Genomic DNA, 281,720 nt, shown 5'->3' on the forward strand with positions numbered 1-281,720 from the left:
TCTTACAATAGAGCGGCGTGGAAAAAAGCGGGCAAAAAATAGAGTGCTAGTGAGACCGACTGAAGGCAGATTTAGTTACATAGTGTGGTGCACAACCGGAGGCTGAATGTCAGCGTTGGGGTACAAACAGAGAAACTAAAAGGAAAAACCAACGGGCGGAAAGTGAAAATTGAGGATAATTTCTTTGCATTACGGTTGGTAGTGGATGCTGAAAAGAAATTTCCCAGCGTGGTACGATTTGTGTGGAGCAGCAGGTCGAATCGTGAATAGCGGAAGAAAGAGTTGTTTGTGAAGAATTCTCCAGGTCCAGTCCAGGTCCAGGTTACGGCGAGTGGCTGAGTGATACTTGGAGAAAACATATTGAGTTTGGAATTTGTTATAAGTGACACGTGCGGCGCGTAGCAGCCAACGAGTGGATGGAACAAGGGCGCGTGTTGGCGAAAAATAATCAAATTAGCTAAGCGAGCTAGCACCACGCTTGACCAAGTTTTGCCCGTTTTATGGTGGTTCGGATTCTTCATTAAAGCGCGGGCGAGCAGAACGTTAATACGGAATAGGTAAATAGTTTTATTTTATTGGTTTTTGGGGGGCGAGTAATTGGATATGGAGGAGAAAAAGTGGGTCTCGTGGCGCAGGGGTAGCGGCTTCGGCTGCCGATCCCGATGATGCTATGAGACGCGGGTTCGATTCCCGCCTTATCCACTGAGCTTCTATCGGATGGTGAAGTAAAACGTCGGTCCCGGTTTCTCCTGTCTCGTCAGAGGCGCTGGAGCAGAAATCCCACGTTAGAGGAAGGCCATGCCCCGGGGGGGCGTAGTGCCAATAGTTTCGTTTTTTTTTTTAGTTTCGGAGAAAAAGTGGCATTGGTTTTAGAAGCATTACACAGTGAAAACCATCATGGTAATGTTCAATATGGGGAAAAAATGTTAAATTTTACCTCAGATAATGTGTAATATTCCCTCTTTTTCAATCTAATTTGACACATTTACAATATATTTCAAAGTATGTATTAATAGCGGTTAATGAAAATTTCGCGGATTTTTTTTTGTATTAAGGGTTAAATTAAGATTACATAAACTGAAGGTAAAATATCTTAACCCTTCAGGAAATCTAGTCGGGTAAATTTTTTCGTGTTTTTTCGCATGATAATCATTTTGTTTATTTAGTTTAGTTTTGGATAAAAGTTACAATTTAACAAAAAAAAAAGATGTTTTCTCCATTTCCTAAGGGGAACACCTTTGATTATTATCGAGTTTGAGATACATTGAGAATATTTTACTTGACTTTCCATAGGTCGTCTCCTCAAAGGAGTTCTCATAAGAAGATTTGTGTTGGTGGACCTCCTTCTCTTATTATGTGAATTTAAATCAAACGAGAATCAATCACCTACATGGTTAAGATATTTAAATTCTTAATTTTTTTTTCATATTATGATTAATCTGGTTTTAGTTATGCAATTTGACTTAACATGATTATTCTTCATTTAAATTATTAATAATTTGAAAGTGTTGGTTCGAAGAAATAAAGATTTTTGTCAATTCATACAAAACTCCCTTTTACACAAAATTTCTATGAAATTACCATTTTACACAAAATTTCTATGAAATTACCATTTTGAATTTCTTGCCTTGTCTTTTTTCGAATGTTGATTAAGTTGAAAAAAAGTTGAAGACGAGTTGATGCAACTGTCGTGTGAGTTGGCGAAGAACGACTCTTACGGTTTTTACCATCATGCTTCTAATCAACAAATCACAAAAAAGTAAATAAGATTTTACGTCGACCAAGGACCTAACACAAATATTTTCACAAAATTTTTGTTGAACAATTGTCTGTTTGAAAAAATAATCATGCACTCTAACTCTTGCCGTAATAGAGTATGCATTCAGCAAAATAAAAGTTCGATTTAATTTATAAAAAAGTCCAAAGTTATTTTTTACAATAATTGGCCCGTTGCTATCTTTTTTAGTTTAAGTAATTCTCTCTTTTTTAATTTGTTCGGTGTGCAAAAATAGTAAAAAAATATAGGGGAGTTTGTTTTTTTGTCATAGTCTTATACGTCCTTAACATTACATTCTATCGTGCCTCTAATGTTGGTATATCAGCACTTTGACTTTCAATTACAGCTCATAAAAAGCGGTTTAATTTGAAATCAAGTTATAAATAACTCAATCGGAAATTAGCATGCTAGTTTCTATCAAAAGTTTTACAAATTGGAGTTAGGAGCGAGTACTTAACCTGCCAAACATATGAGAATTTCCCCTATTTATAATTCCCAAAAAATATATTCATTTATTTTAATTTGCATTCTTGTTGTAGTTCAATGCCTCCACAAACATTTTAATTTGTAATACAAAATGTTCTTGGAAATGCGTTTTCAATCTTACAGAATTTGTGGAATTAATTTGAATAACTTTAGTTTTTTTTATTTTTAGAAAAAAAAAACTTTTTTGTTTAATTTGTAATATGTATTAGACTAAGGCTACCAACTGTACGGATTTTTCCTTACCATACGGATTTTCGAACCTCTTCAGGGATTTTTAACAGGCCGGAATTTTTGTAGGGAATTTTACGCATAATACGGATTTGTACGGAATTTTAACAACTTTTTAATCATTGAATTGCTTTTTTGATTTGGTCGAAGCTTTTGTTAACTAGATTTTTTTATTTTTCTGTGAGTTTGATTTAAAAAGGGAGAGTTTTCCGGGGTTTCCTCAATTCAAACTTGATTATCAATAATTCTAGAGTTTTTGAACTATTGTCTTTCATATGTTGATAGGACCTTTAAAAAAAACTCTACAATTGTTCTTTTAGAAATTCTTTACTAAATATATTTATCCCTTTCCAAAGGCTTTCTAAAACTTGTGAAAACATTTGAACATTTGAATTAACAAATCTAGAGCGGTAATTCTCTACCAACTCACACGAAATCGGAAAAAGTTGCCCCGACCCCTCTTCGATTTGCGTGAAACTTTGTCCTAAGGGGTAACTTTTGTCCCTGATCACGAATCCGAGGTCTGTTTTTTGATATCTCGTGACGGAGGGGCGGTACGACCCCTTCCATTTTTGAACATGCGAAAAAAGAGGTGTTTTTCAATAATTTGCAGCCTGAAACGGTGATGAGATAGAAATTTGGTGTCAAAGGGACTTTTATGTAAAATTAGACGCCCGATTTGATGGCGTACTCAGAATTCCGACAAAACGTATTTTTCATCGAAAAAAACACTAAAAAAGTTTTAAAAATTCTCCCATTTTCCGTAACTTGACTGTAAAAAATTTTGGAACATGTCATTTTATGGGAAATTTAATGTACTTTTCGAATCTACATTGACCAGAAGGATCATTTTTCATTTAGAACAAAAATTTTCATTTTAAAATTTCGTGTTTTTTCTAACTATGCAGGGTTATTTTTTAGAGTGTAATAATGTTGTACAAAGTTGTAGAGCAGACAATTACAAAAATTTTGATGTATAGACATAAGGGGTTTGCTTATAAACATCACGAGTTATCGCGATTTTACGAAAAAAAGTTTTGAAAAAGTTACTTTGACACCAAATTTCTATCTCATCACCGTTTCAGGCTGCAAGTTATTGAAAAACACCTCTTTTTTCGCATGTTCAAAAATGGAAGGGGTCGTACCGCCCCTCCGTCACGAGATATCAAAAAACGGACCTCGGATTCGTGATCAGGGACAAAAGTTACCCCTTAGGACAAAGTTTCACGCAAATCGAAGAGGGGTCGGGGCAACTTTTCCCGATTTCGTGTGAGTTGGTAGAGAATTACCCATTTTCAATCTTACAGAATTTGTGGAATTAATTTGAATAACTTCAGGTTTTTTTTTGAAAAAAAAAAACTCTTTTGTTCAATTTGTTCAATTTTATTTCAATGTAGGTATTAGACTCTGACGAACAAATAAACAAACTCGCACTTTTTGTGTTCGACAGTTTGCCAAACTCGCAAACTTGTTTGCGGCAAAATCGCAAACAAAGCCAAATGTATGCAGGCTGACGTTTCTGCAAACGAACGCAGGTAAACATACAAAGCAGGCAAACTGTCAAAAAGTTGGTTTGTTTGCGAGTTTGTTTGTTTATTTGTTTTATTTGGAATGTGGACATTGAAAAGGCAAACAGCCAGAATTTTTTTTTTAATATTATCACATAAAATGCGTAAATTTACATTGTGTAATTTTTGAATTGAGGTTAAATTTAAATTGAATATGATTTCCTTTCATAATTTTTTTCAACTTCCCAATTTTTACTGTGTTTATTTATTTGGTTTTTACTAATGATAGTTTTAAACCACATGGAAAAAGTCAATTCTCGAAATGGTGAATAGTGTTCATGAATCATCACGAAGTTTATCCTTTGTGGAAGCTAAAAACTTTTCAGCAAAAAATCCTAAAAATATGGTGTCTTCGGGAAAGTTGTACGAAATTCATTTAAGGTTCTACATCTGAGAATTGATAAAGATTGGACGACTCTTGCGCCCTCTACAGGTAAAAAACTGAAACAGTTGCTTTTCTCCATACATTTTGACGATTTTTCCCATACAATCTTCAAGCGATTGGAGGGAGGGGTTCCCGGTCAATCTATGATTCCTGGGGGTACTCCCAAAAAAGCCCGGATTCGGGCCACCCTAATACTCATGAACAAATTCCTTCGTGGTTCTTAAGTGCGAGTTTTTCACCAATGTGTAACAGGTCGTATCGAGGTGCTCCGATTTGGATGAAACTTTCAGGGTTTGTTTGTCTATACATGAGATGAACTCATGCCAAATATGAGCCCTCTACGACAAAGAGAAGTGGGGTAAAACGGGCTTTGAAGTTTGAGGTCGAAAAAACATAAAAAAAATCTTTAAATTGCTCGCATTTCCGTAAAACTTGATCAATTCCATCTCTCTTATTTGCATTCGAAAGGTCTTTTGAAGCACTTCAAAATGTGCCATGGACATTCAGGATTGGTTTGATTTTTTTCTCAAAGCTTTTGCAAATTACTGTTAAAAAATGATTTTTTATCTTTTTGCAACAGCCTTCAACACCCATACTCCCATAGGTCAAAAGATAGGTGATTTCATGGACTATAAGCCTACGGTATTAACTTTTTGGCCAATCGCAGTTTTTCTCATAGTTTTTCGATTTTTCTATAACAAACATTTTACAACGTTAGTTTTTGTCCTGTAGGCCGCCATAGCGGCACTTTTTGGTCTCAATTTTTTTTCGGAATCCTCGGACAATTTCACGTAAGTTAGAAGTATTGGAGTTGTAAACAAACCGAGCAATATTTACAAAAACTGGCTCTTAAATTCATGAACACAATTCACGATTTAGGGAATTGTGTTTTTTCTGTGCATATCTACATTCTTATTTTTTTGTCTTATTATTGATGAAAACTTAAATATTAGCTAATGTTTTGTAGAACATTCCAGTCATCAGGGGTGACGGGTTGAGATTGGGTCATACAAAAATGTTAAAATTTGTATGCCCAAAACTCACCCTCCTGGCTCAATGTTACCCCTGATGACGGTACTGGAATGTTCTACAAAACATTAGCTAATATTTAAGTTTTCATCAATAATGGGACAAAAAAAAAGAATGTAGATATGCACAGAAAAAAAAAATAATTTCAATATGTTGGGGGTGCAAAATTTAAACAACTTTAGACTAAAAAAAAGTGTGATCCAAAGCATGATGGCAAAAAGCTGATAACCCTACACCGTAACGAGCAAATAAAGATGTATATTTCTGGTTTACGGTTTCATTTCTCTCGGTTGGTTTTCCTTTGAGAGTGATATTGGCAAGCAATTCGATTCGTAAACAATCATGCAGCCGCACCACAGCCAGGTCGGCAATGTTTAAATAATTATACAAAATGTATCTCTCTCTCAAATGTTTGCTTATTTTCCTTCACTGGGGCTGGGCCTCGACAGAATTGTGCTATACTCTTGCTTGGATGGGGGAAAATACTACGTGTTTACTCAGCGATTGGTGTCTCAACTCAACATTGCGTCGTCGTTCAAGTGGATTGTTTGTTTGGATATTGTTAAACACGAAATTACGGGTAATGACATTGACATAAAGTCTCTGAAATGTATACGATTTATTTTGAAATGAATTTTAGAAATTTCAATTAGATTTTTTTTAAAAATAAATACAGATATCATCAAATCTAATGTTTTCGCAGACTTTTAGGATTTCACGATGAAAATTCTTGCGGATCACCAACACATTTTCCTCAATTTCACTACGAGAAAGTTTCCCTCGATTGTCGTCATCTGTATGCAAAGTGCGGGCTGCTGTTCCGGGTTTCCACACCAGCAAAACAAATTTCTAATTGCTGTTTATTTTGCCTCTCCAAATACGAGCTGTGCTGCTGTTTCCCGGCTAACAAATGTTCGATGTGAAAATCTGTTCGTTCGATTTTATTTGTCCTCATTCACCACCAACATGCAGATCCACACACACCTACCTACAGAATCCTGGTACTTTTCATCATCGTTAAGCGAATGGCACCTCCCTGAAAATCCCACGAAAACCACCGACCGACTTTTCCAGTACATCTCATCGCCATTCCTAACCGCCTCAGGGATTATCGGAACGGATTTCAGGTCGGGGTTCATTCATAAGAAGTGAAATTTGATGTTTTTTAAAAAATAGAGAAATCAACATAGTTTTTGCCAAAGTCACTAATTCATCTGTCAAATTAACTACTTATTTCTCTCTAAAAAAGAATGTATCAGGATAGGTTGTTATTATCTCACGATTACTGAATTTTGTTTGCCTAATCACTCTGTATAAACATTCTTCATTTTATTTTGATTACTTTTTATGTTACGTCATTTGTGTATGCTCCCTTTCGGGTGCTCTTGCTTGTATCCACAACTTTGGATTTCCATACTGAACATGTTTGCTTGGTCACTTTGCGGCTAACGCTTTCCTCTCCAGTCGTGTTTCAGCTTTTCTTGTTTATCCGGATGAATGAAGGTTCTGTTTTTCGCATTGAATTCTGAAATAACATTGATTTCAGGTTGTTTCGATTTGTTTTGATCGAATAGAACCGTTTGGTAGAATGAATCTGTTGCATAACATCTCTTTGGAGAAAAAGGCTTGATTAATTTTCGATTCATTGCTGTTGAATGTTTACTCCAATTTCGTGTAAGGTTCTTTCCACAAATGGCGTTACTTTTTATTTTAAAATCGATTTTATGACTTTGTATGATATTATAAGTATTGTTGAACACGACAGAATAAAAATGAGAAACGACGATTCTGTATGCAAAAAACACTACGTCATTCAAGGACGGCTTCTTCAACATGTACATATCTAGTATCGATTATTTCCCACTTATCTATTACTCTAAGTAATCATTTTCCTTCCTCTTCACCCCACCTACCCCCCACCCCCTCTCACTCATCGCGATTGATGCGTGACGAGAGGACGGAACGATATGGTGTGTGCCTCGGCGAGTCTCAAGTGGCATCAACCCAATTCCCAAATTGCCCGGAGATATTCTTCCACGCCATCGCGCCCGCTCATTCCAAGCTTTCAATTATTGTCGCCATCCCGTGGTTAGCGCTGGTGATGGCACACTTTCTGTAGGATAGGTGGGGCTGAGGAATGATAAAATGATTATCTTTAAATTGATTTAATTGATAAGACGATTGGGCAGCTCAGTGGGATGGATGATAGGGCTTGAATTGAGGAGTGTAGTAACTTGGAAAGGTTAAAGTTGTAAGTTTCAATAAATTATTAGCTTACTTCACATTACTTACTACATTGGTGTGATTCGTTTTGCAATAAGTTTAACGCATCTTTCTGAACATTTGGTGGTCGATTCAACATCCAAAAAAAGGCCTATGGTTGAAATTGGAGCACAATCCAAACAGAAGAATCCATCAACCAAGAGACTTTAAGTTTTTAACCTTGTTTTTATGAAAATCGATAATTTTTACGGTTATTCAAATTTCAATCAAATTAGGCGTCTTTTGGGGTAAAAACATAGCCCTGTTGATAATTTCAGCAAATACGATGCAGTTTAGCGATTTTGTAGAACAAAATGGCACTTTTTTAATTCAAATTGTAATTTTATGCCGAAAACCATGAAAAATCGTCGTTGTGTTCTACGTAGTCTAAGCAGTCTGATTATAAAGCATGTAAAACTTCCTAAAACAAATAAAAGGTCCAAATCATTACTTTTCCAAGTGACGAATGACCACTCTAGGTTGTTTGTTTTATTAACGTGACTTTGTTTATAAAATAAACAACAACATTACTTTAACAAAAAACTTTTTCGTAAAATTCTGATATCTCGTATAAAATACGAAAAAAAACACTAAAAAAGTTTTTAAAACTTTGCCATTTTCCGTTACTTAACTGTAAATTTTTTTGAAACATGTAATTTTATGGGAAATTTAATGTACTTTTCGAATCTACCCAGAAGGGTCATTTTTTCATTTAGAACAAAAAAATTCATTTTAAAATTTCGTGTTTTTTCTCACTTTGCAGGGTTATTTTTTAGAGTGTAACAATGTTCTACAAAGTTGTAGACAATTACAAAAAAATGATATATAAACATAAGGGGTTTGCTTATAAACATCACGAGTTTTCGCGATTTTACGAAAAAAAAGTTTTGAAAAAGTTACTTTTTGCGTTTTTCTTTGTTTTGTCGTCCGTGTCTGTCGCGGGTGACGATGAACGGTCATGATAAACGACGACTAACACTTAAAATACTCTTTTTCGTAAATTCGCGATAACTCGTGATGTTTATAAGCAAACCCCTTTTGTTTATATATATATTTTTTTGTAATTGTCTGTTCTACTACTTTGTAGAACATTGCTACACTCTAAAAAATAACCCTGCAAAGTTAGAAAAAACACGAAATTTGAAAATGACATTTTTTGTCCTAAATGTAAAAATGACCCTTCTGGGTCAATGTATATTCGAAAAGTACATTAAGTTTCCCATAAAATGACATGTTCCAAATTTTATTACAGTTGAGTAACTGAAAATGGCAGAGTTTTTAAAACTTTTTTAGTGTTTTTTTTGATGAAAAATACGTTTTTTCGGAATTCTGAGTACGCCATTAAATCGGGCGTCTAATTTTACATAAAAGTTAATTTGACACCAAATTTCTATCTCATCACCGTTTCAGGCTGCAAATTATTGAAAAACACCTCTTTTTTCGCATGTTCAAAAATGAAAGGGGTCGTACCGCCCCTCCGTCACGAGATATCAAAAAACGGACCTCGGATTCAAACAAAGTTTCACGCAAATCAAAGAGGGGTCGGGGCAACTTTTCCCGATTTCGTGTGAGTTGGTAAAGAATTTCCCAATAACAATAATTTTCAATTAATTCAAAATTAAAAAAAAATGTGTTGCTGCCACAAACCAACACAATACATATTAGAAAAAAGCGAAGTTCAGTACAATCAAAAGTTTCTTTTTTTCTTAATTTTTTTAAACTTTGAAAACAAAAGGCCACAACGAATACAGGGCAATTTCTTCGTTCAGACAAAAAAACTTTATCATTAAAAAACTCCCAGCCACACAAAGTCGAACGGAAAGTTGAAATCCGGTATCCCCACGAGGGAACAGAGCGACCGTGCGAGTCTGTGTGGATCGGAGTGAATGTTTTCCCATTCTTGGAAAAACAATCCTGCGGCGAGGGGGTGAGGGGTCGACAGCATCCCTGTGGTGACAGAACGGCGCGTCAAAGTTTAACCACAATCATACATTTACTTTCCCCGAACTCAAAAGTTGTGTGTGTGTATTTGCATTTCAACAACGTGAACAAACTTTTTCTTTTATTTCTTTTCAAAAGCTCGCTATACTGCCCCTGATCGCATAAATGTCTCATATGCATTTTCATCACTTTTGAGTTATTGATGCAGTTTGGTTCAAAATCGAGTGCTCTTTCAAAGGAGCCTATAACATCCAGTACTTTGTTCTAGAAATCTCGGGGAAATCCAGTTTTTTTTCGTAAATACTATACACGTAGCCTTATGTGTGGAACAAACTTGCCTTGCGTTTTTCTCAGTTTGCTGTTATTGCATTGTCTTCACCTTTTGGCTAACTTTCGGCAAAGCCGTTTGAAACGTGATGTCTTCGATAAATATGTGCTTTTGGAGTGCAACGTGGTGAGAGCTTTTCATCGGAACGCAAACATACTCCAAGTTTGCTGGAAAATAAATCACTCAGCGGATTTCCTTTACGATTTTTCTCCGCCGGGGATAAGACGTTTGGTTCGGTTCATTGTTTTCACCAAGTTCGAAGTTCCGGGAAAGCTACAAAGTGGAGCTTTTCATTGCGCTTACTCGATCGCTTTAGGGGGCTGCTTCCTTACTCTAGCAGAATTTTATGGCTGACTGATAATCTGTTCATCATTGAGATATATTTCTTGAAAAATGTATTTATTCAAAGTTTGATAATTAATAAACATAGGATCAATTTGTTTTCATAATGTATCGTAAATAAATCAAAACCCAAACATAATCCAGTGAAAATAGACAACTTTCCCCTACTACGTACGGTCCGTCATTGAACGTTGAACAAACAAAAAGAACAGTTCTACATTCTCTCCAGCAAACCATGGTGCAAATAGTCATAAAATATGAATCTGCAATGGCGCTTGGTGGAACCAAAAAGAAGAGATTTGCTCACGTTCAAACGGAAATCGCACGGACTCCAACGTTGTTGCCGGAAAGTCTCCTCCCTCGAGAGAGAGCACGTTAGTTAGGGATCATTTGCATGATTTAGTTTTGATAACTTTAAACACAGAGACGCAAAAGTTTTGCGAAAACTATGACCGAATGAAAGGGGGTGTATGTGTATGTGTGTGTATGTGTGTGTGTGTCTGTAGTATATCTGTATGTATGTGTGGTGTGTGTGTGTTTGTCTACTTTAAGCTGACTTTCTGGTGTTTATCTTGAAATTGTGGACATTGAACATGCTTCAGATGCTGAATCTCGAGTTTTATGAGACATTGACCTTCAAATTATGCACTCTCTGAAAAAACTTTCCACATTTTATGAAAAAGTTTGATGAACCTGTTATAATATCACTTGAAATTTATATCACAACAACAAAATTTGTTCATAATTTGAACAATTCCAGATATTTTTTCAAGTGCCCATTATACACATTTTGTTTGTATTTTCTAGAATCCGTTGTAACAAAGTAACAAAGTTACACTATATTTAAAATCAATTTTCTTCAGGATAAGATCAGTAAATGCAACATAAAAAGCACACTGAACATTTGCAGTTCCGATCGGAAAAAGTGCTCCCCTCGTTTTGTGAGTACAAATCAGCTGCGGTGCAGATTTTTTTTTGTGATTGTGAAAAAATGAGTTTTCAGCAGGGCTGTGGAATCGGAGTTGAAACCGGAGCCGGTGGAGTCAGGTATTTTTGGGGACTGGAGTCGGAGTGGTCAAAACTCGTACATGTGGAGTCGGAGTCAACTAAATTTTATGAGCTGGAGTCGATGCGAAAAGTGTTTTCAAATTGATTTCAGCTGATTGTATTTAAATTTCGATTGAAACTTTGAAGTTTATTGAACAAATATTTTTTTTGCCCCCTGATTTTTCGGGCCAACTTTGAAGGGGGGGGGGGGGACAAAACCTTTAAAAAAAATTGGTACCAGCCTAACTCATAAATAATCAAAAAAAATGGTTGTGTAGTCAAAATGTTAGTTAATTGATTCTTGACAGCTTAATTTTGCTTTTTTTTATGTACCCTTTGATTTCTAATTAAAACAAATTTAATCAAAGACATTCATCTTCTAATTTGAAATCTCAAGATAATAAAAAATACTATAAACCGGCTGACATTGATACGATTTCAATTTATTTTTGAAATATTATTTAACCAGAAAGAATTAGAGCGTCCAATTTCCCGTTCAGGGAAAAAAGTCCCGGGATTTCACGAATAAAAAAATAATTCCTTAGATTGTTGCGGAAGTATTCATTTTCTTGAAATTTTTAAACATTTTTTTAAATTCTTAAAAAAAAAATGGATGAAATCAATTTTATTTTATTCAATTCAATTTAGTGTTCTTATTGAACTTTTCAGTTCGTCTCAAAATGTGAAAAAAAAAACGAAACTATTGGCACTACGCCCCCCGGGGCATGGCCTTCCTCTAACGTGGGATTTCTGCTCCAGCGCCTCTGACGAGACAGGAGAAACCGGGACCGACGTTTTACTTCACCATCCGATAGAAGCTCAGTGGATAAGGCGGGAATCGAACCCGCGTCTCATAGCATCATCGGGATCGGCAGCCGAAGCCGCTACCCCTGCGCCACGAGACCCAAAATGTGATGTCAAGGCTTATTTCGCTATGCGGGAATGTCCCGGGGTCAAAATCCAACGACCTCTTGCTTGTTACGGCGGTAGACTCGTAGATCTTAACACCAGGGAGTCCTCGGATGACCATGGACATCCCAACACATTCATATAGTAGTCTACCATATGCACTGATGCTATACGCACATGATCCGGGGTCAAAATCCGACGACCTCTTGCTTGTTACGGCGGTAGACTCGTAGATCTTAACTCCAGGCAGTCCTTGGATGACCATGGACATCCCGAAGTACCCATAGACCTTTGAGATACATAAAATTTTAGTAAACAAATAAATCAAAAAATATGTTTTTTAAATAAATTAATTTTAAACTTTTAATATTTTTTTTTATAATCGTACAAAAATGCTAGCTGTGGACCCCCCGAGAACTTGACAACTTTTTTATGCATTTGTATTGGTTGTTTCCGTTGTGCTAAAAGGAAATGGCTATGCACCAGGCGCTTCCATATTCTTGTAGATGGCTCATATAATTGGGAGGAGACGCATGGTTTTTTTTTTTAAATTGTTCGATTTTTTATGTTAAAAAATGTACCAACTTCTCGTCAGTCCGCGTGGACATAAAATCAAATTCTGTCGATTGCATCGGATTCGGGTATGCCTTTTCTCTCAGGATCGGATGAGATATCGTGAATCCCTTGACACAAGTTTTGTTTTGTCGAGTAGTGTAATATTAATTTCACAACTGGGAATAGATAGATAGAATGAAATGAAATGAATCTTTCGAAGGGATCCTGGAGAAAGCCTTAGGTTAGATGAAATATTAGATAAAAAGTTTCAATGATTCCAAAAAAACATATCAGAATTTACTTGCAAAATTGTTCTACTGATAGTGCATTAAAACGAAGAAATTTTAGATTTCTGATTAAAAAAAAAAAAATCTAAATTATTCGCTCTACAGCATTGCCTTGGCGTTCTCGATTGCGAGGTTCCTACTCGAAACTTAGTGTCTGAAGGCTTGATTGTTGAGGCAATTGCAACCTCTTTTTACACCTAAGCTTCCATCCACCAGGGGTTTCGAACTGACGACCTTTGGATTGTGAGTCCAACTGCCTACCAGCGACTCCACCGAGACAGGACCCAGGGAGACGACTCCTACACCTGGACTGAGCTAACGACCTAACCTTTTAAGGTTAGTCCGGGGCCAACATTTACTTCCCGTCCGACGGAAGGCGTGATCAGACAAATCTTGTCTCGAAAAATGCCACCAAGACCGTCTGGGATCGAACCCAGGCCGACTGGGTGAGAGGCAATCACGCTTACCCCTACACCACGGTCCCAGCTCTGATTCAATAACGCATAAAACTTGTAATCTAGATCAAGGATGCCAGATACACAGATTTGTCTGTGTTACACAGACATTTGAGCTTGTGCCAGACATTTTTTGAGATGCTCAGACTTTTAAAAAACTTCATTAAATTATTGTTTTGTAAAAATATCAACCGAAACTTATTTCGCTTGTCTTCAAATGCTCAAAAACACAATATCTGATGGATTTCTATGACTGTAATTTGATATATTTGAATTTTAGACAATTACACAGACATACACAGACTTTTTCACAGACATTTTTAGAAAACCATCTGGCATCCCTGAGATTCTATTTTTCCGTGTTGTGAATCGAACTCATTTTCTTTGAGAAAAACTTGACACTTTGAGAGTACATATTTAAATGACCCTATTTTCAAATATGTATTGTCATAATCAAAGATTACTAACTTTTGACTCAAATCCACAGCCCTGGTTTCTAAAGTTTATGAATTCGAGCTTACGTCGTTGCGTTGTAGAGCTCATCAAATTAAACATTTCTGTTCCAAAAGAATAAAAATAGATAAAAAACAAAAGTTATTGCCAAAATACGAAGAAAAAGACTCTATTTTGAAACGATAATTGCATAAAAAAATGATGGAGTTGGTCTTCGCTCTTGAAAGCAACCATTCTAGAAAAGAATTGCTGAAAATATGTTGGTCTTTCTTGTTCAACTCGTTTTATCATTTAATTTTGAAAAGGAGCATTTTTTTTTATTGTTTTTTGGCCATAACTTTTTATAGAATTGACCTAAATTTGATAGAAAATTTAATGTGTCAATTTGGACATTTTGACAAGTCATTTTTGTTACATCCTAATGATTATTTACTATTTACTATTAAGCATAAATGCCTATTTGCATTTTCATCACTGTCGAGTTCTTGGTGCAGTCTAATACTACACAGAAAAAAAAATCATCATGTCAGAAAAAGGTGTAATTTTACCTCTGGAAATGTGTAACTTTACCACTTTTCTGGTGTAATGCGACTTTTTTAGTCTTAATTGAGGTAAAATTACATCATAAAAGAGGTAATATTCAACCTTCCAAAATTACAGCTTCCAAATTCACATTATTTTTTACTGTGTAGAGCATGTGAACTTTAAAAGAAAAACTAATGAAATTCAGGGCATTGAAGCGAAAATTAAAGTGAAAAGACATGCTAACTTTGGATCGAATATTTCGTAGTGAGATTGGTAAGATACCATGCAAAAAAGTTTTGTGTTGCGGATCGAATTTGAACATTAAAGCACATTATTAAATGCGTTCTGTTCATTGTAAAAGTACTCTAGAATTTATAAATCGATTAATGTATTCAAAATACTAAAATTTTATTACATGTCCTTGATTTATGCTATAAAGTTCTTAACACTGGAACGCCCAACACATGTCCAACTTACACGGACGCCCAAGCCTCCCAAAAAAGGTGGAACGGTAACTTCAACTCGCTGGTTCTCGGGCATTACTCAACCAATCGGGACGATTCTTGTTTCCAGTGATTTGTAAGAATGTCTAGATAATCCTAAAATTTTGCAGAACTTGATTTGAACAAATCTGTAATTTCAGCGACCGAAAACAGCGATCCACCTTTTTTAAAAAGACTGCCTCCGCGGAATTTTTGGCGAATTTTTTTTTAAAAGCGAAAAAAAAAGTTGGAATGATGTTTTTGTTCGCAAAAATTACAGATTTGACCAAATTAAGTTCTGCAAAGTTCTATAATCATTTAGACATCCTAACTAATCACTGGAAAGAAGAATCATCTTGATTGGTTGAGTTATGCCCGAGAACCATTGAGTTGAAGTTACCGTTCCAACTTTTTCGGAGCCTTGGGCGTTGGAATGTTAATTGCAGTGTGCTGATACACTTTTGCCTCTGTAATTCAGTTTCTCCCTGCTCTTCAAACTTCCAGCAGAACGATCATTACTACAAGACCATCAATTACGATTCAATTACAGCATGCTCCGTTCGACACAACATTCTCCAATCACCTCCCCCTCTTGAGCGAAAGCATTTTCGATCACCGGAAAGGTTCCCATTATTTCGAAAGTTATAACGAACCGCCCTTCGATGGCTCCCTCCTTCAGAACTTCCTTCTGGAGAGGAAGCCACTACAGCAAAAGAGGAATACTAATTCCATTTCCGTGCTGCCGTGCAACTTACACAGCTGGCGAACTTTGCCCTGGCAAAAAGTCACAAATTTTGGGTGTGCAACTGCCACTGCACACAGCTTTTTTGGGGGAAAGAAGTGCCTGCAGGTTCTTGTAGTATCTTTAGAGTGGCATGACAAGGGGTTTTGACTGTGGGAACATGAGGGCTGATGCAAAACTTACGTTTAAAGAGTACGACACACGGTCGATCATATTTGAAATAGTTTTATGACTCTTCAGATTGCACAGATGAAAACATTTAAAAGCATCAATAATTTTCTTTGGATTACTCAATTTGTTCAAAACTCCATCATGTTGAGATTTCAATTTCAATTATTCATAAAGAGTTCAAGTTTTAGGTCTAATGAGATTGTGATCAAAAATTCAAAATTCAAATAGATTTAAAATATTTAAAAAGGCTTTATTTGTTCAGAGCTGTTTATTGCCATTTGAATTCAATTTAATTTTTGAGACAACAAAGCAGTGTTTGTCACTCCTTCACTAATTTCATCGAGCCTGAATAATAAGTCCGTGAAAATTTGCCCTTTTTCCGGTGGAACTTAAATTGCTTTGATATTCCTTTGACGAGCTCTGAAGATTTCTTCAAGGTCCTTGCTACCAAATACCGGAACTTCATTAGGTGGTCGACAACATCCAATTTTGGAACGGCTGCTGTTGGTGGAAAACTTTTCCCCCCATCACTCTCGCAGAGACTTTTTCCAGACTGAGAAGCTTCGAGGATTGCGCAAAACTTTGGCTGGCAATTTGTCTTGTGATTATTTTAATCATTACTTCAGACTTTTTCGAAATTTCCATACCACTTGCACGCCATTAGGTCGAGAGAGAGACAGAGCTGCCATCATCTTCAGTATAAGCGAACGACCATCTTGGCTGTGTGACCAAAGAGGGTGAGATCGTAAAACTTTGGCTGCTCCACCTGGTGGCCACCCCCGTTGCCACGTGCGGGGCTGGGAGGGAGAAGTATTCCCTTCGGATTTTCACTCACTTTGTTTACCGTAAGGTCCTTTATTTTTTGTTGACTTCAGCGAAATTGAAATTTTGGCACCACTGTTGAAAGATCGTTAATTTTTTTTTGGGAGCTTTCAATGCCTGTCCGTTAGTACAAATTAATTTCATTCTATTTTTAACTTTTAACATGAAAAACCTTTCTATTTGCCTTTGAGCTGGCCATCATAACCGAAGCGTTTTAAAGTAATTACATTAATGTCATTATTTAAAATGTCCACCTCGTCGACAGGCTTGTCACTTTTGCTCTTTTGAACAGTTTTTTTTCCAATACAAACATCGCACCATCGGCAACAGCCGAGGAGAAAATCTCATTTGGGTAATGACGCTAGAAAGCTGCACTTAAAAGCATTAAAAGGTGGCAATATTGAAGCACGTCATTTTATGCTGACGGGTGCGGGAAATTTGCCGAAGCACTTTGATCAGCACAAAATTTTTACCTAGTAAATCTGAGCAGACGACGCTCAAAGAGGTTATATTTTCAAGAGAGGAATATTAAAAAAAAAAACTTAAATTATTCAGTATTTCTTAATCAAGTAATTTGGTTCCAAAAATAAGTTTTCCCCTAATTCACAATGCCTGGCGAAATAAAACCGTTGTTTACAAACGCCACGCATCCCGACTCCGAACAATATAGCTACGTCAACCGTATGGTTTTGACAAGGCCTCGAAACCCCGACCGCAAAACGAGGTCATTATTATAATTTCAGCATGACTTTTCTCTCGCTCGATCTCTGAACGGGGGTCCCGGAAAGCGCAGCAAAAAAACAGCTTTCGCAAGACCCCCCCTTCCCACTTGAGTAGTATAGCGGAACCCCAAAGGTCTTGCGGTGCTTTCACCAGCTCGTCAAGCCTGGCCGCCGAGAGAGTTCTTCATTGTAAGGAAAATTAATTGCTCCAACAGCCCCTTGGTGGGTGATATTTCGCACGGTTCATGACTTTTCCCGCCTCTTCATACCTTCTCTGCCCTGTTGAATAAAAGGCTTCTGGTTTCTTTTTTTTGAGAGGGCGTATATATTTCTGCACGCAAACAAACACTTATACGCAAAACATAAGAAACATAAAACATTGGAGGAAAAATAAATATTAATGACACTTGAACCTTTTCACTCGGCTTAGTTAGTAGCAATCGTCATTGTAGGCAAAAAGTGCCGAGGGTTGCGGAGTTGCGAAATAAAACATGAGTCGACGGTGAAGGATTCGAGGAAATCCGAGACTTCCCCGTAAGTCCAGGGATGTATGGTACCAACACAACTTTGAGTTTTTATGGAATCAGATTTGGACAAGGTCGACAAGCTCGCCAACATTATATTTAATCAGAGGCTCTGCCGTTGAATGTAAGAGAACAATTTTCTTACGTCCCATGTAACCTTGGTCCCACAAAATTTGAGGTCCATCGATTTGAAAAGTATTTCTTATAGCATGAAGAGTATCGGGGCCGCATTTATAAAGCGCATTTTCGAAAAAATAGGTACACGGAAAAAATCAATTTTTTTATCTGACTTTTGAGCATGAGCATGAGCATGAGAGACCACCCATGGTTGTCCTTCTCCGTTGACAATTTTTTTATCTGACTTTTTATCACTAAAAGTTAAATTACCAAACTACGTATTTTGTAATTTTCGAACATTTTTATAAGTTTTAGGAGACTAAAACAGACATCCATAGTGCGTGATGGTGCAAAATCAGGTTTAAGAAATATACATTTTAAAAATATTATGATTGTTTTTAAAAGTTACCAAAACCCTGGACAAAAAAAAACATTATTTTTAAGCAAAATTAAATTTGCAATCCAAAAGTCCTTCGTTTTTCAGTTATAGCTACTTTTGGGTACACTTTTTTGATTTCTTCTCGTGTTTTACATTTAAAAAATATTTCTTGAACGAAAGGCACTCCTGAAAAACTATTTTTGAATAGCTGAGAAATCGGGCAATTAGGGGAAATTCTCGTATGTTTGGCAGGTTAAGCACTCGCTCCTAATTCCGTCCAATTTGCTGGTTTACACTATTTAAACAACTAATTTTGCAAAACTTTTGATAGAAACTTGCTTGCTCACTTCTTATTGAGCTATTTATCACTCGATTTAAGTTTAAAACATTTTTAATTAGCGTTAATTGACTGTCAAAGTTCTGACCTGCCAACATTAGAGGTACGCTGGAATTAGATGCTGTTCCCTTAGTTTCTGAGACTGCAGTCTCACAAAGAATTCGAAGCGATGAAAATGATTTTTTCTAAGAGTCACCTAATTAGCCTGTAATTTTCAAGTGACGATATCTCGGAAACTATTAAATGCTATTAAAACAAAAAGAAATCTAGAATTTATAACGTAAATTAGCTATAACTTGAAAACAATACATTTTATTAAAAAGAAATTACAAGTCCAAGTTATTGATATTTTTCAAAAAACACGAAAGATGTCTTTTTAAGTCCCCTGAAACATATTATAAAAATATATATATATATTTTTTTTGGGAATTTAACTCTTAGTGATAAATAAAATGCTTAAAAAAAATCGGATTTTTCCATGTACCTTTTTTCCAAAAAGTCCTCATCATAACCTTTAAAAGAACTGAGCTAAATTCGATGATATTCAAAAACACTTATGGGACCTAAAAACACAGATCCAGACAAAATCGCTCGAGTGAGTGAGAGAAAAAATTCTACGTCCATCCACACACACAGACATTTGCTCAGAAATTGATTTTGAGTCGATATGAATACGTAATGGTATATCTTGGAGGTTTATTTAAAAACTTCATTTTGAGTGATATAATAGGCTTTCCTCAGTGAGGAAGGAAAAAACATATCATATCATTTAACTACACATATGAGCAATTCTTCCAGGAATTAATATGGACAAAAGTTGAAAATTTGACTTTGATGTACGTTTATAACAAATATTCTGATCTTATCGAAAACTAATATTTTTAGGGGTTTTAATCATGGTCATAACTTCTACAGGTAAAAAAATCATATATTTAACAAAAAAAATGTTTTGCTGGCTATAACATCAATACGGTGCACGATACAAAACATTCATAAAATGAAGTCAAAGCCAAAGAAAAATTGGCAACACTGCATAGCCTAACATTTTTATAGCATTTTTTGGCAATAAAAACATATCCAAAATGATAATTTTGTGCTGTGATAGATGAATGAAAAAATATTTAATGTTTTAAAGATTGTTACTAGTTTTTCTAAGAAGTCCTAAGTCCTAAATTGATCAGAATATCCGTTAAGCTCGCTCTCCCTGCCTTTAGCTGTATTGAGGGGGTATACATGATTTTTTTTGTAAAATTTTAATTTAAAAAAAATCTGTTATATAGACTAGAAGTAAAAAGTAACCACCATGGCCGATCCCGCGGGAGGCTTTCCCAGGCCCAAAGTCAACGCAGTCAGTCACAAAAGTCCAAGAGCAACTTTGTAAGCTTTTATCATTCTCGTTGGGAAGTGAGGGTGCAAAATAAATATGATTCTCGTGCTCACTCGTGCACTGAGCTCGTAATTAAAGGATTCGCGCCTCAAAAGGGATGGTGGTGGTGGTGGTGGTGGAATGTTTACCCAGTGTTTGTACGTATACGAATGTTTGTGTGTGCTCATTTACGGGTGAACCGTAGAACTCCCGGCGGTGGTACAGGGTCGGTAGATGGTGTCAGGATACGTTCTACATGACCCGTTTAGAAGACTTCCGAGCGCGAGTTTGTGTGGCAAGTGGGTGAGTGAATGTTTGTATGTGTGTGTAATTAAAAGCGAAATGAAGGGTGTGTAAATAAAGTTTTACTGTTGGCGCTCTTCGCGGTGGCAGGTTGTGACACATTGTTCGTCCGAAATGAGATCCCACGAGGGGGGACCAACATGTGGGGTTATGGGGTTTTTCACCATTTAGACACCTTCTTAATTACGGGTCAACAAAGAAGTTGATTGCAGTGTTGGAGGATTCATTTGGAAGCCCGGTAACTGGTGGCTAAGGTCCTGTCTGATCAAGTTCAAAATCCAAACCAATAATTGCAAAATTTCAAAAATGCATGTATTTTGCATTGAGCATGAACAATCGTAAACCTATACCACTACCTTTCTATTCTGCAAAGTCACTAATCATTCGGAAAAGAAAGTCCAATTCAGTACCCAAATTGCCTCTCTTTGGCATTGAAACCACAAAACTCAATATACCTCTACACCAAGAGCCCGTATCATTCGATCTGTCACGCATTTCGTTCTGCTAGAAGAGCAGTGTATCCGACTCATTGCGGAGTTCATCCGTTATTCAAGCTGGCATGTTGATCTTCGTTATCCACAGAAAACAGCCGGCAGCCAACAGTGGTACTGATGGTTCTACGAAATCAATTGCGCCACTACCGAAAAGGAATGCTGACAGAAGGTTCTGTCGATGATACACGCTAATTTTTGGTTGAACTTTTCCTGAAAAAAAAATAAGCAATTATTTGAATAATTTATAAATTTTCAATTAAATTTTTGTTTTGCAATCATTTTTTTTATCTCAAAAATATTTTGAGTGTACTTCGATTGAAGGCTCCACAAAATTGTTCCCTTGGGGACTGAATTGAGGCTGTTGAACCAACACGTTGCCACTATTGAAATGAGAGCCGAACTTTGATTGCATTCGTCCTTCTGATGCAGGGCGGCTATCTGTTCTCGCTTGTGGTTAGTTAGGGTTGCCATTTTTCCACATAATAAAATACTACGGATATTCATTGATTTTTACTATATTAATTGTTTCGAATTGTAATGCAAAAAAATTTAGCAAAATTTAACCCACCTTTTCATGTTTTTAATTTAAAAATTTAGATTTTTTATCAACTTTGTGAAAGCCCTTTTATCAACATTTTCGAGAAGTACTGCTGTGAATTTTGGTTTGTGGCAATGCCTGAAATCCAATTTCAGCTCAATGCAGCTGACCACAGCATCCTCTCTTCATTTCGGCCACACTGCAATGTCCCTATTCTTCCTCATCCCGGCAAAGGGTCAGTCCCTCATGCTAATTTTATTGATTGGATCTATTTGTCGGTTAACTGAGCAGTTCTCTACGGAATCGGTCTTTTTTCTTTAATTTTAATTTTTGTATTGACAAAGAACTTAGTCCTAAGGTTTCTATACGGGGTGTCAATCCAAAATTTTCGCGAAGCGAAAACGTTACGTGACGAATTCCCCTCTCGGCAAATTTCCCCTCTTTTTGGTGCACGCTGGTTGGTTAAACAAACGTTTCCCAATCAGTCAATCGAGAGACGTGAGATTGATGTATCTAAAATCACCCCCACTCTACCTCATAATTTTCGGATCGTCGATGGGCAACAAGCGAATAAGGAAGTATAGGAGAATGGGTGCAAAAAGGCGGGGCATACGTCCCCGACCTAAATCAACCACGGATACGTCACGACTGTCATCCACATACAAAGCGAGTGAAGTCAAAATCGAACCAAGTTCGAACCAAGTTTTTGCAGCGAGGTTTTTGAAAATGTTTTATGCACATGAATTGCAAAAATAAAAACTTTTTGTTTTAATCACCAAGTTTTTTTTTCAAGCGATTTACATTTAATTTCAGATTTGAATTTTAATTAATATTCAAATAACTTGTAGCAATTGTAGTTTTTTGAAACGACTTAAATTTAATCTCAGATTTAGAACAGGATGCGATGAATAATCATCGAAATATGTTGATCAAACTCGTGGTTGAATTATGTTTAAATGTTAAATAAACTGAGTATTTTAAAAGTGTAATTGAATTTAAACCAACAGTCAGGAAGAATCTTACCAAGCTAATTTTGTTTCAAGGAAACTGAATATATTTAATTTTTAGTTTAATGTTACGTGTTGTTCTAGTACAACTTTGTTTATCCTTGACCTGGTGCACAGTTTATACTAACAGGCTATCGTAACCAATAAAACAACAAATTACAAATTACAAATTACAAAATTTATCGGTTTTATAAATGATAAATGAGGAAATCTGTACGCAATCCTTGCCATGTACTTACATATATAAGCAAAAGATGATTAAAACTAAAAATTAATTTAGAAAAAGATAAAAATTTATTATTTTGTTTCATACAACCTTTTCAAAAACCCCACGTAAACAACATTGACAGCGCCTTTGGCGGTGACTTCGAAAAAGTGCATGCCTGTCAGATCCCTGAAATCAACAAAACTCGGCTCGGTCGGTCCCGAAAATTCATTCTGTTGCTGGACGTCGACGAGTCAACATCAGGAGCAGATGGCCTGGAGGCCTGGTAGCAGACGGCTTGGAGAACCGGGAGCAGATGGCCTGGAGGCATGGACCAGCTAAGACATGCCAGTCGCGGGAGTCGATCATTGGAACTGGCCAACACCTAGACTGGAGTGGCCGGAGTCCCCGGGGATGTTCCGAAGGGGGGACATTTGCCGGACCGAAAGAGTTAGGGCAATATGGGTATCAAACTTTATGGTTTTTGATACTGGACATGGAATTTGACATTTCGGCAGTAGTGGCCACAATCTGGAGTGGCCGGAGGCCCCGCGGATGTTCCGATGGGGGGACATTTGCCGGACCGTAAGAGTTGGGGCAATATGGGTATCAAACTTTATGGTTTTTGATACTGGACATGGAATTTGACATTTTGGCAGTAGTGGCCACAATCTGGAGTGGCCGGAGGCCCCGCGGATGTTCCGATGGGGGGACATTTGCCGGACCGTAAGAGTTGGGGCAATATGGGTATCAAACTTTATGGTTTTTGATAATGGACATGGAATTTGACATTTTGGCAGTAGTGGCCACAATCTGGAGTGGCCGGAGGCCCCGCGGATGTTCCGATGGGGGGACATTTGCCGGACCGAAAGAGTTAGGGCAATATGGGTATCAAACTTTATGGTTTTTGATACTGGACATGGAATTTGACATTTCGGCAGTAGTGGCCACAATCTGGAGTGGCCGGAGGCCCCGCGGATGTTCCGATGGGGGGACATTTGCCGGACCGTAAGAGTTGGGGCAATATGGGTATCAAACTTTATGGTTTTTGATACTGGACATGGAATTTGACATTTTGGCAGTAGTGGCCACAATCTGGAGTGGCCGGAGGCCCCGCGGATGTTCCGATGGGGGGACATTTGCCGGACCGTAAGAGTTGGGGCAATATGGGTATCAAACTTTATGGTTTTTGATACTGGACATGGAATTTGACATTTCGGCAGTAGTGGCCACAATCTGGAGTGGCCGGAGGCCCCGCGGATGTTCCGATGGGGGGACATTTGCCGGACCGTAAGAGTTGGGGCAATATGGGTATCAAACTTTATGGTTTTTGATACTGGACATGGAATTTGACATTTTGGCAGTAGTGGCCACAATCTGGAGTGGCCGGAGGCCCCGCGGATGTTCCGATGGGGGGACATTTGCCGGACCGTAAGAGTTGGGGCAATATGGGTATCAAACTTTATGGTTTTTGATACTGGACATGGAATTTGACATTTCGGCAGTAGTGGCCACAATCTGGAGTGGCCGGAGGCCCCGCGGATGTTCCGATGGGGGGACATTTGCCGGACCGTAAGAGTTGGGGCAATATGGGTATCAAACTTTATGGTTTTTGATACTGGACATGGAATTTGACATTTCGGCAGTAGTGGCCACAATCTGGAGTGGCCGGAGGCCCCGCGGATGTTCCGATGGGGGGACATTTGCCGGACCGTAAGAGTTGGGGCAATATGGGTATCAAACTTTATGGTTTTTGATACTGGACATGGAATTTGACATTTCGGCAGTAGTGGCCACAATCTGGAGTGGCAGGAGGCCCCGCGGATGTTCCGATGGGGGGACATTTGCCGGACCGTAAGAGTTGGGGCAATATGGGTATCAAACTTTATGGTTTTTGATACTGGACATGGAATTTGACATTTCGGCAGTAGTGGCCACAATCTGGAGTGGCCGGAGGCCCCGCGGATGTTCCGATGGGGGGACATTTGCCGGACCGTAAGAGTTGGGGCAATATGGGTATCAAACTTTATGGTTTTTGATACTGGACATGGAATTTGACATTTTGGCAGTAGTGGCCACAATCTGGAGTGGCCGGAGGCCCCGCGGATGTTCCGATGGGGGGACATTTGCCGGACCGTAAGAGCTGGGGCAATATGGGTATCAAACTTTATGGTTTTTGATACTGGACATGGAATTTGACATTTCGGCAGTAGTGGCCACAATCTGGAGTGGCCGGAGGCCCCGCGGATGTTCCGATGGGGGGACATTTGCCGGACCGTAAGAGTTGGGGCAATATGGGTATCAAACTTTATGGTTTTGATACTGGACATGGAATTTGACATTTTGGCAGTAGTGGCCACAATCTGGAGTGGCCGGAGGCCCCGCGGATGTTCCGATGGGGGGACATTTGCCGGACCGTAAGAGTTGGGGCAATATGGGTATCAAACTTTATGGTTTTTGATACTGGACATGGAATTTGACATTTCGGCAGTAGTGGCCACAATCTGGAGTGGCAGGAGGCCCCGCGGATGTTCCGATGGGGGGACATTTGCCGGACCGTAAGAGTTGGGGCAATATGGGTATCAAACTTTATGGTTTTTGATACTGGACATGGAATTTGACATTTCGGCAGTAGTGGCCACAATCTGGAGTGGCCGGAGGCCCCGCGGATGTTCCGATGGGGGGACATTTGCCGGACCGTAAGAGTTGGGGCTATATGGGTATCAAACTTTATGGTTTTTGATACTGGACATGGAATTTGACATTTCAGCAGTAGTGGCCACAATCTGGAGTGGCCGGAGGCCGCGGATGTTCCGATGGGGGACATTTGCCGGACCGTAAGAGTTGGGGCAATATGGGTATCAAACTTTATGGTTTTTGATACTGGACATGGAATTTGACATTTTGGCAGTAGTGGCCACAATCTGGAGTGGCCGGAGGCCCCGCGGATGTTCCGATGGGGGGACATTTGCCGGACCGTAAGAGTTGGGGCAATATGGGTATCAAACTTTATGGTTTTTGATACTGGACATGGAATTTGACATTTCGGCAGTAGTGGCCACAATCTGGAGTGGCAGGAGGCCCCGCGGATGTTCCGATGGGGGGACATTTGCCGGACCGTAAGAGTTGGGGCAATATGGGTATCAAACTTTATGGTTTTTGATACTGGACATGGAATTTGACATTTCGGCAGTAGTGGCCACAATCTGGAGTGGCCGGAGGCCCCGCGGATGTTCCGATGGGGGGACATTTGCCGGACCGTAAGAGTTGGGGCTATATGGGTATCAAACTTTATGGTTTTTGATACTGGACATGGAATTTGACATTTCAGCAGTAGTGGCCACAATCTGGAGTGGCCGGAGGCCCCGCGGATGTTCCGATGGGGGGACATTTGCCGGACCGTAAGAGTTGGGGCAATATGGGTATCAAACTTTATGGTTTTTGATACTGGACATGGAATTTGACATTTCGGCAGTAGTGGCCACAATCTGGAGTGGCCGGAGGCCCCGCGGATGTTCCGATGGGGGGACATTTGCCGGACCGTAAGAGTTGGGGCAATATGGGTATCAAACTTTATGGTTTTTGATACTGGACATGGAATTTGACATTTCGGCAGTAGTGGCCACAATCTGGAGTGGCCGGAGGCCCCGCGGATGTTCCGATGGGGGGACATTTGCCGGACCGTAAGAGTTGGGGCAATATGTGTATCAAACTTTATGGTTTTTGATACTGGACATGGAATTTGACATTTCGGCAGTAGTGGCCACAATCTGGAGTGGCCGGAGGCCCCGCGGATGTTCCGATGGGGGGACATTTGCCGGACCATAAGAGTTGGGGCAATATGGGTATCAAACTTTATGGTTTTTGATAATGGACATGGAATTTGACATTTTGGCAGAAGTGGCCACAATCTGGAGTGGCCGGAGGCCCCGCGGATGTTCCGATGGGGGGACATTTGCCGGACCGTAAGAGTTGGGGCAATATGGGTATCAAACTTTATGGTTTTTGATACTGGACATGGAATTTTACATTTCGGCAGTGGTGGCCACAATCTGGAGTGGCCGGAGGCCCCGTGGATGTTCCGATGGGGGGACATTTGCCGGACCGTAAGAGTTGGGGCAATTTGGGTATCAAACTATATTGTTTTTGATACTGGACATGGAATTTGACATTTTGGCAGTAGTGGCCACAATCTGGAGTGGCCGGAGGCCCCGCGGATGTTCCGATGGGGGGACATTTGCCGGACCGTAAGAGTTGGGGCAATATGGGTATAAAACTTTATGGTTTTTGATACTGGACATTTAAAGTTGCATTTGGCCACTATCTGAAGTTAAGCAGTTAAAATATATTGCTTATTAGGCAGGAAGTAATAAATAGATTACTGCGATGCAAATTTTATTTGTGCCACTGCGAAAATCTGTTTCTGGAAATTTAGAATAACTATCTCGATCTCGTGACAGTGCGTGGCCGGAAGGTTACGCTGTCCGCTTTGTAAGCGGATGATTCTGGGTTCGATTCCCATCTGCTCCAACCTTCCATCGGATGAGGAAGTAAAATGTCGGTCCAGGCCTGGGTTGTTAGGCCGTTAAGTCATTCCAGGTGTAGGAGTCGTCTCCATGCCATAAGTACAAACAACACACCAAACCAAGCCTACTCCGGTGGAATCGCTGGCGGCGGTTGGACTCGCAATCCAAAGGTCGTCAGTTCAAACACCGGGGTGGAAGGTTCCTTGGAGTAGAAAGAGGTTTGGGTGCTCTCCCCATTCAAGCCTTCGGACTCCTAGGTTCGAGCAGAAACTTGCAATAGAAACCACAAAAGACCCGGGGGTCGTTAATGTGGATGGTTTGATTTTGATCTCGTAATCAATTAGAGCCCTGTAAAGGGCAGATTTAATGTCTGCTGTTCAAATTTCCTTTACTGCCGCAGATTGCTTGCAACAGCCTTGCAAAAACATTCTCGCATCTTAGTAACTTTCGAGTGGTGATGGAAAGTCAATTGATTTCACTTCGATTTCTATTTCAGCAATTTCCGTCCCCTTAGTTCGATAGGACGGTAATTATAAGGGGGGAATTTGGACCGGACATTCTAATCGAAAATTTCAACAATCATCTTGCAAAGTTCTTTGTCATACTGGTCATGTGTAACATAACCACCTGCACCTTTTTTTTTATCCGGCTGAAACTTTTTTGGTGCCTTCGGTATGCCCAAAGAAGCCATTTTGCATCATTAGTTTGTCCATATAATTTTCCAAACAAATTTGGCAGCTGTCCATACAAAAATGATATGTGAAAATTCAAAAATCTATATATTTTGAAGGAATTTTTAGATCGATTTGGTGTCTTCGGCAAAGTTGTAGGTACACTCAGAAAAAAGTACTGTCAAAATCCATAAGAACGTCTTATGACCTTTCGACATCAGGATTTTATTCGGATGTCATAAGATTTTCTTATGGCTGGGAGGGGAAATTTGACAAAGCCGTAAATTAAGATTTCCATTGAGTTATCTTATGACATTCATAGATGGAATTGTGTACAGAATATATGGCAATGCTCATGGAGATCATATTAACATACATTGTTATTTATACCCATTTTTTCTTATTTTTAATTGAATGAAAACAAAAGTTAATTTAATTTTTAAACATGTATATTTTTGAATGATCGTAATATAACCAAAACTTTATTAAATTTTTGCTTCGAGGAGATGTTTTCTCCGTTCTTATTCGTGGTCGCTCCACTGTTCCTCCGCTGCTCATCGTTCCGTTGGTTTCCGCTGCCTCCGGTTTAATCGTCTTTTGCTGGTGAGTCGGCATGTTCTGCCGGATGGCCAACATCTTCGGCATGACCGCGTCAATCAAACTTAAACCCCTTCGACCGCTGCTCGGAACTGTCCTCACCGATGCTATTCTCCGGATCCTTCTGGAGGATGCTGAGAAGGGCCGCCGGCGGAACCAACAGCCATGTTACCTAAAATACCAAAACAAAATATTCAACTTCGAACCAAAACCCACGAAACACCCGTCACAGAACTTACCTGAGTCTTGGAGATCGCGGTAAATAAGAAAATTTATTCGTCCGATCAGAAACTCGTCTGCAGCAGCTTTGTGAAGTAGTTACCGGAACGATTTACGGGGCGATTTGGAGTCGCGAGCGTTCAAAATTGTCTGCTTGATCCTTCCTTTCGCCATCTTGAAATGTCTAAAAATTTCACACTAGCATCTTACACGAAAACCATTGAAAAATTACAGATGAATTCCATAAGAATTTCTTATGAAGTCCATAGTCTATCAACAGTGGACCAAATACATAAGTAAAGTTTAGTTGTAACCATATGAATTTATAGTGACGGTCATAAGATTGTCTATGAAAATCGCGAGAGGCTAGTGGATACTCAAATCAGGCAGCACATAAGATGTAGACTTATGAAAAACTTACATTCTTTTTCCTCAGTGTATGGATATGGACTACACTGAAAAAAAATGATACACGGTAAAATTTTTTTTGGTGATTTTCAATTTCACTTTTTGTCACTAAAACTTGATTTGCAAAAAAACACTATTTTTATTTTTTTCATTTTTTTATATGTTTTAGAGGACATAAAATGCCAACTTTTCAGAAATTTCCAGAATGGGCAAAAAATGTTTGACCGAGTTATGATTTTTTGAATCAATACTGATTTTTTCAAAAAATCGAAATATTGGTCGCAAAATTTTTTCAACTTTATTTTTCGATGTATATTCAAATTTGCAATCAAAAAGTACTATTGTGAAATTTTGATAAAGTGCACCGTTTTCAAGTTATAGCCATTTTTAGGTAACTTTTTTGAAAATAGTCGCAGTTTTTAATTTTTTAAAATTGGTGCCCATGTTTGCCCACCTTTGAAAACGATATTTTTGAAAAGCTGAGAAAATTCTCTATATTTTGCTTTTTCGGACTTTGTTGATACGACCCATAGTTGCTGAGATATTGCCATGCAAAGGTTAAAAAACAGGAAAATTGATGTTTTCTAAGTCTCACCCAAACAACCCACCATTTTCTTATGTCGATATCTCAGCAACTATAGGTCCGATTTACAATGTTAAAAGATGAAACATTCGTAAAATTTTACGATCTTTTCGAAAAAAATTTAAAAATTTAAAATCAAGACTAACATTTCAAACGGGTCAAACATTCAATATTATGCCCATTTGAAAAGTTAGTCTTGATTTTAAAATTTTGAAAGTATTTTTTTCGAAAAGATCGGAAAATTTCACGAATGTTTCATGGATTAACATTGTAAATCGGACCTATAGTTGCTGAGATATCCGCATTAGAAAATGGTGGGTTGTTTGGGTGAGACTTAGAAAACATCAATTTTCCTTTTTTTTTAACCTTTGCATGGCAATATCTCAGCAACTATGGGTCGTATCAACAAAGTCCAAATTAGCAAAATATAGAAAATTTTCTCAGCTTTTCAAAAATATTTTTTTCAAAGGTGGGCAAACATGGGCACCAATTTAAAAAAAATAAAAACTGCGACTATTTTCAAAAAAGTTACCTAAAAATGGCTATAACTTGAAAACGGTGCACTTTATCAAAAAATCATTAGAGTACTTTTTGATTGCCAATTCGATTTTACATCGAAAAATGAAGTTTAAAAATTTTTGCGACCAATATTTCGATTTTTTGAAAGAATCTGTATTGATTCAAAAAATCATAACTCGGTCATAGATTTTTTGCCCATTCTGGAAATTTCTGAAAAGTTGGCATTTTATGTCCTCTAAAACATATAAAAAAATAAAAAAGATAAAAATAGTGTTTTTTTGCAAATCAAGTTTTAGTGACAAAAAGTGAAATTAAAAATCACCAAAAAAAATTTTACCGTGTATCATTTTTTTCAGTGTAGTCCATATCCATACCTACAACTTTGCCGAAGACATCAAATCGATCAGAAAATTCCATCAAAAGATACAGAATTTTGAATTTTCACATATCATTTTTGTATGGACAGCTGCCAAATTTGTATGAAAAATTATATGGACAAACTAATGATGCAAAATGGCTTCTTTGGGCATACCGAAGGCACCAAAAAAGTTTCAACCGGATTAAAAAATGCAAAAAAAAAATGAATGACCGAAATCTCAGAGAATTGCTCAACTGCTAGAGGGTTCGGAGTCGAAGGCAAAAAAAAAAATGGAAATTGGTTGTGGTTGAATGGAGTGCTTGTTGTTTCGATTGAATTGATACATTTTAATAGATTGTGATGGCGAAAAAAAACAACATTTTTTTTTATTGTGAATAGTTTTAAACATAGAAGTAAAGTGTTCGATGTGTTCCATTTCCGCTATGGCAATTGAAAAATTCATGCATGAATACTGTTATTTGTAAATTTCTTCATCACTATTCTTCAGTGATCTGGTAAACAAAATTGCGTTGGTTTAAAACGTTTAGCAATTAAAAACATTGTCTATGGGTAAATTTCCACCAGCTCTCACGAAATCACGAATCCGAGCTCAAATTTTCGGTATCTCGTGCAGAGGGGCGGTACGACCCCTTCAATTTATCAACATTAGTAAATAACGCGTTTTTCAATAATTTGCAGCCTTTAATGGTTATGATTTGGAAATTTGGACCTTTATGTAAAATTGAACGCTCGATTTGACGGCGTACTCAGAATTCAATTACAATTACAAAAATAGTTTCCAAGATTCTGATAGTTTTCGTTACTCAACTGTTACTCATTAACTAGATTTTTGCGACTAAGATTTTTGTTACAGACATTTTAGTATCTTCAAAATTACGGGTACTATCGACATATTTTTTAATTATTCTTTCAAAGTACTTTCCACAGAGAAACTTTCTACAAAGTTTGACTAATTTTACAATCCCGTTGTTGCAGGATTAGGTCCGTAAGCATGCCAATTTTGGAAATTTAATGTACTTTTCGAATCTGCAATAACCCAAAAGGGTATTTTTTTTGTTAAGAACAATATTTTTGATTTTAAAAAGCCGTGCTTTTGGTAACTTTGAAGGGTAAAAACTTTTTTTTAATAAAACACACTGCATTGCCTCAAGCTTTGCCCTAAATCGTCCTGAACCAAAAGCCACTCAATGTCATGGTATTCGCGCACAACCACACCTGGGTCGCTCGTTTTTCAAGCTTTCTAATACCACTTTGCACCAGAAGACGAAAACTTTATCTACAGCTCGCACGGTGTCAGTGCAGCGCAGCAGCAACTTCTTTCATCATATCTTCACACACACCACCACCACCACCGCGGTTACGTGGCTTTCTTTCTCAAAAATTGGAAAACTTTAGCGCGATTGAAGGAAACCAGAGAGCAAATTCCACCCCCCCCCCCCCTCCGCGATGCAACACAGACGCCGTTGGGTGGTGTCCTTAAACTACGTTTGAATTTTAAAATAAATTCGATTTTCAACTTTTGGGTTTCCCGGAAAAAAATTTCACATTCATTAAAATGCCACAATTAGGAAATCCGAAACAAAGTTTGCAAAACTATTTACGAGCAAAATTCTAATTTAAATAAATGAAAGTAATTAATGTTTGTCGTGATGGTTACTCAAAAACTTTTCGATCTCGCGCTTCCAAAGCTCTTCAAATTGGATCCCATTTGGGGGGAATAAATCCACTACCCCACCTCCCCCCAGCCCCCCTGACTGACTGACTAACTCGGGGAAAAGCTTCGAAAGTTTGTCGCCAACTGGGAAACGATTTATAATCATTATGCTGCACACTTTTCCCAGGACCGCACTATTTATGGCGGCACTAACGAGGAATTCTATGGCGGTTGGAAGGAAGGTGTCGGTGTCCACCCACGGGTGGGAAGCCCCTGGATTTGATTATGCGAAAAGTTTTCAACACAGATTAACGCGGGATTACCACCAGTGAGTAATAAGTCCGACCAACATTGAACGGATTGTGATACTGGAGAATTGTACGATTTTTGCTAATGCTTAAATAAGAGTTGAAAAAAGTTACAAATCTGAAACAGTATCCCTTCAACGGAAAGCGCAATCTTTCTCAGTTTAATGTCATTATTGCTCAATTTATGAGCCCATGGTACTAAGGAACAAAAGCAACAAGTCCCAATTTCCCTGCCTTTTTTTGCCACACAGGAAAACCGTCCAATCACCGGTGGAAGTGGCGATCGGGATTTTTTCGCCCCTATTTCATAGAGCTGGTATACAGCTTTTACCTGAATGACCAACCTATCAGAAAAGGAGGGAGAAAAAAAAATGCTCGTGATGGCTGAATTTAGGCACAAAAAACACTCCAACGGAACTGAAGCACTGATTGGATGGAAACTTCAACTTCCTGGACTGAAGTATCGATCGGTGCTTGTTATACAAAATATGAAGGGTTTTTTCACTTTGCAATAATTCTTTTTGAGTAATTTAAAAATCTTTTCGACTACCCGAACAGACGGTAATAACTAAATTCATGCCGTTTCAATAACAAATACTGTTAAAATAACAGAAAGTGTTATGGAATATTATTGCAAAATCAATTTTTGCATAAGAGTTCAATAACAGTTTATGTTATCATAACAAAATTTGTTATCGGTCTGATATTGATTGAAAGCCAGAACAACTTGAGAATAACATATTTTGTTATGGAAGAATACCTCAAACTGTTATTGGGATGATCGGATTAGTTGTTAAAATAACAAAAAATAATAACAAAGATTTGTTCGAAGAATAACTAAAAATGTTATAAGTCTGTTATTACAATAACAATCCAATAACAAAAAAATCATAACGGCGAATAACAAATCTTGTTATAAATAACATGAAATGTTATGGGCCTAGTATTTTCAAATATCAACAAATGTTATTCCCGCGTTATTTCCGTCTGCTCGGGTAATAGCAAAGCAAAGCAATCCACTTTAACGACCCCTGGGTCTTTTGTGGGCTCTGTTGCAAGTTTCTGCTCATTTCTAGGCGTCCGAAGGTTATGTGTGGTGAGTCACCCATAGCCTCTTTTTACGCAAATGGACCGAGGTTTTACTTTCCCATCCGATAGAAGGCGTGGTCAGGCAAATCTCGTCTCGAAAAATGCCACCGGGTCCGTCAGGGATTGAACCCAGGCCATACTGGGATTTGGAGGCTACCACGCTAACCACTAAACCACCGGACCCCCCTTTTCGACTAATCTGGTATCCCAATGTAGATCAGATGTGCATGCTTATTGAAGTCATTTTTGGCTTAGAAACATAAAAATAAGTCCTTCATGAACCAAATCACAGTTATTCAAAAGTTTTTTTTTTCTAATCTTTGAGATTTGTACATGTCAGTGTCTGTGTGTTAGATGTGAACTAAGTAGAATTTAGAATATATATTTTTGTGGCATTTTCTTCTTAAAATCAAATAAACGAAAAATACAAATTATTATTGGTATGTATGATTTGAAGACACAACATCTTAGTTGGAAATCCAACGTAACGTAACGTGACACTATTGAAGGCAGGACAATCACTTCTTTTATATTTCCAATAAATTTTATTTGATGTAGGATGACATTTTCTGATGCATTCTTCTCCTATAAAGAGGAAAATTTTCAAAGTGTAACTGGATTATTTCAGCACAGGCTGACCCTACTTTAGTCAAGCTGAGTCATGATTGAAAAATATTGTGACCTCAGCCAAAATAACAACAAATAGAAGGGTTGCAATGCGAAAAATGTGTGAAGTAGTTTGAAAATATTTAAATTTCTCGTAAAGAAAAAGAAAATCGTATTAAATATTGAAGCTTAAAACATAAATCAATTTCCCTAAAGTCACCTCCATTCAACCATGTTTCGTCCTCACAAGCTATTGAATATCCTCCATATTGCATGTGAACAGTTCTCTCAGATTTCGGTCATTCAATTTTTTTATATTTTTTAATCCGACTGAAACTTTTTTGGTGCCTTCGGTATGCCCACAGAAGCCATTTTGCATCATTTGTTTGTCCATATAATTTTCCATACAAATTTGGCAGCTGTCCATACAAAAATGAAGTATTAAAATTCAAAAATCTGTATCTTTTGAAGGAATTTTTTGATCGATTTGGTGTCTTGGACAAAGTTGTAGGTATGGATACGGACTACACTGGAAAAAATGATATACGGTAAAAAAATTTTTGGTGATTTTTTATTTAAATTTCTGTCACTAAAACTTAATTTGCAAAAAAACATTTTTTTTATTTTTTTTTATTTTTTTTATATGTTTTAGGGCACGGCGTCTTTTTCAGGGGGGTAGTATTTTTTGAGAAATAGCAAGAAAACTGTCATATACATATGAAAGTGTGGAACATCCCCGTTCATTTGCGGGGCGAACGAAAATTTTTGGTCGGGAAAAATCAAAGTTATCCTCATTTGAAGTTTTTGAACTTTTTTCCTATTGGGCGAAATTTCGTCTATTTCAATTTAGTATTGTTATAAGTCTACTTGGGCATGATTTATGGTTCAAATCATATAATTTCTTATGGGAAATGATGCAAGGAACATTTTTCCTAATGCAGGCAACGTGATTGAAAATAAGGGAAAAAAGTTATAAAGGTTTTATTGAAAATTTGGGAGATTTTCTGATAAAATTGCACACCCCTTTCCCAAAAACCGCAATGTTTTTGATATTCAGATCATTATTTCGATGAACGGGGATGTTCCACACTTTCATATGTATATGACAGTTTTCTTGCTATTTCTCAAAAAATACTAACCCCCTGAAAAAGACGTCGTGAGGGGACATCAAAAGCCAACTTTTCAGAAATTTCCAGGTTTTGCAAAAAAACTTTGACCGAGTTATGATTTTTTTTTTAAATACTATTTAAAAAAAAATCGAAATATTGGTCGCAAAATTTGTTCAACTTCATTTTTCGATGTATATTCAAATTTGCAATCAAAAAGTACTTTAGTGAAATTTTTATAAAGTGCACCGTTTTCAAGCTAAAGCCATTTTTAGGTAACTTTTTTGAAAATAGTCGTAGTTTTTCATTTTTTTAAATTAGTGCACATGTTTGCCTCCTTTTGAAAATAATATTTTTGAAAAGCTGCGAAAATTCTCTATATTTTGCTTTTTGAACTTTGTTGATACGACCCTTAGTTGCTGAGATATTGCCATGCAAAGGTTTAAAAACATGAAAATTGATGTTTTCCAAGTCTCACCCTAACAACCCACCATTTTCTAACGTCGATATCTCAGCAACTAATGGTTCGATTTATAATGTGGAAATATGAAACATTCGTGAAATTTTGCGACTAAGGTTCGTATCAACAAAGTTCAAAAAAGCAAAATATAGAGAATTTTCTCAGCTTTTCAAAAATATTTTTTTCAAAAGTGGGCAAACATGTCCACTAATTTAAAAAAAAAAATGAATAACTGCGAATTTGTTCAAAACAGTCACCTAAAAATGGATTTAACTTGAAAACGGTGCACTTTATCAAAATTTTACGAAAGTACTTTTTGATTTGAAATTTGATTTTACATCGAAAAATGAAAAATTGTTGCGACAAACATTTCGATTTTTTGAAAAAATCAGTATTGATTAAAAAATTCATAACTCGGTCAAAGATTTTTTGCACAACTTGGAAATTTCTGAAAAGTTGGCATTTGATGTTCCCTAAAAGATATCAAAAAATAAAAATAAATTAAAAACAGTATTTTTTTTGCAAATCGAGTTTTAGGGACAAAAAGTCAAATAAAAAATCACCAATTTTTTTACCGTGTATCATTTTTTTTCAGTGTTGTCCATACCTACAACTTTGCCGAAGACACCAAATTGATCAAAAAATTCCTTCAAAAGATACAGATTTTTGAATTTTCATGCGTCATTTTTGTATGGACAGCTGCCAAATTTGACCATCCCTCTTTCTTTTGAACTAAAATCCAGATTGAAAGTTTTAAAATTTGGCTCAAAACTTTTCATGGGAATTTCTTGGCCAAAATTATTTGAGCCGTATTTTTTTTGTTCTCGTTTGGGGAGTTCTTATCCGAAATAGAGTGGTAAAAAAAGCGTTTTTTAAACGATTTTCGCAAAATTAGGCTGAGCTTTAGGTTATTCGAGGTTAGTCGCCGACTTACAAGTTTAAAAAAATAACAAAATTTGTGTGTGTGTGTGTGTGTGTGTGTGTGGTCCTATCCAATACCCGCTGGAAAAGTATATGGACAAACTAATGATGTAAAATGGCTACTTTTAGCATACCGAAGGCACCGAAAAAGTTTCAGCCAAATAAAAAAAATACAAAAATTAATAGTGGATTTGTATATACAGCGGAATTAAAAGGAACAACTCGTCTCTTTGTATTCATAACAAAAGTTAAAATTCTAAAAAAAAAACGATTTCGTAGAGAATTGCTCATGTGTTATCTTTAGAACAGAGGCCTCCCACAGCTGGGTGGGTTTGCACCGCAATGAAAGGAATAAATCTCATTCTCCACACAATTTAGACATGTATGGTTTTGTGAAAACATCCTATTCATCCCGGTGAATGGGACGACACACAGCGCGCAGCAGTGTGCGGCGAGCTTTCCCGATGAACGTAAACTTAAATTTTCATTCTGAAAGGCAGCAACACAAACACAAACACAAGAGCAGAGGAGCAGCAGCTTTGAAATCAAATCAGACTTGTTGTGGTTTTGTGGTGTTTCATGTTACCGGGGAATGACATGAGGTTAAAACTTGTGGAGTTATCTCACATAATGTTTGGGGGGTTTGCTGTAATTGACAATTGATTAAATGCCGACAGTTTGAACTGTTGTAAAGCGTCTTAAGATGCAACAAATTTTCAAATTAATTTTGCACCAGACGCTTACCATCAATCTTCGGTTAAGGTTCCCATGTTGTGTGGTTTTCTTTGGGTGGGGTAATCCAGATCCTTATCGATCTACTGCGTTCCCCGGGTATAATTAATTACAAATATTTTCTTGGTCACACCCCGGACTGGAGGGTGGCAAATAATAATAATAAAAAGAGGAAGAAAACCCCACGACGATGGTGTCGGACGTTTATCGCACACCAAGTTGATATCTGGAGCAACATTTGAAAAGGGCGCATAAGCATTTTGACAGCTAGAACTGTTTTGCAAATTCTGTGCCAAAAGGTAACTATTTAACAATACCCGCAGTGTTAACAGGTAGCTGGGAAGGTTAGCTATTGTTTCTCATTTCGAGTTTTGTGAAAAAGTTTCCTGATGGCTCGGAATTTGCAAAATAGTTCCAGCTGTCAAAATGCTTATCCGCCCTTTTCTCGTGTTGCTCCAGATATCGTCATTTTTCCAGACTGAGCTGGTTTAGTGTCGGAAGGGTGGAAGAAAATTATTAATCTTCTTCAATTGTTCATCCATCATGGTAGTAATAGTAACTTGTACTTGTAGAGTGCTTTGTGCAAGGTTGAAAAGAGTGTTATGTCACAGTAGAAGTTGCTATCTTTTAAACCGTCGTTTTTATTCTTTTTTCTAGTGAATCATGTTTATCACAATTTTTTTGGTTTATTTTTTCACTCATCCGATTGAGTAATTTTGAGGTCAGATATACAAATTATAATAAAAAAGGGGTGATTCGATTATCATAAGTGATATTTTAGCGAGGATTTTGGATAATCGAGGACGGACTGTATTATATTTATATTGAAAATAAAATCAAGATAGCAGCTTAGAAAGACCTTCGACATCTGATATTCACGCTTACAAACCAACGCAGAGGATCTTTAAAGCTTGAATGCATGAATAAAAAAAAATACTGAAAAGTTGGCGTTGGCGCTAACGCCGGAACAAACATTTGTTGGTTGCTTTATCCAAGACTTAAAAAAGGACCATTGAAATGTGGCCAAACGCGGAACGGGAAGCCACAAAAAATAACGTCTTTATTGTTTACTTGAACATCGCTCTCGCTTTTCAGCTTTAAGTGAGAAAATTCAGGTGTAAAATCAGCTTACCAACACTGTTCTTGTTATTCTTTATGGTTCATTCCTCGTCAACAAGGTAGACTTTTGAACTCGACCTTCATCGACTTGGACCAAACTTTGATAGAACATTCATCTATCGATAGTTAACCTTCTACAACCCAACCACTCCTCTAGACGGGCTTCGATCTAAAAAATCGCCAAACCCATTTTCAGGGCTGTGGAGTCGGAGTCGGAGTCGGAGCCGGAGTCGGTGGAGTCGGGTCTTTTTAGGGACCTGAAGTCGGAGTCGGAGTCGGAGTCGTCTAAACTCGAATAGCTGGAGTCGGAATCGGAGTCGGAGTCAGCTAAATTTTCTGAGCTGGAGTCGGAGTCGGAGCCGGAGTCGAAAAATTCTGATCAACCCGGAGTCGGAGCCAGAGTCGGAGTTATCTAAAATTTAGCACAGTTTATGATCTTATTTTTGTTCGGTAGTTGTTGCAATGCAGGTTGATTCTCAATACTTTTATATATTTTAAATTTATGTTTTGAATCGCGTGCACTGCGACATTTTTTCAATAATTTACTTTTTGGTTCATGATATTTATCAGATCCCATTATGGTTTTGAAGCATTTTTTTTTGATCGAATAGCTCTAATTGTAATATTTAACTAAGATCACTAAATGATAACCTAGAAATCCTCTCTTACTCATTACTTATAAATAGTAAAAAATAAGTGATTGTTTAGTCAATTTTTTTAACAAATATTCAATAAATTCTTGACTAACGCTTTTTACTTGTATTATTTATGTTCTTTAAAATTTTATCAAACTCTTTCTAAAAAAATGCACTGCAGTCAGCTTTTTGCCCGATGATGTCTTGGAAGTTTTAAATAGTTTTTTTTACAAAGGAAAACAGTTATGAGGTACATCAAAAAGGAATTTCAATAAAAAAAATAATAACGCTGTTGTTTTTAAATCGAAAAAATAAGGTTCACTATCAGTACTTAACAAAAGTGATAACGTTTTTAAAACATTTGTAAAATTGACAGAATAAATCTACCACCAAATTGTCAAATGTTATATCAATCTATTACTTGAACTCAACATGCTAATTTTGTATGTAAGGCCGTTGCAATTACGTTTCCCTTTAAAATCAAAAAAAAAATCGAAATGCAATCCTGCATGCAAAATCTTGCATGTAAAATCATGTTCAGCATGTTTGTGATCGATTAAAATTTTTGATTTTTTTTTTGGTAAAACTTCAATGTACAATACAGCAAAACTTTTTTTTGAAAAAAAAAAATAATTTCCTCAAAACTTAGAAATTTTTAAAACTAATTATTGCAAAACAACTAGGCAGGTGTAAAATGCATTTCATACACTTTTTTTCATTGAAATGTTGAGTGGCCTGTTATTTCAATTTTGAGTTTTTTAATTACCATGAATCGGGGTGACGTTGATAGAATAAAAATAAAAATTAAATATTATTCAACCGGTAAGGATTTTCTCATGATTTATGTGTTTAAAGTGTGTACTGGGCTGGAGCACACAATGTCCGTCCATGTACGTCTTTTTAAATAAATCCAATAGAACTTTAAAAAATAGTTGATAGTTGATAGTTACTGTGTTTCTTTAAAATTTCAGCTTAAAAGATTGAAAATTAAAGTTATATGTCAAATCATTCAGGAAAGCAAGGTTTTTCCAAACATTTTATTTGAAAAAAAAAAAGAATAACATAATATTTGTTTGGCCAGTTTAACTATTAATGCAATGAACATAAGGTTATTTAGAAACAAAATCAAAATTTACTTAGAAAATTGCGATTTGAACTCATAGATTGAGAAAAACATGACACTTTGAAAGTATTTAAATAGTCCTGTTTATCAATGTATTCATGATTCTTGGTAATCAACTTTTGAAACATTTCAAAATTTGTTGAGACCTTCTTCTTGAGAAAGTACAAACACTTCTCTACCAAGCTAATTATGTTTGCATACCATTTTGTTTGTATTTAATTGTCAATATTTTTTTAACTCCCCCTCCCCGAACATTGTTGATAAAAAAAAATAGATATCCATAATACTGAGTAGGTGTTGGAGTCGGAGTCGGAGCCGGAGTCAACAATTTGTTGAAAGCTGGAGTCGGAGTCGGAGTCGGAGTCGGCTAGAATTGGTAGGCTGGAGTCGGAGCCGGAGTCGGAGTCGGTTGAAGCTGAAAGCCGGAGCCGGAGTCGGAGTCGGAGTCGGCTTAACTCAGAAAGCCGGAGTCGGAGTCGGAGTTGGAGTCGTATGAAATATGACCCGACTCCGCAGCCCTGCGCCATTTTTTTCAACCAGCTTTTGATCTTTAAAAAACATTGGAAGAAGAACTCTTAAAATTTAAGAAAATTATAAGGTGACTTTGCCAATGTTTTTAAAAGTCATTTTTCTGGGGCCAACTTTGGCTGTGTTTCTTACTAACATTTCCTCTATATTATGTGAAAATAAGTATTCATTAATTTTTGTAGTGTATCAGACTATGTCTCTAAGCATTTTTTTTGCGATTTAAATGATAATGGTATCGTTTTATTGTATTAAAAGTGAAAAACAAGCAAAAAAATTACAGTGGCTGTAAAAACATGAATTAACTAGATAGGCGAAAGGTGGTGTGGTAGAGTAAGCCGAGTACTATAAAAACATACATAAACTAAACAAGATAAATGCTAATTAAAATACTAAAAAATGAAACAAGGAAAATATAAAACAAGCGATGTTAAGTTTTTCGTAGAACAAAAATTGCTCAAAAAATTTGGTGTCAAAGGGACTTTTATCAAAAATTGTCCAATTTTACATGTTTGCCCGGTTTCATAGTGTACTAAAAATTCAGATAAAACACTGAAAAAGTTTCAAAAACTCTGTAATTTTTCGATACTCAACAATATTTTTTTTTGAGCGTGTCAAATTAAGCGAAATTTTATTTACTTTTCGAATCTACATCAACCCAGAAGGTTCATCTTTTCATTTAGAACAAAATTATTCATTTCACCTTTTCCGACTGCAAATTATCGAAAAAAACTTCTTTTTCACATGTTTAAAAATTGAAGGAGTCGTACCGCCCCTCCGTCACTAGATATCAAAAAACGGATTCGTGATCAGGGACAAAAGTTACCTTTAAGGACAAAGTTTCACGCAAATCGAAGAGCGGTCGGGTTAACTGCGGTGTGAGTTGACGGAGAATGACCCATAATGAAAAAAAAAAAGTTTTTTTTCTTATGTCCTTTACTACGAGGTCTAAGGAGTAAACGTTATGCCAGCTAGTCTGATAGGCAGGATTCAGATCGAAAGTGTCCAAATTTGGCTAAAAATTTACATGGGAATTGCTTGGCCAACATTATTTGACCCGTATTTTTTGTTTCTCGTTTAGGGTGGTCTTATCCGAAATAGGGGTTTTAGAACGAACTGAACTTTAAGTTATTCAAGGTTAGTCGCTGACTTACAAGTTAAAAAAACAAAATTTAACATTTTTAGCGCGCTCAGCAGAGCGCAAGAGAAACTTTGCATTTTGCAAATTAGCCAAGCTACTGATATGTACTGCGCCCTCGTGAAAAAGATATAGCGCCCTCAGGAAGCCCCAAGGCGCCCAACTGTATTTTTTTTTGTGCAAATTAATAAAATAGATTAGGGAGCGGCAAAAACACAGTAAAAAATCATATCTTTGGAAGGGCTGACCCAATTTTTGCTCGCCACATTTCAAAAGAAAGGTGATTAGTTGGGCTTTTAATGAAAAAATACAGTGGGCTCTCTTGTTGTCGATATTTAAGGGACCGTTGAGAGCGGGAGTTATCAAATTATAGAACGAAACATCAAAGCAATCTATTTGAAGGGACTGAAAAATTTATAGACGACTGGAGCAATATTGATATTGAGAAGATCGACAGCCAGAGAGTCCACTGTACTTAGACATGTCGATGATTCTATGCTCTCTTATGATAACTACCTAGATAGGAAAACCAGAAAGCTTAGTACAAGAGAGCACAGAGACATCGAATTGTAAACATAACTGAGGAGTTGAATACACTTGAAGATCAAAGTTGGATTGTTAATTTGATTTGGTTAACCGCGGTGGATTTTCTTGAAATAATTCGAACTGTCAAAAATCCACCAAAGCATCTACCGTTGGATACTTTTCTACCACAGTTTTTTGTGTGATCAATGTGGTAGATGCTTTGGTGGATTTTTGACAGTTCGAATTATTTCAAGAAAATCCACCGCGGTTAACCAAATCAAATTGACAATAGTACTCAAATGAAAACGTGTTTTGCTCTTTTGAAGGTCTCAATTAGTACGCATAATTGCAAATTTACAATTTTATTTATGGACGGGGAATTCACTAATACTCAAATAGCGAGCACAGGGATGCCAGATACACAGATTTGTCTGTGTTTCACAGACTTTTGAGCTTGCGTCAGACCTTTTTTGAGGTACACAGACTTTAAAAAAACTTCAATGAATTAATATTTTATATAAATATCAACCGGAACTTGTTTCGTTAGTCTTCAAATGCTTAAAAACACAATTTCTGATGGATTTCCATGACTGTAAATTGATATATTTTAATTTTAGAAAAATGCACAGACTTTTTTGCCTTTCTTACTAAAGAAAGGTATAGGTTTTACTTTAAGCCAGGACGTCATTTCCATCTTCGTAAATATGTCGATTCAGCATGAGTTTTAATCGGAAAAATCGTCAAAAAATCACACTGCATCGATTTTCGACGCTCTATCGCAGGGGTGCTCAAAGTTTTTGGAGGCCGGGCCAAATTAAAAGCCCGAATGAGCTTGCGGGCCAAATTTACAAAATAGGTTATAAACAAAATTAAATAACGTTTTGATTTAAAAGACTGGAAAATAAATCTATAAGTTGATTTTTTATTTCTGTTATTTTTTAACATTTTCGTTAATTCAAAATAATAGAAAATACAAGCCAGAATTTCATCATTTCATAGAAAAAAAATTAGAATAAGTTTTAAGCACCCGTAAAGTTAAACTGCAATCTTTATTCTCAACAAAAAAGAAAAGATTCGACGAAAAAAAATTAAAAAAAAAAAAACATTTATTATTGCAAAATTCACTAAAATTTCAATTATTTTTAATAAACCCAAACATGCTCAAATAATTCTAAACAAAGAGGAATGCATTTTTAATTGATTTCAGCTGATTGCACTTAAATTTCCATTGATTTTTTTAAAAGTTTTTTGAAAAAATATTTTGCTCCTGGTTTTTTGAGCATTTTTTTTAAATGGAGGGAAAGGGTTAATCGGCAAAAAGCTTTGTAAAATATTTGCAACAGCCTTGATCCTCCGATTTCAACAGATTCGTTATCTAACTGTAATGAGTTCGAATCCAGAAGGAAGGTTCCTAAGTGCAAAGTAAGTTCATGAAAGGGTCATTATTACTTTCAATTTCAAATTATGCAATTATTACATATTTCTACCAAAATCAAATTTGAACGTTTTATAATTACTTTCAAAAATGTTTGATAAAATTTTTGACGGTATTTAATAGTTACTCCCATTGAAACCTTTGAAATTGTTTTAATTTTTAAAATGTTCGAACTAAATATTTGTGTTCTAAAATGGGGATCAAAATATTGATAAGTCATTTTTTATTAACAAAAAAATTAGCATTAAAAGATTAAATTAATGGTAAAAAAGTATAAAATCACTTTACAAGTGGTCTACGGGCCATTTTACATGATCATTCAAAATGGGTCCGCGGGCCACAAAAAATCACCTCGCGGGCCACGTTTGGCCCGCGGGCCATACTTTGGTCACCCCTGCTCTATCGATTCACCTTGACAGAACTCGTCTATCTCCAACCCTCGAATTTTGAGAAAATAAATTCCGTGGAGGTCGAGTGATGTTCGTATGTGGTAAAATTTTGCAAAATTTTGTGTCGCGCCGTTCTCAGCTCCCATATATCCGATTTCGATTCTTCTAAATGCAGATGAAAGCTAGTGTGCTGAACCTGGGCGAGTTGCCGCGCAAATTTCGAAATATCCATCTGTTTTCGGATGCGGCCAGACTTTTCAACAAAATACACAGTTTTCAAATGAAAATATGGTCAAATTTTTTCATTTTCATATCTTTTATTTATCTCAAAAATTGCATTTTTCGAGCCCTACAACCTCCCAAATTTTCATCCAGATTCATAATATGGTTCTGGAGTTAGAGCCGTTTGATTGACCTACCATAAGAAAAAAATCCCTAAAAAAAGGTAAAAGCCCACCTGGTGACCTTCGCCAACATTTTTCATTTCTGATTTTATTCAAAATTTCTTGCTACATTCATAGTACAGACCATGAGTGAGCATCTGAAACAAATTCGACATCGATCGGCAATCCCGATCAATTTTTAGAACGATTTACTTTTTGCCTTTCTTACTAAAGAAAGGTATAGGTTTTACTTTAAGCCAGGACGTCATTTCCATCTTCGTAAATATGTCGATTCAGCATGAGTTTTAATCGGAAAAATCGTCAAAAAATCACTCTGCATCGATGCTTCGTCGCCAAGTCGACAAGTTGTCAAGTTGAGCTTCGAATACTGGCGCGAGAATGCTGGCGCATATATTTGCTGGCTCGACTTATACTCTTTTGTAGTAGCTTGTCTACCGATGTTTCCTTCAAGATGTAAGATATCGTAGCTTTTCGGTTTCTTTTGCCCTGTTTGTTTTTGCATAACTGTCCAATGTTTATGCAAAAACTTTTGTGACATAGGACATTCATCCGGCTACAATCTATTTGTTTCCCGTGTGCTCCGAAAATCGCCTTAAAGTAGACTTAATTTTTTCGTGATTTCGTAAGTTTATTTAACAGGGTTTCCAATAGGAGCTTTCTAAGCTTTTCATCGTTTATATCGTTTTCAAAGTTTTCAATGCTGGCGACGCCAATGGCTTTCTACCTAAGGTACTCGTGATTGAGTGTGTAGTGGCGCGGTTGTAAAAATAGCTATCTCTGACTCTGTCATATTCGTAGAAGCTGAATGGCTATCTTCCATGCACCGTGCGGCACACGCGGTTGACTTATACCTCGGTTTTTCTTTGCGCCTTCCGCGGTGTGCGTTGTCACTGGCGCATGTGAAGCTTGCTATGCTCGCGTTTGTCATAAACGCTTGTTTGATTAAGAATATGTACGATTAAAAATATTCTTTTGGTGAAAATGGCGTTTTTTGTTTCTTTTGGAAATCATAAGACTTTCTTCTTCTTCTAAACAAAGTCAATGTTATGAATTGAAAGAAGTTCTACCATCGTTATATTCTTTAGTAAGAAAGGCTCTATCTCACCCCAGGTGGGATTAAATCGGGTTTTTACAGACATTTCGAAAAATCATATGGCATCCCTGAGCGAGCATGTTCAGGGAGCCCGAATCAGAATATTTCGATTCACCCTGCAAAATGTCAGGAAAGAGCCATTCTGTCATGACCAAATTCTCTAGAATGTCCTTTCGTTATTCCCTTGTTTGATTATCAAAAAATGATTGCTTCATATATGTTTAAGCCAAATTCACGATCCCGCAACAATGTTTGCCGACTGTAACTCATGTGTCATGTTTCCGAGATTAAATCACACTGTGCGAGGCGGGCTTCCGCACTGCTTCCGGTGACACGTACATCGTACATTACGTGCAAATGATGAGTCCTGCGAGATAGGCACTACTTACTCACCCATCACCGGATGCTGTGTATGGTATTTACATTTAAATTAAAATGTAAATGCAGCAAATTATCACCAGCGCCAAAAGCCCCGCGATATTCCATGACGGATGGGCTTTAGGCGGCGGATCCGCGGCAAATGTCACGCCCATCAACACTGATAAACGAAAATGTATGACTGTGTTGTTGGGTTGAACATAATTACCCCACGATTTGCCACGATTCGCCACGACTGGCGCTGATTAATCACTGTAAATGTGTAATGTGGGACAGAGTGGCCCGCTTTTTGGTCCGGGGAAGTTCGTATAATTTCCCCCTCAGGTTTCCACCGTGAACCCTTTTCCCGATCTCCCCTTTGAATGTGACACATGGGAAAACAAACGAAAAAGTGCCAACCCAGTGTCAGTGTCATCAGCTATCAACCATGTGTGTGTGTATTTTTGTGGATTGTGGCGAAAATAACGAATTAATTATTTGGTGGCAAAGCCGAACCTCCAGCTGAAATGGGTTTTTCTGGGGAAGGCTAAAAGTTGGTTAAGTTGGGGGAAATGGTGGGGATGGTTTGCCGCAAGCTGGGAAAAGAGCGAGCTGGGTGCTGACGTCGGTATTATGACGACAGCGAACGATGACAGTGCTAATGTCACAACCGCCGCCAGTCGGTTTGGATTAGGGTAAAGCAATCGGTTAAATAACAACGCTGATGAGCACGGTGGGGTTTAAGCAATAGTCAAGCTTAAAAAAATCATTTATTTTCTATTTAGAAAATGTAAAAAGTTATTGCGTCATTATACTTTGACTTTAACGTTGAATTCCAAATCCAACTTGGACTTGGACTTGGACTTGGACTTCAATTTCGAATAGATACTTTTTTTAAAGCTTCAATATGGGTTCAAGCCTTTAGACGCCTAGTACCGAGTAAAAATCCTTCCATTTGTGCGTCCGGCTCCGACGAGAAGCCCCCAGCAGTGTGAGTTTAGCACGCGAGGGTTTGACAGATCCAAGAGAACCCACTGTTGACGGAAGTCACTCACACCACTGCTAGCCTGATGCGCAACGGCACTCACGACTGACAGTTGGCCGGGTACAGGGATAGCGCAATCTTCTATCCCACATCCCCCTTCTGCTCTTAAAAATAATGCCCACAGTAAATTGATTAAAAACTATTGAAAGCAAAATTTTGCTACACATTTTCCAGTCTGAATATTGTGCAAATGAAATTCCTTAAATAATTCTCTACCTTTAACTCTCTATCCCAAATAACGACATCCTATTCGTCCTTGCACCAATCTAAATCCTAGTTATCAGAATGATTTGTGAAAGTTGGGATCAATCCAACGCCCTCAATTCTGATCACTCTTATATCCAACTCTGTTCCTGATGAGTCTATTCCACTCCGAGAAGAGCCATTAGAATAATAAGTATTTCTAGCCAAGTGATTTCATCTGAAACAAAACGGGAAAACGAACTGTCGCTTCCAAGTTTATTTTTTTTAACCTTCTGTTGATTCAATGTCATGCTCATTTTTAGCAATTGTCCATCTGATAACTTGTGGAAACTACGAGATTTATTTATGGGTAAGAGTGCGAATCATCAACATAGATCGACTCAAACTAACCTCTTACTGGTTTGTCTACTCCAGTCGTTCTCAACCTTTATCGTTCCATTCCCCCCCTTGACTTATTTTCAAGACCTTTATTCCCCCCTTGAATTTTGAAAAAAAAATGAAACATAATCTTGGATTCAATGTTAACGTTATCATTAAAAAGCAAAAAAAAAATATATATATATGTATTTAAAAACATAAATTTTTAGTTTGTGAAAAAAACTGAACAATGAAATGAAATAAACTGTTCCTGTTTGAATTAATGCTCATGGTTTTATTTGAAAATTATATTTTTGTTCATAAATATTCTATGCTAAATTTAACAAAACTGTACTGGAATTAAGCCTTAACACATTAAAAAAAAAATACGTAAAAAATGTTGTATTGTTCAAGTTAAAAAAAATTTGTTAATTCTTTAAAACTAAACAATTGGATTACAACCACTGCTCCTTTAAATAAAAAAAATCTAGAGGTCTAGTGTTTGAATCAATGCAATACAAAAAAGATAAGAAAATATTTGAAAAAAAGTAAGGATAAAAAAAAAATACTTAAAATGCGATATAAATACTACCAGAATTTTTCCCCTAGGGGGGGAATTCCTCACCGATTGAGAAACACTGGTCTACTCCTATCACCTCCTAGTAGTAGTTGATACTAGGCAAAATTATGACTTTAGATGATCACCGAGTAAATGGGTATTTAGTACCACTTAAAGGGCATCATGGGCACACTTCATCTATGAGTCTTAACACATGACGATCCTTTGCTCGCTTTCCTTTTGAATTCTTATAATTTTTATTTCCACCAAAGAAGTTATGATATTCTCTTATTATTATGTGCGCATCACATCTCCCGATATGTCGTTTTGCTTTCCTAGACATTGACTATGTGAGGAAGAATTATGAATGCAGAAATCTTGTCCTTCTTGAACCATTTATACAAGGATCACCAAAAAATCAAATTATTCGTTATCCAGCTTAGGTCTTAACGGTCTGTATTACAAAATCCTTAGTCGGCTCTTGGTGTTCAAAGGCAAACCAAACAAACCTTCCACTTTAACGACCCCCAGGTCTTTTGTGGTCTATTGCAAGTTTCTGCTCGAACCTAGGAGTCCAAAGTCTTGAATGGGGAGGGCACCCAAACCTCTTTCTACTCCAATGAACCTTCCACTCAGGGTTCGAACTGACGACCTTTGGATTGCGAGTGGATTGGATTGGATGGATTGCGCCGCCAGCGATTCCACCGGAGCAGGCTTGGTTTGGTGTGATGTTTGTCTTTATAGCAGGGAGACGACTCCCAAACCTGGAATTACATAACAGCCTAATAAAAACCTAGGACGAGACCGAGGTTTTACTTCCCCATCCGATAGAAGGTTGAGGCAGGTGGGAATCGAACCAATGATCATCCGCCTACAAAGTGGATAGTGTAACCATTCGGCAACATTTGCCAAAAGTGTTCAAAGGCTTAAATGTTGAATCAATCTAAGCCTCTTTTAAACCTTCCACACCAGGACTCGAATCCAACTGCAAACCAGCGACTCTAGCGAAGCAGTCTCGGTCTGGTACCTCTTTGTACCCTTAAGGCTTTGTACCCTTAAGGAGTTCGGAAGCAAAAAAAAGTCAAGCTTTACGAACAGCTGAACAAAGGAGAGGGAGCGATTTCTTGGGGCATCTCTTCACCCTCTCTGGCTTGCTCTCGCCGCCGCTGCTACAGCTATACCAAAAAGACTATTCCCACATGGACTGACCTAAGGATAACCTTAAAAATAGGCTGGGACCGATATGTACTTCTCCTTTTTTACGGAAGATAATACTAGTCAAATCTCGTCTCGAAAATGCCCACCGGGGTCGATTGGGATTGAACCCAGGCAAACTGGAGTAAGAGGCAACCACGCTTGCCCCTACATCAGCGACTTTGGCAAGTGTCCCCTACTAGTAGCAATTTCTTATTCTTTTTGGTTTTCGCCTCGTAGCATCTTGATGATTTTGATGATTTTTATGTTCTTTCTTTCTTGCGAATAAAACAAAATCAGACCATTCCACAAATTACCAGTTTTTACCAGCTTGCACTCTCCTCCTACATGTCAACACATGGTAAATCATCACTATCACACTATCATGGATGCGTACTTCGTAGCATTTCTCATCATTTTTTGTTTTGCCTTCGCTACCAAATAATGCTCTGCTTGCTCACAAATGTCGCAAGCTCAGCACGTCGACGAACAATACCTCATCACTGGCTCATCTGGAGAGACACGCACACGAACTTGCTGTGTACGTACAGTCGGTCGCACGCATACAAATGCATTCATTTTTGCAGGGCTTATAGGCGAGAGTTTATCACGATTGCTCTTTCACATCACCGGTTCAGATCTCTAATCACTCGCCTTTTACATGTTGGCGATCCTACAAGGTACGCCACAAATGCAGGATCTGTCCCAAGCGTCTTACTGGGATTTGGCAAGCCTCTGCTCGCCTTCTACTTGTTGACGTTTCACCATGGAACGCCACACAAGCATGAGCGTCTCACCGGGGTTTGGCAGACCACTTCTCGCCTTCTACTTGTTGACGTTCCACCAAGGAACGCCACACAAGCAGGATCTGCCCCAAGCGTCTCACTGTGGTTTGGCGGACCACTTCTCGCCTTCTACTTGTTGACGTTCCACCAAGGAACGTCACACAAGCAGGATCTGCCCCAAGCGTCTCACTGGGGTTTGGCGGACCACTTCTCGCCTTCTACTTGTTGACGTTCCACCAAGGAACGCCACACAAGCAGGATCTTCCCCAAGCATCTCACTGGCGTTTGGCGGACCACTTCTCGCCTTCTACTTGTTGACGTTCCACCAAGGAACGCCACACAAGCAGGATCTGCCCCAAGCGTCTCACTGGGGTTTGGCGGACCACTTCTCGCCTTCTACTTGTTGACGTTCCACCAAGGAACGCCACACAAGCAGGATCTGCCCCAAGCGTCTCACTGGGGTTTGGCGGACCACTTCTCGCCTTCTACTTGTTGACGTTCCACCAAGGAACGTCACACAAGCAGGATCTGCCCCAAGCGTCTCACTGGGGTTTGGCGGACCACTTCTCGCCTTCTACTTGTTGACGTTCCACCAAGGAACGCCACACAAGCAGGATCTGCCCCAAGCGTCTCACTGGGGTTTGGCGGACCACTTCTCGCCTTCTACTTGTTGACGTTCCACCAAGGAACGCCACACAAGCAGGATCTGCCCCAAGCGTCTCACTGGGGTTTGGCGAACCACTTCTCGCCTTCTACTTGTTGACGTTCCACCAAGGAACGCCACACAAGCAGGATCTGCCCCAAGCGTCTCACTGGGGTTTGGCGGACCACTTCTCGCCTTCTACTTGTTGACGTTCCACCAAGGAACGTCACACAAGCAGGATCTGCCCCAAGCGTCTCACTGGGGTTTGGCGGACCACTTCTCGCCTTCTACTTGTTGCCGTTCCACCAAGGAACGCCACACAAGCAGGATCTGCCCCAAGCGTCTCACTGGGGTTTGGCGGACCACTTCTCGCCTTCTACTTGTTGCCGTTCCACCAAGGAACGCCACACAAGCAGGATCTGCCCCAAGCGTCTCACTGGGGTTTGGCGGACCACTTCTCGCCTTCTACTTGTTGACGTTCCACCAAGGAACGTCACACAAGCAGGATCTGCCCCAAGCGTCTCACTGGGGTTTGGCGGACCACTTCTCGCCTTCTACTTGTTGACGTTCCACCAAGGAACGCCACACAAGCAGGATCTGCTCTAAGCGTCTTCATCTCTAATACCCATTAAATTCTTGCGTTATCTCTTACCACCTCCCGTGAACCAGAAAATCTTGCACCCTGGCATACACTCGATAAATCGGTCTTGCTGAAGGCAATTTGGGTCAAAAGTCGTTAGATCAATCAGCGTTTATACATGGCTTATTTTGCCTGCCATCGAGACTGATAAAAAATGTCAACAAAATGTGTGCCGTATTTTCAGAGGATTCCATAGCTTCCTTCCCAAACTCAAGAAGTGGATCTGTCAATATTCTAATAGCCATCTTCCATCCACCTCAAAACAATACACTGCAGGGAAAATCCTCTGCAAAATGGCCAGGAGTCCAGTTGCTAAGCCACGCTGTTTCACAGCATCAAAATACACAGAAAATTTACTTACCCTTCCTCTAACAGAAAGAGTACCCAGCGCCGTGTACTCTCCGCCACCGTTGCTCAAAACACTTACACTTTTTCAACACTGTTGAGGGCTTCTCGTAGGGCAGAACCGTTTTTCTCCAGAATATTTTTTTTCACTGAAAAAAAGTGAAAAACCTGGCAGGATCGCCAATTGTGCGTCCGGCTCCGACGAGAAGCCCCCAGCAGTGTGAGTTTAGCACGCGAGGGTTTGACAGATCCAAGAGAACCCACTGTTGACGGAAGTCACTCACACCACTGCTAGCCTGATGCGCAACGGCACTCACGACTGACAGTTGGCCGGGTACAGGGTGTAGAGAATACGACCAACAGGAAACTAATAAAAAACAAAAACATTCGTAGCAGAATTGATGTTGATAAGAAAAAGGTTCTTTTGCAGACTTTTTAATTCCTTCAAGTGTATTTGGCATCACTGCTATTGTTTGCGAGAGAAAATGTTGACGTTTAGGAATAGGGAGCTGATGCGTATGCGTCTGACGTGAGAGTGAGAGCGCGTCTCTCGCATGTGTCATTCTGTTGGAATAATTTGGAGAAGACGGACGTGTGATTGTTTTTATTTTGTTTGGAAGAGATAAATAAATTAAATTTTGACGAGGATTTTGATCAATTTCATGGTTTACTACATGGCATAGTCGGTAGGTGAGTATAGTGTGAATAAAGAAAGGAATGAAAATGAGATGATTGTGATAATGTGAAGGGGGTGGTTGGCGAATCTCCCAACCAACTGAAGAGTTCTAATGAAAGTTGGCGAACGCCCCAACAAGCTAAAGAGAGCAAATATGTACAAAAGTTGGCGAATGCCCCAACTAGCTAAAGAGAGCTAAAATAACAAAACAATAGTTGGCGAATGCCCCAACTATTGAAAGAGAACCAAAAAAAATAGTATCTAGCTAAAGAGAGCTAAAACAAAAAAAATAGCTAAAGAGAGCTAAAACAAACAAAAAAAAAATAGCTAAAGAGAGCTTAAGCAATTAAAAACAAATAGAAAGATGGTTATATTTTTACGAATACTGGTTTATGATAAAAAAGGTGATTGAGCGGGCGTTCGTTCCCAATCACAATGATCTCGGCCCTGAAGGAGTAGTAAATACAAATCTATAAAAAAAAGGTCAGGTGGAAGCCACGTATCGAACTGGGTTTAATTTGGGTATTTTTGTTTTCAATCAGGTTTGGAAGTTACAATTTTAAGAAACGGTAGCCTGTAAAACTACACGCCTTTTAATTGAACCAAAGATTGAAACTCAATAGAGGAATGTTTGAAAATTATTTCATTGAAAATGATTTGACGATGATTGGAATCTGGAGTAAATTTTGAAGTTGCAATCGACATGAGGAGAATAAATTGACATAGAGAATTTATTTCGAGGGGCGAAATAAATGAGTATGAATTTTTTTGAAAAAAAAAAGAAGAGATCGGAAGCAGTAGAATGCTCTGTCATGGGCTTAAGTATTCCTGGATTGTATTGAAGTTGCAATTTTAAGAAACGGTAGCCTAAAAACTACACGCCTTTTAATTGAACCAAAGATTGAAACTCAATAGAAGAATGTATGAAAATTATTTCATTGAAAATGATTTGACGATGATTGGACGATGATTGAAATTCGAGACGAGATTTTCCTGATCACGCCTTCTATCGGATGGGGAAGTAAAACGTCGGTCCATTTGCGTAAAAGAGGTTTTGAGTGACTCACCACACATAACCTTCGGACGCCTAGAAATGAGTAGAAACTTGCAACAAAACGACAAAAGACCCGTGGGTCGTTAAAGTGGATTGCTTTGTTTTTTTTTTGAATCTGGAGTAAATTTTGAAGTTGCAATCGACATGAGGAGAATAAATTGACCTAGAGAATTTATTTCGAGGGGCGAAATGAATGAGCATGAATTAAAAAAAAAAAGAAGGAATCGGAAGCAGTAGAATGCTCTGTCATGGGCTTGAGTATTTCTGGATTGTATTGAAGTTGCAATTTTAAAAAACGGTAGCCTAGAAACTACACGCCTTTTTAATTGAACGAAAGATTGAATCTTTAAAAAAAAATATGAAATTTATTTCAATGGAGAAGAATGAAGTGATTTAACTGCAAGGAATTTGGTATTTCCAGTAAGTTTAGAAGTTACAATTGAGATGAGCTAGAGAATTAATTTCAAGCGGTAATTAAATGAGAATGATTTCAAACAAAAGAAATCGGAAGCAGTAGAATGTTCTGAAATGGGATTGAGTATTTCAATTAGTTTTGAAAGCAAAAATTTTGGAAGCGATAGCCTAGAAACTAAAAAAAAGTTTAGTGGAAATGAAAATTGATTCTCAAAAGAGAAATAAATGAGAATTATTTCAATGAAAATGATTTTGATACTTGATTAAACAGCAATGCATTTGAAATTTCCAATAAGTAATTGAGTAATTCAACTAGAGAATGAACTTATAGGTGCGAAATAATAATAATAAAAAAGAACGATAGAATGCAATTTTGCAATGGGTATGAATATTATCAATCGGTTTAGAAGTTACAATTTCAAGAAACTATAGCCTAGAAAACTATACGCCTTTTAATTGAACTCAAGATGGACTCTCAAAGGAAGAATAAATGACATTTATTTCGTTAAAGTAGACTTGAGATAGAGAATTAATTTCAAGGATTAAATAAATGAGAAAGATTTCAAACAGTAGAAATCGGCCACAGTTATATGTTTTGCAATAGGTTTGAGTATTTGAATCTGATTTGAAGCTACGTTTCGAAAATCGGTAGCCTGGAAATCTACACGCCTTTTAATTGAACTGAAAATTGCCTTTAAAAGGAAAAATATAAGAAAATTATTAAAATGCATTTGGCATTTCTAGTAAGTATTGGAGGTACAATTGAGAATAATTGAGCTAGAGAATTATTTTCGATGGGCGAAATAAATGAGAATGACAAAAAAAAATAGAAGAAATCGGAAGCAGTAGAATACTTTGTCTCAGGTGTGAGTGTTTTAATCTGGGTTGGAAGTTACAATTTAAAAAAACGGTAGCCTAGAAAACTACACGCCTTTTTTTAATTGAACGAAAGATTGACTCTCAAAAGACGAATACATGACATTTATTTAAATGAAGTAGAATGGAGTGATTTAACTGCAAAGAATCTTGAATTTCCAGTAAGTTTAGAAGTTACAATTGAGATAAGCTAGAGAATTAATTTCAAGGGGTAAATAATTGAGAATGATTTCAAACAGAAGAAATCGGAAGTAGTAGAATGTTCTGAAATGGGTTTGAGTATTTAAATCAGTTCTGAAAGCACAAATGGGAAACGATAGCCTTAAAATCTACCCAAATTTTAGTTGAACTGAAGATTGATTCTCAAAGTAGAAATAATTGAAAATTATTTAAATGACGATGATTTAATGATACTTGAATAAACTGAAATAAGTTTGAAATTGCCGGTAATTAATTGATTTATTGAACTAGAGAATGATTTTCGAGGGGCAAAATAGGAGCATAGCAGGTCCAAAATAGCAATATACCCTAAATGAGAATGATTTCAAATCAAATTAATCGAAAACAGTAAAATATTCTGCAATGGGTTTGAGTAATTTTGATCGGTTTAGAAGCTACAATGCCTATAATTGGTCGCAGTGGTAATAAGGTTCTAAAAAAAAAGCTAAATTTTCAAAAAAAAACGGTATTCTAGAAAACTACAAGCTTTCTATAAACTAAAGACGGACTCTCAAAAGAGGAATAAATTACAATTTCGTTGAAGTAGATTTGAGGATACTTGGTTTGGAATTTCTAATAGGTTTTGAAGTTGCAATTTAGTTGAACTAGAGAATGAGTTGAGCTCTAGGTCGAGCTAGAGCATAAATTGAGATAGTGAATTAATTTCAGAGATTAAATAAATGAGAAAGTTTTCAAACAGTAGAAATCGGCAACAATTATATGTTTTGCTATAAGTTTGAGTATTTATATCTGGTTTCATTTTCGAGAATCGGTAGCCTAGAAATCTACAAGACTTTTAATTGAACTTAAAATTGCCTTTAAAAGGAGAAATAAATGAAAATAATTTCAACGAAGATTTGGTAGTACCTGATTAAAATACATTTGGCATTTCCAGTAGAATTTGAAGTTACATATGATATGAACTAGAGAATTAATTTCAAAGGGCGATATAAATGAGAATGATATAAAAAAAAAAAGAAGAAATCCAAAGCAGAAGACTGCTCTGCCATGGGTTTGAGTATTTCAATTAGGTTTGGAAGATACAATTTTAAGGAATTGTTGCCTAGAAAACTACACACCTTTTAATTGAACGAAAGATTGACTTTCAACAGAAGAATAAAAAAAAATATTCCAATGAAGTAGATTTGGAGACACTTGATTTAACTGCAAGGAACATAGAATTTTCAGTAGATTTCGAAGTTGCAATGTAGTTGAGCTAGAGCATAAATTGAGTTAGAGATTTAATTTCAAGGGTTAAATAAAAGAGAAAGATTTCAAACAAATGAAATCTAAAACAATTAAATGTATTGCGATGGGTTTGAATATTTAAATCGGGATTGAAGGTACAATTTCAAGAAACGGTTGCCTAGAAATCTACATTCCTTTAAATTGAACTGAAAATTGACCTAAAAAGAGGAATAAATGAAAATTATTTTAATGAAGATTTAGTAGTGCTTGATAAAAATGTATTTGGAATTTCCAGTATGTTTTGAAGTTGCAATTGAGTTGAATAGAGTTGAGCTAGAGACTTAATTTCGAGGGGTGAAATAAATGAGAATGATTTCAAACAGAAGAAATGAAAAGTATTTTTGAAAACATGTGATTTGATTTGGAAACGTAAAAGACATAATCATTTTTTATTATTGAATGTGTGATAAAATTTTCAATATTTTTTTTACTTTTAATATAATATAAATTTTGAGTAATATGTTTTTTTTATACAAATATTCAAAGAACAAAAGAGTAGAGAAGGGGGGTAATGTAGAGAATACGACCAACAGGAAACTAATAAAAAACAAAAACATTCGTAGCAGAATTGATGTTGATAAGAAAAAGGTTCTTTTGCAGACTTTTTAATTCCTTCAAGTGTATTTGGCATCACTGCTATTGTTTGCGAGAGAAAATGTTGACGTTTAGGAATAGGGAGCTGATGCGTATGCGTCTGACGTGAGAGTGAGAGCGCGTCTCTCGCATGTGTCATTCTGTTGGAATAATTTGGAGAAGACGGACGTGTGATTGTTTTTATTTTGTTTGGAAGAGATAAATAAATTAAATTTTGACGAGGATTTTGATCAATTTCATGGTTTACTACACAGGGATAGCGCAATCTTCTATCCCACACCATTTAAATAATATGACTTTTTTAGACTTTTCCTGCAAAATAGCTTCACCGTGTTCTTCCCCCAAAAAAGACAAAAAATTGGATTTCGCTAATGCGATTTGGTTATATTATCTCATCCAAAATATCATCTAATCCAAGATCTAATCCCATGGGATCTCTCCAACAAACCAAAGTTAATGAACGTCGACAAATACACAATACCCAGAAAACAAAAAAAAAAATGAGTTTTTCTCTTCCTGCTCAATTCAAACTGTCACCCAACTGTGTTCATCAATGCCATGGTGTCCCACCGACCGCAACATTGACCATGGATAAAGTGAGATAAATGCCCGGCAATAATCAACGCTAGCAAACTTAGGATCTGGAGAATTATTGTTTGCCTTAATTGGTGTTAATTAAACATCGAGCTCAATAACAGATCTGCCTCCGGAATTGTCCACTTCCTCCGCCGGCTCAACTCCGGCTTTTCGGAGTGGTTTCGAGAGGACTCGGAGTCGGACAAAAGTAATTTAATCGACTGGAAATTTCTCACCACAATGCCACTCACAGAGTCCACAGCAGTGTGGGAGGAGGTCCTTCGTAATGCCAGGAATAGCAATCCCAAGAATCCCACTTTCATTCTTGGCCCTGGCTCTGCTACTGACTGGTGGTGGCTCGCTCTCAACTCAACAATATCCGGCCTGTTTAGTGCGTTGAGTGTATTCATTCAATGAGGATTTCGATGGGAAACTGAGTGGAATGTCGAGGGAGGGAGCTTTGAGGCCTTAAGAAGCCACCATCATCTCCGCCACAAAGGAGCTCTTCTCCGATGGATTAAGTTTATTGTGTGTATCCGTGGAACGTGTCAAGTAACGGAGCGGCTGCTGCCTGCCACCAGAAAGTTCCTAAAATGCTTGTCATAATTTGATTTGGTGTTCTTTACGATACCGGCCGGAGGTGTTGAAAATTTCGAGAAACTATTTTGTTGCAAGGACGGGTTGGAGAGAATGAGACCTGCATCTCAAACGTTGATTAAAACCTCATTCAATCAAGTTTGTTGTAGCACTTCATCAATCACATTTTTATAACGATAAAAACACGCCTTTGACCTTGGGTTTAGGCAGTCCTTGGTAAAGTGTAAATATTAAACCCTTTCCATACACGCAAACGAGAAATCGTTGAGGGAGGCCCTCCCAATTTGATTTGAGTGGAACAGTGCTGAAATCGCGCGGAAAACCCTCCCGATTTGAACGGTCTCGAAAATTCACGCATACCATCACAGAAAAATGTCGAAATGTTTCAAATTCATTGACCAAGAACGTAAACACTCGAAGGGCAGTTGCATCTCACACGTCCGTGCTGTGAACAAGTATGCGTGCTTAATTTGTATCGCCGATCAGCACAAATTCACTTAACAGTGTGGTGCAAGTAAGACTGACATAATCTAATTGTTTAATTAATTAATTGTTTAATTAATTAATTGTTTAATTGTTTAATTGTTAAATTGCTTAAAATTGTTTAATTGTTTAATTGTTTTATTGTTTAATTGTTTAATTGTTTAATTGTTTAATTGTTTAGTTGTTTAATTGTTTAATTGTTTAATTGTTTAATTGTTTAATTGTTTAATTGTTTAATTGTTTAATTGTTTAATTGTTCAATTGTTTTATTGTTTTATTGTTAAATTGTTTAATTGTTTAATTGTTTAATTGTTTAATTGTTTAATTGTTTAATTGTTTAATTGTTTGATTGTTTAATTGTTTAATTGTTTAATTATTTAATTGTTTAATTGTTTAATTGTTTAATTATTTAATTGTTTAATTGTTTAATTGTTTAATTGTTTAATTGTTTAATTGTTTAATTGTTTAATTGTTTAATTGTTTAATTGTTTAATTGTTTAATTGTTTAATTGTTTAATTGTTTAATTGTTTAATTGTTTAATTGTTTAATTGTTTAATTGTTTAATTGTTTAATTGTTTAATTGTTTAATTGTTTAATTGTTTAATTGTTTAATTGTTTAATTGTTTAATTGTTTAATTGTTTAATTGTTTAATTGTTTAATTGTTTAATTGTTTAATTGTTTAATTGTTTAATTGTTTAATTGTTTAATTGTTTAATTGTTTAATTGTTTAATTGTTTAATTGTTTAATTGTTTAATTGTTTAATTGTTTAATTGTTTAATTGTTTAATTGTTTAATTGTTTAATTGTTTAATTGTTTAATTGTTTAATTGTTTAATTGTTTAATTGTTTAATTGTTTAATTGTTTAATTGTTTAATTGTTTAATTGTTTAATTGTTTAATTGTTTAATTGTTTAATTGTTTAATTGTTTAATTGTTTAATTGTTTAATTGTTTAATTGTTTAATTGTTTAATTGTTTAATTGTTTAATTGTTTAATTGTTTAATTGTTTAAATGATTAATTGTTTAATTGTTTAATTGTTTAATTGTTTAATTGTTTAATTGTTTAATTGTTTTATTGTTTTATTGTTTTATTGTTTAATTGTTTAATTGTTAAATTGTTAAATTGTTAAATTGTTAAATTGTTTAATTGTTTAATTGTTTAATTGTTTAATTGTTTAATTGTTTAATTGTTTAATTGTTTAATTGTTTAATTGTTTAATTGTTTAATTGTTTAATTGTTTAATTGTTTAATTGTTTAATTGTTTAATTGTTTAATTGTTCAATTGTTCAATTGTTTAATTGTTTAATTGTTTAATTGTTTAATTGTTTTATTGTTTTATTGTTTAATTGTTTAATTGTTTAATTGTTTAATTGTTTAATTGTTTAATTGTTTAATTGTTTAATTGTTTAATTGTTTAATTGTTTAATTGTTTAATTGTTCAATTGTTTAATTGTTTTATTGTTAAATTGTTTTATTGTTAAATTGTTTAATTGTTTAATTGTTTAATTGTTTAATTGTTTAATTGTTTAATTGTTTAATTGTTTAATTGTTTGATTGTTTAATTGTTTAATTGTTTAATTATTTAATTGTTTAATTGTTTAATTGTTTAATTGTTTAATTGTTTAATTGTTTAATTGTTTAATTGTTTAATTGTTTAATTGTTTAATTGTTTAATTGTTTAATTGTTTAATTGTTTAATTGTTTAATTGTTTAATTGTTTAATTGTTTAATTGTTTAATTGTTTAATTGTTTAATTGTCTAATTGTTTAATTGTTTAATTGTTTAATTGTTTAATTGTTTAATTGTTTAATTGTTTAATTGTTTAATTGTTTAATTGTTTAATTGTTTAATTGTTTAATTGTTTAATTGTTTAATTGTTTAATTGTTTAATTGTTTAATTGTTTAATTGTTTAATTGTTTAATTGTTTAATTGTTTAATTGTTTAATTGTTTAATTGTTTAATTGTTTAATTGTTTAATTGTTTAATTGTTTAATTGTTTAATTGTTTAATTGTTTAATTGTTTAATTGTTTAATTGTTTAATTGTTTAATTGTTTAATTGTTTAATTGTTTAATTGTTTAATTGTTTAATTGTTTAATTGTTCAATTGTTTAATTGTTTTTTTGTTAAATTGTTTAATTCTAGATTAAATTTTCAAAACAACCTATCCCTCATGGGTTTCCTATGCAGATAGGACCTTTTGAAAATTTAATCGAGAATTGTTTAATTGTTTAATTGTTTAATTGTTTAATTGTTTAATTGTTTAATTGTTTAATTGTTAAATTGTTAAATTGTTTAATTGTTTAATTGTTTAATTGTTTAATTGTTTAATTGTTTAATTGTTTAATTGTTTAATTGTTTAATTGTTTAATTGTTTAATTGTTTAATTGTTTAATTGTTTAATTGTTTAATTGTTTAATTGTTTAATTGTTTAATTGTTTAATTGTTTAATTGTTTAATTGTTTAATTGTTTAATTGTTTAATTGTTTAATTGTTTAATTGTTTAATTGTTTAATTGTTTAATTGTTTAATTGTTTAATTGTTTAATTGTTTAATTGTTTAATTGTTTAATGTTTTAATTGTTTAATTGTTTAATTGTTTAATTTTTTAATTGTTTAAAATTTTGACAATTTGACAATTTGACAATTTGACATTTTGACATTTTGACATTTTGACATTTTGACATTTTGACATTTTGACATTTTGACATTTTGACATTTTGACATTTTGACATTTTGACATTTTGACATTTTGACATTTTGACATTTTGACATTTTGACATTTTGACATTTTGACAATTTGACATTTTGACATTTTGACATTTTGACATTTTGACATTTTGACATTTTGACATTTTGACATTTTGACATTTTGACATTTTGAAATTTTGACATTTTGACATTTTGACAGTTTGACATTTTGACATTTTGACATTTTGACATTTTGACATTTTGACATTTTGACATTTTGACATTTTGACATTTTGACTTTTAAACCTTCACACATTCTAACAATTTTTAATTTTTTTCTAAGTGCAATACTTTTCTTATTGCTATATAAGAACGGTAACCGTGCTGCTAAATGCAGTGAAATGCACAAAGTTTCTGAGTTACTAAAGGTATGCGGAACTTTTCATTTTTCCAATTGTCGCAATCGAAATACATTGTTATGTTTTTTTTTCATTCAGGGAAATTTAAACAAAAATCGTAACATTTTACACCAGTTAAGGAAAACTATTTCGCTGCAAGTTTTTGTATAAAAATAATTATTTATTGATCTTATTTTATGTTGAGTCAAAAGAAAACTGTCATACCTTCTATCATCAATTTTCTTGGACGGGCCTTTGCTGTGTGTGTTGTGACAGTTGGCTGAAAGTTGCGGTTTAGTTCGTTTGCAACGGGACATTTTCTGCGTTGTCGGGAACAAATTTCCGGAGAATTCCGTCCGGAATCGATTGAAATTATTGAAATTCCAGATCAACCAATTGGTTACCAGATCTTGCAGCTCGAAAAGGTTAGTTGATATAATAGCAATCATTGATTTGGATGATTAACTTAAGCCTAATTTCATCTCCAATGTTTTCAGCTCGTTGGTTCGTTGGAGGATTTACGGCATATTCAATGCAACTGCAAAGGCGGGCCGCAGGCCGCGGGCTAGTGGAGATCGAGTTCCGGCCGCAACGAAAAGTGCAGAATGACGAGATCGAGCCGGGTGTTCCAAAATGACAAGGCCGGGTGTGCAAAACGACAAGGCCCCCGACGGCACCGTTTGCGAGAGCTGAAAGCTTCCAGAAGTGTTTTTTTTTGTGCCACGTGATAAATAAGTGTGTGATGTTCATGTTTGTGTTGTGAATAAAACAGTTTTTGACCAAATTAAGCATTTTATTTTTCCTTACAAGGAAGCCATTTTTACCGGAATGGAACACACTAATACTATTGCAACTACTGCATATGTCACCAACACACTCAAAGTGGCAAACCAATCCAAAACATTACCAATACATGAGCGCAGTCATGATTGTGTGTGTAAAATTGATTTGTTTTAGCTCGAAATATTTCTTGCGGAAATCCCTCTCAAAAATCGAGAGAGACTTCTCACCTGTCCGCGTCTGGAAGTATTTTTCACTCGGTTCGGGAGGGATTCCGCACGAATTTCCGCCGATCTCGGTTGCGTGTATATTTCAACAGTATGTCATTGTCACTTCCCTTACTTTTTTGTAGGGGAAAAGTCACCTTTTCAGCTAATGTTAGCAATTTTTGTAAATTCATGTCAACATCATTGGCGTATATCTTGTTTAGGTTAATGGCCACAAGTCTTGACTTTGTTTTGGTTTGACTTAATAATTTTAAAATTTTCCTATACTGAGTCAGTCTACTATTAATATTTATGCTTCGTTCGAAAATTTGCAAAATGCCTAAGAATTAAAAAAAACTAACGTAAATTATAATCTTACCCATGATCATACCAGTATTAAAAACAACAAATCAAAAGATAATTTAAGAAAATAGATAGATATTTTTATTTGATGTCTTCAACAAGCTACACGCCCTGGTGGAAGGTGATTATTATTGCAAATCAATGAACCGAAAAAATTTCTTCGTCGAAAGGTCGCTTAAAGGGTCCTTTTCAAATATTCGTGACCAAGAAAATATTTAAAAAAAAAATCTAAAATATTTAAGTTTTTTCATATAGTTTGATGGAGGCGCACGATCATTCACAAAGCTTGGTTTTAGGTAAAGATTCAAGAAGTATCGCGCGACTCCTTAGAAATACATATAGATATAATATTTTCCAGGTCATGAATATTTGAAAAGGTCCTCCTAAGCGTCCATTCCACGAAGAAAATTTGTAGGTACATTGCTTGCAGTAATAATCTCCTTCAGTCATGGCGTGAGCTAGTGAATAAATGGTATCAAATTGAATTTACATTGCATTGCAATCATATTGTTTCAATTTTGCGGCGATTCCATTTGAAAAGAGCATAAACCCTCCCTACACCGAGCTAGGGTGGTCCCAAAAATAATCATTTTCGTATTATTTTTTGCAAAATCCCGATTTTTATCGATTTTAGCTGTCTTAGACGCAAATGGAAGTTGATAAGTTGGCCTTTCAAAGGAAAATAGTTTGCAGACCGAAAAATCCTGCCTAACCTAACACACGACCAACCTAACACGGTTCAGGTCACCCTATTGGCCAAAGAAAAAAAAATAAGTTTTATTATTTTTGCAGATACATTTCGAGCAAGGATGCCAGATGCACAGTTTTGGTTGTGTTTTACAGACATTTGAGTGTCAGATGTCAGACATTTTTTTATTGACTTTTAAAAAACTTCATAAAATTAATATTTTGAGAAAATATCAACCGAAACTCATTTCGTTAGTCTTGAAATGCTAAAAACGCAATTTTTATGGCTGTAAACTGATATAATTGAATTGTAGACAAATGCACAGACATACACAGACATTTTAACATTTTAACCTTCCTACGGTATTGGGGTCCTTTTCGGCCTTTTTGAAAATTAAATTTGCCATAACTTTTGCTATATACATGCTAAAGCTTTGAAATTTTCTGACATTAAATTTATAGTATAAATACACATTTCACAAAACAAACAAACCTTGGACGACCCCTAGGGGAGCGTCCATAAAAAAAGTTACTTTAAAGATATTGGGGTCCTTTTCGACCTAAAACTTAAAAAAACGTCAAAAATTCAGTTTTTGACCGATTCCGGTTTTTTTGGTCACAAATGAACGCTTAGAACGTCCCCTTTCCGAAACCGACCTGGAAAACCGGATTAGGTCACTGTGGCCACCGGGAATCGGCTACAACCGAAAAAGGACCTTTTTGAGACCCCAACTTTGACGACCTGTATCTCCGGGCAATTTCAACCAATCAGGATGCTCCGGGTTGCATTCGACAGGTATTTACCTGTATTTTGACCAAAAATATTAATATCAGGGCCAGGTGACCTACCGGTTCCGGAAATCCGGAACATCCGAAAAGTTCATGTTTTACTGTTTTTCACATATATGTGATATCAATACTCTCATGATAGATGAAATTGATCCATAAAACTTACTAAAAACACAAAACACCATTGCCAGAACCACTCTGGAGTGTCATGCAATTATTCGCTGACCTTTGGTTGACATATCCATGAATTTCATGAAGTTTGATTCGTCGGATAATAGGGTTTCTCTCATATTCCGGGAGTGTCCCCAAGGGGCCACCGGGAACCTGTTCCAGAATTGCCAGAATGCATAAGCGAAGAATGGCATGACCGTAGATTGACACATTTTTCAATTTCATGAAGTTTGATATGGCGGATGATAGAGTTTATCTCATATTCCGAAAGCATCCCTGATTTCGAGCCCTATCACAGGAATGTCACATGTGTTTTTTAAGATGCCTGTAAAAAAGTCTGTGCATGTCTGTCATAGAAATCCATCAGAAATTGCGTGTTTATGCATTTGAAGACTAACGAAATAAGTTTCGGTTGATATTTTTACAAAATATTAATTGTATAAAGTTTTTTTTATAAAATTTCTGACGCAAATGAAATAAAACATAAAATGTCTGTGAAACACAGACATATCACAAATCTGAATTATTTTTTTATTTTTTTGCATATCTAGGAGTGAGAAAGGCATCAACTACGTAGGTGGTTTTAGTATGTTTTTCCATGGTATATTAAACTTTTAAAATTAACCATTTAAAGCATTAAGCTCAAGCTAAGGAAATACTCGTTAAAACCCATTAAACACGTAAAAAATCTGTCGGATTTTGTTATAATCATCTTATCCCAGATCTTGACTAAGACTTTTATAGAACAGGTTTCTATGAAAAAAACCTGTACGTTCTACTCAACTAGTGGGGAAGACGAACAACCCGTTGGGGCAAGAGGAGCAATGCATGAAATAGCATGTTCATTTGCTAACAATTTAACTGTTCTCAATTTGAGACGTCAGATTACGATGTATTTGAGGCGTTGCTTTCATTTTTAGGCGAAATTATAATATTTTACCAATTAAGATCTTTTTTCTAGAAAATATAATAATATCGCTTTATTTTGTATGAACATTTTTTTTATACAATTTATTATTAGGTTTTAAGTACTTTTATGCATTAGTATCCCAATAAAATTTGTTTTTACAACAATTCGTAATTTTTCCAAGAATTTTTCCCATACTTAACCATGTGGTTCACTTGCCCCACTTAAAAAAGGTTTTTAAAAAAGCCTTCAACGAAAACAACGAAATGATAAAACATACTTTATAATAGGTGAAAATTATTGGTACGGACAATACTGATCTAGGAAAAATTTCATTTTGATAAAATGAGGCTTAAAACAAACCCTGAGCCTTATTTTGTACTTTCCAAATATTATAAGAAAACGAAGGTTTTGAAATAAAAATTCATTCGATCTTATGCCCGGGGCGTTTACGCCGTGTTGGCGGTTATGTGGTAGTATAATCAACTAATTGCTTTGCTAGCAACAATTTCTCATGCTGGAAATATCAAAATTGTAAAAAATTACGGCCGTACGAGCGATTGTTCCTCTTGCCCTATATGGTCGTCTTGTCCCACCTTCCCCTACTTAAAAGTTTTCGTTTGATGCGATAGAAAATGGCAACATTGGTCTTTACCAAGAATAAATGGATAACGCTAATCGTCAGTCGATTATTTTAAATTTATTATGTTTATTTTAAATTATTTTTAGTCAACACACATTGAACTGCTAGGTGATTGTTTTTTTGGTACAATTTACAATTTAAATCTGTTTCACAAATTTAAGATAAATGATTAAGTGAAAACTTCTCCACTAACTCTTTACCAAACTTTTTCTCATGTCCTCATGAATATGAATGTGAAAAGATTGAATCTGCCGTGCTGCGACAACAGCACCACGAACACCTTGTTAGGCCTTGCCATGCTTTCCGGAAGTGGGTGGGCGGCCCGCCACCCCCTCATTTGCATGGCACAAATGATCCCACTTTCGTATTCTTCGACAGCAACGCGACAAATTGCGTTTAATGCAATTGTTACACACTCCTGCACTTGCACACACTTTTTCTTTTTCCTCAACTGTTTCATCTTTTTTTTTGCTTTGACCCAATGGTGCTCAATGCCATCACTTTCAGGTACAGTGGGAACTCGGTAATCCGAAAATAGGCTTGCCGCTAGTTGAAAACCTTTGAAGAATCGAATTGAAATGTCAAACATGTGTTTGACCTTTGATTGTTGAAATTCGGATTAACCTCAATTTAGTTTAGTGATGTTCAAATTATCGAATCCACTCTGTAGAAGCATTACGCCCAGTAAAATAAAGCAAAATATCGCTAAAGAACACCTTACTCAACCTGGACTTTCTCCTTTCTTCTTTTCCCCTTTTTAAGGTGCGATGCAATTCCCCTCAGCATGACCATCGTGGGTGAAAAACTTGCAAGAAAGTATTCACAGCCGTCGTAGTCGGGGCGCTGCAGGTGATCGCAGTGGAACAACTGTGAACAGAACGCAATCAGTACCTGGGAGCATTTCTTATCACGAGTCCCATACCACCCACACCTCGGTCTGGAGGGGGAAGCGTACTGAAGGTGTGTAGCAGCATCATGCTGGGCAGCATGGAATCGAAGCACAAAGCCTGTTGAGCTGTGTAAAAGTACAAGGTGTTCTAGGTGAGAAATAAACTATATATTTTATTAATACAATTTTAGGATTTATTTTGGCACAAAAATAGCATTTTTTGCTGGTGAATGTTCAAAAAACTTTTTTTTATCATACATGTTTTCTCAAATATCAAAAAATATCTTTGGTTAAAAGAATTGCTTTTAAATTAATACTTTTAAAACTTATTTCCATTTCCACAGAGAACCCCGCCTGCGTTGCCAAGAAAAGGGGCGAGTGCAAAGTGCAAGAGCGAAAGCCGCAACCGACGTTCCCGAGACATACCAAGCTACCACCCCTGCCTCCTCTCAATGTGGACACCGCCGGCGTAGAACCCAGAACCAGAGCAAGAATAGAGTCGCGCCGCACTTCCGCCATGGCCGCCGCAGTCGAGGAAGCGGTCTTCAACGCGCTCCGGGGCCACCACAACGAGAAGACGAAGCTGCCGACGCCCCGCATTATCAAGATTTATGTTGCAAGTTTGAAGGAAGGTAAGTGATTACTCACACATCGAAACTTGTGGGAAAGCAGGAGGGAGGGGGGACTTGGTGAGTGGGTGTGTACTTCACATGGCTGTTCTGAGCTGTTCTCCAGTAAAAGGTTGCCTTCCGGTGCGGAAATGCGATTTCCATTATGAGTTAGCAGCAGTTGCCGGTATAAATAGTGCGGAAACATGCTGTGACCGAATCGCGTTGGAAATGAATGAAATCTAGTTCTAGAATGTTTGTGAATTTTTGATTTGTTTGCATTTTTTTGCCTTGTGGACAAGAATAAAGATATTGGTAAATATAGTTTAATCCACGTCATATTTAGTTAAATGATTATATAAAATAATGGTCGGGCTCAATAAAAGAAAATTGTATTTAAACACACGTCTGAAGTCGAAATTATTTTGAAATTTAATTGCAATTAAATGACTGATTTAAAATTATGCCAAATCTTCAAAAACTATGCCATTTTTTGACAACATCAAATTTGCATAGTCACCCTATTGCCAAACTAATATAAATACAAGTCTTATTATTCCGGCAAATTATCGCCTGTGTTTCAAAATATTTTTTTTGCGCAATTTTTATTTTTTTCAAAAACATACTTTTTTTTGAATTATAATTTCTTTTAGATTTAAAAAAAATCTTTTTGGAAATAATCTAATGGAAAAATGCAAAATCAACGATTAAATCCAATAAAAACCATTACGATGGGTGGTCGAAAGCTAAATACGTTTCTTATAAAAAAGTCATTTCTCCAATTTAATTTTTTTTTTCGAATATTTTTAAAAAGGCTTAATAAACAAAATTTTAATTTTAAATAACATCCAAAAGCAAAAAAAAAGTTTATTGGACCTTGTAAAAAAACTCCATACTTGTTCCATAATATCAATGTATTCAAACATTTCACTTTTATTTTTGAATACAGATTATTTGACAGTTTCTAGTGATTCTGATATTTAAATACCGTAAACCGGAGTGACATTGATATCAAAACATTTTTAACAAAATTCATACAATGTTTTGGTAAATTTTTTGAAAGTCAGATTTTTGCCTAAAATTCTTCAAACTTAATTCTAAGCATGATTGAAAAGTTTTTTTACACTCTACGTGAAATTTGTTCCACAAAAATGCCAAAAATCTGGAGATTTTTACGAATTGTGTTCCAAAAACACATTAAATTTATCATTTACATGCTAATTTTATCTTTCTCTAGCGCACAATTGTCCAAGGAATCTGAAAATGCATTCCGTTTATCAATTTGAATTCATTTTCATTGAGAAAATCATGACGCTTTGGGAATATTTAAATAATAATATTCATCAACATTTTCTAAATTTAAGTCAACTTACTTTTATTTTTTTTAAACATATTTTTGTACGCGAACGGTTTACATTTAAGAAACAATTCTGTACGTTTTCGCAAAACGATTTCGTATGTTAAAATAAGCAAATTTGCAAAACTAATAATTCAAAATAAAAGAAGGTTGTAAAAAATTCTGGCAACCTTCTTTTATTTACATTTGCATTTCATTCCATTTGTTGGATTGTTTTGGCAAAAACATCAGTGCAGTAATCAACCTAAGCTGAGATATGGGGTACCTATCAACAGCTGACTAATTCAAACGGGGTAAAAGTTTACTTATACATGGGAGAACAAATTAAGCAGGGGAAGGAAACAATTTCAAAAATAATCTTCCCACTTTTTAGATGTGGGATAGTTAGAGGAAAGGAATTTTATTTTAAGTTATCAGTTTTGAAAAATTTTCTTCCTTTTGATTTTATTCATTTTTAGATTTGTATCAGTTCTTATTACCAAAAAAATATGTTGTTAATCAAGTTATGATTTCTGATTCACCCAACATTAGTGCGTCCATCCCGGGAATTCCCGGGACAAAAATCCCGGGATTTTTCCAAAACCGGGAATTCCCGAATCCCGGGATTTTTCATATTTTGTCCCGGGAATTCCGGAAATTGAAAAAATATCAAATTTTAGTCTAGAAATTCAGATTTGGTTGTGGAAATTAGTAATCGATAAGCATTTTAAAGCATTAAAATTTGTATTCGGCATATAACAGCATTAATTTGGCAGGGAAAATTGTTCAAATTTTCGTTTACAGATCCGCGAAATGCTTTGCGCTTTAGATATTTTCTTCTATTTTATTTTATTTATTTAAAAAAGACTTATTATTATATTCACCTATATTTATGACTTTAAACTTGAAAAATGTATAATATTTTAAAAATTATTTAACTTTTCATCATAAACCGGCATCTGGAGCAAATCTGGACAAAAGTAACGAATTAAGACAGCTGTTTAAGCTAATTTGTTTTTTAATAATGTTCTGATTGTTTTGATTGATTTCGATTACAACAGGAACAGATCAAAACATTTAGTACACCGATTTCCAAATTTATTGCTCTAAAATCTCCTGTACCTATTCAGACTGCAGTCCCGATTATCCCCAGTTGGTAGTTGGTTGGCAGTGACTTAAAGATAATTTTTAAAATATGTTTTTAAATATAGAACATAAAATTCTAAACTTATCCAAAGTGTTACATTATCTGGTATAATTTTATTTCTTGTTGTTTTAGACACTTTCAATGAAATTGTATAAGCTTTTGTAGTTATGTTATATAAATAAAAAAAATAAAAGAAATATATTCAAAATTCTGGTTCAATTAAATTCCAAAGCACATCAAAGAAAACATTTTTTTAATGTGTTTAAAACTATCTAAAGACTGCTGTCCTTGTTCAGATTGAAGTGTAGCTTATCACCATTAACAGTTTTGAGCTAATTCTATGATTTAAGCTAGAAAAACGTAACAAATATTGTTTCTCCGGAAACTCGCGGGTTAAATAAAAAAGCGGTGGACTGTATTTCAAACGTGTATATTCTGTTAGATCTCTTTTTCCAACTAACTTTCCTTGCCCTGCTTCGCACTGAACGGAAACCAATCACTTGCAAGAAAATATCAAGCTATCCAGCTGTCATTCTACACAGGGCTGTTTCTCTCCTACACTCTCAAAATGTTATACACTCATACAACCCATTTTTGGGTTAACAAATATAATGAAAACATAGATTTTATGACTGCTGCAAAAATTTCCCGGGATCCCGGGAATTCCCGGGATTCAAAAAATATTTTTCCCGTTTCCCGGGAAATTCAAAACCCGGGAAAATTGGACGCCCTACCCAACATGCTTTGCAACAAAATTTGTTTGGTAAACAATATTTTGCAAATGAAAAGTTATTTTGCACCATTTTGTAAAAACATATAGGACGTAACAAGATAGCACACAAATGGCAAAATAAGAACAAAAATGAAAAATCACCAATACATATTTTGGAATTCTTTTAAATGTTAAAGATAAGACGATAGTAACTTTTGAAGCAAATAAAAAAAAACATTTTGATAGTTTTGGAAAAGGCATGGTCAAAATCGCTCAAAAAGACCACGTTGTTTATGCACGATCCCTTAGCTCAAAAATTGTCGTTTTTGGCCCATATCAACACATAAAAAATATAAAAATATGGTTTTAGTGTTATTTCAGAATGTTTTTTTAATGCTTAGCGAATGTCATAAGATGATTATGGGAGTTTAGGTTATTTAATTGCATTGAGCTAAACAAAAATGTTGGATGAAATATTAGCTTGCCGTGGACTGTAAGACACCTTCAACAGGTCACAGTAGAGAAGCGCCTAAAACTGAATTGAAAGTGAGAACCAGAAAAATAAGTTCAAAGATTCTAAAACCGAAAATTGTATACAAAAATTGCTAACGGAACAATGGATTGATGTCTACATTTGATACTGAAAATTCCTCTTATATAAAACATAATTTACTTTCAAAAGCTTCGCCTGTTGATCCAAATCAATAAAACGTAAATCAAACCAAATTCCCATTCCGAGCTGTACCGGCATCGACCAGCATCACCAGCAATAAATCGTGCAATGTGTTTATCTACGTCTATTTATGTCCAGACGGTCATGTGCAGTCACAACTCATTCCGGTAGAACAACTCACCTGTTGTCCACCACTTGAACCACCTTGTCCGGTCAACCTGGTTTACCCTTTTTTGCAGCTCCCCCCTTTCCCAGATTTCCGATCCAGACCATTAAACAAGAATAAATACGAAGTCGTACGTCGGACTCTCTCTATTGTCGCATGTTGAACACTAAAGTTTTTCCGTTGTTTTTCCCTTTTTTTCTCCCCTTTCTCGACTAACTAAACACACGTGCCGTACACCTGCTGCTGTTCGGATTGGTTTCGCCGGGTAAAGACTTCAAAGAGGAGCGCCGCCAGCTGCTGGAAGTGATTGGACCCGATTTGCAGTCGGTTTACGACGATCGACAAATTGAGGTAATTGAGAGGCAACTCTATGGAAATTTTTGGCACACGATTGGTTTTCAATTTTCCCACTCCTCGTGGAACACTCGAGTCGATTGACCCACTTGATAACGCCCCGGTTCTTCTCTATCGTTTTGTATTGTACTGAACCTTTTGACTGTTTGCAAATGTAGGTGGAGTTTGTGGACATCCACTTTGGCACCGGTAGCAACGAACATGGCCTGGTGGACCTGGATCCGTACGTTCTGGATGATCACCTGCACGAAATTGAGACCTGCCATCGGGTGTCCAAAAGTGTTTTCCTAATCGTAAGTATTGCATCTGTTGAACTTGAGCGGGAACATGATTGTTTTACGAAAGAAAAAAAAAACTTAAAAAGTGTGTATGCCAAATTTTTACCAAAACTTTAGACGCAAGATGATTCAGATTTTCCAGCCTGGAAATTGTCCACTAACTTCTCCAGTACCCTTCAAGGTCCAGCAAAAATAATGACGTAATTATGGGCATAGTAATGATATCTTCATCGCAATTCAACTGCCCCGAGGGGCAAAATCACACTGCTCAAAGCAAACAGTTGGCAGTCCTTTTGTGCCGAAAATAACCCTATTATCCGGTTGATTACGACGTGACCTCATTCCTGCGGAAGGTTATTTTTTCTCCGTCCAGCCTCAGGGACACCGTAATCATCTTCAATCTAATGAAAAGGGGTAGAGTCAGATTCGGTTCCTTTCCCGTTAACCCCTTCTCTAGAACAAGACAGGCCCCAAATTTGCACCAAGTTTAATATTAGACTTTAACCCGAGCATGGGTAAATAACAAGGGAAATGCGTAATAATACCTTTCTCTGGTATCAATACCAAATTTTGGTATTCCTGGACCCTTTAAAATTTGTCTTAAGGATTATGCAAGAGCAAAATGTGCTATCATACCAATTTAAGGTATTGTTTTGATATTGCAAAATTGCAGAATTTGTCAATGGTCGAACACCACATTTTGGTATTCTTTTGGCATTACAGTGGTTTATCAAATTCCTCTGAAACTATGGGAAAATTTTGACCAATTTTGACAAAATAATTAATTTTGCGCTAAAATGATGCCTCAAAACGAATGCTTTCATTGAAAACCAGAAATTTCAAACTTGATTTTAAACATTTTTGATATACCCTCTAGAGAAATTACTTGAAATTGTGGAATATTTTCTAAGTCAGGATGGCACATTTTGGTATTCTTTTGGTATTACAGTATTTTATCAAATTCCTCTGAAACTATGGGAAAATTTTGACCAATTTTGACAAAATAATTAATTTTGCGCTAAAATAATGTCTCAAAGCGAATGCATTCATTGAAAACCGGAAATTTCAAACTTGATTTTAAACATTTTTGATATACCCTCTAGAGAAATGACTTGAAAATGTGGAACATTTTCTAAGTCAGGATGGCACATTTTGGTATTATTTTGGTATTGAAAGATTTCATCAAATTCCTCTGAAACTATGGGCAATTTTTTTATAAATTTTGATGAGATAATTAATTTTGCGCAAAAAGGACGTGAAACCCAAAAATGTTAAAGCTGATTTTATTTTTTTTATATACCCACTAAGATTTTTTTTTTAAACGTTAATTTCAAACCAGTTTCATTTTAAAAACACTTATTTTTCATTCTTGTTATTTTTTAGAATCTTCAAGAACTTCAAGCACAGGCCGTTCATCAACGTTCAACGTTCAACAACAAATCTCGAGTTTTTTTTTGATTAGGTCCTATAAACATATGAAAGGCAATGGTTTATTGGTCCTTTAAAAAAAAAACTCTGGAAATGCATTCGATGTGGTGAAGAATATCACTAAGAACAACATGGAATCATCAGGTGAGTAGATTTGGCTGTTGCATATGGATCATTTCCGTTTTTTTCACTAACTGCAACTGTTGCACTAAAAATGGTATGAAAATACCAAATTTTGGTATTTCTTTTGCAAATACCAGCGACCAAAATGTGCTCTTGGTTGCCCAGTAATAGACGGTAAAATACTATGAAATCATACCAAAATCATGTATGTGGAAGACCACAGGAATACCAAAATCTGATTCTTCAAGGGCGCGGGAATACCTCAAAATTAACCCATGGCAATACCAAGTTTATGTATTCAAGCAATGTTCAAAAATCCAGAAGACCTCAACTTGGTATTGAAATGGTTTTATTTTGAGGTATTATTTTACCCTTGGAATAACATGGTTTGGTATTGTTGTGCCCTTCCACATACAATACTTTGGTATGATTTCATGGTATTTTACCATCTATTACTGGGCAACTAAGGGCACATTTTGGTCTCTGTTATTTGCCCAAGTAATACCAAAATTTGGTATTCCCGTGTTATTTACCCCTGCTCGGGAACACCTAACCTTGCCTCGGCGACCGCCTTTCATCCCTAGGGCAGAGATAAACATGTCCTGGGTGCTGACAGGCAACATAACGAGACCCCCCCCCCCCCCATCCCATCCTCAGTTGTTTACCAGATTTGAATTCCGATTACGACGTGGATTGGCGGTGGCGTAATGTTTGGTTTGGGTATGTCAAAACAATAAACCGAACCGTCCCCGTCGAAATTTGAGTGGCAGAAAGATATGTTTTTTTACTTCTTTTGAGCGATCCCAAAAATGTGGAGACATGAAAAAAAAACTGAACTAGCTTATCACTGCCATAAAGCATAAATCCATATTCATCGTGACAGCAGCATCGGTGTGGAGGTGGAGAGTGCTTCTTTGGCAATCATGACGGGATGAAAATGATGATCTGTTTATTCTGTGCGATTTTCTCGCCCCAAATTTTGAGAGAGGGAGTTAAGCGGTGTACATTTGTGTGTAGTTTTGTGTTCTTCAAACATATTTTAAAATATTTTCAAAAAAAGAAATCGAAAATAAATTGAATTAAAATTAAAATTCAAAGGACTGTTAAAAATATAAATCGTACAATCGTAACATTAATCTAAAATTAAATATTTTTTTTTCTGTTTCTGGGCTTATGCCTTATTCCTTATTCCTTATTCCTTATTCCTTATTCCTTATTCCTTATTCCTTATTCCTTATTCCTTATTCCTTATTCCTTATTCCTTATTCCTTATTCCTTATTCCTTATTCCTTATTCCTTATTCCTTATTCCTTATTCCTTATTCCTTATTCCTTATTCCTTATTCCTTATTCCTTATTCCTTATTCCTTATTCCTTATTCCTTATTCCTTATTCCTTATTCCTTATTCCTTATTCCTTATTCCTTATTCCTTATTCCTTATTCCTTATTCCTTATTCCTTATTCCTTATTCCTTATTCCTTATTCCTTATTCCTTATTCCTTATTCCTTATTCCTTATTCCTTATTCCTTATTCCTTATTCCTTATTCCTTATTCCTTATTCCTTATTCCTTATTCCTTATTCCTTATTCCTAGGTCATTATTTCAATATCTAGTGACGGTTTTTAGTGGAGAAATAGAAATTTAGTGTTGAAGAGACTGTTATGTAAATTGGCGCTCGATAAGATGACGTGCTCAAAATTGCGAAAATAAGTATTTTTAATCAAAGAAATCACAAAAAAGGTTTAAAAGACGCTACCGTTTTTCGGTTTTCAAACCTGTTAAAAAATAGTGAGACATGTTATTTTATGGGATATTTTATGTACATTTCGAATCTGCAATAATAGACGGATATTTTTTTCCATTTGGAATTGAATTTTTAATTTTTTTTGTTTTTGCAGGTGTATATTTAAAGTGTAACATCCATTTTCAGTAGTTTCAAGAAAAATTCCATAACCAATAATAAGTAGAATTCGGTGTATTGTAGCCGATTAATAACATGATAGAAAGCAATCTATCGAGTTCAGAAATGGATTTTTGTTGAAAAGGAGTCTTGTATGAACTGTCGCCCCGTTTCCTTTTCAAACAACTAACAATTAGATGTCAGAAAAAGTTTGGATTTACACATTTTTAAAATAATGTGGTTCAAAATATTTATATTAAACTTTCACGAAATTTTTTTTTGTTTTTTTTTATTTGGCAGAAACTTTCTAAGGCTTAATTTTTCGGTAGAAATAATTAAATTTTTGATTTTATGAAATTGTAGCCTCAAAAATATTTTTTTCCAGGCTTTTTAGAAATTTTAAGAGAGCCAGTTTTTTGTTTTATTCCCTTTTGAACTGATAGGCTTGATATCAAAATTTTCTTAATATTTGTTTTGTTATCATTGAAAATTGAAACATTATTTGACGAAATTGAGGCTTGTTAAAAACACTTAGAACATTTCATTTTTCTTAATTTCAATTCTTGGAATCGTTGTGTCTCAGGAAATATGTGTCTGATTTTTGAAGTCCAAGAGGAAAGATTATTATAGAGAATTTTCTAAGATCTTCAAAAAAATATAATCGTATCGAAAAAAAGGGAAAAGTATTTCTCTATTGCACATTTGATTTTGCTGTAAACATAATAAAAAAATGGGTAATGTTGCTTAGTGTGCAACTATGCTTTTCTGGATTGTCCTCATCATCACCTAAAATTTGGCTGAAAACACCAAATCGATCAGACAGCGGCCAAAATTTAATAGAGACTTATGAACAAACCAAAAAATGCAAAATTTCATCTTTTTCATAAGCAAGTTTCCCCACCAAAAGTTAAGCCCAATAAAAAAATACAAATAAAATTCAATTGCGGACTACGTAAAGAATTTCTGTACAGGTGAACAAAAAATGAAGTATTCAAATTAATTCAAAATGTTTAAAAAAATAAATAAATAAATAAAATAATGTCAAAGAATTAAGTTCTGTCTCATTTTCATCCAATTTGCTATTTCTCACGATTAAAACAAATTATTAAGCAAATGGTTATATAGAAACTCGCTTGCTTACTTCCCATTGCTTTTTATTACTCAGATTAAACTGTAGTTGAACGTCAATATGCTGTTAAGCTAAAATTGCATGCTTGATAGAATAACATGCTGTTCTTCTTATAGTATAATCAAGCATGCGACAATTTTACCAGGGAATATTTTTTTAAAAATCATTTAATTTGTGTTGCTTTACTTAAATTATTCTTCAAAAACCCTCAAACATAACCACCGTTCAACGCTTTCGGCACCCTGCTGGATATGATCCATCCTCAGCGCTCAATGGCCAAACTTGCCATGATTTATGCTCCACGCAGATGAGCACGCGTCTTTTGCACCTCCCGCCCACCACGAAACTCCATCACTCATGTTCTCCTTCCCACATTATTTTGCTCCCCCCTCTCTTCAATTTACGTCGGCTACATTAGATTGTATTGATATTTGGCCATGAAAAATTATTGCCTATTTGGGGGGCCGTTTTCTTCTTGCCACTGTCACTCAACTGTTGAAGGTGGCACGGAAAAATTGTTATTTTTCGAATAAAAATATTTTGTTGTTATTTACTAAAGTTATAATAAAGAGATAAAAATTATACTCCATAATAAAAATGAATTTTATTAAAACGTATGATAGTTAGCGATAAAGTAACTCTCGTTTCTCTAAATTTCGCTAGATTTCTCTTCCCTGCCCTTGTAGAATGATGCAAACGTAAGCGAAGAAGAGAAAAGTGAACAAATTGAAATGAGATTTGCTCTTTTGCTCACTGTCTTGTACCTACTACAGGACACCACGATCTCACGAGCTAATGATTTTTCTCCGTGTACAAACAATCTGGTTCCCGCCCTCGGTATCGCAGCCTCCCGATCTTGGAAACATATTTTATTGACGCTTTTCTCTTTATTATTTTCCGATTTCTATTTCCCAACCCGTGCTTGGAATTCGCACACCCCTCCACTCTTCTTATTCTTCTCCTTAAAGGTATTGTTGGGATCACGTTTGGGCAACTTTTTGCTCCCGACCCGGCTGGATGCGGAAGTTTTCACGGCAATCAGCAAGCGTGCCACGGCGGGCGAGTTTGACCGGCTCCGGAAGTGGTACCACCAGGAGGAAAAGGAACCGTCCGGCGGATTCGTGCTGCAAACGCAATACCTGTGAGTAACGAACGAACGTGACGACGGGAAGTGTGGGCCACATGTGTGCGGAAGGAACGGAACGGGGAATGTTTAGCTCGTTGATTTTTCTGAGGAAAATATGGTAGTCGCTTAGCTGATTGATGAGTTTTCACGAACGTGGTAAATTTGCTTTTTGCCTAACTGGAATTGTTCACGTTTTTATTTTGGAGTGGTTGTGGCAACTTGCAGAACGAATTTCGCTGTTTTATAATGATTTCTGTTAAAAACATCGAGAAAATATGAAACCTAGAAGGTTAATTTGCTGTTTGCAAAAATGTTCACGGTTGCAAATTTACAAGTATTTTTTTGTGGCTAAATTACACAATTTGTCACAATTCCAAGGGTAATTTTGTTGGAACAAGCCCCCCCCCTGGAATTTGGTCAGAGTCGAGGGACATAAACTTCAAAAATATATGCAACGGCTTAAGAAAATAAAGAAATACTAAAAACTAAAAACTAAAAACTAAAAACTAAAAACTAAAAACTAAAAACTAAAAACTAAAAACTAAAAACTAAAAACTAAAAACTAAAAACTAAAAACTAAAAACTAAAAACTAAAACTAAAAACTAAAAACTAAAAACTAAAAACTAAAAACTAAAACTAAAAACTAAAAACTAAAAACTAAAACTAAAAACTAAAAACTAAAAACTAAAAAAAACTAAAAACTAAAAACTAAAAACTAAAAACTAAAAACTAAAACTAAAAACTAAAACTAAAAACTAAAAACTAAAAACTAAAACTAAAAACTAAAAACTAAAAACTAAAAACTAAAACTAAAAACTAAAAACTAAAACTAAAAACTAAAAACTAAAAACTAAAAACTAAAAACTAAAAACTAAAAACTAAAAACTAAAACTAAAAACTAAAAACTAAAAACTAAAACTAAAAACTAAAACTAAAACTAAAAACTAAAAACTAAAAACTAAAAACTAAAAACTAAAACTAAAAACTAAAAACTAAAAAAAAACTAAAAACTAAAAACTAAAACTAAAAACTAAAAACTAAAAACTAAAACTAAAAACTAAAAACTAAAAACTAAAACTAAAAACTAAAAACTAAAAACTAAAAACTAAAAACTAAAAAAAAAACTAAAAACTAAAACTAAAAACTAAAAACTAAAAACTAAAAACTAAAAACTAAAAACTAAAAACTAAAAACTAAAAACTAAAACTAAAAACTAAAAACTAAAAACTAAAACTAAAAACTAAAAACTAAAAACTAAAAACTAAAACTAAAAACTAAAAACTAAAACTAAAAACTAAAAACTAAAAACTAAAACTAAAAACTAAAAACTAAAAACTAAAAACTAAAACTAAAACTAAAAACTAAAAACTAAAAACTAAAAACTAAAAACTAAAACTAAAAACTAAAAACTAAAAACTAAAAACTAAAAACTAAAAACTAAAAACTAAAAACTAAAAACTAAAACTAAAAACTAAAAACTAAAACTAAAAACTAAAACTAAAAACTAAAAACTAAAAACTAAAAACTAAAAACTAAAAACTAAAAACTAAAAACTAAAAACTAAAAACTAAAAACTAAAAACTAAAAACTAAAAACTAAAAACTAAAAACTAAAAACTAAAAACTAAAAACTAAAAACTAAAAACTAAAAACTAAAAACTAAAAACTAAAAACTAAAAACTAAAAACTAAAAACTAAAAACTAAAAACTAAAAACTAAAAACTAAAAACTAAAAACTAAAGATTCGATTCGATTTGCGTGAAACTTTGTCTTTAGGGGTAATTTTGATCCCTGATCACGAATCTGATGTCCATTTTCGATATCTCGTGGCGGAGTTGCGGTATGACCCCTTCCATTTTAAACATGCGAAAAATACGTGTTTTTTTTTAAAAAACCTTTTCTTCATCAAAAAAATCATTTTTTTTTTGTAAAAAAAACCTTTTCTTCACCAAAAAAATCATTTTTTTACAAAAAAAAATGATTTATAAACTATGTGATTTGCTTGTAACGTTCTCAAGTTATTGCGATATTACGAAAAATAGTTTTGTAAAAGTTACTTTCCCGTTTCTCTTTGTTTCGTCATTCGAGGCTCACGGAATTGTAACTTTTACATAACTTTTTTTCGTGAAATCGCGATAACTCGAGAACGTTACAAGCAAACCCCTTATGTTTATAGATCAATGTTTTTGTAACTGTTTTCTCTACATTTTTGTAGAAAATTGTTTTACTCTAAAAGATAACCCAGTGTTGCAAAGCACACGAAATTTTTATAAGAAATTTTGTGTTTTAAATGAAAAATAACCCTTCTGGGTTATTGCAAATTCGAAAAGTACATTAAATTTCCCCAATTTTTTTATAGCTGAGTAACGGAAAATGTCAGATTTTTTTGGAAGTTTTTTGTATTTTTTTTCGATGATAAATACGTTTTTTCGGAATTCTGAACACGCCATCAAATCAAGTGTCCAATTTTACATAAATGTCTCATGGACACCGAATTTCCAAATCATCACCATTACGGGCTGCAAAATATTGAAAAACACGTCTTTTTTCGCATGTTTAAAAATGGAAGGTGTCGTACCGCCCCTCCGTCACGAGATATCGAAAAATGGAGCTTAGATTCGTGACCAAAATTTCCCCTAAGGACAAATTTTCACACAAATCGAAGAAGGGTCGAAGCAACTGCTGTGTGAGTTGACGGAGATTTACCAAAAAACTAAAAAGTACTAATTATTATTATTATTATTATAGTTTATTATTGACACTTTACCATAATTTGGCATTCGCTTAATAAAAACAACAAAAAACTACTAATTGGTTCTTGTTTTCTGTTTTCTTTTTTTGTGTTGTGTTTTCAGTTTCCTTTTTTGTGTTTTTCATTTTCTTTTATGTGTGTTTTTTTCTGTTTATTAATTGTTGTTTTTAGGTTTTAATTATTTTCATAAAATCTTTGGCGAAGCCTGGTATTTATACTCGAAAAGAAAAACTAGTTTTGTTTATAGCTTTCGGACTCCTAGGTTCAAGGTTTTGTTTTTATTGTTGTAACTGAAACACTTACCGAATGTGGATTTTCAGGTGTATAAAAGATTAGATTTAATTACATCTATATAGTATAGTATATACTTATATAGTATATACTTATCACACTTCAGCATTTTTGAGTGTTCCCCAAAATTGCTGAAAGTGCTTGATGTGTATGATTAAAACATAAAAAATGCCGGTTTGATCCCTCAACCTGAACCGAGGGTAAATGCAACCTATTACCTTGTAAATTTAAGCACCTGTTATCACTCAGCCGTAAAAATAAAAATAAAACCACAAACACACACACACATAATAAAGAACCGAGAGTGGCTCGGAGATGATCCAGCTTATTTTAGTAGCTAAGCTACGAGAGCCAACAAATCGTGTTCGTGCCCTGTAAACAATGCTCTTACAGCCATAGACACATGTGTGTTCGCTGTTTGGACCCCAAGATGTAAACATCCTTTAACGTCCTCTGCTCTCCGGGGCTGATAAAAATCTCATTTAATCGCTATTATTCTCCCCCTCTCTCTCTTCACTTCAAACAGGTCGCTGGATCGCCCGGAATGGATTGCGGAAAGTCGGCAGCTGAGTGAGATTCTCGAGTGCAAAATCGATGAGATTCTCGAGGCATTCCAGGACGATGGCGGAGGAGGAGGGCTGGACGGACTCACCATAATCGATGGCGAACGGTTCTGTGATAATCTTAAGCGACTGAAAACCAGAGCCCTCGAGTGGGAAATTCAGAAGGGATTAGGTGAGTGCGCTTGGGAGGGCGGGCTTTTGGGTGAAAACAGGTTGGTGGTTTGGATGCTGGTGACGGACAACAAGTGCCTAGATATCTGATGGTTGAGTGCTGGGAGTACAACGTTCTTTGGCTTTCGATTGGCAGCTGTAAACGTTGGAAAAGACAATCAATTGCACTTGACTCTGTCAAGATCAAGCTTGATGTTGAGATGTACTGTTCGATACAGACAACATGGAATTCAACAAGAAGTCTTTGTCTTCAAAAAATTGATTTATTTCCTGTAAATAAGGTTGTTAAGTCTTAAACTTAAATTTCCATGTACTTTTTTAGAATGTGTAGCGTTTGATTCCCTTCACAATTTTACTTAATATAATCTATATAATCTATGTTGATAGTGACATATTCATTGACTCCAAACTCCCTCCAATCAACAGTCGCCGAAGCGGTCGTTCTGATAAGTTTGTCAAAAGCGACAACTGAAGAGGCACTTTTGCCCGCCGATGATTCGCAAAAATATGTCATCGACAGAGTTGTCCGGGTGCGGTTGGCACCACTGACAGAGGCAACGTGATAAGCACTGATAAAACCCGGCCCGGCACAACAACACCGTGGTCCCATCGAAAGCTGAGCGTTATGCACATTCGAGACCTGAAGTGGCAACACAGCTTCCCCCCTCAAACTGATGATGAGTGGTTGTGAACGGTTTTCGGATCAGATTATGGCTCATTTCCCAGGGTGGTGTCTAGGTGGGTGGGATTTGAAATGGGGGTTTACCTTCATCCGATACGTTTCGGAACGGAAATTCGGCCTCCGCTGTCGAGGCGGAAGAGTACTCATTTGCGATCCAATTACCCTCAGAGGATCGGTATAATCAGTGCCGACAGTTTGGAATTAAACTGCGAATCGTGTTTTAACCTGGATTGTTGAATGTTCCTGGATGGCAGTTCAATTATTTTCAGAAATTGAATTGAATGTTGGAAATATACTTAATTTTCAAATTTTATAACAGAAGATCCATTTATAAGTACAAATCTACCTACCAGTAATAAGTGTCAGTAATCGTTCACCCAATTCCGTCCACAAATTCCATCCAAACCGCAAAACCGATCCCATTTGGGAAAACCACCATCGTAACTATCAATTTTATCGTCTTCGCTTCTTTTTATTTCTTCCTCTCGCAGCCTGCTCGAAGGAGAACGTTTTGGCAATTTTTCGCCACTGGGAGCCGGAAACCGCCGGAACCACCGAGTCCGGTCGAGTGGAGCAAATAAAAGCCACCCTGACGGAGGCCCTGCCTGATGACAATCGAGAAACGCTAACGTAAGTTGCTTCCCCTCTCCTCTCATTCTGTCTCTGCAATAATGGATTTCCACGTTCTGGGTTGTATTCCACCTGGCCAATAACAATCGATTACAGTTTACGGCTTTCAATTACCATCATCCGACCGTGGAATTGGGGGCACGGTGTTTCGATGAACATTTTTACAGCTAAAGAAAAATGGTAGACTATTTTTAGATAAAGTTTCTAGTTAAGTTTAATCCGCAAGATCTGTGATGTTATGTTTTCGGTTTCCTTGGAAATCTCGTTTTTTTTTCATTTCCAGAAACTTCGAAAAATCATGAAATTTTATCGAAATGTTTTAATATCAAATCAATTTGAAACACGCGAAACTACTTTCTTTTCCTGATAATCTTGAACGACGAAATGACATTTTTTTCTCTAATAAAAATAACGGAATCCCACCCGGAAAATTTAAATGGGTGAAAAATTGAAATGAATACATTTTCAATATTGTTTTGGTTTAAACGGTGGGTCGACACATTAACATTAGACCTAAAATTCCAGTCAAAGGTTGTTATTTGGAATTTCAAAAAAATGTTGTATGGAACTCGTTGCAAAACTTGATATTATCAGTTGGATAAATGAAATCTTGTCAAATAACCGTCGATTCAAAACAGTAGATTGAATAATAAAGTTTTAACAATAATTTTATTTTTATCACTTTTCATCATTTATTTTTATCACTTTTTTGGGTCAAATTTCCGATTACCAAAAAATTGGATTACAACATATTTTTTAAATAAATAAATTTTTATGACATTTATGAGGCAGTTTAAGAATAAAATTTAAAAAAGGCTACTGAATTTAAACTATATAATGTATCATTTGACCATTATTACTTACTTTCATCAATGTCCTTAAATTTCCATAGAGATTATTATTATTTTATTCTAAACAATGTTATTGTTATTGAAAAAATAAAACAAATGAAAAACATATACTTTTACATAAACGTAAAAAAAATAAAATTTCGGAACATAGGCCATAATTTTGGATTTAAATTTTCAAATGAAGATTTTATCTTTTTGTCTGTGATGCAATCCTTTTGGCCCCATCCTTAATATTTTTCTATGTTTTTTTCTCTACGTTTTTTCATATCGATTTTTATTTGGATTTTTTGTCAAAACATAATGTTGGTCCATGCATTCAAGCTATTTCATTAGTTTTTCCGTACCAAGGTCCATATTCATACAATGAATATTTGAAAATCTGTATCTTGAGAGTGAAACTTTTGATCGATTTAGTGTCATCGGCAAAGTTGTATGTTGTAGGTTTAGTATTTTTCGAAACAAAGTGGTACTCGAAAAAAATACTATTTTTTTTCATCCCACTTATTAGTTGGATTCCCAAGATAATTATTTTATATTTCCGATTTTTTTTATATTTTTTAGGGGACTTATAAAGGTTTTTTTTGTGCTTGAGTTTAGAATAGTGCAAAATCTGGGTATAAGTTTTCGAAAAAATGAAAATTTTCGATTTTTTTACTTTTAAAACACATCATGAAGAAAAAGCACCCCAGCAAAAAAAAATCCAATAGCTAAGAAAATTTGCTACAATTTTCATTTTTGACTTTATTTGCTCTTTAAGCCTAAATTTTGTGATTAACGAGTTTTTTTAGTGTCATTAAACTAGCCCTTCATTTTTCAACTTAAGTCATCGTGGAAACTATTGTTTCGATTTTCAGTTAATAAATGAAAATGTTGTGAAATTCTGTGCCCAACATTTGAAAATGACAAAAATAAGTGTTTTTAGCCCTTTTCAAGGGTGACAACTTGATTATGGATTTCGAAATTATTTTTATTGAAAAGTGTAGACAATTTCACAAAGTTTTACTTTTAAAGGGTGCACAGCAACGAAGGAAGTAGTCGTCTTCTTATTCCAACATTGTCAAACTTACGGAACCAATCCTGCAACAACGTATTGTAAAATTAGATAAACTTTGTTGTAAATTACTTTGTGGACAGTACTTTAGGGGATGAATAAAAAAATATGTCGGTAGTACCCGTAGTTTTGAAGATACTAAAATGTCTTTAACAAACATCTGGGTGCAAAAGCTCAGGTTGATGTGCACCATATCTCAGCAACAAGCATTCCGAAAAGCTTAGTCAAACACAAATAAATTGTAGAAAATGTTCTCAGCTTTTCAAAAAAAAAATCATTTGTGGTTGCGTTCTTCCTTCGCGAAATATGTTATAACTTATAATTAATTTAATAATTTATTGTTTTATTGATGTATTTTGGAATTTAATTTTATCGTGAAAAAAAATCCGTGTACTTTTTGTTCTGAAAAGTCCAGATCATAACCTACAACTTTGCCCAAGACACCAATTCGATCAGAAGATTCCTTCACAAGATACAGACTTTTGAACAATGTTGTTGCTGTTGTCAATTCATTTATTTCTGGCAGCTTTAACCTTCTTGGTCATTCGCTGCTCTATTTCGAGTATTCACACACCCATTTTGTATGACCACCAGTTCTTAAAATTGTATGAAATCTTGTAAGAAAAACTTGTGATACAAAAAGGCATCTTGTATAATATGAAAAGCAAAGACAAAGTTTCATTTGATTCAAAACCTGAAAAATAAGAATTCTCGAAAAATTGTTCACGATCCATACACAAATTTATGGATGGTCCCGAACTTAACATTCAGATTTGGTTTGTTTTTCTTTTTAACTTGAAATGCTGCAAAATTACCATTTTCTGAAACGCCGTGCTGTAGTTCTAATGGCAACTGCGAGTACATTTTGCATTAAACATGCTCGACATTGGCTTACCATGGCCCTTCACCATTTCGGTGCCCCCAAAAATAACGTTGCTGTGCCACTAATCACCCATAAATTCTCATCTTCCATCTTCATTATTGGTACTGTTCGGTGTGTGTTTGCTTTTACTGAGGGAAAATTGACCAACCACTCCTCCTCTTTCATTTTTCCCCGACAGGGTCCCCTGGGCAAAGGGCGGCATCGACCCGGAGCTGGACAGCCACGAGCGTTACCTGGGCCGGTTCAAATCGAGGGTCTACGAAAAGCTACAGCGCGCCATCGATCAAAGTCTGTCCAAGGAGCCGAACGGGGGCAAGGGTCGGAAAAAGACTGTGCAGGTGAGTTTTGGGGTTTTTTTTTGGGTGAGAAAGCATATTTTTCTGCTGAAATGAGTTGGCAAGATAAGGGTATTTTTGAAATGTAGAATATGTTTAGTATTTTTCACGAGCTGAATTTGACTGCAAGTCAGTGCTAATATTATTTAAATGATTACAGATTTTTCACATTTGCTTATTATTGAACGTGTTTTATCATATATCAGAATTTCACTTTGAAGGTAGAACGTAACTTTTGATAGAATCAAGCATGTTTTCCTCTGACAAACAGATTTTGCGGAACGAATTCTTCTTCCACGAACCGTGATAAAGGATAATACTGCAATACCCAACAAAAAACGAAATTTTCCAAAGTTCGCATTCTTTTGCCGGTACCGCACGCAGCTTTTTTTTTGCTCGGCTCGCTCAACGCACACGTGTATTCCATCATCATTACCGAGATTTTGGCAGTGTTTACTTTCATCTTTGCGCTTCCATTTGCGGGACTTCCCAACCCAGAGATCTTCCACGGAAAAACCGGGCCAAATTTTGGGATGAACCACGAGCGCCGTCATCCCACACGCCACAGGCCGTCGAGACTGGGAAAAGTGCCAGCGGACTTTTCAGCACCAGCTCCAATTGGGGGATAAAAGGAGAGGGGCTGCTGGGTGGCTGGGAAAACTTGTTAACCGAGGGATGATGAATAACAACCCCGTGTGCCGTGCGGCGGTGGTTGCTCTATGCGGTGTGATTTTTTCCCCTTTTCCGCCATGCAAACGAAATATTGGGAACCTGACTGCCTGCCTTCCGGGTTGGACTAGGGTGTTTTGAGCTGAATTGTATGTTAAACTTTATGAATTTCTGCATAGGAGTAATTCTCTATGTTTTCGCAAATAGACTTTTTCTGTCTATTTTTTGATTTGATAAAAAACATTGTCCATACAATCCCCATGTCAAAAGAAACCATTTTGGATCATTAGTTTTTCCATATAACTCTCCCTACAAATTGGAGGGTAGGTCATACCAAATGATTATGAGAAAATTCGAAAATCTGTATCATGTATCAGGAATTTCCTGACTGCTATGGAATTTTCGGAACAGTTATAGGTTCTGATCAGGACTTACTGGATACATGGAAAACAAATTTATTTATTTCATCGTTATCGTGTTATCTTCTCGCACGTGCATTTTGGGCCAAATTGAGTTAAGAACGCTATTTTGTGCAGAGCAAAATGCCTCACCTTTTGACCTTCACTGATCAACGAAATTCGTTTTCAATCCTGAGATATTCAATAAAAACCAAAAAAAAAAAAACTCCGTGCATTGTTGTCACTCTTCATATGAAAGAAGTTTCTTTACACCCTGAAAATTGGTGTAAGTGCGACAACTGGCTAAATGGATTTCAGGTCAGAACGCGTTTGACACACGTACTTGCCTGACTACTGTAATGACTTTGAACAAACAAATTCAACCAAACTTCGAGGAAATGCACAGAATGGTCAACCAAACAAAACGGGTTTGTTATTGTTTACATTGCATGCTCTAGTTTTTGTCTATTCAAGGTCAAACATTGAAACGTGTTTTTCTTGGAACGTCAAAAAGCGACAAACGACAAGATAGCACGACAACGTCGATTTGGCTGTATTCGCATTCGCATGAAGATGGTGATCTTAGCGGGTTGCAGACTGGATTTCGTCATGTATATGTGATGATTGTCCAACCCAGGTTGCTTATAAATTGATTAAAAGGAATCAAAACCAATTCTACCAGAAAAGGACAGCCGGCACCATGAAAGCCATCCATTGCCGGCCGCTCCCATCTCCACAATTCACCGGGGGAGGGAAAAGGATGCGGAGCACGGGAAATGTTGACAACGTCGGTTTGGCTGTATCACTAAAAGTTGGATTTCCAATTTAAAGGGGGACCAAAACCGGCATTTTAGGCGCTAGAGTTCAGGATGGTGAAAATTTTGGTGCCAGAGACGAAAAATTTCAAACAAATCGAAAATCGAAACAGCAACAAAATAGCAAAAAAAAAAAAAAAATAGATGAAAAATAATCAAAATTTGCAATGTAATCGACAATATATTTTTTTTAATGAATTGAAAAGTTTTCAAGCAAGTGAGTATTTTTTTAAAATAAATTTGAATTTATTTGCAATTCAAAAAAGTTTATGAAGAAAAAGCAATCGCAAAAATATTTTTGAAAACCTGAGAGAATTTCCAACCATTTTCCATTCTATAACTTTGTTGATTGGGCTGCGGGTTGCTGATGCAGGCTCTTAAAGTTACACTACCGTCAACTGATGCGACAGCAGTTTTAACTTTGTAGGAGCACAATGTTTTGATTTTTCTGGTTGGTTTCGGTTAGAACAGACTCAGAGCAACAAAATGTGTACATACATTTCAAAGTTAATACCATTAAATGCTCTAAACACTGCTGTCCCTATTCAGACTGTAGTCCCGATTCACCCCAGATGATGGTATTGTAAAAAAAAGTTTTTCTCAGTCTCATTTTATTAGCCTTAATTTTCGAACACGCGATATCGTAGAAACAATTAAATCGATTTGAATCATTTAAAAAATTAAACTTTTGTTAAAATTTTTGCACGGCTAATATCCACTTTTGTCCAAATCGAGATATTAGCACCAGGTGGTAGAGGATGTTCCAACGCATCTTCTGAAACTTGAATTTCACTAAAATAGTGTTTAGTTTTGGCTGCCGATGCGAAAAACCAAACGGCTAATGTGCCATTCTTATGGGAAAATGCCTTGGCGGAGATTTGGTGACGAACACTAATACGCGTTTTTCTCGGAATATTTCATCTGGCCGAATAGCCGAATTTTCAATTATGGGCAGTGCACTTTTCAATAAAAATAATTTCGAAATGATAGAATCAAGAGTCATCTTTAAAGAATAAGCAAAAAACACTTATTTTGAAGATTTCAAAATGCTGGGATTGATTTTAAAAATTTGAAAATTATTTGTTTAATTGCTTGAAGAAAAAGTTGAAGTTTTCAGCGGTGGTGTTTTGAATTATGTTTATTCTTAATAGTGGATTAATGTTTTCGCACTCTTTGGCAAAGTAGTTCCCTGGAAGACAAACTATTATCTCATTAGGGGTTAAAAAAATCGTTAAGAGGCTCAAAACTGTCAAAAACCAAAATGCATCGATTTCACGGGTTAAATCCCATAAAAACTTCAAAGTCAACGCGTTAGGTCCTGTCGCATTCTGATTGAATTCAAATGATTCTTCTACCGAAGTGTTAGCATTCCGTTTGTTAGAAAATTTCATAAAAAAGTATATTTTAATGTTCGTTATCCATTTAATTCTTTTCATAAAAATCTACAAGTATGTAAAAAGTATCGCGCTTTTCAAATGAAAACTAATTTAGATAAAATAAAACTGCTTTGTGGATGAAATATTTGTTTAACGTTGAGAAAATTGGTAAATTTCACGGGATTTCACAGAAGTTTTCAAATTTCATGGATTTTACACTTCACTAGATTCTATGGTTATATATGAACCAAGCACAAACATTTCTAAAACTGGCCAATAATTTTCTTATGTTCAAAAGAATCATTATCCCATCGTCAACTATATAACATTTCTAAAAAAAATCAGGCCTAAAAGGATTAAGAGGCTGTATCCCAGCAATTCGATGCACTAAGTCATGGAAAGAATATTGTATGAAATTTCCTCAGCGTTTCTAAAGCATGCCTTTTTTGGATGCTTTTTCTTCATAATTTTTGATGGAAAAAATAACATTTGAAAAAATGCCTTAATGTGCCTATAACTTGAAAATGGTGCACACATTTTATTTTATTCATGCAAAAAAAATGGATGCAATATGTGGTACTATCTAATTCTCCAATCGGCCCTGTCTAGATATTTTTGAAAAATTCAAGGTACACGTGGTTTTGGGAACCCTAAACTTCATGCTTCTCCTCGAGTTAAACCTGCGCAAAAAAATTGATGGTCGGTGTTATGTTTATGTTTCATAAACTGGTTAGAGTTGGATCATTTTATTTGCTAAAAAGTCTTCAATTTTATTTTTACATTTCCTCGTAAACCTTGACCCGCACGATCAATCGGATCGCGCACTGGACTCACAATCCAGAGGTCGCCTGTTTGAATCCCGCAGTGGGCGCCCTAAAATTATATGTGTAAATATGGGTATTCGGTGCCTCTGGCCCGTACATACTTTCATACACTTAGGAGCCCAGGGCGGCGAGGTCTTTGAAAATAAAAGGAAAACACTAGTGATTGGTACTACCTAAGGCTACCAACTGTACGGATTTTTTCCTTACCGTACGGATTTTCAACCTTCTCCGCGGATTTTTAACAGGCCGGAATTTTGGTACGGAATTTTTTGCATAATACGGATTTGTACGGAATTTTAACAACTTTATAAAAATTTCATTGCTTTTTTGATTGGGCCAAAGCTTTCTCTAATAAGATATTTTTATTTCACTGTCAGTTTGATTTTAAAGGGATAACTTGCATAACTTTCCGGGTTTCCCTCAGTTCAAACTTGATTGTCAATGATTGTTCTTTTCAAAATCCTTACAAAACATATTTATTAAATAAAAGATCAAATTTTGGCTTGTGAAAACCTTGTGTTGTGCTTGTATTTATAGGACCTCTAGAAATGTTTTCGTGAAAACACTAACAATGATATTATTCGTAAAAGCAAACTTGGCATTTCGTAAACTTTTAAACGTATAACAAAAATATTTTTAATTCCCAAATTCCAAACTTTTCTAAATAATTCCTTGACAGTTTTTGTTAAAGTATACGGATTTTGGCTTAGCAAGAGTTGGTAGCCTTAGTACTACCAATAGTGGCCGATAGCTATAAAGTCAACTTCCTTTTTTTAGTAATGGCAAAAGCTTGAATCTTTAACAATATTGTTCCAAAATCTTCTTATTCCAACCATCAACCCAGTCACCCTAACTTCATATAAACTTTCAACCGGTGCGCCACTCCTCTTTCTCTGCGGGGGGCGCGCCCGGATATGGTGTGTGAAAATTTGCTTTTTCCACGGCTGAACGGGCCCCAATATCTTTCCCAAGGTTCGGTTGATTAATTTCAACCGAGCGAGCCCCTCTTTGGCAGCCAACCGTCGTCAACCACCTCCCTGGCATTTCAGGAGCGTTTGACACGGGGGCTTTTCCTCGAAACTGCTGGCACGAGCAGCAGCCGGAATTGTTTTCAGATTATCGTTTATTGGTAAACTTGTGGAATGCCAGCGCTACCAGGGATTTGCGGACGAGCCAAGTGAAAAACATCATCAGGCTGGCTGTTGTTTTTTCTCGTTAAGGGTCTGGAAAAACAGGAAACAGTGAGAGAGAGGGGGCTAAAAAGCGTAGCCGTGTTTGCGGAAAACTCAGCGGTTTATCGGGTTTTCCCCGGGATGGCTATGGGTCGGAAGTTTTAGGGCAAATATTCATCAATAATTCGTTGATGGCACACTTTTCACGGCTGACGTAAAACTGAGCAGTTCTTATTGAATTTCATTTGTATACTTTTAGGAAAATATTTTTATATCGATCGATGAATTTTAATTATTTGTCATAGAAACAGAATCAATATGCAAAGTTTTACTTATTTAAAGATCAACATGATCTCAAGATTATAAAATCTGACAGAGTACAACTAAGTTACAATCACGGATGATTAGCTTCGTGTCGTGGAAAGCCGCTCTCGTAATAAATATTCAAAACACGTCCTAAGTCCGTAAAACGTCGCACCCAAACAAATCTGAGAGCGGAGCGTAAATTTTGCTAGGAATATCACGTTTTATTGCTATTATGTCATCTTTTACCTTGTTTTCCACCTTACCTCCCTTGCAAATCGTACCTTTAGTCCCTCTCTGCATATGCTTTGGGATACCTTTTCGTGATAATATCTTCACGTATCAGCTTCGCCATCAGCTGGAACTCGAGATGTACGGGGCACATAAAAGTTCGTAGAGTACACATCTTAGGTGTACTCAGGAAAGCTGCAAGCCCTTTTTACGATTTTCAGAGCAAATTCCTCACTTGGCATTGGTATTTTTAGATTTGATGTCACGCTACGCTGCTGGTGTCTGAATAACTTCAAGCATTTCAGGGAATTTCACTTAAAAGGATTCATACATCAGGGCTGTTGAAAAGCGTTTCCAACCAACACTTAACCAATGTTGTGCCTATAATTAATTTGAATGAATCAATAAAAATGCATTGCATAAGACTGTAAAATTTGAAACCATAATCTCACGAACATAAACCAAGTTCTGAAACAAAAGAGACGTAATCATTTCTACAATTTTATTCCTGAAAGGGCAGCAGTCTCAACCGTTAAATATCAAAAAGCTTTCCAATGAGTTCGTATCTCGCAAGCCCCATCGCCCGGATCGTTGCACAAAAGTGGCAGCCGTCGAAACCGTCATTGAAACAGCAGGGATTAAAGCGCTGCCGTGCAATTCTTCTTCGACGACTGTTTGTGGGGAAAATCCAGCAGCAATGTGGAGCTGGAAAGGATTTTGCCTGTCCTTTCGGGTTGAGCTGGCGCTCATCCTTTTGCGGTTTCGCTCTAGGTGAGCGCGTTTTCAGCGGGATATCCTTTCTCTACATTTGAAAAGTTCATCTTCCGGCTATTTTACGGCTGCATTGCATTGCTTCACTTTGCAGCCCAGGGTAGCACCAGTTGAACCCCTTTTGGGATAAGTGAGCGACAAATGGAGGTGCATTGGAGGTGGAGGTGAGCGATGTGCACGGTAATTGGAAACTGTAGTAAATAACATTTTACTCAGTTTATTTTGTTGAGTAGTCAAGCGCTAGTGAGGGTACCCCATTTGGCGGATTACGAATGGTTTCGGAAAATTTTAAAAGCTTATTCCACTGCCCAGGGTATGGGACTTTTGTTCCAAACCTTGCTCCACAAGCTGATATTGTTCCCGCGGAACAGCATTCGAAAACTACCTTCTCCGTTCGTGCTCAAATTTGACAGAGCTGTTGATACTATCAAAACATGCAAGAATCCCGAATTTCATCCAAATCGGACTACCCCCTCCATTTTTGTACCTTCCCAAAAAATCGACTTTTTGGCGATTTTTGAGCGAACCTCCTAGTTTCAAACTGCGATAGCTCAGGAAACACAAATCTTAGAAGGTCAGTCTTAGACTTAATTTTGAAGAAAATTGGACGTAGACTCCATTTCCGAGAAAATGTTGATTAAATATTTTTCTCTACCTGTATTGCGCAATTGAAAACTTTAAATGGCCGTATCTCAAAACGCCACAAATTTTTTTTTAATTTTTTTGTATTTTTTCATCAGGCTGAAACTTTTTTGGTGCATTCGGTATGCCCAAAGAAGCCATTTTCCGTCAGAACGAGAACAGAACACTGATGAAGTCTGCAAGTAGTAGACGAAATACGTATCTGTCAAGATATTAAAAATATATAGCGGAATTAAAAGGAACAACTCGTCTCTTTGTATTCATAGTTCCGTCATTAGTTTGTCCATATAATTTTCCATAAAAATTGGCAGCTGTCCATACAAAAATGATTTATGAAAATTCGAAAATCTGTATCTTTTGAAGGAATTTTTTGATCGATTTGGTGTTCTCGACAAAGTTGTAGGTATGGATAAGAACTACACTGAAAAAATATGATACGCGGTAAAAACAATTTGGGTGATTTTTAATTTCACTTTTTGTCACAAAAACTTGATTTGCAAAAAACCCTATTTTTATTTTTTTTTCATTTTCTGATATGTTTTAGGGGAGCCAACTTTTCAGAAATTTCTAGAATGGGCAAAACATCTTTGACCGAGTTATGATTTTTTTAATCAATACTGATTTTTTCAAAATATCGAAATATTGGTCGCAGAAAATTTTCAACTTCATTTTTCGATGTAAAATCAAATTTGCAACCAAAAAGTACTTCAATGAAATTTTGATAAAGTGCACAGTTTTCAAGTTATAGCCATTTTTTAATAACTTTTTTGAAAGTAGTAGCAGTTTTTCATTTTTTTTTAAATTAGTGCCCGTGTTTGCCCATTCTAGAAAAATATATTTTTGAAGGGCTGAGAATATTTTCTATATTTTGCTTTTTTGAATTTTGTTTTTGTCGATATCTCAGCAACTTATGGTCCGATTTTCAACGTTAAAATATGAAACATTCGTGAATTTTATGATCCTTTCGAAAAAAAAATATATTTTTTTTAATTTTTTTTAAGCAAGGCTAACATTTCAAAAGGGCCAAACGTTCAATATTACGCCCTTTTGAAATATTAGTCACGATTAAAAAAAGAAAATATTTTTTTCGAAAAGATCGGAAAATTTCACGAATGTTTCATATTTTAACATTGAAAATCGGACCATTAGTTGCTGAGATATCTACATTAGAAAATGGTGGGTTGTTTAGGTAAGACTAAGAAAACTTCAATTTTCCAGTTTTTAAATCTTTGCATGGCAATATCTCAGCAACTAAGGGTCGTATCAACAAACATCACGACTACCTACTGGACATTACCCTTCTGCATGTTGGTACTTATTTTATAGTACCGAGGGATACTACAGATCCGTGGTCAAAACCGGTCTACATCTTGCTTGTTACGGTAGTAGACCCACAGATCTTAACTCCAGACTCAGATTATCCCAATAAGTTGTTAGAACATTGCACTGTAGCCTTACATACTCACTGATGCAATCTGGGAAGGATTAGGTTTCTAAATCTTGAAATTTCGACTTGTTACTTTGGTATGCCTCTTGCACAAACGGTTAAATCGGATAGAAACAAGAGAAGTCATGTTTCAATCATGCTAAGACATATCAGAACTCATAGTTTTTGCTGATACGCGTCGAATGAAATCAAGATGATCGAAATCCATAAAAAAATAGAGATTTTATGAATGATTTTAGAAATAGCAAAAAATCGATTTTTTGTACCGTTTTACCCGAAATGCTCAAACTTCAACAGCTTGTAACTTTTGAACCCCGAGGTTTAGAGAGTTGGTCCAGAAGACTTTTTTTCATGTTTCGGCGAGAAAGGTTTGTCCCGTTTGTGTACACCCTTGGACCAAATTCGACCATTCTCCTTTGATTTTACATCGAAAAATGAAATTGAAAAATTTGTACGACTAATATTTCGATTTTTTGACAAAATCAGTATTGATGAAAAAATGCATAACTCGGTCAAAGATTTTTTGCCCATTCTGGAAATTTCTGCAAAGTTGGCTTTTGATGTCCCCTAAAACATATAAAAAAATGAAAAAAAAAAAATTAAAAATAGTGTTTTTTGCAAATCAAGTTTTTGTGACAATACTATTGATGCAAAATGGCTTCTTTGGGCATACCGTAGGCACCAAAAAATTTTCAGCCGGATTAAAAAATACAAAATTTAAAATTAAAGAAAAAAGACTGATTTCGTAGAGAATTGCTCAATTTGTTTCGTTCCAGAGATATCGAATGTTAAAGTTTTGGGTTTTTGAGATTACCTACATTAGCTTCATTCGCCGCATCTGCTAGAAGCACTCAAGCGCGCTTACGTCTCATTGTGAGAAAATTTCATGTTGTTTAATTTAATGGAAATGTTATGAAAAATATCGTTTTTGAGCGAGCAAAATAAAAACATCAAAAATATATGCCTTTCCGTTTGTAATCATAGTAGCCAATGTTTTACGCTAAAAACGCTTAAATACTAAGAATTTTGAAAATTCATCTCTTTTTGCTCACTAAAATGCAAATATCTCGGCTTTGCGTGGACCTAAATTTAATGTTAAAAAAGGAAGATGTTTTCCATGAAATTTCCTACAAGCTGCATGCATTTGTTTTGGTAGATTGGTTTGTTTTTTTTTGGCTCGTTTTGCGGAGTGATTTATGAAATTTGTTCACTAAAAAATACAATTTTTTCTCCCTAAAACGCCCTGCCATTCCCAAACACATGCTTTTATGGACTACAAGCCTTACTCGACAAACTTCGTTCTGCCTTTTTTTTTTTTCGTTTGTTGACGTTTTTTTTGCTTTTTGCTTATTCTGCCTCCTGTGATCAAAATTTTATTTTACGTTACTTTGTCCATACAATTTTCCGAAGCTCCGGAATCGTTTCCAGAGTGGCCAAAGTTGTAACTTTTTGGCGTAAGAACCTTCCTTGGACTTGGACGAACCCAACACAACAAATAGCACCTCGATCCGACATTCCGTGTTGAATTGATTCGCGTTCGAACAAAACCATCGAAATTTTTTATATGTATATAGATTAGGGTGCCCAGAATATGGGACTTTTTCTCAAAACCTCGCTCCACAACTGCCGTTTTACGGCGATATGATGTATACGCCATTTTGGACATTTTCAATTTTATTGTACAGTCTGATAAAGAATCTTAAAAGCTACCTCCTGACGAAAGAATTTTTCAAAAAGCTGCTCTGGGGCCCATTTTATTAAGCAAACAAACAATGATGTATACGCCAATTTTACTCATCATGATGTATGTATACATTGAGAATTGATAGAAGTCAAATTCAATACTGTTTGAATGTTGATTTAAGGTTTTGGGACCAAATCAAGACTGGGAAATAATTTATTACATTATTTCGATTTAATTCTTAAGGGGACATCCATTAGGCGTCATCCATAAAGTACGTCACGTTCTGAGGGGAGGGGGTTTGAGCAAGCGTGACATTGCGCGTTAAAAGCATAGGAAATCGTGACAAAGGGGGTGTAGTAAATTTTGGCTGATTTTAATGTGACGTACTTAATGGATGACACCTTATCCACACCCACGTAGACACTTTTTTGAAAATTCTGGACCTACCCACCTCCCTTACGGACAATTGTTCATGCAAAAATGTTTTTATGGAGCGTAGACAATCGCTAAGGGAACGTTCTTTTATTATGTAACGCAAAAAAAATCGGATTTTTAAACCCCCTCCCTCTCCCTCGTAACAAAATTTCAATACAAATTTAAAAAAAAATGTATGGAGCGTAAAACGGCCTTCGACCCCCCCTCCTCCCTCCCCCCAAATGCGTTACGTAATAAAAGAACGCTCCCTAGTACCCTCCCCGCCCTTAAAGTATCCACGTGGACAATGCATTCCCTTAATCCGCTCAGCTGTCAAAATAGCTGGCACAAAACATATAGCTTGCATTGATCGACCAATGTATACATACATCATTGGGAAGGAAAAGTTGTGATTTTTTAATGCTATTTTTACGGCCAAATGATGTTTGTGGTTTAAAATCGTAGAGAATAGGAAAAATCAAGAAATTTTGTAGGGGCCACATTTTTATTGTACTTTTTAACAGTTTCTACAGAGCAGACCTTAAATTAGTCATTTTAAATTGAAAAAATGAACAAAAACAGAAAATCGTGTCTACAGCAAAATCACCTCAATGGCGTATACATCATATCGCCGTAAAACGGCAGACAAGCTGAATATTGTTCCTTGAGCTATTTTAGGACTCTAGGCCAAATATGAGCCAAATCGGTCATCATTTACCCATTGATACTCAAAGGTGAAGTTTGTATGGAAAAAATCGAAAAAATGTATGGAAAACCCAATTTTCTCACGGTTTGGTCTGCACGGCGGGCTACTTCTTTTCAAATATTCCCAAAAGTGAGATTCTCATTGGAAATTTAATGCTCTACAACTTTGTAGAACATACCAACGCTGTAAAACTCGATCCTGAAAAGTTATCAGCGAGTTAAAAGTCATTTTTGTATGAAAATCATTTTTCTCCAACTTTAGGCTCGGGTATCAATGGGTTAATCTCAACCAATTTCGCTCAAAATTTACACAGATGCTTAAAATAACCCAAAAAACCGTTTTCCGCTTGTGGAGCAGGGGGTCATTTTTTCTGGGCACCCTAGTATAGATGTATGTACAGTAGGGTGCCCAGAAAAAATGACCCCCTGCTCCACAAGCGGAAAACGGGTTTTCGGGTAATTTTAAGCATCTGTGTAAATTTTGAGCTAAATTGGTTGAGATTAACCCATTGATACCCGAGCCCGAAGTTGGCGAAAAAAATGTTTTTCATACAAAAATGATTTTTTTAAATCGCTAATAACTTTTCAGGATCGAGTTTTACAGCTTTGGTATGTTCTACAAAGTTGTTGAGCATTAAATTTTCAATAAGAATCTCACTTTTGAGAATATTTGGATGGAAGTAGTGCACCGTGCAGTCCAAACCGTAAGAAACTTGGGTTTTCCATACATTTTTTCAATTTTTCCCATACAAACTTCACCTCTGAGTATCAATGGGTAAATGATGACCGATTTTGCTCATATTTGGCCCAGAGTCCTAAAATAGGTCAAGGAACAATATTCAGCTTGTGGAGCGAGGTTTTGAGAAAAAGTCCCATATTCTGGGCACCCTAATGTACAGGAATTTATTCAGGGGACATTAAACTATAACTTGAAGCCCCAGGCGATCAACTTTGAATGACTTTAGTACGTTTGATACGCGCATTTCTGAAAAATACTCGAAAAGGCCCTTTTTTCATTCAAAATCCGCGCGCGAGTTGTAAACTATTTTTGAGAGTTTTTTGTTGTATGTAAACGTTGTTCCTGACATCCTAATCTATCATTCTAGGGGTGAGCACCAAAGTTTTGACAACTTTTAATTTTTTTGGGACGGCCTACTCCCCAGTTTTCCAACATTATTTGTAAAAAAACAATTTCTCTGTTGATATTTTTTAAGCCGTTACAAATTATTTTAAACGTTTTTTCGTCCCCTTTTAATAATTTCTCAAAAAAGAAGAGGCAAAACTATTTTTCCAATTACTTTAACATTTTAATTGAATTTCAATTGAAAATAATTTGCGTTTGCGTTGAAAATCATTTGAAGCATAATTGAATCAGTTTTAAAATATTTTGTATTCAAGTTTTTATTAAACAATAATTAGTTTCTGAAACTTCACACAATCGGTTGAAGCGAACCTGCCAGTGTCACTTAAATTAATTTAATTTTCTTTTCGCTTTCTTCGCGAACCCCAGCTGAAAGACGAGACTGATTGCAATTATAATCGCCGTGAAAGCTCAACCAATTAATCAAGCCCCGTTGTCGTGTGAGCTCAACCGGTAATACAAACCTTCTCTTCCTTTCGCTTGTTATCTGCTTGCAGGAAATCTTTCACGAGCACTCAACCCACCTAATCTACTTGAACGAGCACTTGAGCGCCAACAAATACATATCATCTAAAATCCCGGACCGGATACGGCAAAATGTGCAGCAGAACTTCAGAGGCGGTAGCCGGCATCCGCCGTACTTCCTGCACGGTGGCCACGGCAGCGGCAAAAGCACACTGTTGTCACACATCTACAGCCAGGTCAGCGACTGGTTCGAGCACGTGAAGGTGCACCGTTTGATCCGATACGCGGCGGCCACACCCCGCTCAGCCTACAATCTGGAACTGTTGCGGGTCATCTGTCAACAGCTGGCAATTATCCTCAACATCCCGGAGGGCTACCTCCCAAAGGATGCGTCCTTTGATCCGCTGTACATCAATAATTGGTTCCAGAATCTGTTGAAACACTGCGAGGACTTGCACAACGAGATACTGTTCCTGTTCATCGACGACCTGCACAAGCTGAACCCCCTGGACTGCGACATCGTGGCCGCCCTGTCCTGGCTGCCCATCAGCCTGCCGTGGAACGTGTTTCTCGTCGTGTCCACCACCGTCCCCATCGAATCACTCAAACTGACGCCCATCCAGAAGGAACGCTTCAAATACTCGGACTACTTCTACGACCTGGCCCTGGAGCAGAACGAAACCCTCGTTCGAAAGGTGAACGAGTCCGAGTCGTTTGAGGAGTACGTGAACGGCATCTTCGACGTGATGGAGCACCGCTTCGGGGTCAAGGGCTTCAGCCGGCTGGCCATCTACATCACCTGCTCCGAGTACGGGCTGACGGAGACGGAGTTTCTCGAGCTGCTGATGCCCACCCAGGACTCGGAGGCGTTCATCGATTCGCGGAACGGTGGCTTCAACTTTTCCACCTTCCTCACCGCCCGGAACGTGATGAGTAAGTGCGGGTGTAATTCAATTAGTTTTAGTGGGGTCTAGGGAGGTACCCAAAAAGATTGAAATTTTTCGAATGATTCAAACATTTTGATAGGAGATTGAATTTTTTTTTTTTTATTAATGACATAAAATCAATAAACATTTTTTATATTCTATGTAAACATTAAAGTTATCATTTTGAATATTAACCAAAAACCCGCCTAGTACCTTCCCCTTTAAAACGCACCGAGCTCTAATCAACTTTTCCCTTCTCCGGAAAATGTTCCCCCTCCTCCTCCCCCATCACACCCAGTGTGAATCGTCACTTGCAGTAAAACTTTAATTCATACATATATACAGCAATTCCCCACGAAAACAGCATGATTCGAAAAAAAAGTTCTCCGATCGGGCTCAAAATTTTTCTGGGGGATCCTTGGCCGAAATAATTAGACCCGTATTTTTTTTGTTTGGCCATTAGGGTGACCTACGCCGTGTTAGGGTGGTCCGAAAAATGGCAATTTTCATCGATTTTCGCAAAAACTACTTTTTTCAAAAAATCATATCTCCGCGCCATTTCATCCGATTTTAGCTGTTTTAGACGCAAAAGAAAAGTGATTAGTTTGGCTATTTGGGAAAAATAGTAAGAAGTTTCAAAAATCTAGCTTAACATTTGAAAAGGTCATATGAAAACTTAAAAAGCTGTTTTGAAGGTCTCGGGACCAAAGAGCCTATGTCTGAAAATATTTTTATCGGATTCCTCGGAAAATTTCACATAACATATTAAAAAATGGTGAAGTTATGTTTTCGATACTCTGAGATACGATTTTTTGAAAATAAAAACTGTGTTTTTCGACGCGCCACGCGCAAAAATTGGAAAATGACGAAAACGGGAAAAAATCGACTTTTTTCACTAAAACTGCGATAACCTTAAAATTTCAGCGATGACCTATACATGTTAGGGTACTAAATTTTTCGTAATTAAAAGACGCAACTTTTGGTACCATAACATCTATAGGTCATCGCTGAAATTTTAAAGTTATCGCAGTTTTAGTGAAAAAAAGTCGATTTTTCCCCGTTTTCGTCATTTTCCAATTTTTGCGCGTGGCGCGTCGAAAAACACAGTTTTTATTTTCAAAAAATCGTATCTCAGAGTATCGAAAACATAACTTCACCATTTTTTAATATGTTATGTGAAATTTTCCGAGGAATCCGATAAAAATATTTTCAGACATAGGCTCTTTGGTCCCGAGACCTTCAAAACAGCTTTTTAAGTTTTCATATGACCTTTTCAAATGTTAAGCTAGATTTTTGAAACTTCTTACTATTTTTCCCAAATAGCCAAACTAATCACTTTTCTTTTGCGTCTAAAACAGCTAAAATCGGATGAAATGGCGCGGAGATATGATTTTTTGAAAAAAAGTAGTTTTTGCGAAAATCGATGAAAATTGCCATTTTTCGGACCACCCTAACACGGCGTAGGTCACCCTAATGGCCAAACAAAAAAAATACGGGTCTAATTATTTCGGAAAAATTTTGAGCCCGATCGGAGAACTTTTTTTTCGAATCATGCTGTTTTCGTGGGGAATTGCTGTATATATTTCTCGTGGTTGCTTTGCAGGGCCGCTGCTGCGGGAAAAGCTAATGTCCGGAAAGCTGCTGATCGTGTGGCGGCACGGGCTCTGCTCGGACATCACCAAAGTGCGCTACATGACACCGGAAATTTCCCGGGCCGTCCATTCGGAAATTGTGAATTTGTTTTTCCCACCGGACAGCGATGAAAGCGACGAGATCTCGAGCGAACAGCACAGCAGAAAGTCCAGTAAGTACACTCGTAGTCGTACGATGGTTAATGGTAGTAGTAGTAGTTTGTAGTAGCCCCTTGCCACTAGTAAACTAGTACATTTATTAGTGATGCAATGTTGCAGACGAACTATTTGGGCGGACCTTTTTGGATGTTGGCTGGCTGGCAAACTGAAATAGTAATGAGCAATAAATGGGGACAAATTCGTCCCGAGGAAAATTGGGCAAAAGTTTCCACAGAGCTGTAATTACTTCATCTCGGGAGTGTATGTGTGTGTGTAAAAGTGTGCGTGTGAAACGTGTTATTCTAAATTGGATTTGAGGTTTTCCTGATATTGCGTAGGATGGCAGAGAAAGACCCAGTTAATCCTCAGTTCCTTAAAAAGTATCAGAAATTGATATGGAAAAAACATACTTTTAATTAAATAATGCGTGGTTACTATGAATTGTACTAAAAAACTCGTTTGAAAAGTGGGGAAAATATGACTAAGAAATTTGTTTTTATATAGTGTGTTTACTAAAATTTTTACAATATTTTGACAATTTCACTGCTGCACATTAATTAAATTTGTAACAGAATTAAAAAAAAAATACAAGTAAAAAAATGGTTGGATGTTAAGTCAAAACATTCACTTAAATTTTTAAAACTGATTTTTCAAAATGTTGATGCAAAAAGGATTATGAAATGTGAAATGCTTCATAGATGATAACAAAGTCTTCATTTTTTTTAAATTTAGCTTATGATTCATTTGATCCCTTAAAACTCCGATTTGATTTAAAATAATACAGGGGAATTGATAAATAAGAATTTAACGTAAAATTGTCTGAAAATTCATTTTTTTTTATTTTGTCGTTTAGGGCACTTTTAAAAAACACGTACATGATTATTGTCCTGACATACCACCCATACATTTTTTTTCGTGAGGCTTTTTTCAACATGTTTGGCTACCTCCAAAAAAAAAATGAAGTAAACAAACTTTTGTAATAAAAAACCAAGGAATCTCATAGAAATGGCGTGTGATTTTCTATCAGTGTATTTTTTTCAGAAAACCTGACAAATTTTCTATAAGTTTGTTTTTTGTTTTTTTATTGAGATACAGAAATATCCCGCAAATACTTTCAATCTTTCAATATAGCGAAACCTTGCATGGCTTTACCCATGGTTACGCCCTTTTGAATAGTTAAGGAATCTTTAGTATTTTTATTTTTCTGGAATAAGCAACGAAAAAAAAAAAAAAAAAAGCAACACTGTTAATTATTTCCACTATTTTCCTCATAAAAAACATAACATACAAACGAAAGGTGCCAAACCCCCAACTCTACTTCACACTTGTGCCAAAAAGTCCGCGTGCCTCTTTTTCCTTCTCGCGCGCGTCAGCAACAAAAGGGCAAACATAAGGATTTATGCTCATTTTAGTGCTTGGTTCTTGCTCAAGTGAAAGCTCCAGAGCACACCCAGCCAAGAAATACGAAAAGCGCCAGCTGTTATTTGGGCACAGTGTGAAGTAACTGTGTTTGTGGGTGTGTGTTGCAAGTCTTCAAGGGGGGAGAGCTCGGAAATGTTTTAATACGGTGAACATTCAGAAGTCTTGAAAAGCTCATTTTGTTCAAATGTGCAGACATATAAGGTACAACATAAAAACACACGAAGGAAGAACGTACCGGGTTCCTCGTGGGAATTGTATAATTTAAAGGAAGCGTTTGCGAGAAATTAAGTTAAAGTGTCCCTTGAAATTTGCGTGATGTAGCAAGTGACACATTAAGCACTTTATCAACTTTTAGTGTGGAAAAAACTTATTTCGAAAAGCAAAAAAAAAATCATATCAAAATTTCCTATTTTTTTATCTTCAGAAAATTTATTTCGTTAAAAAAAACCTTTCAAACCTTAATATATTTACACAGCACAAAGCAGCTCCTCAACAACCCCCTTTTTAAACATCGAGATGTTCTTTTTCGTCCCTTTTTCTTTGGTTGTTGGTGTTCCGTGCAAATTTGCCTTCCCCCTTTAACTTTTTTTGTTGACGCGAAAATTCCCATTACAATCAATTAACTTTGCTGGGCGCTTAGGCCACGGTGTATTTTTTCGAGACCTCAATGATAAAAAATTCGGTATGTCTGATATTTGGCACCATGAAAGAAGGGCTCTTCCCCGTCATTTTGCGGTATATACCGAAATATTTCGTCGGGGGGTCTAGTGCAACTTTTTTTTTTTGAAGATTTTTTTTCGATTTTATGGGATATTTGTTCAAAAAAGTCACAGAAAATCGGTGCATTCGTGTTGATATCATTCAAACTTCTTATGAATATGCCTCGGGGATTCTAACCAACTATATTTGACCAATATTTGACCTCCAATAAAAAAAAATCGAACCAAATTTACCAGATTTCTAGCTTTCTTTGAAATAACCCCAACATCCAAGCTGAAAACCCCGATACGACCGAAAGCAAATCTTTTCTTTGTACAATTTGTCATGAAATAACAGTAACACATTTCCCGGATAGAGATTTGAGCATTAAACAATGCAAAACATAGATTATTTATTTAATAAGCTGTTTATTACCCAATAGGTTCCGAAAATTATTTTTTCAATCCTCTGCCACATAACACCATTACATTTCAAAACATTTTAGAATCAATCACATTGTAGAAAACAGTTTTCTGAACAAGTTCCATAAAAAGGTATCACTTTTGGTTCAATATAAGCAGAGATATGCCCAATTTCCTGAAATAAATAGTGCCTTTCTCCAAAATTTCTTAATTTAATTACCTTTCACACGATTAGCACTGCCTACTGAGTTTTGTAATGAATGCTATAGAATAATTTCATTAATTTCGTCAAAACTTGTTATATTTTTTACGTTTTAATAACATATAATCATCATAAAAAATATCTTAGTAGGCAGTGCCCATCATGTTAAAGGCAATTAAATTAAGAAAATTTTGGAGAAAGGCACTATTTATTTCAGGAAATTGGGCATATCTCTGCTTATATTGAACCAAAAGTGATACCTTTTTATGGAACTTGTTCAGAAAACTATTTTCTACAATGTGATTGATTCTAAAATGTTTTAAAATGTAATGGTGTTATGTGGCAGAGGATTGAAAAAATAATTTTCGGAACCTATTGGGTAATAAACAGCTTATTAAATAAATAATCTATGTTTTGCATTGTTTAATGCTCAAATCTCTATCTGAGAAATGTGTTACTGTTATTTCATGACAAATTGTACAAAGAAAAGATTTACTTTCGGTCGTATCGGGGTTTCCAGCTTGGATGTTGGGGTTATTTCAAAGAAAGCTAGAAATCTGGTAAATTTGGTTCGATTTTTTTTTATTGGAGGTCAAATATTGGTCAAATATAGTTGGTTAGAATCCCCGAGGCATATTCATAAGAAGTTTGAATGATATCAACACGAATGCACCGATTTTCTGTGACTTTTTTGAACAAATATCCCATAAAATCGAAAAAAAATCTTCAAAAAAAAAAGTTGCACTAGACCCCCCGATGAAATATTTCGGTATATACCGCAAAATGACGGGGAAGAGCCCTTCTTTCATGGTGCCAAATATCAGACATACCGAATTTTTTATCATTAGTTTGTTCTAAAAAATACACCGTGAGGCAGGTCTCGTTAGTAATCAGGTGACTCAAGGATACCTTAAGGGGCTTGTTACCTTCCTTTTTTGATGACATCTTTTAAAATATTAAATTCGGCAAATTTTCTGGTGATTTGAAACAAAGAGTTTCTAACAATTTTGCAATGAAACTATTATGTAGAAAGTATTTCATTTCCTTTCTATTGATGGGTATTTCTCCGCAAACTCACACAGCAGTTGCCCCGACCCCTCTTCGATTTGCGTGAAACTTTGTCCTAAGGGGTAACTTTTGTCCCTGATCACGAATCCGAGGTCCGTTTTTTGATGTCTCGTGACGGAGGGGCGGTACGACCCCTTCCATTTTTGAACATGCGAAAAAAGAGGTGTTTTTCAATAATTTGCAGCTTGAAACGGTGATGAGATAGAAATTTGGTGTCAAAGGGACTTTTATGTAAAATTAGACGCCCGATTTGATGGCGTACTCAGAATTCCGAAAAAACGTAATTTTCATCGAAAAAAACACTAAAAAAGTTTTAAAAATTCTCCCACTTTCCGTTACTCGACTGTAAAAATTTTTGGAACATGTCATTTTATGGGAAATTTAATGTACTTTTCGAATCTACATTGACTCAGAAGGGTCATTTTTTCATTTAGAACAAAATTTTTCATTTTAAAATTTCGTGTTTTTTTTTAACTTTGCAGGGTTATTTTTTAGAGTGAAACAATGTTCTACAAAGTTGTAGAGCAGACAATTAAAAATGTTGATATATAGACATAAGGGGTTTGCTTATAAACATCACGAGTTATCGCGATTTTACGAAAAAAAGTTTTGAAGTCGGATTCGTGATCAGGGACAAAAGTTACCCCTTTGGACGAAGTTTCACGCAAATCGAAGAGGGGTCGGGGCAACTTTTCCCGATTTCGTGTGAGTTGGTAGACAATTACCCTGATTCTAAATAAATTTTAACAGAAATCATCCTTCAGTGTTGAAATTGCATTTTTCAACAACTGTTAACTGATTAAAATGTACAGAAACGCGAACACCTATGATTAAATTTTAAGTTCTCATATTTCCGTTCTTTAAAAGGTTCGTTAATGGTGCTGACTGGAAACTGCAGGAGAGCGAGCTGCGACAAAAAAAAACCTTTGATATGTATGATAAAAAGAGCTGAGGCGCTGATCAGGTAAAACGTGAAGCGCTTGACAGCTTGACATTTTAATTTAATGTCACTCATTCTTATGGATGGCACAGAAAGAAAATTATTAAAATAAGGTAATTCTGCGCCAACTCACACAGCAGTTGCGCCGACCCCTCTTCGATTTTCGCGAAAGTTTTTTTAAGGGGTAATTTTGTAACACAATTCACGATTACGGGAATTGATTTTTTTTTCTTTGAACACTGTAAAAAACCTTGTAACAACGTTTTAAAAAGCACAACATTTTAAATTGAAACTATATGTAAAAATATCCTTCTTGGTTGTTGCACACGCAAAAAGTACATACATTTCTATTTTAATGACCCCACTATTTTCATAGTTGAGTAACGAAAAGTGGTAAATGTTTACAATTTTTTGTATTTTTTTTATGGAAAGTACGTTTTTTCACAAATGGGTCCTAAAACTAAGCTTAAATCTCTCAGAAGATTTTTCAAGAGCTATTGCGGGCCGGATGACATCGCTTGGCGAAAGTTGGGCCCGCGGACCGTGAATTAGGTACCTCTTCTTAAGAATATGACATGATTTCGTTCAAATGTTAGACCCGACTATGGGGGGCATTGGACCTTTTGCCCCTCCCCCCTAAATTTGGACATTTTCCCTTGGTGCGATAGGCTGCCCCCCATTTGACCCCCCCCCCCTCGGTGGCACCTAGTTCTGACTAGGTGGGGAGACGGGGGGTTCAGAAATAGGCGCCACTGATTACCAGGTATTAAAAAAATGTTTTGTTTTTATGATTCATTTTTGCACTGCCATGTGAATTATTATTTTTGTTAATGTTTACTTTTTCCATCAAACAAAACAAAGAGATTTGTGTTTGATAAACATTTCATAAGCACACAAACACTAACATGATGTGTGTGTGTTGGTGTTTGTGATAGTCTTACCAACACAAGCATACTGATAATGATTAATGATTTCAATGATTACTATGAAGAAGAACCAAAATAAGAAGAAGCCCAAATCGGATTTGAAGGCATTTCACCTTAAGGACACTATTATTGAATACCCAGCTTTTTTCGAATGTTTAAAAATGAGACCTCAAATTCGTGATCAGGGACACGTTTTAGAAAAAGATTTACAAGTAATCGTAGGTTTGCTTAAAACGACTGTAAAAAAATTGAAAATCACAAAAAATATTTCGCCTTTTCAGATCCAATCGATTACAATTTTTTTTAAACTAATCAAATTCTAGCGCAGCCAATCTTGTTCTCTATGTCAGTTATTATCATTTGTAGTGCGCCATTACATTAGAATGCATTGAAACATTACAAACGCTGAAGTGGCCAGGCCTACTGCGTAAATTTTACCGCAGGGATGATTCATTGAAGTTCACAACTCACTTAAAGTTTTTTTTAAGTGCAACAAATCTTAGAAATAACATTCCACGGAATGTCGCACAGTGAAATTTTGCAATTAAAAAGTTATCTCAAGATTTAAACGCAAAGCATTATTCATCGCACCTTCTCCTCCGGTGAACCGTGAAATTAATTCTGAATAATTCCAGCCATAACAAACCTCGCCAGATTCTCCAATTTACTTTTTTCAAACTCAATGAGCATTCCGCTTTCAGCGAAACCAGACTACTGACTGCGGTTGAGTAGGTGTTAACATAAAGAAATAAGTTTAGTCAGGTTAAAGATTGACGATTAATCACAATTAAAACATTGATTTCTTCTGTTTTAAGAAACATCACGGAATGTGCGCCTAGTTTTATTCCAAATATAAACCAGTTGATATGCAACAAAAAAAACACTAAACGTTGTTTCTGATTGTCTACAATTACCTTATCCTGGATCAAACTGGCCGCCAAAAGTTAACAGATCCTTCCGTTTCCAACGGGCACCACCAGGCCCAGGGATTTCGCACGAACGGTGGTAAAATGTAATAAAGTTAGTCCTTAATTTTGGCATCCCCCGGCTCGCAATCGCTGATTAATCGACTAAGCCTGTCTGGGTGCTGCCACAAAAAGTGAGGTTTTTGTGGGATCGTTAAAAAGGATACTTTTAAGGGGTTCATCGGCGTCATCCGAAAGGGATTTCAAAGGATTTGTAAGGGGAAGGGGGAGGCCATTTACAAACGTTTTGACGATAATCTATTTGTGATTTAAGCAGCCTAACTTTTTGTGTAGGTTTTTAATCAAATTGGCAAACTTTGCGGGAATTCATCTGTTTTTTCGTTTCCAAACGAATTTCCTCGAAATAACTCAGCGGACGCAAATATTTAGCAAACAAGTTTATTTGTTTCGAAACACGTAGAAAAACATTCCCCAGATTCCAGCGATACTGTCAGCGAAGATAACGTCTGGATCAACGTTGTGGGAGTGAGATGTGGAAATCACAATCGCAAAAAAGGATACATTTCCCCTCCAGAACCAAACTACACACCGTACATTCTTGGTACCAAATCAGGGACACAGGCAACAATGCGGAAAGGAAATGTCGGAAAAGTCAACCTTCCGTGGAAGAAAAAAAAAGTTCAAGGATCTCGGAAGGACCAGGGTGGGAGAGGGGGGTTGGCGACGGTATACAACAGTAAAATTGAAAAACGGGATCAACCCCCCAAGCTATTGTTTTGTGCTATCTCTCTTTTGAAGTTATTTTTCTCGAGCCAACCTTCCCGGTCGCATTGCTCGTGTGATATCGAGAAACTTTTTTTTGTTCATGTCTTTTCTTTGTGATTGTCACTTGGGTTTTCTTTTTAATCAAGAGTGTTGGGTTTTCATGATGGTTTGAAATTTTACTACCGGAGGTAGTTGTTTTCTGGTTGTCAGGACTAAGGAATTTTGTTTCGAATGTTCTTTAGACATACAAACAATACATAAGCAGATATTCCAGAGTTTAGCTTTCGTGTTATTTTATTGGATGAAATATTTATTACACAGTCTGACATATTTCTTTGTGGTGCAACATTAAATTACATTAGGCATTCCAAATATCTATCAAGAATTTTAAAGGGTGTTTTTTTTGAGTGATTGTTTGAAGCAGATTTTTGACAACGATTGGGATTTCAGCAGATTAATTTCCTCAAAAGTCAGATATTTTAAATTTTGAGAAAAAAGTACATTGAAAAACTCAGATTTTTTAACTATGTTGTCCATAAGAAATAGAGGGAAGGAATCGTTCAAGAAAAAATATTAGGGATTCTGTAGACGGAAAATGCCTTTGAATCGATTCTTTCTTAACAACAATAAAATAATAATTGAATATACAAGCCATAGTCTCAACATTTGAATACAAAAAGTGTTTTAAAATGCCTTTTACACTAGTTCAGTTGTTTTTCAATCATTAGTTTTCAAAAAAAAGTAAGATTTGACGAAAACAAAAATTTAAGCGAAAAAAAAACTTTTTCGATAATAAACATCGAGAATTTTCATAATTAAAGAGATTTTTAAATCAACTCAAACATTCTAAATTGATTTTAAATGCAGGGGAATGCTTTTTAAATTGATTTCAGCTGATTGCACATAAATTTTCATTAAGGTTTTGAAGTTTTTTGAATTTTTATTTTAATCCGGTCTAATATTTTGAAAGGTTTAAAATACATATTTGAATAATTAATCAACGTTTTGAAAATGTAAAATCAGTTTCGTCAAATTTCATCAACAAACTTAAATAACCTGAAAAATTCACTTATTATGTAAAAATATACGTCTTAACAACAATTGTGGGCTCGTATATCGATCATTCTGCAAAGTGTTATGCAATACACACCACAATGAAACAACGTTTCCTTATAATATTCCTTTGTTTCTAAACTTGTCATTATTTCCAACAATCCCGCACCTACATACGTTTCCACCTCGCAAGAAGTTTGAACTTGATACAATTCAGCGCCGGTAAAAACAAAGACCGGTTCTCAAGAATGCGCTAGTTTGAAACAAAAACTTGCATTGTAAGAAAAATTAGCACTGCCAGCAGGAGGAAAAAAGTACAGTCCATTCAGTCATCCTGAATGCCAGCCCCCCCATCTCAACCGGCATCAACGCTCTCAATGTTCCCTCGAGGAAAGACGACCGGTTCCGCTTCCCCAGCGAGGATCAGTTATAACCTATTGCAAGAAGAAAAAGCAGAAGAAAAGAGTCGACTTTTTCTGTTGTCAGTCAGCTTGCGTTCGACTCTCAAAATGCACTCACACTCACTCACACACTCACACAATGGTGTGCCAAAGTCTTCTCGGATTGTGTTGCATTTTATGGTATGCGGGCATGACAAAACATTGAACGCAAAAAAAAAGTTCACAGCAAAGAATCAGGTCGCTTCAATGGGGAAAGAGTCATTTTTCCTCTCGCAGATCCATACATTTCACTGGGCAACTCTTCGTCTAGGGGAGAGTGAAGAATATAATTCAAAAAAGTACCTAATTTCGTAGACCTTAAATCTCATTCTTTTTTATTGAAGCAACCTATCAATTTTCTAAATAATCGCAATTTCAAAAGATACTATAGAAAATTTTGGAAATGTCCTTAACCGGGATGACATTGATAGGATTTCAATTTATTTTTGGAATATTTTCCAACTATTCATGTTTTTCTCAAGATTATTTTTATCTTAAAACATGTACTGGGGATGCCACACAAGGTCCATGCACTATCTTTGAGAAAAAATTTCAATGGTGCTTTAAAAATAGTTGCGTAATTTGAATTCTGGGGTGACTTTGGTAGTTATAGTTTTTCTTGTTAAAATTAAATATAAGGTGTTCAAATTTTATTTCTACGTCAAATTTACCATCGCCAAGATTGAGAATATAGTTTTTAAGAAAAAATATCAATGTTAATATTTAGTTAACTAATTTATAAGATTCTCAACAAAACACATTTAAGTTTTTGGTAGAATTGTTGAAAAGTCACAATTTTTCCTGAGATTTGTTCAAACTAGTTTTGTTATCGATTCATGTTGCATTTTAAACTGATACGAAACACGAATCAAAAGTTTTCACATTTTATATTAAATTTGTTCTACTGAAAATACCTGTAAATTTAAATATTTTTTTGAATAATATTTTAAATACACATTATATTTATTATTTACAAATTTATTTTACCTGTCAAAAGAATCCGAAAATTTCCGAATTCATTTTTCCGATTCGAAATCATGATTCGGGCTATCAAAGTCACCCAGTTTTAGGGTACCCCTGACTCAAGGCGGTCTAAAAAAACAAAAAAACTAAAAAACTGTCGATTTCGTTTATAGGCCCTTTTAAAAAAAATCCGGATTGGCCATTTTCCGAAAACTCACAGATCAGCTGCCCCGACCCCTCTTCGATTTCCGTGAAACTTTGCTTTAAAGGGTAATTTTGGTCCCATATCACGAATCCAAAAGCTATTTTTGATATCTCGTGACGGTGGGGCGGTACGACCTCATGCATTTTCTGGATTTTTACTAAAACATGTTTTTCACTGATTTGTAGCTAAATACCGTGAACAGATAAACATTTGGTTTTAAGTGACTCAATAAAAAAGTTTTAAAATAGTTTTGAATAGGCTGCCATTTTCCGTAACACAACTGTTAAAAAAGTGAGAATTTCATTTTATGGAAACTTTTTTAATCTGTAATAATCCAGAGAGGTCTTTTTCCGTTAAAACAAACATTTTCATTTTAAAATTGTGTATTTTTTGTAACATGGCAGGGATACTTTTTAGAGTATATAAATGGTCTAAAAAGTTGTAGAGCAGACAAAAACAAAAATGTTGGTGTATACAAACATAGAGGTTTTCATGTATTCTTTAAGAGTTATAGAAAAAAGTTTTTTTTTTGAAAAAGCGATGATTATGATTATTTTTGATCAGTTTTTCGCTAACTCACTCAACTTCTGGCCTTCGCGGAATTTCTGGTGATTTTTTTTTGCACGCGAAAAAAAAGTTTGAACGATGTTTTTGATCGCAAAATTTACAGATTTATTATTTTATGTTTTTTTTGTTTTCAAATAATATGAGATAGGTTGAATTGAAAAGTTATTGTAGGAATTAAGTTGGCTGAATATTTTCAGGGTTTTGCTTTTTTTAAATTTATTTTTCAAATAAATGCACAGAATTGAATGCTCAATCATAATAAATTTTGCTATAACTTGTTAGCAAATTTCATATTTTCTAAGCCTGCATAATTTGATCTGATCTAGTATTAATTTGATTGTATAAGCAAAGAACTTTCCCGGATTCGTGAAATATTTAGCTGATTTGACTTAAAAAATAATCCTTATTAAAATTAAAAAATGATTGAGTCGATGCCCATGTGCTCTCTTGTTCTATCTAGGTAGGAATCCCAGCAAGCTTTAGTACAAAAGATCACACCGGCATCGTAGTATAATTTTACAAGCGACAGAATCAAATTTCATCAAAATCAATTAAAGATCCTTCAAAATCCAGCCTTATTTATAATGAAACTTATTTTAATGATAATATTTAGTAAACAATATGAAGATAAGACATTTTTATAAATTTTAGAATATTTTTCTAAGTTTGATTTTTAAGTTATGTTTTGCATGGATATTTTTCATCGGTATTGTTATGTTTTTATTTTTAATTCGTAACATTAAATTTTATATTTTGGGCAAAATAATTTTGCACAAAGCTTTATGAATGTTTTCAAACCTTGATAAATATTTTTGTTTTTTTTTTTTATCAGAAAAAAAGTTTGAATAGTTTCTCATTACCAAAGCTTTTTAGACGATTTAAAAAAAATAAACAACACCGATTAAGCTAAAACTGAAAAAGTGATGTTCAGAACAGCTTGTGTGCTCTGAAAAAACTGCTGCATGAAAAAATAATGTTGGTCTTACTGGTGAAAATTTACAGCAGTTTTCCTATTTTAAAAATTCTAATATTTTGAAAAAGCGTAGGCAAATTGCAATGCACGAAGATGCTTATAAAAAAGGAAATCGTGCTGAAAACATTTCAAAAGGTATGTGTCTCTTCCATGAACTTTCTGACACTTGAGCGCCCCTTTTTTGATGAAAAAAATAAATTTAGCATTAAGTATGAATTTTCAAAAACACTTCGGTAAAAATATTCATACAATATTCATGATTTTGGCGCCCCGAAATCATTTTTTTATATTTTAAACCAAATTATCTAGTTATTTATATTTTTACTTTATAATTTTGAGCCCTTTCTGTTTCAAATACTTAATGTGGATGTTATAACTGACATGAACATTTTGTATAATAATCGATTTCGGCGCCCCCCAAGGGCTGGCGCCCTTGGCGGTCGCCAACTGTGCCAACTCCTAGGTACGGCGCTGAAAAGAAGAGTAGCTAGTTTTAATTGAAATAGAAGTGAAATCAACTGCAAACAATTTTTAAAATTCTGCATTTTTTAAATTTATATCATTGTACAAAATTTAATGGAAACATTATATCAAACATTTTATGAAATAAAAAGTTCTCATTTGTGAATTGCGGGTTTAGAAATTTTAGTAGCACTTTTTATTAACATGATAATAATCGATAAATGGCTCATTTGTCAACATCGAATTATACTATTGAATTATACATCCATGCTTTATAAATAAAAAACGCCTTTCAGTTAGTTCTAATTAAAACTTTTTTAAAACGATTTCTTTAAAAAAAAAATTGAAATTATTTCGACTTCAGTTTTACAAATCGACCTATCTTTATATATTTTTTACTTTTCATTCATTCCCCAGGTCAAAAGAAGCCATTTGGTATCATTGGTGTTCATACACGGCTCCATACAATTTTGCAAGCTGGTCATACAAAATAACATGCATGCAAAATAGAAAAATTCTTATAGTTTTCCTCATTAGACTCAGTTTATAGGACTAGTTGGTATGCTGTAGCTTCTCAAAGGTTCAAGTCTGTGATAAAATATTTTTCTTAGTATCACCTATTTAGCACTCATTTTTCAACTTTTTAAGGTAATCGTGGTTGCCTTTCACCCAGTCTGCCTGGGTTCGATCCCAGACGGTCTCGGTGGCATTTTTCGAGACCAGTTTTGCCTGATCACGCCTTCCGTCGAACGGGGAAGTAAATGTTGGCCCGGTCTAACCTAGAGGTTATGTCGTTAGCTCAATCCAGGTGTAGGAGTCGTCTCCCTGGGTCCTGTCTCGGTGGAGTCGCTGGTAAGCAGTTGGACTCACAATTCAAAGGTCGTCAGTTCGAATCCCGGGGTGGATTGAAGCTTAGGTGTAAAAAAAGGTTTGCAATTGCCTTAACAATCAAGCCTTCGGACACTTAGTTTCGAGTAGGAATCTCGCAATCTAGAACGCCAAACCAATGCTGTAGAGCGAAGAATTTGTTTTGTTTTTATCTCTCATTTCGTTCACTATATCTTTTAAACTCTCATTCTGAAGGTTTCCCCCTCTCAGATGCGCTGTGCTGTTTAAGGAGCAAGACACTTCTCTAAAATAAATATTCAAAAAATACTGGAAATTGTGGCAAAACCACTTTCAAAATGACCCAAACTTCCTTTACAAAGCATAGTGATGAACACATAGAATGTCATAGAGTGAGAGAATAACAAAAAAAGTGTACGCAAAGTGAAGCGAAAAAGTTTTCACTCGCTGAACAATTGGTTTATTGTCTGAATGAAAAAAGAGGAAAACGAAGAACTACCATTGTTATGACTAGCATACATACCTTTCTGACGCGCTCACTTTTTTCGCTTCAGTTAACTCGCGTCACATAGAAATGCCACGCTCCTCTGTTCCTTGCGCTGCTTAGCAGGGGGTTGGCACGCCATTGCGCGTCAACTTTTCACGAGAGCAATAAAAAATCAATCACTTTGTTGAATGTTGTGCTTTCCCATTATTATAATCTTTGGAAGAGAAAATATGACCATTGTAAACCGAGCGCGCTTTCACTGAGTAGAGTTTGGGCGAATTTGACGCCACCTCACTTTGGAGGGGTTGTGATTTTCCCTTAAAGCCCCCTGTACACACTGAATAGCGCCCCACAACCCTCCCATCAACCATTCATGTTTAATGGCGTAATTCAAGCTCTGTTGGCCATCGGGGCCTTGTGCCAGGAAGAGGACGACGGACATAAATAATATTGCATCAATTTGCGGCGCGTTTCCGAGCTTAATTGGCATTATTTTCTTACCCGATTTTTTACCGTCCGTTTTTTTTCCACAGGCATCCAGACCCAGCAGGACGACAACGTGACGCAGATCATCACACTGGGGCCGGACATTTCCTACAGCATACGCCACGTGGAGGAGTCCTGGCATCATTTAATTAAATCCGACGACACAAAAAAGCTCAAAGAGATTGCGGTGTGCAATTTCGACTTTCTACTGGCGGCCGTAAGCATGTTCTCCTTTTAATTAACTCCTGCTCCTTCTGCTTCTACGAAACAATTTTCATTTTCCAAAACCATCTTCGAAATGGCCACCACCACATCTGTTGGTTAACTTTAAATTTTGTCTCCCCTGCCCGGTTCTGTCAACAGGTGCAAACGGTGTCAATAAGCTACCTCAGGTGCTTAATTGAGCACGTGCGGTGCTACATTCTGGACCGGGACATCGAACTCGTGTACTACACCATCCGGAAGTCGAGCGACGTGCTCACGCGGGACCCGATGCAGCTGGGGGCGCAGGTAAGGGATCCTGGGGAGTGGCCAATTTCGGGTAATCATCTTGTTTGGTTTAATTATTCGGAACGTTTGTTGCTTCAACCACTTGTGGGTTATTGCTGAAATCTTTACACATTCTCCTCGGAAAGATTCCCTTTTTTCTAATTTTTTTATTGTATTTTTTATTTGTCTCAAACTTTGAAAAGTTTCGATTCATACAAGTTTCCTTGCAAAAAATGAACAGTCGGCCATATAAAAATGGCATCTAAATATTCTTCAATCTGAATCTTGAGAATGGATTTTCTAATGAATCAGAACATCAAGTCATCGGAAATATTAAAGGACAATTCGGAAAAAACACTCTAGCTCTCCCATTTTCTTTATTTAGCTTTTTAACAAAAATCAAAAACACAATTTTATTTTTTATATGTTTTACAGGATCAGTCAAGACTACTTTTGAGTAGTGACCAACCTAGGGCACAACATATTTGGCGGTAATGCCAATTTAAAAATATTATCATAATTTTTGGCACAGATTGCATAAAGGTTAAAAACACATCATTGTACAATGCAAAATCATATTTGAATTAAAACATTAGCTAACAGAAATTTGGATAAAGTGCACAGTTTACAACATAAATCCTATCCATGATTTCGAAAAAAAAATCATAACTATTTTTCCAATATTGATGCAATATTCATGGTTGTTCAAGTCTGAACATATTTTTTTTAATAATTCAGAAAAGTTTATGAGATACAACCATTGAATGAAACAGGAAAATTAGGGTTTTTCGGTTATGACCATGCATTTTTTTAAATCAAGACCAACATTTGAAAAGGGACTAATTTTTTATCTTATTTATTTTGAGTTAAACTACTATATCAAAAAACTATGTTTAAGAAACTATGATAACAAATAAAAATTCGCTCAAACGAGGTTCTATTAACACTTAAAAAGTAAATAAATTTAAAAAAATTGTTTGTTATAATCCAGCCATTTCCTATAAAAGGCTTTAGTCATTTGTGTTCGTATTATTCAATGTTTTTAATGTTATACTTTTATTTTTCCCCAAATTAAAATAACCGATGAAAACGTATTTTTAATCATTTTTCTTGTTTTTAAAGCTTCGTGTTCGGCTTCATTTGTAAGAAAAATCCTTTTTTTTTTCAAAATTTACTTTTCTGCCAATAAATGCTCTTAATCTGGAAAATGAAACACAAATTCATACGGATAAATCTCCCATGGGTCATATAGATTCATAAAATTAGGCATACGCATCTGTGCACCATGTAAGGAAAGTCCAAAGGGTGATAATTTTAGACTATTTTCGCAAAAAAAAAATCTAAAAGAGAATATAGTTTGGAGTTTCAAAAATCTAGTCTAACATTTGAGAAAGTCATATGAAAACATCAAATGCTGTTTAGACGGTGTCCGGAAATTTTAAGTAACATACTCAAAAATGGAAGAAGATCATTTACAGGATTCCGACATATGATTTTTTGAAAATAAAAACCTGGATTTACCGCGTGCAAAAACTCTTTTTTCAATAAAACTGCGATAACTTCAATTAGGGTATTAAAATTTTTGTAATTGAAAGACAACACTAACGTTAAATTTTTCAAGTAATCCGATAAATGATAATCTCAGGAATAGGCTCTTTGGTCTGGACGCTGCAAAACATCATTTGAAGTTTTCATATGACTTTTTCAAATGTTAGGCTAGATTTTTGATGCTTAAAACTATTTTTCCTTGAAAGTCCTACTAATCACGTTTGCTTCCTATACAGCAAAAATTGGTTCAAATGACGCGAAGTTATGATATTTTGATAAATGTGGTGTTTGCTAAAATTAACGAAAATTGGCCAAACAAAAAAAAGGGTCTGATTATTTGGGACAAAGAACCCCCACCCAAATTTCGAGCCAAATCGAAGTATTTTTTTTTGTATGACTTTCGTATGGAACTGCTGTAGAAAAAACTCCGTGCATTATAACTATGCATTTCGTACAAACTTTAAGACTATCATTAAGGGTGCACAGCAACCAAGGAAGTTGTTGTCTTCTTATTCCAAAATTGTCAAACTTACGGACCCAATTCTGCAAGAATCTGATTGTAAAAATAGTCAAACTATGTTGTAAATAACTATGAAGACAGTAATTTAGGGGATGAATAAAAAAATATATCGATAGTTCCCGTAGTTTTGAAGATACAAAAATGTCTGTAACAAAATTCTGGGTGCAAAAGCTATGGTTGATGTGTACCGTTAAATGAATAAAGACTATTTAAGCTCATTTATGACATGGATTTAAAAAATCATGTCTGCTTATCATTTTTTCTTTGGAATAAGCCATAACAATGGTTGTTTAAATTTTGTTATCATCAATTTGAATTTTGCCATGAGGACAAACAGTAATTGAAATCACTCAAGTTGATAAAAAAAACCCTTTCATGGAACTCCTCTTCCGAAGATAAATAAACTCCAAAATATAAACACCCCAACAACTCACCTAACCCGAAGCTCTGCACCCGAAAGGACTAAATTGATTAACTTTTTCCCGCCGTCCCTCCTCCATTTCTCCTCCAATTTCAGTTGATATCCTGGCTCAAGTCGGTGGCAGCGCACGAGGGTCCCCAGGCGCTGCTCAGCGTAACGGTTCAATCAGCGACGGCCTGGTGCGACGGGTATACGGTACCGCTGCTGGTGCCCCTCACGGGATGGCTTCCGGTGCCGCTGCCGTCGCAGATCCGCTGCATGACCGTACCGGGCCCGGGACCGGTTCGGTGTATCGAGGTTTCGCCCTCCAAGCAGCACCTAATCCTCTCGCCCAAAGTGGGCGACCCGCAGCTGTGGCACATCATGAGCAACAGTTTGGTTCACACGTTCAAGGGTAAGTTCCCATGGGGTCGGGATTTAATTACAAGATAATAACCGTCAAAAAGGGGTGGGCGGGGCGGGCTGGTACAAACTTTCTATGGCTATAAACATAACTTCCGGCGCTGGAATGGGATAGGCCTTTAATTGCAGCTCATTCGCACGAATGATACGGTAGACTGTGTGAAAATTGCTGAATGCTCATCAGTTGAGTTAATCTTCGTGCACAGATATAGCACGCTGTACTGGGTAACCTAACGAAGCTGACAAGAAAATAATCACTGCGAAATGAGCAAACACAAGATCAAACGAGCGTTCTTGTCGTTGGCGATGGCCCTACAGGCAGACAGTCAAGAGCAGGCCAACCTGGTCTGTTGAGATGAACTCCTCTAGTCTAGAAGCACTAGACTGGTGGTGCAGCTTCGTCTACCTTTCTATAAGAATGTTTACAGTTTTATATAATGCACCTCTTGTTAGCATTGAATGTCTTTGATGTCACTGGTCACAAGGATTTGAATCATTTGTTCTGTTTAATATTTTGTTCTGGCACGAAACTACAAATAAATTAGATTATGGATTATCTAGAATTTGATCAAGAAAATTTAAGTTTTTCAATCATAATCAATCAGAATGGACCAGCAATATTAAATTTAAATTGTTTTGATCTAATCAAAGAAAAGTAAAAATAATAAAATCCACTTCAAAACTCCAGTTATGAAGCAGTGTAACAATCATCCATTTAACCACGACAACCGGTCCCCCAACGCATCTGCCAGCAAGTCTCAGTCACTTAACCAGCAATGAAAAAAGTATTTTATTGCCTTAAAGATGACATCGCCTGAGTACGTCTTTAAACACCAGCAACTTAAATCCTACAATATTGTGCCACCCCCATCGCCGCAACCACAACCAGCCACGTTTATTGCCATTTTCACAGTCGAGTGCGTTAGCTCACCTCCCCACTTTGGCGTTTTCAGAATACGCACCTGGCTTCCAGCTGGGTTGGCTCGGAAAGCCAAATTGCATATATTTTACCCTAGAAAGTTGTAATAAATATGCCCGAAAATCCCCCTTTTGCAAGTTTGGCATTTCTATCCCTGCCACCCAGGTTAAGGAATACTGACGATGTGTTTGAACGTATTTTTGGGGGTCGAACTCCAAACCTTAAGCCCAGTAGCTTTTTTTTAGAAGAAATATGAAAAAGTGTTCGACGCTGCTATTTATGTATCTCTCTGTAGTGACCTTTTTGGCCCCAGGGGGAACCAAAAAAAAGCTGCATTTTTTGCTCATTTTAGTCGTTTAGCTGTAGAATTTCAGCAAAGCTAAACTGTATGCTGTATCATGCTTTAACAGGTACAGTAATTTCGTTACAATAAAGGTTGTGTGTGTGTGTGTGTGCAACCAACCAAACGGGACCACGCGGTCGCTTCTTACAAATTGAGTTGTTTCCATGTATTTTAGATTTTAAATCCTATACATGCAAATAACTCGCATAGGCATTTGGCAGGTGTTAGCTCTGCCGAGCTTCGGTGACCCATTTCTACGCAGGCTAGCCGTGCGCGAGGTACTTCAGCTTGAATCGACAAGCCCCGCCCTAAAGAACGTTTGCATCAATCGGATTCAAACGTTATTCAGCACTTCCGAGTCCTTGTCAAATGGACAAAGATCCAGCACGTATATAGTTTGTAGTAGTAGTATTCCTAATTCTACCAATCCAAAGGACGGGGGATCGAACCCCGGTTCGAGCGACTTCGCTCATGTTTAGAGTTTCAAAAATTCATATTTCCTGATCTTTCTCGTTTGGAGCAGATGGGAATCGAACCCAGGATCATTCGCTTACAAAGCGAACACCGTAACCAGTCAGTCACGGCTGCTCCATATTTCCAATTGGAAATTTCTCACCCGAAAAGCAGCATCATCCGTCAAACCGGCAGCGATTACATTCACTATTTCGTCACGAATCCGGTTACTTCTCGAGCCGCTCAGAAATCGAGCCGCCAATCTCAGCAAACGTTGCCTACTTCCGCCCCCTTCACTCACTACTCAACTCCTTCAACATTTTCCTCAGCAATTTTCACAACTTTACAACAATAAAAACTTGGAAAATCCACCCATTTTTCTCTTGAAGGCCACCTCCTGTATCGGCAGAAATTTCTGACCAAAATTTAACAAATGGCTTCAAAAAACTCCGTTCGTTGACCGAGATTTCTCATCAAAGTGTCACTTCTTCGCAACACCCAAATCACATGAAAACCTGCAAAAATCCGTCTGAATTCTTGTACCACTCAAAACCATTACACTACCGAAAGATCTTCTTACGGAACTGTCCCGCCGGAAAGTCTAAAAATCGCGAACCGTAAAACGTTACGATGAAAAATTCGAAACGAGGAGAAACCAAAATACGCGGAGCGCAATTTCTTGTCAACCAACCGCGACCAAGCCTAATTTCGTTACAATAAAGGTTCAACGGAAATTCAAGCACTGTTTTCTTCGACCAAAATTGGGTATAAAATAATATATTTCATCAAAAAAGCCAATGCAAATGATTTTTTGACATTTTAAACAATAACAAACAAGTTTTATTTGGTTGACGATTCTGTGCATTGTTCCAAAGTTTGGTTGAATTTCGGGCATGTACGTGTATCAAACGCGATCTGACTGAAATCATTACATCAATCTTCAGGGTGTGTCAAGATAGCACGACAAGATTGAACCTTTTTCATATAAAAAGTGAAATCAATGCACGGAGTTTTTTGGTTTTTATTTAATCGAATTCTGGGGATCTGTTAAGGTCAAAAGGTGAGGCGCATTGTGAGCTGCACAAAGTGGCGTTCTTTACTCAATTTGGCTCAAAATGCACGTGCGATAAGGTAGCACGACAACGACGATTTGTTGGTATTGCTCCAATTTTTTAAAATGTATGGACTGATTTTACAGTGGAAATATAAAAGATTCACATTTCCATTTCTCAGATGATTCAAAAGTCCATATTTTGCTCATAAATCATCCACTGTCCAGAACGCACAGATGCTCACTCTCCACACACGTGCCAGCAAATGATAGTGCAAGCTAATAACGCTCGAAATGATGACGCAAATGACCATAAAAGTCCCCCGAGTTACTTTTCTGCCATCTGCTCCGAGAAAGTAAGCCTCCGGCCTACGAGAAGAAAAAAGCCCATTCCGTTTATGTCCGCATTGGCCGCAGAGAAGAATCGGTTCAGGCACACTTCCCTCTCCCTCATGCCATGAAACGGAATTGGCCGTAGATCAACAGGTTCTTTTGCACATTTTTCTTCCTTCCCCCTTTTATGGGCCCCGGACTAATAAGTATTCATTTCCCTCGTCTGCTGCTGTTGCGTACGAGTTGCTGCAGCCCCAGGCCAGGCAGAATGGCGTTTACTGGAAACTCATTCGGAAGTACATGTTTGCCCCACCCCTATCAAATCGACGCTGTCGTGCTATCTTGTCGCACCCGCCATTTCGACGTTCCGAGAAAAACGCGTTTTAATGTTTGACCTTGAATAAACAAAAACTAGAGCACGCAATGTAAACAATAACAAACACGTTTTGTTTGGCTGACCATTCTGTGCATTGTCCCGAAGTTTGGTTGAAGTTGGTTGCTGGAGTCCCGAGTTATAATTAAAAATGTTTACGGTAGTCTAACTTGTACGTGCGTCAAACGCGTTTTGACCTGAAATCCCTTTGACCAGTTGTCGCACTTTCATCAATTTTCAGGGAGTGAATTGAAATCGAATTTTGGGGATTTGTGAAGGTGAAAAGGTGAGGCATTGTTAGCTGCACAAAATGGCGTTCTTAACTCAATTCAGCCCAAAATGCACGTGCGACAAGATAGCACGACAGCGTCGAAATGTGGGCGGAAAAAAAAGTTCAACAGGCTTCCAAATGGCTCCCAGCACAATGAACGTGTTCGTCTGGCAGCAACACGTGTCAACTCTGAGCGGTAACTTTTACCCCAGAAGTACTTTGCCAGGCTCAATAATTTCAATTTTTGGAAGTTAAAATGAATCCTTTCCATTGTTGAAGTAACGCGAAAGATTTTCCTCTCATTTAAACTTTCCTGTGCAGGAAAAGTTCGAGCTAGCTGTGTTCACCTGCTGTTGAAAAGCCAATTTAATCAGCTATCTCAAATTCTCAATCTTGGCTGATTCGATAAATTTAAATTTTCAATGAGAAAGTGAATCACGTTAAAAGGTTGATCGGCTTAGGTGCGTGGTTGAAAATTTCACTCTGCTGCTTAAATATTCATACACGGGGAAGATTGCTTTCGCTCGCGTTGCTTTTGCTCGGTATACGTTAAACTGCGACGCGCAGATCAATGACAGGAGGCTTGTGATGAGAACTTGGAGAATGTAGTTTGTCCATATCGACGCTATTTATATTATATCGTGCCTAGTCCCTACAATGTGGGTCCTAGCTAGAGCGTCCAATTTCCCGGAGTTACAAAATTCCCGGGAAACGGGAAATTTTCAACAAATTTCCCGGGAAATCCCGGGAATTCCCGGGAATTTGAAATTTAACGAAAATTAATTTTAATTATTATAACGAAATCCTGTTTCTGATCAATCTTTTGCAATGAAATTGTATAGAACAGCAACTTTAATGGTCAAAATGAGTGTGAGGATCAATTAATGGCTTGACTGCTTGTAAAAAATCATGCAACTTTGAGAAAATATATAAACTTTCTAATTTTGAAATCTTTCAAATCGTCCCAAATGAAAGAAAATATTATTAGTATTTTTGTTGAGAAGGATTTTTTTAAATCAAAGTGTTTGGACAGTGAAAATCTATGCTCCACAACCATAAAATTGCTTTTAAACTTTTCTCAGTTACCATAAAGTTAAAATAAAAAAAAACAAAAAATTCAACTTGTGAATAAATAAATAATCATTGAATTTACCTTATCTAATTTCTAGCGCTTTTTAACTTGAAAATTTGATACGAAGTTGTTTTTAAATGGTTTTTCATGGTTTTATTATATGACTTTTGTTATATGGTATTCAGCCTAATAAATCAATTAGATTAAAATAATTTTGAGCATTTAAAAGTGGTTGAAATGCAACAATATTTTTTTCATATATAACCCTCTTACGCCCTTGGTAGCTCACGTGCTTCATAAATTTATAACTTCAATCTGTGATTTCTCGAATACTTAGAAACAAATTCTTCTTACACAAACCTTTTTTAATAATTTAATTATATCAGTTCAATTTCCATCCAACATGTTCAAGGTAAAAAAAAAGTCAAACAGATCTCAATGTTGATCTTGGCCGGAAGATGTAAATATCTTATTTTCAAATGATATTACAAAAAAAAACTTAAAAAAGGTTGTCAAAAATAAAATAGTTTATATTCATTCCATAACAGCGTAAGTTTTGTTGTCCAACATATAAGCAAACAATATTCCAAGTGGTGAATGCTTCAGAAATAAATATTTTCTGAATTAAACCTTGACATGAAATTTACAGACAAGCTGATTAATTAATATGAACAGTAGATGGAAATAAAAAAAATCAAATCATTAATTATTATTTTTTGTACAATTTCAAAACATTGGTGCCAAAAAGGTAGGAAAATGTATACTTCTGCTTGTATTTCGGGAATTCCCGGGAAATTTACTAATTTTCCGGGAAACTGGAAATATTTTTTTCCGGGAAATCCCGGAAATTCCCGGGTTTGCTGCCCAAAATAGTACCCACTGTCCATACCCAACAGATATCCCAATCCAATGCATAAGATTTGACCGTTGTTCCGCCATAGTTGAACACGAATTCAGCGAAAGTGTTTTTAGAACTTTTTCGGTGCAAAAGTGTTCTATTAGAGTTAGTTTTATTTTTTTGTACTGCAACCTTTTTTTCTTGGATAGTATTTAATCTAAATTTGTATTAATTACAGCCGATTGATGCTAGTTGTCCCTCAGGATGTGACTGTTTTTGCTGTATTACTAAAGCCACCTGACAAAAAACAAACCATTTTTTGTAAGATTTTTTTTTTTTTGTTCGCTTTGTGTAATTCATGTATGTTTTAATTTAATCATGTATTATTTCTTGTTTGTAGAACCCTTGAAAATGATATTATATATATATCGAAACGTCGGGCATAAAAAACAAAATTTTCGTTTTACTTGCAACTGGGACTGATAAGCCGAGAACTAAATTTGAGAATTGATCCACCAGTCGATAGCACTCTTCTGTTATTTGTAGTGTTGTTGTTTTCTATAAAACCCTTCCTTTTCAATTCAATTCAATTCGGGTTTATTTGTGAATAATCAAGTTACAATGAGTTCATTTAGGGAAATAACAGGGTTTTGGAGTTCCTTTCAGCTGTGTGTTACATCGTAGTTCAATCGAAGGCATTATCTATATTTATAAAAAATTTCGACGGTTTTGTTCGAACGCGAATCAGTTCAATACGGAGCGTCGGATCGAGGTGCTCTTTGTTGCGTTGGGTTCGTATAAGCCCATGGAAGGTTCTTACGCCAAAAAGTTACAACTTTGGCCACTCTGGAACCGATTCCGGAAAATCTGCAGATTGTATGGGAAAAGCTGCGTAAAATCCAATTTTGATCACAGGAGGCTGAATAAGCAAAAAAGTTAAAAACGTCAACAAACGAAAAAAGGCAGAACGAAGTTTGTCGGGTAAGGCTTGTTACTTATAACTATTGAATAGACAAGAGTAACAAAAAGTTTTCAAAAAAGTTTTCAGAAAGTGCAATGAGAAAAGGAAAGATAAAGAGAAAGCTTAACACTAGATCACAGAACATTTTAATCAATTATAGATGTACTTGATCATCAGCTCCCCAAGGGCCAGGAATTGTTCCTTATTCCGGCAGCTCCCAAACCGCGTCAACATCTCCACCGCGAGAGCAAAGAACTTCGGCAGGGTGAAGAGAGCTAAACTCTTCCTTTTAACATTCCAACGCCCAAGGCTCCAAAAAAGTTGGAACGGTAACTTCAACTCAATGGTTATCGGGCATAACTCAACCAATCAAGGTGATTCTTCTTTCCAGTGATTTGTTAGGATGTCTAGATGATTCTAGAACTTAGCAGAACCTAATTTGATCAAATCTGTAATTTTTGCGATCAAAAACATCGATCAAACTTTTTTTTCGCATGTAAAAAAAAATTCGCCAAAAATTCCGCGGAGGCAGTTGTTTTAAAAAAGGTGGACGATGTTTTCGGTCGCAGAAATTACAGATTTGATCAAATCAAGTTCTGCAAAATTTCAGGATCAACTAGACATTTTTACAAATCACTGGAAACAAGAATCGTCCCGATTGGTTGAGTAATGCCCGAGAACCAGCGAGTTGAAGTTACCGTTCCACCTTTTTTGTCAAAAAAAAAAATAGAAAATAGTGATTCATCTGGGAAATTTTTTGTTTGGTGGCTCAAACTTACTTTTTACTCAACGTAAACGTGAGATTTTTTTAAATCATAGATGTTTAGGTATCAAAAGATCGGAAATTGTATGCTCTCTCTCTCTCATAAAGAAGCTTGCGAAACATGGACCAGTTCGAACAGCCACCCCCAAATTTTTGGAAGACATATGGGAGAGAGGAAGAAGAGAAAAGAAGAAGAAAGTTTCTTCTTCCAGCTTTTTTTTTCTATATTGTATTTGTTTTCGTCCAATCTTACATTTTTTGAAAACTTATGATTGCAAAACAACTGAATTAGTGTAAAATCTTGTGTAAAATGCATTTTAAATCACTTTTTGCATTCAAATATTGAGACATTGGCTTGTTATTTCAATTATACATTTGTTTGCCCCCAATCCCCCCTCAACATCGGTTTGTTTGACTTTTAAAAATAAATTTATGTAAACAAAATTGTAATTGAAAGACGCAACTTTTGGTACAAACATGTATAGGCCAATGAAAAAAACGAAGTTGACTTTATAGCTGTCGGCCACCATTGCTAGTACCAACCACTAGTGTCTTCCTTTTTAACTACAATGACTTCGCCGCCCTGGGCTCCTAAGTGTACTAGAGTATGGCGCGGAGCGACGGCGCCGAATACCCATATTTACACAAAGAATTTTAGAGCGCCCAATGCCTCCTTCGAAATATTGGCTGCGCTAGGGTCTGATTAGATTAGATTAGATTAGAAACACGTATAGGCCATTGCCTAAACTTTGAAGCTATCTCAGTTTTAGTTAAAAATAAGTAGATTTTTCCCGTTTTCGTTATTTTCCTATTTTTATTTTCTGAAAATTTTTCCTAGGAATCCGATAAAAATATTTTCAGACAAAGGCTCTTTTTACCCTTTCAAATGTTAGGATAAATATTTGAAACTTCTAACTATTTTTTCTTAAAAGTATATCTGATACCCTTTCGTTTGCTTTCAAAACAGCTAAAAACGGTTGAAATGGCGTGGAGTTATGATTTTTAGAAAAATGTGGTTTTTGCGAAAATTGACGAAAATTGCCATTTTTTTGGACCACCCTAACGGCGTAGGACACCTTGATGGCCAAACAAAAAAATACGGGTATAATGAACTGATTATTACTGCCCTAGTTCTGTTGATTGTTGAAGGTATCTGAAGTTTTCAAAATGCCTAATATTAGCAGGTTGACTCAGAACTGCAACGAAACACAACATGTTGACACTAGTCAGCCAAAACCAACATTAACTGGAACTGCATTATGTATTTAAACCAACACTTAGCTTTGCTTCTTCGGCCATAAGTAGCACACTTGCTGGGGCAGAAACATAATCCTTACTTGAACCCAGCAGAGAAGCCATCTCGACTTGCCTGGTTGACCACAACCTAGCTTCTACGAAAACACCCTTTGCAAACTGTGAGAGCAGCCTTAAGTCGTAGTTGTTTGCCGTATTGCAGCCCGAGCCCTGCTGCACAACACAACAACTCTTGGTGGCTCGTCCAACTAAGTCCCGTACGGTTTAGTGCATTTTCGAGTATAATTATACACAGTGTTGCCAGAGGCGGGGGGTGATTTCGGGCGGGATTACCTGATTGCTGGAAAACAGCCGTACACAGTTCCAGTTATACTAAAACCCATTTTCTCCTCTCTTCTCATCTCTTCCCTTCCCATCTTCTCCGAAACACAGGACACAGCGGCCCAGTGACGTACATGAAGGTCCAGTCGCAGTACCTTCTCACAGCATCCGAGGATACATCTGTTATCGTTTGGGACATGCAAACACTGGCGATGAAATTGAGATTATGGTAATACTGATGCTGCTGCTGTTGGCTCGTTGGCTCTTGTGTGTCTTGTACAAAAGTTATTCTGCCAATGTGTTTGTATGTGTGAGTGTTCCTGTATGTGTGAGACAGTTATAAATCCATCTAACAAGCACAACTTTACCTGGAACATGCGTTCGAATCACATGATTGTGTTACAATTTCAACTGCAAGGATGGTGGTGCTGCAGCATCCAGGCCATGGAGGTCGGGTACAATCTTGTGTGCAATTCTTTTTGCTCCGAATGTCAAGTTGCACTGTCACTGGTTATTTATGTTAATTTGTCAAAACTACGAATGTTGCACACTGCCGGGCTGACTGTTAGCTCTTCCTATGGTTGGTGATGGTAATGCAAAAAAAAAAAAAATACAGAGAAAAACTACTGACACTCAGACGGAATGACTGGTGTGCTCTGCAAAATTCATGATTGCAATATTTTTATTAAATTTTTGAGTAGACCAGAGCACGTTTTTTGGTTTGAATTTTTTATCATGAAAAAAGAGCAATTTAACACCCATTCAAATTAAAAATGGGAATATTTTGATGGTCCACGTCATAAACCATGGTCCCATGGTTTCATAAAATTTTTAAAAGTTTAAAGAGTTAGTTAACTTTAATTATGAAAATGTTTCATTATTGTATTTCATTTGATTTAATTTATTACGTTGTTTAAGCATTACTTCTGTGAGGTTACTATCCTAAGCTGAGATGTGGACTACCTTTCAACAGCTGATTAATTCAAAGTTTGGAACATAGTTTGCGGGTGCTTAATGAATCGAGTGAATCTAATAAAGGAAAAAAGTTACAAAATAACCTTCGAAATAGGTATAGCATTATTTTAATCTACTCATCGATCATGATCATGATTTTGAGTCGGAAAACGGAATGCATTTTCAGATTCTTTGGTCAATTTTCCACAAGGAGAATGTAAAATAAGTTTGTAAATAATATATAATATGTGTATTTTAAATGTAATAAAAAAAATCTCTATATTTATAGACACTTTTAGTTAAACAAATGTCATCTAAATGTGAAAACTTTTGATTCGTGCATCGAATTCAGTTTAAAATGCAATGTAAATCGATAATTTTATAAACCAAACCAGTTTTGAACGAATTTCAGCCAAAATTATGACTTTTTAACATTTTTACTTATTTTTTTATACATTTAGTTCAAAAGCTTAACTTAGTTAACTTTATATAAACATTGAGTTTTTGCCTTCCTCACTGAGGTAAGGCTATAATCCTGCTCTAAAAATGAACTTTTTATTAAAAGTTTATATTTTATTAAAATCATGTATACATATCGACTCAGAATCGAAAACTGAACAAATGTATGTGTGTGTATGAGTGTGTGTATGTTATGTGTGTGTGTGTGTGTATGTATGTATGTGTCAAAATTCTTGCCAAGTTTGCTCAGCACTGGCTGAACCGATTTTGATCGAACCAGTTGCATTCGACTTGGTTTAGGGTCCCATACATCACTATTGAATTGTTTGAAGTTTCGATAAGTAGTTCAAAAGTTTGTATAAAAATGTGTTTTCACAAATACCCGGATCTCAATTATATGCATGTAAACGATGTCCAGATCCATCATCCGACCCATCGTTGTTTAGGCAATTAAAAGGTCTTTCCAAAGAGTCCAAAACATTGAAGATCTGGCAACCCTGTATCGAGTTATTACCACATAAGTTATATATGATAACTTTTGAATTTTTATTTAATATAATAAAAATGTATGCAACAAGTGACAAAAAAATATTTTTTCAATACGAGTCGTACATTTATCGGATAAATCTCGATTACTTTTTCAAAATGTCCTATGTACATAGAAAACTATTGGCGCATTGGTTGTTTTGGAAAAGTAATCTAGAAATACGGCAAGTGCTGGAAAAAACAAGTTTGTTTGTTTTGCATTCCCGAATAAACGCCTTTTGAATGGAATGTGTTAAATAAATTCCCTGTAAAATAAAAAAAAATTGCTTATTGAAACTAGTGCTGAAAAGTTCAACCTTCACATAAAAACTTTTGCAAAAAATATATTTTACAAATTATCTTTAAGTGACTACCGCCAACTAGGAAAAAAACAGGAATACAGTCTGAATAGGTAAGGAGAAATTTAGAGCAATATATTTGGAAATTGGTGCTCTGTAAAATTGTTTTGTTCGGTTTCTGTTTCAACCAAAGTCATTCAAAACATCATGCAATAAAAATGGCTAAATAGATGTCTTAATTCGTTTCATTTGTCCTGATTTGCCCCACATGCCGCCGGTGTTTGATGACAAATAATTTGATTTGATTTTTTGTCCAAATTTTATATCATAAAAATACGTAGATATCTCGATCTTTTAAAAATAAATAAACTCAAATAGGAAATATTTAAAGTGCCAGGCATTATGCAGACCGGTATGCTAAAATTTTAACATTTTTCCCTAATAAACCAATGTTATTCTGATATATGTCGAAAACAAATTATAATGCTTTGAAATTATTATCGATTATGAGGTATTCAACTGTTCATCTATTTCGACAACCAAATCTGAATTTCCATACCAAACTTTGTTTTTTTTTTTAATTTCGGGAATTCGCGGGAAAAATTGTAAAAAATTCCGGGATTCGGGAATTCCCGGTTTTGGAAAAACCCCGGGATTTTTGTCCCGGGAATTCCCGGATGGACGCACTAACTATCACCCCGAAATTCAAACTAAGAATTTTTAACTTAACTATTTTTTAAACTCTATTTAAAAAACTTTTCTCAAAAAAAGTGCATGGACTTTGTGTGGCCTTCCCCAGTACATGTTTAAAAAAACTATTCTTGAGAAAAACCTCATAAGTTGAAAAATATTCCAAAAATAAATTAAAATCCCATCAATGTCACCCCGGCTTACGGTATTTGAAGAAAATATTCATAAGACCGTTGATTTCTTCTATTATGAGCCCACCCCCTGCGTTCCTCGTTTTAAGATTGCATTATAATTTTCAAAACTTAAAAAAAAAATAATAAAATGTCTGAAAATAGATTAAATTAAATTATTTTAAAAAGATAATAGATAATTATTGATAAAATAATGGCGATAACAGATAATTGCAAGTTGCTATGGGATAAGTTACTGAAAACCATGATTGTTTGAAGTTATTTTGATTAAAGATTCTGTTCCAGCGAGCAACATTATTTGTCAAACAAGCTACTTTACTTATCAAGATCTACTTGGATCGCTTTTAGGTCTTCGATAAAGTGGTTTTGCATAATATTTCAAGTATGACTTTCACAACTTGACAAAATTTTGTCACCCCGTTTCAGTTTAAAAAAAAAAACTACAACTTTACATTTCTCAATTTATTTAAAAAAAAAAATGTCCATCAACCAAACCGTGTCAATGGGCAAACATCACGACAGAGCTAGTGCCGGTGGTGCTACCTCGAAGCTTGATTCGTGATTCGTTTATTCCGTTTGCATTCATTTGCATACGAAAATAGAGCTCTTCCTCCTCATCCTCCTGCAGCACAATGGAATGGTTTCCCGCTCTTGAAATATTGCCCATCACAACGACACCCGCCCCTCTGAAAGTCTCTCTAGGCATCACAGTTTATTCGTACAGTCGTTTTTCCGGAAGAAGGAAAACTGTGCTTCCAACATATTGCTTCCGATTGTGCATCTTCCACTGGTGATGTTCCTTCCTGCAGTGGACATTGCATGTCTATTCGAATGCGGCACTGACTGGTTGTAAGTACACCTGGGCAACATGTTGGCAGCAGAATATACAGAAAATAAAAATCAATTGCCGTTGTATTTCAAATTGAGTTTTGTTACATGTGAGAATAGTGGCACTTTTAACTTGAAAACAGTACCGTAATCTAGGGAGAATTGGGACAGATGTTTTATCAATGTTGCAGCATACAATTTTGATATTTTTGGGTTGGCTCGTTTGACCAGATTCAGAGCAACAAAATGTGTACATCCATTTACAAATTTTAAGCTTTCAACTGCTCTAAAACGTGATGTCCCTTTTCAGACTGTAGTCCGGATTCGCCCCAGTTGATGGTAATTTAGTTTGTACCACAATCTATTGAATATTGTTAATTGTCTTCCATAATCCCTGTGAAAATTTTCTGCGAAGCAAAATAACTCAAATTTAACAGCAATTACACTTCGCAATTACCTGAGTGAATTTCCTCTTCCTATTATTTAAAGTTTTGCCTGTAAGTATGTGGCACTGATCCTCATTGTAAACAAATACTAGTGAAACTTTGCACTCGTTTCGTAACGAGAAGAATCTCGTGTTATGAATAGGCTATTGAATGCAGACCAGTTATACAAGAACATGAATTTGCTGTTCTCGAAACAGTGTTTTTAAACTAAAAAAAAATATCCAAACCCAACATATGAATTTATATTCCATCTCGAATGACCCTTGGGGTTCAAGTTCCCGTAATAAAATCAACAATAACATTGATGTCTTTTTCAATGGGGTAATTTCAAATATAATATATTACGTCTTGAAGTGCCACAAACTAAAGATAAATGAAATTTTGTTGCATTTTGGAGAAAAAACGAAAACTAGTGTCAGGGGTCACGGTGGCTCTTACGGCTTTTTGAAAACTCATCCGAAATAATATCTACAATTATTATTTTTGTATGCAACGAATAAAATCGAGTCAAACAAACGAGAGAGCGTGTGCGAAAAATCCCCATTGTCCATTGTTGACGTTGACTTTTTTTTACATCCCTATTCTTTTTTTTTTTCTAACAATTTACAGCGAACACATAGCGCCAGCGGCCTGTGTCACATTAGCGCTGGATAACAAATACATCATCAGCTGCAGTGACGACTCCAGCATCATCATCGCGCTGTTCGAGAGTGGAAAGGTGGTAAGTGATAACATACCACTGTGTTAGATATATTGTGATATCATGACTTTGCTACCATTGCACAGTGGTGCAGAGTGCAAAATTGCGAAATTAGGTGGAAAATGAATTTTCCGAAAACTGGTGAAGTTTTGGAGCTTTGGTGTCTTCAGAAGAGCTGTTGCAAATGAGATTGGGCAACTTTTGGTTTCGTTGAAAATTAAGATGGTTCACGATTAGGGTGATTTTGAAAATCTACCTTTTCAGGAATATTTTTAGGAAATTTTTCGTCTTTTCGAAAGTTGTTGAACTTGCAATTCCATGCAACTTTGTCGAAGACACCAACATTTTATATCGAAATCTACGACCAAATTTAGAGAAAGCATCTGAGCAATCCTTCAAAAAACAGTTTTTTCAACGTGTCAATTCAGGGTCAAGTTTCACAAAAAAGTGATGTTTAGGGAAATTTTCGAGCTCTAAAAACATTTCCGGTTTTTGAAAAGTCAATTTGGACTTAAGGGTCAAATGTTACAGCCATGGAATCGTGAACCACCTAAATTTTCATTCAAGTCAATTGTTGACCCTTCCCAATTGCAACAACTCTTCTGAAGATGGTGTCCAAAACATTAACATTTTTCGGTAAATCCATTTTGCGATAAAATTATTCTGAGATTGAATCATATAAAAATGCGGAAATTTGTATGACACAATCTCACACCCAGACAAAATTTCACCTCTTATAACGGTACATTAAACGTGTTGCTAAACCGTTTTGAAAATCCTCATTTTTTGAGCCAATGATCGTCATCATTATAGTGCTGCAAACTGCATTATAGAACTTATTTGACGTCAACATGTCAAGATTTGTTTCGAAAATTACTATGTTTCGACACTGTTTTGGTTTCCGCGTTGACCAAACACATGTGCACGGACGTCAAACTGATGCAAAAGTTCTATTCAATAGTGTTTTTCGGAATAACAAAAAAAAAAGACCCTTGACTCGTGCTGAAATAATCATCATTTTGTAACTTGTTGAATAAACTATTAAGGCAATTTCGAGTGTGCTTTTGCATCCATTTGACTTATGATGGTTCATATTTGGTACACATTTGCCGAGTTTAACTTCTGAAAGAAAAATAAATCCACTTAGTAATTCTCAAATTAACCAAAAAGATGCATTGAATCGGCTATATTACAAAATTTCAACCAAATTTTCACAAAATTATCAGATTTTAATTTGTTTTTCAAAAATGTGTTCAACACTTTATGCACTTCTGTTGCTATGTTATGTTTCTAGTCTTGAATGAAAACTATAAAAATAACTTAATTTTAAGATTTTTTGGAAAATTTCTGCTCATAATTTCAAAGGATTTTTATAATTTTCTTGCCTTAGTTATACAGTTCTCACAGTGATTCGAAAAGCCCATAACCCTACCCCACATTAATCAATCTTTACAAGTTTGGACCATTTTTAGGCCATAACTAAGACATTTCAAAGCTTCGTAAGAAATATTATTGTATGCCAAATTAGTAGCATTCCAAATTTCGGGTTTTCGAGGAGTGTTACTCGGTTGTTATAGCAATAAATTGATTATCGAGAGCTGAATAAGTTTAGTAATAATAATAGTAATAAAATATACCGATTCCGATTTTTGAAATAAATTGTTAAAATCATACTTTTGGTTTTTCTTTTGGTTTTCTTTAGTCGACATACAGTCATCTCACATATTCGGAACACCCACAAATTTTGAACACTTTTGTGGTAATTTGTCAAAAGTATGCAAAATGCAACTTTATTTTCGACCCTACTATTTTGAGGACCTTTATTTCGAAATTCTCTTGCAATTTCGCTAGCAAAAGTAGTAATTTTTAAACATAAAACTGCATTTCAAGACTATTTTATCCAGAGCAAAAAAAAAAACATTGCCTCCAAATTGCCTGTTGTGGGATGTTATTATACACGGAGAAAAAAGAGTTCCCAAAGTCGTGAACAAGCGTTCATGAAAATGGGAACCACGGACAAAGTGTTCAAATCCCACACTCAGCCAAAACAAACCCTAAAATATATATGGTTTGTTATGAACGAAATCATTTGTAAAAAATATAAATGTAATAATAATGCCATAAAAATATAGAATTTTATATGACAAATCCATTAATTTGTATAAGTTTATCACATGAATTTTATAAGGTTACACCATGCGTGATTTTCATAAGAACACCTTATAATGTTTTTCCATAAAATAACCTTATAGATAATCTATATATTGCTAATGAATTCGAAGAACGTATGGCTTTCATACGTAAAAAGCATTACCGTAATCTGGGGCGAATCGGGACTTCAGTCTGAATAGGGACAGCAGTTTTTAGAGCACTTAAAGCTTTTAAATTTGGAAATGGATGTACACATTTTGTTGGTCGGAGTCTGTTCTAACCGAAACCAACCAGAAAAATCAAAATATTTTGCTCCAACATGGTTAAAACTGCTGTCCCAATTCGCCCCATGTGTCCCGATTAACCCCAGTTTATTTCTCTATAAATTACGAAATCTATATGAGAAACTTGAGCAACTCTCTACGAAATCGGCCGATTTCGGCCATTTTATTTTTTGTATTTTTTTATTTGGCTCAAACTTTGTGGGGGCCTTCCCTATGACCAGAGAACCTTTTTTGTGTCATTGGTTCACCCATACAAGTCTCCATACAATTTTGGCTGCTGTCCATACAAAAATGGTATGTAAATATTCAAATAGCTGTAACTTTTGAGTGAATTTTCTGATCAATTTGGTGTCTTCGGCAAAGTTGTAGGTATTGTTGAGGACTTTTGAGAAAAAAATAGGCACACGGAAAAAAAAATTTGCAGATTTTTTTATCAACTTTTTTTTCACTAAAACTCAATTTCCCAAAATACGTATTTTTTGATTTTCGAGATTTTTTTATATGTTTTAGGGGACAACAATCTGCAACTTTTGAGCCATAGAGAAACATGGTCAAAAAATCTGCCGCCGAGTTATGATTTTTAGAAAAAATAGTGATTTTTGGAAAAAATTTAAGTTTCATGCAAAAACAAGTTTGACATTATTTTTTAATGCAAAATTGAATTTGCAATCGAAAAGTACTTTACAGATTTTTTGATAAAGGGCTCCGATTTCAAGATATAGCCACCGAAAGTTTGATTTTAGCGAAATATTTGCAGTTTTCCAATTTTTAAAAATGGTGACCATGAGTGACCATTTCTAAAAATATTTTTTTTGAAAAGTTCAGAAAATTTGTTATAAAAAAAACTTTGCAATATCTTTTGTAGCATTCAGCTTTCATAAGCAATACTGTTCACAATGGGATCAAACAATTAGCAGATAAATTCAATTATCACAACAGCTTATAATCCAATGAAACTTCTAATTGATTGCTGTCACGAAACACAATTGATATCGTTGACACAAATCACCGCGTGTTAATCTGTAGCATAAAAAAAGTTTCATTTTTAAACCAGAAAATTAGGTTTACGTATAATGACACGTGAAACAGCGTGAAAAAAAAATACGGCCCTCTCAATCGATTAAATTTAATGCCCCATTGACACAGCTCCTGCCCCGCCCTGTCCTGTGTTCGCTTATTGAATCACTCAATTATCGCATTTAAAATGCTCATTGTATCGCGTCCACAGCCGCTGGAATTTTAATCATAATTAGCACACTGAAACCATTCGATTGTGTGTGTATACAAATTAATTCAGCAAACAAACAACCCATCTCATCCCCGCAGGTAACCAAAATCGATCACCACCGGGGTCCGGTTACGGCCGTGCACGTGGCCATGCCCAGCGAGGTGCTGGTTTCGTCCAGCCACGACGGAACCGTGTGCCTGTGGTCATTGGAGAACTTTTCGCTGCTGAACTGCATCCAGTTGCCACATCCGGTGCACAACATCCAAATATCCTGTGATTCGGTGAGTGCAGCCAAAACGCCCTCTCCTACCCCTTGATCATCCCTTAAGTAATCTTCTTTCCGACAGATCTTCCTGGTGGCGTACTGTTCGGACAACGGGCTCTACCTGCGGGCACTCGCGACTGGAACTGAGCTGCACGCCCTCAAAGGACACAAAACGAAGGTAAGCTTCTTACGGGAGCAGGAAATCTCCTAAACGGGAATTACGAGGGAAAAACCCACCGGCAACAGGAGAAGAAGGAGCGATGACAATGAATGGGTGTGATGCCACGTGGGCAGTTGGTGGAGGGGTGCCGGGGGAAAATTGATTGGGAAGTCCTGGGACCAACTCTGTGAAAACGGGGCGATGTTAAATCATCAATCAATTTCGTGTATTTGATCCTTTTTGCTCTTTTCTGAATCCGGATGGAATGGTGATTGAAGTGATCTTAATTTGTTGGGGTTCGCTGAAAAAAAAGTTTGTCAAATTCATTGACATTTTGCTTTGAAGATGTCTTCAATCATTTAATTACACTCAACCCCCGGTGGTTGGTCACTTTTTCGTTTGACACTTATTTAGTTTGTACCCCGTTGGTTGGTAAAAGTCAAACTAAAAAGTGACGAACTGTCACTTTTTACACGGCGCTCACGCACACTATCAAAACAAACGTTTGGTAGTGTGTGTGAACTCCGTGTAAAAGAGGTGTCAAACTAAAAAGTGACCCCGTTCGTTTGACAACGGTTGGTGTCAAACCATCAGGGTTTGAGTGTATTATGTTTCAGTCTCTGTTTGAACTGAATTAAATGTTCAATTTTATTATTTGTATTCTTTTAGTTGAAAAAACCATATTCCATATTTTATTTCAATATTAGCTAGAATCTGAAAATACAACGAGCTTCCAATAAACTCCACTGGAAACCATCCTCTTTTCGAACAAGACTCAAATTGCCCAAACCAGACTTCCTCGAATTTTTATCAAAAACATTCCGGTGGCTGACTGCCTGTCACACAAACAACCCTTTGACCACCGACCGGCTTGAAACTTGAGCATTGTCGTCGCCGTCGTCTGTCATTTGAAAATTGAAACTCTTTTTCACCTTTTCTCTGCTGCTGCTGGAGCGACATCAAATATTGCTTTTTCGAGCAAGTTTAATTGGCAAATGTTTGCCGGCCAAATATTGTGCCCGAACGAATAGTTTCGAATTTTTGGCCCAAAGCGACTTCACCTCAGCATTCTCCGGGAGCACAGTGCCCGGACCTAATTCAGCGGATATATACAATAACCGGTGTTCTGACGAGGGTTCGGGCTTCCATTATTCCGGCTTGACAGTTTGTGCCAGTCCCCCAGCGGGGACAAAACTCGAAATGGATGTGTTAGCTCAATTGAAAAATCCTTCCTTGTATCAGAACGGAATGAAAGGGTAGATTCCTCTTACGGATGACGGGGTTTTACCTCGTCCCTACAGGTGGATCCCGACAGAATGTTGACAAATAAATAATTTTAGGTATCATTCAGAGATGGGGGGAGACGAGCGGCAGGAAACGTGAGGAAAATGTTTATCAAAATTCGATCGGCCAGAACCATTAAATTGATTGATTTTCTTTTCGTTTATTGTGTGTTTTGGACAGTTATTTTTAGGTACTATTGAGAGCAATTCCAAATAACTGATTCTGAATGCTTCCAAATCATAGATTTGAACTTCTGTTTGTTTCTTTCGAGAAATCAAAATTTCAATTTACATGTGACTTCTTCATTGAGAGCAGCTCCATTAACTTCCGCACTCGGAGGTATTAGTTCCACGTGAGCTGAAACTTAAAATTAAAAGTTGCTAAAGTTTTTTTGTATAAACAATAACTTTTGTTTAATATTCTTAACTTACTTTATTGTTAAATTTGGCAGCAAACATTTAAAAAAAAATCAAATCCTGTTCGGCTTTTTAAGTTTTAGCATAACTCACTAAGTCACTGAAAGGAATAATATTTTAAACCTGAATATAGTAACGTTAACTGGGGTGACATTGATAGCATTTCAATGTATTTTTCAAATTTAACCAGTTAGACATTTCTCGCTATATTTTAAAACATGTACCGGGTTCGGTCACAACGTTTTTTTCTTCATAAAAGCTTTTATCAAGAGTGCTTCAAAAATAGTTTCGTTGAAAATTATTATTAAAAAAATAAACGGGGTCGGGTTTCGTTTGAAAAAAAAAATACAATTTATTTACCTTGTAAGCTAGAAACTAAATTTTGTTCTTAGTGTAAAATTGTCCAAAGAATCCGATTATTCAGTCCGTTTTCCGATTCGAATCCATTTTCAAAGTATAAACATGATACTTTGAGAGTATTGTAATAGTCCTAAAAGAGTACAAACCAAAACAAAGGTTCTCGGATCGGGCTACAAATTGGACTGACGGTTCCGAAATAATTTGAATTTACCATTCAGTTGGTATTAAAAGTGTATTTTATATTTTGCAAAAATATCTCGCTTATCAATGTCATTACGAGTTCTGGGAATATTCAAAGATTTTTAAAATAAACAATCATGTGCCTTTTAACAAACTTTGAATTTTCGTATTGTTTTTTTTTTTTAATTTAAACTGGAAGAAAGTGCTAGAAAATTTAAAAAAATGGGTATGTAATTGTGGTTTATGCAACAAGTTGCAAAAAGAAGGTTTTTCAGCACGATTCGTACATTTATTCAACTAGGTTCACCGAGTTGGATAAATACGACGAGTGCTGAAAAAAACAAGTTTTGCAACGAGTTCCATACAACATTTGTTGCAATTCCGAAAATCATATTTTGAGTAGAATTATAAGTCAAATGCTCATGATTTTAAACTTGTTGAAAAGTACTACTTTTCGAAACAAGTGCTGAAAAGTTCAACTTTTCAGAATCCATTTCAGTGCTGAAAAGTAGAACTTTTCAGCATTTATTTTGAAATTTATTACTACTCGATTCAGTTATTTTTGGTACAGAAATAACGTCGTTCAAGAATGACAGGAAAAGTAAGTAGGGTATTTGTACCTATTTTGGGCCTAGTACCTATTTTCGGTCTACCAAACTTAATTCAACGAAATTGAGCATTTCAGCAAATCTGGCAAAGATCTGCCACTTGAGAATGATTCGGGCTGTCATTATCTTCATTTTGGTGGGCAAGAATAGTACACTTTTTCCTCTTAAATTAGAAATAATGCAATAAATTTATCACTCTTCACATTTTTCTTAGCAAATTGCAAATTGCCCATTAGGTCCAAAATTTTCACCACTTTTGCTTACCGCTTCTTGGCACTCAGCGTCAAGGCGTTCATCGCTCAGCACACGAATGAGAGCCGTTCCCCGGATCTCCAACCAAGGGCAATGTGTTTTTATTCGTGGGTTGCACAATCCCATTGCAAAAACAATCACTAAACTGCCACCAAATCAATAAAATAACTGATTAAAGTTGCTTCGTCCATATCGGTGAGAAATGGATATATTTTCGGTACATTTGACAATTCTACAAACTGTGCCAGTGTGTGTGCGCTTCTCGAATTTTACAGTCTTTCTTGCATGTTACGAGCTTGATGTTTGGCTACGCAACAATTGTTTAATTATGTTTAAAACTCGTAAAGAATGATATAAATCATGTCCAAGCTAATTATGCACGTAATGCAAGTGAAATCAATCATTCTAATGTTTATTTGTGGCTTAAAACATCACAATGATTTAGCTTATTTGTCGACCGAATTTGTGCGGCTGTACTGTACGAGCTGGGGCTGAACCGTACGTCAAAAAAGTTCGCCACGTGCTTCGAGATTTCAACCAATCAGAAGGTAGGCCGAAAATATGCACAAACAAGGTCGTATGCTAGGAGCAATATCCCCAAAATAGGGGCAAAAAGTGTTTTAGTTTTTCGTGCTTTTACAGCGATATAAAATATTTTTATCAAAATGTTGATAATGTACGAGCTTAAGCATTAAAAAACCAACTTATTCATGTAAAACAAACTAGGCTTCCAATAGCAGCCTTTGAGAATACATCAAATCAAAAGTGCGCTCTGCTTAGTAGGCCTCAAATAGGGACAAATACCCTAATTGCACTAGGCTGGCCTTGATTTAATTTTTTTGAAAATATTGTTTTCGAAAAGATCGGAAAATTTCACGAATGTTTACATTGAAAATCGGACCAATAGTAGCTGAGATATAGACATTAGAATAATGTGGGTTGTTTAGGTGAGACTTAGAAAACATAAATTTTCCTGTTTTTAAACCTTTGGCTAGCAATATCTCAGCAACTAAGGGTCGTATCAACAAAGTTCAAAAAACCAAAATTTAAAGAATTTTCTCAACTCTTAAAATTTTTTTTTTAAAGTAGGCAAACATGGGCACTAATTTAAAAAATTTATAACTGCGACTATTTTGAAGAAAAGACACCTAAAAATGGCTATATCTTGAAAACGGTGCACTTTATCAAAATTTCACTAAAGTACTTCTTGATTGCTAATTCGATTTTACATGGAAAAATGAAGTTGAAAAATTTTTGCGACAAATATTTCGATTTTTTTTAAACTTTTATTGATTCAAAAAATCATAACTCGGTCAATGATTTTTTGACAATTCTGGAAATTCCTGAAAAGTTGGCATTTGATGTCCTCTAAAACATATCAGAAAATAAAAAAAAATAAAAATAGTTTTTTTTGCAAATCCAGTTTCAGTGACAAAAGGTGAAATTAAAAATCACCAAAAAAAATTTTACCTTGCATCATTTTTTTTTTCAGTGTAGTCCATATTCATACCTACAACTTTGCCGAGGACATCAAATCGATCAAAAAATTCCTTCAAAAGATACAGATCACATATCATTTTTGTATGGACAGCTGCCAAATTTGTATGGAAAATAATATGGACAAACTAATGATGCAAAATGGCTTCTTTGGGCATACCGAAGGCACCAAAAAAGTTTCAGCCGGATTAAAACATACAAAACAAGTCGAATGACCGAAATCTCAGAGAATTGCTCAACTGTGCAACTGCCAACTGGAGTAAATTTCTCCAAAGCACAAACCGATCTCCGTAAAAGATTGGAGCACTGCTCCGTAAATGTACCTGCAACTCCATACACACTTTGCACTCCGCCAAACACACTCTCGTTCGCTACAGCTCGCACTGTCAGAGCATGTTTTCGACCCCGTGAGAATTCAATCGGGCGTGATGTGTTATCAACCCCTCTTTGCCCAGGTGTGCGCATTCACCCACCCATCATTAAAGACTTGAGCACGTGCTGAATTTACAACGCTTCCTCACCCCCCAAGCGAGAAAGTGAGCAGAGAACGGAAGAACCTGTTGATGAAATTGCTTTCCCAACTCTTGGGTGATTTCTCAATTTAATTTTTCTTTATTGACTTTCGAAGCTTTGCTCGACCCGAGCGGTTAACACGCGAGCAAAAGCGGGACGATTATTCGATTTGGAGTGTGCGATTTTCGACGGGGGCAAATGCGATGGGTATGTACTTGAATATTCATTAAGCAATGAATTTGTGCCGGCTTAATGGAACTCAAATCGGGCATGCGGGAACATGAATTGCGATGGGTATTTTGGCGGGCGGGATCAGCGCCTCTGATTCTCCGAAGACATACTAATTATGCTTAATGCTACTGCATCGCCGAGCAATCGATTATGCAGTGTAATCTTGTCGCCGGAGAGCGGATACGGATCAATGTCAAAAGTGCTGCAATGCGTAATGATCGGTCGCAATCATGAGCCGGTCGCTTTGGCATTACATCGTCGTGGTTGTGCTTGCTTGCCGCACGTAGGATTTTCAAGATCTAAGAAAATCGCATTTTTGGTTTTGACCATGCGTTTCCACCACTGACCTTATACGAAGTAAAATATGGAGACGCTTGGTAATCTACAGTTATTTCACACATTCCTCAAACCTTTTTCTCCCGCAGGTTCGCGCCATGTGCATCGCCATGGACAGCCAGCGGGCCATCGTGGGCTGCGAAGATCTGCGGGCCCACATCTACGACATGCACTCGGGGCGTATCATCCGGTCGTTACCGCCCAACCCGGGCCCCGTAACGGCGGCGTACGTGATGGCCAAGGACGACTACCTGATCACGGCCGGGGGCAACAAGATTACGTTCTACTCGTTCCGCAACGAGGACTCCATTGTCAATTTCTACCCGAAGAAGAAGAAAACGATGAAGAAGATATCGAAGAGCCGCGCCGCACTGGCGGCCACTTCGAGTGCCGTAATTTGCTTCGACATTTCGCGGGACTCGACGATGGCGGCCGTGGCCTCGAGCCGGTGCATCCAGATATGGCAGCTTAACGGGCCGGAGTTGACTGCGATTCTGGAGGGGCACAGCGGAACGGTGACTTGCGTGAGCTTTGCGCCAAACTGTGAGTTTGTCGTTTCCGGGTCGGAGGACAAGACTGTCAACGTGTGGAATTTGGCTTTGGGGTCGGTGACGGCCACCTTCAAGGGTCACAACACGTTTGTTACGTCGGTTACTTTTATGATGGACTCGAGGCGGATCATCTCGGCCGACAGAGACAGCTGCCTGTTTGTTTGGATGAGCGATTCCGGAACGATACTGCAGAGCGTGCAGGGTCCGTTCAAGTGTCTGGCCGTAACGAACAACATGAAGTTTGCGGTTTGCACCAACGGGGATTCCAGCTTGCGGATATGGTCCCTCACGAGGGAGGACGAGAAGTTTACGGTTTCACACTCTGGAGAAATAACGAGCTTCATTATTACGGCTGATTCGCTGTATTTGATCTCCGGATCGAAGGATATGTCGCTGAAGGTGTGGCAGGTGTCCGGTGGAAAGCTAGCCCAAGTTCTGGTGGGACACTCGGACGCGGTTACCTGCGTGGCTGTTTCCGTCACCAACAAGAACCAGGTCATCTCCGGATCAAAGGACACGAATCTAATCATTTGGGATATTCACACGGGTGAGGAGATTCACACGTTGGCGGGTCATTTGGCACCGGTGACGTGCGTGAAGGTTTCAGCCGATGGTAAGTATTCTATCGAACTCAAGTCATTCAGAATTGTAACAATATATTCGCTTCCCTCCTCCAGGAACCACGGCCGTTTCCGGCAGCGACGACAAGACACTCATCGTCTGGGAGATGAAGCGAGGTCTTGCGCTGACTTCGCTCCAGCTGCACGTCCAGTTTACCCGGTTTGACATCAGCCTCGAATGCTCCCGGATAGTGGTCCAGCTGGTGGACAGTTCGTGTCTTCCGGTCATTTGCTTGCACAACTCACCTGCCTCGTACATTAAGCTCCCAACGTACTCGGCCCCGGCCCGGGACGTCGAAGATCTGCGGCCCGCCGGCCCGAAGCGACCTGCTCGGCGACTCCTCAAGAAGGAGGTCTCGCTCGACACCTACACCTGGCAGAAGAAGTACGCCCATCTGACGTCGTCCGTCATGATGGCTCAGGTGGACGAAAGACTGAAACGACGCTTCTCGGTGTCCGCCAGCATGGAGGAGATCTCCAAGCTGGCCGAAGCCAAGAGCACGGAATCCCAAGCAAACATTGGCCCCGAACAGGCAGCGCTCGCCCAGTCGCAGCACTTTGACCAGCTGGAGGCGCTGTGGAACAAGCGGTCACCGCCGCGAAGAAGGATGAATCCGGTAAGCAATCAAATTCAGAGTTCTTTTGGCATACTAAGTTATCCCCTTTTCGCAGTCCCTCTCGCGCCAGTCATCCCTCGTCGAGGACCGCATCGACTCGTCGGACGAGGACGAGTTCCTGGAGGAGCGCGCAGGTACGTCCAAGAGGCATCCCTTCTTCTCACTGCGTCCAAACTCGCTTCCAGTAGATGCATGGCACTATTCTAGTCTTTTCCATTCATCCTTCACCAACCACCACCAACACCACCAAAATCTCCACCACCACCACAACCACAACCAAACCCATCAGCCGGACCTGCTTCGGGAGGTTCTGGTGCTGAAGAAGCAAACTTCCGCCCCGGCGGCACCGACCAAATTTCTGCGGGGCAGCTCGTACGACGAAAGTGACCACGCTGGCGGCGGCGCCAGTGTCGGTGAAAAGCTCAAACTGTCCTCTACCGAAACCGACCTGCAGGCCCTGTTTGGGAACTGCACCAACCTGGGCAGCCTGTACTGTAACGCACGCCGCAAGCCACCGTTGAGTCCGGAGTGCGAGAGTCGGGCGTACGTCCGGCGGCGTCAGTCCCGGTCCATTGAGAACCTACGGTTCGAGGATGAGGCCCGCCTGCGGCAGCGGCACCGGTCGTGTTTGATGCAATAAAGTGGAAAATTGTCTGTCGATGGTTGGAGAATTATGTTACTAAAAAATATCATGAAATACTGCTAGAATAATTCTAAATAATTGAACTTTATTTAAAAAATACACAAATGAGTACAAATTACAAATCAATTTTCTCATCACATCAATTTGAATTTAATTTGAATTTTAAATTAGCTATATTTTCAATGTGTATCGAAATGTTAAAAAATGATAATAGCTATCCATCACGCAGAAGAATAAGGCATATTCGAATCAACAAAACGATGATTTCAAAAACATTTTTTTATCGAATCAAACAAATTTGCAACTTAAAAACTAATTTGAACTGTTCTTAGTGTAAAATTTTCTATAGAACCCGATATTGCAGTTCGTTTTCCGATTTGATAACATGATACTTTAGTGTATTTTAATAAAACTTAATTGGTTTTCGATTTTGATTTTTATCAATGTTTCATAATTAAACTTTACTATTTTTAAACACTTTTCAAAATTACTTGAAAACCACTTCTTGAGGAACTTGGAACAATGCTTTACCATGTTCAGTTTGTTTCCATAACATTCTGTTTGAATTTAATTCGTATTCTCATTTTGGAAACAAACCTTAAAAAATATCAATCCCACTCCGGCTATCAATTTAATTAATGTAACCCCGGTTGTACCTTTTTCATAACAGCAAAATACTTTTGTGGTATTGAGAAGAAATAAGTTTTATGCGAAGCAAAATTTCATTAATTATATTCAACAACATTTTTGTTAAATCAAACCTGGTAAAGGCTGATGAAACAACATATTTTTCTGTGTGCTATTTTGTTTTTTTTTTTTTTGCAAAATATTTTTAAAAATGTAAGATTTTTTGCGTTTTATGCTTGCTTGGTCCAGATCGCAAAATTAAGTGGAAAATTGATTTTCCGAAAAATGGTGAAGTCTTGGAGTTTTGGTGTCTTCAGAAGAGTTGTTGTAAATGACAAGGGGAAACTTTTGATTTCGTTGAAAATTAAAGTGGTTCTCGATTAGGGTTATTTTGAAAATTTAACTTTTCAGGAATATTTTTGGAATTTATTTGTCTTTTAGAAAGTTGTTGGGTTTGCCAATCCAAGCAACTTTGTAGAAGACACCAAACATTAATCTCGCAATCCACGCCTTCTATGACCAAATTTAGTGAAAGCATCTAAGCAAACCTTCAAAAATCCGTTTTTTTTAATGTAGCAATTCAGGATTTAATTTCAGAGAAAAGTGATATTCGGGCACTTAAAAAATAAATTTTTGACAAGTTGTTTTGACTTAAGGGTCAAACGTCACAGCCATTTTTAGGTAGAAAGAGATGCAAATTTAAAACTTTAATAACTCAAAAAGGTGTAGGCGAGGTTGCAATCGAAAAGGGAGATCTAGCACTACAAACGCTGAATCTCAGGGGTGTTTTTCCTTAAATTTGAGATATCTTCATTTTAAAATGTCTTATGTCAAGGGAAAAGTATATGAAACCACCCTAACGATGTTTGAAAATTGTCCAACTATATGATTTTCCATACAATTTTGCCCGCTGAATCTGCTCTCAGAGTTGAGCTAAAATGTAAAAAACGAGTTTTTTGGGCTTTTATGTAAAATTGTCATATAAACCCAAAATTGCTCTAAAAGTGCCCAGAACATCACTTTTCTCTAAAACTTAACCCTAAATTGCTACATAAAAAAAAAGATTTTTGAAGGTTTGCTTAGATGCTTTCTCTAAATTTGGTCGTAAAAGGCGTGGATTACGAGATTAATTTTTGGTGCCTTCTACAAAATTGCATGAATTAAAAAAATTGATTTTCAAAATAACTCTAATCGTGAAACACCCTAATTGTCAATAAAATCAAAAGTTTCCCTTTCTCATTTGCAACAACTCTTCTGAAGACACCAAAGCTCCAAGACTTCACAATTTTCCGGAAAATCCATTTTAGACTTAATTTTGCGATCTGGGCCACATTTATCGATTAACTAGCCTTGCCTTTATTTTAATAATAATATATGAATTGTAGCACTACTTCAAGTTTTACCGTCTTTTTCTAAATATTTTGAAATGGACACAGAAATTTTAAAAAGGAAACAATTACCGTAAACTGGGGTGACTTTGATAGCCCTGGGTGACATTGATAGAAATTTGATTTAACCACTAATTTTGATACATCCAATGTAACAGTCACATTTTTGCATATATGTTCGATAATAAGCTATCCCTTAATGCTTACATACTCAAAATTCTCAAAAATGTTTAGATATTAATTTGACGGGCATTTGAAAAACCTATCAAAGTCACCCCAGTTTACGGTATCCGAAATTGTCACAAAAAATTTTCTTCGGATGATGAATTACTGATAATCCTATTACGATTTATTTATTATTATTCTCAAATTTTAAGCCACTGAGCTCATATATGACTCAAAAAATGCTCTTATGCGATCTAATTATGTATAATCCAACATGACGAAGGAAGAATATAGAGAATTTATAACTTGCAATTAATATAGAACATTGATAAGAAGCAACTAACCATTCAAATCTAATTTAGTTGAGGTTGCTTATCCCGATTGCTATATCAATAGCCAAAAAACGGAAAGCAGAAAAAAATATAATCGAGTGTGTTGTACAAATTCGTCATCTGTCAGACAGTTTTGTTTCTTTGATCATAGTGACCGTTTTGATAAAAAGACTATACTTTAATCCTGAGGTTAACCCTGGAAAAACCATTTGACTTAAACCACTTATAACTAAGCCAGATCTGCTCAGATCGTTTCGCGATGTTCTACAAAGTTGTTCCTCATATAAAAATCTATAAATACCTCGCACAGAATGTAAATTGGTTCAAATTTGGAATTTTAGGGGAAAAAATGAAAAAAGTGCCGTTTTCCCCATACTAACGGGTCCAAAATCCAATACCGTAAACCAGGGTGACTTTTATAGGATTTCAATTTGTTTTTGTAATATTTTCCAACAGGTAAGGTTTTTCTCAAGATTATTATTTTTAAAACATGTACTGGGGTAGACCACACAAAGTCCATGCACTATTTCGGAAAAAAAAGTTTTTTCAATAATGTTTAGAAAAATAGTTACGTTAAAAATTCTTAGTTTTAATTCCGGGGTGACTTTGATAGTCATAGTTTTTCTTGTTAAAATCATATTTAAGATGTTCAAACTTTGTTTGTACGCTAAATGTACCATCACTAAAGTAGCTGATATAGTTTTTAAGAAAAAAATATCAATGTTTATATTTAGTTAACTAAGTGTATAAGCTTTTTAGCAAAATACATATAAATTTTAGATAAAATTGTTAAAAAGTCGGAATTTTGCCTGAAATTTGTTAAAACTAGGTTTGTTTGTAAAATTATCGATTTATATTGCATTTTATACTGAATTCGAAGCACGAATCACAAGTTTTCACATTTTGCATGAAATTTGTTCAACTGAAATTGCCTTTTAATTTGGAGATTTTTTTCTGAATTGTGTTTCAAAAACACATATTATTTAATATTTACAAACTTTTTTAACCTTCTCCTAGTGGAAAATTGTCCAAAGAATCCGAAAATGCATTCCGTTTTCCGATTAAAAATCATGTTCATTGAGAAAATCAAGACACTTTGAGAAGTTTTAAAAAAATGACTTTCATCAACATTTTCTTAACTATAGTTAACTAACTTTTTAAACTTGTCAACATTTTATGAAAAGTTCTTCTTGAGGTACTTTGAACACTTCTCTACTACGGTCAGTATGTTTCTAAACCATTCCTTACGTATTTTAATTGTACTCTTCATTTTGCAAAAAAATCGCAAACTTATCAAAGTCGGACTCCGGCTATCAAAGTCACCCCGTTTTACGGTACATATTTTAAATCGAATGGGCACCTCAAGTTCTCAACCAAATTGGCTGAAATTTTCAGGTGAGCTTCTGTGGATATGCAACTATGATTTTCTGCCCGCCTATCCGATCTAGCTCAACTTTTTGCATTTCTGACCCACCCTACACAGCAAAAAAAAGTGGAATTTTGGAATGTTGAAAATTTGATAGGTTGAATATTCCTTATTTTTTGAGTAATATTACATAAAAAATGTGTAAAAATGTGAACTTGATGAATATTCATCAATTCCTGATGTAATATTACACATTTTTTTCGCCACAAAATCTGTCACCATTTCCTGATGAATATTACCATCATTTTTTTCTGTGTAGTGTGTACTTTTTGTTGAATGACTTTTGTGTTGTTCAAATCATTCAACGTATAGAGTTCCAGAAAAGTATAAAAGAATAAATTGACAGTAAAATTCACAAATAAGACAAAAGTTTTAACCAATTAAAACTCAGCGCTTCAACTCTCATATCAGCCATTTACCATTCGAACGCATGGTCCACATAATTGAAGCCTCTTAACTCTCTACCAAGTAGTTTTAGCGTCAATCCAACTCTTACTCCGCTTCGTACTGCTTGCTTTTAGCACTTATTTTTCCAAACTCTACCAATTGGCAAAACAAAATTCTCTTACCCTTAACCGTATACATATCTCCAATTGACTAAAAACACTAAATCTGCAAGCTGATTATGCTCCTGACTGCTGTTAGTATCTACTATTCGATCTGCTGCCACTGTCGTCTCTGTAGTACAAGTGACTCCACTATGTTGAAAACCGTAACTATAGTTCGTTTCTTTCAATCTCTTACTTCGAGTAATCTAGCCCACACGTTGATTAAATAGTTTTTCTTTCCGCATGTTTTATCTTATTAACACATTTTTATAGCTTAGATCTTACCGACCAAGTTGTAGTTAGTAGAAAGAGGTGTTGTAAGCGCTTGTGGTCACGTAAGTAGAGATTTCAATAGTTTAAGTACAGTGCATTTTTTCCCCGATTCTTCTTTTCTCTAAAAAAAGTTTTTGCTAGTTTTTGCCTCTACGATTAAGTAGCTTAGTTTGAAATATTTTCAATTGAGACAAATCGCTGAAACTTGCGTGAGCAATCGACTAATTAAGTTCTTTGAATTTTATTTACAGACGTACTAGCGGATTAAGCAAATGTTAAAACTAAGTAAAAGTTACCATAATAAAGCATTTTTAAACTAGTTTTATAGGTCAACTTGGCACAACTCGCGCAAAACATACATTCCAGCTCAGTTTTCCGTTCTCCCAAGCGACTGCAGCGCCGCACAGTGGCAAACACTGCGAAGCTTTTGGAAAAACTTCCACGCGAAAGCTCCAACATTATCAAAGATGGCCATGCGCAAGCACCACCCAAATCACACACACACACGCAGATACAATCACCTTCCCCTCCGTAGTCAGGAAAAGAGCTTTCCTGATGGATAAAACGTTCCCACCAAGCAGAAAAAAAACGAAAAAAACAGAGTTAAACTTTCATGCGAAACCAAATCGATGCAAAAATGAGAGCAGCAAAAATTCATGCGGAAGGATAGTTTAAAACCAATGATAACAAAATCGAACACAACAAAAAAAAAATCGTGAAAGCTCACAAGAAAGGCCGTGAAATTATGTACTATTGGAAACTTACTCTGTAAGCAGATCACATGCGGACACACAACGAGGTGTGTTGTGTTGTGTGTATGGTAAGCAGGGCACGGATTTAAGTCAGAATTTTCTAAGCAAAAAAGTAAAAACGGTGAACGTGATGGAAATTAAGTATAACGTTGTATCGAGGCAAAATATCTTCAGCACTGAAATAAAAACTCCGAACAATTACGGTAATTGCTTAGTCTTAATTGGGTTATATTTAATATTTTTAAATGTCGAGGACTATTTTAGCTTGGCCCCCAAAACTTCTGTCAACAATTCCTCACAAACAAATACAATCTTCTTATAATTTTGTAAGCCTTCCATTACCTACCTAAATAACCAAAAAAATTTAAATGATTTCCTGATCCACTTGATTCTTCAGGTTAAGATGTCATTCCCATTTAATTTGCAACACCAGGCATTGAAAAGTTTGACAAAACCCTGGCGATATCTCAAGACAGGATTGCCAGATTCCCAAATTATATGAAGTATCAGACAGGTTTTCTGAATTCTTATCCAACAATGATCTGGTACAAATTTATAAAATTGACTTTTTGAACCAAAATCAATATTTTGTATTCTGTATATATTAGAGTGTAACAAAAATGACTTTTTGGCGGGCATTCAGGGGTTTGTTCCGGTGGGCATACTGAGCCTAAATCCCAAATATGAGCTTGATTGGACGTAACAGGAGCTGGCGCTCCGCCCTTCAATTTTAAATGGGATTTAACCCGTAAAAAAAGATTTTTTCAAAAATGTCACTTTTTGAGGCATTTTGGCCACCAATGCGTTTACCAAAAACATCACTGGCGTGTAGGCCAGATCCTTGCGCATCTTTTGGTATATATAACATTGAAGTTTGGAGCACCCTGGAGCTCGGTACAGACCTTCAAAGTTTGGCATTTTTTCGAAAAATCGGTCCCAGCAAAATCAAATGGCGTCTCGGGCGTCGCGAGGTGCGACGCATATCTTTTTTGCCGGGGCCGATTTTTCGAAAAAATGCCAAACTTTGAAGGTCTGTACCGAGCTCCAGGGTGCTTCAAACTTCAATGTTATATATACCAAAAGATGCGCAAGGATCTGGCCTACACGCCAGTGATGTTTTGGTAAACGCATTGGTGGCCAAAATGCCTCAAAAAGTGACATTTTTGAAAAAATCTTTTTTTACGGGTTAAATCCCATTTAAAATTGAAGGGCGGAGCGCCAGCTCCTGTTACGTCCAATCAAGCTCATATTTGGGATTTAGGCTCAGTATGCCCACCGGAACAAACCCCTGAATGCCCGCCAAAAAGTCATTTTTGTTACATCCTAGTATATATACACTCGATCTTGAAAGCAACGATAAAACATTAAATTTGTTGATTATCAAGTTTATGACTGTTTGAATGGTTTTCAAAACATCTATCGAGATTGATTTAATTTCTCTGTTCCTCAATTACCTTCATAAAACTGCATAAATAGAGACAAATTAAACAGTCGATCCAATGAAAGAGCCCTTTTTTTAATTTTGGAAGCAATCCTTGAACAATTATCTTAAAATTATTTCGATTTTAGTAGCCAAAATGTAGTAGCCAAAAAAACAAGTTTTCAAGAAAGAAGATTGATCTATTTTGAATTAATTCCAATAATTTCAAATATAAAAACAGAAATATTTAATTGCAATTAATTCTAAAAGCAAAAATATCCCAGCAAATGCAGCTTATCAATGACCCAAAGAAAATTAACGTAACCTGTAAGGCATGATATAACTAGCAATAAATGTGGCAATTTAGAAACGTAATGGTTAATTCAACACAACTAGATAAATAATATTAGAATACCTAAGACATTAGTAAAAAGTAAAATCCATGTGTAAAAATATAAAAAAACAACTCTTTGTTAACTGTCTCCAGCTAAAAATCCACAAAATTCTTCCCCTGCAAAGAGACTTTTAAACACAGCCACACAACAAGTGGAGCAACGGAGCAGATTAAAGCAAAAAAAATACGTTGAAGAAAAAAACCTAGCAATAGTGTAGACACAACCAAAAACTACAAACCTAAGGCACATGTTACCGTGTAGTGAACCTTTTTCTAACACCGACAATCACTCTGTCTCTGTGTTGATCCTTTTTAGAGCCAGAACAGAAGCTAAGCAAACCAAAAGTGTACTATTTGTATAATCCCACCCTTGTTATTTCCTACAAAAAAATAATAATAATACTGTTAGTGGATACTTTAGAAATAGGCTGTAACTGTTGTTAATTATCGGCAAGTAGATTTTAAATGCATCAATGAGGTCGTCATGCACCGTAAAAGCTACTAAATTGAATGTTTTAGCTCGTTTCATTAAATTCACCAAGCGCCTCCTTCGAAATTCATTCCATTAATGTTATCTCAAAACTCATGAGCTTCAGAACAGAATTCAAACTAAACCTCATTGCGTTTGCTTCAGTTTCGAAAAGCGTAAGACAGTTTTAGGCAATTCAAGGTGTAGTTACTCAGCTGTGTTTATTTGCATGGAAGCGCGCGCCCAGCAAGACATAATCCACACGATAACACGCAAACGAACTGTTCAATGTGCAGTGTGCAACTATTTAGTGTAGTAGTGAAGTTACAAGTGCAGCAAAATTAAAGCAAAAACCAATAGTATCACTCAAATAAAGGAACTCATTGGAGCATGATGAACGTGACAGTTTGTGTGAGGTTTTTATTTTCACTAGAACTTAAAAGAAAACCAGTCGTTACATCGAATTTTCTGTCCTATTCCATACACTTAACGAATTTTAAATATTGAATTAGGGACCGTGGTCGACGGGGTAAGGACAAAGCATTAAAGCACAAAAGTTGTCCCAAAAAAAAAAACAGAAAAAAGATATCTGGGTAATTCTCCGCCAACTCACACCGCAGTTGCCCCGACCCCTCTTCGATTTGCGTGAAACTTTGTCCTAAGGGGTAACTTTTGTCCCTGATCACGAATCCGAGGTCAGTTTGTTGATATCTCGTGACGGAGGGACGGTACGACCCCTTCCATTTTTGAACATGCAAAAAAAGAGATGTTTTTCAATAATTTGCAGCCTGAAACGGTGATGAGATATAAATTTGGTGTCAAAGGGACTTTTATGTAAATTAAGATATCCGATTTGATAGCGTACTCAGAATTCCGAAAAAACGTAGTTTCATCGAAAAAACACTAAAAAAGGTTTTAAAAACTCTCCCTTTTTCCGTTACTCGACTGTAAAAAAATTTGGAACATGTCATTTTATGGGAAATTTAATGTACTTTTCGAATCTACATTGACCCAGAAGGGTCATTTTTTCATTTAGAACAAAAATTTTTATTTTAAAATTTCGGTTTTTTTAACTTTGCAGGGATGTTTTTTAGAGTGTAAAAATGTTCTACAGAAAATTACAAAAAATTTGATTTATAAACATCACGAGTTATCGCGATTTCATGAAAAAAAGTTTTGAAAAAGTTACTTTTTGCGTTTCTCTTTGTTTCGTCGTCCGTGTCTGTCGTGGGTTACCATCAACGGCCATGATCAACAACGACCAACTTTTTCACAACTTTTTTTTTTCGTAAAATCGCGATAACTCGTGATGTTTATAAGCCCACCCCTTATGTTTATATATCAAAATTTTTGTAATTGTCTGCTCTACAGCTTGGTAGAACATTATTACACTCTAAAAAATAACCCTGCAAAGTTAGAAAAAAAAACCCGAAATTTTAAAATGAAATTTTTTGTTCTAAATGAAAAAATGACCCTTCTGGGTAAATGTAGATTCGAAAAGCACATTAAATTTCCCATTAAATGACATGTTCCAAAAATTTGTACAGTCGAGTAACGGAAAATGGCAGAGTTTTTTAAACATTTTTAGTGTTTTTTTCGATGAAAAATACGTTTTTCCAGAATTCTAAGTATGCCATCAAATCGGGCGTCTAATTTTACATAAAAGCCCTTTGACACCAAATTTCAATCTCATCACCGTTTCAAGCTGCAAATTATTGAAAAACATCTCTTTTTTCGCATGTTCAAAAATTGAAGGGGTCGTACCGCCCCTCCGTCATGAGGTATCAAAAAACGGACCTCGGATTCGTGATCAGGGACAAAAGTTACCCCTTAGGACAAAGTTTCACGCAAATCGAAGAGGGGTCGGGGCAACTTTTCCCGATTTCGTGTGAGTTGGTAGAGAATTACCCATCTTAATTATAAATTCAACTAACAAATTATCTATAATATTTTCTGACAAAATATTGCCACATGTTTGTTAAAACTCGTTTTTGTTTCATCTGGGAAAGATCCGGCTACAAATTTGTATGGTTTAACCCTCTACAACCCAACCCCGCCTTTAGACGGGCTTCGATTTAAAAAATCGTCAAAAAAACATTTGTCAACCAATTCTTGATCTTTAAAAAGCATTGGAAAGAAAAACCCTTAAAATTTTAGAAAATTTATGGGTTGGTAGTTTTACTTGTTTTATGTGACTTTGCCAATGTTTTTTTTTTAAATGTCAACTTTAGCAGTGTTTTTTACTAACATTTTTTTTCTAGTACCCCAGACTATGCCTCTATGCATTTATTTACAATTTAAATGAGTATGGTGCCATTTTATAGCAGAAAATGTGAAAAACATGCAAAAAATTGAAAAAGTTACTGTAAAAACATGAAAAAATTAGATAGGCGAAATGTAATGATAGGAGGTGGTAGAGTAGGCCAGATACTACCAAAAATAAACATAAACTAAGCAAGATAAACGCATATTAAAATACTAAAAATGAAACAACAAAAACATAAAACAAGAGAAGTAAAGTTTTTCGTAGAACAAAAGTTGCTCAAAATGACCTCCTGATCACGGAAAAAATAAAAATTTTCGAAAAAAAAATTGGGCGGTAGAGGGTTAACATTTTAGGGGGGTGCCGTAAAATGTCAACGAATCACTTGGTGCATTGAACAATTGGCGAATTTCCCCCCAGGGGGAAATACCTAACCGGTTTAGGAACACTCAACTAATTGCACGTTTTCTAATCAAACATTTCGACCAGATTAAGATAAAAAAATGTTATTTTAGTAAATTTACCAAACGAATATAAATCACCATGCGTCTACATGAAAGTAAAAGGAAATTGAAACTTCCATGGAGACGCATGATACTTCAAGGTTATTAGCCCGGATAAAAAAAATCAAAGTTGCTCAGATTAAAATTATATGAGATTGCTCAAAAGAGTTTTGCAATCGGGGGCTCTAGCTCAAAAATCAGTCCTTTTGGTTGAAAACTGGCTTGCCTTGAGCAGGAACAAGTTTAAATGAGAATCAATCAAAAGTATTTGGGTCCCTGTAAAAGTCAACCGTTTGTAAATGACTATTTTTACATGCCATGGGGTTCAAGGGGATGGTCTGGGTAACAATTCCTCTAAAGGAAGCGAGATGTTCCGAGGCCTCTGATCTGGCCTTAAATCCGATTGATTGATAGGTAAATTCTGCAACTGAAAGCATGAAAATTCGATACCTCAAGAGATTTCAATTTGCCCAACAAGAAAAAAATACGATTATGTAAAATCGTCTGGGGACCACGATGGGGACGTTAAATTTAAAATTAAATCGCAGATATATTGAGGAAATTGCAAGTAAAGTTGCGCAAAATGCACCAAAGTTTTATTCAGCGTCCAATTTCCTTTTAAAAACATCATTTATTGTTTCCGAGATATGGCCATCTGAACACAGGGTGGCAGGGGGGGGGTCCAATTTTGCTGAAATTCGGGATTATTGCATGTTTCAATAGTATGAACAGCTCTGCTAAATTTAGGCAAGATCAGAAAAAATCGATTTCAAATGGGTACTTTTTTGTGTACAGTTGGAGTGAAATGATTCATAGCGAAAAATTAAAGCTTACTAAGAAGGCTACTATGATCACAAACTTTACTCTATTCAGTTTTAAAAAGTTGCTATAAGTTATATGACCTTTTGAAAAGTAGGAACAGATGAGAAGGTTTCATTTTAAGACACTGGAAACCGGATCAAGAGATTGCAAGATATAGTCGATTGAAAAATGAGGGCTAATTCGATAGTATTTAGAAAAAAAAATTCAAGCCGAGAGTGGACAAAAGTTTTAAAATTTGAAAGTGGCATTTTCCCGAAAAAAATATAAATACTTGGAAACGGTGCAGGTGCCATTTAAAACCAATTATTGTTAGAGGCCATCCATAAACCACGTGGACACTTTTTTGAAATCTCAGCCCCCCCCACCCTCCCCCCTCTCGTGGAGAATTTCCATACAAAAAAAATATTGTTTGTATGGAGCGTGGACAATCCATTAAATTTTGAAGATTTTTTAATAACAAATATTTCTTTTCTCTGGACGGTTTTGAAGGGAGGCGACATAAACTTGAAAAATATATGCAATTGCCTAACTTAGCCGAAATAAAAAAAAGTCCGTCAGGCTCTAATAAAGCTCTACAATTGGAACACTAAAGGAAACAGACGATGGAAATCAAATTTTTGTACTAAAAACAAATAAACAAACAGGGAAATTAAGTTTCCGGGTTTGATTTTATTAAGTCTTAATCTAACCTTCAACTTCAACCGAAGATACCAAGTCGACCAGAAAATCACTTTTTATGAAACGGACCAAGAAAAGACGATATGACGATATGACACCATGGTATACCAAACACTGTTGAGGAATTGTTTAGATAAATTTGAAATTTTATACTTTAAAATATAAAGCTTTGTCGTAATTTACAAAAGTTTACAAATTTTAATTTGCTATCAGAATGCATTTCCAATCAAATCCGTGATTTGGTAAATCAAATCTTAATGTTCTTCAACTTTTTGTTTAACATTTTGTGTTTTCACGAAAACATTCGTTAATTCAGAATTGATTCAGAATTTCACAGGATTTTACAAGCATTAGATAGCCTTTGGATCTTTTATTGGATGTTTGTATGGAAATTGATAATAAACTGATTCAAACCCGAAAAACTGTAAAAATTATCAAAAGCTTTGGTAAAATAAAAAAGCTAGTGTACGATCAGTTCCTTGCTGGACTCGGTCGTTGGAAACGACCGTCGGCTCAACGACCGACGAAATAGGCGGCGGGCCAGATGCGGGCATAAAAATGTCAAAACCTCTCCCCTCTCACTTCGTCTCACCATCCAGCTGCAGCTTTGTCGACAAACAAACGGAGCAAGCGGTCGCATGATGGCGGGGTGGAGGTTTCCAAAATATCTAAGTATTGAGACAAATTTTTATTTTGCGGAAAAAAAAGTTTTTGCGGTGCTGTACATTGGAATTCCATAAAAAAAATCTTAACTTTATTGAACGAACCCTACCATTCTTAATATTATTATCAATGCAGAAAAATGCATTTTAGATTGTTTTCACATGATTAGATTTCTATTTTCATGGAAATTTGGAAGTTTTTTGAAAAAAAAAAAACATTTTTTTGCCCCCTGAATTTTGAAAATTTTTGCGACGGCCTTGTTGTCATCATCAAACAACGTCCAAAACCGTTTTATCAGTTGCAAAGTAACCGCCGACCTTACAAGTCGCATCCTCAACGCCAGTCCGCAGTTTGTGTGCGCGTCGCCGATTTTTTTAAAATGTGCACCGTAGACAAAAACAGTGTGGTTCTGGATTTTTGTCAACTCCAAAACCAACCAAGCCCAAAGCTTGTAAAAAAATTTCTCGCAGACCTTCAAGTAAACCAAGAAAACTTGCGAGCATTGCAATTAGCCTCGTCCATCATCGACAAACCTCTGGTATATCAGGGTTGCAAAATCCCGATTTACCTGGACAACAACGCTACGGAAGTTCGTGTGCTTGACCTACCTCTAGGCATAAGCAATGATGACGTAGTCAAAGTGATGAGTAAATACGGTGAAGTTTTTGATAAGTTGGCAACCACCGCACTCTGTTCGCCCCTACGACGCTCAAGCCCACTGGGCACACGCGGGCTGCTGCTGTTTGACAGCTGCACTTCCGCTACCAGTCTGTAACCAAACAACAAAGAGATTACACGCTATTTTTTCTATCCGCTAAGTAAACCGCGTGTTTTATTCCGGCCTCCCCGAAACCTCTTTAGGTTGTGGGCCCAAGTCGCGTTTCAGTCAAACGGAAAAAGTGCGCGGAATCGTCGGGCGTCATGACGGACGCAAAACCCGCTCCGGTGCAGGTGCCGATGTTGGACGAGTCCAACTTCAACCCGTGGCGTCTCCGCATGTTATCGTTCCTGGAGGAGCACGAGCTCTTGGAATGTGTGCGGTCGGACGTGGGCGATGTGGCGGAACTGAAGGAGAAAGCGGGAGAAAAGCCGGAGGAAAAGACGGCCCGGATGAAGCTGCTGGACAAGCGCATCAAGAAGAACCGTCACTGCCGTTCGCAGTTGATGGCGCGGATCAGCGATGTGCAAATGGACCACCTGGAGGAGGATATGTCCCCGAAGGACATCTGGGACAAGCTGCACAACATCCACGCGCGGAAGAGCGTCGCGAGCCGGATGCGGATCCAGCGGCAGATCGTGACGATGCGCTACGATGGGGGAAAGCTGCAGCAACACTTCTTGCAGTTCGAGAAGTTGATCCGGGAGTATCGGTCCGCCGGCGCGAAGCTGGAGGAGATCGACGTGATTTGCCACCTGTTCATCTCGTTGGGATCGGCGTTCTCCGGTGCTGTGACGGCGCTGGAAACCATGTCGCAGGAGGACCTCAAGCTCGATTTCGTCAAGAACCGGCTCTTGGACGAAGAGACGAAGAAGGGCATCGAATCGCCCACCCCGTCCCAGAGCGATGCTGCGTTTCACGGGGCGAAGCCGCAGAAGAAGCAAAAGTGTTTCGGCTGCAACAAGGAGGGCCACCGGGTGGCCGACTGTCCCGAGAAGAAGAAGCCGCAGCAGAGCAAGAGGAAGCAGAAGTCGAAGGTGAACGTGGCGGATTCCGGCAGCAACCGGAAGGAAGTTTGCTTCGTGAGCGAGGCGAACACCCAGCAGGCGCGGACGCGCTGGTTCATCGATTCCGGTGCGACGGACCATCTAGTGCGGGACAAGGAGCTGTTCTGTGAGCTGCATCGTCTGAAGGAGCCCATCGAGATCGCGGTGGCCAAGGACGGTGAAACGATCCAGGCGGAGCACTCCGGCACGGTAAAGGTGGTTGCGGTCGTGAACGGTAAGAGAGTGAACTGTACGATCAAAGACGCGTTGTACGTGCCAAAGTTGCGCTGCAATTTGTTTTCGGTGCTGCGCGTTGAACAAGCCGGGATGCGCGTCGTGTTCGAAGACGGGAAAGCGACAGTGTACAGTGGTTCCGAAATCGTCGCGTGTGCTACTGTGCAGAACAAGCTGTACGAAATGAACTTTCTGGCTCGGCACGGTACGGACGATTCTTCGCTGTTGACGTGCGGAAAGGGTTCGTTCTCTGGCACCGTCGTTTTGGACATTTGAACGAGCAAAGCCTCAAGTGTCTGGTGCAGAAGGAGATGGTATCCGGACTCGACCTCAGTACCGCCGGGACTGACGATACCGTCGTGTGTGAATCGTGCGTTGTCGGCAAGCAAACGCGGAAGCCTCACCCACCGCGTGAAGGTCGTCGATCGTCGCGAGTGCTCGAACTGGTACACACCGACGTGTGTGGTCCCGTATCGCCGGAGGGACTCGACGGGATGAAATATTTTGTGACGTTCATCGACGACTGGACCCATTTCGTGATGGTGTACCTGATTCGCTCGAAGGACGAGGTCATGGAGTGTTTCGAGGAGTACGATGCCTTGGTGACGGCGAAGTTCGAGCGGCCGATCTCTCGGCTGAAGTGCGACAACGGCGGCGAGTACCGGAACAAGCGCTTCGAGGGGTTCTGCAAGCAAAAGGGGATCCGGATGGAGCCTACTGTCCCCTACACGCCGGAGATGAACCCGTTGAGCGAGCGCATGAACCGGACGCTAGTCGAGAAGGCGCGGGCGATGCTTGCTGATGCTGGCGTCGACAAGAAGTTCTGGGGGGAAGCCATGCTGACGGCGGCCTACCTGACGAACCGAAGCCCGACCGCTGCTCTCGAGATGAAGAAAACGCCGTACGAGTTGTGGGAGTCAAGAAGCCGGACGTGTCGAACATTCGTGTTTTTGGCAGCGATGTGTTCGTCCACGTCCCGAAGGAGTTGCGCAGAAAGCTGGACGACAAGGCGTGGAAAGGAACGCTCGTCGGGTACTCACACAACGGGTATCGAGTCTGGGACCCCAAGAAACGGACGGTCGTCACGGCGCGCGACGTGGACTTCGTGGAGTCTGTCGTGGAGCAGCAGCAGGTCGCGCAACCCAACTCGCAGTTTGTGCCACTTGAATCCGATGAAGAGAGCTGCGTCGATGACGCGAGCTGTGCCGACGATGGAGACGAGACTTCGGAAGACGAGTTCAGCAGTGCTGCCGATGAACCCGAAGCTGAGGAAGCTGATGGTAGCGGCCGACCTCAAAGACCGAAGAACCCTCCCGCTTGGCACAAGGATTTCGAGGTTGAGTACGCAAGTTTTGCACTCAACGCGATGAACTTCATCGAGGACATCCCGAGTTCGGTCCCTGAGCTGAAAAAGCGGGACGATTGGCACGAGTGGAGAGCTGCGATGCAAGACGAGATGAACTCCATGAAGCGCAACAACGCCTGGACGCTGGTGAAGTTGCCTGCAGGACGCAAAGCCGTTACCTGCAAGTGGGTGTTCAAGGTGAAGCGGGGCGACGCTGAGAAACCGGACCGGTTCAAGGCGAGACTGGTCGCCAGAGGCTTCACGCAGAAGCCTGGGTTCGACTACACCGAGACCTACTCTCCGGTGGCGAAGTTGGACACGCTGCGGGCGGTGTTGGCGCTGGCCAACAAAAATCGGATGTTCGTGCACCAGATGGACGTGAAAACCGCGTTCCTGAACGATGAGTTAGCTGAAGAGATCTACATGACCCAGCCGGAAGAGTTTCAGCAGGGGAATGGTCTGGTCTGCAAGCTGAACCGTTCCATCTACGGGTTGAAGCAAGCGTCCCGGGCGTGGAACGACCGATTCCATGGCGTCATCAGCAAACTCGGATTCGTCCGGAGCGCCAACGACATGTGTCTCTACACCCGAGGAGCTGGAGACAAGAAGCTGATCCTGGTACTGTACGTCGACGACATCCTCCTGGCCGGAACGTCGTTGAAAGTGCTGGAGGCGGTCAAGCAGAAGCTAACCTTGGAGTTCGAGATGACGGACGAAGGTGAGATCAAGCAGTTCCTAGGAATGCGCTTTGAACGTGACAAGCTGAAAGGAGTTCTGAAGATCGGTCAGCGCGACTACTTCGATGGCCTCCTGAAGCGTTTCCGGATGGACGACTGCAAGCCGATCTCGACACCGATGGAGCACCGGCTGAGGCTGGTGAAAGGAGAGGAGAAGCTGAGAACGTCGAAGCCCTACCGTAAGCGAGGATTCCCGAGACTGCAAGCGCCTGAAGCACGTGGACACCAAGTTCCACTTCCTGCGGGAGCTGGTGCAGCAGAGGACGATCGAGATCGAGTTCGTGCGCTCTGCGGAGCAACAAGCGGACATCATGACCAAGGGTCTGCCGGCAGCTGTCTTCAAGGATCTTCGCGCCAAGCTGGGATTGGAGGAGACGTGCTGTGATTGAGCAGGGGTGATAAGTTGGCAACCACCGCACTCTGTTCGCCCCTACGACGCTCAAGCCCACTGGGCACACGCGGGCTGCTGCTGTTTGACAGCTGCACTTCCGCTACCAGTCTGTAACCAAACAACAAAGAGATTACACGCTATTTTTTCTATCCGCTAAGTAAACCGCGTGTTTTATTCCGGCCTCCCCGAAACCTCTTTAGTTTTGACCATCACCAACGACCGCTGGATTAACTTCTTCCCAGGGATCCCAAATGGAGTTCGGACCCTGCGGATGTTGCTGAAACAGCCAACGCCGAAATCGATCACTATAAACAATGCTGCTGCAGCAGTGACGATTATAGGCAAAAAATCGCTTTGCAAACTCAAAGCAAAGAACAAAAAATGTGCGGATTCGATTAAAAAGGTGAACCAATCGATTGAACCCGAGCCAAGCAGCAGCAGCAGTAAAAGCAACAACAGTAAACCAGAACAAAATGCAATGGAAACAAGTGAAATTGACGAAGAAGACAACGATGGATTCGAGACCGTGCTTTCTAAGCACACCCGCCGCCGAAAGCGCTTACAGGCATATTTGGACGCGGAAGACGAACTAACAAAAAAACGAAGAGAGATGGCTGCAGAAGAAACAGATGAAGAAGGTGAAGATGTCATAAAAGCAAAATATTATAAGAAAAAGTGTTGTGAGATAACTTCTAAATCCCTGGAAGAAGAGGACGAAGATAAACTTGAAGAACTTGATAATTCACTCTTTAAATATTCCGCTAAATATTTGAAACATAGACAGAAATCGTTAGAAAAAAGGCATGGTAATAATTATTGAAGTGATTTTAAACTCTGTAATCTTTCCTCTTTCACTATCCACCTTGAAGAGATGAATGCACAATGGTGTAAAGTCTCTATAATAAAAAAAAACCGTTTTATTCTAAATAAAAATGTGTACTAAAATCCGGCATGTTAAAAATTCGCAATGAGGTTTGAAAATCCGTACGGCAAGAAAAAAAAACCGTTCAGTTGGTAGCCAAATTCAAACCCCATTTCTAAATCCCTTTCCTTTTCCCCTCTTGAATGTTCATTAGGGTGACAAGATTAATTTTAATTTCAGGAAAATCCTAGGTGACATCCCCTGAATAGTTTCCTCAGGCAAAATTGAGCATCTGTGAAAATTTTGAGCTTTTGAAGGTTTAATTTTTAATTTTTATATAATAGTTGAGGAATGGTAAAATATTGTGAAATTCAATGCTCTACAATTTTGTTTAAGAGCGCAAAGCGATCCGAGGTGATGCTGAAATGTTATTAGAGATTTAAAATAGCAGTGTATGCAACAAGTTGCAAAAAGAGGATTTTTTCAGCACGAGTCGTACATTAATCCAACGAGGTTCACCAAGTTGGATAAATACGACGAGTGCTGAAAAAATCAAGTTTTGCAACGAGTTCCATATTTATTAAAGTCGAATTTTCATGTATTTTGTCAATAAATCGTTTAAATCTAAAAAATGTTGAAAAGTGTTACTTTTCGAAACAAGTGCTGAAAAGTTCAACTTTTCAGCACCCATTTCAGGGCTGAAAAGTAGAACTTTTCAGCATTTATTTTGAAAAGTGTTGCTATTCGATTCCCGCCCGTGTGGATCAATCGGACCGCGCTCTGGACTCACAATCCAGAGGTCGCCGGTTCGAATCCCGCGGCGGGCGCTCTAAAATTCTTTGTGTAAATATGGGTATTCGGCGCCGTCGCTCCGTGCCATACTTTCATACACCTAGGAGCCCAGGGCGGCGAAGTCCTTGTAGATAAAAAGGAAGACACTAGTGGTTGGTACTAGCAATGGTGGCCGACAGCTATAAAGTCAACTTCGTTTTCGTTTTTTTTTTTTGCTATTCGATTCTGTTATTTTTGGTACAAAAAAGTAGGCTATTTCGTCGTTCAAGAATGACAGTAAGTAGTTTCACGACGGAATTGCAAAAAATACGTTTTTGTATGAAAAGACTTTTTTCACCAACTTAAACGTTCTACAGCGTTCTTAGAACTTAACCAATTTGGCTCAAAGGGGTGTCCAAAAAATCCATTTTTTTTGTAACCCTAATACAATTTACAAAAAACAACCGCAATCCACCCATTCTCTGAAGTGACCACGTAATTTGTTAATGACCCTTAAGTAAAAACGTATGAACTTTAAAATTTTATCCAGCCGGGAAAGGGTTCAGTCTGATTTTTTTTCCATAAAATTATTTTTATTAGGTCCTTTTCGGTGCTGGGACCTGGTTAGGACCGAGTCGGCAGGGTTAAGTCTGATTGTCGATTATCGATTCCACGATAAACCTTCCAGTTTGGAAGAATTCTTCAGTTCCTTCAGATAATATGCTTCCAAGAGGGTATTTATAAAATAATCTAGTAAATTTCATACTTTCGGATACGTAGAACAACTCACAAAGACAATGCTGGTTAATGTTTTGCACGTTACGTAACTTTGCATATTTATTCATCAAGACCGGTAAAACCATGTAATCGTCACTTTTTCACTCGTCAACACCTGCTCCTCCACACACATTTCTGCATTCCAATGCTCTTCTGCTCCCACGCTACTCTTCCCCCCTTGCATTCGGCAAATAAACTCATCAATCCTATGCTTCGCCTTCCATTTTTGTTTTCTTTTCTCATGCACCAAAATACACATTAGCAATAATGATAATTATAATCGTAATAATATTAGCAATAATCATAATCCGTTAATAAATCGTTCTTTGAGAACTTATCGCTTTTCTTGCTCTGCTTATCAGTTTTTCTTTGCTTCTTCACTTTTGTGTGTGTTTTTTCTTTCATCAATATAATAAGTCTTAAAGAGCTACAAATACGAGCTTTGTTTGTTTGTTTTTTTTTTTTATGACTGAACTATTTCGTGTGTGTATGGTTGTGTGTGTAACTTACAGACAATGTTTTTTTTCTTATTGGTTTAAAGTACGGAGATGTGTTTCCTAACTGCTGCTGTTACTGATGTTGATTTGTGTAGGTGTTTTTGAGTACGATCTCTAAAAAGTAGTTTTGCTTTGTGTGTTACACTTCGTGCACGCGCGCCAAATGCGTAACTAAACGGTAATAAGTTTGCACTTTTCGTTTTTCCCTTGCTCCGATCGCAGATTTTTTTTTGCTTGTTTTAAACTTTACTTTTGTATATAATTGCCACAAACCAAAAAAGTCAATACATTACATGTATCTTTCGCTTAGGTCTCTCATATTTGAAATGTAAATATCGTTTCACATTGTGTGTGTGTGTGTTTGTGTGTGTGTGAGTGTGTTGCACTAGATCAAATCGAATAGTTCTTTGTTTGCAAATATTTGCTGTTTTTTTTTTGTTTGTTTTTCTCGTATTTTTGTATATATACTGTTTAAATTCTCCTCGGCAAAAAACCGCCCTCACTTTCAAATAACTCTCAAGCTTGAGGAGAAGCATTCTCTTAAACGCTAGCGTGTGTGTGTGTGTTGTTTTGTTGCATTTAGCAAGAAATAATAATAGAGTGTTACACGCACACTAACAAACTGATATAACAGACAATAGACACACCTCGGAGGTGTGTGAAAAACTAAAAAACAAGTAAACAAGCCCTAAAATAGCATATGTTTATCCCTTTTTTCTGCTTCTGCTTTATGTGTTTAATGGTTTATGCACTTGATATAATATTGTTCTGCTGTGTTCCACTTATAAAGATTCATTATTTGATTAGTGTCATTTGCTCTTCTTTTCTTTTTTCTTTCGACAATTTATAATCTTGTGATCAACAACAAAACACGGACACGTATACAAGCGAAAGGAAACGCGCGCGAGGTAAACCTTACGATGCTTAAATGAAACATGAATTTATGAGAGTATTTGAGTTGGAGAATGAGTAATGAGATGAAATAAATATCCGAGAGAGAGAGTGGTAAAAATGAAAAAAGTTTGGTCCAACTTGAACCAGAAGGCGCGTGGATGGTAAGATATACGGTAATGAAAGGAAGTATCGGTTGCATTTTTGTGGGTTTCTTTTAATTCTGTTACACGAGAGGGAAAACTTGTTCAAACCGACATTTGCTTCTTGAACAGCGCATCGATCAGTCGAAGTTTGGCCTTCTTTTGTTTGTACTGGGCGTAGGTTTCCTCGATCAGCTTCCGGTCCGACTTGAGCATCTTCCGGCCCGTCGTTTCCTCAAACTTTTGCTCAAACTCCTTAATCGTCCTCCGCAGGTCCTTCTTCTCCTCGCGAGCCGCATCGTAATGCTCCCACAGTTCCTCCACCGTCATCGAGTGGATGTTCTCGGTGATCGAGCTGCTCGTCGTCTCCGACTCGTCCGTCGAGGGGGCCGCCGTCGAGGCCGAACTGTCCACCGGCGACTGCACCATCGAGTTGGCCGACGGCGGCGAAATGTCCGTCGAGGGCGTTGGCGTCCCCACGATGGCCAGCGGTTCGTGCTCCAGAATCGTTGGCATCTGCGCGGTGCCGCACGGCCCGCTGATCGAGTTGGCCCGGTTCACCAGCCGCTTGATGATGCGGTAGCGGTCGTAGAGGGGCCGCGCTGCGTCACGTTCCTCCCGGCTCGCCGGACGGCCGTAGATTGACTCCAGGTAGAGCAGCGCCCGCTGCACGGAGGTTTTCTCGTCGACCAGCTGATCGCCCGACAGCGACTCGAGATTCTCGCTGCGGTGATCCGTGTCACGTTTCTCCTGGAGGCGCTGTAATAGAAAAATAGTCGGTTAGAACAAGTTCAGTTTCAGTTTCCGTAAATAGCAATAGTCCCACTGATCTAATTATAATTTCTAATCGTGCCGGGTTTAGTATTATATCATCAACACCCTGTTAGTGAGTTGTTGCAAGTATGTAATTCATTACGGCGTCAGAAGCTGAACTTTAATAGCAGCTGCCAGCATCCCACACACGAGATGCAGTTCTAGAAGGGTTAAGAAGCTGGGGAAACTGATATCGGGCGTCAATCGGCGACGTGTGCCTTGTTTAAAAGGTAAAAGGCGAATAATTGTGATCAATCGTGTGGGGATTTTAATTAATGACATTTGGATTGCATTTACATTTTGCGTTTTAAAATGGCAAAGCTTAGCTACTCCAAAAAATATTTTAAAAGGGATAGTTCATTATTTTCAATTACTTTTCGTAACTGTCAAATTGTATGTAACACTCTAACAAACCAGTTTTTTTACTTTACATGTTTGCATACCATTTTTAAAATGTAAATCTTAAAACTCAAATTGCTCCAATACTAAAAGAATTACCATGCGTCTCCATCAAAACTATATTGATATGCATGGTAGACATTACAAGCTCTATGGAGTCGCCTGGTTATTTTCATAATTTAAACAGATTATGGGTCATTCCAAGTCAACTGAGTACACTTTTGGACTCGACCTTCACCGATTTGGACCAAACTTGGAGGGAACGTTCATCTATCGATAGTTTACAGAAATCTCAAGTTTGGTGCTGATTGGACCATCCCTCGATTTTCTAGAAAACTAGTTTTTCTTTTCGCAACTTTCCAACTATTAGACCAAAAGACTTTTTTCTGATTGCATTTTTTTAGGAAATTGTCCAAGGAATTCATTAAAAATAAAATATTAACCCTCAAATGCCTCCCAATATTGTTTCTTGGCAGTTTATGTTATAAAACGTGGTTTTGCCCCATTGCGTAATTTTATATTTTTTTATTTTATTTGATCACCATCTTGTTAACTGCAGTTTTTTGAAAAAAAAAATGTTCCCAGATTTTTCGGGCTGGTTTGAAAAACGCTTATAAAAATAATTGTACCAGCCTTAGGATAGCGATATAAAAAAGTCATTTTTGTATGAAAACCCATCTTTTACCGACTTTAGGCTCGGGTACCAATGGGTTAATCTTAACCAATTTCGCTCAAAATTGACAAAGATGCTTAATTATTAAAAAACTTAAAAAACAAAAATTTCAATAATAATTTATGAACAGAAAAGATACGATTTATTTTTATCTTTGATCCTTCTTATCGTGGTCGTGATAGCAGTTTTAGCCATGTGATGCCCAATATTATAATATTTTGTTTTGTTTCGGTTGGATTATTAATTATCACATATTGATTTTCATATATGAAAAAAATCTGAAAACTGCTGTCTTTGTTTAGATTTTTTGCTCCAGTCAACGGTTCTTCAAAATATATGTTTTATTGACCAACAGCAATATTTTTTGTGTTGATAATATTTTCATGCAAATTCTGAAATGTTATAATTAAAAAAAAATGATACAAAAACATAAAAAAATATGAATTCATTGTAGTAGGCTTATGCTTTGGAATGTTGTTTACTTGGTTGATGTAATTCTTTACTTAAAACTATATTTGAGCCATTTTTAAAACATGTGTTTTTTGACTACTTTTTCAGGGTGCGGGGCAGAATGGGTCACCATGGAAAACAAGCCATTTCTTCTAATAAAACGATTAAGGGTGTGAAGAAATGACTTAAAGGACCATTCCTACATAGTTTACATGAAGTTTGATCACTTTTATAAAAATAGTCACTTAACACAACAAACATTTTTGAAAACGGAGTCGATGTCGAAATAAGTCACTATTTCAACAAATAAGCATCAAAACAACTAAAAAAAACAACAAATGTTGCATTAAACGTGATTTGTGGTAGCTTCACTGCCGTTCTACGCATAATTGTCCCATGTAATTTTTGGACGATTCTGACTTTTTGTCATTTTTAAGTTTAGTTTTACGTATACTTTCAGAAAAACACATAAAATCTAGTACTTTGTTCTGAAAATCATTGAAAACAACACCAAGTCTGATTGTCCCATCGCTGAACTTCTATGAATAATTGTCCCACCAAGTATTTTCTATAACGAAATCATGAGTTTTACGAAGCATCTTATCTTCTTTACATGTGGGTAATTCTCTACCAACTCACACGAAATCGGGAAAAGTTGCCCCGACCCCTCTTCGATTTGCGTGAAACTTTGTCCTAAGGGGTAACTTTTGTCCCTGATCACGAATCCGTGGTCCGTTTTTTGACATCTCGTGACGGAGGGGCGGTACGACCCCTTCCATTTTTGAACATGCGAAAATAGAGGTGTTTTTCAATAATTTGCAGCCTGAAACGGTGATGAGATAGAAATTTGGTGTCAAAGGGACTTTTATGTAAAATTAGACGCCCGATTTGATGGCGTACTCAGAATTCCGAAAAAACGTATTTTTCATCGAAAAAAACACTAATAAAGTTTTAAAAATTCTCCCATTTTCCGTTACTTGACTGTACAAATTTTTGGAACATGTCATTTTATGGGAAATTTAATGAACTTTTCGAATCTACATTGACCCGGAAGGGTAATTTTTTCATTTAGAACAAAATTTTTCATTTTAAAATTTCGTGCTTTTTCTAACTTTGAAGGGTTATTTTTTAGAGTGTAACAATGTTCTACAAAATTGTAGAGCAGACAATTACAAAAATTTTGATATACTTACATAAAAGGTTTGCTTGTAAACATCACGAGTTATCGCGATTTTACGAAAAAAAGTTTTGAAAATGTTGGTCGTCGTTGATCATGGCCGTTCATGGTCACCCGCGACAGACACGGACGACGAAACAAAGAGAAACGCAAAAAGTTACTTTTTCTAAACATTTTTTCGTAAAATCGCGATAACTCGTGATGTTTACAAGCAAACCTTTTATGTAAGTATATCAAAATTTTTGTAATTGTCTGCTCTACAATTTTGTAGAACATTGTTACACTCTAAAAAATAACCCTTCAAAGTTAGAAAAAGCACGAAATTTTAAAATGAAAAATTTTGTTCTAAATGAAAAAATGACCCTTCTGGGACAATGTAGATTCGAAAAGTACATTAAATTTCCCATAAAATGACATGTTCCAAAAATGTTTACAGTCGAGTAACGGAAAATGGGAGAATTTTTAAAACTTTATTAGTGTTTTTCGATGAAAATACGTTTTTCGAATTTTGAGTACGCCATCAAATTGGGCGTCTAATTTTACATAAAAGTCCCTTTGACACCAAATTTCTATCTCATCACCGTTTCAGGCTGCAAATTATTGAAAAACACCTCTTTTTTCGCATGTTCAAAAATGGAAGGGGTCGTACCGCCCCTCCGTCACGAGATATCAAAAAACGGACCTCGGATTCGTGATCAGGGACAAAAGTTACCCCTTAGGACAAAGTTTCACGCAAATCGAAGAGGGGTCGGGGCAACTGCTGTGTGAGTTGGCGGAGAATTACCCATGTTTAACTGCAAGAGAACTACAAATAAGGGTGATACAATGTTAACCGGTGTGATTAGGGACATGTAGGGTGAATAAGGACCCACGGGACAATTATGCGTAGAAACACAGAAATCGATCGAAAAATTTCAATCGCGTTTTTCTCAGTTGCCCTTTTTTGAACATGGGACAATTATGCATAGAACGGCAGTTCACAGGAGTGAAATAATACATTTAATTTAAATTGCATAACTTTTGATTGGTTTTAATAGCAGGAAAAGGGTAACCCATTCTGCTCCCAAGTGGATTTTTATTTAACACATCCACTACCAAGCTTCTAAATGATTTGAAGGTTGCGTTCTTGTTTGTTTACCTTGGTTATAGGTCCCGATAACATTCTACGCATTGAACAAATATTTTTAAACTATCTAATTTTTCAGAAAGCTTATTTAAAAATCCCAAAATAAATAGAATTTGTGCTGTTATTCACAGAAATTTACACTTTTGCTCATAATTCGAAAAATAAAATGAATTCAAACGTGGTTTTCGGTGTGGTGATGTTATTTGACGTCTTTTATAAGACCCTTGCCTGCTGGTTAGTCTAAATCGATTCTAAAGCCCAAAACCAAGGGTGGCCCATTCTGCCCCCCATGCCCCTATTATGACAAATTCTCCAGCGTTAAAAACGACACGTCTTGACTAATAGGTCGAACGTTTTTAATATTTATTCGGTTTTTGTTGGTCCAGTCATCAATTGCTGTTGGATTAACAATGACAAATGAATATCATAAATAAAACATGAGTTATTAATTTGTAAGAAACCAAAATGCGTCGAAAGTTCGATATTTCTCACTCCGTTACAACGTCACGGAGTAATCGATGTGGCAAATTAAAAATTTTGCGAGATTAAGGATTCCTTCGTTACAACTTGCAAGGATTCACTCTTTTGTGCGTAAGAAAACAAACATTACATCATCTTAGCCAAGGCGTGCCTTTTCCGGCCTCCCTCACTTATGGGGCTTTCTGTCCAAAGTCAGCCCCACATGCTGCTAAATAAAGAAACAAACAAACAACATCTAATTATATGGCGCTCGCCAATCCCCTGTCTACTCCTCCTTAAGCAAATCGCTAATATGGATCCAACAAATTACAACCCCGATGACTTCTTCAAATATTGCGGAGAAAGCAAATCCACATTCCGTCATCGCAGTCGTGTCTGACGAATCATCGATTTGTCCTTTGCGCTGAAATTGAAACCACTGACCGAGTAGAACACAAACAAAGCTCGACGACGAATGTCAGGGCCACTTTTCACAGTGTACTAAAATGCAAACTAAAACACAAGCTAACACAAACTTTGCCCGGTAAATGACTGACCGGCTTTGTCGAGAAGGGACTTGGTCATTAGCTTCTTTGGAGAACTTGGGGAAGTTATGGCCATTCATCAAGTTTATTTTTAAAACCTTTTTTTGCATTAAAATGCATAGAAAAAAATAAATTATTCAATTTGTTAGTTTGTGGTAACATCAAAAACCAAAAAAAGTCACTTTACCCCATAGCAATATATTTCCACTCATAAATTTAGGAACGTACGTCACAAACTGCTAGAACCGGCTTCTAGCAAGGAGAGGTGGAAAGGTCTCCACTATAATAATAATAAAAAACCTAAACCAAAAGAAATCGTTTATAGCTCGACGAATGATTTTGCCATTTCTAGGCGACAAGTGGCCACTTGGAATACGTCATTGCTCGCGCGCGGGGAGTGGCTTTGGGCCCGGTAGACCCGTATAAGGTGTGCTCCGATGAGTTCGTTTGCTGCCTTGAAGGTCGTTGGCGAGCGGCGGCAACGTCGGGGAAATGGAGAAGCGTTCTAGCTTAAATTTTATATGCGAGAAGGGGGTGGTTGGGGTTGGCGATTGAACATCGATGGAACATGTGTTTTTGCTCCTCTCTATGACATGATTGCTGGCGAGCCCCGTTTGATCGATAGTGTTTAGTTTGCTGTGGGAAAGTTTTCGATGTGCGAGTCAATTTTAGATATTGAAAATTGAAAATTGATTCGACACATGTAATGAAAATTCTATTTTCAGAGAGCGATCATTAATTTTGATAGACTTTTAGAATTTAAACTTCGTCGTGATCGTGCTATGTTGTCACACGTGCAAATTTAGTACAGAATAGCAGTTTGTTAATAAGCCCTCACCTTGTTGCTTAAACAGATCAAAATTACTTGATTTAAATACTGTTGCCACAAATCAGAAGAAAAAAATCATGACAAAATGCTTTGCCAACATGGTTTTCCTCAAATTAAAGTAAAAAAAACTTTTTTTTTGTTTTGCTCATAATTTTGCTACTATTATAGCAAAACACTTGCTTCAGGTTGCATTTTATAGGAAATCGTCCAAAGAATTCGATGTAATTTTAACCCTCAAACGCACCCCAAGTTTTTGATTTACACTTAAAGGTTTTGACTCATTTACTATTTTGTTATTATTATTTATTTTTCCCCATCATTTTCCCCGGACAATTTTACGCCAATATCAATGAAAAACTCAAACTAAAATGAACCATTGACAGCGATTTTACGGAAAAAAAATTTGATTTTGCGAGATAAAGCGCACGAAAGTAGATCTACCAAATGACCAAATGACAATGTTAGCAGAGAATAGACATCAAAGCAGAAGGCCATGAACATGTTTACAAACTTTTTTCAGTAAAGTTGTTGTTTCTCGTCCCTGGTTCATTTGAGTCTGAGGTTTTCATTGATTTTTACGAGAATTTGTCCGGGGAAAAATTGAATTGATGGCGAAAAAATAACAAAAATAGGGAATGTGTCGAAACCACATTTTAAAACGTAAAGGATTTTTTTACCGTTTTACAGTTTGTCAAACTCGCAAACTTGTTTGCGGCAAACTCTCAAACAAGACAAAATATATGCAAACTGAATTTTCTGCTATCAAATGTTGGCGAACAAATAACGCAGACAAACTGGCAAACTGTCAAAATTTGCGAGTTCGTTTGTTTGTTTGCCATAGTCTAATACCTCCTAAACTGCCCCTGATCGCATAAATGTCCCATATGCATTTTCATCGATTTCAAGTTATTGATGCAGTATGGTTCAAAATCGTGTGATCTTTCAAAAGAGCCTATAAAATCCAGTACTTTGTGCTAGAAATCAGGAGGAAATCCAGTTTTTTCGCGAAAACTTAACACGTAGCCTTATGTATGGGACAAACTTCAAATGCGTTTTTCTCAGCTTGCTGTTTTTGCATATGGGACATTTATGCGAACATGGGCAGTAAAGGCGTAAAAAATATTGGGGTGCATTTAAGGGTTAAAAAAAAGATTTTTATCGAATTCCTTGGACAATTTCTTAAAAAATGCAACCTGAAAAAATGAAAGTTGCTATGGTTTTAAATAAAAAAGAGAAAGAAAAAAAAGAAAATCGCCAAAAAAAAGAGGGCGATGCCAAAAATAGAGGTATTGTCCAATCAGCACCAAACTTGGGATTTCTGTTGACTATCCATAGCTGAACGTTTCCTCCAAGTTTGGTCTAAATCGTTGAAGGTAGAATCCAAAAATGTACTTAGTTGACGTGGAATGACCCTGATATATTTATCCGGGTTCGCAACGACTGATTATTTATATTCTTTCTGGTTTTGGCGAGCAGTCTTGTCGAAAAAGAAAAACAGATTTTCTGTACTTCACCGACGTTTCGGCCTTTATTTTGAGGCCTTCTTCAGGGGGTTTACTAAAAATGTCAAGCTTTTACAATTTGTGTGTGTTTGGTTGTGTTTTGTGTACTTACTAGTTGTCTGTTTCTTGTCAAAAATGTTTTAGTCCTATTGTTAAACTGTCCTTTACGTTTGCTGCACATCACTGTTTAAAGAATTAATTAAATATTGTTTTGTAAACTATTGTGAAATACTAACATGTTTGTCCAAATAAATTGTTGTAAAACAACATTCAACTGCTGGGTCACTTTGTACTGTACAACGTCTAATTGCTAACTGTCAGGTGGATTGGTTCAGTTGTGATTGTGTTTTTCTTTTTCGACAAGACTGCTCGCCAAAACCAGAAAGATATATTTATCTTTACTTTTTTTCTTCAGTATTTAGGTCTTCCATCTCAAAAATTGAAATGCTCCAAAGTGATCTGATTATGTGTAAGGTACACAGTAAAAAAATGTGTAAATTTGGAAGGTTACACATTCACATTACACATTTTTTCTGACCTTTCTGATATAAAAATATACCTCTTCCCAGTTGTAATATTACCATGATTTTTTTTCACTTTGCACGCAGCTTTTTTTTTAATTTGGAAGATTTAAAATTGTAAGGTTTAATATTACATCTTCATGATGTAATATTACCTCAATTCAAACTGAAAAGGTGGTTTTACAACGAAAAAGTGAAAATTACACATTTTTCTGACATAAAATATGTACTCATTCTCAGATGTAATATTACCATGATTTTTTTACTGTGTGAGATGTCTGCATTAGGATATCGTAACATTTTATTTTACAATGTATGAGGAAACCTACAGCTCAAAAGTCTCTATAGAAAACTTCGGATAATCGAGTTTATCGAGTACGCGTACTGTATTTCTAAAATAAAATTTATGTTGTTTTACTTTGTTTTTTTTATCAAACTTGTTTGCAGTAACAATTTAAAATTTTAGGTAACACACATTCCGGTACATTTTTCTTAAATAAATCCCCCTGAAATCGATGACGGACACTAAGAGCTTACTGCTGAACCGTATTGCCTCATTTGTTTAGCACGCCAATCATGCGGTTCACCGCAATCGTACCAAATCCCAACAGACCAGCGGCGCCTCCCCCCCTACAAAACAACGCTCACTCACCTTCTCGATATCAGCGATGGTATCCTTCATCTGGTACAGCTTGCCCGTCTCATCGTCCCCAGGTGTTCCGGCCGGACTGGCCGCCGGTGCCGCTGCGGCCAGCTTCGCAGCCTTGGCATTAAACACCGCCAGGTCCGCCTTGATCTGGTTCTTTTCCTTGCGCAGCTTGTGGATCTCCACGACGACGGGCCGGATCGAGCTGTCGCTGGTTTTGTCCCCGTGCGCCGGCCGGAAGCCGTTATCCCGCTCGAACCGATCCTCGTACGAGTTGAGCTTCTTCTTGAGCGTGCTCAGCTTCCGATTAATGGCTTTGATGCGCTCGTCGAACATGTTGTTCGCTTCGGGGACGATGGGTTTCTGGGCGGCTGCCGGGTGCAGATCCGTGCTCCGATAGCTGATGTGGTGCTTCATGGTGGCATTCGGCGGTAGACTGCGAACTTCGCCGAACCCGCCCATCTTGGTGGCGTGCTCGAAGTTGTGGTCGGCAAAGCGCTGGCAAACGACCGGACCGGTGTCATCCTGGAAGGACTGGTCCCACGGCAGTTGCTTCTCGCGCGGCGATTCGTTGCCCTTCTCGAGCAGGTTGTTGTCGTTGAAGTCGGCGAGAAGTCCCGCGTCCGGTTCCGGAGTTTTGTCCCGCTCGGACGCCTTATCTCGCTTGCCATACCCGCGACGCTCGTGCTTGATCGAGTGGTGGGAGTCGTGCTTGGAGTAAAAGTGATCATTTCCGCCGCCGCCACCACCACTCTTGTCCTTGCCCGACGACGAAGAATGCTTCGAGTGTTTGGTGCGGTTTCGCGGTGACACCGACTTGCGACCCGGCGGAGGCCGCGTCTTGGAGAACCGCTCACAGTGCCGACGACGCTCGTGCTCGCCGTCAAGCTCCGAGTCGGAGTCCTTGCGGGAGCGCAACACGTCACGGCATGGCGACAGTCGGTGCCGGTTGTAATGATTGTGATGGCTCAGATGATTGCTCTGGGTCAGATGATGATGTTGATGGTCGGATTTGGCCGTGGTCGTTTGACCGCCATCGACCTGCTCTCGGCTAGCCGCGCAAAGGCTCTCGCTGCCGATGAAGAACTTTTTCAGATTCTCCGAACTATTCTTAAGATTCTTCTCGAAGATTTGCTGCTGCTGTTCCTCCTCTAGCTGCAGGTGCTGCTCCTCGGCAGCTTCCTCGATTATGTTCTCCTTGTTGACGCTGATTTCAATCAGCGGCGCGGGCTTCTTAAAGTCCTCGTGCGAGGACACGCGCCGTATGACCTCGCCACAGTTCGGCAGGTGCTCCTCACTGTTTGACCGGATCAGCTTCCGGTCCTGGCTGATGGACGAAGTGCTGTCCTGGCGTTCCTTGCGTTTCCGACAATTTTGCCACTCGGATGAATTAATTAGGTTGGGCAAATACTGCGAAACCGTCGATATTGCTCCATTGCTGTCACTGCTGCCGCCATGCTGCTGCAGCAGGTGTTGCTTGCCGCCACAGTCGCCGCCGCCGTTACCGCAGTTACCGTTGTTGCCGTTGTCACATCCTTCATCGTGTTCCGTTTGCGCCGAAGATAAGCTGGCCGTCGTCGGGGAAATTACTGTTGTGAGACGACTAAGGTCGTCTTCATTCTGTCCCAGTGAAGGGCGACGCATGCCGCACTGGAAAGGAGAAGAAGAAAAAATTGGAATTAATATTGCGGTATTTCAAAATTTATTTTATCAAATTGTTAATAACAATAAGGAATTTGATTAATCTTGTGTTAATTCATATTTGATTTTTTTTATTATTTATAATCCAGAGATCAAATGTGTCCATCAGGTATGTATGGGCACTAACTACTAAGAGAATTCGACAAAGTATGATTCTACTTTTTTTATTTATATATCAACAAATTGCAATTTTTCTTACAAATATCAGGAACGGTCATAAAAATTTTGATGTATGCATGAGAAGCCATTTTTCAGATCGTTTTGGAAAAAAATTATAAGCCGTAAATGTTTTTTTTTTTTTCAAAATAGTTCTTAGACAGGCTCTTAAGGCTGTTCGTGAAATATTGAATAAATAAGTCCAGTATCCAAATAAAAAAACAGAAATAAAATATTGCTAATTCAGCTTATTATTTGGGTTACCCTAGTTTTTATGTCTATTTTTTTGTTTTCAAATTTAATTATCATTTCTATTTTGATATTTTCAGAATCTAAAAAATGGCGCAAGAAAACAAATGAAAATGTGTGAAATATCTATATGAAAACACTAGGATTGTTGTCTTAAAATGCACAGAAAGACACTAAGTTTAAATTTTAATCAGTTTTTACTTGAGGAACATGATTAAAATTGTTTTTTTTAATGTTTGAGCGAGCAATAATGTATTTTTTCAAAACAAGTTTAAGCAATTTAGTTTCGTTTGAAAAGTGGTTAAAAAAGTGAATTGATCACACTTAAAATGAAGATTGCTGCGAATATTTTTTAAAATTAAAAAACCCAAAATGAGTGAAGAAATCAGGAAGGAACACTATTTTTTAATAAACTAAGAAATTCAGACAGAATATCGACTTTGAAAACTATTCTGTATATATTTCTCTACACTGTTTAAATTTTTGTGATTTTAAAATAACTTTAATTTGCATCCAAATTTCACTTCAATAAATTTTGATTTTTTTGCATTTTTGTGCTAAGGAAACTAAACTTTCAGACACTTGCAACGACCAATTAATTCAGAAAGTTTTTGAAAAGTTATTGATATCAGAGTATTTAATTTAATTATAAACAAATCAAAATAAATAATTTAAGTCCAATTATTGGAAGTTATTTTGAAAATATGTCAATCATATTTGCATCACTATTTATTAATTTGTTTACTAAAAAAATAATTAAAAAAAAATTGTGAGAAAAATTGTTTGCTTTCTCAACTGTTATCAAACATTACTTCCGGCCCGACACTGCCACTGCTTCAAAAAAATCGAATGTGGCCCGCAGGACCGAAAGGTTGGGCGCCGCTGTTCAGAATTCCAGACAGTACCAAAATCTGTGCCTAATTTAAAGTTGTTTTCTACAATATAACAAAGATTAATCATATTTTTTCACTTCATTTTTCACTAAAAATCAAATTTGCAATCAAAAAGTACTTCAATGCAATTTTGATAAAGTGCACCATTTTGAAGATAGAGCTATTATTCGGGCAACTTTTTTGGAAAAAATCTAGGTTTTACATTTTCTAGAATAAAATAATGTAGAATAGCAGAGAAAATTCTCAACCTTTTTTCATTCACAAACAAAGATAAAAAAATGGATTCTCTCAGTTTTGCCCTCGTTTTTTTTTATTACCGATATTCCGGGTACTAATTGTAAAATTTTCAATGTTAAAAAACTAAAAAAAATAGAATTTCCATGCTTTTTTAACAATAAAAATTGTGCAAAATTTTATAATCAAAAATAACTTTTCAAATGGGCTTTTTTACATTTTCAAATAATCAGCTAGACCTTAAAATTTCGAAAATAAAATTTACAATTGAATTTTTGATTCAAAATTGAATTAAAGATCGAAAAGTATTTTTATTATGTTGTAGAAAGTGCATCTTTTTATAGATATATCCACCCAAAAGTGACTTTTTGTATAAATATCGACTATTTTACCTGTAGGAGGCATGATCATGCTTGAAAAACTTTGATAATATTTTGTTTATGAGAAGTTCGGAATGACTAGTTAAAAAAAATGCATAAAAACACTTTATCAAAAATTACGTAAAATATTTACCGATTTCAAATCTAAAAAATGATAAATTTGGCAAAACCATGCCCAAAGTTCTAAGAATATACAAATATAAATAAAAAGCGTTTTTTTTTTCAGAGTGGAACCATTTTTTCTTGGATTCTTCATAACTATACCTAAAAATTTGCCGAAGACAGTAAATCGATCAGTTCGGACGAATACAAAGTTTGAGATAACCGATAAAACATATTTGCTTTCATCTTAAATTTAGAACAGTATAACAAATCTACCATGACGAAATATGTATTGTATCATGATAACAAGTGATTGTTGTTTGTCTCCCTCACATTCCCTGACAGTGTTGTTTTGTTTGTTTTTTTTCGGTTGCTATTTTCATATTTGTCGCAGTAATACAACTTTACTTAAAAACTATTCCAAAACGCGTGTTTCTAGTTTACAATAATACCTTTCAAATTACAACAATTACATCAAAATTTTCAAATAACTACAGCAATAACTCTGATGTTAAAATTGCAAGCAAAATCATTAACATCACCTTTGTGAGAAAATACGTTACACACCGAATTAGCATTTTTACCGCACAAAAAGAAGGAAGGATAATATCTAATATGCGCGTTACATTGAAGGTCAAGTAGGTTTTTCATAGTAACGGGCTACATATTTCTGTATGTAATTTTAACTAACATTTAATGAAATAAAGTAAAATAAGTTAACACCCGGGTCTGTTTTTAGCTGAAAGAACTTCTTGATAAGCGAGCTTTTCTGAAATCCAATGCAAGTAATTTTGGTCGTGGTTTGATTGACATTTATTTTTCCAGCAATCTACCTTGTCCAAAACGTCCCCTTAAATCACATTGTTTGCCACGAGCCCCCGATTATCGCCGTCCAATTTGGCGTTACCATCTCTCTCGATTGTGTTCCATTATTTGCTAATCTAACGACGACGACGACTTATGGCCAGCCCAATTTGCAACTAAATTACCGTCCTAGCACTTGCACTTATCTATACTACGTCTCGACTAGGAGTTTCGTCACACGCGGGCGCTTGTTTTACTACACATCCGATTGCATCTCAAATCGACTTATACGGGTTTGCTGATAATTGCCATTTCGTTGACTTTGTGGCCCACTTGCTGCCGTATGATTGCTGGATCGTGTCAGGTTGATTGAGCTGCTTTCGTGAGACAAAATTAGGTGCCTGAGCTTGACCGATTTGTCACCCACACTGATTTTGAAGGCGGTCAAGGTGTGGGGAATAATCTGGAGCTGGTAACAAAATACCCCTTAAAAGCACTGTATTAGCCTTAAGTAGTGGCAGTTTCCACTGTCAAGGATTTGTACACTATAGTCGCTGTCCTCGGGAGGAACGCTCTCTCGCAAGAGAAAGAGCGCTGTTTACACTCGAGTCGTTGGAAAGTGCATTTCTGGATAAACAAGCAAGCGGCGACAGTATTTGCCGATGCGCTTCAGGTTGTTTGTTTGTACATTTGCTTGTTTCTAGGGGGGGTAATAAATACGTGCCAATTTGCAAAATCTAGCAGCTCTGAGGGCGGGAATTTGTTGGACTTTATGGAACACCGAGTGGCTCCATTTTGTTTAGATTGGTTGAGAATCACTCTCTGAGAAATAGTCAAATATTATCAACAAATTATTTTACACCACTCTAAATTTAATTTCTCCAATTTTCCCGAAACAATGCCACGCGTCTCCCCCAATAAAAACTTGAGTGACGCACTTCATTCAAACTGCTAATCACGATTTAAACGAGTCCTGAACACAATGCTATCTACTGCAAAGAAATGCCCCGCATCAATCACGTTTTACTACATGCTGAGTTTGCAAAAATCACGTCCATCCATCAATAAACAGCCCACTTCTCAAAATCCATGTCAGTAGGTAGTATGGCACCACTTAGAATTGTAGACCTGCCAAACAAAAGCACAAGTATTCGGCCGGCCGGCGCGACTTCTCGCAGAAAGTCATTGTTTTGCACCAGGTTTGTTTGGTTCGACAATCTAATCACCAACTAGGTAGTTCTTCTTGAGTGGTGACGTAGCAACTGCGTGGGAAATTCATTTTTTGTGTGTGATTTAAATTATTATGCAAACTTGGGCTGATTTGCCAATTCTTATCGCGCCTAAAACACACTCACAATACTCATTGAAACATGCGACATTACGTCATAATCACCACCAAATTTCGGAGAGTTGCCACCGTCAAACTGCTCGAGCAGGAACAAACTGGTGTTGCTGCCACAAGCTCTAATCAACCTGACCTCTAGAATGGGGAGGCTATCGCTTCACACCGCTGGACCTTTTTGTGAGTTATTTTGGGGGCAGCGCTTTTTCTGCGTGTAAACATTTGGTTGATGGGCGTGATCATCATAGGGACACGGAAAAATTATTAAAATTTAAACATCATCGTTTTAATCAAAAATGCTTTTCTTTAAAAAATCTTGAATCAAAATTAAAAAAAACAAATACAAATTTTCCTCTGTGTAACACTTTATTGTAGTGTGGCGGCGCTATTTTGATAGAACAAGCCAAGTGTGATTGACAGTCTTTTTCGGGGTGGAGCGGCGATGGGATCGCTTGCACGTGATGTAGCGTTGAAGAACTCGTGTAATCGTTTTATACATTTTTCCAGCGATAGTGATTATTTATTCATCGCTTCATAGGTTGAGAAAACGGTGCTGGGGCAAGGACTGTCCCGGCAGTATTGAATATGAGGTACAGCAGCTATTTTGGTAATAATTACGAGGTGGACCAGCCTCGATCAAATTGGTTCCCATTTCGACAGTTTAATTGTAACGAGTGTACTTGATTGATGGTAGATTAAATGTTAATTTCCAAATGACGTACATTTGACAAACTTTGATCTGCTCAGCTATTTTAAAGCAGAGAAATAAAAAGTTTGGAAGATTGAAAAATCAAACTCAAATGTCTATTCAAATCAAGACAACTTATTTTGACTGCCAGGAGACTGGAGAGACGATTCTTCTCATTTCATACAATGTTGCCGAATTGAGGCAATTTAAAAGTAAATGCAGGATCTAAAACTTTTAACAAAATCGAGTTTTGGGTACACATAATCTTCAGTTCTAAGTTCGCATTAAATCTTCTAATAATTTTTGAATAGAATGACATTTTTAGTTATCACAAAAATATATCTCTTAAAAACTCAATTCAATTTATTGTATAGTAAAAAGGTATGATTACCAAATACAAAAAATACACGTCAAATTAGTTGAGTTTAAACTTTCATATGGAATAGCTGTATACTTTCACTATGTTTGTGTTGATTTGTAAGTTTTACGTGTATTTATTTAGCATTGGTATATTATTTTGTGAATTAGCTTGTAGACGAGGCCTATCATAAAAAAATAAATATATAAGTGGAAGTTAAAACGAATTGACGTTCTGAAAAAACACCCTTTATCAAAGATTTTATATAAATTTTCCACGTTTATGATTGAAATAAGTTTTTTTTGTTATTCTATAGGCAAATGTTCCAAGAGCTTGAATTTCAAATCAGTACATATCAATTTATAGTCCAAGAACCGTTTTGAAATGATCAGTAGGGTTAGTGAATGAATTTTGAAAGATCCGTGAAACCCCGAAACATTAAAAAAACAACACTTCAAAATCAAAATTCAACAAATATTCCATACAAAAAGACTTTTTATGTGAATTGTATAAATTAACATTTGAAAAGCGTTGTAAAAAGTAATAAGTTTTATTTACAGATTATATATTTTGATGAAATTGTTTATGTAGGAAATGAAAACTTTTAGAAATATGGAATTGGACTTCAATAAATAGTCTTTCAAAGTGTTCAAAAAAAACTCAAGTTAAACTAATCATTTTGGCTAGACAAGACTATAAAATTACGTTTTGATTTGGAATTCAAATAGATACAATAGAAGCGAATCAGAGAAAACTTTTTAGCTTCATAAAGCAAATATGTTGCAAAATGGTCCCTGAAAATTGCAATTATTGAGCGTGAAATATCACTGAGCGTAATGATCAGGTTGAAAAAGCCCTTTGAAGACCTTTGAATTAAAAATAATTGTGTAATTTTATCATAAGATTTTTATGTTAATTTTAATATGTTTCAATATTATATAAATATATATTCTATAGATATATTAATTTTACTCAATGTTTTTTGAATATTTGTTCGTGGAAATTCCTGTCAGTTGGTTAAAAAAATAAAGGGAACTTTATGATAGTGAAAAAGTTATGAATTCTATAAGACGTACAACGGATTACACTGATTTATTTCTTAACCCTCTACTGCCCAAATTTTTTTTCGGAAATTTTTATTTTTCCCGTGTTCAGAAGGGTCATTTTGAACAACTTTTATTTTACGAACAACTTTACTTATCTTGTTTTATGTTTTTGTTGTTTCATTTTTAGTATTTTAATCTACTTTTATCTTGCTTAGTTTATGATTGTTTTTGGTAGTATTTGACTACTCTACCACCTTCTATAATTACATTTTGCCTATCTAATTTTTTCATGTTTTTACAGTAACTTTTTCAATTTTATGCATGTTTTTTTACATTTTCTGCTATAAAATAGCACCATTATCATTTAAATAGTGAATAAATGTGTAGAGTCATAGTCTGGGGCACAAGAAAAATTACTGCATACTTCTTTTTACTTAAAATATAAGAAATGTAAGTAAAAAAACACTGCTAAAGTTGACCTCTAAAAAATTACATTTTTAAAAACATTGGCAAAGTCACATAAAACAAGTAAAACTTCCAACCCATAAATTATCTAAAATTTTAAGAGTTCTTCTTTTCAATGCTTTTAAAAGATCTAAATTTGGTTGAAAAATGGATTTTTGGCGATTTTTTGAATCGAAGCCCGTCTAAAGGCGGGGTTGGGTTGTAGAGGGTTAAATATTGTTGAATTTGGCCTGAACCCAATGTCTTTGTCACTTGGTCAGCTGGGAAAATGTTTGGAATCCCCTGCTTCAAATATTATGTTTTATGTTAAGCTTGCAAAAATGGAAAACAGGTGAACATTTTAAATTTTAGAAAAATAAGCAAAAAAAATGAAAACCAAAAAATTAGAAAAGACCTAAAACCAAAATTATCAGAAGAAACAAAAAGGAAAAGAGGATAAAAATTGCATTAGAAACACATAATGAGTAAATTAAATATTTTTATAGAATGCTAAATCTGACAATGAATAGTTCAGTTTTAGAAAGATATTTGTGCTCTGCAAGGTTAAAAAGTAATATGACTGTCGCAAGTTATTTATTATTATATTTATTATTCCACATATAAACTGCAGGATCAAATCAAGAGAGGTCTAATTGAACTTTTTCTAACATTCTACGAAACTTTTTTTTTGTAAGAAAAACCATAAAAGACTTATATTTTCGTGCTTCAAATCTTGAGTTTTTTTTTTAAAAGGTCCAATAAGCTATTGTGTTTCTTATGTTTATAGGACCTAATCAAAAAAATGTCTGGAAATAAACTTAGAGCAACATGAATCAACAAGTTGAGTTTTATTGCAAAGTAGTGGGGACGCACCATGCTTCAGATACTTCTCTTGTTTTTCAAAATATGGTTCTCAGAATTCTGATAGTTTATTCAATATTCCTCTAATTGGTCGCAGTGGTATCAAAGCTCAAACAAAAAATAGTATTTTATTATTATATCGAAAATTTAAATCTTCGCGTGTTTCCGTCGATCAATTTAACCCATCCTCATTCGACACAACGTGACTTTCATATTTGCAAACAAAGTCCATTAGGTTCCCCCGTTTTATTTCAATTGAACTTGAAACAATCTATCACTCACCCCCCTCTAAATGATCACTTACTTTGCTCTCCCACTGTCGCAGTTGACAGGCGTAGACGAACCGCTGGATCAAACCAGCCGGTTCACCCGGTTGGACACACAACATGACTCTCTCCTCCACTTCCCGCAGAGTTCAAATCACTTGGCACAATGTAAATAGTCCCGCCTCTCTTCCTAGCTTCACACACAAAAATGTCCAAGTTCAATTAAAACTGTCCACTTCACGTGCCGAGCAAAAAACCGTCGGCACTTTTGCTTTTTTTTTTGCGAAATTCGCGGAATGTTTATTTTTATTTTCGCGCCACGCTCCAACAAAAAACCGTCTTTATCACGCGAGTTCTCTCAAAGGAATGAGCGGGAGCAATCGAAAGCAATCCCTTCCCGCCGGTCGTCCACTACTCGCGTACACATGCAGAGGACGACGAAATACTACTTTCAGTTTTCTCGCGCGACTACTAGCGGTAGTATCAATTTGCTCTCCGGAAAAAAATAAGGCGCTGAAATTAATTTTGCACGACTTCACTGGACGCTTTTCGTGAGCGTTGTGAGAGATGCGGCCGCGATCTGATTCGTTTTTATAAGAGGTGCAACATTATCAGCACGCACACAATGATATGAGCTTGAAGAATATCACACAAGCTCGTCAACAAAAATGGTAAGAAATTGTGTTGAGGTAAGGTCTTATCAACGACTGACTTGGCTTTGTTGGCAGAAAAGATCATTAAGGAATCTTCTTTTTTCTTTCAGTTTAAACTTTTTTTTATCTAGAAAGAAGTTTAACACTAAAATATTCAAACTTTGATTTTTAGAAGCTTTTGGTGTATTTAGTAATGTAAGAAATAAATAGACATTCTGCAAGCATGCTGGTGTGGGACTTCATGTCTTATCAACGAGCACAGAATAAGGCTTATCACTCTCAGAGTGATGGTGAGGGTGAATAAAAAAGATGATTCTTATCAGCCACTGTCTAGGGGGATTCGCGCGATTATTATCACCCCTTAGGCTCAAGTAGACGATAGGTCAAGAGGATTTGTGTTCCGGATTTGAAGGCAATTTTGCTTTCTTGTACTAGATTGAGTAATAGTGCTTGTTGAAGAGTGAATTGGTTGATTGCATCAGGGTTTAAAAATAGAACATCTTCAACGATAACTTAAGTTCATTTCCTCTTCAAATCTTTTGTGTTATTTACAAACATGCTTAGACTGATTTCGAAACTCATTAAACTTTGAAATGTGATTTTTTAAAGGAAAACTTTAATTACAAAAGAAGATTTTTGTCAAGTATAGCTCCTTTAAAAAAACAGATTTTGCGATGTTTTTGCTGAATGGAAATATCCAAAACTTCTGCAAAATATTAGTCATACAACCAATGTCACAGATTTACTGTCCATCTGCAGTCTCTTCCGCAAGCTGGTATCATTCTAATAAAACGATAATTCATACTCCATAGGTGAGAAGATGTTTCTCGTGTTGGTATTGTTGGTTACCCGATAATTTGACTAAATACTTATTTTCCATCCTCAATTATTTACTGGAATAACAATTCTTAATTATGAAATTTTATCATTGTTTTTTTTTTAATTGTGTGCCCAAATCATGATTCCAAATGAGCCACTTTTTCCATTTCATCGTCAATATCTGACCGGCTTGGTTTTTTAGTTGGTCTAGATTGCAAAATTAAATAGAAAATAGATTTTCCGAAAAACGGGAAATTTTGGAGCTCAGGTGTTTTCAGAATAGTTGTTGCAAATGGAAATTTTGGTTTGGTTGAAAATTAGGGTGCTTGATGTTTTATAAAATCTAGAATCTTTCCAGGAATATTTTTGTTTTTTTTTTTTCACTTCTGAAAAGTTGGCGGTCAAGCCAATTTAAGCAACTTTGTCGAAGACGTCAACATTCTCACGTCTTCTACGATTAATTTTGTTAATACACAGAAAAAAGTCATTACTCGTAATCGTGAATTGTGTTCATCAATTCGAGAACCACGAAGGAACTTATTCATGAATATGGTGCATTCACACTATGAACGTAAAAATATATCCCTCGTGGTTCTCAAATTCATGAACACAGTTCACGATTTCGAGAATTATTTTTTTCCGTGTAGCATAAGAGCAAATCTTTAGAAATCAATTTTTTAAACGGAGAAATTCAGGGTAAAGTTTTAGAGAAAAAGATGCTATGAGCACTTTAAGAGCTCTAAAAAAACAATTTCGTTTTTGAAAAATCAGTTTTGGACTTTAGGATTAAATGTTACAGCCTTTTTAAGGTAAAAAAGGTGCAATTTTAAAACTTAAATATCTTGAAAAAGTGCATCCCTAATTGTAAGCGTAGGGTTGCAGGGATATTTTTTTATACTTAAAATATCTTCATTTGAAAATGTGTAATTTTCAAAGGAAAAGTGTATGAGACAACCCTAACAAAATTCGAAAATTGGCCAACTATGTGTTTTTTTCATGTAATATTGACCGCAGAATCCGAATCTGCCCTCAGAATTGAGCCAAAGTATCAAAATATTGATTTTGGTCATATATTGGGTTTAGCATTAGCATTAGCATTAGCATTTGGAGGACGCCCCACCACCGGAAGGCTCCACAACGCTTATCCCACTGTTTGGTGTGGTTGTGTTAGACCCTCATCCGGAACAATAATCCAACACGGGAGATACCATGTCTGCATCTTTTTATGAGTGTGTAATACTACCCAGGGCATAAGGGGGTCCAGGCCGGGTCCAAGCTATCCTCAGGGAAGGGGAGGATCGTTAGTAATCACCTATCTAAAGTGCGCAAGGACCCCTACGTCACCTTAGTGGTATAGATGTTTGTAGGGAGGTTTTGGACTCAATGTTAGTAGGAGAGGTAGAACCCTAGGCTACACCTCGAAAGGCGTTGCGGGTTGGTTGTAACAGTATTCCTAATTCCAGTCTAGGCTCAACAAGTCGCCATGGCCTAGTGGTTAGCATTTTTGCTTACCAATCCAAAGGACGGGGGTTCGAACCCCGCCACAAGCAACTTTGATTTTTCGTTCATTTTCAGCATTTCAAGTATTTCTATGTCCTTAACTTTCTCGATGGGAGCAGATGGGAATCGAACCCAGAACCATTCGCTTACAAAGCGAACACCGTAACCATTCAGCCACAGCCGCTCCTTCATTTTGGTCATATATTGGGTTTCTATAAAAAAAAAACACACGGATAGAAACCCTGTAAGCTTATACGGTAAATCTATGTTGCTGAATTTATAAACTCTGAAATGTTTCCAAAATCATTTTTTTTTTTTAATTTTAAACAAGAATGTTGTCGATTTTGAAAACATTTACAGCGAAATCGGAAAAAATGTTGATGATTTAGAAAACATTTCAATGTTTATAATCGTCGACAACATAGAGTTACCGGTTAAGCTTACAGGATTTCAGTTTTTCACGATATGGGTAGCAAAAGTATTTTTTGAATATTTTTTCGAAAATACGTAGTTTTGTGAAAACTTTGAGTAGTTTAAAAAAATGTTGTTATTACATTAGAAATGTATGAAAAAATTCAGATCGTTTGACACCCATATTGTTAAAACCGAAATCTTGAGTATTTTTTCGAAAATACGTAGTTTTGTGATTTTTTTTAGTATTTTCCAAAAATGTTGTTATTACATTTGAAATGTATGAAAAAATCCCGATCATTTGACACCCATATTGTCAAAAACCGAAATTTTGAGTATTTTTTCGAACATATGTAGTTTTGTGAAAATTTTGAGTACATTCAATAAAAAAAATTGTATTACATTCGCAATGTATGAAACAATTCCGATCATTTGATACCCATATTGCAATAACAATAATTTTGAGTATTTTTTGAGAAACATGGCATTTTCAAAATACAGGACAAACACGTATTTTTGTGAAAATTTTCATGTAATTTTAAGTGCAATGGATAGCTGACATCATCCCGATTCCAAAACACTATATTTGCATGATTTTTCTTACGATTATAAAAATTTCTTTTTTAGTCAATAATTTATTTTCTCCCACCGATTTTTCAGGAAAATTTTGAAGGGAGGAGACAAAAACTTGAAATAAATTCTGCAATAGCCTCATATTTATATCAGAATATCAGGAAAATTCACGACAGTTTAAGTTTTTGACATTGAAAATCATATCAATAGATTTTATTCTCCAGCAAAGATCATCGACAAAAATTGCAAAACGGTAATTTTTCATCACAAGTCCTATATTTATCCAGTCAGGATCTGTCACTTAAATGAGTAATTAAATGAATTATTTTTTTTTTTTTTTTTTTTTTTTTAATCAAATTATTTGAAGTATTGAAAGGTATTAGAAGTATTGAAAGTATTCAAAGTTTTTGAAATATTAAACAAAAATTTAGTATTTAATTTATCTGAAATATTTCAAGCACTTAAAATATGTATTGTCTCTTAAGTATTTAAAGTTTTCAAAGTAAATAGTGTATTTAAAGTTTTTAAGTATTTAAATTAATTAAAGTATTTCCATGGATAATTGAATATATTCAAAGAAATTTAAGTATTCTGATTATTCAAAGTAAAAATATGTATCCAAATTTAATACCAATTCAAAGGATTCTAAGTATTTATTGTATTTAAAGTTTTAATAGCATTTCAAGTATTTAAAGAAATTAAAGTATTTAAAGTATTTGAAGTTTTAAATTTTTTTTAGGTATTTAAAGTTTTTAAATTATTTAAAGCTCTAAAGTATTTAAAGTTTTTAAAGTATTTAAAGTTTACAAAGTATTTATAGTTTTCAAAATATTTAAAGTTTTTAATGTATATCAAGTATTTCAAATATTCAAGTGGAGTTTTCAAAGTATTTAAAGTATTTTAAATATTTCAAGTATTTAAAGTATTTAATTTTTCTAAAGTATTTGAAATATTTAAAGTTTTTAAAGTTTTTTATGTATTGAAAGTATTTAATGTTTTTTAAGTATTTCAAGTATTTAAAGTATTAAGAGTATTTGATGTATTGAAAGTATTAACGTATTAATAGTATTTATGGTTGTTAAAGTATTTTAAGTATTTAAAGTGTTGAACTTGTGGAAGGACACAGAGCTCTATTTGCTCTCCATCTGCATTGACTATTTCTTACCCTGATATTCTATTTTTCTTTTGCTCTCCCTACCATCTGTCTCTTTTATGTCCTTGTGAGGGGATCATCGATCCATCCGCATTGACATACTATTTTTTCATTTTTCTTCTTATCTTTCTTTACATTTTTCATTGCTTTTTTCACACTTACTACCAGTCTTTGTGAGGGGATACTGAGCTCGATTTGCTCTCCATCCGCATTGACCTTTTCTCAACTATGATTTTCCTTTTTTTTCAGTAGTTAGAATCAAAGCCGGGGATCGGGGAGGGAGCATCAGGGCAGTGGACGGTATGCTGTAATGGCGGAGACTGGATGTGGATAGTGGAAGACCAGAACTACGTCACAAGGGGGAAATAGTTTATTAATTATACAATTCTAAAGGATTGTCTAATTACTAGATCTATTGACCTCTGTCAGTCTCCAGCTGTCTGCCGCGCCCTTTTAAGCCCCCAACAGGGTGCGAGCCCTGTTTTTCAGCTTTGTCAGACTTTTTTCGGAGTTATTGGAGGTTACTGTCGGAAGGAGATTCTCTTCCCCTGAGGACACCGCGAGTGATTTTGCTTGTTCGCGTCCAACCACCCCCTTTTGGCCCTTCATACGGCAGTAATTTGAAGATGCTCTCTTTAAGTCTGAGCCACTGTAATTCTAGGCAACCGCTACATAGGTCATCCTTGTGGCCCTGTTGGTTAACAAATCAAATCAAATCAAATCAAATTAAATGAATTATTTTTTTTTATTAAATTTTCAGCAGTGTTATTTCTGGTCATGTTAAGTGGGCCATTTTGTCACAGGAAAAGTAAATAGTATCAAAATGGAACACATTATTCCAAACTTCAAAGTTTCTAAGAAGATTAATTTAAAAATTAAATTTGAATTTTTACAAAGAAACTAAGAGAACTAAGGCACTATTGAAAAAAGGGTTAAGTTTTCTGGAAATAAAACATTGATAAATTTATTTCAAAAAACGATACAATTTATCAAAATTAAGTTCCAAAATAAACCATGGGTTTGCATAGTTGTATTGTTGAAGTGATTTTAATTTACCGTGGAAGATTTCATGACATATTTCGTGGCGTCGAACTGTCAAAAATTGATCACGGTAAATACATTTCTACCACAGTTTTTAAAGCGATCGAAGTGGTAGATTTTTGACAGCTCGTACTAACGAATTATTTCAAGAAAATCGACCACGGATCAACCAAATTCAGGTTAACAATACGGCTCATGTAATAAAAAATAATAATTAAAAAAAATGACTGCTCTTCCAAATGTTGTTTGCCTATGCCAGAGCATAACATCAAAATTGTCGTTTTTGACCTCTAAAATATACAGCAACAGGAAAATTTAAAAAAAAAATTAGAGCGGATCGATGGTTATTGGAAAAATACATTAAAATAAAAAAAAAATATTTTAAAGAGCGTAGCCATAGAAGACCACAAAAAACACAACTATCGAGTTTTAAAATCATTAAAACTACTCCAATACTCTTATCATATAACTAAGGAAACGCCCCCAATTATAAAATTCTTTCAAAAAGCGCAACGTCTAACAACTCGCCCTGCTGAAACGTTTTAATTATCCACAAGTAAAATGCTAAATGGCGTGAGCAGTGATCCCTTTATCAGCACTCGCAGCACAATCGTGGTGGTACACACAGGTGAAATGTAAACAGACTGTGGCCACTTAGAATAGGTTCAGCATTACACACAGTCGCACACCGACGTTAGAGGGAGAGGTTTTTTTGCTGAGAGTTAATGATACGTGATAGTCGTTCCGGCGGCGTCGTCGTCGTCGGCATCACCGGCGACAGCTTGACTTGATCTGACCCAAACTGACTCATTCCACCAGACACCGGCTGGCTTGGGATACACACACGCTCACATGCCAAGCATTCCCGTCCAAGTACGACATTTTGCACATTTGCACTCATTTTCTTCTCCCCCCTCCCTTTGAAGGAGATAGGAGACGTCAGCTGAAAAACTGGCGCAAACTGACTGTTGTCTAATCTTGGGTGGGTTGTTTTGTGTACTCATTACGGAGTGATGGAGCTTTCTTGGTGGAGGACTATACTAATCAATACAAATTTATTCGTAATAGCTGACTATTTTGAAAATTCAAATATTAATACAAACCCGGAAAAGCTTATAATTAAACTTGGTTCTTTATCTGAAAACAACATCTGTTCTAGATGTTATACAATTTGTGTGCAAAAATCAAAAATCGATAAGATAAACGAAAATCACTCAATTGGTTCACCCAAAAAGGCACGTTCTGGAACAATGCAAACAAATGCTATATTTTGCAGTAAACAAATTGAAAGTGGTCACATTTCTTTGACGGAAATTGCGTAGCAAGTGTCCTGCTGCAAAACAACTGCGAGGGGGTAAAGATAGGCGAACAGGTGCTAACCAGCTGGGTACAGCTCAAACCGGGTTCCTCGTACATCCAGGTATAGAGCTTGGGTGTTGATTTAAAATAGCTCTTCAAAGCAGTTCTAATGAGCGGCTCGTGTGTGGTGGATCTTTTTCGGACTTTTGGGCGACGTGCCGTTCTAATATTTGAGGGAGATGTTAGACTCGGATTAGCAACTGGGTGGTAATTGTGTGAATGACTTTGTCGAGGTTTCCAAAGATAGTATCACCACAATCTTGTTTTTTTTTTTGCGCAGTCGTCACTCCAGACATCACGAGGGGGTTAGTAACACCTACGTAGATGCGAATTAAATTCCGAAATGTTGGAAATTTATGATTCAATTGTGCAACGAAATCCACAAGACCTCAACCAATGCAAATCAAAGTCTCGGCTTAAACCTTTCTCAAGGCTTCGTCCAAGGTCTTCGCGCGTTTATAAATAAACGAAACATTATGCTTTTCCTGGTTTCCACCATCTCTCATCACTTCGTAAAGGGGGGCGGGGGTACTTATTTTCAACGTCAATGACGGTTCATTATCCACTTGTGTGAGCTCCTGAAACACCCACCCAGGATGCCCGCCCCGTAGGAAGTTGAAAACGGGGGGAAATGCAGTGCGGTTTCTTAGCTGTGGCAATTTATAAACTGATTTTGCTACTCAGCACGAACAGCCGCAGTCTTGGGGTGGTGACGATTTATAAAAAGCTTCTTAGTCGTGACCAGACGCAGTGCTGGCCAATATTTGTAGCTAAAATATGTTATTGTAATTATTTTAAATTAATAAAATATATCAATTTGAAGATTGAAAGAATTGCAAAAATAAAAAAAAAACAATGTAGCAGGTTGACAACCACTGACTGAAACGAAACTCCACCCCTGGCTTAAGCGTTTCCAACACAAACCATTTCATTCAACGGAAAAGAAAAACATGCAATGATGGGAGGAAAAGTGGCGCGAAAATATCACGGATTGCACTTTTACCCCCTCACGATGATTGACGGAGCAAAATTGTAGGTTTTTTGATCGACATCAAATCGAGAGCTGTAAATAAGTCCTCAACACGGGTGAAACTCCAACACGCTGTGAAAAAAGTGATTTCACTTGAACTTTACCGTGTAATTTTGCGGAGCAAAATGTTAGGATGACAAGCATTTTCGAATCAATCACCAGCCTTCAGAAGTGAACTTTGGACGCGATTAGGCTTAACCTGTTTAAACTGGTGGAATTTCCACACACAGCCCTAACCAGACAAAATACCGATGGCGACCGTGACATTATGGCTGAGCTGCACATGCACTACATTTGTAGGGCGAAAGAGCGATAACGTGATTGAACTGTTTACAAATAAAGTGGCTACTCTCTGGCCGCGTTGAGGAATGAGGAATGCCTGATTACAAAGGTAAGTCGGCAGCTTATGGTAATCCACATGTTTTGAAACAAACTATTTGAAATCATTTCTAATGATATTTGTTCTTTTTATTGGTGATGAATGCATGAAAAATGAAATAAAAATGGAAAAGACTGTGATAAATTAAAAATAGAATGTTTCATTCTCATGAAGAAATTTACAAACTCTCCGATCGAAGCGTGACTTTGAATTCTAATTTTAAAATTGAATTAAACTTCCACTTTCAGTTGTAAATAAAAAAGGAATAAATAAAAATAAAATATGAAATTTTCAACCCTTCCCCCTCCAAAATTTTCACACACAAATCGAAGTCAAACAAATAATGATTGTTGAAAATATACCTTGTCAAGGGGAAAAAATGTAGAACAGATAGCAAACTGGTTAGACTACATTATACATCGTTTATCTGTTCAAAATCGACCACTCCATTCGCGAGCACAAATAGCAGGCGACGCGATACTGCCCTGATGAATTCCTACTGTTTGTCACTTTCTCACCATTCGCTCCCGAACACTCTCGCTTCTACTCTCCTTCTCTCTCTGATCGGCTCAGTCTCCGAACGGCTCATGCATGCCGAACGTCACCGATCACTCTGAACTGAAAACATTTTTTCTCTGATGCGCTGCGTTTTACTCATTGATTTGGGTTGCCTAAAATCAATGTTATCAATAAAATTGTGCATTTATTTTGATTTCATAACATTATAGACACCTTTCAAAGAAACTTCCACCAAGAAAAAATCAAATTGATGGCAAACTGAGGGCGTGAAGACAAAAAGACTGCCGCGCTGGCATTTTGTGAGAATGGCTCTTCGCTTAGCATGGTAGTGTGTGAGTGTCGTCGAGCGACGGAGTAGGCAAAAATTTTCACGGTGTATTTGTTCGCTGAGTGAACAGTTCGGGCCACTCCGCTGGCTGCTTGCGAGTATCATTCGCTCATGAATGCTAGCGGGTTAGAATAGGCGACGACTGGATAGGCGATGAGTGAGTGGTTTCTGTTCATTGAACCGAAAATCAGGACCTTTGATTAAAAACCATTTCTGATCACTTTTTTTCATTTTAATGCAATTTTTTTTTTGACAAGACAACATTTTTTCGATGGATCAACTATGGTCCCCTTGGAACGAGCTGTCAAGTAGGAACTTTTCTGTCAAGAAGGACCGCGAGGTTAATTTTTCAAAATTGATTTAAAAATCCATTTTAAACTCTTGGTGGTCGTACAAAGGGACATTTTACTCAGTAAAATAAGCTTTATCGCTGTAAACAATAATATCAGCAATCTAAGCTTCATTTTAGGACCCAATTTGAGCAGTTCTCTACGAAATCGGTCTCTTTTTTTTAATTTTATTTTTTGTATTTTTTTAATCTGGCTGAAACTTTTTTGATGCCTTTGGTATGCCCAAAGAAACCATTTTGCAACTGAAAATATTGTTTTCAAAAAGATCTGAAAATTTCACGAATGATTCATATTTTAAGATTGTAAATCGGACCATTAGTTGTTGAGATATCGACATGGGTTGTTTGGGTGAGACTTAGAAAACATCAATTTTCCTGTTTTTAAATTTAAGGGTCGTATCAACAATGTTCAAAAAAGCAAAATATAGAGAATTTTCTCAGCTTTTCAAAAATATTTGTTTCAATGGTATGCAAACACGGGCACTAATTTAAAAAAAAATGAATAACGACTATTATCAAAAAAGTTACCTAAAAATGGCTATAATTTGAAAATGGTACACTTTATCAAAATTTCACTGAATACATTTTGATAGCAAATTCAATTTTAAATCAAAAAATTAAGTTGAAAAATTTTGGTGACCAATATTTCGATTTTTTGAAAAAATCGGAATTGATTCAAAAAATCATAAGTCAAAGATTTTTTGGCCGTTCTGGAAATTTCTCAAAAGTTGGCATTTGATGTCCTCTAAAACATATCAGAAAATTAAAAAAAAATAAAGTTGTGTTTTTTTGCAAATCAAGTTTTAGTGACAAAAAGTGAAATTAAAAATCACCAATTTTTTTACCGTGTATCATTTTTTTTCAGTGTAGTCCATATCCATACCTACAACTTTGCCGAAGACACCAAATCGATCAAAAAATTCCTTCAAAAGATACAGATTTTTGAATTTTCACATATCATTTTTGTATGGACAGCTACCAAATGTGTATGGAAAATTATATGAACGAACTAATGATGCAAAATGGCTTCTTTGGGCATACCGAAGGCACCAAAAAAGTTTCAGCCGGATTAAAAAATACAAAAATTAAAATTGAAGAAAAAAGACCGATTCCGTAGAGAACTGCTCTTTTCAAACATTTCTAATCACGATTAATTTTGATTTGTTATCTGTATCGAATACATGAAAAAGAAGGTGAAAAATTATAAATAGAATAGTTTCTTCTTTATGAATAAGACAACAATCTTTGAATTCAAACGTTTATATTTGCATTTAAAATCAAATAGGCAACTCTTGGGCTTTTAAATTTGGAATTTTGAGACGGAAAAAAAGTTGAACTTAACGAAAAAAGTTGCAAGAAATTTTGCTTATTTTTGCCAGTCACCTAACTGCTATTTGAAAATCAAGGCTTGAAATTTAATTTTTTTTTCCGACCTCGACCATGGCCGAAAGACAAAACATTGAAAAAAATGTTGTAATTGCCTAACTTAATTAAAACTAATTTAACATGATTATCGATATAATAATGGATTTTTTTAACATTTTCGGGTTGAAAAGCTCCACTATTAAATGGCTGATTTCGGGGTCCTCTACCCTATAATAAGTCAATGATAAATGCATAAAAAATGCTAACATTTATAAAAAATTTTTTAAATAGAACAGAGAAGTTTTTTCGGAGAAGATAAATTGCTTAAAATGGCCTTCTCAAAACATTGTTTTAAAAGGTTAAAAATGCTCCCTAGACAGGCTTCTATTTAAAAAAAATGCATTTTTTAAATTTCAGGTCAATATTATGAAAAATGTTTTTTTATGTTAACTTTGGCCGTGTTTTGATCAATAACCAACATATTTTAGGTCAAACTAAGTATGCAGTAACTTTTATAATTTAATGTTGAGATTAACTTTATTGCAACTTAAAAGCAAACAGAGTAATTTTAAAGTAAACAAATGTGAAACATGATAAAAAATCATAAAGTGACTAGAAAAGAAAAAGAAAAAGTTCCTAGAAAAAGATTTTTAAAAAAGAGCAATTGAAAAGATAATGACGGGAAGTGGTAAAATAGACTAGCAAAAAGAGAATCTAAATCTTAAAAAGATAAATTTGAATTCTCAAGAGAAAACATAAAAAGAAAAAGTTAAGTTTTTAGTAGAATACAATTGCTCAAAATAACCTCTCAAAGAAAGAAAAAAAGAAAAAAAATAAGAGTAGAAGATTAAAAAGAATTTGAACATCATCACAGTTCTACCAATTTTAACAAAATAATTTATACAAAGTTTAAAATAAAGCTTGGTGAACCATTTAATTGTAATTTAATACAAAACATAAAGTATTTAGTTGGTTCGAAATTTTCTACGTATCGAGCACAGATGCATCGATATTTTAACTAACGTTAATTTCTATTTATTTTCCAATTTTTTTTTTCAAACTGTAAGATTTGTCTCAAGAATTATATTTTTATATCATGTACGTTAGGGTGACTTTGATAGTCACTGTTTTTCTCACCAATTTCTGACAATTTCTGAATTTATTACGTCAAATTGAAGAGTATGTACACACTCAGTTTTTTCTGCCGAACTTCGGCAGAATTCTGCCGAAATCAGAACAACTGAGCGCTCGGCAAACTGTTCGGCAGAAAATTAAATTGCCGAGCGCTCGGCATTTTAATTTTGACAGCGGTTTTATACTGTGTCGAAAATCTCGGTATTTCCAAAAACATTTTTAACCGAGATTCTCGGCAGATTTCAATCAGTTTTGATTCAGCTATAGAAAAAACATTTTATTTGTTTTGTTAACTTAAACACTACCATTTATTTAAACTACAAGATACATTAACGTAAAACCACTGTAAATTAACTTTTTGCTTAAGAAAACATTTTCATTTGTTCTGAGTGAGGATTCCCATAAAGTTGTTCCGCAACAGGAATTTTCTTGACGATAGCTTGAGGAAGTTGTACTGATTGTGGAGTCCTGTTTTGTCAGATGATAAAATTAAAATTAGCAAATGTTAGTGTTAGTTATCTGGAAAACTTAACTAATACTTACCACTTCCAATTTCAGCATGTAAAATTTGTCCTGACATAACTTTACCAAAAAATAAACATGGCTGCTCTTGATTTTAACCGAGCAACTCGGCACTTTAATATAATTTGACAGTTAATTTTGCCGAACTCGGAAGATTTTTATGGTACCGAGGTGCTCGGCACACTCTAAACCCGAGACTCGGCATTCTAATCTCATTTAACTGAGTGCTCGGCATAATCTGACAGAAATTGTCATTTTCTTCCGAGAATTCGGCAGAATATTGTTTTGCCGAGTAACCTCGGCATAATATTCTGCCGAACTCAAAAATTGATTTCGAGTGTGTATATTTGTTTAGAAATGTTTACTATTTTTTTTAAATGTTTTTAAATTTAAGGTTAAGTCAATAAAAAGTTCCAAGTTTGATCAATTTTAATTAGTTATCGATTATTCTATAACAATATTTCCTTTTGAATGCCCTAAATATGGCTACATATTTCATAAAGTAATGCAAAATTTATTTTACGCTCAGTCTTTTTATACTCAGCTGGATTACTCCTTTTTTTCCTGTTTCATAAATTTTCCATTTTTGTTATGAAACTTGTTTTAATTGAAAATGCTTAGAAATCTGAAAATTTTAAAATCTTTTTCAACCACACTTAAAACTCCCACCTTTAAAACTATTTTTAGCTGTTCTTCGTGAAAATTTTCCCACTGAACCTGATAATACAGTTCGTTTTCCGGTTTGAATTTCATTTCATTGAGAAAAAATACACTTTGAGAAAAACAAATGCATGACAAAGGGGGGGGGGGGAAATTTAGCGTTATTTTATGATTGAAGCCTAATCCTTTTACCTTCCTCACCTTACTGAGGAAAGGCTATAAAATCACTCGAAAAATGAAGAAGAGAAAAAAGGGGTGGTTTTTATCAGAAAACCCATTGTTGTATATTTTTAGAAAAGTATTCGAAAGACCTTTCCAATGAGCCTAAAACACCGAAAATCTGACAATTATATCAAAAGTTATTAGCACTTAAGTGTTATTTATATACACTTTTTGGAGGCCGGATCTCAGATATTTCAATGTAAATGGTGTCCGGACCCATCGTTGGATGCGTAATCAAAAGACATTTCCAATGACTACAATAGATTGAAAATCTGACAACTCTTTCAAAAGTACATTAATGTGAGGAGGGCACCAACCGCCTTAAGGTAGATTAAGTAACGTTTTTATCAATGTTTTTGTTATTAAAGTTAACAATCTTTGGATTTTTTTCAAAATTTGTTAAAATTTCTTCTTCCTTTCAATCTACCTCTGGTTACCAAATTAAAACATGGTTTATGGTACAATTTGCTCCACACAAATTAAACGAATAGTTTTAACAATAAATATAAAATGGATTCATGATTCACAGACATTGTCTCACTAAAGTGTTGTGAATGTGATAAAGCTAGCATCTATTTACCAAATGTTTCCAAATATCTCACACATCTAGTATAATCAATTTCCAAACAGTTCAACCAGAACAAGGTCAGTTGGAATTTGGTCAACAACAATTCAAGCCAATATTCGACACTGAAATAAAACCGAAAGCATCATCTTCTTCCAACTACTTCAAAAAAGTGCAAGTCACAATGCCTAAGCAGTTTACAATTTCGATTGTTATTTTATTTCAAATATTTCCCACACCCAGAGTGCCACTCGAGTGACCTGCATTGTAAGCCTCTGGAAACTGCATCAGCATTATGAATTGCAAATTTAGTCACAGTTTCATGTGCGGGATCAAAACACAAAAAAAAACAAACAATTTCATTTACCCCTTTACAAAATGAAATCATCCACCCACTCGTTTCAACCTGACAAGTGCCAAACACACACACACACACACACACATTCGAATTCAGCTGAGGTGGGTGGTAAAACCGGTACCGGCGTTCACCCGGCAGCAATATGCATAACTAAACGCGTCGGTCATCAGTTGATTGAACTTTAAACATTTTGACGTCTGTGCTAGAAAAGAGAGAGAGAGAGGGAGAGGCACTTTTCTGGACACTTTGCGGACACTAAAAATGGCGGCGTTTGAAAAGTGTGACTAATCGAGGAAAATAGTTTTATTGCATTTTTTTTATGACCGCCCCAAGGGTGGGAAGAAAAACAACATTTTCCCTGCAGATGGTTTTCCCGGGAGGCGGAACAAATGGCAAATTTTAATTTTAGAATTACACATTAATCTCGCAGACAGATGCCGCCGTCCGAAAGTTGGCGGAAAAAGTGTTGACGAAAAACTCGCCGAAAAAAGTGAACGGTCATAACAAACATTGGCGGCGGTTTTTGGGGGCCGGATTTTGTCGGTTTGGCCAGAGAGTGGGAAGTGGGGACGGGGTGAGGAAAATGTGTACAAAAATAAATAAAAACAGAGCCGCCGGTCGAAAATCGTGGGAGGATGCAGAAAAAAGGGGTGGTACGGGGGAAGCAGAAGGAAATTGACGCGAAATAATTTGCTCTCGTTAGTCGTTTGAAACCGAAAATAAACATTGTGCCAATTTTCAGTTGTTTTTGTTTTACTCCTTTTTGCGTACGGATTTGCGTACGCAAATGTACGTCTGACGAATTTGTGGATGTCGGAAATGGATGATTTCATACTGACGTAAATTTGACGTTAAATTTGGTGGAGATTTTATTTAAAAAAACACCCTTAAATTACAACTTATAAACACGAATAAATGACTCCAGGAATAATAAAAAAATGAAATGAAAAAAGAAATAACAAGATACAACAGCAAAGTCTCAATATAAGATAAATCTAAATATGGAGACAACCACATAAAGTGCTTCCTCTCAACCAGATTCACCAAGTCAAATGATGATCGATATGGCGCAAATCCCCAACAGCTGCTCCGCCAGTGAATAAATCGATGCAAAAAATGTGTAACCTATTGCTCCAAGCTTAATTAGATCGATTTGGCGTTTCCTTGAAAATTAAATCGCTAGCTTCTCGAATAATCTACAACATTGTAAAGCGAAACAGCAACAAAAAAATGGCAACGATCTACCTTTCAATGATACCATGCCGGCGTTGTTGGCCAAAAAAGCCAGACTCAATAATCCACTTTAGAGAATATGACATTTCTCACTCATATAAAATGGTTTATTGAAATGCTCTGTTTCTAAAAACAAAATCGAAATCTAGCAAAACAGAATAAAAATTAAATTAATCATCTTTTAAGCAAATTTCACAATTTTCTTCAATTCAAAAGGCAAGAAAACACATGGTATAGCCAAATATGGTGATCTATAAACCACTTTTTTTGCACTGCAAATTGCCATGGGCCACCATCCGGCCGGTCAGCCGAACGTTCGCGCGAATGTGACGCACCGTGATTGTTCAAGCATCATCTGGTAGGGTGAATGGGGGTGTATTTGGCCTTTTCATAGCATATTTTCGTCGTTTATAAAACTAAATTTAGGCTATTTTATTTCTTTTATTAGCAATGTAGCTACTAGTTACTACAACATCATGATTTAAGGGATACCTGTTAGCAACTAATTAATCAAACTACAATGGAAAACCAGTTAGTACTTTAGGAACGAATAAATTAACTGAAGGAGAGTGGAAAAATAACAATTTAATGGGGCAAGACGAAAGTTTTGAAAAGTTGTTATAATATTGTCGGTAGTTGGAAAACACAATTCGACATTTTTAATATTGATGTCAGTACACGCTTAAGTTTCATCAATGCACAGTGGTCCAGATCGCAAAATTAAGTGGAAAATGGATTTTCCGAAAAAATGGTGATGTTTTGGAGCATTGGTGTCTTCAGAGAAGTTGTTGCAAATGGAAAGGGGCAATTAGGATGGTTCACTATTAGGATGATTTTGAAAATATAACTTTTCAGGGGTTTTAATGATAATTTTACATGAAAATCCAAAATATGACCAAAAATCGATTTTTCGACATTTTGGCTCAATTCGGAGGGCAGATTCAGATTCAGCGGGCAAAATTACATGGATAAACATATATTTGAACAATTTTCGAATTTCGTTAGGGTGCTCCTATATGGTTTTCTCAAATTATCAAATTGTCCAAATTGACGTGTTAAAAAATATAAATGTTTGTTTTTTAGTGCACTAAAAGTGCCCCGAATATCACTTTTCTCCATAACTTAACCCTGAATTGCCACGTTCAAAAAACTGATTTTTGAAGGTTTGCACAGATGTTTTTTATAAATTTGGTCGTAGAAGGCGTAGATTACGAGATAAAATTTTGGTGTCTTGGACAAAGTTGCTTGGATTGGCGAGTCCAACAACTTTTTAGAAGACGAAAAAATTCCCAAAAATATTCCTGAAAAAATAGATTTTCAAAATCACCCTAATAGTGAACCATCATGATTTTCAACCAAACCAAAAGTTGCCCCTTTCCATTTGCAACAACTCTTCTCAAGACACCAAAGCTCCCAAACTTCACCATTTTTCGGAAAATCCATTTTCCACTTAATTTTGCGATCTGGACTACTGCGCAATTGTACGATAGATTTGGGATCATACAAAAAAACTTTTTCGTAAAATTCTGATAACTCATAAAGAATACATAAAGAATACGATACTCATAGACACAAAAAAAAGCTTTTTTGTCTGTTCTACAACTTTGTACAACATGTGTACACTCTAAACAATATCTCTGCAAAGTCACAAAAATCACGAAATTTCCAAATGAAACATTTTGCTCTAAATGAAAAATTACCTCTTTGGGTTATTGCAGATTCGAAATATACATAAAGTTTCCTAGAAAAAGACCAGTCTTTAATTTTTTTTTACAGTTGTGTATCGAACAAACATTTCCAAACTTTTTTTGATGAAAAATAAAAAAAAACGGAATTTGGAGTATGCCATCAAATGGGGCGTCCAATTTTACCTTTAAAAAAAACTTTGTCACCATACTTCTATCTCTTCACGTTTTCGAGCTAGAAATCAATATTTTTAAAATGTTGGAATCAACTTAATCATTTCAAAATGGTATAATATTGAATAAATAACCTTTTAAAAAAGTTAGTCTTGGCGGAATTTTTTTGTACATGCTACATTATTTGTTCGATATCTGGCCTATGTTTAACTGGGCGCTCGATAACTGGACTGTAGCCCACTTAAAAAGCAGACAAACGTCAAAATACCAAAACAAACCTAAAGGATCGAGGGGCCCGTAGATGCAAAAAGCAAGTTTAACAAATTGAAAACCGTATTTTAAGTTTTTTTTTAATTTCAGGTCAAAATTAAAGGAAATAAGCTCTGGAAGCAAAATCTATGCAACCATTATTGTAACATTTTGTAGAGAAAATAATATGCTTCGGTTGTCCATATTTCGTTCAGCCCAGTTAGCGAGCAGCATTCGGTAACTGGGCTACGTTCCCAGCCCAATTACCGAACAAGTACTGTATTATATGGCTCAATCATTTTGGTTTTTTGTCCTCTAAAACTTATCAAAAAGTTTCAAAAAAAAATTTGTTTTCGGATATTGAGTTTTTGTTAAAAAAAAGTTAATTAGATAATCGCTCAATTTTTTCCGCGTAATAATTTTTTTCAGAGTAGTCCTCAACAATCCTTCAAAAGATACAGATTTTCGAATATTTACATACCAATGTTGGTTATTAAAAACTAAATTTTTATTGCCACGAAAACCAATCTACAGATAATTGTTCTATATGAAAATGTAATGAATTCTAATATTTTTATATGTAACTTAGAAACTAATTTTAACTTTTCTTAGTGTAAAACTGTTAAAAAAAGCAAAAAAAAAACAGGCACTTTGAGAGCATCAAACTTCGACTTAGACCAGAATTCCGGTTTCAGCAGAACTGGTTAAAGCGGTCAATTGATGAATAACTGAATTTCTGCCATGGCCATATTGTGTTCTCCTTCGGAACTATGTAATTAGATCGAATTTGACAGATATATCAGAAATTTATATTTTTATAAAAATAAACTTTTGAATAATAAGGTAATGGGCCAGAACAATTTCTCTAAATTAAATTTTGGATCAAAACTAGATACAGCCACCCCTTCACCAATCGGCATATGGCATCCTCCGTCAAATGACCACCTCTCTTTACCACGACAATAACAACAACAACAACACCGCGCCGAGATAAATTGCAGTCTAAAAATAGCGCCGGTCACCGGCAAAACACATCAGAGTGCAAAACAAAATCAGCAACAACAAAAAAAAACTCAAAACCATTTACAAGGGGTACTCACCACACAAGCTGTAACCGTTTCCCAAACGTTTTTAGCAAATACTTCAATTTTGGGTGGAATTTTGCGCCGCAACTGCAAAAACGGCCCCCCGAACGCTTCGCGGCGAGTGGCCGCCGCGGGTACTCCGGGTTCGGGTGCTGCTTCCGAGTCGACGACGGTTTAATTTGCCGGCACTTTAAAACACACACACACGCACGACTTCGCGGTTCACCTTCACTTCGATTCGCGGTTGAATTATTAATCGGCTTCTTCTTCTTCTTTGGGGCAGCAATCAATGGAGGTGGTTGATGATGGAGAAGGTGGACGCTGTGCAACAGGGTTGTACGCACGTGTGTTGGTAGGTGTCACGTCTCGTAGATCTTTTCCTCTATTGAAAATGAAAATGAGATTTCCCTTTCCGCAAGTTGGTCAGGTGTGACGACGGTTTTGGCAGATGTTGTTACACACAGCGGCGAGTTATCGTCCGTTGCAGAGACTCGGATTTTCGCGGGTCAACAGATTGAACACACACACACACTAGTGGCGCGCGCGATGACACCTTGAAGCTCTCTCTCTCTCTCTAGCTCGCGCGATCTCTCAATATCTCAGGCCCGTCTCACAGGCGACAGTAGTGAACAAGTGAACAATGGCTCGTAATTAATTCATCGAAGTGGCATATCTCTATCTCTGCACATTTTCACGACCGGTCCCGGGACGATCTACGGCTGTTTCAGGAAGTGCGTCGACACGAGGCGGTAGTTTAGCATGGGAACCGCCTGGACTGCCCCAGATTTGAAGTGGTGCTCTTCAGCGAGTCGCGCACAGATTCGCGGAAGGACCTTCAGCAACCTCCGGGGAGATTAGCCAAACTACTACTGCTCAGGAGACTGGAGCCGACGCGAGGCAGCCTGTTGACCAATAGCTGCAAGCTTCGATGAGTAACTGCCTTCAGCTCCTCGTTCTTCACGTCCGTCGATGAATGACTGTGTCCTAGGTCAGCGATTCGGGCAGACGTTCTCGGTCTCGACTCTGCCGCGTATTACGCAGTAAATATCCAACTACTTTGGACGGTCTCCGTCCGTCTTTACGCTCACAGCAAGTAAATTCCGCGGCTTCACAAGTCAACAAAAGCTCACAGCGCGTTTTTTTTCTCTCTCTCTCTCTCTCTCTCTCTTTCGCGGAAAACTCTCCGCGCAAAATTTTCCTTTCTTCAAACAACTCTCTCCTTCTCTTGCTTTAGCTCTTCTTCAAACAACTCACTCTCCCTCTCGTTGGACGTCGGTTTTTCCGACCCGATCAATCTGACGTGGTCCGTACGTGACCGACCAACTTTCTTCACTTTAACCCTAATGTAAACACTTTCCCGACGCTCATATCGGAATTGATGGAATTGAAAAAACAAAAAAGCACAAAAAGTCGTCGAATGTCCTGCACCTCGGCTGAGGTGGGGGACCGGAAGTGGCTGCTTCTGCTTCCTTCTTCTTTGTTTTTGAGTTTCAAGCGTAGTCGTTGGAATTCCTGGAAGAAGAAGAAGAACAACATGCAGATCGTAATCAATAAATGCGCTTTTGAATATTAATATCAATTCCGCTGATGGGTAGGTTGGCGCTATAGATCGATGGATGGTTGTCAGTGCAAAGTGCATTTGAGTTGCCTACACAGTCTATTGACCAGGGAGAAGGCGGGTTAAGTGCTGGGTGACCTTGGGCGGGAAATGAACGGGAACGACACGCGGCTTCCGCGGTTCTCGCGCGAAGCGAGTGTGCGCTCAATTACACAGCGCGACAAACAGAACCAAAAAAGTATTAAACTGGGTTCAACTCTGAAGGACATTACTTGTTGGGTTCCATATAAATCATATTTTCGATTTAGCTAATATAACGTTTTTCAAGAATCAAATTAAAACAAAAAGCTCGAAAAATCCTAACGTCCCCAAATATCTCCAAACTGTGTCGTCTGACCTGCAGTGTACTCCACACATAACCATATCGATATGGTTACATATGCCCGGATGTGTCACATACAGACGGTGGTGGAACAAAAATCGATCACTAATTGACTTATTGGCGGAGGTGGCGTGTGATGCCACATGCCAAGGCGTGTCTTTGGCCGGTCGGCCGGTAGGCATTTCCGTATGGGGCAAATCGATTGTTATCTCGAGGGATGGCAGGAAAAGGAAATTGGAAAATGGAAAAAAGTTTTGAAAAATTCGGTCACATTTTATGAATTTCTAATTGAAAAGTGAATACAAAAAAAACCTCAGCTTATTATACTCAAAAATCAATCAATAAATTCAATAGTTTGAATAAAAATCCGAAAATGACGTACCGTCATCAGGTATGACATTGGGTCTGGGGTGAGATTGGGTCATACAAATTTCAGCATTTTTGTATTTTCCAATGTCACCCCTGATGACGGTGACAAACGATTTATGTCTAACATGTTTCTCCTTCTACTACCAAAATTCTATTTTTGTCCTTGTTTGGGAAGACATTTTAAGCAATTTTTTTTCTCCAAAGAACTTCTGATGTTTTATGTTTTTCTTCATTCAATTTTTATATTTTTCATGTTTCGTTTTTGTTTGTTTTAGATAGTATTAGGCTTATTATTTTATTTTCAATCATTATCTTTTGCCTTTATACATTTTCATATTTTTCTAATCATTTTTCATTTTTTTAAGTTTTTCACATGTTTTGCTTCGAAATTATACCATTATATTTTGAAGTGCATCAAAATTCGTTTAGACATAGTTTGAGAAAAAAACAGAAATTACTGCATACTTGTTGAAAAACACAACCAAAACTGTCCCCTGAAGAATAACATTTGTCAATCATCGGCAAAATCATATAAAACCAGAAAAAATCACCAAACTCCTAGTTTTCTTAAAATTTCAAAGTTCTTCCTTCATAAAATTAGTTGAAAACTGGATTTTTGACAAATTTTCACATCGAATCGAAACATCATTTTTTTTTGCAATTGCAATTTCCAGTGAAAAAGCTTAAAAAAGCAAGAGAAAATTTAAAGTGTATGAAAATACCGAATTTAAAAACATCAATGAAAAACCAGGTGAACTAGCTTTAGCAGTTTAATTTTCAAATCTAGGTTAAATCGGAGCGTTTGGTACGGTATGTCCACGCATCCCTCCTCCCCTGTAGATTCTGTGAAATGTGATCCGTTCTCAGAATCCTCTCTGCGGTGCTTGAGTGCTTGAGGCGTAATCTAATCACAAGACTTTCCAGCATGCTTTCATCGGACTGGCTGCGTTTGTGTTAGATTAGATTAGATTAGATTGGATTAATTTTCAAATCTATGTTAAAAAAATAGTTAAATAACGATACTTATATTACATACCTATAACGTATAGAAAATTTGCCTAAAATATTCTGTTATACTCAAATTTTCCTTTTGCTGAAAGCCATTGAAATAGACACATTTCCATATCACTTATTTTACTGATTTCACATCGATTTTCTAGAAAATTTTACATAATAGCACCCATATTGACCTGGGTGCTGAACAGACAGAATGCGTAACGTGATTTTCGAAAGCTCACCACTGCTCTACACTAATACAACAGCACTACAGCTGTAAACATGAACAAAGTAGAAAGCTATGTTCAAGCTGAAGCGTGACATATTTTTTGCTGATGAAGTGAATTGTTTTGAAACATTTTGGAACTGTTGATTTTTTCGATGAAAAATTAAGTGCTTCCCACTTTTTTCTTCGTATACTAATCGAAGGGCGGCCAAAAGAGGCCTTTTTTGTTATCCAAGTGATGAATAATTGTGTCAAAGGTGGGTGGAATTTCGTGAATCAGAAGAGCAACCGAATGGAAGTTCCGAGATTATGTATTTTTGATGTGCAGTGATAATATCGGAGTAAGATTATTCAATATTATTTGGCAGGTACCATTCATATTTATTGATAATTCGTCGCTAACATTTAAAAAAGCGTCATAAACATAGGTTTTGCGTGAGACATAGCGATTTTGAAATGTTAGCAACGAATCATGCCAATCTCGATTTCAACCGTCTTCTTAAGATGTTTTGACTTCGAATACCTTAATTGCTCGACGCCATCGACTTTTTTTATTCCTGACAAAATAAATTATAGATCGATCACAATACTTGCCACTTCTTGGTATTATTTTGCGAACAGTAAATTGGTTCCGCTTTGACAGTTCTAAATTGAGGCCGCTTTGCGGACAACTATTCTGCACCCAGTTTTAAGCATTCTTTAAATAGCAAATAAAACAATATCCTCAAAGACAACTGGCAATCAATTTAATCGCCGAAAAAAAAATGCCATTCTAGCACTCATCACGGGCCGTATTTAATAGTTCCGTGACTCCATAAACTGCGGCTTTCAGCACATTCGTGCGCCAAAAACTTACCCAAATTCTCCCAAATAAAACCGATTCGAGTTCGAGACAACTGTGTGTGTGTGTGTTCTTCCTTCATAAAATTAGTTGAAAACTGGATTTTTGACAAATTTTCACATCGAATCGAAACATCATTTTTTTTTTGCAATTGCAATTTCCAGTGAAAAAGCTTAAAAAAGCAAGAGAAAATTTAAAGTGTATGAAAATACCGAATTTAAAAACATCAATGAAAAACCAGGTGAACTAGCTTTAGCAGTTTAATTTTCAAATCTAGGTTAAATCGGAGCGTTTGGTACGGTATGTCCACGCATCCCTCCTCCCCTGTAGATTCTGTGAAATGTGATCCGTTCTCAGAATCCTCTCTGCGGTGCTTGAGTGCTTGAGGCGTAATCTAATCACAAGACTTTCCAGCATGCTTTCATCGGACTGGCTGCGTTTGTGTTAGATTAGATTAGATTAGATTGGATTAATTTTCAAATCTATGTTAAAAAAATAGTTAAATAACGATACTTATATTACATACCTATAACGTATAGAAAATTTGCCTAAAATTTTCTGTTATACTCAAATTTTCCTTTTGCTGAAAGCCATTGAAATAGACACATTTCCATATCACTTATTTTACTGATTTCACATCGATTTTCTAGAAAATTTTACATAATAGCACCCATATTGACCTGGGTGCTGAACAGACAGAATGCGTAACGTGATTTTCGAAAGCTCACCACTGCTCTACACTAATACAACAGCACTACAGCTGTAAACATGAACAAAGTAGAAAGCTATGTTCAAGCTGAAGCGTGACATATTTTTTGCTGATGAAGTGAATTGTTTTGAAACATTTTGGAACTGTTGATTTTTTCGATGAAAAATTAAGTGCTTCCCACTTTTTTCTTCGTATACTAATCGAAGGGCGGCCAAAAGAGGCCTTTTTGTTATCAAGTGATGAATAATTGTGTCAAAGGTGGGTGGAATTTCGTGAATCAGAAGAGCAACCGAATGGAAGTTCCGAGATTATGTATTTTTGATGTGCAGTGATAATATCGGAGTAAGATTATTCAATATTATTTGGCAGGTACCATTCATATTTATTGATAATTCGTCGCTAACATTTAAAAAAGCGTCATAAACATAGGTTTTGCGTGAGACATAGCGATTTTGAAATGTTAGCAACGAATCATGCCAATCTCGATTTCAACCGTCTTCTTAAGATGTTTTGACTTCGAATACCTTAATTGCTCGACGCCATCGACTTTTTTTATTCCTGACAAAATAAATTATAGATCGATCACAATACTTGCCACTTCTTGGTATTATTTTGCGAACAGTAAATTGGTTCCGCTTTGACAGTTCTAAATTGAGGCCGCTTTGCGGACAACTATTCTGCACCCAGTTTTAAGCATTCTTTAAATAGCAAATAAAACAATATCCTCAAAGACAACTGGCAATCAATTTAATCGCCGAAAAAAAAATGCCATTCTAGCACTCATCACGGGCCGTATTTAATAGTTCCGTGACTCCATAAACTGCGGCTTTCAGCACATTCGTGCGCCAAAAACTTACCCAAATTCTCCCAAATAAAACCGATTCGAGTTCGAGACAACTGTGTGTGTGTGTGTGGCAAATGAAGCGCCATTCGATGGGTTTTATCGGAAAACAAAACAACAACGATGCTTGGTGACGCTGACGACGAAATGCACACAAAACGACAGATTTGATATCGTTTTTTTTTTTTGCTTGCTTTTTAAGCTGTTTGTTTGTCGCTTCACCAAATACTGTTTGTCCTTTTGTCGCACGCGATTATTTATAACATTGTTTATGTCGATTCGATTGCTCGCTTTATGGAAATTTGTGTCCATGGGACACGTGCTTTATCAACAGACCATTTCTTGATTTTTTCTTTTTTTGTTAAATTTCGTTAAATTGATTTATTTGCCAATTCGGAACAGATGCTATCGCGCCCACGATGCATTTCGATGCATGAATTTGTAGGCCAAACTGGCTAAATTTTCCACCGTCGAAGGATTTCTTTTTCCCCCTCACAACCCGACTCTCTCTCGAATGGCTGCTGTGTAAAACGACCAGGCAGAAGTTTAAATGTCACCGCCGGCAAGAATCATAAATTTCAATCCTCTTTGTGAAACCGGTTCAGTGGTGCACCGTGTTTCGAGGACTACAGGCCGGATCGGACCGGCCTTTTGGACAAGACAAGGGGGTACAAAGTGTGGCATACAGGCATGAAAGTGAACGAATATTGCCGTTTTTGATTGGGCGCTTCCAAAGGGACAGGCGGAGCTTTACGGACTCTTTTAACAAACCTAGAAATTTTTTCTAACTTTTCACTTGAATTTTAGTACAAATTTGAAACTACATACAATCGAAACATTTTATTAAATAGTTTGTGCAACTCGATGCAAAAAGAAACAAATCTGGACGAGTCATAAATTCATTAATTGTGGTTTACCGAGGAGGAATTTGCATGAATAAGGCGAGTTTTCAACGATTTTTTCTACTTTTTATATGCTGTTTCAAAATAGTATGAAAAATTGAACTTTTTAGCACTTAAATGAGTGCTAAAATGAACTTCACTTATGTTGAGTATTGAAAAGTAGGCCGTTACGTCATGCTAAAAAGACTGGAAAGGTGAACAGTTTCACAAAGGAATTCCAAAAAAGTTTATTCGAGTACCTGCTAGCTGTTTAACCCTAAATTTCCCAACAAACTCATTCAACGGTATGAATGTCGTTGTACAATCAAGAGTATCTGCCCCGGATGAAGATGCCACCCATTTTTCAATGAATAAATTTCAAGTGGTGTGTTTCTTCCTCCTACCAACCACCCGCCACTTTCTTCAACCCAACCCCCCTTCCTCATTTCTTTATTTTGATCGCACGATCCAGACTTGGTCGGTTGGTTTGGGGCACGTCGTCGTCGTGCGAATGTAAATTCAATTGATACTGTGTGTTGTCAATTTATTTCAATTCTGACGGGGTGAACCTTAAACGCGCTCAATTAGAGGCAATTTTAAGCAAGTTCTATTTTGGTGCCACCCGATTGGTGACCGGACCAAGTTGATGGCGAAGAAGGGTTAGAGTCCTGTTATGAATCTTTTTGGAAAATATTTCCAAACTGATAAAACGTTGGAAATCAATGCATTTAGTGCAGTTTTTAATCGATTAAGCTTCTTTTAACATTTTCATGTTATGACTTGATTTTTGAAGTTTTGGAATTAAAACAAATTGGGCATCTTACCCTTCAAAGGGTTGTTGATGTTCATTACACTGTTGAAAGCTTTTGATCACGAACACAATACGAAACATTGAATAAAATGCCAACGTCTGTAGCTCTGAGTGACCTAAAGCAAGAGAAAGAGAGATTCTGAGTGCGAATTTTTCACAAACTTTCGGATAAAGCAAAATCCAACAAAATGCCACAAAGAAGAACCCGAAACGCACCCAGAACGAGAAACAATCTCGTGCGATGGCGTCATATTTCAATTTTTAATGAGTAAACAAGTTTGTTCTTTTTCTTTGCCATTTTGGTTGTTGCCGTGTATACTTTCGGACACGAGACGTCTCGCGAGCCTGTTTGCCAAAAAAGAAAGAGGCTTGGGCAACCAGCTGAATGAAGAAAAAAAAACAGAATAAAATAAACAAGATTGCGCAAATAACTCAAAAGCATGTGACGGGGTTAGCGAGAGCACACAAAAAGTCCTTTTTATTTGTATGGTATTGTTCAGAAAAAAATTAACTTTGATTAAGGCTACCAACGTCTTGCTGAGCAAAAATCCGTAAACTTTGCCGATGTGATACCATGGTATAACAAAAAATGTCAAAGAATTATTTAGATAAATTTGAAATCTGAGAATTAAACATATAAAAATGTGTCGTTTTTACAGCTTACAAACAAATGTTCACAGGTTTCCACAAGCTTTAGAAAACCTTTGGATTTTTATTGGGTAAGGAATTTAAAAAAAAAATAATTCATGATAAACTATAAACTGAAGAAAACCCGGAAATCTATCCCTTTGAAATCAAACCGACAGTTAAATAAAAATGACTAGTTAGCAAAAGTTTTGGCAAAATCAAAAATGCAATTATTTTTTTTTTAAGTTGTTAAAATTCCGTACAAATCCGTATTTTGTGGAAAATTATTTACAAAAATTCCGAAGAGGGTCGAAAATTCTTACGGTAAGGAAAAAATCCGCACAGTTGATAGCCGTGAAATGTTATGAAAGTATATCAGAATCTGCATGAAAACTGTCCTCATGCATTTTTTGCGATATAGGGGTATGACATTTTTGCCCGCTACCGACAATTATCGACATTACCGACGGCTTTTTGGTTGTATTTAACAAAAAAAAACCTTAACAGAACGAGGATTGAACCACCAACTTCTTGGTTATTGATCCGACACGATACCACCGCGCCATGGACGCTTGATGAAATGTGAGTGAAAGGGCACCAACATATTTTTCTCTTTGGAGTGTTGCTCGGGGACGGGCCAGCTTTATATGTGTTGGTGAGAACTGCAGATCGCTGAAATGTTTACACGCGGGCAAAAATGATCTACGGGCTTGCTGCAAAAAATGTTATAAAATGTGACATTTTCTGCAGCAAATCCACTGTTGCAGATTTTGAGATATATTTTTCCTTTGGGTGTACCTTTGATTGAGAATTTCTCAGTGAGTTGATTGTGAACATCGTTTCTAAATTAACGTTAAATTTTTATGAACTAAAATTAGACATCGGATTTGTCAAAAAGCAAAATCGTGACACGAAAATTTGACAGTGTACTCCTTTTATATATTTTATATTTTACCTCAATTTATTCAGAAAATGTAAAACAACACAAAAAGATATTGAAACTCTTTACAATTTACTCACTTTTGATGTAATACCTACTCCTGCTGTTTATTCGACCGTGTCAATAAATTTTTAGGTTAGGTTTTGGCTTTCGGTCTGTTTGGGGAATCAAAAACTTGTATGTTCTCTTCATCCGACGTTTCGACCCGTTTTGGGCCTTTTTCAAGGAATCTAGGGGTAGATTTATTGGGTAAGGCACAAAAACATAAAAAAATGTACACTTATGCTAGGCTTACCGAAATGGGAGTGTTTGTCGTTAGGAGATGCTCCGTCAAGCACAGAACTGTCTGGTAGCGGGGTAATCTGTAGTTTCAGAAAACAAATAAATATTTCTAAATCTACAAATATTTTTCTCTCCGAGAATGTCTGGACACAAATCAAATGTAAAACAACTACAAGAACTGAAAGCGAAGGGATACACAAACACAGACGCAGAGATCAGCTGGGCAAAAGAGAAGTCGGCGTTGACGAGTCACGTAGCAGCTATGGACCACTCGTTCGGGATCGACTCCGTACGAATTGTAGATCGGTCAATGAAGGGGGCCAATCTACCGATCCTGGAGAGTTGCCACATTAAAAACACACAACATACTGTCAACAAGCGGACAGACACGGATAATCTGCATGCTGCATATGCCGGGATTTTGAACGAGATTAAGAACATATACACAAGGAAGAAAAACCAAAACAAAATAAATAAAAACAATAACAGTAGGGACAACACACACACTAACACATAATGCCAACACCTTAACACACTCACACACTAGAATGAGTTTTATTGCCATAGTTTGCGCGCCAATGGTAGAAAGTGTGTCGAATTTATCCGTGCCCCAAAAATTCTCGCGTTTCGTGTGGAAACGAACCCGTATGACGAGCGAATACCGGATAGCGGCCAGTTTCGCTGAAACGTGAGTGCACGGAGAGAAAAATATTTGTAGATTTAGAAATATTTATTTGTTTTCTGAAACTACAGATTACCCCGCTACCAGACAGTTCTGTGCTTGACGGAGCATCCCCTAACGACAAACACTCCCATTTCGGTAAGCCTAGCATAAGTGTAAATTTTTTTATGTTTTTGTGCCTTACCCAATAAATCTACCCCTAGATTCCTTGAAAAAGGCCCAAAACGGGTCGAAACGTCGGATGAAGAGAACATACAAGTGTTTTGATTCCCCAAACAGACCGAAAGCCAAAACCTAACCTAAAAATGTAATACCTACTACACTTTTTTTCTAATCTAATCAAATCAGACCCTAGCGCAGCCAATCTTTCGAAGGGATCCTGGAGAGTACCTTAGGTTAGATGACGCCTAGCACTCTTCTGCCGTTTTACGGCGATATGATGTATACGCCATCGAGGTGATTTTGCTGTAGACACGATTTTCTGTTTTTGTTCATTTTTTCAATTTAAAATGACTAATTTAAGGTCTGCTCTGTAGAAACTGTTGAAAAGTACAATAAAAATGTGGCCCCTACAAAATTTCTTGTTTTTTCCTATTCTCTACGATTTTAAACCACAAACATCATTTGGCCGAAAAAATAGCAATAAAAAATCACTACTTTTACTTCCCAATGATGTATGTATACATTGCTTGATCAAAGCTGGCTACTAGGCTGGCTATATTTTTTGTGCCAGCTATTTTGACAGCTGAGCGGATCCCTTAATGCATTGTCCACGTGGATACTTGAAGGGGGGGAGGGTATTAGGGAGCGTTCTTTTATTACGTAACGCAGTTGAGGGGATGGGGGGTTGGAGGCCGTGTTACGCTCCATACAAATTTTTGAAAATTTGTATGGATATTTTGTTACTAGTCTCGGGTTACTAGGGGTCTAAAATCCGTTTTTTGCGTTACGTAATAAAAGAACGCTCCCTTAGCGATTGTCTACGCTCTTTAAACACATTTTTTGCATGAACAATTGTCCACAAGGGAGGTGGGTGGGTTTAGAATTTTCAAAAAAGTATCTACGTGGATGTGGATAAGGTGTCATCCATTAAGTACGTCACATTAAAATCAGCCAAAATTTACTCCACCCCCCTTTGTCACGACTTCCCTATGCTTTTAACACGCAATGTCACGCTTACTCAAAACCCCCCTCTTCCCACAGAACGTGACGTATTTTATGGATGACGCCTATTGGACGTCCCCTAAGAATTAAATCGAAATAATGTAATAAAATATTGCCAAGTCTTGATTTGGTCTCAAAACCTTAAATCAACATTCAAACAGAATTGAATTTGACGTCTAGCAATTCTCAATGTATACATACATCATGATGAGTAAAATTGGCGTATACATCATTGTTTGTTTGCTTAATAAAATGGGCCCCAGAGCAGTTTTTTGAAAAAAATCTTTCGTCAGGAGGTAGCTTTTAAGATTCTTTATCAGACTGTACAATAAAATTGAAAATGTCCAAAATGGCGTATACATCATATCGCCGTAAAACGGCAGTCTTCTTGTCATTTATTAACATTTGTAGTGCGTCATTGCATTAGAATGCATTGAAACATCACAAGCGTTAAAGCGGCCAGGCCTACTGCGCAAAGCCGTATCGCAGAGATGATTCGTAATTGGGTTGAGTTTGAGCACTGAGTGTTCGAACAACAACACAATTCTGAATCGACAGGGGAGGAAGAAGCGTGGGGACACACCACCATACGCTCCGAGATTTGGTTGTATTCGTTGGGAGCACCATGCTAAGAAGGTTTGGTACTCCGGGACCCTCTGGGATGGGACATTGTATTTCCCCGAATGCCCTGGACACTATTTGCCGAGGTTATAGCGCCATAACTCGCTCTCTGTAACAGTATTCCTAATTCCAGTCTACGCCCACCAAGTCGTCATGGCCTAGTGGTTAGCATGTTTGCATACCAATCCAAAGGACGGAGGATCGAACCCCGCCTCGAGCGACTTTGATTTTCCGTTCATATTCATCATCTCAAATTTATGTGTTCTTAACTTTCTCGTTGGGAGCAGATGGGAATCGAACCCAGAACCATTCGCTTACAAAGCGAACACCGTAACCAGTCAGCCACGGCCGCTCCCTAATACCTATTACACTTTTTTTACAGAAAAACTTTCTACAAGCACCGATGTAATACAGTCCAGACTTGATTATCCATAGCCTTGATTATACGAATTTTCAATTATTTGAAGTTTCAATTTTCCGAACTTCGATTACACAGTAAAATATGAAATGGTAATATAACATCTGGGAATGTTGTCAGATTTTGTGTCAAATAATGTGCAATTTAACATCAACATTTTTCCTATGTTTTTTTTTTAAATTTTACTTTTTTACACATTTAGGTAACATTTAACAAAGAAGAGGTTCAACTATCCGAATTTCAACCGTCCAACATTTTTTAACTGTGTAGTCAAATTTGAGTTCATTTTATTAAAAAATCCTTTTTTTCACCGCAATTTTGATTTGTTGCCAGGTTGTCAGTTGGAAATTGACAGTTTCTAAACTAACCATCATCTGTTTCTGTTCCAGTTTTTGGCAGATTTTTTTATTTATAGCCAATTTTGAATTAAATTTCTAACAAATTGGACGTGTTAATCACAATGTTCATAGGCTGTATTTTAAAAGTCAAAATGCTAATAAAAGTATCCATAGTTTTTAAACAAAATTGTTACCAACAACCCCTCTCCCACCTGCTGAAATTTTGCATGCCAGATTTTTCCAGATTTTTTTTTTTGGCGCAAGGCAAGATTTTTAAAATTTTGCCGTTTTGTCATTCTGGCACGCACGTATACTGCTAACATTTTTGATTATTACTCGGGACTGCGGTAACTAAACTCAGCCAAATCTCGAGACATTGCAGTTAATTTTCAACCAAACAAAACGTGGTTGTAGTTGTTTACATTGTGTTTATTGAAGGCAGTGTTGTAAATGAGTGATAGAAAAAAAAAACTATCATTTGATGATTCCTGCACCAAAACATCAGAGAGTATAGCGACCGTCGCTACAGCTTGTGAGATCTCTTCCTGTATCGCGTGATTCCCATTCTCTTCCTATCCACTCTCCGAAGATTCTTTTGTTTTCTCAGCAAACCTCAATGAAAGAACGCGAGAAGGTGATTTGCGTTGGATTTTTTTTTTGTGGTGACTTGTTTTTGGCTACGCTCTGTTGAGAGGGGATGGTTGTGAATAAGGACATGAGAGAAAAAGAGAATGTCACATGGGAATCTCGCGAGTGAAAGTTTGATATTTGTATAACCCTGAACGAAGGTCAACTATAAAAGCGACATTTTGATTCACTATAGAGGCATCATGCGACAAATCGATTGCACATATAAACTAAACAGAAAATCTGCATCAATCAACTGGTCCACAGCCATCAATGGAATTTCATGCCCTTCGAGATATGCCCGTCATCGTAAACAACCTAGTTGGGCGGGAGGATTGTTTACGATAACGGACGCTTCTCACGCCCATTGATCGCTTCTTATCGAGCCTAATGTGTGAAGTGGTCCGTTGTTTACGGAAACTATATCTAAAATTTAGAAGTTGGTTTTGTTTACATAAACAATTCAGAACGTTTGATTAGGGTCGTTTGGAATGCTGGGACAGGAAGTTGAAGTCAGCAGTTTTTAAGGAGAAATCGATCAGTGTCCAATGTCTACCACTTTCTGCCTGTCAAAGACATTTAAAAATAGATCGTACTCCAATTGGAGTACATCGTCTATTATGTCTTTCACCATAATTAATTGGAGTGCATCCCAAAAGGAGACAACGGGCTACTTCGGCTGGAAAATTTAGGCCATGGTATTTCCGAAGATGCAGAATACGTCATCGTCATTTCAATTTCCACCGCAGTGGGGAAAAGTTGAAAGGGGGAGAATGTCAATTTTCAACCCACTCCGTGCAGTTTTTCGCTCCTTTTTTCCAATGGAAGAGCGACAAAAATGGGCCATTTCTCCTACATACTTGTCATTATGCCGGCATGATTATTCCCTTCCCTTGAGTGTTTGTTGACGACATGGGCTGGAGCAAAAGCACACATACAACCCCACACCCTTGAGGATGGCAAGAGAACTGTGACGCTGGCGCAGAACGAAAAAAAGGGGCCTACGTGACGGAAGTCGCGACGCGACGATGTTCTGCTCGGTTCCGCAAGTATAGTATCCAGAGCTAGTCACTATTCACGTTCACTCACAAAGTAGTTGAAGGATGCTTATGCCGTAGGAATAAAAGGGAGCGAAATTCGTGCGGGTGATGTCGGATGAATTTGAAAAAAATTAGAGTTGAAATCTGTTCAAATTCAATCTTTTATCCAAAAAAATATGTGATTCATGTTCTGATTTATTACGCATTGTTGTCTCTTGTTCGCAGAAAATTATTTTTCTCAGCTTTGATTTTTTAAATTGCTGTAAAAATTCCACATATTTGCTAATTGAGCAAACTCCTAAGATTATCATGATTGTGCTATCTTGTCACCATTCATTTTAATCAGATTGAGCTAAAGACGCTATTTAACTAGTGCGTCCATTCCGGGATTTCCAAATTCCAGAATCCCAGGATTTTTTTATATTTTTTCCCGGTGTTCCCTATATTGGAAAAGAAATATTTATTTGGTTAAAAAAATCCGATTTCGATTTTCAAGCAACAAAATTTTTGTTAGATCATCATAAATTTGTTTTTTTAGGTAAAATTGTTGAAATTTAAGTGTGCATATCCGTAAATTTTCAAAGCAAAAGTGGCCGACAGCTATAAAGTCAACTTCGTATTTAAAATGCGTATACAGTGCCATCCCTTCTTGGCAACACGACGTGGTTTTTATGTTGCCAAAATCGGGAAATAATAAAAAGTTTTTTTTATAGAAAAAACTACTATCATTTTTGAGAAAACCATCATTAAACATCGATTACCCTTCATAATGACGGGTGTGTTTTAAGGGAACGTTCATAAATGACGAAATGAACGAAATAAATTATTTTTTGACATCGGAAAAAACTAATTGATTTATTACAAAAGATATTTATTGCATTCAATATAATTAAAAATATTATTATTAATTGGGTGTTGCCATGCCAAGAAAAAAATAAGAAATTTTTACCAAAATCGGGTGTTGCCTAAAACGGAATGTATTTTATTCGAAAATAAATTTTCATGTTTTACCGGCATCTGGGGCGAACAGAACAAATGTAACGGATGTAGACAATTGTTGAAGAAATATTTTTTACACAATTTTATGTTAGTTGATTTCGGTTAGGCCATTGCAAATATTTTCCAAGTTTATGTCAACCAATGTAAGTTTATGTGTTTTAAAATAGGGGAAATTTTCTTATGTTTGGCAGGTTAAATATTTGGTCCTATGTCTGTACAATTTCGCGAATATTAAATAGTTAGAAAAAATATTGAGCAAAATTTTTTAGAGAAACCTGTTTGCTTACTTCCTGTTGAGCTATTTGTTACTTAATCTTGGTTGAAAATGATTTTTATAGCTGTAATTGATCGTTAATGTGCTGATAGGCCAACTTTAGATGACAGATTGAATTACATCAACGTACGGTATGGTAGAAGCAAAACATTATAATTCGAGATGACCCATGGGAGATTTATACATAGAAAGAAGTACCTTTTCGATCAAGAATATGTTCGATACAAAGTATTCTATCGATGAAATTTGGGTTCTTCAGAAAAAAATGAGTTTTTTCATACTAATGGAGACGTTTGGTACAAAATTTAAATTTAAAAATTACGAAAAATATTTTTATTTTAATAATGTTTATAGTAGGGGAACAGCATCTAACTCCAGCGTGCCTCTAATGTTGCCATATCAGCACTTTGACATTCATTTACAGCTCGTAAAAAGCGTTTTCAACTGAAAGCGAGTGATAAATCGCTTAATAGGAAGTGAGCAAGCAAGTTTCTATCACCAGTCAATTAGAGATATAGAGTATTTATTAGGATGTATCATTTTTGCGGACATTTCAGGGCATCATCCCCTAGGTGTACTGAACCCAAATTCCAAATATGAGCTTGATTGGATGAAGTTTTCAGCGGCGGTATTATAAATTCAATAACGTTTTTAATAGTTGACGAACCTTTTCACACTCTTCGGCAAAGTTGTTCCCTGGAACACAATCTATGAGCTCGTGAGGTTTTTGAAAAAACGCACCGATTTACGGGTTAAATCCCATTTAAACTTTAAAGTCAAAGCGCCAGGTCCTGTCGCAAACCAATCAAGCTCAGTTCACCTAGCGGATAATGCCCTGAAATGCCCGCAAAATTCGACCATTTTGTTGCATCATAGTATTTATTCCAATCTGAGGCTGTATTTATCTTACATTATCAAATAATGAACACAATTCAAACAAAATGAAAAGCTACTTGTTGTTCTAAAATAATTAAAACGATTTTATGATTGTACATCTGAAAACGAAAACATTGAAGTCTTGAACAACATTATTTTAAATTAATTTTCATTTAATATCCACTATTTATTTCAATCAAAACCATAATGCCTCATTACTCTTCAAACTTGATTTTAAATATTTGATTTTTTTACATTTGCTGCCGAAAACAACCAAGCGTCTCCTCTTCCCTTCCTGCAAATCCATCCTTTATAATCAAAAGGCTTCAGGCTCAATTTCACAGAAACGTCGCGTACGACGCAAAACGTGTACATAACGCGTAGTAGTAAAGCGCGTGCAATCAAAGCTCCATTCACACGCAATTTATTGATTTTTGAACTCATATCCTGTGGCTTATTTTTTGGCCGCTCCACACCTTCTCTCTTCGGCTCCCTTGATATGGTAAGGTTTATCTATGAGCAGCAAGATTGGAAAATTGTGAAATAGTTTTTTTTCCTCTAAACTACATTACTTTATAATTATCATGGGTTTGTAATAGTTTTCATACAAAGATTAAAAAATAATGTATAAAAATTGGTAAGAAATATTTTTTACTTATGTTTAAACACAACATTTTTTTTCTTTTTTGCACATTTCCAATCAAAATTTGCACCACGTTTGTTTTCTAAACAATCAGCAAACTTTTAATTGGATCAAAAATAAATTAATTAATTTACACGGCTCATCCTTCTCCACCCACCAACCAACTGTGTATATCCTTGTACAGGTTGAAAAATTTACCTCCTCACTAATCTATCCACTAATCAGCCATCACCAGCTTAGTACGTTCCACAAACTACGTCAACACTACCCGAATGACACAGCACAACAAAAGCTTCGGCTCGTACCATCAATATTTGATTTTAATAACTTGATTGCTTATTAATCATCACCGCTTTTTTTCCCTCTAGCTTCAAATTCCGCTCCACGGGGTCTCCACGGACGACGCGATTAGAGTGAGGCTCGATTTTGCCCCAAAATTTTCCCCGAAACATCTCGTTTTCCTCTCTCTCAGCTTTTCACTACCGCGCTCTCTCTCTCTTTTTCTCTTTAGCCCACGGACACATTTGGGTGCAACTGAACTCAAACGAGCCTTCTCGAAGCGCTTCTCGGAGAGCTTTTGGCATCGGGCCAACAATAGCAGCGCCACAAGAGAAGAGACCATCCTCTGTCATAAGGAAGAGGAAAAAAAAAAGGTCCTTGACGGAAAAGCTTTTGCGCTGCTGTGCGATGGGTTTCACAATGGTTTTGTGTTCACACAATGTTTTTTTTTTTTGCTCAGATTCGCTGGAACGATGCCGAGCAGGGTTTCCAAATTTTGGATTTGTTTTTTTATTGAAATCTACTCATAAATATTTTCAAACTACTTTCTGAAGTGTATCATTCGAAAATGCTAGGGTGTTATGTTAAACATGACCAATATGAAAAACATGCAAGCAAATATGTCAACACATTTAGATTTTTTACAGAATTCGGTAAGGTTTACCGAATTTTTAACTGCTGAACAGTTCGGTAAACTGAAAATTACCTGATTCGATAAAAACTTACCGAAAATCGGAAATGAAGTTCATTTTTGTTCATCGTACAATCAAAATTCGGTAATATTTTGTTTATTTTGATAGATGGTTTACCGATCTAAACTTTACCGATTTTTCAACTACTGAATTCGGTAAAAAAATCTAAGTGTGTAAGTTCTTTAATATTTCGCAATTTTTTTAAAGTAGCCTAACATAACTGAAATAATGTATACATAATTTTTGTCGGTAAACCATCTGTCAAAATGAACAAAATTTTACCGAATTTCGGTTGTACGACGGATGAACAATAATGAACTTCATTACCGAATTTCGGTCAGTTTTTCAGTTTACCGAACTGTTCAGCAGTTGAAAATTCGGTAAACTTTACCGTATTCGGTAAAAAAACTAATTATGTATGAAATATTATTTTTCTTTTTGTGTTGATCTGTTGTCCCTCCCAACATTAAACAATTTTGAAAAACTTAAAACTGACCTATTTGATACATAAATAAACGTTTTTCTATGAATTACAATAATAATAAAAAACAATGTCTAACATGATAGCTGACGCTACAATAGTTCTCGTAATCAGGATTAAGTGGCTTAATACAAAAACAGAAGAAAAAAAAACATTATAGCTGAGTAACATCGTTCAAGTTTCTGTTTTTTTTTTTTTGTATTCAGAATAAAATTCCACTTTTTTCAATTAAACTTTTCTAAAAGTAGAAAATCAGTTCACAATTTTGTTTTTCTTATAACTTATTACAGTTTTGGAGTTCCTTTTAACTTAGTTTTACAATCTAATTCATGTTGATGTGATTAGATACTCCAACAAAGAAGTTGGCAAGAGAAGGGATATGTACTTTTAAAAATACCTTCGAAATTTGTAAAAAAAATTAAAGAAATAGAAAATAAGTTGAGCAGTTCTCTAGGATTTCTAGGATTTCGGTATGCCCAAAGAAGCCATTTTGCATCATTAGTTTGTCCATATAATTTTCCATACAAATTTGGCAGCTGTCCATACAAAAATGATGTATGAAAATTCAAAAATGTGTATCTTTTGCAAGAATTTTTTGATCGATTTGGTGTCTTCGGCAAAGTTGTAGGTATGGATACGGACTACACTGTCAAAAAATAATACACGGTAAAATAAATTTGGTGATTTTTTTATTTAATTTTTAATCACTAAAACTTGATTTACAAAAAAACACTTTTTTTATTTTTTGATATGTTTTAGAGGACATAAAATGCCAACTTTTCAGAAATTTCCAGGTTGTGCAAAAAATCATTGACCGAGTTATGATTTTTTTAATCAATACTGATTTTTTCAAAAAATCGAAATTTTGGTCGCAAAATTTTTTCAACTTAATTTTTCGATGTAAACTCGAATTTGCAATCAAAAAGTACTCTAGTGAAATTTTGATAAAGTGCACCGTTTTCAAGTTATAGCCATTTTTATGTAACTTTTTTCAAAATAGTCGCAGTTTTTCATTTTTTAAAATAAGTGCACATGTTTGCCCACTTTTGAAAAAAATATTTTTGAAAAGCTGAGAAAATTTTCTATATTTTGCTTTTCCGGACTTTGTTGATACGACCTTTAGTTGCTGAGATATTGCAATGCAATGGTTTAAAAACAGGAAAATTGATGTTTTCTAATTCTCATCCAAACAGCCCAATTTTCAATGTCGATATCTCAGCAACTAATGGTCCGATTTTCAATGTCAAACATTTGTGAAATTTTCCGATCTTTTCGAAAACAATATTTTCAAAATTTTCAAATCAAGACTAACATTTCAAAAGGGCCAAACATTCAATATTACGCCCTTTTAAAATGTTAGTCTTGATTTCAAAATTTTTAAAATATTGTTTTCGAAAGGATCGGAAAATTTCACAAATGTTTCATATTTTAACATCGAAAATCGGACCTATAGTTGCTGAGATATCGACATTGAAAAATGGTGGGCTGTTTGGATGAGAATTAGAAAACATCAATTTTCCTGTTTTTAAACCATTGCATTGCAATATCTCAGCAACTAAAGGTCGTATCAACAAAGTCCAAAGAAGCAAAATATAGAGAAATTTCTCAGCTTTTCAAAAATATTTTTTTCAAAAGTGTGCAAACATGTGCACTAATTTCAAAAAATGAAAAACTGCGACTATTTTGAAAAAAGTTACATAAAAATGGCTATAACTTGAAAACGGTGCACTTTATCAAAATTTCACTAGAGTACTTTTTGATTGCAAATTCGAGTTTACATCAAAAAATTAAGTTGAAAAAATTTTGCGACCAAAATTTCGATTTTTTGAAAAAATCAGTATTGATTAAAAAAAATCATAACTCGGTCAATGATTTTTTGCACAACCTGGAAATTTCTGAAAATTTGGCATTTTATGTCCTCTAAAACATATCAAAAAATAAAAATAGTGTTTTTTTTTGTAAATCATGTTTTAGTGGGTCTCGTGGCGCAGGGGTAGCGGCTTCGGCTGCCGATCCCGATGATGCTATGAGACGCGGGTTCGATTCCCGCCTTATCCACTGAGCTTCTATCGGATGGTGAAGTAAAACGTCGGTCCCGGTTTCTCCTGTCTCGTCAGAGGCACTGGAGCAGAAATCCCACGTTAGGGGAAGGCCATGCCCCGGGGGGCGTAGTGCCAATAGTTTAGTTTCGTTTTCGTTTTAGTGATTAAAAGTTAAATAAAAAAAATCACCAAATTTTTTTTACCGTGTATTATTTTTTTACAGTGTAGTCCATATCCATACCTACAACTTTGCCGAAGACACCAAATCGATCAAAAAATTCCTTCAAAAGATACACATTTTTGAATTTTCATACATCATTTTTGTATGGACAGCTGCCAAATTTGTATGGAAAATTATATGGACAAACTAATGATGCAAAATGGCTTCTTTGGGCATACCGAAGGCACCAAAAAAGTTTCAGTCAGATTAAAAAATACAAAAAATAAAATTGAAGAAAAATGACCGATTTCGTAGAGAATTGCTCAGTTCCACTTTTTATGTCCTTTAATTGTAACTTTTACAAAACACCCTAAGTGAAATGTAAACAAATTAACGAGTTCTGTTTTTCAAAGGCAGCATTTTCCATCATTTTTTTTTAAGAAAAAGTTATGATAATTTAAAGAGTTCAAACGTAGCTGACCAAAACAGAAAAAAATAAAAAAAAATCTAGAGTTTTTTGCAAAAGTTTCAAAATTTTATGTTTGTTTTATTGGGTGTTTCCAAAACTGCCTTGAGTCAGGAATATTAAAAACCAACCAGAAAACAAAAAAAAAAAGTTTAATAGGCCTTTAAAAAAAAACTCCAGGAATACATTTCAAGTCTGGAACAATATTTGAAAAGGGCGCATAACCATTTTGACAGCTCCAAACAGCGTGCAACTATTTAACAAAACACGCATTGTTGTTTTGTAGCTGGTGGTCGAAGAAATAGCTTAGCATTGAGTTCGAACTGTAAAAATGCTTTTACGCACTTTTTTGTTTGTTGCTGTAGAAGTTAATCAAAGGGAGGGGGGGGGGGGGTCTGATATTTCAAAAAAGTGTCCATGAGGTTTATGGATGATCCCTTAACCAAAAGAAGAAAACATGTTTATTTCCAATCCTAATAATTTCCATTTAAGATCAGAATTTGATTTGATTAAACATAGCAGAAGTTTCTATTTAAACATCAATTTTAAAAAAATGCACCAAAACAAAGAAAAGTGAATAACATAAATAATAAATAGCCTTCACCAGTCAGCTTTATGCTGGATACAATATTTAAAACATAATAGTTTAATAATAATTCTGTTTCAGCAACAATTATTAATTCGCTGAACTTTTAGCAAATTTCTGTAAATTATTGCCATTGCCAATGTTTATCAGTATTTGAAAAAAAAACTATATGTTGTTTTCAGAAATTCAATAGCTGCCAAGCTTGAAATAAATCAAAATTAAAAAAAAAAAGTCAAAAAAGGTTTAAAAAAAATCTAAAAAAATGGCAAAATAACTTTGCATAGAAGTCATATCCACCTGCAAATGAAAATAAATCTGAAGAAATCGAAAGTTTTGGCACCCACTTTTCCATCCTGGTAACAACCTTTCCACCTTCCCCCAGGTCAACACATCTTGTCGTGTAAAACTCCCAAGACCAACAACTGCTGATGACGCCGATGATAAAGGATATATTTACGCAGCCAGCCAGCCCAGTCCAGTCGAAGGATATTCTCAGGGCCGTCGTCGTCATCGTCGTCTCGTCCGTAATTTTTCTCCCAGAATCAACAACGATGCGATATTTGTACAAGAATAGGAACCCAAGGACCACCGACTCGACTTGGCCAGACGCGAGGAAACTTACACCTCAAGGATATTACAGCATTACAAAGAGAGAGAAAGAGCGACAAAACGAGAGAAAGGATCGTGGGAAAAAGGATTCCACACACACACACACTTGTTCGCCCACCCAAATTCCAAGTCGTCGTCCCCTTCCACCCCACGTGTGTGTCCTGAAGGTCCCAAAAGCTTTGGAAAAGCATGAATGTGATGAGCTGGTTTTTTGGATTGTTTAATCGATAAAGTCGGGGCATGCGCGAACCCAACTCTTCAAATTTCGTCAACCTCTTCCATTTTTCTCCGTCGTCGTCGTCGTCGTCGGGGGAGCGGATTGAGAATGTAGGAGATCCTCCTTTTGGGTTTAGTCGAGAGTGGTTCTACCACACCGACTGGCACGGACAAGCTCCGGAATTTGCTGCTCGAGCACGTTCAAAACAATTCCCCGTACGTGATGCGGCAGGCTTGATGGGCTTTAGAGTTTCGCTGGCGGAGAGCTTCACGCAGGGATAGACATTTTTGTGTGGGAGATGATGCTGATGATCGCATTTTTTCTTCAGTATAGCTACTAGTAATACTTGAAAGATTGTGAAGACGAAATGACGTAAAAAGGCTATGAATATTTTATATATTGAAAAGTTATTTAAGATATTGAGAAGTTGAAGATTTTATTTGTTTATGAACTTTAACCAAATTGATTTGAACATTTTTTATCTTGCATTGAGCCTATCATGATGACAAGAATTGTCTTTCTGAAATAGAAAATATTTTCAGAATTTGAACATCAATCCTAACATTTAAAAAAGCCAAACAATTCGTTGAAGTCTATTGAGAAATAAGATGTAAATTTAGAATACTGAAAAAGGCATATTAAAAAAGTTACACGATTTTTTTACATTGGAAATCGGATTAATAGTTTTCAAGATATAAATAATTGAAAAAAAAGTTGGTGAAACTCAGAAAAAATAATTATCAATCTTTGGAAGGCCATATTTAAGCAACCCAAGGTCAGATGAACACTGTTCTAAAAAGAAAATTGTAAAAAAAATCTTATCCAATAGACATTAGGGACCATCCATAAACCACGTGGACACTTTTTTGGGAATCTGTTACCCCCCCCCCCCTTTTTTTGTATGGATCGTGGACATCGTCATACCCCCCCCCCCTGAAGTGTCCACGTGGTTTATGGATGGTCTCTTATGACAAATATTGATTGTATTTTCCATACATACACTAATTTTCGGAACATACAGCAGTCTTACCCCAGTAAAGATGACAAACTGAGTTTATTTTTAGAAAGCAGTGTTGTAAATGAGTGATAGAAAAACCTATCATTTGATAATTACTGCACCAAAGCATCATAGGGTAAAGCGACCGTCACTATAGCTAGTTAGATCTCTGCATTTATCTTATGATTACCAGCAAGAACATTCTCTTCCGATCACTAGGGTACGGTAGTCTTCAATGAGACACTTTTGGTTTTTAACTATCAACGATTTTTGTATTTTTTTCATCAGCATGTTTTAATGAGCTTTTTGTTGCATTTTCTTTCTTTTAATGTGTTCTAACATTGACCAAAATATGAGATCGATCCGACCTCTACAGCCAGAGCTATCCAACTGTCTCATTGTAGACGCACTTGGCAGGAACAATGAGACAGGTGGGGAACAATGAGACACTTTACGAAAATCAATACTTTTCTAGTAAAACATCTTTTTTTTGTATTGTTCCATTGCAGGTGACTTACCTTGAACATTTTAAAGCAATTTTGCCAACTTGAAGCTTTCATTAACAAAAGTTATACTAAAAAGTATTTAAATTTAGTAAAATCCATTTATTTATACCATATAACTTTATATGTTTGGCTAAATGAAGTCAAAACTCAATAAATATGCCAAAAATCACTTCCGATTCATGTTTTGAAGGATTTCCCTATATTTTGAAAAGTTTAATGAAGAAAAATCAAAGTGTCTCATTGTTACCCATAGGCTGAAAAGAGTGGGGAACAATGAGACAGCCCTGGATTCTGGGCATATTCTTAATTTTGGTCAATTCTAATGAAAGGACATTGTAGCCCAACTCATGCCCTATGAAATGACGAAAGAAGTTTGGAGAAATTTTAGTTTTTGTATTTTTGGCAGAATATAAGCGAAAATGTAATTTTCAGTCATAATTTACTTTTACACCCCAAAATCAAACATTTATGAATAACTTTGCAAGGGAGCGTCCATAACCAAAGCCACTATTATGGCAGACGTGTATCCAGTAGATACACCTTTCCCCAAAATATGAGCCTGATTGGTTGAAACTACGACTTGTGAGAGCCATTTTATCATTGTTCCCCGTGTCTCATTGATGACTACTCTACCCTACATCTCTTTTTCTCGTTCACTCACACTCGCCGAAGATTCTCTTGTTTTCTCAGAAGAACGCAATAAGAGAATGCGAGAGGATGATTGTGAACTGACCACGAATCACGTCTCGTTAACCGGCGTTGGCAAATTTTATTTTGTGGTGGCCTCCGTAGCTCCGCTTTGATGATGGGGGATGAATAAGGGAATGAGAGAGATAACGAGAATGTCACACAGGATTGTGTAAACACGAGATAGAGACTGACAATTCTTGGTACTGAGAATCTCACAACGGAAAGAAGAGCAATGAAAGTTGGGAGATGAGATTTCGGAAATAATAACTGTAGTCCGTGAGAACTGAAAGTCTGATACTTTTACAACCCGGTTATAGTGTAATTACTTATTTTTCTTCTAAAAAGTCATGATTAGAGTTAGTGATTTTCCACGCTCCATACAAAAAAGTCCACGGGGGGAAAGGGGGTTTAAAATTCCAACAAAAATTTCACGTGGTTTGTGGATGCTCCCTTCCGGGAAATCGAGAAAAGTAACTAGCCGTAACAATGACTTACACTTTACACTTGGAAAAGATCATGTTGGACTTTGTTATATATTTTTTCCTTTTTGATAATAGACATCTCAAGAAACAAACTTTCGAACATTGGTCTTAGAAAATGATAGTGTATTTCAGAACAAGCAGCAATAAAAAAAAACAATTCTGTTCCAAAAAAAAATAATCAAAAACCAGCACACAAATGAAGGAACTCAGTTTTGTGCAAAGCAATTATCACCGGAAACGAAGAGCAAATGTTTTTCTCACATTAAAATTCCTTATCTAGCATTTAAATGTTTGCGCTCAGCTGATCCAAGATTAATGCACGAACCTTTGGCATTGAATATTCCTGAACGCTCGAAAGGAAAAAATACGATTTCTTTATTTAATTCCTTGTTCTTTTTTTTTTGTAATAGAACATTTACTTCACTGTTATATTCAATTTAATTTGTTCCTAAATTTCATTATCTTTGAATCAGTTGTAAATATAAATGTCTCAATTGATCGACAATGTAGCCCGCCAACTATAAACAACTCATCACTGTAGACAAAACCGCCGAACCAAACGAACCATGATCTTTGCATTTCTCGAACCAACAAAGTGCACTCAATAATTAACGTGAACGTGACGGGACAATTAGTTCGACAGCTCGCGAACCACAAATAGCTCGCTCAGTATCATCCAGAGAGACACAGAGACAATTCCCGGCCGTGAGGGCGGTTCGACAAACAGGGCTGATATCTGTAAACAATCAACATATTGCTAGAACATCGCGAACACCGCCATCAAACCGTGGCCTATTTGGGCTTGATGTTTTGCTGTCCAAAAGTAGACAGCAGTGAAGTCACTTAATCCTGGTTACATGACAGGCCGCCCACGTAGGGGGTGACTTAGACAGTGTTGCGTAGTTAGATAACGAGGGATTTACTTTGTTTTCACTAATTTGTGGTATTTTGTTATGACCTAACTAATAAGATGTTTTAATTTATCTTATATATGGAAGGAAAAGGATGAATTTGAGTCTTTGAAATATTCCCAAAATTAAACGATAGTACAAAATGAAGTACTGTTACCCTTACGTATCCGTATCAAACGTACGTATACGCAAACTGCAAAACTTGTAAACATCACCGGGGAAAAAGGTAGAAATGTCCTTGCCCGTGCTCATATCGCACACACGTAGTCTGCTAATACCCTCTCCGAGCCGTGTAAGTCCGGCCACCGGGAACTGTGTCACGTCCGCGAAAATGTGATTTTATCCACGCGCCATCGCAGTTTGAACGATTTCTGTGGGGCCAAAAGTGTGAGCAGCATTTTATCATGACCATCAGTAGCAGCAGGTGCGATCGTCGCAGAAACGTGATTGATGATGATGGTGCATTCTGGGGAAGGCGTGTAATCAACGTTTTAGTCGTAAAAACTTCCGGAATTGAGCATTGTTGTCTCACTTTTCTAATAAGTGAAGCAGTCAAATCAAGCCGAGTAACAAACTGAACATGTTTATTCGTTGACCCCGATTTGCGATTTGAAATATGAACATAACGAAAATCACAAAAGTAATTTCCAAACCACAATTTGATTTGAATAAAATAATTAATTCTCAAATGTCTCTATCCAGACGAAAAATTACTGGCTGGCGCTGTAATCGTGCGAATCACCCATAAGATATTTAATGGCCAGGATGGTCTAACTACCAAAATGATGCAAGTAAAATCGCTAAATGTTGCCAAAAACGTGTACATCATGATCATGATGACCGGTGTATATGGATGCCTGTAAGTACAGTCACAAGTCGGTTGATCGTCTTCCGTATTAATGCAAGAATTTGGCAGAAAGCGGGAAAAAATAAGCAGAGCTATTTTTCATTCTGATTGCCAAGCGGTGAGCAGTAAAAGGTCATGGTATTTTCGGCATTAAAAACTGATTTAATCCATATACGTCGTTGGCTGTGGCATTTTTCAAATTTAAATGATATAATAATCCAACAAAACTGAATGTAATGTCTTGACAGGTATTCAGATCTCGTGATTAATCAAAAAGTGTCAAATAATTACATAGCTAAAAATGTAGTAATCCAGCTGCGTGTAAAAGGCATGAGTGTAAAATAAATATTACATTATGTTATGCAGTTTTATGTGATTTTACACCCTGAAACCTACTTGACCGAAATGTCAAGCTCATTTATGCGTGATGGCCGAGTGGGCTAAAGGTGACAGTCCTTACTATTGGTGCTGGGTTTGAATCCCGTCGGTTGCAACTTTTTTTGTGTTTGCAAACATTGTACATGCAGTGTGTAATGTTAAGTGCTTATTTTGACGAAGGTGATGTGCATGCTTTTGCATGCGATTTTACCATCGGATTTTTATCTGTGTACCTATCCTACGACATTTTAGTAAATTGATCCTAAACAATCATCTTACGCTCAGAGCTATTCACTTAGCGTTTCAATAGTGAAAGATAAAATTTTGGCATTATGTAACAAAAAATACTATACTTTTACACACAAACATCGAATCCAGGCAAATAGTTATATTTAAAAGTTGTGCTCCAGAGCATAACCACACAGCAATAAATCCGATGGTAAAATCGCATGCAAAAGCATGCACATCACCTTCGTCAAAAAAGACACTTAATATTACACATTGCATGTACAATTTTTGTAAACAAAAAAAAAATTGCAACTGACGGGATTCAAACCCAGCACCATCAGTAAGCACTGGCGCCTTAGTCCACTCGGACATCAGACCGATGAAGAATGAAGAGAATAAACGCGTATAAGAGCTTGACATTTCGGTCATACATAAAATTTCATAAAATAATGCAAAGTTAATAGGGGGATGGCGTCGCTATTTTAAGACCACATTTTCCACTTTTTCGCATCGAAACCGACTACTTTATCGACTTCATTTTGCTGGGCGAGATAGGACGCCGTCTATTTTTCGACGATGACTCAGCACTTTTACACTCTTGCGCTTAAAAAAACCAGGTGGCAGCACGATGTAACGCCACGTCCCTATAGGGGGATGGCGTCGCTATTTTAAGACCACATTTTCCACTTTTTCGCATCGAAACCGACTACTTTATCGACTTCATTTTGCTGGGCGAGATAGGACGCCGTCTATTTTTAGACGATGACTCAGCACTTTTACACTCTTGCGCTTAAAAAAACCAGGTGGCAGCACGATGTAACGCCACGTCCCTATTTACACCCAGGCATTTTACACGCAACTGGATTAGGGGAGAGTGGGGAGACTGGATCCCCTTTTTTTGTATCGCATATAACTCTGTAAATTTCTCACAAAACTATGACCTTTTTGCATGAATTGAAAGCTTAAACATTCAACTATGTTTCGCTGATAAGGGTATTTCATCAGATAAACTCTTCGAATCATACCAAGCGTTTTAAAAAAATATTTTAAACCGACATTTTCAAAATGTTAGGGGTAATTTGATCCCCCTTTCAACATTCTGAAGAAATCCTAAGAAAAATGTTTCTTATTCATCCAAACTTTTAATTTCCTAAAAGTTACAGCAATTTCACATTAAACCTGTACGTTTGTGTTCAAAATATAACAAGTTTAGCATGAAAAATATTTAAAAACTTAAAATTTTCGTTTTTAGACCAAAATTGAGCATGTTTACAAAAGCTGGTAATTTTTGTTTACAAAACTTTTGAAAAATGGTTCAAACTGCAATAAGTTATGTACAACTATACTAAAGGAAACTATGTATGATAACCCAGCCCAATTAATTAATCTTGAGGCTGATTCGAGTGACTGTAAAAATGCAGGGATCAAGTCTCCCTAAACGCACTTTTTTAAACAATTGATTGTAAAAATAGTATGACGATAAATTTAACGTCAAATTCGTAAGGGTTTTGGAGTTGATACGTTTACCAAAGAATTCACGTATAAAAAATATTTTTTTTAAATAATTTTTGAGTGTTTTCTATACTTATCAAAACAAAGAAAAAAGATCTCTTTGAAGTTTTTTGAGGCACTTTTTAGAAAAATGTGTGTAACTCAATCCAAACATTTTTTAATTTTTTCCTTTGTTTTCTACAATGACTTTTAGTCGATTTCGCACAACTTTCTAGAACAAAGCTAATTGTTTTACCCACATGCTGACGAGATACAGGCTTGGGATCAAGTGTCCCCACTCTCCCCTACTATCTTTTTTGCTGTGCAGAAGGATGAGCAGAAAAGAAACATAAAAAAAAACGTTACCCAATCCACTTTAAAGTGTTTGATGCCTTCATCACATTGAAAAAGTTTTGTTTTTATACATTAAAATTGTCCCACCAAACAAAATCTTCTATGAAATTAACTTCATATAGGGGAAATTCTCGTATGTTTGGCAGGTTAAGCTCTCGCTCCTAACTCCATCCAATTTGCTGATTTTCACTATTCAAACAACTAATTTTGCAAAACTTCTTATAGAAACTTGCTTGCTCACTTCTTATTGAGCTGTTTATCATTCGATTTCAGTTGAAAACGCTTTTAATTAGCTTTAATTGAATGTCAAAGTTCTGACCTGCCAACATTAGAGGCACGCTGGAATTGGATGCTGTTCCCCTACTCATAACTTGTCAGATTTTCGATATTTTGGAAAGGTCGCGTCATAGATTCGGGCATCATTTTCAAAATTTTTGAGATCCGGCTTCTGAAAGGTACTTTTGATCATAGCTTTTGATAGGTTTTGGGCTCATAGGAAAGATCTTTCAAATACCTTTCTTAACATTCCAACGCCCAAGGCTCCAAAAAAGTTGGAACGGTAACTTCAACTCAATGGTTCTCGGGCTTTACTCAACCAATCAAGATGATTCTTCTTTCCAGTGATTTGTTAGGATGTCTAGATGATTCTAGAACTTTGCAGAACTTAATTTGATCAAATCTGTAAGTTTTGCGATCAAAAACATCGTTCCAACTTTTTTTTTTCGCGTGTAAAAAAAAATCGCCAAAAATTCCGCGGAGGCAGCCGTTTTAAAAAAAAGGTGGAACGATGTTTTTGATCGCAAAAATTACAGATTTGATCAAATTAAGTTCTGCAAAGTTCTAGAATCATCTAGACATCCTAACAAATCACTGGAAACAAGAATCGTCTCGATTGGTTGAGTAATGCCCGAGAACCAGCGAGTTGAAGTTACCGTTCCACCTTTTTTGGGAGGCTTGGGCGTCCGTGTAAGTTGGACATGCGTTGGGCATTCCAGTGTTAAAAATTGGTCTGACAGCTTTATGCTGGATTTAAGTCTGGACCAAGCGAGGGATTGACAGCCGCATCCCCCTCACGCCTTATACCTAATGTTAACATTTGTTTATAAGACCTATTAAAAAAATCTAGATATGTTTTCAAGTTCGTCTGAATTCATTACAAATTCACTCACAAGATTTCTATCCGTGTCATATTCCAGATGGTGTTCTGGAGCGCCAACAAAAAAGGCCAAAATACAAGTGAAAAAAATTCCACCTCATAATCGAAACTTTAGATAGTCGGGTTAGTAAAAGGCTCAGGTGTAAAACTAATTTTGCCCCTAATTGAAGATTCAACTATTATGCCAAATCAAGTTAAAGGAAAATGAGTTTTAGTTTTCATAGGTTTTCATCACCAAATTTCGCTAAGGCAATATCCCATTAGAATTGGATATTAGCTGTTTTCTCGCATTGGCAGCCAAAACTTAACACTATTTTTAGTTGAATTCAAGTTTTGGAAGATGAATTCGAACAAACTCTACAATAAATCTTAATTTTGAAAAAAGTGTCAAATAGCCGTTTCCCAAGATGAAATTTGTTGGATTTATTTTAGGTAGATTTTTGTTATTTCAACAGCAGTCTTTTATGTTTTCCAATTAGATTTGGTAAATACATCGTTATGCATAAAAGTCTAAATCAGAAATTAAATTGCTTGTCATTTTAAAGTATAAAAATTGTAGCTGTTTTATCTTGACACTTTGAACTTTGAATATTGAAACGTCCACTGTTTAATACTTTCTTAAAAGTTAAGCAAAAGTTAAGAAAGTGTACGCATCTATTTAAAAAAAATGTTAACATCCGTGAGGATGAATGGAAAAATCAAAATCCCGGTGGTGAATGGCTTCAAAGTTAGTATCATCGGTGCAAGCAAAACCTCTCACGTTTTCGTTCACACGGGTCACGATTATTTTGGAATATTCGAGAACAACGTAGCCACAGCCAAAACTTCTGTGCAGAGTCTGCTGCTGTGCTCTCGCATGATGTTTATCTTTCCGCATACAGAAACTGTACGTGTCCGATACGCGTCGATAGAGGTTCCCCTACAATTCCGGCACGGTTTGCCGCGGCACGGTGATTACGCAGTGACCTTGAGCGCCGTAAAAAAAAATCTGCCATGTTTGCAAAAATGCGCTTCGGGCCGTAAACACATACACGCGATACACGCACAACACTTGAGAAGCAACGCCCCATTCTCTTCAATTAACTCATTGTTACCCCTCACTTTACAATGGGTTGCTAATTCACCTTAAAATATTGGTCCATTTTTAGCCGCAGGTGCTAATAAACACGATCGATTGTCGATCGACCTGATCTAGTAGCCACGGTCGATTCAGCTATGCAAATTTAAGCACAGGCTACTAGACACAACATTACGCAATTTTGGGGGGCCAATCCATGGAGTCCTGTGGTCGATATCTGGACAGGATTTGGTCATGTTTTCATGTTTTTTCACACCCAATTGCGTCATGTTGCACAACTTTTGACATTTTGCCAATTCGACTCGTGAATTCCGACATGACCACGGCAACCTTCACCGAAAAAAAAAGAGTTTTACACACTTGAGCGTGTGTTGCGCGACCATTGAGGGTACCTTTCCATTGATTCAGCCTTTTTAGCACTCACCTGGACATTATTCCTTGTACGTCACCTAATGCGTGGACTTTGCCCCGTCGCGATGCACCTATGATAAGCGCTCGAATGCACAGATTTCCACAATCATCATCAATCAAAACAAATGCACACTACACGGCGCGGCAGACCAACTTTTATTATCGCGAAAAATTTCTTCATTCACTTGTTCTTGTTTCTGGCGCTGAACTCGTGTGAGATTTCTTTTTCTGCCCATACCAATACCAGCGAGGTGGCAGCACACGGTTTTGGTTTTGGACAACAGTTTGTCAGTAGCAGTAGTAGCAGGCCGCTGCGGGTGTGTGAGAAACTCCGTGCCACCCAACCGCGAGAGAGAGAGAGCGCGCGTTTCGCGTATTTACATGTTCCAACATGCACGCGCAAGAGAGTATCAACAACGAGAGAGAGAAAATGCTGCTAGTTGCATGAAACTCGCTCAATCCATGCGAGAGAAATGCACGTGAGAGCGCAGTAGTGCCCGGTACTGAACATTGGTATTAAACTTGCATGCAAGTTGAATACAATTGTTGAGGATTTTCTAATTGGATCGAAATCCAATACTCCGACTGATAAGAATAAAAATATATTCCCGTTGGAAATTCCAGAACTTCTGACCGTGACATTCGCCCCCAAATCATGCGAGAGCGTCTAAACCCGAAAGAAAAATGTGTGACAGAATACTCAATATGTCACACGTCAAAGGTTCATTCTCAAAAAAGTTTTAATATCGAGAATCGAACCCGAGATCTATGTCATATCGAATCGGTGCTTCTACAGTATTGGCCACAACTGCACTTTCTTTGTAGGTTCAGATCGCAAAATAAGGTGGATCATCCGAAAAAAACATGTGCGGTTTTGGATCTTTAGTGGTTTCGGAAGAGTTGATGTTACAACAAAATGTATAATGTATAATTTTAAAATTGTCAAACTATTTATTTTTCACGTAATGTTGCCCACCGAATAAGAATGTGACCACAAAAGAAAGCCAAAGTGATAAGTTATAAAAAGAATGAAAAAAAAATAAACTTCATTTAAATTTCAAAAGCAATATTCAAATTACGAAGTTCAAAAACATTCAAATAACTTACGCCCTTCTCAAATGTCATTCTCGAGTGCAGCTGGCTCCATATAAGCAAAAAGGAATCATATAAGTCTAGGATAACATAAGTAAAAAAGTATTTTTTTGTTTTGAGCTACACTATAGCGGACTACAGATAGAGCTTCATAATAAATTTTCTGAAGAATGATAGATTTTTTAAAATCTTCATTTTGCGAAAATTCACTCCAATCAATATTATCTATCTGGAATCAAAACAAACAAAATAGGTAATCAAGCAGCATATATAAATTTTATTCATAATAAGCAAAAACGTTAAACCACAATTAATTATGTTTTAAAAAAGGGCGATTTAGATTTTGTTTCGTACTTATCTGAATTATCAAAAAAAATCCTTTCGAATATTATTATTGTCACTAAGAGATGGTATTAACTATTGTAATTATTTTTTTTAAGGAAAATCCTTAGAAAATGCAATAGAGTTCAATTTAATTCAAAAATATATAATAACACAAAAAACGACATCCATTTAAAATTCGATTGAACTTAACAAGAATTAACCGGAATCATTGTTGTTTTAGAAACGGGCGAATCAGGATTTCAGGATTTCTTTGATTTTTTCGCCAAATTTCCCTTCGAAAATTATTGTTGTCACTAAAAGATGGTATTACCCGAGCATGGGGCAAACAAGGGGAAAGCAAAATAATGCCATTCAATAATGGTATCAACACCAAATTTTGGTTTTCGCGAGCCCTTGAAAAAATGTCTGAAGTGTAAGTTAATACCAATCTGTGGTATCATACCAAATTTTGGTATTGTTTATTTTAAGAAAATGTCGAATTTTGACATACTGTTACCTTACATACTTAAAAATGCAAATCTACTCCAAATTAAAGCCAACTATTTTATTTTGGTCAAAAAAAGTCATTTAATGATCATTATAAATTAGGGAATGCATACATTGGAATTGTACAAAATAAAGGTGATTCATAAAAAAATCTATTTTAAATTATGTTTTACATTCTTAAAAGTATGCTGATACATTTGAAAATGATAAGAAAAACATTTATATAACGTCATGATTCGAAATCCGGACACTTAGTAGCATATCATTTTTGTTATAGCTGACAAAAAATCATGTAATAAGTTGGAAATGAAGAAATATCATCAGGATGTAGTATTAACAGTCAGTTTTAAGAGAATGTATGCAAAATATGTCTTTTCTAACAATTTTTCATCAGAATTTGAAAATTAAAATGACTTGTTGTACTACGAATCCCGGACACTTATAAAAGCTGATTCGAAATCCGGACACTTTTGCTTCGAATTCCGGACACTCGATTTAGCTTATGAATCGCACAAATTTAGACTGAAATGTTATTGAACGGCATTCTTTAGGACTCAAATATGCTGTTAACATCAAAACAACCGATATTTTATGTAAAAATTTGCATGAATTTAAGGAAATCAAAACCATCAATTTCTGCTTTGCCTTCCCGGTGCTTCGGACGCCTATGAAATATTTCACGTAAAATGTTTCACATTTTTGATAATCTTAAAAGGCCGTTGCAAATATTTTTCAAAGTTTATGTCGCCCCCCCCCCCCCTTCAAAATCGGTCTGAAAAATCAGGAGGCAAAAAAAATATTTTTCCAAAAAACTTCAAAATTTCCATGAAAATAGAAGTCTAATCAACTGAAATGCATTTTTCTGCATTAATAATCATATTTAGCATATTTGGGCTTGTTTAAAAATGTTTTGAATTGTTATGAAATTCCAATGTACAGCACCGCAAAAATTTTATTTTTCGCAAAAAAAAAAAAAAAATCGTCAATACTTAGATATTTTGGAAACTAATGATGGCAAAACAACTGGACAGATGTACATATAATGCATTCAAAAACACTTTTTTCATTAAAATGTTGAAACCATGGCTCGTAATTTCAATTTTTATACTTTTTTTATTTTTTGACCGAATTTGACCGAAAAAAAATAATAAAATTAGGCTCAAATTACTCAAAATGTCCAAATTGACATTTAAAAATTAATTGAGGCAAGCATTGTTTCAAAATTTAGCAGAGAGATCCCAATTAGTTCAAGGAATTCAACCAGATGTTTGGATTTGATGCATTTTTTTATTTGCTTGATATACAATTTCATATAGATATTAGTTTAGAAACAGTATAATTTGGATTTTGAACCAACATTTTATTTGTCAATTAAAAAAAATATTTGATGAAAAAAATAAATTTATTTGAATTTTGTTCCTCTATTCAAATCTTTGATTAAAAATTAGGAAAAGATAAAATTTGAAAAAAATAAATCCATTTTCCACGATCAACGACGATCACTTTAGTTTCCTTCCCCTCAGAAAAAGCAGCCCAACAGATCATCTTTTGGCATTTCTTGCGCTGCTGTCATGTTCTTCATGCAACATAAAAAACCACAGCAGCAGCAGCATTTGTCTTGAGGGGGATGCTGAAATTCCACAGTACACTCTCTCGCACACACACACAACCACAGACAGGTCGTCGTAGTGACGTATAAGCCCAATGGCAGCCTTGTAGAAAATATAAAATTCCACCTCGGTTCGTTTCGTGTCGTGTTTTTCGGTAATTTTCGCAGAATAGAAAGCTCGCCCCAACCCAGAACCACCGTCGAAATGTTCCGGAGTGCGTAGGGCGTCCCGTGAGCAATGGCATTTCTGTGTCCGGTCCGGATCCGGCGGGGGAAGAAGAAAAAACGTAAGTTAAAATCCGACGGCGGACGGCGGTGGCCAGGAGATCTAATCTGGTCACTAGAAGAGAGGGCAAACACACAAGAGGAAGAGTAAGAAGATGCGAGATCGTCGTCCACTGACTGGGGCTGGACAACATAAAGAGTGGATCAGTGCCAGAGAATTCCAGTGCTGGGCAGCAGGTCACTGACATAATTACCTGTTGATACGGAAGAGGATCATTTAAAGGGGTGATCTTTAGTGGTTGATCAAGCATTTGTCATGAAAGAATGTTGATTGAATTAATGCGGACTTTGCATGTTTGTACCAAAAGTGAGGAAATAGGAAATGAGGTTCGTCGCTTTTTGCGTTGAAGTCACCCAACATTTTTAGACGAACATTGCATTGATTTACCAAAACAATGGTGCATATTGTTTCCGCTTTGATATTTTGCAATTGGAGAGGGACAATTTTCGGCTTAGGCAATTAATGTTAGGATAATTCACGTTTAGGGTTATAAAGTGTAACTTTAGAGGAATGAATAAGTTTTTTCATCTTGAAAGATCGTTCTCGCTAAAAACAATCAATAATGCTTTTTCGCATTCCTCACCTAACTGAGAAAAGGCTAGAACACCATTCGAAAAATCAAGAAGTTAATAAAACGTCATATAAGGGAGGATGGGGAGGCTTGATCCACTTTTTCTGTATCGCGCATAGCTTTCTTTCACGAAATAATGAAGTTTTTGCATGAGTTGAAAGCATAAACATTTAACTATGATTGACTGATAAGAGTATTTGTTCAAAAGAGTTTTATTAAACAAAAGCTTTAAACCGCATTTTCTAAATATTAGGGGTAACTTGATCCCCCTTCAAAATTCAAAATTTTTTTTATTCATCCAAACTATTGATTTTCTGTTAGTTACAGTAATTTTATAAAAAAACGTCTGCGTTCAAAAAATAATTAATTTAATATGAAAAATATTTAAAGAAGCTTAAAATATTCATATTTTTACCAAAATTGAGTATATTTATTAAAAACCTATAACCTGTATCTACAATAAAAAAAATCAAAAATGGTTAAAACAGCAGTAAGTAGTCTCAAACTATGCTAAAGGATTCCATGGACCAAAAGCTAAACTAATCAATTAAATTAAAAGCTGTTTACAGTGATTGTAAATTAAAAGCTGTTAACATTGATTGTAAAATTGCTGGGATCAAGTCTCTCTGTTGATTAACTGATTGTAAAAATAGTAGGATGATTAATTAATCATATGCGCAAGGAATTTTAGGTTAATAAGTTTATTTAAACAATTCGAGCAAAACAAAAAATGATTTGAATTATTTTTAATTGTTTTCAATACATAATAAAACAAAGAAAACAAGCTCTTTAAGGATATTTGCAGCCTTTTTAAGAAAACTGTGAGTAACTCAGTACAAACCTTTTTTAAAGATTTGTTAGTTTGAGTCTATTTTGCACGATCCCATAAGTCTCTATTGAAAATTATGAAGTTTAGGAAAGAATACCAAATTATTAAAAAAAATATGTTTTGGAAAAAAAAAACCTTTCATATTAAATATATATTTTTAGAAAGTTATTTAATAGAGCTTTCCCACGAGTCTGAAAGATTGAAAATCTGAAAATTCAATCAAATGTGTTGAGTAAGTGTATGAAGTTCAACTTAGACTTATTTTCTTAAGTAAAACTAACTTCTTCACTTCTTATCAAAAATGGGTCACATAACATTATAAAATTGACTTGTGTTTGTCTGATAAGGGTATATCTGATACAAAGACTTTTTTAAATCATGTCATGCGTTTAAAAAAAAAGTTAGGTCGGCATCTCAAAAATATTAGGCACATTTGGTTCCCCTTTAATTTCCCTTATAATCTGTACGAGCGTGTTAAAAATTTTACAAAATTTATTCTTACAATATTCAAAAACTTGAAATTTTCATAATCACAGCCACATTGAGCATGTTTCCAAATGCTGATAATGTTGGTTCACAAAAACATTGGAAAATGATTCAAATTACAGTAAGTTATCTTCAACTATGCTGGAAGAATCCATGTTAAAAAAAAAACTAAACCAATCAAGTAAACTTAAAGATGCAGTCACTTTAATAGTAGTTTATGCAACAAGTTGCAAAAAAATGTTTTTTTCAGCACGAGTCGAACCTCGTTGGATAAATACGAAGAGTGCTGAAAAAATCAAGTTTTGCAACGAGTTCCATACAACATTTTTTGCAATTCCGAAAAACACCCATTAAGTGAAATTTTAAGTCAAATTTCCATGTATTTTGTCAATAAATCGTTAAAATAAAAAAAAAATGACGAAAAGTGTTTCGTAGAACTAGAAGTAGAATTTTTCAGCATTTATTTTGAAAAGTGTTGCTATTCGATTCTGTTACTTTTGGTACAGAAAAGTAGGCTATTTCGTCGTTCAAGAATGACAGGAAATGTAAGTAGTTTCACGACGGAATTGCAAAAAAAAATATATATATATATGGGTCATTCCAGGTCAACTTTTGGACTCGACCTTCACCGATTTGGACCAAACTTGGAGGGAACGTTTATCTATCCATAGTTAACAGAAATCCCAAGTTTGGTGCTGATTGGACCATCCCTCTATTTTTGGCACCGCCCTCTTTTTTGGCGATTTTCTAAAAAAACTTTTTTTTCTTTTAATCATAACTTTGCAACTATTTGAGCAAAAGACTTTCTACTGGTTGCATTTTATAGAAAATTGTCCAAGGAATTCGATAAAAATAAAATTTTAACCCTTAAATGCCCACTAATATTATATTTTTACGTTTTAAGTATAAAAATTCAGTTTTGACCAATTGCTTATATTTTTATTTGTTTTATTTTATCACCATCGTGTTCCCCGGACAATTTTACATAATAATCAATGTAGACTTCAAACTAAAATGAACTATTGGCGAGATACAGCGATTTTACTGAAAAAAGTTTGATTTTGCGCAGCACTCGGAAGTTCATGGTGTACTTTTCAACATAAAGGAATGGTGGTGGTTGTTGATTTATTTCAGGCAGCTTTAACATGTTTGTCATTCGCTGCCTACATAAAGGAATGAATCTCGCATAATTCGGTTTTTATATGTGAGAAACTTATTTCGGATTTGAATTCATAGGACAGAGTGCATGTTAGGGTACCAAAATTTTTGTAATTAAAAGACGCAACTTTTGGTACCATAACATCTTAGGTCATTGCTGAAATTTTAAAGTTATCGCAGTTTTAGTGAAAATGTCGATTTTTCCCCGTTTTCGTCATTTTCCCATTTTTGCGCGTGGCGCGTCGAAAAATCCAGTTTTTATTTTCAAAAAATCGTATCTCAGAGTATCGAAAACATAACTTCACCATTTTTTGATATTTAATGTGAAATTTTCCGAGGAATTCGATAAAATATTTTCAGCCATAGGCTCTTTGGTCCCGAGACCTTCAAAACAGCATTTTAAGTTTTCTTATGACCTTTTCAAATGTTAAGCTAGATTTGAAACTTCTTACTATTTTTCCCAAATAGCCAAACTAATAACCTTTCTTTTGCGTCTAAGACAGCTAAAATCGGATGAAATGGCGCGGAGATATGATTTTTTGAAAAAAGTGTTTTTTGCGAAAATCGACGAAAATTGCCATTTTTCGGACCACCCTAACACGGCGTAGGTCACCCTAATGGCCAAACAAAAAAATACGGGTCTAATTATTTCGGCCAAGGACCACCCAGAAAAAATTTAAGCCCGATCGGAGAACCTTTTTTTCGAATCATGCTGTTTTCGTGGGGAATTGCTGTATTATAAAAATAGTGGAACGATTTTTTAAACATCGATTTCATTAGGGCTTTGTAGTTGATAAGTTTATCAAGTTCATGCATGAAAAAAAAATTTCTGATTTTTTTTTATTTCACATATGAAAACGATGATCTTGTGGAGATTTTTTGCAGCACTTTATAGAAAACTGTGTGCAACTCAAACTGAACATTTTGTGAGTCTGTTGTTTTTTATTTTATATTTTACAGTGAGTTTTAGGCAGTTCCCACAATCAGACGTGCATCGGCACTCAATAGCACTTGACAGTTTTTCTAAGGCCATGGCTTGAAAAAGGCACCAAATCAATTTGTTTTGTGCCTAAAGTATGTTTTTTTCATTGCACTATGAGGTGCTGAACGACCGAAACCTTTATCTTCACTTATTCGCTAGTTTGAGTGATGAAGTGCTATTTGAGTGCTAAATAGCACATTTAGCACTTGCAATTTTTGTGTTATTCAAATCACTATTATTTTTTTGCTAATCCAAATTGCATAGTGAAAAACGATTATTATAAGCATCGAACTAAAGCTTGTTTTGTTGCACAGTGAGCAAAGATTCATTCTGCCGGTTTACGAAGGCAATCATCTCAAAATGTGGTGAAGTGCTATTGAGTGCCGATGCACGTCTGCCCACAATCTCCCCACTTTCATTTATAAGTACAGTGGACTCTCCAGCTGTCAATACATTTTTCAGTCCCTTCAAATAGATTGCTTTGATTTTCATTTTAAAATTTGATAACTCCCGCTCTCGACGGTCCCTTCAATATCGACAACGAGAGAGTCTACTGTATTTATGTTAAATGATTGTTTACCGTCATCAGGGGTGACATTGGGTCTGGGGGGTGAGATTGGGTCATATAAATTTCAGCATTTTTGTATGACCCAATCTCACCCCCCAGACCCAATGTCACCCCTGATGACGGTAATTAAAAAAAAATCAATAATCTTTCCAAAAAATATTAAAAAAAAAGTAAGTTGTTACTCCTTGAGGCTGATACAGCAGAAGTGTGGAAAAATCATAATTTTTCAGTGGAACCGAAGAAAAGGTTAAACATTTTTAGAAAAAAAAAACTAAACAAAAATATTGCTCTATTATCGTCCAAAGAGTCAAATTAAAACCAGGCCCGGTGAAATTCTCTGTTCAAATTTATTTGTTCTTAAGGAATTTTTTTCTTTTTTAATGTGGGAAAATTAAGATTGCTTTAAATTCGAAGAAAATTACAGAGGATAAAAATCACAATAGATAATGTACACTGCGTCTCCACCGACAGTAGTTCGGATCAAATTTCGATGGAGCCGCATGGCATTTCTGAGATAAGTATGGTAAGAATAACGATTTCCCTCTTTTCCAGCCATCGGCAGCGACATCGACAAGGACTTGTCGAGCAGCTTGGGCCTTAACCATGGCATGGGCCGCATCACCGGGTCGGCCAGCATCGAAACGCTGGTCCGCGTGGGCATCGAAAAGGAGCACGGCCTCAGCCCGGACAGCAAGATGGTCGTGCTGCACGACTTTACGCCCTGCGTGGACGACGAGCTAGAGGTGAAGAGTGGCCAAATCGTGAACATTCTGTACCGCGAGAACGACTGGGTGTACGTGATTGGGCAGGACACCCGGCAGGAGGGCTTCATCCCGCACTCGTACTGTGCCCCGTTCAACACCCAGCTGGCGGATATGGCCATCAAGAAGAAACTGCCCCGGGACGGAATCGGCATTGGCATTGGGCTGACCAGCAATGACCTGACGGACGGGATTCCGGACATTAACATAATCGACGACAGTACGGGGGCCGGTCTGGTCGGGCTGACCGGTTCGCTCAAACACTCGCAGGCGAGTCTTAGCTCGGAGCCTGATTTCTTGCCATTTTCAAAGGACCCCAGCGGTCGCTACATCGTGCTGTACACTTTTATTGCCCGGGATGAAAACGATGTCTCGGTCGAGCGGGGTGAGTTTGTCACGGTGCTGAACCGGGAAGATCCGGAGTGGTACTGGATAGTGCGAAGTGATGGCCAGGAGGGTTTTATTCCGTCGGGGTTCGTGTATCCGGCGGAGAACATTCTCCAGGGTCAGACGAAGCTTAATATGACCGGGGGAGGTCCACCCGGGAACAATAATAACAACAACAACAATAACGTGAATGTGGGAGCAAACGATCCGAATGCGGCGAATATGCCGAACATGAATGGAGGAGGTGGAGTGAACAATCTGGGTGGAAATGGAGTTGTTGGCGGTATGAACCCAAGCCAGCCACAGCAGCCTGGAATTGGCTCGGATGATCTGCGGTATCATGGGACGGAACTGGTTATGCTGTATGATTATAAGGTATGTATGACTTTAAAATATATCATATAGAAATGTTGTTCTTTAATCAAAATCTCCTTCTCTCCATTTCAGGCTCAAGCCCCAGACGATCTGTCAGTGCGGCGCGGCGACTGGATCTACGCCGACCTGAACAACCAAACCGTCGACGGGTGGCTATGGGCGTACGCGCCGAAAACGCGCAAGTACGGCTTCATCCCGAAGGCGTACGCCCGACCCCCAGCCATGACCAGCCTGTGAAACCAGCGCAATCGCAGCGGATTTAAACAAAAATAAAAAGCTCTTGTTTGTAAGATTCGTTTTAAGACTTGACGAGCATCACTTATACATAATATTTGTTCATAGAGGTATATAACATTTACAGCTTCTTCGCAGCTGCACTACGAAAAATTAAAAAAAATCTTCCATTCTTAGATTAGAATATTTCGAAGTACTTAAAATCAAAACATTATACACTCTTAATACTCTATTAGAATCTAATAATTTTATTTTATTTTTATACACGAAATAAAGCAGACATTTTTAAACCGGCCCGAGTTTCAATCCTGCTCCTCAGCCGCCTTCTCCTCCAGCACCTTTCGCTTTTCCTTCAACTCTTCGTACTGCTTCTTGACGGCCTGGATCTGCTCGGGCGTGACCGTGACCGGAACCTTGCACTCTTGCTGCTCCTTGCGGATAAACTGCAAGTTTTCCAGCTTTTTCGCGAGGAAATCCAACTGCTGGGACTCCAACAGCTGGCGATAGCTCTGAAGGCGCGTGGTTTTGATTTCGTCGCAGTGAATGTCGGTCAGCTTGCGCAGCGAATCCTTGCGGGTGATCCAGTGGAATTCACTAAAATGGATGTTAATGTTAGAAGCGAGGATCAATGATCCGTTTTGAGAACATACGCTGGGTAGGGTTTATACACCAGGTCCAACTTCTCCAAAATGTACTCGAATCTTCGATAGTCCCAACGGCGCAAGTATCGCAAGAAACGCTTCCTCTTATCAATGAGTTCTTTTAGGTGAACCTTGGCCGCCGATTGGCGTGGGAACTTCTCCATTACCTCCTGCAAGCTCCGAATTTGAGCGGTCATGAGCCCCACTAAAATAATTTAAATTTGTATTCTAAACCTACATCAAAGAATCAAGTTACTAACGTTTTGCCTCAATCGATCCATAGTCCAACTCGTGCCGCTGAACCCTTTTCACCATCTCGTCCTTAAAAACCTCCAGCATTTCCCTGCGACGGTTATGTTCCAGGGTGAACAGATTCTTCACACTATCATCCGCGCTGTTTGTCATCATCGGAATGAATTCAAATTTAATTCTGCCCCAAATTACTTTCGCTTAATCCACTCACCTGTCCAGCTCGTTCGACTGGCGAAAATCCTTCATCAGCTCGCCGCCCTTGAGTGCCGGCAACGGCACCAGGTCCCCACTCTTGGCCGGCTTGTAGCACGGGATCTTCTCCGGCCGGACCCATTTGATTTTCAGGTCCGACTTGAACGCATAGTTGCGCGATATCAAGCCCGCACCGCCGTTCACCAGGGGCCTCAGCCTGTTGAGGGAGTTCATGGCGGTGGATCACTCGCGCGACCGAATGCTACGGAACAATCCGGATTGTGGAAGCGGCGGAGAAATTAGCAGCGAACCGAACGTGCCGGATTCACATGTAAACAACGGGGAGATGACATAACTCGCTGTCAGATGAAGGAGGATTGAAAACAGGACGGGAGCTGGTTTATGCGTGCAGACAAATGAGGCGTGTACAGACTTTTTGTCCACAATTGATGCAGAATTTTTTTAAACGGAACGGATGCACTGTCGATGTGGCGCAATTTTAAATTTCGTTTGACACGTCGTCAGCTGTGTGCTATCTTGTGACATAGACCATTTTGGTCGAAAATGTGTTAATGATGACGTTTTGCTATACTTAACAAACACTACAAGATGCTTTAACCCGATTTTGGAAACTCACTTCCGTTTCCCGGATATTGCAATACACACTTGTGACATAGACCATTTTATCATCAAAATGATCATGCACACTTGTGACACGTCATACATGTTGTTGGAAAATGTGGAAAATTTTTCTTGTTTTTCACAAATTTATGTTGATACACATTTTCTGAAGGCAATGCAATCTTTTGTTTTTGAAAATATCCTCATTAAGTCGGTTAAACTATTGATTTAAGCCTATTTTAGTGTGTATGGGAATTCTGTGCACACTTGTGACACGTAGTATAATTTTACTTTCGAAACACACTTGTGACACGTGCGTTTCAGATTTTTGTTTACATAATTTACTGTATCTTTTAACTGGTGTAGGGTAGAGTAGTCATCAATGAGACACGGGGAACAATGATAAAATGGCTCTCACAAGTCGTAGTTTCAACCAATCAGGCTCATATTTGGGGGAAAGGTGTGTCTACTGGATACACGTCTGCCATAAAAGTGGCTTTGGTTATGGACGCTCCTTTGAAAAGTTATTCATAAATGTTTGATTCTGGGGTGTAAAAGTAAATTATGGACAAAAAATACTTATTCGCTCGTAGGCTGCCATTTACACCAAAACTAATATTTCTTCAAATTTCTTTCGACGTTCCATAGGGATTAAGTTGGGCTACAATGTCCTTTCATTAGATTTGGCCAAAATTTAGAATATACCCAGAATCCAGGGCTGTCTCATTGTTCCCCACTCATTTCAGCCCATGGGTAACAATGAGACACTTTGATTTTTCTTCAATAAACTTTCCAAAATCGATGGAAATCTTTCAAAACATGAATTAAAAGTGATTTTTGGCATATTTATAGAGTTTAAACTTCATTTAACCAAAAATACAAAGTTATTTGGTATTAATATATGGATTTTGCAAAATTCAAATACTTTTTAGTGTAACTTTTGTTAATAAAAGTTTCATGTAGGCAAAATTGCTCTAAAATGTTCAAGGCAAGTCACCTGCAATGGAACAATACAAAAACATGATGTTTTGCTAGAAAAATGTTGGTTTTCGTAGAGTGTCTCATTGTTCCCCAGCTGTCTCATTGTTCCTGCCAAGTGCGTCTACAATGAGACAGTTGAATAACTCTGGCTGTAGACGTCAGATCGGTCTCATATTTTTGTCAATGTTAGAACACATTAAAAGAAAGATAATGCAACTAAAAGCTCATTAAAATATGCTGATGAAAAAATTAGAAAAATCGTTGAAAGTTGAAAACCAAAAGTGTCTCATTGATGACTACCCTACCCTAACCAAGGGTTTCCAGCAAGGCCTCAGACTGGCAAGTAATTAACAATTACTTTGATTTTTAGCTGGTAATTAAGTAAATATTTAATTACTTAGTAATTCATGGTAATTAGAGTAACTTAATGTAATAAATTGGCAATTAAAGTAATTATTGAGTAATTAAAGTAATTGATTTTTTTAAATTGTACTTCTTCAACGAAACTATTTACTATTTAAACATAATCTATTATAACAGTATTTTATTAATTTCAAATAAGAGTGAATAACAAAGATTAAAAAAGACTGGTTCTGTATGTAGAAGACCTTATTCACCATAGTTCTCTCCTAAAACTCTCCTAAAATTTATTTTTTATCATGTTGTTCATCGAAGCTGATTAACAACAAAAAGCAACGCCATGATATATTTCCCAGTAATTTTTTTTTGTGAATACGAAATCTATTCATTTTTATTAAATAATTAATAAAATATGTTTTTTTTTGCAAGAAATACATTAGAATTGATTAATTTTTAGGCATTTCCTAAAAATGTGCTATTTTCCCGAAAAATGACCAAATAATATTTTTTTAAAGAGCTATCGAATGAGCTATTTATAAATTATTTAGTTTAGAACCGTAGAAATGAATACTTAAATTTAAATTAAATGTTTTTATCGTAGTGAAAAGTAATTTAGTAATTTATGTAATTAATCATTTTGGACCAGTAATTTGAGTAATTAATTGGCAGACTGGCAAGTAATAAACGCTTCTGGAAACCCTTGGGTGTAACCAAATTAGTTGAAACTTGGAGCGTTTGTTAAGCGATAGTATACGAACCGATTGCTTCAAAAAGTTTGGCTCTACCATTCATAGTTTTGAAAATATTTATCATCAAACTTTAAAAATCGATTTCCTCGAATAGTACTAAATGGTCGTTGTCACAAGATAGCACACAGCTGACGACGTGTTCAAGTTTCAAATATCCAACGTTCGATTAGGGTATTTTAACCAATAGTGGACACCCTGGTAGCGCTGACGAGCATTTTTCACAAGTTTTCAAAATGTAAAGCACTATTATCCCTTTGTACATAACTATGAAATCTGAAGCCTTATGAACATTTCTGTCTATTTTTTTCAACAATTGATTGCTTTTTTGCAGAAAAATAGCCACTTCATAATAACGTTTTTTTTGCTTGATGGATGGATTTTGCTCACTTTTCGTCATTAACAAATATATTTAGCTCACTTTTTCAAAAGGTCCTTGGTACATAGAAAACCTATGGCAAATTGGTTGTTTTGAAAAAGTAATCTAGATATGTTTTGTTAACTAATGAAGCCTAACACATTTCAAAAGGGCACATAACTTTTATAAACAATAGTGTATCCCTTTCACTCAAACGACAGTTTTCTTAAGGTGTGAAAGGGACAAACTCTTGTTTAAAAATGTTATGTGCCCTAATGAAATGGCAAGCACTAAATATGGTTAAAACAACATAAAAACACGTCCGTGATAAAAACCTAACAGACTTTTAAGCACATTTTTTTCCTAAAAATAATATCAAAAGGGTAAACAGTTCACCAAAACAAAACAAAAGATTTGTTTAGACTTGTTGATGAAATCAAGTATTTATATTAAAAAAAAATTATACAATATCATTTAAAACATAAATTCTGATGTGTATAATAAACTATAGCTTAGAATAATTTTAAATTCTTAGAGTTTCAGCAACCTTGACATAAAAACAGTTATATTTATACTAATGATTAAAAATATGCAATTAAGTTGATTAAAAGAAACATTTATTGTATGTTTAAAAAAAACTAGTTGAGCACTTAGTTTTCTTCATTTTTGTAAGTTTAGTTAATAGGGGTTAACTTTTGGGAATGTTAGGATTTTCTTTGTCCTATATTGGCCCCCCTTAAATTTGCTCGAAATTGAGCAGTTCCTTGTGTTATTTAAGTAAATTTCCATTAATTTACATTATTCCGACTTACTAAAACAAAATCATCAGTCAAAAAATGATTGGATATTTCATTCAATCATAAAAAAGGAATGCTGTTTTGTTATGAAATTCTAGTGGCCATGGCTGATTTCAGATGTCTAACTCAAAACACTTATTTTGGCGGAAAAGTGTCAGACAACATTGTTTTGAATGATGTTGAACATGCCAAATAAAAGATTTGTTTTTTATTCATCATAACACCCCCCGAGGGTCATCTATAGGAAAGGGGTCCACAAATGGATAACGTACCCTATTTGAAGTTCGATTATTCGAATGATACTTCGGAAAATTGAATCTGTATTATTTTTTTATATTCTTACTATTAAAATTAAATTCGATTCTTTGGCTCATTTTAGGTCAAATTTGAATAGTTGCCTATTAAATTATAAAATGCATTTTATCAAAATTTCATCGCCGCCATCTTGGATTTAAAAATTTAAATCAATGCAGCGTCATAATGCTCGACAGTAAAAAAAGACAACGAATCAAATCGAGTTTTGAAAAAAATTAGAATTATCTAGACATCCTTACCAATCTCTGAAAAATAGGATCGTCTTGATTGGTTGAGTTATGGCCGAGATCAAGCGAATTGAAATTACCGTTCCGACTTTTTTAGCTTTTTTTGAAAACATAGATGTTATGGCCAAAACAAATTCAACAAGTCTTTATAATTTTGTTTATTATGAGCATTATTAAAACAACTATCTCGATTTTTAGGTTTTATCATTTTTAAAAGTGTCAATTTTTCATCAATTCTATTATCTAATCAATTTTATATATTTTTAAACAACTCTAGAGTTTTTTTTTTGAAAAGGTCCAATAAACTATTGTCTTTCATATGTTTATAGGACCTATTTAAAAACAATTCTAGAACTTCATTTTTCAAAAAGTTTAAAATAAGGTGGTTCAAGTTCGGGTATCCCACGGTGCTACACCCAGAATTCTGAAAACGGAACTCCTAACACTGAAGTAACCTTACTTATGATCAACTTGACGTAATCGATTCAATTCAATCCAAATTTTAGACAGAAACCGCAACCATAAAGCCAGGGAGCCGACATTGAAGAGCTTCACACCAAACACATTTTGCTGAGTTTCATAGAATTGAACATGGGACATTAGGGTGCCCAGAATATGGAACTTTTTTTCAAAACCTCGCTCCACAAGCTGAATATTGTTCCTTGAGCTATGTTAGGACTCTGGCCCAAAAATGTGCAAAATCGGTAAACATTTACCCATTGATACTCAAAGGCGAAGTTTGTGTGGGAAAAATCGAAAAAATGTATGAAAAACCCAATTTTCTTACGGTTTTGTCCGCAGGGCGCACTTATTCCATCCAAATATTCTCAAAAGTGAGATTCTTATTACAAATTTCATGCTTTACAACTTTGTAGAACATGCCAAAGCTGTAAAATTCGATCCTGAAAAGTTATTAGCGATTTAAAAAAGTCATTTTTGTATGAAAAACATTGTTTTTACCACCTTTAGGCTTGAGTATCAATGGGTTAATCTTAACCAAATTCGCTCATAATTTACACAGATGCTTAAAATAACCCAAAAAACCGTTTTCCGCTTGTGGAGCAGGGGGTAATTTTTTCTAGGCACCCTAATGGGACATTTATCCGTTTTTAAGGTGTTTATATAACGTAACTAACGGAAGGCAGTTTAGATTACATGGTCTGAATTTTCGAAAGCAAATAAAATCTAACATGTGCGAAAGTGCCCCCTGCTTAGCAAAACGATTAGACTCGTCCTTCATGAAAATGTATAGTTTGGTATTGCAATACGTGCAACACCCATCAACGCCATTGCGGAACCACGCGCTCTCAAGAAGTGGTCAATATTTACCCTGATTCTTGCTCAAGAACTTGGGATTTTCCAACATCCGTCATTGTCGCTGTCCTTAACAGTCGTCTAGAAAACCCTGTCACTCGTCAAGAAATGCTGCTTTTTATCATCATCACACACCGTTACCAATAACCCTCCCCACCAACAACAACCCTGTGTTCCATCTGATTAGTGTCCTCCAAGGTCGATATCTCGGCGACCGCCGCGACGCTCTAAAAACATATTGTATGAACTTGTCCGAAAACCGCAACGGCAACGTGTTCAGCGTAGCGTACGCGCATCGTCGGCGGATAGCCAAAAAGTTTCGTTGAACTTCTGGCCACGGTGTTCCAGAACACGATTTTACCAAAAGTAGTGAACTTTCCTAAGTAAACAATATTGACGATTTAAAACTGTAATTTATGGTCAAATTTGAACACATTTCAGACCTGTAAGGCTTGGAATCGCTGAAAATGAATTTCTATTAGATCGTCTGGATCTGCGTAAGTTTTGATGATTTATCGAAAATTTTCAAATATTTCAAATTTTGAAGCTCCGTGTCCACCTAGCCCATTCATAACGATCGCGTGGCTGATTCATGTGATCTCGACTTCGTTCGCAAGATCCTCGGCCAAAAGCCAGCCGACACGACACCTGGCAGCATAATCTCTCTGTTGACCGAGAGATTGTTCGTGGCTGTTCGGATGCTGGCGACACCCAAAAAGAACCCCTTCCACCTCCATAAAACCATCAATAGTCTAAAATTTTGAAATAGTCGTTCGTTCACGGTTGAGTTTGAAGGTGTACCACGCCGTATAGTTCAGTAGAATTTCTTGTACAGTTCATCGTCGTCAGATCTTGAGTGACTCTTGACCCAGCAGCATCGTCAGTGGGTGTGAATTGGCAGATTCGCGAATCGTCGTCAATTGGTTCAGCCAACAATGAAAGTGCTAGTGATGTTATCGGGCCTGATGGCCGTGGCATTGGCCGCTCCGGAACCTCAGTTTTTCGTTGGCGGGGTGGTTGGACTGAGGCCACACGGTATGCGATAGAGTGTGATCCAGATTTGAAATGTGACTTGTGATACAACTTTTTGTGTGTTTTTTTCTTCTTTTCATGTGTCAACTGAAATTTGTGAATGGAATGCAGCATTTAGAAAAGGTATGAAACTAAAAATTAAAGTGCCCTATTTAAACAAATATTACTCAATTTTTATTTCAATTTCATGGTGACGTTTGACCTGCATGATTGGATTTGGATAATAGCATTGAGGAAAGGTGATAAATACTCATAATTCTTATTTAACCGGCCAAATTTATGAACAAGTGACATGGAGACGCAAAAAACATCAATTAACCCAAAATGAACTAACACAGAATATTATTACATACAAAGATGATATCTTTACGGTTTGAGAAGAGAAAAATATTTCAGTTACAATTAATAACTGGAATAAATAACAACTTACAATTACAACTTTTTTTTTTAAATTAAATAAGCAATTCTCTGAGATTTCAGTAATTCGATTTTTTGTATTTTTCAATCCGGCTGAAACTATTTTGGTGCCTTCGGTATGCCAAAAGAAGCCATTTTTCATCATTTGTTTGTCCATACAAGATTCCATACAAATTTGACAGCTGTCCATACAAAAATGATAGATGAAAATTCAAAAATCTGTATCTCTTGAAGGAATTTTTTGATCGATTTGGCGTTTTCGGCAAAATTGTACACTGAAAAAAAAATGATACACGGTAATATTTTTTTTGGTGATTTTTAATTTCATTTTCTGTCACTTGAACTTGATTTGCAAAAAAATACAATTTTTATTTTTTTCTGATATGTTCTAGGAGACCAAATTTTCAGAAATTTCCAGAACGGGCAAAAAATCTTTGACCACGTTATGAATTTTTGAATCAATACCTAAAAAAAATATTGGTCGCAGAAATTTTTCAATTTAAAAAAGTACTTTAGTGAAGTATTGATAAAGTACACCGTTTTCAAGTTATAGCCATTTTTAGGTAACTTTTTTTAAAATAGTCGCAGTTATTCATTTTTTGAAACTAGTGTCCATGATTGCCCACATTTATTTTTTATTTTTTTGAAAAGCTGAGAAAATTCTCTATATTTTGCTGAACTTTGTTGATACGACCGTTAGTTGCTGAGATATAGCAAAGGTTTAAAAACAGGAAAATTGATGTTTTCTAAGGCTCACCCAAACAACCCACTAATTTCTTATGTCAATATCTCAGCAACTAATGGTCCGATATAAATGATAAAATATGAAACATTCGTAAAATTTTCCGATCTTTTCGAAAACAATATTTTCAAATATTACACCCTTTTGAAATGTTATTCTTGATTAAAAAAAAGTATTGTTTACAAAACAGTTGATAAAAGTTTTTAATTAAGACACAGTTATGCTAAAAAGTCATTTGAAAAAAGGTTGTTTTTTATTCTGCAAGTTTTTTTTTAATTGCTTCTTATGGAAATTTACATATCCGGCTGGGACCGAGGGTCTATAAAAAAGTTGTAATTCCATATTTTTGTATATACCGTGCCATCCCGTTTTTGACTACACCCAATTTTAGCAACAATTTCTTTAACTTTTTTCGATTTTGGCAAAAACCAAATCAATTTTATATTTTGGTCCGTAATTCTTTCAAAACATAAACTAATTAGATATTACTCAAAATATAATTATTTTTAATCCAGATAAAATATTTTATCATAAATCTTTTTTTTATTTAATCATGTATTTTGTCCATTATCTATGAATCATGAATATTCCCTTAAACCACACTCGTAATTATGGAAGGTTAACGATGTCTATTGATGGTTCTTAAACAAAGATTAGTTTTTTTTTGTTAAAAAATCACGTCGTGTTACTGAAAGCGGGATGGCACTGTAATACAATTTATTTGTTTCAGAAATAATAATTATAATAAAAAAACACGTATATTTCCAGATATCACGTATAAATCCAATAATGCTCTGATTTCAAAATTTTCAGGGAACCAAAAAGTGTTCCAATCTTAATAAAAAGAGCAAGTGTTAAAAATTTCATTTTAAATAATAAGCTCAAGTTCATATCCTGTCCCTATCCCACCGTGTGTCCCTACACACCCCTTTTTCAATATTTTAAAACTGCAAACAGCCTTGTTCATTTTCGCAAAATTTCATCATTCAATTTTTAAACAATAACAGTCGTCACGTCACAATTGATGGTTCAAAAGCTTTTACACCGTCAATCACTGCTCTGAACAACTGTTATCCGGTGAACGAGACTGTCCTTGAACGCAGACAGGTGTTGTGTGGTCATCTTTGAACCTCCGCACAGCAAAAGATTCCACAACTCTGCAAAAGAAACGGGCCGGGCCTCTTGTTTGGACAAATAGCACCAGTCATAAACCGGTCGATGCCAAATATGCTTTATGAACCGGAAGATGGCTCAAAAGTGATGAATAGATGTGAAATTCCCAACGATTAATCTAGTCAGTTATTGCCATGGGAATTGAAATGGAAGCTCATCGACTATAAAACAAATAATTTTAATTTGAACGACCTGTAATTCTATTTGATGGTAATTTGTGGGAGAATCGAAATTCAAAATCTGAATGATAAATCTAGAACTCACTATCCGGAAGTGTTTTTCAAATCACAGCTGTTTTGATCGCTTCTGCAACTCTTGAAATCGATTAAAAACTGGTATCAATCTATATAAAACGTGTCCTTCAGCCCTTAAAGATCTAATCCAGTTTTAGTTCCGCTAACACATGCTTAATAACCGCAAAAAACACCTTGTCACCTGCGTCCATGAAAAGGTCGAGCCTAATTTCAAACAACAACGAGTGTCTACATTGTTTCTTCTACTCACTAGCAGGCTTCTTTCCGGTTGCGGTTCCATACCCGGCAGTAGCCGCCGTGCCCTATCCAGTTCCAGTTCCGGTCGCACCCGCCGCCATTCCCGTTCCCGTGCCGGTTCCAGTGGGTCCGGTAGGCCACTATGGTCATCCGGGTGGTTATGGTGGACCAGGTAAAATAGTTAAAGCTTTTTTGAATTTGAATAGTTTTTTAAGATTAATTTTAGCACAGTCAAATAGACGTAAATCTCTTTTCAACTCCATCAGCAATTTGAATGATTAGAAATAATTTCCATCAGATATAAACAAACTGAGTTTTCGTCAGTATCATGTAAAGCGAACAAAACTGATTCTAAAACACCCTCCAACATCTCAAAATTCCGAAAATACGTAGTTTTACGAGCAAAAAACAAAATGGCTAATCAGCAACATCAATCAAAACAAACCAAATTGAGTTTCCGCCCTTGTGTTTTCACCCAATCACGAGGGGCGAATGTAGTGTTTTCTGCAAGTTCCAACGTATATTTAGAAACACTAAATTTTCGTTATAATTTAGTGAATTTTAACCTGACAATCCTCAAAATGGATAAAAATGTATGTTTCTGATGTCTTTGACCACAATTCTACAACAAACACAGATTTGTATGATCCTAAATACATAACTTTTTAATTTCAATTATTGTAGTATCGGATCTTGTCTGGTTTCACAATCTAGACATGAAGGTCCATCATTTACCGGTTCTTGGGACATCCGGGGATTCTGGGTCGAGCAGTTGCAGGACAAAAAGTTAGTGTAGGGAGGTTTAGGAGAATGCCAAATCATCGCCTCCGTAACCATTGAAGCTATGCAAAGATTGAGAAGGCAGGATGTTGTCGCAGGGTGGCCTAGTCGTCAGCTGCCATGTCTCCCACTTCCGGCGGCGACACCCCAAGGATCGTCACTTCAATTTAGACCACATCGTCAAACCAACTTGCTACTTACTGTGTATCATAGCCGTGATCCTTGCTCAACGATTCTTGGCCTGAATCGGACTCCTTCTGAAGGCTTTCTAGACCCATTTTTTATCACTGAGGTCGCAAATATCACTGTATTATCACTGACTGTAACTTTTCACAATGATAAAATAGTTTTTTAACCACTTTTTTACTTAAAAACCCGAAAAATGAAAAAAACACAAAAGGGCGAATCGGTTGTTTACTTCTGCTTTTTGGCGTAACCTGACGGGCGATTCCGTTGTTTTGGTTGGCCGGGTGGCGAATACGGTGGGGCGAAAATGTAGGCAAGCTCTTCAAAAAGGTGTGATTTCTTTTCTTAATTTTTAATAGCAAAAACACCTTAATTAATTTCAAATTATTCTCTATGATGAAATTATTGCTATTTTCTATTACGTTTTGACAAAATTGATGGTTTTCATGCTTTTTTGTAGAAATAGGAATTGATCGAAGTTGCAAAACTTTGAATGTTGATTTTCCCGAAACTGCAGGATTGTAGGTTACGCCCTTTTGAAATGTTATTACTGAATTCACCACTGCAAATTTAAATTCACCACAGTCTAAAATTGTATGTTCCATAGAAGTGAAAAAAAAATCAGGTTTTTCAAAAACAATCTCATCATTGTTCTATTAATGTTATGCAAAGGGTTACGAGCATGAAATCTCTGTATTTTTCCAATACTTATAAACAGTGGTGCCCCCCGCTCCAATATTTGTTTTTTTGGGGTTTTTTTTAAATTATATTTTAAGCATCTTTGCAAATTTTGAGCAAAATTGGTTGAGATTGATACCCGAGCCTAAAGCTGGTGAAAAAAAAATGTTCATACCAAAATGACTTTTTTAAATCGCTAATAACTTTTCAGGATCGAGTTTTACAGCTTTGGTGTGTTCTACAAAATTGTAAAACATTAAATTTTCAATAAGAATCTCACGTTTGGGAATATTTACCAAACTGTAAGAAAATTGGGTTTTCCATACATTTTTTCGATTTTTTCCTTACAAACTTCTCCTTCGAGTATCAATGGGTAAATGTTGACCTATTTTGTTCTTATTTGGCTCAGAATCTCAAAATAGCCCAAGGAACAATATTCAGCTTGTGGAGCGAGGTTTTGAGGAAAATTCCCATATTCTGGGCACCCTAATGAACAGTCATATTTTTTTAGAATTTTGAAGAAGATTTCAGATACCGTAAACCGGGGTGACTTTGATAGGATTTCAATTTTTTTTTAGGGTTTTCTCAATATTATTATTTTTAAAACATGTACTGGGGTAGGCCACACAAAGTCCATGCACAATTTTGGAAAAAAAAGTTTTTTCAATAGTGTTTAGAAAAATAGTTACATTAAAAAATTCTTAGTTTAAATTCCGGGGTGACTTTGATAGTCATAGTTTTTCTTGTTAATATCATATTTAAGATGTTCAAACTTTATTTTTACGTTAAATGTACCATCACTAAAGTAGCTGATATAGTTTGTAAGAAAAAAATCAATGTTTATGTTAAGTTAACTTAGTTTATAAGCTTTTTTAACAAAATACATATAAATTTCAGGTAAAATTGTTAAAAAGTCGGAATTTTGCCTGAAATTTGTTAAAACTAGTTTTGTTTGTAAAATTATCGATTTATATTGCATTTTATACTGAATTCGAATCTCGAATCACAAGTTTTCACATTTTACATGAAATTTGTTATACTGAAATTGCCTATAAATTTGGAGATTTTTTTTAAATTATGTTTCAAAAACACATATTATTTATTATTTACAAACCTTTTTAACCTTCTCCTAGTGAAAAATTGTCCAAAAAATCCGAAAATGCATTATGTTTTCCGATTAAAAATCATGTTCATTGAGAAAATCATGACACTTTGAGAAGTTTAAAATAATGACTTTCATCAACATTTTCTTAACTATAGTTAACTAACTTTTTAAACTTGTCAACATTTTATGAAAAGTTCTTCTTGAGGTACTTTGAACACTTCTCTATCACGGTCAGTATGTTTCTAAACCATTCCTTACGTATTTTAATTGTACTCTTCATTTTGCGGAAAAATCGCAAACCTATCAAAGTCACCCCGGCTATCAAAGTCACCCCGTTTTACGGTACTTCAAAATTACAGCTATGCGATTCCAAATCCAGAATATCTTTTTGATAGGGCGTTACTTGGCTGTGTTTTCCAAACTATTGTTTTGTTTATAAAGTAATTTTAAAATATTATTAAATAACATAATGAGTATTGGTTTTGTAACCTAGTTCAATTTTGAGTCATGTTTTTTAACCCAGCTTTTCAGTAACCAAAATTAGGCTACCACTTAAGGGCATGTCCTCGATATGCTGACCGCGATTCGTGTTGCATAACTTCCTGCAGCCAAAAATTCAGTCCAATATTTTTCGCAGTAGCACCAAACTTTCATTTTCATAGCCCGCTAACCTTCAACTCTCATTCAAACCCTACAGCCTACGGTGGAGGTCGCAGCAACGCCCAGGCCCAGTCGGCCTCGTTCAGCATAGGACCGGGAGGTATTACGGGCTCGTTTAGCAAGGCGGCAGCCGGCAGCAGTGCCGACGGAGGCTTCGGAGGATCAGGGGCCACCGCGACGGCTGAATCGGCCTCGTACGGGGGTGGTTTTGGCGGATTTGGAGGATCGGGCTCGAGTGCGCAAGCATCGGCCAACTCGTTCGGAGGAGGTGCTGGCGGATATCCGTAAGTTCACAAGGACGTCCTGTTTAGTGACGGTAATCTAATTGGAGTTACTTTTTGTTTTGCAGATTCTTCGGTTGAGCTACTCAGCCCATTGGTGGATTGATGGAGAAACTGCGAAGAGGCCATAGTCAACGATAACGTACTGTGAGAACTTGAAGGCTAATTTATTATGACAAATTTATTTCACGAAATAAATGTATTACGTGTCTTTATAACATTTTTTGCATTTTTTATGATGTTAGATTCCTTGAGGCAGATCCTACAAAGATTGATAGAACACAAAGTCAGAACTCATTTGACTGAAAATCAGTACTACTGCACAGTTTGCGGGAATGTCAATGTTACGATCAAATTGATTAACATTCCTGGAGTGTATTTTACAGATTTAATTTCTTCGGGAAAGTTAAAAGTTATGCCAAGGTGCATATTTTGACGTACCGTAAACTGGGGTGTCTTTGATAGCCCGGGGTGACATTGATAGAAATTTGATTTGGCCTCTAATTTTGATACATCCAATGTAACAGACACATTTTTGCATATGAGCAATTCTCTGAGATTTCGGTCACTCGATTTTTTTTTGTATTTTTTAATCCAGCTGAAACTTTTTTGGTGCCTTCGGTATGCCCAATGAAGCCATTTTGCATCATTAGTTCGTTCATATAATTTTCCATACAAATTTGGCAGCTGTCCATACAAAAATGATATGTGAAAATTCAAAAATCTGTATCTTTTGAAGGAATGTTTTGATCGATTTGGTGTCTTCGGCAAAGTTGTAGGTATGGATATGGACTACACTGAAAAAAATGATAAACGGTACAAATTTTTTTTTAATGATTTTTAATTTCACTTTTTGTCACTAAAACTTGATTTGCAAAAAAAACACTATTTTTAATTTTTTTTATGTTTTAGAGGACATCAAATGCCAACTTTTCAGAAATTTCCAGAATGGGCAATCAATCTTTGACCGAGTTATGATTTTTTGAATCAATACTGATTTTTTCAAAAAAATCGAAGTATTGGTATTGGATGTAAAATCAAATTTGCAATCAAAAAGTACTTTAGTAAAATTTTCATAAAGTGCACCGTTTTCAAGTTATAGCCATTTTTAGGTAACTTTTTTGAAAATAGTCGTAGTTTTAAATTTTTTTAAATTAGTGCACATGTTTGTACACTCTTGAAAAAAAAATTGAAAAGCTGAGAAAATTCTCTATATTTTGCTTTTTTGAACTTTGTTGATACGTTTCTTAGTTGCTGAGATATTGCCATGCAATGGTTTTAAAACAGTTAAATTGTTGTTTTCAAAGTCTTACAAAGATCGAATCCCGCCCGGTCACCTCGCCACCGATTTTCGGTGGCAACCAGAACCCCCTGCTCCCTCTGGGAGCAACAGATACACTTGGTAATTAATTACCACATACACACACAGGCCGCTCCCCCCACTACAACAACTAGCGGTGAGTGGGGAATGGACGGGAAGATGACCAACCAACCACACCACAACGCGTGAAGGAAGGAAGGAAGAATCTTCCAACGAGACCCCCAGGAGATCATCAACATCCATCAAGACAAAGAACAATAGATCGCGGATTTATAAATAGACGCACGGCTCCGTGATGGCAAGGCCGATTGAGCCAGTTAGGGTATAGGTTAAGATGGCGGAGAGAGAATAAAAAAAAATGTTGGCCTATATATTTAAAAAAAAGAAAGTCTCACCCAAACAACCCACCATTTTCTAACGTCGATATCTCAGCAACTAATGATCCGATCTACAATGTTAAAACATGAAATATTTGTGAAATTTTCCGATCTTTTCGAAAAAAATATTTTCATTTTTTTTTAAATCAATACTAGCATTTTAAATGGGCGTAATATTCAATGTTAGGCCATTTTAAAATGTTAGTCTTGATTTAAAATTTTTTAACATATTTTTTTCGAAAAGATCGAAAAGATTTCACGAATGTTTCATGTATTAAAATTGAAAATCGGACCATTAGTTGCTGAGATATCGTCATTAGAAAATGATGGGTTGTTTTGGTGAGATTACGAAAACTTCAATTTTCGTGTTTCTTTTTCTTAAAGCGGCTGTATCTCAGCAACTCGAGGTCCAATCTTCAATGTCTCTTAGACAATTTTATTGCAAATTTTCTGAACTTTTCAAAAAAAGTATTTTTAGAAATGGTCACTCATGGTCACTATTTTTAAAAATTGAAAAACTGCAAATATTTCGCTAAAATCAAACTTCCGGTGGCTATATCTTGAAAACGGAGCTCTTTATCAAAAAATCTGTACAGTACTTTTCGATTGCAAATTCAATTTTGCATTAAAAAGTAATGTCAAACTTGTTTTTGCATGAAACTTCGATTTTTTCCAAAAATCACTGTTTTTTCAAAAATTTATAACTCGGCGGTAGATGTTTTGACCATGTTTCTCTATGGCTCAAAAGTTGCGGATTTTTGTCCCCTAAAACATATCAAAAAATCTCGAAAATAAAAAAATACGTATTTTCGGAAATTGAGTTTTAGTGAAAAAAAAGTTGATTAAAAAATCAGCAATTTTTTTTTCTTCCGTGTACTTATTTTTTTCTCAAAAGTCCTCAACAATACCTACAACTTTGCCGAAGACATCAAATTGATCAGAAAATTCACTCAAAAGTTACAGCTGTTTGAATATTTACATACCATTTTTGTATGGACAGCTGCCAAAATTGTATGGAGACTTGTATGGTTGAACCAATGACGCAAAATAGCTTATTTGGTCATAGGGAAGGCCCCCACAAAGTTTGAGCCAAATAAAAAAATACAAAAAATAAAAATGGTCGAAATCGGCCGATTTCGTAGAGAGTTGCTCAATTGTAAATCAATTTCTATTTCCATTTTAATTTTGTAGTTTTTTTTTAATATGTGTTGAGTCGCTTAATATTTTTGACTTTTTTGAAGGGAAGAGGAGTGACATAAACTTTGAAAAATATTAGCGTATGTTGATTGATACTCTTCTTGAATATATATTTTTTGCTATCATTTAATAATACTATTGACATTTATCTAAACTATGATTAAGAAAACATAAACTACATTACATTACATTGTACTGTTCGACAGAAGATTGTCTGCAGTCAACTGCGTTATCCAAATAACCTAAAAAGAATCAAAATGAATAAATGTACAAATTTTGTTAGTACTAAATTAGGATTTTACTCACAATGCACCTGCACCCAACGTGCCCAACGCTCCCAAGGTACCTAAGGCTCCCAACGCTCCAGCCGCTCCCAGGGCAGACGATACTGGACTGCTGAGGGAACTACTTCCTCCTCCACTTCCCCCTCCAAACAAAGCGTCTGATAGACTAGAACCTGTAACATATTTGGTGATGTCAGTTAAACCAAAGTTTTGAAGGTAAAAAAGAATCTTACTTGGTCTACCGGTGGAGTACGAGTAAGGTTGTTGGCCGCTAATGTACTGAGGCTGCTGATAATACTGGGGATATTGAGAATACTGGCTGTTGGGGTTGCTGCTGGTAGTACACCATCTGTTGAGGCCTTTGGTAAACCACATGTTGAGGCTGCTGATAGGTTACTACTTGAGGTTGAGCCGGTTGGACGTACGTTTGAACTGGGGCTGTAAAAACAGTTATTTGTTGCAAATTATTTGATGAGTTTGGTTTTACTTGTAATTAATAAAAAATGAAAATTCAAATTCGTTGAAATTTGCTGATTACTTTTGAGCCTAAAATTTAAAACAAAATTCTTGTGGCTTAGGACAATGATATCCTTAACTCACCAGGTTTAACAGTTTGTACAGCATCCACCACATTCGTGCCAATAACGCCACTTAATTGACCTGACGGTTGTGTCTCTGTAAAAACTTTAAATTTCAGAAACAATTTCTGACCTCCAAAACCTCACAAACAATCACCTGTGGGAGTAATAGCCACTCCAGGGGAATACTTTTGAGCTGGTTTGGCCAAAACCAAAAAACCGTGCCAACAAATCAGCAACAGCAGCAACGAAATTTGCGATGGTGCCATTTTCGAATCCTTTGAACGACTGAGCCGGCTAGTGATTGGTACTGAGGTGCTAACTCAACGCAGACTACGCACCCAACTTCGAGATTGTTCCATACTCGTGGTGGAGCTGACCTTTTTTTTGGGCAGTTAATTTATTCAGTTAAGTTTGATCCCTGGCCCCGAAAGATACACCCACAACATAAGTCAAATTTGAATTTTTCGAAAACTCTTCTTTTCAAACATAAACCGGTATTCAGGGATTCACACGCGCAAATCCCCAAGCTTCGCGATCTATCTCTGCTGTGCTTTAACACCTAGATGTATTTGAGGAATTTTATATTACTTACTTTGTGGCCTGTACGACTGATATGTTTGTGGTTGGTAGTCTACAAAAAATATTTCATTAATTAGTACGTTGGCACTTTCTTGTCTAATATAATCAAATCTTACATTGAATTTGCGGAGATGAAGTTATGGCTATTTTAGGAAATAAAAAAAATGATAAAAATTTATGGATGTATAAACTGATTGAAACTAACCCGAAGGCATTGATGTCCTCGTTGCAAAACTATTGAAACTTTGGGATGGACTATTAATATCTGCAAATCATAATTATATAGTTTAGTACCTGCTGAAAACAAATCACACATAACTTACATTGTGTGGCAACTGTTTGTGGGACAGCTGGTTGTGATAAAGAAACTGTAAATAAACCGCAGAAATGAATTCTCTGCGAACTAACTTATTTTACTCAAATTCACCTGAAGCTGTTGCCTTCGAACTTGAACTTTCACCGATTATTCCCTTGGCTTGACCAGGTACTTGATTAACTAAATGCATCAAAAAATCTCTACTATAGTTAAAAGTTTCAAAACAATAACCAATTTCACATCTGAACCTGTGGGCGTTATTGGGATTCCGGGTTTGAACTGTTGCGCCGGAAGTGTGAGGGCCACCTTCAAATGCAGCAAAACTACACAAAAACACAACAGCTTCATACTGCTCTTAGTCCGATTGCTCTCGCAGTTTCCGATTAACTAAAGTTTGCTTCCTGCGACAGATTCTAGAAACATCTAAAAATTTGGCTAGATTAAGCAAAACCAGTTTTAACGGTGGTCCGGAAGCAAATTTAAAGAGGCACTTTATGGTAATTTAGTGAATATATTTGCATACGCATGCAATGCGGTAGAGGATCGTTTTTCTATTTGTTTGATTGAAACTTATAGTAGGTATCAAATAACTTTCTCCTCCTGCTTTTTAAATTTTTAGTACCATGTTAATTTTATTATTATTTAATTTCCTTTTTTCCCTTCAATTTAATTATACTCTTAAACTTTTATTATGTCTATTCTAGGCAATGTTTGAGCAACTTCGAGCTTATGCATAAAATCGCATTTAAATTTAAATGATTTATGACGTGCAAAAGTGTTACATCATTAATGATGTAACATTCAGGATTTTTTTTCTGTGTACCCTATTGAAAACTGACATAAAAAATCTTTCTAAATACACAGCAAAAAAAATTGAATTTTGGAATGTTGAAAATTTGGTAGGTTGAATCTTACCTCTTTTTTGAGTAATATTACCTAAAAAATGTGTTAAAAATGTGAACCTAAAGAAATATTCACCAGAAACTGATGAAAATTTATGATTTTCTGATGTAATATTACAATTTTTTTCACACAAAATCTGTCACCATTTCCTGATTAAGCTTAAAATCCAGCCAGGGAGCATGTTGACAGCTTCCATATAGGGGGGGGGGCGACATCTATATCTCACTACAGGCAGCTCGACCGCAGCCATCACCAGGTGTCAATTACGTCACTAGAACAAAAGGGAACTGTCATTTACGGCACCAAAATAAAGCCAGAACAAAAGAGCAGCTGTTGATTACGGAACCAAAACAAATCAACTGCGCACTGTAAAAAAGTAAAAAACTTTTGGCATAAAATGGAAAGAAACTGATTATTTTAAATTCAAGTTTAAATAGTAGTGTATGTTTTTGAGATGATTTTTTCTCAATTTATGTGCAACATAAACTACTAAAGTTGGGTTCCTTAAGAACACATCTGACCGATAACCTCATTTAAAATTGTACTTTTATCACATGAAACGTTTAACAGAACTACTGTGTATGTTGACTTTTACTACACTAAATCAGAATTTATGTTATGAAAAAAATTAAATATAAATAAAAAAAAATGATTTCACTGTGCACAGTTTGCGCGTGATATTAATCTCAACCCCCAAGATGGCTGCCTTTAGCATCCCCCTGTTTCCATACAAACTGAGCATACCCGTTTTTTGTTAGCCCAGTGATCACACACAGCGCTTCCTGAGACAACAAAACATACTTCTCAAATCGTGATAGAGTCTTTTTTCAGGAAGAAAGTGGTAAGGGATTTTTTAAGGAATAAACTAGTACAATCGTTAATCAATTGTTAACTATTGAGGACACATTGCATAATATTAATTTTTGCATTTATAATCCAAAAAGGCACTTTCAGGCTCATCGCAACTGATTTTGGAGACATCAGATAAAAAAGACGGGATACTTTAAATTATATTTATTAATTTATTGAAATTTCTGACAATAATGTTCTAATATGTATAGCATTTTGTGATACATTTCATTTTAAAAAAATCGAAATTTTGCATAAAATTTTACATTATTGTTTATTTTTACAGTAAATTTTTGTATCTATATTTACTTATTTAAAAAAAGTGTCCACGTAGTTAAGGGCCATGTACAAATATATATTTTTTTTTAAATCAGCTCCGTGTAAAGAGGGTGTCAAACTAAAAGTTTACCCCGATGTTTTGATAACAATCGATGTCAAACCATCGGGGTTTCAGTGTAATGTTAATTTCACATTATACGATTGTTTTTGATCACGGCTTTATAAAATTTTCAGCTTAAAAATTTACACGAGTTTTATATAGGTTTCAATATTAATCTAATTTCACTTAAAATTTGATAACAAAATTACATAATCTCAGCTCCAACTAATCGACTGCCCCCTTGAAATCTGCGGACGACCATTCTTGCCCACGCTGAACCCGTTCGAGTACGCAATCGAGAGTGTTTTACGGCCGGGCAGCTGGTACGACTGGCTGCCCGAAAACGACGCCGACCCGGCCAACCCTTTGGGTCCAACGCTGAATCCCTGGGACGCGGCATTGGCCGCCGATGCACCAAACGAACCGAGAGGTCCTCCGCTCTGGAAAGACTGAGCCTGCGCGTTCGCCGCACTCGATCCGAATCCGTGCGGCCCGAAGCCACTACTGAAGGCGTTTGCGTTGGCTCTGGAACTGCCGAAGCCGAAGCCGCTAAAAATTTGGAGAAAAATGTGGTTAGACTAGAATTCTAATTGGTAGCAGTTTAAAATGGTTGAACTTACCCCAGTTGTCGCTGAATTGATTGCTGATTCCTCTAAGCTTCTCCTTTGATAAATTGCTATAAATTAGAAATAAAACATGGAATTGATGAACCTTTATCAAATTTCATTAAACTCTTACCGTTTGCTGAATGTATGAAAACTCCCAACACCACAGTTAAGCCAAAGATATTAAATAAATCTTTCATTCTGACTAAAATTTTAAATTTCCGGAGGTAACCTTGGGTGTGTTCGGTAGGCCGTTGAAGCGTCATTGGAAAATAAATATTCATTGATACCAGGTTTTATACTCGGCTTTTGGTAGAATAGTGTAACATAGGTGGAACCACATGGATTATCGTTATACTACACAGAAAAAAAATATGGTGATATTCATCAGGAAATGGTGACAGATTTTGTGGCAAAAAAACGTGTAATTTTACATCAGAAAATGGTGAATTTGCATCAGTTTCTGATGAATATTCATCAGGTTCACATTTTTACACATTGTTTGATAATATTACTCAAAAAAGAGGTATTATTCAACCAACCAAATTTTCAACATTCAAAAATTCAACTTTTTTTGCTGTGTAGAAACAACTTAGAAAAATCTGGAAACTCAGGGTGATATTTTTTTCATTCAAGTGAATGCATATAATATTCAAACGCTAAGTGGGTGATCATCACCCTAGCGCGAACCTGTCTATATTGAACAGGATTGGATGTTTGAGGGAATTCCCCAAAAATGTGTAGGTTTCACTTTATGTAACTTTATCGTTCGGAACAGAAGCTTTTCAACTGAGTTTAGATTGGTAAAATTTGAAATAATGCTATTGCAAATAATTACAAAGTTTATGTCACCAAAATAGAGCCATTTTTTTTTTCAAAAAACTTCAAAATTTTAATGACAACAGAAGTCTAATCAACTGTACACTATATGAAACGCATTTCCCTGCATTAAAAATTATATTTTGCATTTTGGGACTCTTTAAAAAATATTTTAACGATGATTTCAAAACAACTGGACTGGACATTTAGAATGAGAGTAATTCTCGCTGAAAGTGGACCACTATTTACACAAGGTGCGTAAAAATCAAAAGCAAGGTTTTTTTTAATAGCCCCCACCAAGTTATGAATGAAACCATGCTTGGTTGGTTAAATTTGTCCCTCACCTCGGCGCCACGATGCTAAAACATTTTTTTAAATTGGTAATTTTTTGACTTAGGCGCGTCTATAAAATTGCTAATAACTTTGCAAAACTTCAACGAACCCTTGATGTTTAGGGGTGTTTTGGAAATGGAAATGAGCAGAGCTTTCGAATGCATTTGTCAGAAAAATACCGTTCCATACATTTTTTAGACACAAAACACCAATGTATTTTTAAAAGTCATTTTTGAAGGCCGGCGCCCCGCTTTATCGAAAATCTGACAAATCCATTCGAAAGCTGAGACGATTTCACATAAAGGACCAATAAATCTAAGGTGTATGTTCCTCCTATCTTTTTTAATCTAATTTTGATTCCGCGAGCGCAGCTCTCCGTTCGCATTTCGGGTGCCCAAAATGTTGCAATTTGCTTGCCCCATTTTAAGGTTTTGTCAAAAAATATAGGTGCTCACTTTTTAAATGATAGTTTATTGTCCAAGGATCAAGATGAACTATCGATAATTGACCAATATTGGTTTTTGGGCTCTTCGAGGCAATTCAATGTCGAAAAATTGCTTGTTTTTCACTAGCGATTAAAACTACAGCATATTACCGCAAATAATATTTGGGCGTGGCTACAAATCTTTACTGTTTATCTGAAATTTGATTTCAGATCCGAATTCAGCGACCAACATAACTATAAGAAACCATACTCTGGCCTACAAAACATATGCCGCATGTAAATAATAGGCCGTGCTTGTTAATTCTGACAAATTTGTAAAATTGGCACTTTTTTTTCTCACTAAAACTAAAATATCTTGGCACTGGAGTATCGAAATTACGTAATCTTTTAGAGAAAAATGTTCGTGGTGAAATTTCCTACATGCTACATTCATTAGTTTTACTGAAAAAAACGTCCACCCAATTGAAAGTGAGCATTTAACAAAAAAAAAAAAAGAACAAGCAATTTTTCGACATTAAATTGCCTCGAAGAGCCCAAAAACCAATATTGGTCAATTATCGATAGTTCATCTTGATCCTTGGACAATAAACTATCATTTAAAAAGTGAGCACCTATATTTTTTGACAAAACCTTAAAATGGGGCAAGCAAATTGCAACATTTTGGGCACCCGAAATGCGAACGGAGCGCTGCGCTCGCGGAATCAAAATTAGATTAAAAAATATAGGATGAACATACACCTTAGATTTATTGGTCCTTCATGTGAAATCGTCTCAGCTTTCGAATGGATTTGTCAGATTTTCGATAAAGCGGGGCGCCGGCCTTCAAAAATGACTTTTAAAAATACATTGGTGTTTTGTGGCAAAAAAATGTATGGAACGGTATTTTTCTGACAAATGCATTCGAAAGCTCTGCTCATTTCCTTTCCAAAACACCCCTAAACATCAAGGGTTCGTTGAAGTTTTGCAAAGTTATTAGCAATTTCATAGACGCGCCGTGGCGCCGAGGTGAGGGACAAATTTAACCAACCAAGCATGGTTTCATTCATAACTTGGTGGGGGCTATTAAAAAAAACCTTGCTTTTGATTTTTACGCACCTTGTGTAAATAGTGGTCCACTTTCAGCGAGAATTACTCATGAATTGAATTATTTTTTTCGGATTAGGGCTAAACCGTATATTTGCCAATTTTATGTGATACATCACTTGACGTTTTGATCACAGAGTAAACAAAATCCATTTTTATATATGAAATTATTATTATTTAAATCAAATTTACAACACTAGCAATTCATAATAGTGTGAGATTACCCGTAGATTTCGAATGTGCTAAAATTTAGCCCAAAAAGTAATTGTTGGCCTACAAGGCAAAAGTAAATGGTGTAAAATGTTTGTTATAGGAAAATCGTAAAACTGTGAACAAAAAATTGCGATTGACCAAAAAGTTGAAACAGGCTTATAGTCCACAAAATTCTCTTGCTTTCGACCTAAGGGAGTAATAGTGTTGGATCTTGTTTCAAAAAAATATTGGAGTTTTTAGAAATAGTCAAATCAATCCCGGATCTTTAAGGCACTTTTTGAAGTGCTTCAAAAGACCTTTCCAATTCAACTATGAGGATTTTATTTTTGAAAGTTGTAGGAAAATGCGAGTTATTTTATGTTTTTATTGTTTTTTGGACCTCAAACTTCATTGCCCGTTTAATTACACTTCCCTTTGTCGTAGATGGCTCAGAAATGGCATTTGTTCCAACGCTGATAGTTCAATCTAAATCAGGGCGGGTGCAATGCACTAATTTGAATATACCGACTCCATTGCTTATAGCTAATTGCTTGCGGCTTCTGCCTCATATGCAGAAGGAACAAGGATCGAATCCCGCCCATTATCCAGAAATCAAGGCATGTGATATTATGCCATAGTAAAGCCAATTTTTTGTTCACAACTCGATGTATTTGAACGATTTTCTGAGATTTTTCCTTGTTAAATCACAAAATAAATAGTGAACCCTTGTCGCTGTACTACAAAACTAATCGATTAGCTTGCACTATGCCATTGCGTTATCCTAAGGGGTGTGGAGGGAAGGCAAAATTTGACCGTAGTTACACTTAATAAGTTAGGGAGGGACTGTGGGACGGTACGGAACCTTATCGCTAAAGCAGAACACTGGACAAGCGTCTAGTACTTCCGGGCACGCAGCTTGGCGGGCTTCTTCTTGAGCTGGGCCACCGGAGTCTTCTTCAGGTCAGCCGATGCCGCGGCCGCTGGGCTTCCGTAGGCGGTGGCCGTGCTGTGCGCCGATCCTCCCTTGCCGGTGCTGTACGAGTTGGCGATCGCGATGGCTCCTCCGTTGGTGCTTCCGAAGTTGATCGGGAAGTAGGTGTTGGGCAGGGCCGGACGGGCACCACGACGTCCCACGAACACTTCCTCTTCGTCTTCCTCGGCGGACTCCAGCTGAACGGTGACCTTCTTCTTCTGGTCCGGGATCACGACGGGGGCAACCGGAGCGGCCTGGGGTTCCTCGGCGAGGGGCTCTTCGATCTCGTGAACCGCCGGAACGTCATACTGGGGAGCATCAGCTTCGGCCGGGTAGGCTTCCTCTGGGAAAGCTTCAGCCACGGACTGCACACTCTGGTCGGCCTGAACCGGCAGTTCAGCACTTTCCACATCCGAGTTCTGGCAGTCTACAATGAAGGACGATAAATTTGTGGTTCCTGAACGCGTTGACCCGGCCAAGTTCTTACCCTTCAGATACGTTCCAGTGGCGATGGTGTTTCCGGCGGCAAAGGCAGATACTCCGGCGGAACGGCGTTGGTTCTGCAGTTGCTGGTTTTGGTAGTGGAATCCGTACATTGCCTGCTGTGGAGCCATGTAGGGCATCGCCTGACGGTAGTACATGATAGCTGACGGTAATAGGGGTAAAACATTGATCGATTAGTATCACTGAAAGCCTTTTTGAGATGTTCACTGAAGATCACTGAATTTGTATCACATAAAAGTCCATCTTATTCACGCACCATTTCTCATCGGGATTGTGTACGCCGCACTCACGCCGCACAGGGCCACAAAAAGAGCAACGATCTTGATCATTTTCACTGTAATTTTGTATTTTTCGCTTGTTACACTTAAGATTTTGTTTTACTCGTTACGAAATTTCGTATCTTCAGCTGAAGTTGAGCAAATATCGGGCGCTAAACTTAAACTACTGTTTATTGGATAAGTTTCCACCGATAACTGATAATTCTGGCACCGGGAACAGGCGCTTTTATACCGAAAATAGCGAAAGAATTAGTTGGTATTCATGCAGGGTAAATTATTATTGCCTCTTTTGTTTCAGTGGTGTGCGCGCAAACTAATTTCGTATGTAAGGCTATCGATTTTATTAGATTTTAGAATAAATTTAAATTTGACTTACTTGAAAACGTTCACAGCACATGTGAGAGAGTGTGTGCGAGCACGCGGTTGGGCAAACGGCCAAAATGAGGGAGAGAGAATCCTCCCAAGATTGGTCAAATGGCCAGAACGGGAGAAGCAGTAGCAGAAGCGAAGAAGCCGATCGGACGTGACGAACGCACCGGATTTGCGAATTTGCAAAAACCCGAAGAAATGCCGAAGAATTTTAACTGTTTGGAGACAAAGTGCGCAAATGGTTATGGGGGGTTTGGCATAGGGTGGCATTTGGAATAAGCTCAAAATATCCTCATGAAACTTTCAGGAGTTATTGAAAATAATCATTTTAGTGGATTTTATCAACCTTCTGTAATATGAAATTACGAGATTATCCACATGTTTGTAACCCCTTCAGTTGTCCGTCTTTTCGAGTTTGTGGTCTCAATATTCTATGTTTGTAAAAATTCCAAAAGTGCCTTATTGTATCAAAAATACAAAAATAATACAATTAACAATTTGACTAGCTACCGAGGCCGTAAGACTGGACTTCACAGAAAAGTTATTGCGTACAAGGGAGTTATCTTTTGTAACAGTCAAAATTAAAGGCTAAAGTAAACTTTTTAAAACGAGGTTCACCGATTTGGGCTGAACTCGGAACAACGTTTATTTGGCCAAAAACTAGATTTGTTTTCTCCGATTACCACTAGTACCTACGTTTAAGATGTTTGATGGAGTTTTTTTTTTGTACTAATTAGAAAATTTAGTTTTTTTGTCCTATAAGCTATTGTCTTTCATTTGTTTATAGGACTTTTAAAAAAAACTCTAGATTTGTAGTTTTTTTTCTGAATTACTAATTAATTAAGTTTAGGCTTATTCAAAATAAATATGTGTAGGAATAAATTTGATTAGATAAAATTATATCGGAGAAAATCTTTTTCCCAAGAATAAAGTAAACCGGGGTGACATTGATAAGATTTAAATTTATTTTTGGAATATTTTCCAACTGTTGAGGTTTTTCTCAAGGTTATTATTTTTAAACATTTACTTGGGTAAGCCACACAAGGTCCATAAACTATTTTTGATAAAAGTTTTTTCAATAGTGCTTAAAAAATGGTTGCGTTGAAAATTCGTATTTTGAATTCCGGGATGACTTTTTCTAGTTTTTCTTGTTAAAATCAGATTTAAGGTGTTCAAATTTGCCATCGCATTGCTTCAAAGAAAAAAAATCAATGTTTATATTTAGTTAACTAAGTTTATCAGCTTTTTAACAAAATATGTACATATAAATAAATTTGAGGTAAAATTAGGAGGTCATTTTGAGCAACTTTTGTTCTACGAAAAACTTTACTTTTCTTGTTTTATGTTTTTCTTGTTTCATTTTTAGTATTTTAATTTGCATTTATCTTGTTTAGTTTATGTTTGTTTTTGGTAGTATTTGGCCTACTCTACCACCTAATATAATTACATTTCGCCTATCTAATTTTTTCGTGTTTTTACAGTCACTTTTTCAATTTTTTGCATGTTTTCACATTTTCTGCTATATAATCGCCCCATCATCATTTAAATTGCAAAAAAATGCGTAGAGGCATAGTCTGGGACACTACAAAAATTACTGCATACTTCTTTTTACTGAAAATATAGGAAATGTTAGTGAAAAACACAGCCAAAGTTGACCTTTGAAAAAATTACATTTTTAAAAACATTGGCAAAGTCACATAAAACAAGTTAAACAAGTTAAAATTTTCAAAAAAATTAAGAGTTCTTCTTTCCAATGCTTTTTAAAGATAAAAATCGGTTGGAAAATTCTTTTTTGGCGATTTTTTAGATCGAAGCCCGTCTAAAGGCGGGGTTAGGTTGTAGAGGGTTAAACTGAATTCGAAGGACGAATCAAAAGTTTTCAAATTTTATATGGAATTTGTTCTGCTGAAAATGCCTATAAATTTGAAGATTTTTTTGAATTATTATTTTCAAACTTATTTCCCCTTTTCCTAGTGGAAAATTGTCCGTAGAATCCGAAAATTCATTCCGTTTTCGATACGAAATCATGTTTATTGAGAAAACCATGACACTTTGAGCATATTAAAATAACGGTATCCAACAACATTTTCTTATTTGTAGATAACTAACTATTTAAACTTTCTAAAATTTTATGGAAACTTTTTCTTGAAGTACTTTGAACACTTCTCTACCATGATCAGTATGATTCCAGAGCATTCTGTACGTATTAAATTTGTAATCTTCATTTTGCTATCAAAGTCACCCCGTTTTACGGTACATAAAATTCTCCTCAAACAATCATCTTAAGTCTAGAAAAATTTCAGAAAGAACAAAGTTAATACATTGGATTGCATTTAAGAAATTTAATTTTGGTTTTTTAGGAATATGCCAAAATAGGTGTTTGAGGGTTAACACGAAAAAAAATTTAAGGTTTGTCTCCCTCTCCTTTTCAATATCGAATTCAATACCAATATCAACAGATCAGGGTTTTCCATAATAGAATCGCTATTTAAAAAACTGGTACAATCGATAAGAAAATAATTAAATAATATTTTTAAGTCTAGAGATTTTTTTCAAAATAACCTATGAGTCATGGGTTTCGTATGCAGATAGGACCTTTTGAAAATTTAATCTAGAAATCGTCTCATTTTCCACTTTTTTTTCCTTTTTTTCAAACTTTCTCATTTGAGAGGCAAAAACTTTAAATTAAATTGACCTCAATTAAATTTACCAATTGAAAATTTGGTGACATTGAATGACTCATCAACCCTAAAACCCTCATCCGATCGCGTGGTTCAAAGTCGGCAAATTTCAACCATGTCACCAATATCAATGAGATCCGATCGAACGAATCTTCGCCCAGGAAAAAAAAGTGTCTCGATCGATCACTTGACAGTTTGGTCTCGTCCAGCACAAAAATCGATATTATATAAAAGTCCATTCTGGATGGCTTTTTTCTTCGCGCCAATTTCCATATGCAACTCAACAGCACACGTTCCTGCCAATCGACTCTTCTCCCGGGAAACGTTCAGCATTGAACATGTGTTGTCCACCTGTTCCAAGTTGTGCAACCGCTGCTGGCTTAATTTTGTGTGTAAAAAGCGGATCCTTTTCAAGGTGTCCATCAAACGTCTGGAGACCGGGAACGTGACCAGAGCTGGCCACGCCATTAAAAAGGGCGATACGGGATTTGTGCTGGACATTTCGGCGCCTTTTTTGCGAGCCACCATCAGTTGCTACCCAGAACCGGCGTGCGTTGCTAACGGATGTGTCCGCAAATCGCACCTTCGGAAACCTAAATCTTGGCAGCGCTATTGTATGGTAATTCTTGGCCAGTAGCTGGCAATTTTATAATGATCATAATGTTCTACGTGGCACGCATAGATTATGTCGGTTGGTTTGGTCCTGATCTACAGATGGTGTTTGCGTCATTAATGCAGTCTGCCTAGGGATTCTGAAGGCGTTTCAGCCATTAACCTAAATCCTTTTCCATCTAAGCTGCATTTTTTTTTTCGAGAACCTAATTTCAAAGAAGCTATGCAAATTGAAAAAAAACATATCAGGCTAAAAAAATGCAAAAAATATATAAACAAAATTTTATTCTAGTAATTGTAAATTCCACCTCTGTAATCTTCTTATTTGCCATAGGACAATCATTTATTCATAATGAATCATCATTCAGCAACGATCACAAACGAATCGGGTAAAGATAGTCGAAATCAAACACACATTTACTTCACAAAATGCTAAAAAACGCGAGCAATTTTTATTTATGACATCCAATATATCTCTTTCCATCAATGACTCATGGGTTTCCTAGAATTCTGTGGTGTTGCCACAACGTCTAGTGAGCAGCACCTCGTGAGAACCTATCAGTCGCGTTGCATCTTTATTGTTCTAGTGACTTCAATGACGCAGGTTCGCGCCCAGTCAATCACGATCAAGGATCGTATGCGTAGATTTCTGCGAATGCGCTGTAGAATATCTATTGCCATATTTGTTATCCCTTTAGACGAAAGGCTCCGGCAGTTGAAGAATTCAAATTACGGTGAATTCACTCCCGAGCCCACGTGCTAGAGAAAATGTTAATCGCATCAAGCTTGATTGATTGTTTGCCAAGCATAAATCATGCTGGCTAGTACGTGACTAGCAGCAACGCCAGCAGCAGTGAGAACCAACGGTGGTCATTCCATCTGACAAAAAAGAGTTTTGGCACGCTTCAAGGTGATTAACACGCATGATCGTAATGGTTCTTCATCATCCGGGTACTATTTTTGGTACTTTTAGGGAATTAGAGTTTGTACTTGGTGCGTCAACTGTCACCTGGCCGTATCTGCCCAAGCAATCAACTCCGATTTTAATTCACACCACGCATCATTTCGGGTACTCCAGTTCGAAAACATCCGTGAAGGAGACAAAAGTCGTCTAGAATAGATATTTTGGGTGAGATTTGGACGTTTTCAGACACCACAAACTACAAAGCCTACAGTAAGTTGTAACTACTACGGTGGCGAACGAGTATTGAATATTGATCGATTACTTGGGAGCCGGAAGCCAAACTTACCGAAAAGTGGTTGTGGTAAGTCGTAAATAAATTCAAGTGACAACCTTAAATGTTAACAGTGCGAACACGTGTTTGTAAAGATTTATTTCAATTGTTTGTTCTTTCTTTTTCTTTGAAGGCATTTTTTCAAAGAGAATGTTTGATCTTAGCAGATCAACCCTTAATTGAATTATCTTAAACACAATGCATTTGTTTTTATCTGATTTAACATTATTTAAAGGTTTATGCAGGTTAGAATACTGTGGCAATTTACTTTATTATGTTTGTTTATCTATGTTGGTCATTTCAGTTATTATTATTCATATTTTAGCAAATACATTAATTACTAGCTCGCTTACAAATGCAATGGAATCATTCTCAAAAAACCAAGCGCCTTCATTGAAACTCCATTCCTAGAACAAATCCATGGAGGCGCCTGGTTTCTTAGAATGATTCCATAATATTAAACCGGAAATTTGACCTATTTTAGGTGCCCCTAAAATGTCCTCATGTCAAATTATATCGATTGAAATGAATTCAAGGAGCCAAATTGTAACATATATTTTGGTGAACCAACGCAATTTTTCCAGTAATTAGAATTGAAAAAGTGCCATAACAATAAAATAATGGTGAATTTAAATATTTTAGAGGTAAAATTTACAATTTTTTTAGACAAAAAATATGTGCCCATTACGAGATGTGTTGTTAAAATGATTTTTTTTTTACTGTGTAGTTTTCCCTAACTAATAGAGTATGCAACCAGGCATTCTCGTAGTTGCCATTTCACCATGTAAGAAAATAAGGAGTTTTAAGGAACAATTACATAAATTATGTAACAATGTTCAGCGTGGATGAATAGCCTCGGTGTCTTCGGAAAAGTTGTTCTCTAATCTAATCTAACACAAACGCCAGCCAGTCCGATGAAAGCTTGCTGGAATGTTTTGTGATTAGATTTCGCCCCAAACACTTTTTTGTCATCCGAGAACACCCGAAAATGTATTGCAAAAATTAAAACGGCCAGCCCCTAACAGAGAGGATTTTGAGAACGAATCACATTTCACAGAATCTACAGGGGAGGACGGATGCGTGGACATTACGTACCAAACGCTCCTATTTACAGTTTGATATGTGTTTTGCAGGATGTATTTAGTGTAAAATATTGTATTCGGAAAAGTTGTTCTCCGCAACAAGAACTTTATGCTCTTAAGGTCAAAGAATCAAAAAAACGTAAGATACAGTCATCCCACATATTCGAAACACTCACGAATTCGGAATCGTCGAACAGCTTGGCCAGCTTTCCCGACGATCAACGCAGTATGCAACCAGGCTGGTAATTTGTCAATAGCGTGCCAAATGCTTTTTTTGTCGCCCCTCCTACTATTTTTAGGACCTTTATTTGGACATTATCTTGCTATTTTATTAGTAAAAGTTGTTCTTTTTAAACAAAAAGCTGTATTTCAAGACTATTTTATGTATAGTGGCAAAACGTTGCCTTCAAATTACCTGTTTCATAATTGTGAGATGTTATTGCGCCTTCCACAATTGTGGAACACTTGAATTTAACTGATATTTTCACTAAAAAACTTATCAGACCATTCATAAATATGATGAGAAGCGTGAGTTTCATTGGTTCTAGGATTGGTTTCAGTGTGCGAAATCATTATTTTATTATAAAAGTTGTACTCCTGGAGAGATACAAAGTTTGTTTACATCCGTAAGAAAAAGGGGTCCAAATTTGTGGATTTCAAGGGCCATGTTTTTCTTTAAAAAAATGATATGAAACGTAGAGAATATCAGTCGGTCGATACATCAATCGAAAGATCACAAGAAAAGCTTCCACATGAAGGTAATAGCAAATAATTATGTTTTATTATCGATTTTCCATTGTTTGTTAAACAATTGCCGATCTGTAAATATGTAAATATGTTCCAAATATGTGGGATGACTGTAACTCAAAAATGTCAGAAACCAAAATGCACCGTTTTTATAGGTTATCCCGATTTACCTCAAATCCGGAGCGCCAGCCTGTTTTCGCCAGCCATCGAACGCGAAATTTGGGACGAGAGGATGATATCCTGAAAAATTTACTCGTTTTGTTGCTTCCTTAATAATTATACAGCAATTGGGTACTAAAGTCCTATGTCAATTTATATGTACAACGGTAAAAAACACGATTAAAAGCCATTTCTGATCACTTTTTTTCATTTTAATGCAATTTTTTTTTTCGACAATACAATTTTTTTTCGATGAATCAACTATGGTCCCCTTGGAACGAGCTTTTCTGTCAATAAGGACCGCGAGGTTAATTTTTCAAAATTGATTTAAAAATCCATTTTAAACTCTTTGTGGTCGTACAAAGGGTCATTGTACTCAGAAAAATAAGCTTTATCGCTGTAAACAATAACATCAGCAATTTAAGCTTCATTTTAGGACCCAATTCTATATTGAGGTTTTGCAGCGCGACTGTGTTTCAAATGTAGGTGACGCCAAAATGAGGTTACTTGACAAAAATCGTATTCCTTTCTGCTGGATTGAAGAACAAAATCGCTTATTTCTCATGATTCCCTGCATCAATTTTAATGAAACTGGTTGCAAAAGACGAGAAAAAATTTTTGCTTTAAAATAAAGAACATCAACTTTTGGGCGCGCAAAAATTTGTGACCTTTTTCTTTAAAAAAAACATGTTTAAAACACGAAAAAAAGAGTTTCCCTGTATATATCAAGGAAATAAACAGTTGCATAGTTGATAAAAAATGTGTTAACGTATATTCAACAATTTTATTGATTTTTGACAGATTTTCTTGCCAAATAGTCCAAATTATTATCTTTTTCTAAATTTACAGTTTTCTCATAGAAAAATCAAACAAATGTTGGAAAGTTATACACCAAATTGTTGGAAATAATTTTTCTCATCCGAATCCGGCATAAGTTTTATAAAAATGTTGATTATGAAGGAAAACATATTAAACTCATATTTTTGAAATGGCCCAAAATTTGTCAGGAAGTTTCTTGGCCAATGTTAAAAACAAAAAAAAATAGATTTTTTTAGAAATTGCATTTAAAACTTAAAAATTAAGGAAAAATCCTAACATTTCTTGATCTAAAACGATCGCAATAAAAATAAAAAACCTTATTCGTTTAAAATGTACAGGTAATCTTAAATATTTAAGTAATTGCTATTTTACTGAAAAAAAACGCACATTTAT

The 281,720-nt window shown here is 36.3% G+C and overlaps 8 protein-coding genes across 13 annotated transcripts; 3 read left to right on the forward strand and 5 right to left on the reverse strand.

Annotated features, from left to right (window-relative positions):
* Window positions 1-318: 318 nt before the first annotated feature.
* On the forward strand, window positions 319-151,843 carry LOC6033549. Of its 4 annotated transcripts, none has more exons than XR_005278337.1 (23): window positions 320-557; window positions 67,215-67,493; window positions 67,686-67,973; window positions 72,255-72,334; window positions 72,496-72,630; window positions 78,165-78,337; window positions 81,892-82,100; window positions 83,273-83,411; window positions 86,375-86,534; window positions 99,621-100,521; window positions 102,118-102,318; window positions 116,204-116,373; window positions 116,520-116,666; window positions 119,231-119,528; window positions 128,600-128,717; window positions 133,490-133,601; window positions 137,342-137,524; window positions 137,591-137,686; window positions 143,435-144,509; window positions 144,574-145,133; window positions 145,189-145,267; window positions 150,536-150,597; window positions 150,787-151,843. XR_005278337.1 is itself a non-coding variant. In XM_038261786.1 (23 exons), exons 3-23 carry the CDS (start codon window positions 67,859-67,861, stop codon window positions 150,801-150,803), a joined length of 5,025 nt encoding a protein of 1,674 aa, XP_038117714.1. In that variant the 5' UTR covers window positions 320-557; window positions 67,215-67,493; window positions 67,686-67,858; the 3' UTR covers window positions 150,804-151,843. The 4 variants fall into 4 exon arrangements, 3 of the variants coding, with proteins under 3 accessions (XP_038117713.1, XP_038117714.1, XP_038117715.1); XM_038261786.1 differs by having other exon boundaries at window positions 150,541-150,597; XM_038261787.1 differs by lacking the exon at window positions 150,536-150,597.
* Window positions 151,844-165,347: 13,504 nt separating this feature from the next.
* Window positions 165,348-237,374, reverse strand: LOC6033547 (protein FAM13A). Of its 3 annotated transcripts, none has more exons than XM_038259980.1 (4): window positions 237,101-237,374; window positions 204,897-206,393; window positions 175,998-177,641; window positions 165,348-167,610 (listed from the first exon to the last, which is right to left on the reverse strand). In XM_038259980.1, the coding sequence occupies exons 3-4, from the start codon at window positions 177,633-177,635 to the stop codon at window positions 166,957-166,959; spliced, it is 2,292 nt and encodes a 763-aa protein (XP_038115908.1). In that variant the 5' UTR covers window positions 177,636-177,641; window positions 204,897-206,393; window positions 237,101-237,374; the 3' UTR covers window positions 165,348-166,956. The 3 variants fall into 3 exon arrangements, with proteins under 3 accessions (XP_038115908.1, XP_038115909.1, XP_038115907.1); XM_038259981.1 differs by lacking the exon at window positions 237,101-237,374 and adding an exon at window positions 222,225-222,449; XM_038259979.1 differs by lacking the exons at window positions 204,897-206,393; window positions 237,101-237,374 and adding an exon at window positions 185,554-186,081.
* Window positions 237,375-240,668: 3,294 nt separating this feature from the next.
* LOC6033546 (SH3 domain-containing protein Dlish) lies at window positions 240,669-247,424 on the forward strand. Its single transcript, XM_038264955.1, has 3 exons — window positions 240,669-240,906; window positions 246,052-247,022; window positions 247,095-247,424. The coding sequence occupies exons 1-3, from the start codon at window positions 240,858-240,860 to the stop codon at window positions 247,257-247,259; spliced, it is 1,185 nt and encodes a 394-aa protein (XP_038120883.1). The 5' UTR covers window positions 240,669-240,857; the 3' UTR covers window positions 247,260-247,424.
* A 53-nt stretch (window positions 247,425-247,477) lies between these two features.
* Window positions 247,478-248,685, reverse strand: LOC6033545 (28S ribosomal protein S15, mitochondrial). Its single transcript, XM_001843927.2, has 4 exons — window positions 248,361-248,685; window positions 248,158-248,291; window positions 247,907-248,102; window positions 247,478-247,850 (listed from the first exon to the last, which is right to left on the reverse strand). Exons 1-4 carry the CDS (start codon window positions 248,573-248,575, stop codon window positions 247,559-247,561), a joined length of 837 nt encoding a protein of 278 aa, XP_001843979.2. The 5' UTR covers window positions 248,576-248,685; the 3' UTR covers window positions 247,478-247,558.
* A 6,250-nt stretch (window positions 248,686-254,935) lies between these two features.
* Window positions 254,936-261,612, forward strand: LOC119769275 (keratin, type I cytoskeletal 9-like). Its single transcript, XM_038261239.1, has 5 exons — window positions 254,936-255,095; window positions 255,204-255,215; window positions 255,320-255,331; window positions 257,935-258,087; window positions 261,362-261,612. Exons 1-5 carry the CDS (start codon window positions 254,996-254,998, stop codon window positions 261,610-261,612), a joined length of 528 nt encoding a protein of 175 aa, XP_038117167.1. The 5' UTR covers window positions 254,936-254,995.
* Window positions 261,613-264,729: 3,117 nt separating this feature from the next.
* On the reverse strand, window positions 264,730-265,214 carry LOC119769276. Its single transcript, XM_038261241.1, has 3 exons — window positions 265,018-265,214; window positions 264,807-264,957; window positions 264,730-264,742 (listed from the first exon to the last, which is right to left on the reverse strand). The coding sequence occupies exons 1-3, from the start codon at window positions 265,157-265,159 to the stop codon at window positions 264,730-264,732; spliced, it is 306 nt and encodes a 101-aa protein (XP_038117169.1). The 5' UTR covers window positions 265,160-265,214.
* A 3,340-nt stretch (window positions 265,215-268,554) lies between these two features.
* Window positions 268,555-272,402, reverse strand: LOC119769277. The gene is made up of 2 exons (XM_038261242.1): window positions 272,398-272,402; window positions 268,555-268,940 (listed from the first exon to the last, which is right to left on the reverse strand). The coding sequence occupies exons 1-2, from the start codon at window positions 272,400-272,402 to the stop codon at window positions 268,607-268,609; spliced, it is 339 nt and encodes a 112-aa protein (XP_038117170.1). The 3' UTR covers window positions 268,555-268,606.
* A 113-nt stretch (window positions 272,403-272,515) lies between these two features.
* LOC6033544 lies at window positions 272,516-273,806 on the reverse strand. The gene is made up of 3 exons (XM_001843926.2): window positions 273,602-273,806; window positions 273,329-273,487; window positions 272,516-273,268 (listed from the first exon to the last, which is right to left on the reverse strand). The coding sequence occupies exons 1-3, from the start codon at window positions 273,672-273,674 to the stop codon at window positions 272,763-272,765; spliced, it is 738 nt and encodes a 245-aa protein (XP_001843978.2). The 5' UTR covers window positions 273,675-273,806; the 3' UTR covers window positions 272,516-272,762.
* Between the last annotated feature and the right edge of the window lie 7,914 nt (window positions 273,807-281,720).

This window comes from Culex quinquefasciatus, chromosome 3 (genome assembly GCF_015732765.1).
Source record: "Culex quinquefasciatus strain JHB chromosome 3, VPISU_Cqui_1.0_pri_paternal, whole genome shotgun sequence".
Classification (NCBI taxonomy): domain Eukaryota; kingdom Metazoa; phylum Arthropoda; class Insecta; order Diptera; family Culicidae; genus Culex; species Culex quinquefasciatus.

Excerpts from the sequence above, each read along its gene's own strand:
- LOC6033546 (XM_038264955.1), top strand. The coding sequence starts at position 240,858 with ATGGCATTTCTGTGTCCGGTCCGGATCCGGCGGGGGAAGAAGAAAAAA. Across the intron at positions 240,907-246,051 it reads GCGGGGGAAGAAGAAAAAAC|CCATCGGCAGCGACATCGAC; the intron begins GTAAGTTAAAAT and ends CCTCTTTTCCAG. Across the intron at positions 247,023-247,094 it reads TTATGCTGTATGATTATAAG|GCTCAAGCCCCAGACGATCT; the intron begins GTATGTATGACT and ends TCTCCATTTCAG.
- LOC6033545 (XM_001843927.2), bottom strand. The coding sequence starts at position 248,575 with ATGAACTCCCTCAACAGGCTGAGGCCCCTGGTGAACGGCGGTGCGGGC. Across the intron at positions 248,292-248,360 it reads CAGTCGAACGAGCTGGACAG|CGCGGATGATAGTGTGAAGA; the intron begins GTGAGTGGATTA and ends GATGACAAACAG. Across the intron at positions 247,851-247,906 it reads GTGTATAAACCCTACCCAGC|TGAATTCCACTGGATCACCC; the intron begins GTATGTTCTCAA and ends CATCCATTTTAG.
- LOC6033547 (XM_038259979.1), bottom strand. The coding sequence starts at position 185,637 with ATGTTGTGTGTCCAACCGGGTGAACCGGCTGGTTTGATCCAGCGGTTC. Across the intron at positions 177,642-185,553 it reads TGCGACAGTGGGAGAGCAAA|TGCGGCATGCGTCGCCCTTC; the intron begins GTAAGTGATCAT and ends TCTCCTTTCCAG. Across the intron at positions 167,611-175,997 it reads CCATCGCTGATATCGAGAAG|CGCCTCCAGGAGAAACGTGA; the intron begins GTGAGTGAGCGT and ends TTTCTATTACAG.
- LOC119769275 (XM_038261239.1), top strand. The coding sequence starts at position 254,996 with ATGAAAGTGCTAGTGATGTTATCGGGCCTGATGGCCGTGGCATTGGCC. Across the intron at positions 258,088-261,361 it reads GGGTGGTTATGGTGGACCAG|CCTACGGTGGAGGTCGCAGC; the intron begins GTAAAATAGTTA and ends CAAACCCTACAG.
- LOC6033544 (XM_001843926.2), bottom strand. The coding sequence starts at position 273,674 with ATGATCAAGATCGTTGCTCTTTTTGTGGCCCTGTGCGGCGTGAGTGCG. Across the intron at positions 273,488-273,601 it reads CACAATCCCGATGAGAAATG|CTATCATGTACTACCGTCAG; the intron begins GTGCGTGAATAA and ends TATTACCGTCAG. Across the intron at positions 273,269-273,328 it reads CACTGGAACGTATCTGAAGG|ACTGCCAGAACTCGGATGTG; the intron begins GTAAGAACTTGG and ends CCTTCATTGTAG.
- LOC6033549 (XM_038261785.1), top strand. The coding sequence starts at position 67,859 with ATGGCCGCCGCAGTCGAGGAAGCGGTCTTCAACGCGCTCCGGGGCCAC. Across the intron at positions 116,667-119,230 it reads CGATGCAGCTGGGGGCGCAG|TTGATATCCTGGCTCAAGTC; the intron begins GTAAGGGATCCT and ends CTCCAATTTCAG. Across the intron at positions 119,529-128,599 it reads TTTGGTTCACACGTTCAAGG|GACACAGCGGCCCAGTGACG; the intron begins GTAAGTTCCCAT and ends TCCGAAACACAG.
- LOC119769276 (XM_038261241.1), bottom strand. The coding sequence starts at position 265,159 with ATGTGGTTTACCAAAGGCCTCAACAGATGGTGTACTACCAGCAGCAAC. Across the intron at positions 264,958-265,017 it reads GTACTCCACCGGTAGACCAA|GTTCTAGTCTATCAGACGCT; the intron begins GTAAGATTCTTT and ends AATATGTTACAG.